Source organism: Chiloscyllium punctatum, chromosome 23, assembly GCF_047496795.1.
Source record: "Chiloscyllium punctatum isolate Juve2018m chromosome 23, sChiPun1.3, whole genome shotgun sequence".
In the NCBI taxonomy this organism is placed as follows: Eukaryota; Metazoa; Chordata; class Chondrichthyes; order Orectolobiformes; family Hemiscylliidae; genus Chiloscyllium; species Chiloscyllium punctatum.
Window position 1 is genome coordinate 93,221,043 of NC_092761.1, and position 288,358 is coordinate 93,509,400.

The window sequence follows — 288,358 nt, forward strand, 5'->3', positions numbered from 1 at the left end:
TGTAATAACAAGGCAACTACATTAGAGGATTTCAACTTACCAATATGATCCTAACTAATCATAGCGTAAAGGGTTTAGAGGGGACAGATTCTTGAAATGTAATCAGAAGAACGGTTTACAACAACATGTAGAAGGTCTAACAAGGGACATTGCAGTGGTCTTAATCTTGGTCACAAAGTTGGACAGACAGTTGAGGTGGCAGTGGGGTGAATTTTAGTGGTTGTGACCGTAACACACTCATGGAAAAGAGAAAAAAAGATGGTCTGCAAATCAAAAACAAAAAAAGTATTTTGGATTGAGGGAAGACAGAATTTTTTCTTAAAATAGGGGAAAATCTGAAAGTGTATTCAAAAAAGAAATGGGGAAAGCACAGGCACAACATGTTCCTTTTGGAATGAAATGTCGGAGCAACAAGCCCAGGAATATTTAGGGACTGGATAAGGAAGAAAAAAAAAGGCAGATGTAAAGGAAGCAAATCAACAGAATAAATGTGCATGGGAGAACTTAATTAGGAGAGCAAAGAAGGGGCTAAAAAAAAATTAAATTGGTGAGAATCAAAAAGTATTCTAGACATATTACAGAAAAAAAAAGTGTGTGTGTGTGTGTTCAGATATTGGTAGGATTTTAAATGAGTTCTTCATTTCTGTCTTCATTCGCAGGGAGAAGGATGTAGGCACAGAATTTGAAGAGATGGACTGTGAGGTTCATCAGCAGACAGAGGATGAGGAGGCACTGAAGGCTTTGGTAGGTGTAAAAGTGGACAAATCCCTACGTCTGGATTAGTTGAAGTCCAAGCTTCAGTGGGGGGCAAAGATCGACATTCAGGGGCACTGACCAAAATTTTATATTTCTCTCTGGGCATAGGGGAAGTGCTAGAGAACTGGATGGAAAACATGTGGTTTTGCTTTTCAACAAAGGAGACAGGGATAAACTAGGGAATTATAGATTTGAGAGTCTCACATTATTGGCAGGGAAACTATTAGAAGAAACCCTGAAGGAGACAGTTAGAAGTAACTCAGCAAGGTAATTCAAAATTGGTTTAGTGGTAGCAGACAGAGGGTGGTTGTAGAAGATTGTTTGCCTGACTGACTGGAGGTCAGTATCATACTACAGGGATCAGAGGTGGGCTTTTGTTGGGGGTGGAGGAAGTGGGGGTAATGTGTAGGTTTGCAGATGACTCGGTGAGTAGCCAAGATGTTGACAGTGAGGAAGGTGGTCTTCAATTTCAAGGAGATATAGATGGCTGTGGATGTAGATTTGCTCGCTGAGCTGGAAGGTTCATTTCCAGACGTTTCATCACCCTACTTGGTAACATCTTCAGTGGGCTTCCGGACAAAGCACTATTGATAATTCCTGTTTTCTATTTAAGTGTTTGGGTTCCTTTGGGTTGGTGACATCATTTCCTGTGGTGACGTCATTTCCCTTCTTTTTCTCAGGGGGTGGTAGATGGGGTCTAACTCAATGTGCTTGTTGATAGAGTTCCGGTTGGAATGCCACGCTTTTAGGAATTCTTGTGCGTGTCTCTGTTTGGCTTGTCCTAGGACGGAGGTGTAGTCCCAGTCGAAGTGGTGTCCTTCCTCAACTGTATGTAAGGATACTAATGACATCGGTCATGTTGTTTTGTGGCTAGTTGATATTCATGTATCCTGGAGTACTCAGACCCCTTGGCATCATGGTAGCCCACAAACCCATTAAAAACAGCAGCTAACAAACTTGAAAGACCCTATACAGACAACAAGCAAAACTAATGTTATTTACAAAATACCGTGCAAGGACTGTTACAAACACTACATTGGACAAACAGGCAGAAAACTAGCTATCAGGATACATGAACATCAACTAACCACAAAATGACATGACCCTCTCTCACTAGCATCCTTACGAACAGATGGGGGAAGGACACCACTTCAACTGGGACAACACATCCATCCTAGGTCAAGCTAAGCAGAGACACGTACGAGAATTCCTAGAAGCACGGCATTACAACCGGTACACTAATCAACAAACACATCAAGTTAGACCCCATCTACCACCTCCCGAGAAAAAGAACAGGAAATGACGTCACCAACCCAAAGAAATAGAAAGCAGGAATTATCAACAGTGCTTCACCTGGAGGCCCACTGAAGATGTTACCTTGTAGGGTGACAAAACATCTGGAAATGAAGCTTCCAGCTCAGCAAGTAAACCTACATCCAGAACCTCAACCTGAGCTACAAATCTTCTCAAAACTTGGTACAGATGGTTGGTCAGATCAGTGACAGATGGAATTTAACCCTGGTAAATGAGAAGTGATACACTTTGGAAGTAGTAACAAGACAAGTTAGTATTGAATGAATGACAGGATATTAGGACAGTCAGAGGACCAGAAGGATTATGGGGTGCTTGCCCACAGATCCCTGAAGACAGGGATTTTAGTAGGTTAAGATGGCATATGGGACACTTGCCATTATCAATTGTGGCATAGATTATAAGAGCAGGAGGTTGCACTGGAGTTGTACAAAAGTTTGGTTAGACTACACCTGTGCGCAGCTCTGGTTGCCATACCATAAGAAGGATGTGTCTGACTAGAGGGAGTGCAGGTAGATTCACTAGGATGTAACCTCAGCACGAATATTTTAGCTCAGAGAGGTTTGATCAGTTCAAGTTGTTTTCTTTAAAGCAGAGAAGGTTGGGGGGATGGGGACAGAGGGGCGGGGAGGCAGAAGTGGGTGTGGGAGGACCTTGATAAAGTTACACAGATGATGAGGGGCATGAACCGGAAGCAGCTGTTCCCCTTAGTTGAAGGGTCAATAACAAGACAACACAATTTTAAGGTGAAGGGCAGGATGTTTAGTAGGGATTTGAGGGAACTTGTTTCATCCAGAGGGTTGTGGGAATCTAGAATTCACTGCCTGGAAGGATTATATAGGCAGGAAACCTCAGCACCTTTAAAACGTACATGGATGTCATAACATTCAAGGCTGTGAGTGGAGTGCTGGAAAATGGGATTAATGGAGATAGATCAGCACAGATTTGTTGGGCTGAAGATCCTCCTTCGTACTGTATCACTCTATAAAGCCTCTCTGGCTCATTATCAGATGTAACCTCCCCCTCGCTCAATAAATATTCTCATGACTGATCAAAAGATTATGTTTACCTAGCAATGATGAGTTTGCGTCGTTCCTCCTCAGAATAACTCTGGAGCAAAGGAATTCCTAGAAGCCTCACTTCTTCCAATTTGGGGAATGCTTTGAGTTTATCAATGTCATCCCATGAGCTTAGTCCTAGTGGATAACAGTACTGAATTAGCATCTGCAGTTACCACCAAAGCAGAGTGCTTAATCAAGCTTTGGAACTCACTTCAAATTCATAGCACCTTTTATCAGCTCATGTGATATTATCGGAGAAAAGATTACTTAGATTTAACACAAGTCAGAAAAATGACATCACAAACTTAACCTGGGTAAATTGAAGCCTAGTGACTTCCAACCTAGAGTGCAAAGTCGTGAGGAAATCGCACGAGTTAATGCAATCAAAGCTTTAAATTTGAAAAGTGAGTCTTTGGCTAAGAATTATGCACAAGCTATTCCATTAAAAAAAAATGGGAAGGAAACATAACTGGCAACTACAGTTGGATTTGTCCTGCTTTGTGTACACAGGACATACCTGGACAATTTTTCACATGGTTGGGTATATGCCAGGGGTGTTGGCTAGGGGTACAGCAAGTTCCAGAGCAGAAGCCTTCAGTACTATTGCCAGAATATTGACAGGGACCACTCTCTTTGCAGTATGCAGTGCTTTCAACCATTTCTTGGTATCAGAATGGCTAAAGACTGGTACCTGTGACATTGTGGACCTCTGGAGAAAGTAGAAATGGATTAACCACTTGGCCCTTCAGGTTGAAGATTGTTGTGAATGCTTCAACGTTATCTTTTACACTGATGTGCTAGGTTCCCCCATCATTGAGGATGGGGAACATAAACACAGAACTGCGGATGCTGGAAATCAGAAACAAACAAAAAATTGCTGGAAAAAAACCTCAGGTTTGGCAGTATCTGTGCAGAGAAAGGACAGTTAATGTTTCAGGTCCAGTGACTGGGTTGGAGATATTTATAGAGTCTTGTCCTCCAGTGAGAGTTGTTTAATTGTCTATCACCATTCACAATTGGAGTTGTCAGGACTATAAAGCTTAGATCTCATTCACTGGTTGTGGGATTGCTTAGTTCTGTTTATCGCTTATGATACTTGGTACTCTAGTAATCCTATTTTGTGGATGTAACTTAAAAGGAATGAGAATGGTAATGGCAAAAATTTAAAGAGCATGAAGGAAATGCATAAATTGTTCATTGCTGTTTGGCATAAAAATAAAATAGGAAAGATGGCCAGACCACAGCTATCAAGGAACATTAGGGATTCTATTAGATCCAAGGAAAGGGCACACATAGGGCAAAAAAAAACCCCAAGGATTGGGAGCTGTTTAGATTTCAGCAAAACAGAATAAAGGATTAAGGGAAAAATAGAGTGTAGAAATAGCTTGTGGGAAGCACTCAAACCGAACATAAAAGCTTCTAAAAGACATGTGAAGAGAAAAGGTTAGTTAAGACAAACATAAGCCCCTTATTCAGCTTACGGAAAGGGAAAAAATGTTGCTGTGTCACTTAAGATTCTGGCTCATTATTAAAAGGAAATGTCACCATTTGCTTAGATGGACAAGTGAAAAAAAAAGTGGTGATCAATGTGTTTTGGAATAAAGGCACACGTGTGCATGGTCTACTTTTCATTTATATAAGTGGTTTGAACATAGCCACATGAAGAAGTGCACTAAAAAAAATTGGGGATGACAAAGTGAGGAAGAAAGCAGGAGTATGTAGGTCAACTTGAACTGGGTGATGGACTGGGCAGATATATATCCATCTGACACAGAACTGTGAATTAGCACATCCTGAGGAAAACAGCTTGCAGAAGAGGCATAAAGAGATTCAGAGGAGGAGCATAATGAGTAGTTGTGTAGGTATACAGACAATTAAAATGAAATGCAGATAGAAAAGGAAATACCATGTGGTCATCATTGAAGAATGAAGAGAATTAGAAGAATGTGTCCCTGTGGAGTGCAATTAGAAGATGTGAATGGCCCGAAGACAATGGTTACAAAATAAAGTGCAGCTTTTCCAGGATTTTGTTAGCTTCTGAATCAACAATATTCTCCCAAATGAAATATATAGAGTTCTCAGAGAATAACATGCCCATTCGAAATTTCTGGGATAAGAGATGCTTTGTCTGCGTTAAGATATTACTTCAAGTACACACAGAAATTAGCTTGAAATTAAATCTGGACTTCCTCTTATCAAGTAATGGAATCTCTGACTGAACAGGAAAGAATAAAGCTGTGATCAGTTCAGCAGGCATTCCGTCTAACCCAATAATCCAAAGAATGATTTCCAGTTTTGATGAACAGAAATTGGCCTAAAAAATAGCCCTGTTATTCTACAGGTGTGCCTGAACTAGAGTGTTTACAGTGAGTTCAGACTTTCAGTATTTGGAATATTTTGCTTTCATAACTCAAACTTAACACTAACATTATAGCACAGAGAAAGTAATTCTATAATATATGATGCACTTGCATAAATGCAATCAGCATTTGGAACTTAGCATATTTCAGTTTTATTTGTATTCCAAACAAATGTGAATTGATCTAATTACACGTTATACCTGAGTTATGAAGATTAATTGATCGTAGGTTTTGGAAAAGTCGTGCCAGAGTTCCCTGAGAATCTGTGATGCTGGTCAGGTTGTTGTTTGCCAGGATTAATGTGTCCAAGCCTGGGAACATTTGTCCAAGTTTGTGTACCTCTGCCCAGTCAGTGAGATTATTATCAGTGATATGTAGAAGTCGAAGTGACGGGTAGGAGCAGGACGACAGTGATACTGCCCTGTAGTTATTAAAGCACAGGAAGAGCTCCTCTAACCTGCAATGGAGAAGGCCAAAAGAGAAACAAGAGTGCAAGAGAGGTCAAGAAGGACAGAAGTTTAAAAAACGTACAGGGAGTGAATGGAAATGAGAAAGGAAATAGAGAAATGGAAATGGTTAGTTTCACAACATATACATCATACATTCTACCAATCTATTAATTTGCAGATTCAGAAATGAAAACCCTATGAAAGCCCCTGAACCAGTAAACTCCAAGATTATTCCACACCAAAACCACTGATTCACAAGTTTACTTTTTCATATGTGGGACTACAAACCAATAAATATTATCTGGAATTCCCTCCCCAAGGGCATTGTGGGTGAACCTACAGTATGTGGCATGGAGCGGTTCAATGCAGCAGCTCACTACCATCTTCTCAAGGTCAACCAGGGAGAGGCAATAAAACGTTGGCCATCCAGCAATGTCCACATCTGATGAGTGAACAAAGAATCAAGACCCAGATAACAGTTTACTTTTGGATAGAATCTTGAAGCAAACAGCTACAACAGCATAGTATAGGGATTTCAAACAGTGAACTGAAACTAAACATTGAAATAGAATGATGGAATGAAAGATCAGACTTTGGTTCAGAAACCACATTTGCCTTTTAGGAAATCCAGTTACATTGGAAACTTGTTTGCATTCTCTAGAATTCTCCTGTTGTGCTGAACTTTACACCACATTTTAGACAAAAAGGCTAAGGGCTACTGCAGGCAGCTAGGACAATGTATTCACCACAGAAGAAATAAATAAACTATAACAGATCAGGAACAGAGTATATGCTTACAATACCCTTCATTATTCTACACAAATGGGCGTTAAAAAATATTTGATTCAAACAATATCATGCAAGAGAGGGAAATTATGCCTGACATATGCACTAGAATTCTTTGAAGAGTCTTCAAGCAGAATAGATTAAGAGCAACCAGTGATGTAATATAATATATATATGGATTTCCAGAAGGCATTTGCTAAGGTACCAGACATTGGCAAGTAAGCAAGATAAGAGTGCATGGTATTAGGGTAGCATATTAACATGGATAGATGACTAGCTGATTAATAGAAGATAGAGTGCTGATGTTAAAGGGTCACTTTCAAGATGGCAATTTCTAATCCCCTTGTAGTCACAGGATTATATTTTAATGACTTGGATGACAGAAGTGACTAATATGTTTGCAGATGACAAAAATAGGTGGGATGGCAAGTGGCAAGATTCTACATGAGTCTGCACAGAAACATAGATAAGGATAAGCAAATGGGCAAAAACTTGGCTGATGTAATATAATCTTGGAAAATGTGAGGTTGTGAGAGTTCAGTATTATTTAAAAGGAGAATGACTGCAGACATTTGTATCACAAAGTCACTGTTAGTATCCACATTCAAAACCTTGGTTATCCTCCTTCACAGAGCTACAGAAATGATATCCTTTCCTTACTTAAAAGGGTAGAGACTACACCAAAATGGAGTATGACATAATACAAACATACTGCTTCACAAAATAGCTAAATTAAAAGTTGACTGTACATGCTGCTATTCTGTCCATCAGCATGCTCTCAAACACTGGCTGCTTGTTACAGGTGTCACTTGTACATATCCCTGCAACATCGCTGGAGAACTGGGACCTTATTCATCTTCAGGGCACTTTATGATTATTTGTATAATAATAATGTGTGAGGTTGTGATGAAACAAAAAGACAGCACGAGGCAATGACGCTAATTTAACAAGCCGGTGCAAACACGATGGGATGACACCTTCTGCACTGTCGCACTTCTATGATTCTTATTCAAGTTTGGTACACAGGAGGGAAAGACCAGGAAAAAACAAAAAGAAACAAAATTCCCTAGAATAAAAGATCAACCACCCAAAATTAATAATTGGGTGCAGTTTTAAACAGTTAAGTGCTTGATATTTTTTCAAAAACATCCAGCTAATATTAAACTTGATTCAATAACACTTGGAATTGAGAAAAACATTTCAGAGGATGATGATGATGACGACGACGACGACGACAACGACAACATTAGATAGACAATAGATGTTCACTGAACGAGGATACAACAATATTTTGCTGTTGGTAATAGTAGGAAGCGGCCAATGGGACACATGGGAATGCGCACTTGGTAGACCAGCTCCCTTCCCTATTTACTACTAGGGAAGATACCTTGCTCAAGCTAAAAAGCACGAATAGTCAAAGTTGAAGTAGGATGTTACCCACCTAAACAGTACAATTTATGCAATGGACAGCAAATTGTCATTAGCTGATGTAGCATTGGGATTTTTTGCTTTCAACAACCAGCACTTAAATATCTACACAGGCTCATTAGTGACATTCCAAGATCGGAAAAAGAAAAAAAGAAAGTAACAGGAAATTGGTGGTATCAAGGATACCTTATGCCACTGCTGATTAGTAAACAAGACCATCAGGGAGTGGCAACAAATGCTAGCGTTGATGGCGATGCCCATACTTTGTGACAAAAACATAGGAACATATATTGTACCCAACTTGTGGCGATTATTGGCCCAGTCAGAAACCTCTGGTTGGTTAGTTTAAGAAAAATGGAAAAAGTCAACAACTTCTAGCTTGCTCAAGTACCGAGGATTTATACTGCACAGTTGCATCCGAGATACATTTTTGTGTGGAGTTTATGAAACCATTACAAAAGCAGACTAGAGAAAAGAATGTGGAAAAAAGCATAAATCAAAGAAACCTCAGTGTTTTTGCCTGAGGCATACAAAACACAAAGGTACCAAACACCTCAAGATGATGGGTCTAGAAATTCTTCTTTCAACACTGACATCTAGTGGTAGACTTGCAATTAAAAGAGAAACAATGTGTAATAGACATATTGGAATACACGCAAATATTACCTATCAAGGCAAACTTCAAAAGTATCTTCATCTATAAAGACACAGAATGACATAGGAAAACAGAATAGGAAGAGAGACAGCAGACAGTGGGTGAGTGTGGAGAATTTAGCTCAGATGTAGACAGGGAAGAAAGAGCGTTATACTTTGTTTGAGGAGTGGTGGTTAGGTTAAGGGCAAGAGAATCCGAAGGTGGGTAGGGGAAATAGCTGGTTTGAGGGGAAGGTGTTAGGGGAAATAGAGTGGTGTATTCAGAACCCCCAGAAAGAGAAGTACAAAGTTGAGGAAAAGGATGTGGCTGAAAGTGAGTGGAAAACAGAATACTAGAGAGACAAAACTGTTCTTAGGATGGATGAATTAAAAGCAGTCATATTTCATTTGTAATTAATATTTGCAGTTTCAAAGTGAGAAAGTCTGTAAAAGGGAGAAGACACGGCAATAAACAGTAGAGAATAAAGAAATTCAGGGACAAACATGCATGAGTTACAAGTTCCTACCCTGATAATTCCTGCAACAAAACGTGAACGGTTTCCCATGAAACTTTGGTGTTGTTGAGGACGAGTCTCTGTATTCGAGAGAATGAGGCAGCGCAAGCTGAATCTAAACTGGCCTCAATCAGAGGATTTGAGGTGAGGTTCAGAAATGTGAGCTTGGCAAGATTTGATACAATTTTGCTGATCTGTAAAACATAAAAGGATAGAGTAGCATTAGAACACAAACTGACCTGTGAATAACTGATTACTGTCAAAGGACAATGCAGGTCTAACAAACTATCAACCTAACACTGATGTAATAAGACTCTGAGCACCGCTTCTTTGCCTTTGTCGTTTCTCTGGAGAGCCTACCTTCTTACAATGACCTACTGCTATAAGAAGGATGGGGTTAGGACACTTCAGAGGTTGGAAGTGCATTGTTGGTTGATATGTTTGGTGTCCCACAGTACAATGAGTTCATGACTGTATCCTGTATTTTTGGGTAGATGTAATTTAATCTACAATCTAAACTTTTCATACAGATTCAACCATAGATAAATGCCCCCAGTTAAAATGCAGCTTTGCAGATCAATAACTTATTCTGCTGTCCCACTTCACAAGCTTGATGCCATTACCTTCCTACTCTCCATTCTTCTGATGTCTTTTTTAAAAATCAAATCCTGATATCTTGTCACAATTCAGCTTCATATTAATCTCTCCCTATCACTCAATTCCCTTCATTTTGCTTTTAGCCCTGCTCTAATTACCAAGCCTAGCTTGGTTAAAGTCATAAGCAATATCCTTCTGATTTCCAGGCAGTAAATTGGGTTGGATTGAATGCATTAATCTAAAATGCTTTTTTTAAAATCCAAAAAGATATTGTACACTATTGGCTACACACCATTTTGTGTCTAATTTTCGAAGACAGATGAAATAATCACCTATGCGATCCCTGATTTACAGTCATGTCAAGTGTCTCAGATGAGCTTATATTTCTCAAAACTCCAGTGTTCAAGCACTGTAAAATTTAAAAAGGTCTATAATTTGATTATTAATTCCTCTCACTCACAGAATGGTTACAAAGTACACAAGGCTACTTGACTCGTTCTGTCCATTTGGCCTCTCCACAAGACCAACTTCGCCCTTTTCCTTAGACCTTTCTTTTATATTATGTACCTCTATGTATAAAGTCCAGGATTCTGTATGCCTTTGTTAATGCACTTTCACCGTATTCCCTCCCACCTTCAATAATTTCTGTGCATATACCATAGGTCCCTGTTTCTGCATTCCCTACATATTTCTACTGTTTGGTACATATCACTATGACTCAGTCTTCCTATATAAAAAAAAACATCATTTGTCACTTTTCTGCATTAAATTTTATTTATCACATTTGCCCTTTCTATCAATTGCTATATACACTCTCCACTATTTTGAAACTGAATGTTACATTTGCTGCTTTCCAGTCCTCAGATTTGAACCAAGGTCCATGAATTCTGAGAAGTACTCACAAAAGTACTTACATTCACAAGGAACCTTGAATTTCTTACCTTGAACTTTAACAAACGTCCAACTATGCCCCTTCATGATGCAAATCAATTCAGATTTACCTTTAAACTGGACCCATAATTCCCATATTCTTTTCAAAAACAAATAATACTTCAACAATTTCTCTTCTGGTACCATTTTTCAATTCTGTTTAATCGTCCAATCGATTTTTGACTTTAGGCTTCTGGCTCAGAAGATTCGTACTGTTGTATCAACAGTCTTAAAATGGATCAAAGTTTGGTAGAAGATTTGTAGCTCGGGTGCTCGTTGTTGTGGTTCTGTTCGCCGAGCTGTGGATCAGTGATATCCTTTTAGCTTTCATGATAATTTGGTTGCAACTCCTTTACAATGCCCAGCGAGAAGAGTTAAGTTCCTGGACAGGATTGCCTCATTCCTTTCAGCTTTCAATTCCTTTCTCGTTTATCAAAATTTATACAAACTAAAAATTGGACAATTATATACTTTCTTTGAAAAAGTGTAAAAAGTAAACAATTGTCACCTAAGTATTTTAGGCATCAGTACTCCCCAACTAGTAGCAGAGGTTGGCCTTTGCACATGTTGCCATAGGTACCAACTTACTTGCAGTGGCACTGGATTTAACCGGTGGAAACAACATTTGTATTGTTAGATGACTGAATAACTGAGACACCATCGAGCAAGAACAGGGAGGAAAGGCTGTTATGATAAATGTCAATGTAGCACCTCAACCTCTTGCCATTTGCACTTTGTCCATACCTGCTTCTATAACTAGTTGCATGACTGTTTTACAGCTTGCAACGGGGTTCTTTTGACCAGAGCATGGTCAACAACTAAGCCAAAAAACCTCAGCCTTTTGAACCTCATTCAGATTGATTTTGCCTCTTACTGCCTCAGACTTCACAAGTATCTGCATTGCACTTCTGATAACGAGTCAGCCAGTAGTGGTCAGTGCTAATAATCTACTAAATACAACGAATTGGAAGAAGTTTACATTTCTAAAACACAGGCACTAAGCAGGCTTCTAAATATAGAACAAACAACAGAACAGTACAGCACAGAACAGGCTCTTCAGCCCTCAATGTTATGCCAGCCTTTTATCCTACTCCAAGATTACACTAATCTACATACCCTTCATTGTACTAACTCCCATGTGCCTATCCAACAGACCCTTAAATGCCCCTAATGTATCTGACTCTCCTACCACTGCTGGCAGTACATTCTACACACTCATCACTGTGTAAAGAACCTAACTCTGACATCTCCGTTAAACCTTCCTCCAATCACCTTAAAATTATGAGCCCTCACGACAAACGCTTCCACCCTGGGAAAATGTCTCTGGCTCTCCACTCTATCTATGCCACTCAACATCTTGTACAGCTCTATCAAGTCACCTCTCTTCCTTCTTCTCTCCAATGAGAAAAGCCCTAGCTCCGTCAACCTTTCTTCATAAGACATGCCCTCCAGTCCAGGCAGCATCCTAGTAAATCTCCTCTGCACTCTCTCTTAAGCTTTATATCCTGCCTGCAATGAGGTGACCAGAACTGAACATAATATTCCAAGTGTGGTCTAACCAGAGCTTTATAGAGCTGCAGCTTAACCCACCAGCTCTTAAACTCAATCTCCTGGTTAACGAAAACCAACACCTTCAAAACAACCCTTTCAACTTGAGTGGCAACTTTGGAAGATCTATGGACATGGACCCCAAGATCCTTATGTTTCTCCACACGGTCAATAATCCTGCATTTAACCCTGTATCCTGCATTCAAATTCAACCTTCCAAAGTGAATCACTTCACACTTTTCCAGGTTGAACTCCATCTGCCACTTTTCTACCCAGTTCTGGAACCGGTCAATGTCCCATTGCAACCTATTACAGCCCTCCACACCATCCACAATGCCATCAACCTTTGAGTCATCAGCAAACTTACTAACCCACCCTTCCACTTCCTCATCTAAGTCCTTTATAAAAATTACCAAGAGCAGAGGTCACAGAACCAATCCCTGCAGTACACCACTGGTCACCGAGCTGCAGGCTGAATACTTTCCGTCTACTACCACCTTCTTGTCTTCTATGGGCCAGCCAATTTTGTATCCAGACAGACAGGTTCCCCTGTATGCTATGTCTCCTTACTTTCTGAATGAGCCTACCATTGAGGAACCTTATCAAACACCTTGCCAAAATCCATGTACACCACATCCTCTGTTCTACCCTCATCCTGTTTTGTCACATCCTCAAAGAATTCAATAAGGCTTGGGAAGCATGACCTGCACCTCACAAAGTCATGCAATTAAACTATGGTTTTCAATTAATTATAAATCCTGTCTCTCAGAATCCTCTTCAATATTTTACCCACCACTGATGTTAGACTGACTATGGTTTGTAATTCCTAGGATTATCCCTATTCCCATTCTTGGGCATGGGAATAACATTTGCCATCTTCTGGCACTACTCCAGTGGACAACGAGGACACAAAGATCATCACCAAAGGTGCAGCAATCTCTTCCCTTACTTCCTGTAGTAATCTAGGGTACATCCCATCTGGCCCAGGGGACTTATCCATCCTTATGATTAGATTACTTACGGTGTGGAAACAGGCCCTTCGGCCCAACAAGTCCACACCGACCAACCGAAGCGCAACCCACCCAGGCCCATTCCCCTACATTTATCCCTTCATCTAACACTACAGGCAATTTAGCGTGGCCAATTCACCTCACCTGCATATTTTTGGACTGTGGGAGGAAACCCACACAGACACGGGGAGAATGTGCAAACTCCACAGAGTCAGTCGCCCGAGGCGGGAACTGAACCTGGGTCTCTGGCGCTGTGAGGCAACAGTGCTAACCACTGTGCCACCCACCCTACTGCACCTGGTAACCCCAGGCGGTCTCCCATCCAAGTACTAACCAGGCCTGAGTCTGCTTAGCTTCCAAGATCAGATGAGATCAGGCGTTTTCAGACTAGTATGACCGTAGGCAAATGCTTTATAAAATTTTCAGTACATCCTCCTTCCTAACATCAACCTGTTCTAGCATATCAGCATTTCTGCTGTGCACAGAAATGTCAAGGTCCTTCTCAGTAGTGAATACTTTAGCAAGGTATTCATTAAGAACTTCCTCTACCACCTCCGACTCCAGGCACAAGTTCCCTCCACTATCCCTGATTGGCCTGGCCACCTTTCTTTAATCGTACCTGTCAAGGCTTTTCCAAGCCCTCTTCTAGCTCTCCTAAGTCCATTCCTCAGTTCCTTCCTGGCTGCCTTGTAACCCTCCAAAGTCTTGTCAGATCCTTGCCGCCGCAACCTTAAGTGAGCTTCCTTTTGCCTCTTGACCAGATTTTCCTCACCCAAGGTTCTTTCAAGGTTCTTTCTACCATTCCTTCCTTGCCTCAGTGGGACAAACTTGTCCAGCACAATCAGCAGGTTCTTCCTAAACAATTTCCACATTTCTGTTGTGCATTTCTTTGAAATGCATCTGTTCCCAATTTAGGATTCCTGATGAAGGGCTTTTGCCCGAAACATGGATTTTCCTGGTCCTTGGATGCTGCCTTACCTGCTGTGCTTTTTCAGCACCACACTTCTGACCCAAGTTAGGCACCTCACTTCCTGCCTAATAGCATTGTAATTCCCCCTCCCCAATTAAATACTTTCCCATACAGTCTGCTCCTATCCCTCTCCTTGAGTATAGTAAAGGTCATGGAGTTGTGATCACTATTATCACTGAAATACTCTCCCACCGAGAGATCATTGCCATGCACCAAATCCAATATGGCCTCCCCTCTCGTCAGTCTATCTACATATCGAGTCAGGAACCCTTTCCTGGACACACCCGACTAAAATCGCTCCATCCAAAATACTTGAGCTAAGTAGGTTCCAAATCAATGTTAGGGAAGTTAAAATCACTCACAATAGCCCTGTTACTACTGCATCTTTCCAAATTCTGCCTCCCAATCTGCTCCTCCGTGTCTCTGTTGCTATTTTTTGGGTGGGGGAGTCTGTAGAAAACTCCCAATAAAGTGACTGCTCCTTTCCTGTTTCTGAGTTCCACCCATACGGACTCTGTAGACAAACCACCCCCCCCCCCCCCCCATTGACAATTTCCCTTTCTGCAGCTGTGCTACTATCCCTCATTAACAATGCCACATGAGTTTAATATCAGTAGTAGGGAAACATTTGGAGAAAATACAGGAGATGGAAATGAATCTGTTTAGATAGACCAGGTTTAATCAGGGAGAGTCAACATGGGTCTGTCAGACGGAGGTCACTGTTAACAAATCTAGTGGAATTTTTCAAGGAGGTGACTGAGTATGAAAGAGGGTAGGGAAAATGCAGTTCATATGGATTTCGGCAAGGCCTCTGACAAGGTTTCACATGAGAAACTAATAACAAAAGGTAAAAGCTCATGCAGTTCAGGGCAACTTGACAAGTTGAACCCAAAATTGGCTTAATGGCAGAAGACAAAGGGTAGTTGAAAAGCTGTTTGGGAGACTGATTAGAGCCTGGTGGGCAGTGCTACATACATCCTTTAATGTTTGTGATATTCATAAAAGATGTAGATGGCAATTTTTGGCTGGGGAAATAGTTAAGTAAATTTGTGGATAACACAGATTGGCTGGGTGGCCTACAGTGAGGGGGAAGGTACTTGATCACAGGAGGATATCAATGGATTGGTCAGCTGGGCAGACCAGTGGCAGATATAAATTAATATTTATTCTATGCTTTAGAAGAAGGGAAAAGACAAGGAAGTACTCGCTGAATAGCGAGACATTAGAATAGCTCAGAGGATCAAAAGGATCTTTCCAACAGATCCCTGAAGGTGGCAGGATAGGATAATAAGGCCATTACATGGCAAACAGGACACTTGCAGTTATCAGTTGTGGCATCGATTATGAGAGCAGGGAGGTCATGTTGGAGCTTTACAGCACTTTGATTAGGCTGCAGAGAGAGCATGGAACGCAGCTTTAGTCACAATATTATAAGGAGGATGTGAATGGACTGGAGGAGGATGAAAAGCGAGTTCACTAGAATACTGCCTAGGATGGTGTATTTCAGCCAAGGACAGGAGCTTGATAAGCTCGCGTTTCTCTCTTTGTAGTAGAAAAGGGGAGAGGATCCGATGGAGTTGCACAAGATTAAGAGGGGCATGCAGCTGTTCCCTTTAGTCGAAGGGCCAATAACAAGGAGGAATAATTTTAAGGTGAAAGGCAGAACAAAAATATCTCAGCCAGAGGAGGTGGTCTGCACTGCCTGGGAGAGTAGTTGACATGAAATATCTCAAGTTTTTATAAAATACTTGGATGAGCACTTAACGTCATAACACTCAAGGCTATAAGTCTATGGCATGACAGTGGGACTCGTGTAGGCAGTACATTTTTGGCATGACAGACTCTACAGTCTGAAGGGCCTTTTCTGTACTGTATGATTCGGTGTATAAAGAAGAGTGAGAAGGTTGATGGTTTAGGGAGATTTCCAGAGGAGTAGGACAGCTATAAACTCTAATAAGAGAAAAAAAGGGAACAAGGTAAAGTTTAATAAAATGGAGAGAATTAGATACATTGATCCCAGAGACGGTAAAGACTTTAAGGCCATACACAAGATCCTTGATGTTTTAATCAGTTAACACAATGCAAATAGTTTAGTAAGAAAGACTAGCCAGATGCCTGGGTCAGTTTCTGGCCTTCACTGAGTTAACTGGTCTGAACGGAGGTACCTACAGAATTGGAAGAGCAAAATCAAAGTTTCTGTTTCTGATCACATCCAAATGATCACTGATGTAGGGTTTGTCTGAACATTAAGACACAGTTGAGCTTAGCTGTGACGCCATTGTGCAGTCAAATTCTGGGCAACACTCACATATATGATCTTTACTGGGACATGGCACCAGGGCCAGGTGTAAACAGTTCTGAAGAAGGTTCCACACTCAACAAGTTAGTTTGCTGATTTTCTCCACAAATGCTGACTGATCTGCTGTGTTCCCAACCTTTGCTGTTTTGTATGACAATTATTGCCTTGCAACCACAGGCCATCAAGGAGCTGGTCCCTGTAGGAAAGGAGGGAATCAAGGGGAAAAAAACAAAAGAAAAGAAAGAGCTACAGAGTAAAACAAAAACATGGGAAAGGAAAAAATGGTTAAATTGCAGAACTAAGAGTTTAAAGTGCGCTGTTACCTTTTTAGTGAAATAGCCTATGAATAATACAGCAACACTTGACAGTGTGTGGAACCTACCAGCTGTGCTCAGTAATTCTTGGTTCATAACCTATTTACCTCGTACCAGTCTTGTAGATTATTATCAGACAGGTCGAGTTCAGAGACATGCGAGCAGAAGGCAGCAATATCGCTTTCCTTTCCAGCAGTTGTAATTCCACAACCATCCAGCACGAGGATAGTTGGGAGATTCAGGCGTGCTAAAGGAAATGAAAAATTCAAAATCAGTTCTGAATGTAAGTGACCAATAGCAGATTATTAATAGCAGATAATGTACCTACCATTTGCTACCTGCTAGGAAGCAATGAATGGGAAAGTAAAGCAACTTGCAGTTTCACTTCTTTTCAAATATTACCATAAGTCGCCTGCAAGAGAATAATTTATTTCCAACAGCGGCAACCAAAAATACACAAGATGCAAAAGCAGCAAAGCATAGGTAGAAGCACGAGCAATTTTTTTTTAAAAACTGACATTTGCACCGAGGTACTTGCACCTAAGATGGCACCATTAAAGGCAGCCATTGTAAAAACCTTTCACAGTACATCTGCACTGGAGTACAAGTAACAGTAAAGGATATTCACACATGTATCTCAAACAAATACCAACCGTAATGTATGCATAGAAAAAAGAAAACTTTGGGATGGGTCAGAACAAAAGATAAATCTGATGGGATTCTTTCTAGGTGGTGTGTAATGACATCCACAGCTGTGGGCAACTATGCATATACACTTTCCAGAAAAGTGCATGTGCACAATTCCAGATACTGTGTCATGCAAAATGTACATGACCTCACGTGCAAGTACCACACTGCACATGGACATTGAAGCACACGCTTTTGAAAAGAATTGTCTGCTGACACCTACAACTGTGCATGCAGCCAATCCAGAAATGTACATACTCATGGTTTCAGACACATGCAGCATCACATAAAATTTAAGTATGACACTAGACAAAATGTTGCACTGAGCAGAGGCAGAGAAGTGTGTTTTTGAAATCAGGAGGGATAGGGGAGATCAGAAATTTCCTCGACTTCTCTCTCCCTCACGTTCTCTTCTCCACACCCTGTGTCTCACACCTGCCATCCTCAATCTGCCTTGTCCTCACTCCCTGACGTTGAATCTTGCGTCAAAACTGCATTTCCCTGTGCACTGCAGATTTTGTATATGAAGTCTATGTAAATTAGACGTCTGGAATCCTGCACATGCACATTTGGTGTTTAGGCACATGTGTAGTTGAGGGTGCAAGCAGATACTCCTTTCCTTAAACTGCCCTCATTCCTTAATTCTGGAGGGTCAGTAGTTGGTTACAGCCCACAAACAGGAACTGATGAGGTGGATGTGACAGCAAACAAACATGAAGTTTCACTTACCTTTCACAGGTGAGCCCTGTGGCCCTGCAGAGGTGTGGATGCCAATGCCCATTCCTCGTCGATATGGAAAATTTTCTGGGCTGTACTTTTCACAAATAACCTCGACAAAACTACGTCCACCAGTGTGACTCATTTTCCAAATGGAGATAGCGACCTGAAGATTATAGGGACACAAAACAGAGCTGCTAAAGAAATATCTGTCACATATTGATTAATGGAATAGAGGCACAGCTTTAAAAAGAGCCAGAATTACCAGTTTAATTTCTAAAACATCACATATTGCTTCAATATATGAGCAATCGGGTGTAATCACCCTGTGTTAAAATATTAAAAGCCATGCAATCTGGTTGATCTACAGCATAGAAAAAGTCAATCAACCTATTGCACTACCACCAAAAACACGTAACTATTCACATCCCATTTTGCAACACTTGCCACAGAAGCCTTTTATGCCGTGGCATCATAAGTGCACATCGAAGTACTTTACGTGATATCTGATGGGATAGTTTTGCTTGAATATGAAGTTCAATACATCTGCAAAAATATTCATATAACTGGATATCTTCTAATGTGCAAATTATTAAACTTCAGAAGTTGAGAGTTTCCATATTGAAAATAGATTCATTGCAATAAGATGAGAGGAACAGAAAACAGACCATGGCTTGGTGACACAAACAATCAGACACAAACAAAAGTAGATGCCCATGAACTTTGTTAAGGAAATCCTAAACAATAAAGATGCTGATAAACTAAGTCACCATACATTTAATTACCCTACTTCAATCAACTAGAAATCTTCAATCACAAAAGCTTATCTACACGTTGGGTCAATGTTAGAAATGACACTTAGAACTGCAAATGCTGAAAATCTAAACCAAAAATAAGCAAATTGCCAGAAAACAGTCACCATACGAAACATAATAGACACCTTTAAAAAATTAGTTTTGGATGAAAAGTTTTAAAAACACATTCGAAAATGTACAGATGTTACATGTCAGCAATGGTGAAGGATCAGAGGATAAAAGCAAATTACTGCGGATGCTGGAATCTGAAACCAAAAGAGAAAATGTTGGAAAATCTCAGCAGGTCTGGCAGCATCTGTGAGGAGAGAAAAAGAGCGGACGTTTTGAGTCTAACTGACATTTTGTCAAAGCTTTGACAAAGGGTCAGTTAGACTCTAAATGTCAGCTTTCTTCTCTTACAGATGCTGCCAGACCTGAGATTTTCCAGCATTTTCTCTTTTGGTGAAGGATCAGAGGACAGGCGAAACAAAGACACGCATGAGAATTCTTAGAGACATGGCATTCTAACCAAACTTCCATCAATAAACACATCAATTTAGATCCTATCTACCCTCCCTTGAGAAAAAGAACAGGAAATTACATCACCCACCTTAAGAAACCAAGACCAATAAGTAGAGATGCAGGACATACCACCAGCATTTCACCGGAGACTCACTGATGTTGCCTAGTATGGTGACGAAACATCTGAAAACACTTCCAAGCTCAGCGAGCTAACTTACAAACCTATCCACATATTGTTCAACTTTGTGGAGAAAGTATTTGCATTTGTTTATACCACACACTCCACAATTATGTAAAATCATAAACAGGGTCATATGACAATCATGCTCCATTTGAGCACCAATTTTATTTCCTTCAACCACTTCTTGTGGTAGGAGTTCTACATTCTCAATAAACTTTGGGTAAATCATTGTAAATTTCTGCACTCACTGTTTGATGCATTGATTTTTCACAAATGGATAATCAGTCTAAACTCATGGGGGATTTTACAAAGAACGCCCCTTTTCATGAAGAGACAAACCTACAGGTTGTATTCATTCTTTCTGAGTAGTCCTGGTATGCTTGCAGAACTTTTTGGAACTCTTCAGTTCTCAGGATATTTGAAACTGCTTCACAGCCACTTTAAATTTAGTGTCATTGTCAACACCTGTATATCAATAATGACATGACAGACGTGCAATTAAGTAGCTTCATGTTATGGACTTTTGATGACTGAACAGACCAACTTGAAAGAGGCAGATGCTGCAACAAGTACAACATTGAACAGGCATTACTACTTCTGACGTTGATGCCCACAAGTGAGAAACTCCTCTCCATCTAAACCTCTAACACTATAGCAGTCGCAGTCGATGTTTGGAAAGTTCAAATCCCCTATTATAACCACTCTATTATTCTTACAGATAGCTGAGATCTCCTTACAAGCTGGTTTCTCAATTTCCTTCTGACTATTGGGGGGTGGGTGGGGTGAGTCTACAATACAATCCCAATAAGGTGATCATCCCTTTCCTATTTCTCAGTTCCACCCAAATAACTTCCCTGGGTGTATTTCTGGGAATATCCTCCCTTAGCACAGCTGTAATGCTATCCCTGATCAAAACTGCCACTCTCCCTCCTCTCTTGCCTCCCTTTCTATCTTTCCTGTAGCATTTGTATCCTGGAACATTAAGCTGCCAGTCCTGCCCATCCCTGAGCCATGTTTCTGTAATTGCTATGATATCCCAGTCCCATGTTCCTAACCATGCGCTGAGTTCATCTGCCTTCCCTGTTAGGTTCCTTGCATTCCTACCTTGTCCCTGCCTGCCCTGACTGTTTGACTCACTTCTGTTCTCAGCTGTGCCCGTCTCAGATCGATCTCTTTCCCCACTATGTCCCTGGATCCCACTGCCCCCACCTTACTAGTTTAAATCCTCTCAAGCAGTTCGAGCAAATTTCCCTACCAGTATATTAGCCCCCTTCCAATTTAGGTGCAATCCGTCCTTCTTGTACAGGTCACTTCTACTCCAAAAGAGATTCCAATGATCCAAAAATGTGAATCCTTCTCCCATACACCAGCTCTACAGCCATGCATTCATCTGCTCTATCCTCCTATTCCTGCCCTCACTAGTTTGTAGCACTGGGAGTAATCCAGATATTACTACCCTTGAGGATCTCCTTCTTAAATTTCTACCTAACTCTCTGTATTCTCCCTTCACAGTCTCAACCTTTTCCCTACCAATGTCATTGGTTCCAATGTGGACAATGACCTCCTGCTGGCCCCTCTCCCCCGTGAGAACATTCTGCACCCTCTCTGAGACATCCTTGATCCTGGCACCAGGGAAACAACACACCATTCTGCTTTTTCTCTGCTGGCCACAGAAACGTCTGTCTGTACCTCTGACTACAGAATCCTCTAACACAATTGATCTCTTGGAAGCCGATGTACCCTCGTTGTATTAGAGCCAGTCTCAATACCAGAAACTTGGCTGTTTGTGCTACTTTTCCCTGAGAAACCATCACCCCCTACGTTTTCCAAAACAGCATACTTGAAATGGGTATATCTACAAAAGACTCCTGCTCTAGCTGCCTACCTCTTACCCTTCCTGGAGTTAACCCATCTATGTGACTGTATCTGAGACTTGCCCCCCTCTTCCTATAACTGCCATCCATCTCATACTGCTGCAAATTCCTCATCGCTTCTCTGTCTCTCCAACCGATCCACTCGATCTGATAAGATTCACATCCAACAGCATTTATGGCAGATATAATCCGCAGTAACCCTTAAACTCTCTTTAAACTCCCACATCTGACAAGTAGTACATATCACTGCAAAGGCCATTTTTGCTCCTTCACAATCTACAGACCCAGAAAATAACACTGTCTTACTCCTCTACAAACACTGCCCCAGGTTAAATTAATAGCTATGGCTTATATTTTAAGTTTAAATAAAGAGACTTATCTCCAAAAACATATAATCAAGAAAGAACCCACTATACTCACTACTGCAGCCTTTCTCTTGGACAGACTTAAAACATAGCTCCTTGAAAGTGGAGTCGCAGGTAGATAGGATAGTAAAGATGATGCTTGGTATACTTATTGGTCAGAGTATCGAGTACGGGAGTTGGGAGGTCATGTTGCGGCTGTACAGGACATTGGTTAGGCCACTGTTGGAATATTGCGTGCAATTCTGGTCTCCTTCCTATTGGAAAGATATTGTGAAACTTGAAAGGGTTCAGAAAAGATTTACAAGGATGTTGCCAGGGTTGGAGGATCTGAGCTACAGAGAGAGGCTGAACAGACGGGCTGTTTTCCCTGGAGCGGAGGCTGAGGGGATAGAGGTTTACAAAATTATGAGGGGCATGGATAGGATAAATAGGCAAAGTCTTTTCCCTGGGGTCAGGGAGTTCAGAACTAGAGGGCATAGGTTTAGGGTGAGAGGGGAAAGATATAAAAGAAACCCAAGGGGCAACTTTTTCACGCAGAGGGTGGTACATGTATGGAATGAGCTGCCAGAGGATGTGGTGGAGGCTGGTACAATGCAACATGCAAGAGACATTTGGATGCGTATATGAATAGGAAGGGTTTGGAGGGATATGGGCTGGGTGCTGGCAGGTGGGACTAGATGGGATTGGGATATCTGGTCGGCATAGACGGGTTGGACCAAAGAGTCTGTTTCCACGCTGTGCATCTCTATGACTCTAAGTGAGGTCATATTTTGACATTGTCTGGTATTGCCTAAATACAACAATCGATCTTTAGCACCTGCATAGCACAAGTGCAAGAACCACTGATGTGGAGCTTTAGCTATCTGAATTATCTTCTGGCTATGATTACATTGCTATATATGAAACCCTTGGGATACATTCATCTTGTGTCCTACAAATGTGTCTGACTGAGCAGCCACCTCTGCTTGATGAGTGCAACATATTTGGGAATATGTAGGTACATTTGGGAATATGTAGATACACAGAAAATAGGAATAGGCCAGTCTGCCCTTTAAGTCTGCTCTACCACCCAATATGATCAATGCTGGTCAGCCAATGTAGCACCCTATTCTTGCTTCAACCCACTCCCCAGCCACCCCATCCTTTGATCCCTTTAACTCTGAGAATTATACCCAATTCCTGTTGCAAATACTCAATGTTTTGGTTTCAACTGCTTTTCTGTTGCAGAGAATTCCACAGGCTTATCACTCACTGGGGGAAGGAATTTATCATTTGCCTTCAAGAGGACAATGACATTCATGTTTTTCAGCTTCTCTGATATTCTAAAATACACAGCAAACACTAAAAATTGCTCCCAAACACTGAGGATGTCACCTAGACAGGGGACGAAACATCTACAACACAAATTCCCAGCTCGGCGAACAGAACCACAACAACGAGCACCGGAGCTACAAACCTTTGCACAAACTTTGAACTAAAAATTAAAGTTGAGCTTCTCATAAATAGTCCATTTTTGACAGCCATACACAATACTAAGAACCAGCAAATAAAAATAGAAGAAAATGCTGGAAACACTGAGCAGGTACAGCAGCATCTGTGGGGAGAGGGAGACCTTTGTCAATTTGAAACATTGACTCTCTTCTCCTTTCAACAAATGCTGCTAGATCTAAAAAACAAGGGTTATTGCCTCATTTAGGAGACTATACAGAATTGAGAATAAATCTCTTCACAGTGTGTACTGAACCTGCGGAACTCTAACACAGAAAGCTGTGGAAGACAAGGCACTTTATAAATTTAAGAAAGAAACCGATTTCTAGACACAAGGCATCAAGCGCATAGGGAGTTAGCAATACAATACCATTCAGGTAGAGGATCAAGCATGACCATGTTGAATGGCAAGTAGACTCAGCTGGATGGCCTACTTTTGCTTCTAATTTCCATCTGTTGAGCATTTTCAGCATTTTGCCCAAGTCAGCCAAAGGTGATGGCTGCCTTAACATTTATACTGAGCTTTGTCTCTAGCATTGTTATTTAGAATGACCAGGGGTAGAGATAATGAGCTGATTTTCAATTCTTAGGTAATGGACAATAAATTACAAACAGAAACAGAGACACAGAAACAGAAGATGGATGGAGTAGGCCATTCAACCGCCGAGCCTGCTCTGTCATTCGATGTGATCAGAGTTGATCAAAGAGCTTAATCTTGCCTTCCTCCCATATCTGTAGATAAAGAAATTTCTTAACTCCGTCTAAAAAGCTTTACCTCTTATCATAAACCATAGTTTTGAACTCCTCTACAATCAGGCATATCATTCCTGCATCTAACCAGTCTAATCTTGCTTGAATTTTATAGATTTCTGTGAGACTTTCCCTTCATTCTTCTAAACTCCATTGAATACAATTCTAATCAATTAAATTTCTCATGCTAGTCTTAGAGACAGCGAGAACTGCAAATGCTGGACAGTCAGAGTGGATAGAGAGTTGTAAAAGCACAGCAAGTCAAGCAGCAGAGGAGGAAGGAGGAGGGAAGTTGATGTTTCAGGTCAGAACCTTTCATCAGTACTCTATTTTTTCCTGATGAAAGGTTTCTGAGTGGAAATGTCGACTCCCCTCCTCCTATGTTAGTCTTGCCACCCCAGGAATCAATGGTTTATCTTCACAGCACTCCTCCTATAGTAAGGATATGCTTTGTCAAATATGGAGACCAAAACTGCATACAATATTCTAGGTGTGATCTCATCATTACCCTGCACAATTACATTTCTGATGAAGTGCTTACACCCAAAACATCAATTCTACGCCTTGGATGCTGCCTGACTTGCTGTGCTTTTCCAGCACTAGGCAAAAGTGAGGACAGGAGATGCTGGAAACCAGAGTTTAGATCAGAATGGTGCTGGAAAAGCACAGGTCAGGCAGCATCCAAGGAGCAGGAAAATCGACATTTCGGGCAAAAGCCCTTCATCAGGAATAGAGGCAGGAAGCCTCCAGGGTGGAGAGATAAATTGGTGGGGTGGAGGGGCGGGGGCTGGGGAGAAACACTACACTCTCGACACTGTACGATTACAGCAAGATGTCACCTATCCCTGTTCTGGAATCCTCTCATTATGAAGGCCAGCATACAATTTGCCCTCTTTACTCCCTCTTTCACCAGTGGTCTTACTTTCAGTGACCAGTGCACAAGGACACAGATCTTGTTAATATTCTGCTCTCAATTTTCAGAAAAATAAGTTTGCCTCTCTCTCTTTGCTACCAAAAAGTGGATACTCTCATTTATTGACACTGGGCAGCATGGTGACACGGTGGTTAGCACTGCTGCCTCACAGCACCAGAGACCCAGGTTCAATTCCCACCTCAGGCAACAGTCTGTGTAGAGTTTGCACATTCTCCCAGTGTTTGCGTGGGTTTCCTCCAAGTGCTCTGGTTTCTTCCCACAGTCCAAACGTGCAGGTCAGGTGAATTGGCCATGCTAAAATTGCCTGTAGTGTTAGATGTAGGGGAATGGGTCTGGGTGGGTCGTTCTTTGGAGGGTCAGTGTGGACTTGTTGGGCTGAAGGGCCTGTTTCCACACTAAGTAATCTAATCTAATTATACTACATCTTTCATGCATTTGGCAATTAACTCAGCATGTCCAAACCCCATTCAAACATTCTACAATCTCCTCACAGCTCTCCCTTCCACCCAGCTTTGTGTAAACTGAGATATTACATTTAATTCCTTCGTCCATTTAACATATAAAATGAACAGCTGGGGTCCGAGTATCGATCCGCATAAGGAATTCCATAAATTAACAACCCTGTGCGTGAAGAAATTCCTTCTTAATTCATTTCTAAATCTGCTCCATTTTGAGACTATGCCCTCTTGTCCTAGTTTCATCTGCCAGTGGAAACATCATCTCTACATCTATCCCTTCATAATTTTATGTTTCTATAAGATCCTCTCATTCTTCTAAATTCCAATTAATATAATCCCAGTCTCTCCTCATAAGCCAACCTCCTCTGCACCCCCTCCAGTGCCAGTTCATCCTTTCTCAAGTGAGACCAAAACTGCACACAATACCCAAAGTGTGACCTCACCAGCATCCTATACAGCTGCAACATAACCTCCTTGTTCTTAAACTCAATCTCTTTAGCAATGAAGGATAAAATTCCATTTGCCTTCCTAAATTACTTGTTGCACCTGGAGACCAACCTTCTATGATTCATGCACAAGGACACCCAGGTCCCTCTGCATAGCAGCATGCTGCAACTTTTTAACCATTCAACTAAATTGTCCTTTTTAGTGATACTCCTACCAAAATGGATAACTTCACATTTACTAACATTGCATTCCATCTACCAGACCTTTGCCCAATACTGATCACTGAGGCACACCACTAGATACTGATTGCAAACTAGAATGACACTCATTTATCACTACTCTTTGCTTCCTGTTATTCAATCAATCCCCTATCCATGTTAATACTTTACCTGTACCGCCACGTATCTTTATCTTATGCAGCAGCCTCCTGTGAGGCACCTTGTCGAAGGCCTTCCGGAAAACTAGGTACACCAGATCTACTGGGTCCCTGTTGTCCACCTTGCTCAAAATGCCTTCACAGAATTCCAAAAGGTTAATTAAGCATGACCTGCTCTTCATGGACCAGTGCTGCGTCTACCCTACAGGACAATTTCTATCTAAATGCCTTGTTATTTCTTCCTTGATAATAGACTCAAGCATTTTCCCCACTACTAAAGTTAAGCTAACCAGTCTATAATTCCTCATCTTTCGTCTATCGCCCTTTTTAAACAGGGGCACCACATTTGCTGTTTTCCGATCTGCTGGAACTGCCCCAGAGACCAGCAAATTCCTACTTACTTTCTTAACTATTAAGAATTTTTTGAATCCATCTCAATACACTACCTCCAATTCCACGTCCTTTAATTTTACACATCACTTACATGGGACCTTGTTGAAAACTTTATGAAAGTCCAAATTAACGACACCCGCTGAATCCCCTTATTAATTCCATCAAATCCTCAAAGAATTCCAGTAAATTTGTCAAGGATGATTTCCCTTTTGTAAACCAATGCTGACTGTATCTACATCTACCTGTGGTTTGCTAAGCACTCTGGTGTAAAACTCTTGATGACGGACTCTAGCACCCTCCCCACTACCAATATTAGATTCACTGGTGGATAATTCCCAGGTTTCTCTCTTTCTATATTTTTAAAATAGTGTCTTCAGAGTCAAAAGAATCTTGGAAGGTGACCACCAACACATCCACTATATCTTGGGACACTTCATTAAGTACTCTGGGATGCTGACTGTCAAACCCTGGGGGTTTATCAGGCTTCAATTCCAATTTCCCCTCATTTCTCTACTAATACAGATTTGCTTCATTTCCTCCATCTCACTAAGCCGTGTGCTCCCCACCATTTATGATACATGGGAGGGAGATCGGAGAGTTTTGATCAAGGTATGCAGTATTTTTGTCTTTGCTTTCAATCTACACAGATTTTAGATCTTAATATCTGACATACTTTGCAGGTCTCCTGGATCTGTAGTGAAGGCAAAGATTGAGAGCATGGAAAGATAAGTTATCAAGAGAGTTGGGGCTGGAACACACCTCTATTTCACTATGCTTTTCACTCCAACCACAATGGAAAACTGTGCATCCAACAACAGAGTACATGCATGCTATCAGGAAGAAATGAATGAGACTGAACTTTAGTGGACAGAGTTTTCATCAAGATTTGGTGCAGTCCTGCTCTGTTGGTGTTTAACGTGGCAGAGAGACCTATGAAAGCAAAAGTAGAGGGATATATTTATCATCTGGCTCCTCGGTCTTCTGATGATGTTGATTTTGGCAAGGGGTCTCCAAAATGCCCACCTTCTTCCTCAGCTAAGCATTCCCCAGCACCATAGTTGACAGGGGTCTCAGCTGAGTCTGACCCATCTCCCGTACTTCAGCCCTCACCCTCTCTTCCCACTCAAACAACTAAAAAGGTCCCCCTTGTCCTCATCTACTATTCCACTAGTATCCACATACAGAGGATCATTAGCTGCCACTTCTGCCATCACCACATCCCCCTCCCGTCAGCCTTTAGCAAAGACCCTCTGGAACACACTGGTCCACTCTTCCTTCACTTCCAACATTCCTCCTCCTCCAACACCCCCCACCCATCCACACACACCACAAAAGGCGTAACATCCATTTCCCATTTACTCCTCCTGTCTTCAATGCTCAAAGTGCTTCACCTGCACTTCACTCAACCTAGTCTATTGTATTCGCTGCTCACAACTTGATCTCCTCTACAATGGGGAAACAAAGTGTAGACTGGGTCACTGGTGTGCAGAACACCTCCACTCTGTCCACAAAAAAGATGCTGAGTTTGCAGATATCTGCCAATTCAACACCACTTTGCTCCCTGGCCAATATTTGTCTCAGGCTGCCTGTAGTGCTCCAGTGAAACTCAGCGCAAGCTGAAACATCTAATTTTCCGCTTTGAAACACTACAGCCTTCTCGACTCTATATAGAGTTCAATAATTTGAGGGATTGAGGCACCTCCGCCATGTCCCTACAATCCCCACATACAGGCCTCATTATCACATGGTCTGCTAATACACACAATCCATTGTTAGACACTAAGAGTCCCCATCAGTAGTTATTCATTCTCCAGGTTAATCATTATCCATTCCTTTGTTTGTCCAACTATTCTATCCCCACCTCGAATTTACTCCTTGCCCCCTCCTCCTACCTTGTGCATAAAAATCAACTTTATCTTAGCTACCGTCAGTTCTGAGGTTACTGGATCCAAAACATTAACTCTGATTTCTCTCCATAGATGTGCCAGACTTTGAGCTTTCCCAGCAATTACTGTTCTTGTTTCTGACTTACAGCATCCACAGTTCTTCTGGTTTTCATTTACTGGGATATATCATTCCTTACACTTAATTTTCTCTTTCCCAGCTGCGGAACTGTAGATCTACCAGAATGGACTGCATTTCTGGATAGACTTGGTCTGCAAGTTCATGGCATCATTTGTAAACGATCTGAGCAAAGACATTCTCAGTGAAAGTGAAGAGCCAGATACCCCTCTAATAATTCCAATTATCTCTGGCATTTTTGTTTTGTACAATGACTTTTGCATCAGTGATGTCCTGTGGAATGATCTGTACCCTTCAAAACAGAAGATGGTCATCACAGAGTTATGGTGCAGAAGGAGGCCATTCAGCCAACCTATCTACACTGGCTCTCTGAAGGCATTAGGATTCTGTTGTTTTCTTTTCGTCCCCTATAACTATGTTGCATCACGACGTACAAGATAGGACTTGCCATGTTTCAGCAGTTTGGTTAAAATTCCATCCTTGCAAGGTGCCCTTCCAACTGGTAAGCAACTGATAACCTTTTAAAGTTAAATTGATGCTTACAGTTAAACAGGTCATCAGTTCCTGATGAAGGGCTTTTGCCTGAAACATCAATTTTCCTGCTCTTCAGATGTTGCCTGTCCTGCTGTGCTTTTCCAGCACCACACTTGACTTTAAACTGGTCTTTGTCTAGTTCAACCGTGCAGGGAACTGGAAATCAAATGGGAGTCATCCTCTTTTAGTAATACAGCTCAGAATACTGTTCTACTAGTAGAACATATGCTTTTTGTGTGGCATAACAATTTATCTACTGATTCCAACGGGACAGCTTTGGTGCTGGAAGAACTAGGTGCCCTTTGGATCTCATTATAAATGGGGCATAGATTTCCAGTGTCATAAGTAGTTAGAATTTCTTCAAAGAGATTGATCTGTGTTTTTGTGCTGTATCAGTTTTTTGCACGACTTTTTAAGCTAAAGTCATATGAAACTCTAAGTGCTGTGTTTGGCTTGCATATCAGGTAGGGATTTTTTTAAACTTCTGGACAGATATGACCTCTGCTGAAAAATGTGTTGCTGGAAAAGCGCAGCAGGTCAGGCAGCATCCAAGGAGCAGGAGAATTGACTTTTCGGGCATAGGCCCTTCTTCAGGAATGAGGAGGGTGTGCCAAGCAGGCTCACACTCCTTCCCCCACTCTGGGCTCACCTTGATATGACCTCTGTTCAGTAGGTTTCAATTCGTTGTGGGTTCTGCCTTTGACAAATGTTCCTGTGTCAAAAATTAATCAACTCAAAAATTCCATGTTTCAACAACATCAAATTTAACATTTTCTGGAAGTCTTTGGGGATTAGCAATCATTTGAGTGTCAATATCATATGTTGGTATTTAGCATAATTTACACTAGAAACATTGAGGATGATAGACATGTTTGGAAATATGAAACTTTCTGAACTGCACTTTCACTCTGTTGTTGACAAGTGCTCAGTGTTGCCATTTAAAACATTTTAATTCATTTATGGGACTTGGGTGTCGCTGGCTGGCCAGCATTAATAGCCCATCCCTACTTGCCCTTGAAGACGGTGGTGAGCTGCCTTCTTGAATCACTGCAGTCCACTTGCTGTGAGTTGACTCACAATGCCAATAGGGAGGGAATTCCAGGATTTTGACCCAATGACCATGAAGGAACAGCGGTATATTTCCCAAGTTAGGGTGGTAAGTAGCTTGGAGAGGAACTTGAAGGTGGTGTTCCCAAGTACCTGCTACCCTTGTCCTTCCAAATGGAAGTGGTCATGGGTTTGGAAGGTGCTGTCTAAGGATCTTTGGCGAATTTCTGCAGTGCATCCTGTAGACCGTACACACTGCTCTGCATGTAAGTTTGCTTACAGCTGGAAAGTTCGTTTTCAGAATTTCGTCACTATACTGGGTCACATCATCAGTGAGCCTCTGGATGAAGCACTGGTGGCATGGCCCGCTTTCTACTTATGTGTTTAGGTTTGCTTGAATTGACAATGTCATTTCCTGTGGTGATGCCATTTCCCGTTCTTTTTCTTGGGACAGGTAAATGAGATCCAAGTCAATGTGTTTGCTGGTACAGTTCTGGTTGGAATGCCATGCTTCTAGGAATTCTCATGCATGTCTCTGTTTGGCTTGTTCCAAGATGGATGTGTTGTCCCAGTCAAAGTGGTGTCCTTCCTCAGCTGTATGTAAGGATACTAGTAAGAGTGGGTCATGTCCTAATAGCAGCATATATCAGATAAATATATAGAGAGATGATGGCATGGTACAACTAGGCAGGTTGCATTTGAGCAGGACTGGAATTTACATCCAAGGTGCTAGCTGCAATTGAAGTCAGAGACAGTTTAAATTAAAGTGGCAGGGGGTGGGAATCTATGCAGGCAGATGGATGGCAGGGTAAAATCAATGACAAATAAGAAAAGTGATAGGCAGAGAATCCAAGGGCTAGAATCAAGCAGGGCCACAGTAAACAGACCATAAATGAGCTGAACATTTGCAATAAATAAATGAAATTAATCACACAAATAGATTTAGATGGTAGTAAGGGCTGCATATAGATCAAACTGTGGTAATATTTGTGGGCGGCACGGTGGCACAGTGGTTAGCACTGCTGCCTCACAGCGCCAGAGACCCGGGTTCAATTCCCGCCTCGGGCGACTGAATGTGTGGAGTTTGCACATTCTCCCAGTGTCTGCGTGGGTTTCCTCCGGGTGCTCCGGTTTCCTCCCACGGTCCAAAAATGTGCAGGTTAGGTGAATTGGCTATGCTAAATTGCCCATAGTGTTAGCTGCAGGGTAAATGTAGGGGAATGGGTGTGGGTGGGTGCGCTTCGGCGGGTCAGTGTGGACTTGTTGGGCCGAAGGGCCTGTTTCCACGCCGTAAGTAATCTAATCTAAAAAAAAAGGAAATTGGAAGATGCAAGAAATAAACATATGGTTGTAATTATGGGGGACTTCAAATTGCATTCAATTCGGCAAATCAAACAGGAGGAATTCTTCAAGAGTACATGAGATAGTCTTATGGATCAATACTTTGAGTGACCAACTACAGAAAAAGGCCTAGACTGGCTGTTATGTTGAGGAAGGAATGTTGATAATTAGTTCTATATGGGCCCTTAGGGAAGAGTCAAGAGTGTGGTGCTGGAAAAGCTCAGCAGGTCAGGCAGCATCCAAAGAGCAGGAGAATTGACGTTTGGGCATAAGCCCTTCAAAAGGAATTCATTAGGGCTTATGCCCGAAAGAGAGATGTTCCTGCTCCTCGGATACTGCCTGACCTGCTGAGCTTTTCCAGCACCACACTCTATTCTCATCTCTAATCTTCACTTTTTCCCTTATGGAAGGGTGACCACAATAGGACATTTTTTTCATTATGACGGAGAGTGGCACAGTTGTTTGAGATTAGGGTCTTGAACCTAAATAAAGAAATTGACGGGACGAAGCACAAACTAGCCATAATAAATTGAGCATCATTATTTGAACGGATGACAGTAGACAGTTATTTATTTTTATGCTGCTCTGAAATGAAGTAGAAGTGCTTAGACCATGACTAACAAGGGAACTTGGGGATAGAATTAAAATCCAAGGAAGACACATGGAAATTAGCCAGAAAAGCAACAGATGAGGACAGGAAACAAATTAGATTCCAGCAAAGGAAGACAATAGAGAATGAGTGTAAGCTTGCAGTGAACAAACCCCTATAGGTGTGTCAAGGAAAAAAAAAGATTGGTAGTCATGAGATGTACAGCACGGAAACAGACCCTTCAGTCCATCACGCCCATACCGACCAGATATCCCAACCCAATCTAGTCCCACCTGCCAGCACCTGGCCCATATATCTCCAAACCCTTCCAATTCATATACCCATCCAAATGTCTCTTAAATGTTGCAATTGTACTAGCCTCCACTACTTCCCCAGGCAGCTCATTCCATACTCGTACCAGACTCTGCGTGAAAAAGTTGCCCCTTAGGTCTCTTTTATATCTTTCCCCCTCACCCTAAACCTATGCCCTCTAGATCTGGACTCTCCCACCCCAGGGAAAAGACTTTGTCTATTTATCCTATCTATGCCCCTCAAGATGAATATACGTCTCCTCGTCAGAAACCGGGGTATCTATAAAGAAGAACAAACAAGCCAACTAAATACGTTAGTACACCTTCACAAAGGAAGGCACAAATAACATCCCCAAAGTAAAAAAAGGGGGAACCACAGGAGCTAATGGGAAGGAGGAACCAAAATAAATTAGTATTAAGAAAGTGGTATTGGGGAAACTAATGAGATTAAAGGCAGATAAATCCCCAGGGCCTGTTAGCCTTCATCCCAGGGTACTTAAGTGGCCATAGAAACAGCAGATATGTTAATGGTAATTTTCTAAAATTTTATAGACTCTGGAACAGTTCCTATGAATTGGAGGATAGCTAATGTAACCCCACTATTTAGGAGAGGCAGAGAGATAATAGTTAATTATAGACTGGATTACCTTGACACCAGTAGTGGGAAAGTGCTACAGTCCACTATAAAAGATGCAAAAGCAGAACATTTGAAGATAGTGACAAGATCAGCCAGAGTTGGCGTGAATTTACAGAGGAGAATTCATGCTCGACAAATGTGCTAGAAACTTTTGAGGATGTACCCGAGAGTAGATAAGTGGGATGCAGTGAACATGATTTACTTGGGCTTTCAGCAAGGCCCCATGTTAAGAGATTGTCATGCAAAATTGAAGTGCATGGGATTGGAGAGCATGTTCTAAAATAGATTGAGAACTGGTACCAGACAGGAAACAGTAAGATTAAAAGGATATTTTTCTGAGTGGTAGGCAACGATTTATGGAGTTCCACAGGGATCAGTGCTTGGACCCCAACAATTCACTATATATTAATTATTTAGATGAAGAAACTGTATAAATTCCCCAGATCTGCAGATGACACAAAGCTGAGTGGAAAGATATGCTGTAAGAATAGAGCAAAGCTTCAATGTAATTTGGTCAGTGGGCAAACGTGGCAAATGCAATATAATGTGGATAAAAGTGAGGGGAGGTTAGCCACTGTTAGCAAAAACAGGAAGACGGATTATTTTCTGAATCTGAATAGATTGGGACAAGTGAAGGTGCAGTGAGACTTAGGTGTCCTCCTGTATCACTCTTTGAAAGCAAACATGTAGGTACAGCAGGTGGTAAAGAAAACAAATGGTATGTTGGCCTTCATAGTGAGAGGATTAGAATACAGGAGCAGGAATGACTTGCTGAAAGTATGCAGGATCTTAGTGAGACCACACCTGGAACAGTGTGCACAGTTTGGATCTCTATCTGAGCCAAGATGTTCTGGCAATTAGGAAACCTTCTTTGCAGCTCCTCAGACTGTTTCCTGGGATGGTAGAACTGATGCACTGGAGAGACCAGATTGGTTAGGGCTACATTTACTGGAGTTTAAAATAAACAAGGGGGGAAATCTCAGAAACCCAGAAAATTCTTACAAGATTTGACAGAGGAGATGCAAGAATGATGACCTTAAATGACCAGGGAGTCCAGAAACCGGTTACAATCCTATATGGAAGCCTTTTAGGACAGAGACGAGAAGTTTCTTCATCCCAGAGAGCCTGTGAAATTCTCTGTCATAGAAAACTGTTGAGTACAGAACATTGAAGATTTTAAAAAAGCCACACATATAGTTCTTTGGACTAATGGGATCAAAAGATACAGGGAAAAAGCGAGAAGACTACGGAGTTTGGATGACCAATGATCATAATGAATGGTATAGCAGACTTGGAGGTCTGAATTACTGACACCTGCTCATGTGTTTCGGTAATAAATTAGAATAATTTTGTGCCAATGCTCATACCTTGTGGTGATGCTTGCCTCGGAAGTACTAAAATTATGGTCTTCATTCAAGCCAAAAAGAAAATCAAGCCGCCATTGTGCCTTAGCTTATCTGCCTCACAACGAGCAAGGCACACTGGCCACAAATCTCTGTTCATTACAACTTTTTTAAAAATTCACATGGGATATAGTTATATATTTCTAAGTCAGGCTGGTGAGTGGCTTCAGGTCACAGAGTCAGAGCTGGACAGCATAGAAACAGACCGTTTGGTCCAAACTGTCCATGCTGACCAAATAACCTAAATTAATTTAGTCTCATTTGCCAGCATTTGGCCCACATCCCTCTGAACCCTTCCTATTCATACACTAATCCAGATGTCTTTTAAATGTTGTAATTGTAACAGCCTCCACCACGTCCTCTGCAGCTCATTCCATGCATGCACCAACCTCTGCGGGAAACGCTGCTGCTTAGGTCCCATTTTAATCTTTACCCTCTCACTTTGAACCCATATCCTCAAGTTTTGAACTACCCTACCCTGGGTATTTACAGTCTCCATGCCACTCATGATTTTATAAACCTTTATAAAGTCATGCCTTAGCTGATGATGCTCCAGGGAAAATAGCCCCACCCTATCAGCCTTTGCCTGTCGCTCAAACCCTCCAACGCTGGCAACATCCTTGTAAATCTTTTCTGAACTTTCAAGTTTCACAACATGCTTCCTATAACAGGGAGACCAGAACTCCACACAATATTCCAAAAGTGGCCTCAGCAATGTCCTGTATAGCCAGATAATGACCTCCCAACTCTTATACGCAAAGCACTGACTAATAAAGTGTACCAACCATCTTCTTCACTATCCTCTCTACCTATGATTCCACTTTCAAGGAACTATAACCTGCACTCCAAGATGTCTACGTCCTGCCCTGATTTGCCTTTCCAAAATGCAGCACCTCACATTTCCCTAAATTAAAACTCCATCTGCCACTCCTCGACCCATTGGGCCATTTGATCAAGACCTATTGGTACTCTGAGATAACCACCTTCACTGTCCACTACACCTCCAATTTTGGTGCCATCTGCAAACTTCCTAACCATACATGGTGTCCCCCTGTTTCCCTTGTCCTTCTAGATGGAACTGGTCATGGGTTTAGAAGATGCTTAAATTTTGCAATGCACCTTATAGATAGTACACTGCTGCTGAGTGGCAGTAATGCAGTGAGTGGATGTTTGCCAACATAGTACCAGGCAAAAGGGGAATACACCAACAGTTCAGGCAGCATCCAACGAGCAGCGAAATCGACGTTTCGGGCAAAAGCCCTTCATCAGGAATAAAGGCAGTGAGCCTGAAGCGTGGAGAGATAAGCTAGAGGAGGGTGGGGGTGGGGAAGAGAGTAGCATAGAGTACAATGGGTGAGTGGGGGAGGAGAAGAAGGTGATAGGTCAAGGAGGAGAGGGTGGAGTGGATAGGTGGAAAAGAAGATAGGCAGGTCGGACAAGTCCGGACAAGTCAAGGAGACAGTTACTGAGCTAGAAGTTTGAAACTAGGATGAGGTGGGGGAAGGGGAAATGAGGAAGCTGAAGTCCACATTGATGCCCTGGGGTTTAAGTGTTCCGAGGCGGAAGATGAGGCGTTCTTCCTCCAGGCGTCTGGTGGTGAGAGAGCGACGGTGAAGGAGGCCCAGGACCTCCATGTCCTCGGCAGAGTGGGAGGGGGAGTTGAAATGTTGGGCCACGGGACGGTTTGGTTGATTGGTGCGGGTGTCTCGGAGATGTTCCCTAAAGCGCTCTGCTAGGAGGCGCCCAGTCTCCCCAATGTAGAGGAGACCACATCAGGAGCAACGGATACAATAAATGATATTGGTGGATGTGCAGGTGAAACTTTGATGGATGTGGAAGGCTCCTTTAGGGCCTTGGATAGAGGTGAGGGAGGAGGTGTGGGCACAGGTTTTACAGTTCCTGCGGTGGCAGGGGAAAGTGCCAGAATGGGAGGGTGGGTCGTAGGGGGGTGTGGACCTGACCAGGTAGTCACGGAGGGAATGGTCTTTGCGGAAGGCGGAAAGGGGTGGGGAGGGAAATATATCGCTGGTGGTGGGGTCTTTTTGGAGGTGGCGGAAATGTCGGTGGACGTAGTTACGCCGGAGAACAGAGGTAGCTGGGTAACAATTAGAGGTGGGAAGGGGAAGAAGCAGGCAGTGCAGGGTTCCCCTGTGGTCGTTCCCCTAAAAAATAAGTATACAGCTTTGGAAACTGTTGGGGGGGGACAGCCTTGCAGGTGTAAGCTGCAGTGAAGGGGTCTGTGGCTCTGAGACTCAGAAGGAAAAGGGGGAGAGGAGGAGAGCGCTAGTTATAGGGGACTCTCTAGTTAGAGGGACGGACAGGCGGTTCTGTGGACATGGGCGAGACTCTCGGATGGTTTGTTGCCTCCTGGGTGCTAGGGTCCGAGACGTCTCGGACTGTGTCTTCAGAATCCTTAAGGGGGAGGGTGTGCAGCCAGAAGTCGTGGTACATATTGGCACCAACGACATAGGTAGGAAGAGGGGTGGAGAGGTAATTCAAGAGCTCAAGGAGTTAGGCTGGAAGCTAAAAGCTAGGACAGACAGAGTCGTCATCTCTGGGTTGTTGCCGGTGCCACGTGACAGTGAGGCAAAGAATAGGGAGAGAGTGCAGTTGAACACGTGGCTGCAAGGATGGTGTAGGAGGGAGGGCTTCAGATATTTGGACAATTGGACTGCATTCTGGGGAAGGTGGGACCTGTATAAACAGGACGGGTTGCACCTGAACCAGAAGGGCACCAATATCCTGGGGGGTAGGTTTGCTAGCACTCTTCGGGGGGGTTTAAACTAATTTGGCAGGGGGATGGGATCCGGACTTGTAGTCCAGCAAGTAAGCTAGCTGTGTGTCAGGATGCCCAAGACTGTAGGGAGGCTGTGGAGAAGGTAGCACTGACAGGGACTACTTGCGGACACAGAGATGGGCTCAAGTGCGTATACTTCAACGCAAGGAGGATCAGAAATAAGGTGGGTGAACTTAAGGCGTGGATCGGTACCTGGGACTACGATGTTGTGGCCATCACGGAAACGTGGATAGATGAGGGACAGGAATGGTTGTTGGAGGTTCCTGGTTACAGATGTTTCAGTAAGATTAGGGAGGGTGGTAAAAAAGGAGGGGGGGTGGCATTGCTAATTAGAAATGGTATAACGGCTGCAGAAAGGAAGTTTGAGGGGGATCTGCCTCTGGAGGTAGTATGGGCTGAAGTCAGAAATAGGAAAGGTGCAGTCACCTTGTTGGGTGTTTATTATAGGCCCCCCAATAGCAGCAGAGATGTGGAGAAACAGATTGGGAAACAGATTTTGGAAAGGTGCAGAAGCCACAGGGTCGTAGTCATGGGCGACTTCAACTTCCCAAATATTGATTGGAAGCTCTTTAGATCAAGTAGATTGGATGGGGCGGTGTTTGTGCAGTGTGTCCAGGAAGCTTTTCTAACGCAGTATGTAGAGTGTCCAACCAGAGGGGAGGCCATATTGGTTTTGGTACTCGGTAATGAACCGGGACAAGTGGTGGGCTTGTTAGTGGGTGAACATTTTGGTGATGGTGACCACAATTCTGTGACTTTCACCTTGGTTATGGAGAGAGATAGATGCGCACAACAAGGAAGATTTTACAATTGGGGGAAGGGAAATTACGATGCTGTAAGACAGGATTTGAGGAGCATACATTGGGAGCATAGGCTGTCAGGGAAGGATGTGGTGGAAATGTGGAACTTTTTCAAGGAGCAGATACGACGTGTCCTTGATATGTATGTACCGATCAGGCAGGAAAGAAATGGTCGTGTGAGGGAGCCTTGGTTGACGAGGGAGGTTGAATGTCTAGTAAAGAGGAAAAAGGAGGCTTACATAAGGTTGAGGAAACAGGGTTCAGACAGAGCAGCGGAGGGATACAGGATAGCCAGAAGGGACCTGAAGAAAGGGATTAGGAGAGCTAAGAGAGGGCATGAAAAATCCTTGGCGGATAGGATCAAGGATAACCCCAAGGCATTTTATGGGTATGTGAGAAACCTGAGAATGACGAGAACGAGGGTAGGTCCGATCAAGGACAGTAGTGGGAGACTGTGTATTGAGTCGGAAGAGATAGGAGAGGTCTTGAACAAGTACTTCTCTTCAGTATTTACGAACGAGAGGGACCGTATTGTTGAAGAGGAGAGTGTGGAACGGACTGTTAAGCTAGAAGAGATACCTGTTAGGAAGGAAGATGTGTTGGACATTTTGAACAACTTGAGGATAGACAAGTCCCCCGGGCCTGACGGGATATATCCTAGGATTATGTGGGAAGCAAGAGAGGAAATTGCAGTACCGTTGGCATTGATCTTCTCGTCTTCACTGGCAACGGGGGTGGTACCAGGGGACTGGAGAGTAGCGAATGTTGTGCCCCTGTTCAAAAAAGGGAATAGGGATAACCCCGGGAATTACAGGCCAGTTAGTCTTACTTCTGTGGTAGGCAAAGTAATGGAAAGGGTACTGAGGGATAGGATTTACGAGTATCTGGAAAGACACTGCTTGATTAGGGACAGCCAGCACGGATTTGTGAAGGGTAGGTCTTGCCTTACAAGTCTTGCTGAATTCTTCGAGGAGGTGACCAAGCATGTGGATGAGGGTAGAGCAGTGGATGTAGTGTACATTGATTTTAGTAAGGCATTTGATAAGGTTCCCCATGGTAGGCTTATGCGGAAAGTCAGGAGGCATGGGATAGAGGGAAATTTGGCCAATTGGATAGAAAACTGGCTAACCGGTCGAAGGCAGAGAGTGGTGGTAGATGGTAAATATTCAGCCTGGAGCCCAGTTACAAGTGGAGTTCCGCAGGGTTCAGTTCTGGATCCTCTGCTGTTTGTAATTTTTATTAATGACTTAGATGAGGGAGTCGAAGGGTGGGTCAGTAAATTTGCAGATGATACAAAGATAGGTGGAGTTGTGGACAGTGAGGAGGGCTGTTGTCGGATGCAGAGGGACTTAGATATGATGCAGTGCTGGGCTGAGGAGTGGCAGATGGAGTTCAACCCTGCCAAGTGTGAGGTTGTCCATTTCGGAAGAACAAATAAGAATGCGGAATACAGGGTTAATGGTAGGCTTCTTAGTCAGGTGGAGGAACAGAGGGATCTTGGGGTCTATGTTCATATATCTTTGAAGGTTGCCACTCAGGTGGATAGAGTTTGTAAGAAGGCCTATGGAGTATTATCGTTCATTAGCAGAAGATTGAATTCAAGAGTCGTGAAGTGATGTTGCAGCTGTACAGGACTTTGGTTAGGCCACAGTTGGAGTACTGTGTGCAGTTCTGGTCACCTCACTTTAGGAAAGATGTGGAAGCTTTGGAGAGGGTGCAGAGAAGATTTACCAGGATGTTGCCTGGAATGGAGAGTAGGTCGTACGAGGATAGGTTGAGAGTTCTCGGCCTTTTCTCGTTGGAACGGCGAAGGATGAGGGGTGACTTGATAGAGGTTTATAAGATAATCAGGGGAATAGATAGAGTAGATAGTCAGAAACTTTTTCCCCGGGTACAACAGAGTGTTACAAGGGGACATAAATTTAAGGTGAAGGGTGGAAGGTATAGGGGAGATGTCAGGGGTGGGTTCTTTACCCAGAGAGTGGTGGGGGCATGGAATGCGCTGCCCGTGGGAGTGGTAGAGTCAGAATCATTGGCGACCTTTAAGAGGCATTTGGATAGGTACATGGATGGGTGCTTAATCTAGGTTAGAAGTTCGGCACAACATCGTGGGCCGAAGGGCCTGTTCTGTGCTGTATTGTTCTATGATTTGGTTGATGCGAAGGTTTGTAGGGTGGAAGGTGAGCACCAGGGGCGTTCTGTCCTTGTTACGGTTGGAGGGGTGGGGTCTGAGGGCGGAGGTGTGGGATGTGGACGAGATGCGTTGGAGGGCATCTTTAACCACGTGGGAAGGGAAATTGCGGTCTCTAAAGAAGGAGGCCATCTGGTGTGTCCTATGGTGGAACTGGTCCTCCTGGGAGCAGATACGGCGGAGGCGGAGAAATTGGGAATACGGGATGGCATTTTTGCAAGAGATAGGGTGGGAAGAGGTGTAATCCAGGTAGCTATGGGAGTCGGTGGGTTTGTAAAAAATGTCAGTGTCAAGTCGGTCGTCACGAATGGAGATGGAGAGGTCCAGGAAGGGGAGCGAGGTGTCATAGATAGTCCAGGTAAATTTAAGGTTTGGGTGGAATGTGTTGGTGAAGTTGATGAATTGCTCAACCTCCTCGCGGGAGCACAAGGTGGCGCCAATGCAGTCATCAATGTTGCGGAGGAAGAGGTGGGGAGTGGTGCCGGTGTAATTACGGAAGATCAACTGTTCTACATAGCCAACAAAGAGACAGGCATAGCTGGGGTCCATACGTGTGCCCATGGCTACCCCTTTGGTCTAGAGGAAGTGGGAGGATTCAAAGGAGAAATTGTTAAGGGTGAGGACCAGTTCGGCCAAACGAATGAGAGTGTCAGTGGAAGGGTACTGTTGGGGACGTCTGGAGAGGAAAAAAACGGAGGGCTTGGAGGCCCTGGTCATGGCGAATGGAGTCTGGCGCACTGACCTCTACACCGCTGAAGCCAAACGCCAACTCGAGAACACCTCTTCCGACTGCTCCCTAGACCATGACCCCACCCCCCCCATCACCAAACCATCATCTCCCAGACCATACAGAACCTCATCACGTCAGGAGATCTCCCACCCACAGCTTCCAACCTCATAGTCCGGGAACCCTGCACTGCCCGGTTCTACCTCCTTCCCAAGATTCACAAGCCTGACCACCCTGGCCGACCCATTGTCTCAGCATGCTCCTGCCCCACTGAACTCATCTCTACCTACCTTGATACTGTCCTATCCCCCCTAGTCCAGGAACTCCCCACATACGTTCGAGACACCACCTACGCCCTCCACCTCCTCCAAGACTTCCATTTCCCCGGCCCCCAAGGCCTTATCTTTACCATGGATATCCAATCCCTCTACACCTCCATTCGCCATGACCAGGGCCTCCAAGCCCTCCGTTTTTTCCTCTCCAGACGTCCCCAACAGTACCCTTCCACTGACACACTCATTCGTTTGGCCGAACTGGTCCTCACCCTTAACAATTTCTCCTTTGAATCCTCCCACTTCCTCCAGACCAAAGGGGTAGCCATGGGCACACGTATGGGCCCCAGCTATGCCTGTCTCTTTGTTGGCTATGTAGAACAGTTGATCTTCTGTAATTACACCGGCACTACTCCCCACCTCTTCCTCCGCTACACTGATGACTGCATTGGTGCCACATCGTGCTCCCGCGAGGAGGTTGAGCAATTCATCAACTTCACCAACACATTCCACCCTGACCTTAAATTTACCTGGACTATCTCTGACACCTCGCTCCCCTTCCTGGACCTCTCCATCTCCATTAGTGACGACCGACTTGACACTGACATTTTTTACAAACCCACCGACTCCCATAGCTACCTGGATTACACCTCTTCCCACCCTATCTCTTGCAAAAATGCCATCCCGTATTCCCAATTTCTCCGCCTCCACCGTATCTGCTCCCAGGAGGACCAGTTCCACCATAGGACACACCAGATGGCCTCCTTCTTTAGAGACCGCAATTTCCCTTCCCACGTGGTTAAAGATGCCATCCAACGCATCTCGTCCACATCCCGCAATTCCGCCCTCAGACCCCAGCCCTCCAACCGTAACAAGGACTGAACGCCGCTGGTGCTCACCTCCCACCCTACAAACCTTCGCATCAACCAAATCATCCACCGACATTTCCGCCACCTCCAAAAAGACCCCACCACCAGGGATATATTTCCCTCCCCACCCCTTTCCGCCTTCCGCAAAGACCGTTCCCTCCGTGACTATCTGGTCAGGTCCACACCCCCCTACGACCCACCCTCCCATTCTGGCACTTTCCCCTGCCACCGCAGGAACTGTAAAACCTGTGCCCACACCTCCTCCCTCACCTCTATCCAAGGCCCTAAAGGAGCCTTCCACATCCAAAGTTTCACCTGCACATCCACCAATATCATTTATTGTATCCGTTGCTCCTGATGTGGTCTCCTCTACATTGGGGAGACTGGGCGCCTCCTAGCAGAGCGCTTTAGGGAACATCTCCGAGACACCCGCACCAATCAACCAAACCGTCCCGTGGCCCAACATTTCAACTCCCCCTCCCACTCTGCCGAGGACATGGAGGTCCTGGGCCTCCTTCACCGCCGCTCTCTCACCACCAGACGCCTGGAGGAAGAACGCCTCATCTTCCGCCTCGGAACACTTAAACCCCAGGGCATCAATGTGGACTTCAGCTTCCTCATTTCCCCTTCCCCCACCTCATCCTAGTTTCAAACTTCCAGCTCAGTAACTGTCTCCTTGACTTGTCCGGACTTGTCCGACCTGCCTATCTTCTTTTCCACCTATCCACTCCACCCTCTCCTCCTCGACCTATCACCTTCATCTCCTCCCCCACTCACCCATTGTACTCTATGCTACTCTCTCCCCACCCCCACCCTCCTCTAGCGTATCTCTCCACGCTTCAGGCTCACTGCCTTTATTCCTGATGAAGGGCTTTTGCCCGAAACGTCGATTTCGCTGCTCATTGGATGCTGCCTGAACTGCTGTGCTCTTCCAGCACCACTAATCCAGTATTTGGTTTTCAGCATCTGCAGTCATTGTTTTTACCTTGTTGAATACACCAACACACTTCTGACGTATGCCTTGTAGATGGTGACTGGGCTTTGGAGAGTCAGAAAGTGCGTTACTCACTGTAGTATTCCAAGCCTCTGACCTGCTCTTGCTGCCACTGCATTTATGTAGAGTGTCCTGTTAAGTTACTGATCAATGGTAACCCCTAGGATTGTGACAGTGAGGGAATCAGTGAAGGAGTATCAGTGAATGACGAGGGTGATTGTTAGATTTTATCTTACTGGAAGTGGTCATTGCCTGGCATTTGTATGGCTAAAATATTTCTAGCCATGTATCAGCCCAAACCCAGATCTGAATATTGTCCAGATCTTGCTGCACTGAATGAACATCTTGCCTTTTGGAACATAATTCAAGAACACTGTAATAGGAACACAGAAATGGTTGATATGTATGGTTTCAGAAGGCATTGACTTGCCAGGCATGAGCCTTCTCAAGCTTGGAGACAAACATATAGAGGAAAGACCTGTATTCAAACACTTTATATAACTTGCCATTCCACCCCTTCCCTAATTCTCAGACTTTCTCACTCCAATACTTATTAGGCTATAAACCCTTAGGGCTCAACACTGAGTTCTCCAATTTCAAATACCCTCCTTTCCATTACCCAACTCCCTTCCCAGTACCTCCCCCCTCCCTTCCATTCCTCTCATGGACCTTTCTAGCCACCAACCAGATTCATTCCTCCCATTTACCAACCAGGTCATACCCTCTACCTGTGTTCACCTCTCCCTACCTCACCACCCTGCTCATCCCACTGCTCCGCCATTCCCTTTATCTGCAGCTCCTTCTTACACTCCCCCTCACCCGAAACATTGACTTCTCCAACTCTGATGCTGCCTGCCTTGCTGTGTTCTTCCAGCCTCCTGCTTGTCCACCTTGGATTCCAGCATCTGCAGTTTATTTTGGCTCTGCTAGAAACTAGGGCTGTCTCTCCCACCAAGCCCAATTTTCCAAACAGCACAGACAACCACTTCATGCTGGTTTCCCATTACAGAGATACCATGACTCACTCCTTACGGCCACAGTGGTCCCTGACCACACTCCAAATTCTCTAGTTCCACCATAATGGGCATTCAGGGAAATATAACTTATTGTGCTTCAATTGAACAAGGGCTGCCCTCTTAACAAGACATTCGATAGCTATCTTGATATCAAATACCAAGGTAAGTATGCTCAACACTAGGTCCACCATCCACCCCCATCCCCTCACACCAGGCTCACGCACTCTATCCAGGTTCATACCGAGTCCACTTCCACTCCACCCCTCAAACTGGCCCACATTCCCCCTCTCCCACACCCCAGATACCAGGTCTAGTCTGCCACTTCTCCAGATACCTGAAGAACAGATTCCACCCCACCACTGGCTCTACCCCCCACGGTTTTCCATCTCTCTGCAGTCACACTCAAACACCCCCTCCCAGACCCCAAACCAGTTCCACTATACCTTCGCCTCGCCTCACCTCCACTACCCCCGGGTTCAGACTGAGGTGTGCCCCTTCAAGACCCTGTTCTCACCGCCTTGTTTGTTTTACCCATAGGGAGTGGACAGTATCAGGCCCTGAATCAAGAGTCTGGTGCTGAATGAATTCCTGAGGAAGGGCTTATGCCTGAAACGTCGATTCTCCTGCTCCTGGGATGCTGCCTGACCTGCTGGGCTTTTCCATCACCACACGGTCCACTCTGATCCCCAGCATCTGCACTCCTCACTTCCTCCTAATGTCAGGCCCTGGACACCGCGGACTCTCCCGCCTCGGGCCCCGGACTCACCCGCTCTCTGTCCCGCCTCGGGCCCCGGACTCACCCGCCTCAGGCCCCGGACTCACCCGCTCTCTGTCCCGCCTCGGGCCCCGGACTCACCCGCTCTCTGTCCCGCCTCGGGCCCCGGACTCACCCGCTCTCTGTCCCGCCTCGGGCCCCGGACTCACCCGCTCTCTGTCCCGCCTCGGGCCCCGGACTCACCCGCTCTCTGTCCCGCCTCGGGCCCCGGACTCACCCGCTCTCTGTCCCGCCTCGGGCCCCGGACTCACCCGCTCTCTGTCCCGGACTCACCCGCTCTCTGTCCCGGACTCACCCGCTCTCTGTCCCGGACTCACCCGCTCTCTGTCCCGGACTCACCCGCTCTCTGTCCCGGACTCACCCGCTCTCTGTCCCGGACTCACCCGCTCTCTGTCCCGCCTCGGGCCCCGGACTCACCCGCTCTCTGTCCCGCCTCGGGCCCCGGACTCACCCGCTCTCTGTCCCGCCTCAGGCCCCGGTTGTTTTGCTGCGGGCGAGGGGAGAACACGCCGGAGTGGGATGACGTCACAACGTCTCTGGCCGACACGTACTTTGCATCAACGGCGACCTCACGTGACCGGCCCCACGTCACCATAGCAACCCAGGCCTGGGCATCCAGCTGCGCCCAGCCTCACCATTCAACCGGGTCGGAATTGGTAACTCGCCGCTGAGACCCTGCGCTCGCTCTGTGAGGGACCACAGTGTCCCCGTTGGCTGTGATCACAATAGGCCGCGTCTTCAAAGAGTTGGCCTTGTAATGAGTTCTTAAAAGCTGCACCCAACCACAACTGATTGCTGCCCAGTTATATTGGCCAGTGTTTGCCGACATCAGACCACCGAGACTCTGCCAGGTTCACGGATGCAGTACTGGAGACAGAAGGAAAAGAAATAGAAGGCATGTTGCCACAGGAAGAGGGCTGGACGCAGGAGACTTTAAAAATTAGTGACAACATATAATCGGGAATGATTGGAGATGCCGGTGTTGGACTGGGGTGTACAAAGTTAAAAATCACACAGCAGCAGGTTATAGAGATCTGCTAGGGCGCAGGTCGATTTTCAACGACTTAATACATGGCCAAGATCAGTGAATACGTTGGTGAGGCCTCTTATGATCGCCCTATTGTAGGAAGGAAATTATTAAACTGTAGAGAGTTCAGAAAAGATTAACCAGGATGTTGCTGGGAATAGAGGGTTTGAGTTATAAAAACAGGCTGGGTGAGCTGGGATGTTTTTCACTGGAGTTTAGGAGATTGAGGGGTGACCTTATAGAGGTTTACCACATCCTGAGGGTCATAGATAAGGTGAACAGCAAAGGACTTTCCCCTAAAGTGGGGGAGTCCAAAATTAGGGGGCATATTTTTAAGGCGAGAGGAGTAAGATTTATAAAGGACGTGATTGGTGATTTTTCTTTTACACAGAGAGTAGTTAGTATGTGGAATGAACTGCCAGATGAAGTGGTGGATACAGGTACAGTTACAATGTTTGAAAGATATTGGTGTTCAATGAAACATCAAACCCATTACTCACCTGGGTGAAATCGCTGGCTCTAGAGTTAATATACCAAAGTCAGAAGTAATACAACACCAGGTGATAGTCCAACAGATTTATTTGAAATCACCTCTTTGCCCACCCCAGTCCAACATTGCCACTTCCATATCATTGCTAATATAGCAGATTATTGATTCAGAACCACAGGCTAATGTTCTGGGACATAGGTTAAAATCATGGATCTTATTCTTATGTTTTCAAATATCCAAGATCCTGACCAACCACTGCATACATGGAGGGAAGAAATTAACCTCATAGCAGTGATGAGGAAACACCATCCTATTCATAGGCACCAGCTCAGATACTGGCATTGCTCTGTCTTAGACCTTGGAAAAGAGTTGATATCTGCACATAGTGAGTCACTGGCCACAAAGCCATCCCACCTTCCCAGAGTCCCCTTAAGAAGTAAGATTGTAAGATTTGGGAGCAGACGTAGGGCATTCAGCTCATTGAGTCTGCTCAATCATTCAATTAGATAATGGCTGATCTGATAATCCTGAACTCCACTTTCACTTTGTGATTTACTCACAAGGACTCCCACATACCTCTATGCTGTAGCTTTCTGCAATCTTGCTGAATTTAAATAATATTCAGCTCGTGCATTTTTGTGGCTAAAGCGCTTAGCCTCACATTTTCCCACAATAGATTCCAGTTGCCAAGTTTTTCCCCACTCACTTATCCTCTCTATATTCTTCTGCAGACTCTGTTATTTTCATTGTATGCCTGCTAACCTAGCTGTAGTACATTTATTTTTCCTATCCAACTCAATTATAAATATACTGTAATTAATTGTGGCCCCGGCATTGATCCCTATAGCACCCCACTTGTTACAATTTGCCATCCTGAAATTGGCTTGCTGTCGTTATTCTCTGTCAAATATTAGAAAGCCAATCCTCTATCCTTGCTAATATACTACCTCCAACATCATGGGCAGTTATTAAATGGCTACATTGTAGAACAGGACGTATATCAAGAAATAATTTGGCTAGCAAAAAAGCAACTGCCATAGTTGTAGGTGATTTGAATCTTAAGACCATAAGACATAGGAGTGGAAGCAAGGCCATTTGGCCCATTGAGTCCCTCTGCCATTTAATCATGGCTGATGGGTGTTTCAACTCCACTTATCCGCACTCTTCCCGTAGCCTTTAATTCCTTGCAAGATCAAGAATTTATCAATCTCTACCTTGAAGACACCCAACGTCCCGGCCTCCACTGCGCTCCATGGCAATGAATTCCACAGGCCCACCACTCTCTGGCTGAAGAAATGTCTCCTCATTTCCGTTCTAAATTGACCCTCTAATTTTAAGCCTATGCCCACAGGTCTTAGTCTCCTCGCCTGACGATAAACAACTTCCCAGTGTCCACCTTTCTAAGCCATGCTGATACTGATTAGGAATGATCAGCCATGATCATATTGAATGGTGGTGCAGGCTCGAAGGGCTGAATGGCCTACTCCTGCACCTATTGTCTATTATCTTGTAAGTTTCTATTAGATCTCTCCACAACCTTCTAAACTCTAATGAATACAATCCCAGGATCCTCAGCCAATCATTATATGTTAGGCATACCATTCCAGGGATCACCTGTGTGAATCTCCGTTGAACACGCTCCAGTGCCGGTATGTCCTTCCTGAGGTGTGGGGCCCAAAATTGGATACAGTATTCTAAATGGGGCCTAACTAGAGCTTTATAAAGTCTCAGAAGCACATTGCTGCTTTTGTATTCCAACCCTCTAGAGATAAATGACAGCATTACATTTGCTTTCTTAATCACGGACTCAACCTGCAAATCAACCTTTAGAGAATCCTGGACTAGCACTTTCAGATCCCTTTGTACTTTGGCTTTATGAATTTTCTCACCGTTTAAAAAATAGTCCATACCTGTATTCTTTTTTCCAAAATGCTCACGTCGAATTTCATCAGCCATTTCCCGGACCATTCTTCTAAAATGTCTAAATCTTTCTGCAGCCTCCCCATCTCCTCAGTACTACCTGCCTGTCTGCCTAACTTCGTATAATCAGCAAACTTCACCAGAGTGCCCCCTGTCCCTTCATCCAGATCATTAATATATAAAGTGAACTGCTGTGGCCCCCAATACTGAACTCTGCTGGACCCTACTTGTCACCATTGCCATTCCGAAAAAGAACCTTTTATCCCAACTCTCTACCTTCTGTCAGACAGCCAATCCCCAATCCATGCAAGTAGCTCACCTCGAACACCATGGGCCCTCACCTTACTCCCGTGAAGCACCTTATCAAAGATCTTTTGGAAGTCTAGATAGATGACATCCATGGGTTTCCCTGGTCTAACCTACTTGTTACCTCTTCAAAGAATTCTAATATTTGTCAGGCATGAACTCCCCTTACTAAATTCATGCTGACTTGTTCTAATCCGACCCTGCACTTCGAAGAATTTATAAATTTATCCTTAATGATGGATTCTAGAATTTTACCTACAACTGAGGTTAGGCTAATCGGCCTATAATTTTCCATCTTTTGTCTTGATTCTTTGTTGAACAAAGGGGTTACAACAATGATTTTCCAATCATCTGGGATTTTTCCTGACTCCAATCATTTTTTGAAAGATCACAGTCAGCGCCTCCGCTATTTCTTCAGCCACCTCTCTCAGAACTCTGGGGTGTAGCCCATCAGGTCCAGGAGATTTATCGAATTTTAGAACTTTTATCTTTTCTAGCACTTTCTCTTTTGTAGTGGCTACCATACTCAACTCTGCTCCCTGACTCTCCTTAATTGTTGGCATATTACTCATGTCTTCCACTGTGAAGACTGACACAAAGTACTTATTAAGTTTTTCAGCTATTTCCTTATCTCTCAGCGTTAGCCTTCCATCATCAGTTTGGAGTGGCCCAGTTTCTACTTTTGCCTCTCGTTTGTTTCTTACGTATTGAAATAAACTTTTACTATCATTTCATATAGATTGGACAAATTAATTCAGAACATTAGCTATGAGGATCAATGGATAGAGAGTATTCAGGCCAGTTCTTTAGAACAACATGTTGTGTAACTATCCAGGAAACATGGTAGAAACATGGATTATTTAATGGTCTCAAAGTAAAAGCTCATCGAGATAAGCATCATAAGATGAGAATTTTAGTTTCAGTTTAAGGGTGAGGAGCTTGAATCTGAAACAAGGATCTTAAAATGTTATGTTCACAGCTGATGGTAGTGCTAGTCAGATTCCAGAGAAACCTAATTTGATGTTTTTAGTTTTAGTTTTTCCAATTCGTGTCCTCTGTGGCCATTCACTTAACATAGTCAAGAAGTTGTCACTTCTACCAAAAGAACACGAAAAGAAAACAAAACACAAACTATTTTACGCAAAAAAGAACTAAGTGAAACAGTTTTATTATAAATTTCAGAAACAAAGATCTAATCCTCAACATAAAACTCACAATAATCAAACCTTAACGTAGGGTCACCCTGTTCCACTTTAGCATTCCTTGTTCACTGGGCATATCTGTACTTGTTTCTTTATGGCAAATCTCTATTCACTTGTTGCTACCTTTAGTTAATGTCTCTTCATGAGACCTTTCAACAAGCTGTTTCTTAAGCTCATGCATTCAATAGCCTTTGAGGATAGCATCCTTTCTGACAGCTTAATGCCTTCTGTTCTGGAGCTTTTCTGTTAGTAATCCCGACTTCATTTCAGTCTGAACTGCTTTGGAGACTGCTAAGTTAACAGCACCTATGTTGCCACAGACCTGTTCCCTCTGGAAAACCTGCACATCGGATGGTTTATAAAAACCTTATTTCTGTCTTTTTTTCCTGAGTCATAAGACACCTTCTTGCAAGAAAATAGCATTTTTTGTTCTCACTCTTCTACCTTTTGTTTTATAAAGCACTTGAACAATTCATTAGGAGAAAGTGAGGACCGCAGATTCTGGAGATCAGAGTCCAGAGTGTGTTGTTGGAAAAGCACAGCATGTCAGGCAGCATCCGAGGAGCAGGCAAATCGATGTTTCAGGCATAAGCCTTTCATCAGGAATGAGGCTTGTGGGTCAGGGGGCTGAGAGCTAAATGGGAAGGGGATTGTGGTTGAGGGGGAGGTAGCTGAGAATGTAATAGTTAGGTGAAGGTGGGGGAAAAAGGTGATAGGTTGAAGAGGAGGGTGGACCGGATAGATGGGAAAGTGATGGACAGGTCAGGAGGGCGGTGCTGAGTTGGAGGCTTGGGACTGGGATAATGTGGGGGGAGGGGAAATGAGGAAACTGGTGAAATCCACATTGATCCTGTGTGGTTGCAGGGCTCCAAGGCAAAATATGAGGTGTTCTTCCTCCAGGTGTCAGGTGATAAGGGTTTGGTGATGGAGGAAGCCCAGGACCTGCATGTCCTTGGTGAAGTGGGAGGTGGAGTTGAAGTGTTCAGCCATGGGGCAGTGGGGTTGGTTGGTGTGGGTGGCCCAGAGATGTCCCAGTGAACATCTCTGGGAGACCTGCACCAACCAACCCCACTGAACAAGTCATCTCAAGGGCTTTTTTACAAACCACATTTTCCAAACGTATGGAACCCCTTCTTAACAAATAATATAGAAATGCAAATCATCTTAAAGCTGAAACTTAGAACATAAGTTTCCAAATAATATAATAAATTATCAACTTCCATCACATCTCCCCACAGAAAAGGTAAAAGACATTTAATAGATATTTTTGTTTTCCTGTTATAGTTTCCCAATTACCTATCTATTGTATTTATACAAATTTCTCTTTGATAAATATTGGCAATCATTCGCTAATGAGCATGATCGTCCACCTAGAAAATTCTGTGTCACAGGATCTGTAGGTTCTTGTGTGGCTTATGAGCCCGATCCAAGAGCTGCATCTTGGATCATGTATTTAGCAGGTGCTTCTGGAAGGTGCAAATGGTTCTCGGCGTTGAGATCATTGGCATTCCTTTCTCCAGTTTCTTTGTCCATACTTCCTCTTGCTGACGGTGTCCTTAAAGAATTGTGTCTCTTCATACAGGAGTTTCCTCCAAGTCAGTTTCTTCTGAATGAGGGTTGCCATATGTTGACCTCTATGTTGCATTTCTGGAGGGAAGCCTTCAAGGAGGTTTTGAAATGCTTCCTTTGTCCTCCTCTCATTTGAATGCCTTCCTTGAGCTGGGCGAAGAAGGTTTGCTTTGGCAGTTGGAACTTGGGTATTGTAAGCTGGCCTTGTGGAGTTAGTTTTGGATGATTGTAGCCTCAATGCTGGTGCTTTTAGCTTCTTTAAAGACGCTGATGTTACTTTGCCTATACTCCCATTTGATGCAGAGAATCTTTGATTTGATTTGATTTATTGTAGTCACATGTACCCAAGTGCAGTGAAAAATTTAGTTTTGTGAGCAGTACAGGCTAATCATAGCAAAGAAGGACATGCAGATCTTAGGGTGCTTAGACAGAGAATGCATACAAGGTTATGGCTGGATAGGAGGCGCACAAAGCAAGATCAACATTTAGCAAGATCAACATTATTTGCAGTTAGAGAGGTCCATATAGCAGCCTAATAACAGCAGGGAAGAAACTGTTTTTGAACTTGTTGGTGTGTGTGTTCAAGCTTCTGTATCTTCTGCCTGATAGAAGAGGTTGGAAAATGCATTACCTGGATGGATAGGGTCTTTGATGATGTTGGCAGCCTTTGCGCAGCAAGTGGGAATGGAGTTTGTGGTTGGGAGGTTGGCTTCCATGATGGTCTGGATTGTGCACACAACTTTCTATAGTTTCTTAGGTCCTGGGCAAAGCAGTTGTCATACCCAGAAAACCTTCTGTGGTGCATCTGTAAAAGTTGTCTTAAAAGGTATTAATGGTACTCTCAAGGGCCTTGACGTGACATCTAAACGTAGTCCAAGTTTTGGGACCATATAGAGTAGTTGGAAAGATGACTGCCTTGTACAGAAGGATCTTGGTATCAGCATAGATGTTACAGTCATCAAAGACTCTAATCGTTAGGCGTCCATAGGTGGCACTCGCAGATTGGATACAATATTGAATCTCCACATCAATGTCAGCCATAGCTGAGAAGTAGCTTCTCAGGTAAGGGAAATGGGAGGATTTGTCTATTGATCTTAATGGAGGGATGGACTGGAACTTGACTTGGTATGGGTTGGTAAAAGACTTGAGCCTGCCTGAGGTTGAGACTGAATCCAATTGTTCAGTACGCTTCTATGAAGGCATTAAACAAAGCTTGAAGATTCTTTTCTGAGACAGCAAAGATGACATTGTCATCCACACATAGAAATTCCACAAGTGAGTTTGATGTTGTTTTCTTTTTTAATTTCAACTGATTGAAGGTGAAATATTTTCTGTCCATCTTGTAGACAATGTCCACACCACTGGGAAGCTTGTTCTTAACAAGATGAAGAATGGTGGTGATGAAGATGGAGAAAAGGGTGGGGGAGATGACACATCTCAGATTGATCCCTGCTTAGATCTCAGAGAATTCTGTCATGTTAGCATTGATGAGGACCATCGCCAATATCTTGTCATCAAGGAGATGGAGGATATTGATGAATTTCCCTGGACAGCCAGCCTTTGACAGGATCTTTTGTAGCACTACCTGTTTAACTGAGTCAAAAGCCTTGGTCACATTGAATTAAGGCCCTGCTCAGTGTTTAGTGTTGTTCCTGGCATTTCTCTTGAAGTTGCTGAGCAATGAAAATGCTGTCCATAGTTCCATGGTTTGGCCAGAACCCACAGTGGCTTTCAGAAAGGATTTCCTCAGAGACTGGAGAAGGTCGCTAGTAGGGATTTGGGTGATGATCTTCCTGACGATGAAGAGTAGGGAGATTCCTTAGTAATTCCCACAGTCCACTTTGTCTCCTTTCTTGAAAACAATGGTATTACATAGAACTTAGGACATTACAGCGCAGTACAGGCCCTTTGGCCCACAATGTTGCGCTGACCTGTGAAACCAATCTGAAGCCATCTAACCTACACTATTTCATTTTCATCCATATATCTAACCAATGACCATTTAAATGCCTTAAACTTCGCGAGTCTTCTACTGTTGCAGGCAGACTGTTTCACACCCCTACTACTCTCTGAGTGAAGAAACTACCTCTGACATCTGTCCTATATCTATTGCCCTTCAATTTAAAGCTATGCCCCCTCATGCTAGCCATCACCATCCGAGGAAAAAAGCTCTCACTGTCCACTCTATCTAACCCTCTGATTATCTTATATGTCTCACTAAAGTCACCTCTGAACCTTTTTCTCTCTAATGAAAACAGCCTCAAGAAATGAAAACAGCCTCAAGTCCCTCAGCCTTTCCTTGTAAAGAGACCTTGGAGTGCAGGTTCATAGCTCCTTTAAAGTGGAGTCACAGGAAAATAGGATAGTGAAGAAGGCATTTGGTATTATGCTTTCCTTTATTGGTCAGAGTATTGAGTACAGGAGTTGGGAGGTCATGTTGCGGCCACTGATTAGGCCACTGTTGGAATATTGTGTGCAATTCTGGTCTCCTTCTTATTGGAAAGATGTTGTGAAACTTGAAAGGGTTCAGAAAAGATTTACAAGGATGTTGCCAGAATTGGAGGATTTGAGCTTATAGGAAGAGATTGAATAGGCTAGGGCTGTTTTCCCTGGAGCGTCGGAGAGTGAGGGGTGACCTTACAGAGGTTTATAATATCACGAGGGGCGTGGATAGGACAAATAGACAAACTATTTTCCCTGGAGTGGGGGAGTCCAGAACTAGAGGGCATTTGTGAGAGGGGATAGAGACCTCAAGGGCAACTTTTTCACTTGTATGGAATGAGCTGCCAGAGGAAGTGGTGGAGGCTTGTACAATTGCAACATTTAAAAGGCATTTGGATGGCTATATGAATAGGAAGGGTTTGGAGGGATATGGGCCAGGTGCTGGCATGTGGGACTAGATGAGTTGGGATATCTGGTTGGCATGGACGGGTTGGACCGAAGGATCTGTTTCCATGCTGTACACCTCTATGACTCAATGACTCTAAACCTTCTCTCCATACCAGGCAACATCCGAGGAAACCTCCTCTGAACCCTTTCCAAACGTTCCACATCTTTCCTATAATGCAATGACCAGAACTGTACACAATACTCCAAGTGTGGCCGCACCAGAGTTTTGTACAGCTGCAGCATAACCTCATGGCTCCGAAACTCAATCCCTCTACTAATAAAACCTAACACAACATTTGTCTTCTTAACAACCCTATCAACCTAGGTGGCAACTTTCAGGGATCTAATTACATGGAAACCGAAATCTTTTTGTTCATCTCCACTACCAAGAATCTTACCATTAGCCCATTGCTCTTTATTCCTGTTGCTCCTTCGGAAGTGAATCACCTCACACTTTTCCACATTAAATGCCATTTGCCACCTCTCAGCCCAGCTCTGCAGCTTACCTATGTCCCTCTGTAACCTGCAACATTCTTCAGCACTGTCCACAATTCCACCGACCTTAGTGTCATCTGCAAATTTACTAACCCATCCTTTTATGCCCTCTTCCAGGTCATTTATAAAAATGACAAACAGCAGTGGACCCAAAACAGATCCTTGCGGTACACCACTAGTAACTCCAGGATGAACATTTCCCATCAACCATCATCGTCTGTCTTCTTTCAGCTAGCCAATTTCTGATCCAAACCACTAAATCATCTTCAATCCCATGCCTCTGTATTTTGTGTAATAGCCTAATGTGGGGAACCGTGGGCATTAGCAGTATTCCTGAGATTGGCAGATTTTTAGGATCAGTTGATAGAGATGTGCGGTAAGCTGTGCTTCTCCAAATTTGAAAATCTCTGCTGGAGATTTACTTTGTGACTTTCCATTCTTCATATGTTTAATGATGGCTTCAATTTCTGCCACATTAGGGAGGAGTCCAAGATCATCTTTGATGGAGAGTTGAGGATTTCCTCAAACGTCCTCGTTAACGATTATATCATAGTTTAGGAGTTCTTTGAAGTATTCTGTCCAGCAGAGGCTGATGTTTTCTCTGTTTCTGAAAAGGGTTCCTTCCTACTCTGTGCCCAGTTTCAGGCCAACGGTATTGTGCTATATATTGCTTAGTGACATTGGAGAAACCCTTAGTCTTGTGATTATTAGGAGTTGCAGCTCTTTAGCTTTCTTAGTCCAGCATTAGTTCTTTATTTCTTCTGTTCTTCTTTGGAACTTCACCTTTGCTGTTCAGTGAATTCTCCTGTTTGCCTTACTTGTGAAGTTATTTAGTCGCGCATGGAGAGCCTCTTTTTGTCACTGAGGTCTTGAATGATGTGGTCATTCTTGTCGAACCAAGCTTGATGTTTCCTGGTTTATCTTACCATCATGGTTTGCCCTGCCTGGAATTCAGAAGCTCTGACAACATCACTTTCAGGATCAATGAAGCACTCAAGCCTCTTCACTATAGCAAGGTGACAATCCACGGAAAGGGTCTTTGATAGTAACAACATATTCACTTTAAATGGATTCTTCACAGCATGAGATGATGGGTGTATTCAGCTCTGTGCAGGTATTCTCCATTCCATTAAAATGAATTCTTTGGAGATTTTAGTGACAACTTCGTTGGAAGTTCACCAGCATGCTTGGCTCTTGAAACCACTCAATGTTGAGCTTTTTTCTGACGTGTTTCTTTGTCTTCAGTTGCTTGTGGTGGCATTTAATGGATGGTCTGTGGTCTGTCCAGCAGTCATCTATATTGATCATCAGTTTGGTGATGAGGATATCCTTTTGGTCTAAGGATTGAATGATGATATAGTCAATTGTGTGTTGGTGCTTTCATTCCAAACAATCTTAAACTGGTCTTTTCGACCTGACGGTATGTAGGTGGTGTTCTGCACATTTGGTGAGCAGGAGAATCCTGTTGGATTTGCAATTCCCGACTCCTTCCTTTCCAATAGTTCCTTTCCAGGGTTGGGCATCCTTTCCAATCCTGATACTGTAGACCCCAAGGATGATAATTTTATTTTCCTCAAGGATGTTGATGAATATGGTGACCAGGTGGAATAGAAGCCTTCTTTGGACTTATCTATGGCATCAAGTGTTGGAGCATGGGCACTCATGATCGTTATGTACTGGTCTTGACAAGTTGGAGACAGAGAGTCATAAAGTAATCATTGAAGGCAACAGGGAGCTCTGAGAGTTAGTTCATGAGCTCATTCTTGATTCTGAATCCAATTCCATTCATCCTAAGCTGATCCTTGGGTTTTCTTCATCATAAGTGGAGTTGCAGGTCGGCAGGGCAGTGAAGAAGGCATTTGGTACACTTGCTGTTATTGGTAGTGCATTCTTTATAGGAGTTGGGAGGTCCTCATGTGACTGTACAGGACATTGATTAGGTCACTTCTGGAATACTGCAAGTAATTCTGGTCTCCCTGGTATAGGAAGGATGTTGTTAAACTTGAAAGGTTCAGAAAAGATTTACAAGGATGTTGCTGATTGGTGGGTTTGAGCTGTAGGGAGGGGTTGAATAAGCTGGGGTTATTTGGAGCATCAGAGGCTGAGGGGTGACCTTTATAGAGGTTTATAAAATATGAGAGACATGGATAGGGTGTATAGTCAAGGTCTTTTCCCCAGGGTAGGGAAGTCTAAAATTAAAAATATAGGTTTAAGGTGAGAGGGTAAAGATTTAAAAGGACTTAATGGACAACATTTTCATGCAGAGGGTGGAGCGTGTATGGAATGAATTGCCAGAAGAAGTGGTGAGGCTGGTGTAATTGCAACATTTAAACGACAACTGGTTGGGTATATGGATAGGAAGGGTTAGAGGGATGTGGGCCAAATGCTGGCTAATGGGACTAGATTAATTGAGGATATCTGGTTGATATGGACGAGTTGGACCAAAGAGTTTATTTCTATGCCATACATCTCCATGACTCTATAAATGCCCTTCGCCTGCTTTATGGATCTGCTGCAGAGCAGCAATATCAATCTTGAAGTGCCTGAGTTCATGATCAGTTCTTCCTTCTGGATGGTTGTTTTCCTCATTTTTACCTTAGGTTTGTACATTCCTGGTTCTGAGATTGAGCTTGACTTTGGTTTTCAGTCTGAGGTTGGATGGACCTGCTGGATATGGCTTTCCAGGCAGGTTAGTAACGTAACCAAATATTTTTAATGCACTCTTTTTAGACACTTCCCTATGCAGGGCGAGCAGAGTAGATCTTTAGACATGAAGAAAGCTGCCTGAATGTTCTCCTATTCTAAGAGTAAAACAGATGAGTCAAACACCATCACCTATGCTCCAGTCTTCACTAGGACCTTCCAGGTCTCACAATCTTGTCCTGGTCACCTCTTGCTGACCAAGAAAGGGCTTGTGTTGTATGTGTTGGGGGGTGGGTTTGCATTCCTCTAAGTAGACACCTTGTACAGGGCACCTGTTAATATGGGAATGCTGTTCCACATCAGCAGACACACAGTCCTTGACAAGAGATAGATCCAGTTTCAATCACAAGGAAACCTTGATGACTGTGGATCTCTCTACTGCTGTGGCATTCATTCACCATTGCAACTGTTGATATCACATGAATATATTCTGCCTGAATCACCATTGAGGACTTGCCTTGGATTGTGGTTTGTCTGGTTCCTCTCCTCAGACCTTACCATCATGGTTTGCCCTGCCCCGAGTTCAGAAGTTCTGACAACATCGCTTTCAGGATCAATGAAGCACCTCTTCACTGTAGCAAGGTGACAATTCACAGAAAGGGTCTTTGAAAGTAACAACATTTTCATTTTAAATAAATAAGAATTTTTCAAAGCAATGATTTACTACATAAATCAATTTTAATCATGGTATTACTTTTCTTGCATCTTAGTTCTTGATCAAACATTTGTTATATGAAAGTCTCTTCTTGATATGTGAAGGCTCTTTTTTAAGTTAAATGGTTTTAGTATTAATCTCCAATGATACAGTTTCTATTCCTGGTATGAAATCTTGATAAAAAAAGTCAAATGGCTACATTCTGTGGAAATAACAAGTTCCTGCAGAAGAGTTAAAAGATATGTGGATTTCAAAATGTTGTGGAATCCAAACTAAACTCAAACAGTAGAATTTCTCTAGCCCTTGAACAGCATGGTCAATGGTGAGAAATTTAGGAGAATATGGTGAAACTGAAAATAATCAGATTCTTGACATAGAGAGAAATAAACCCAATTTTCCCCTTCAGGTTCTTAACAGCTAGGTAGGAATCACTAATAAGTTGTGAACACCTTATTTTCACATTATTATTAGTTAACTCTGTCTTATTTATATGGTGTTTATGATTCGCCCAGACATAGTGGTCAGAGTAATTTCATTTTATTTTGTCTCCAGCAGGAGGGTGCACTTGCGAATGAACTGAGGCCCTTCAAGGGGCAATTTCATGAATGGACATCCGTAGATTTAATGATGATACACAACTCCCATAAAATTGCTCTTCACGTGCATCTTATGCATTGACAACAATGCATATTACAAATCCTAGCTACAGGTAGTCATAGTCATGCCAATGTAATCATACTAAGCTCTGTGAAGCAGAAAGTTAAGAATGTCTCTTGTGGCTGTCAATTCGCAAACTCATGCCAAGGGTTTAATAGCTGCATAATAGCTTGGAGATGCTGTCCTCTCACAGTAAATTGTAAAAAACATGAGAACATGGGCTCTCATTTGTAATGCTGCATTTGTTGGGTAATGGGGTATAGGGAGACAATATTTGTCAAGTCACAGAGTCATACAGCATGGAAACAGACACTTTGGTCCAAGCAGTCTATGCTGAACATAATCCCAGAGTAAACTAGACTCATCTGCCATACCCCTCCAAACATTTCCTTTTCATGTACTGATCTAAGTGTCTTTTAAATGTTGTAACTGTGCCTGCATCCACCACTACCTCAGGAACTTCATTCCACACACAAACCATCCTCTACGTAAAAAGACTTTGCCGCTCATGTCTTGTTTAAATCTCTCTCCTCTCACTTTAAAAATAAGTCCTTTTGTCTTGAAATCCCCCATCCTAGGGAAAAAAAAGAACATCTACCATTAACCCTATCTATATCCCTCAAGGTTTTATAAAATTCTATAAGGTTGCCTCTCAACCTCCAACACTCCAGTGAAAAATATCCCAGCATCTCCAGCCTTTCTTTATAACGCAAACCGTCCATACCCGGCAACATCCTAATAAATCTCTTCTGAATCCTCTCCAGCTCAATAACATCTTTCCTTTAACTGGACACAGTAATCCAGAAGTGGCCTCACCAATGTCCTTTAATACCTCAAAATGACTTCCTATCTCCTATACTCAAAGGACTGAGCAATGAAGGCAAGCGTACTAAACACCTTTTTAACCACCCTGTTCATATGTGACGCAAGCTTTAAGGGATCATGTCCGTGAACCTCTACATTCCTCTGTTCTGCAACACTACCTAAGGTCCTACCATTAATTGTCTAAGTCCTGCACCTTTGTTATACCAAAATGCAATACTTCGCATTTATCTAAATTGAATTCCATCTGCTATTTTTCAGCCCATTGAACCATTTGAATAAGATCTTTTTGTAATCTTAGAAAACCTTCTTCAATGTGTGCTATGCCACCAATTTTGGTGTCATCCACAAACTTACTGACCATGCCTTCTATATTCTCATCCAAACTTCTGTTCCAGTTTTAACACCCTAGTGTTGTTGCACAATTTGGCTTGTGCTGAATACATCAACAGAATGTATAATATGTCAGAGGTCCATTTCATGATACTGGGAGGCCTCCACTTATTATTATTATTAAATGAGAAAGCCTCATTTCTAATTGTATACTATTCAGGAATCATATTGCACAGAAGCTGCTCTGTTTTGATATTGCCTAAATAGATCAATGCACCCATTCAAAATGGATCCAGCAACATTACTGTCACCATCATGCAAAGATATTGCAAAGTATTTCAGAACAGGTAAAGGTGTCGGCAAGCCGAGAAAACTAGCAATGTCTAGTGGCTGCTGCACAGCCTCTAGAGGGAGAAGCCTTCCTGGGAAGTCCCTTCAGGATCCATGTTTCCTTTTATTTCAAGGCCTGTGCAGAGCATCAGCTTCCACATGTAGAGATCAATGCAGTGGCTTCCTGACTGGCACACACAGAACATTCCAGTAGTGGTTTAGCTTCAAGGGAATATTGTTCAGGTGGTGGAGGAGGTTGAAGTGAGCCAGAATTTACCATCGTCACAGTCATTTCCTCCAGATGAGCAAAGATCATATGGGCCAATGGGCTGAGGAGTGGCAGATGGAGATTAATTTAGATAAATGTGAGGTCCTGCATTTTGAAAAGGCAAATCAGGGCAGGACGTATACACTTAATGGTAAGGTCCTGGGGAGTGTTGCCAAACAAAGAGACCTTGGAGTGCAGGTTCATAGTTCCTTGAAAGTGGATTCACAGGTAGGCAGCTTAGTGAAGAAAGCATTTCTTATGCTTGCCTTTAATAGTGCATTGAGTACAGGAGTTGGCAGGTCATATTGCAGCTGTACAGGACATTTCTTAGGTCTTGGCAGGTCATATTGCAGCTGTACAGGACACTTTTGGAATACTGTGTGCTATTCTGGTCTCCTTGCTCTACAAATGATTTTGTGAAACTTGAAAGAGTTCAGAAAAGATTTATAAGGATATTGCCAGGGTTAGAGGGTTTGAGCTATGGGGAGATGCTGAATAGGCTGGGGTTATTTTCCTGAGAGCATTAGAGGCTGAGGGTGACCTTTATAGAGGTATATAAAATCATGAGGAGCTTGGATAAGATGAATAGACAGGTTCTTTTCCCCAGGGTGGGAAAGTCCAAAACTAGAGGGCATAGGTTTAAGGTGAGAGGAGAAAGATTTAAAAGGGATCTAAGGGGCAACCTTTTCACTCAGAGGGTGGTGCGTGTATGGAATAAACTGTTAGAGGTGGTGGTGGAAGCAGGTACAATTACAGCATTTAAAAGGCATCAGGACGGGTATGTGAAGAAGAAGGATTTTGAAGGATATGGGCCAGGTCCTGGCAAATGGGACCAGATTAATTTAGGATGCTGTGGTTGTGTGTATGTTCATCAAGCTGGGAAGTTGATTTGCAGATGTTTTGTCCCCTGTCTAGGTGACATCTTCGGTGCTTTGGAGTCTCCTGTGGAATTTATTTGGTTCCCTTTCTGTTCCTTCTGGTTGCCGGTTCCAGTTGTTCATTGTTGTGGCTGATATATTGGGTCTGCATCTATATGTTTGTTGATGGACAGACATCATAGGAGGCTCCAAAGCACTGAAGATGACATCTAGACAGGGGACGAAATGTTTGCAAATCAACTTCTCAGCTCGGTGAGCATGCCCACAACCACGGCAGCTGAGCTACAAATCTTTTCGCAAACCTTGAATTAATTTAGGATATCTGGTCAGTATGGACAAGTTGAACTAAAGGATCTGGCTCCTTGCTGTACAGCTCTATGACTCTATGACTCCATGCTAACCCAGGCTGAGGATGTCCCAGGACATTGGGACTCCCCCCTTATTCTTCTGAATTCCAGTGAATATAGGCCTAACCAATCCAGTCTGTCTTCATATGTCAGTACTGCCATCCTAGAAATCAGTCCAGTGAACCTTTGCTGTATTTCCTTCATAGCTAGAATATCCTTCCATATACACTACAACTTCAGTTATCTAAATATCAATTATCTGAATTTTGGATTATCTGAATAAGATCTCAAAGACCTAATGCTTGGGAGCATGTTATCTGAACATTTGATTATCCAAACAAAATACTCTCTGCCTGTGTCATTCAGATAATCGAAATTTCCCTGTATAAGGAGACCAAACAGTACTCCAGGTGTAGTCTGACCAAAGCCCTGTACAATTACAGCAAGATACCCCTGCTCTTGTACTCGAATCCTATCGCAATGAAAGCCAACATTGACTTTTTCACCATCTGCTGCACCTGTATGCTTACTTTCAAGGACACCCAGGTTTCCCCTTTCCCAATCTATTGTCATTCAGATAATAATCCTCCTTCCTCTTTTTGTTACCAAAGTGGATAACCTCACATTTATCCACATCATATTTAACATCATGCATTGTCTGTCCAAATCACACTAAAGCATCTCTGTGCCTTCTCACAGTTCACCCTTCCACATTTGTGTCATCTACAAATTAGAGATATTATGTTTAGCTCCTTCATCTAGATCATTTTTTAATGTGTATAGTGAACGACTGATCGCTATGATACCCCACCAGTGACTGCCTGCCACTTGGAAAAAGACTCGTTTATTCCTATTCTATGTCTCCTGTCTGCCAACCAGTTCTTTATCAATGTAAGTAAACCCTTACACTGTAATTTTACAGCTATTATTTTATTTGGGATGTCATTGATAGCCTTCTGAAAGTCCGAGTAAACGACATCCATCAGCTCCCCTTTACTTTCTCCTACTATTTATCTTAAATTTATGGCTCTGGTCATTGGTACTCCCACCAAAGGAAAAGTCTCTTCCTTTCTATACTGTCCATGTTCTTGATTATTTTATACCTGTCAATCATTTCCCCTCAGTCTTCTCTGCTTCAAGGAAAACAACTCAAGTCTATCCAATCTGCTTCATTCATCTTGAGGTCATTAATGCACATAACAAACAGCAAAGCAACCAGCACCAAACCCTGCGGTATGTCACTGAACACAAGCAACCAGTCACAAAAACATCCTTCTGCTTCCTGCTACAAATATTTTTGGATTTCCAAATGGCATTCGATAAGTTACAAGATTTAGACTACTTAATAAGATAAGAGCCTGTGAAGTTGGAGGTAGTATATTAGCATGGAGAGAGTATTACCTAACAAGATATAAAGATATCAAGGCACTTTTAGCATGGCAACCTGCCAACTGTTGGAGTACCATAGAGATTGCTGCTAGGGCTTTATTTATTTATAATATATGTTAATAACTTGAATGAGGAAAGTGAATGTAATAGAGCCAAGTTTGTGGATGAGACAGAATTAGGGAAGGTACTGAAGGAGACCATTTCCATCATGTTGAGGATTCTATATCCTTTATTTATTATTCTCTCCACCTGTCCTGCCATTTCAATGACCTGCACATATATATACACCCAGGTCGCTATGCTCCTGCAACCTACTTAGAATTGTATTCCCTATTTCACATTGTCTTTTAATTTTTTACCTACCAAAATAAGTCATTGCCCACTTTTCTACATTGAAACTCATTGGCCATCTATCTGCCTACTGCACAAAACTGTCTAAGTTCTTCTGGAGTCCTACATTGTTCTCTTCACAGTTTATAATTTTTCCAAGTGTCATAGAGTGATAGTCTTAGAGTCATACATCATGGAAACAGACCCTTCGGTCCAACCAGTCTATGCAAACATAATCCCAAACTAAATTAGTCCCACTTGCCTGCTCCTGGCCCATATCCTTTCAAACCTTTTCTATTCATTTACTTATCCAAATGTCTTTTAATTGTTGTAGTTGTGCCCACTTCTTCAGGACATTCAGTCCACATGTGAACCACCCTTGTGTAAACCTTTGCCCCTCATGTCTTTTTTAAAATCTCGCCTTAAAAATATGCTCCCTTGCCTTAAAATCCCCAACCCTGTGGAAAAGACACCTCCCATTAACTCTATCTATACTCCCCTTGATTTTGTAAACTTCTATAACAACACCTCTCAACCTTCTATGCTCCAGTGAACAAAGTCCTAGCCTATCCAACCTTTCTTTATGACTCAAACCTTCCATACTCAGCAACATCCTGGTAAATCTCTTCTGAACATTCTCCAGCTTAATAATTTCCTTCCCATATCTGGGTGACCCAAACTGGACACAGCACTCCAGAAGAGGCCTCACCAAAGTCCTTTACAACTTCAATGAAACTTCCCAACTCCTATACTCAAAAGAAATTATGAGGGGCATTAATAGAATAAAAAGACAAGGTCTTTTCCCTGGGGTGGGGCAGTCCAAAATTAGACGCCATATGTTTAAGATGAAAGGGGAACATTTTAAAAGAGCCCTAAGGGGCAAAGTTTTCATGCGGAGGGTAGTACGTGTATGGAATGAGTTGTCAGAAGAAATCGTGGAGGCTATTACAGTTACAACATTTAAAAAGGGTATATGAATAGGAAAGATTTAGAGGGATATGAGCCAAATGCTGGCAAATGGGACTAGGTTAATTTAGGATGTCTGGTCGACATGAACAAGTTGGACCAAAGGATTTTCTGTGCTGTATATCTCCATGACTCTATTAATGAGCAATGAAGGCAAGCGTGCCAGATGCCTTTTTACCACCCTGTCTATATGTGATGCAAACTTCAAAGAATTATGTACCTGAACCCCTAGGTCCCTCTTTTCTACAAGATCTAAATCATTAATGCATATTAGGAAAAGCAAGGGCTCCAATACCAACCTCTGGACAACTCCACTCCAAACCCTCCTCCAGCCCGAAAAACATGCATTGATCATTACTGTGTCCTATCACTCAGCCAATTTTGTATCTATTTTGCCTGTCCCTTTTATTCCATGACCTATAACTTACATGGCACAGTATTGATCACTGATACAAAAATAATTGGGAAGGCAAGTAGTGAGGATGACAGATGTCTACTAGGAGGATAGATACATTAGGTAAGTAGGGAAAAATCTGTCAGATGAAATATAATGTGAGGTTATGCACTTTGGCCGGAAAAACAAAGTACAGCAAAAAGCTGCAGAACAGAGGGATTTGGAGATCCTGGTGCATGAATCATGAAAAACTAACATCCAAGTTCAGAAGATCATGGGGAAGACAAATAGAACATTGGTCTTTATTTCAAAGGAAATTGAGAAGAGGGAGATGTTGGGAATAGGGAACTATAAAAAGCACACACTATAGATGGAATACTGTGAACAGTTCTAATCCAATATCTCAGGGAAGATATACTATCATTGGAGGCAGATCAGAAAAGATTCATAAAGTTTATCCTTTTGAGAGCGATTATATAGGTTGCGCTCATACTCATTGGAGTTTAGAAGAAAGACAGGTAACTTTATTGAAACCTTTTTGCAAAATTCTTCAGAGGCTTGACAGGGTAGATGTTGAGAGGTTGTTTCCCCTTGTGGGAGAGGACCAGAGGATATAACCTTAGAATAAGAGGTCATGGATTTAAGACAGAATTGATGAAAATTGTCTTTTAGAGGGTAGTAAATTGGCAGAATTCTTTACAATAGCAGCTGTTAAGGCTTGGTTATTAAGTATATATAAGGATGAGTTGTCAGATTTTTAATCAGTTAGGGAATCACGGTTATGGGGAAAAGACAAGAAGGTGGTCTTATTAATACATCTACTTCATTAACTATCTCTTTAAAACTCTACGATGAATTTCATTAGTACCCAAGCACACATCAGTCCACAGCTCCATCAATTTGCTGAGCATTGCTTCCATTGTAACTGTAACAACAAAATTTGTCTCTCCCTTCAAGCTCCCGATCTACTACGATTACTGGCATTTTCTTTAGATCCACTGTAGTGAAGACAGAAGCAAAATATTTGTTCATTTCACCTTCCACTTTGTTGCATATTATTTTTAGCTGCCCATTGTCATTGCCCAGAGGACCAACACTCATTTTGCTTATCCTATTCCTTACAGTCTGTTCTGCTGTAACACAGTAGTTCTGTTCTCGTGCAACCCCGTGTTATAAGAAAATAGTGTAGTAGCAGCACCATTAAAATTAATGGGGCCAAAATCGCATTACAACCAATACATGCTTTAAAATTTTGTGCTTTAGAAACAGTGTCCCCAATTTGTCAATCACAATAAAGCAAATTTGCATTAACAAAACACACCTTATAGCAGAGTGACCTATACTGTAAAAACTCTCGCTATCCTTTTTTATTTCTACCTAGCTTACTTTCATTATATATCTTGATCCACCTCTTTGTCACTGTCTGCCGTTCTTTATACTCTGACCAATCATCTGGTCCACATTTACCTTTGCAGTTATATGTTTTTCCCTCAGCTCTGATGGTTTCCTTCTTTGGTTAACCACAGATAGTGGGTCCTCCCCTTGGAATTCTTCTTCACAGTAAGAAAACATTTGTTATAAAATGCTTGAAATGCTTTCCTTTGGATGTATCTACACCAGCCTGACTGCAATAATCTCCAAAACAAGGGGAATTAGGTAATAGATAATAAATGCTGAAATGCAAACAGAAAATGTGGAGAAACTTGGCTGGTTTGGCAGCTTCTATAGAGAGAGAAGTAGTTAAAGTTTTGAGTTCGAGGAACCTTCTTCAGAACACAGTTCTTAGTTCTGACAAAGGATCCCTGGACTCAAAACGTTAGCTGCTTCTCTCTCTACAGATGCTGCTCTCTACAGATTTCTCCAGCACTTTCTGTTCGTGATTCAGATTTCAGCATCTGCAGTTTTGTTTTTATTTTATGATAATAAATGCTGGCCTTGCTGGTGATGCTTACACTATCAATAAAGATTATAAAAGGGACTTCTAACAAAATCATGCTTTTAATCTTTTCAAAGAAGTTATAAAAACTGAAATACGATATTTAAAAGTGGTTCTGCAAATAGCTTGAAATATTACTCTAATTACAAGTCAAAGATACAAAGCTTTGAAGTTCATAAATGATGATAAAGATCAGTCCATGAATCCTGTGTGTTGAACATGATTACCTATGGAATCAAATCTGTCTCAGTAAATGGTGACATTAACCTCAAGTTTTACTTTTATAACTGCAAAGGTTCGGCTGAGGGTTACTAATATAGTCTTTAGGTGCATATTTCACTGACTAAAATGTGAAAATACGTGACAGGTATTTTTTCAAAAGGCAAAGAAAGGAAATGCAGATCCTTAATTAAAATTTAATGTACACAACTTTATAACACACAAATTGCATAGTCATTCATAAATTTTCAATATAGGGTGTATTAGTCCATTTTCTACCATATAGGATGGTGTCACAGTGTGTCACCTCACTTATGCAATATTGATTCAGCTAATCACCCTGACTTTGTGGTAAAAGGGATATCACACAAAGGAAGTTGTATGCCACTGTAGAAATTTTTATTCATTGCTATGTTCAGTAACTCAATGGTTTGTTTTCAACATAGACCAATTCTATAGGCCCAAGGTAAAGGTAAAGTCACCATTGTCCCATTCTTTGATTAGAGAGAGATAACTGATGGTGGTTTAACCTAAGGGTAACCATGCCTCAGGCAAGGGGAGAGGTTGAAAAGGAAAATCCTTCACAGTAACATCAATTGGTGCAAAAATTGAACCCATGCTGGTGGCATCACTCTACATTGTGAACCAGCTGTCCAGGCAACTGAACTAACTTACCTCAGGTCCAAGGATAGGTTTGTCGAAATGCATAGTTTGTGGTTTGAGACCTTGCTACTCCAAGAATGGAAACAGACTTTGTTTTTATACCAGAAATTAGTGAAGGAATTCTGTCATTGCCTTGATTGGACAGAGAAGTTCCATTTACACGTCATTATTGTCTCTTCGTAAAAGAAAGTCATGATTACTTCAGAACCAGTTATCCAGGTTTTGTACTTCACTTTCCCCAAAGAAGAATATTACCCCTTCCTGCAAAGGACAAAGCTCACCACCATGAACAAATTGCCCTTTGAATCAATGCTCTTTGTTTAAAACTAATATTTTATTGCTCTGGGTCACTGCTGTTGTTTATCTCCCTTTCCCACTCTAGACATTCTTCACTTTGTATTGATGTCCCCATTGGCTGGGGTCTCAAACCCTGAAATCGGCGGCATTCTGGACAGACACGAATGTGGGTGCAACCTCTGACTGCTAAGGCAGCTTCATGTGCCAGTCTCTGAGAGATAGGTTCCGGTACTCTGCCACTACACAGTTTTCCATTGCTCAGGCTCATAGTATTCCCATCCCGTGGAATTTCACTGTGATTTGAATGGCTCCGTATCATATGGCGTTTCCGCCGAGATGGTAAACTTTCTTGGCAAGACACAATACTCCGTAACTCTTTCAGCATCTCCTGGCAAACAGAAATCTGAAAAAAAGCAGAAGGAGAAAAAGCCAAATAACCAGTTTATTAAAACATCCATGTTACATTCAGCATATGCTCTTTATGAGATGGCTGGTGTCCATCATGCTGGAAACAAATTAGTGCAGCACACAGTTTTGGAAGGCATCACCTTTCACAGTGCCTTCTCTAAATTTCACATTGGAGATTAAAGAAGGTAATTAGGAAGGTGGAAACTTGTACTATTAATAGCAGAAATCATTTTCAGAAGAGCATCACAAACCCTTGTGATCCTTTGCCTGTTGGTCAATTTGTCTTGACTTGGTACCTGAGAGGCCTACTTCAACCATCATTAAAACCATGGCGACTAGTTTTAGATCCCCAGACCAGTGGTATTAGTTCCTCTATCCAATATTAGTTATCTCTAATATCTCAAAATCTTCTATCAAGTTATCCTTTTAACCTAATTGAAGACCTGGTATAATTCTCGTAATCAATTTTCTGAAGATCAGAAAATTGGACTCGAACATTAACTCTATAGACGCTACCAGAACTGATTAGATTTTCCCATGCTTTGTTTTCATATTTTACTTCAGATCTCCAATATCCGCAGTACTTTGGATTTTCCACACTCCTTCTCCTCACAGACAAATGAGGTCATGGCATCATGGTATCCAAAGAACAACAGTACAGCACAGGAATAGGCCCTTCAGCCCACCAAGTCTGAGACAACACTTGATGCCTTTCTAAACTAAAACCTTTTGCCTCTATGTCATCCATATCTATCTATTCCCTGCTTTTTCATGTATCTTTAAGATGCCTCTTAAATGTTGCTATTGTTTTGCTTCCACCATCTCCTCTAGCATGCATTGCAGGCACTTGCTACCCTCACACATCTCCTTTAAACTTTCGCCCTTTTATCTTAAACCTATGTACCCTAGTAACTGACATTTCTACCTTGGGAAAAAGACTCTGACTATCCTTACCTCTCAATTTTGTTAACTTCTCTCATGTTATCCCTCAGCCTCTGACATTCAAGTGAGAACAAACCAAGCTTTTTTGTATTGACATGCCCTAGAATATCAATATACTCTCTCTAGACTCATCATCCACTATATCCTTATCTTTAGTGAATACCAAGAGCCTGACCCACTTCCCTCTGGCTCCATGCCTCAATTCTCTCCTTCATCCTTGAATGAATTCTTTCCCTATCTATCCTCTTACTTCTTGTACACATAGAACATGGATGTATAAAATGCCTTGGGATTTTCCATAATCCTGTTTCCCAAGGACATTGCATGGCCCCTTTTAACTTTCCTAACTCCTTGTTTAAATTACTTCCTATTTTCTTTATATTCTTCAAGGGCTCTGCCCATCTTCAGTTTCCTAAAACATATGTATGCCTCTTTTTTGCTTTTGACTAAACTCACAATTTCTCTTGTCATCCAAAGTTATTGAATCTTGCCATCCTTATCCTTCATTTTCACAGGAACATCCTGAACTCCAAAAGAACTGGCCTTTAAAAGGTTCCCACATGATGTGTCAATTTACCCTCAAACAGCTGGTCCCCCAATCTACATTCCCCAGTTCCTGACTAATGTCATAATTAGGTAAAAACAATGACTGCAGATGCTGGAAAGCAAATACTGGATTAGTGGTGCTGGAAGAGCACAGCAGTTCAGGCAGCATCCAACGAGCAGCAAAATCGACGTTTCGGGCAAAAGCCCTTCATCAGGAATAAAGGCAGAGAGCCTGAAGCATGGAGAGGTAAGCTAGAGGAGGGTGGGGGTGGGGAGAGAGTAGCATAGAGTACAATGGGTGAGTGGGGGAGGAGATGAAGGTGATAGGTCAAGGAGGAGAGGGTGGAGTGGATAGGTGGAAAAGGAGATAGGCAGGTTCGACAAGTCCGGACGAGTCAAGGAGAGTGTGCTGAGCTGAAAGTTTGAAACTAGGATGAGGTGGGGGAAAGCGAAATGAGGAAGCTGTTGAAGTCCACATTGATGCCCTGGGGTTGAAGTGTTCCAAGGCGTCAATGTGGACCCCAGGGCATCAATGTGGACTTCAACAGCTTCCTCATTTCCCCTTCCCCCACCTCATTCTAGTTTCAAACTTTCAGCTCAGCACACTCTCCTTGACTGGTCTGGACTTGTCCTACCTGCCTATCTTCTTTTCCACCTATCCACTCCACCCTCTCCTCCTTGACCTATCACCTTCATCTCCTCCCCCACTCACCCATTGTACTCTATGCTACTCTCTCCCCACCCCCACCCTCCTCTAGCTTATCTCTCCATGCTTCAGGCTCACTGCCTTTATTCCTGATGAAGGGCTTTTGCCCGAAACGTCGATTTTGCTGCTCATTGGATGCTGCCTGAACTGCTGTGCTCTTCCAGCACCACTAATCCAGTAATGTCATAATTAGTCTTCTCCCAATTTAGTACTTTCAACTGAGGACTACTCTTATCCGTATCCATAAGTAATTTAACATTTATGAAATTATGGTCACTTTCCAAAATGCTGCCCCGATAATTTGATCACTTGTAAGGGCTCATTCTCCAGTACAAGGTCTAGTATGGCCCTTTCCCTAGTTGAACTATTTACCCACTGGTTCAAGAAACCCTCCTTGATGGACAAAACAAAGTCTGTCTCATTCAAGCCACTGGCACTAGGGGAGTCCCAATCAATATAGAGAAAGTTAAAAATCACCTACCATAACAAATCTTGTTTTACATTTTCTAATAATGTGTTCACATATATTTGTATCTGTATTACCTGCTGGTTGTTCAGGAAGCCTGTACTGCAATCCTATCAATGTGATTGCACTTTCTTATTCCTGAGCTCTACCCACATGGCCTCACTGGATGAGCCCTCCTAGGTGTCCTCCCTCAGTACAACTATGAAATTCTCCCTAATGTTATGAAGGTGTAAGAGGTACTGTACCTTTAAGAGATTTGAAGGACTTAGAGAAGCACACAGAGTACTGGAGAATTTACAATATACCAACCTCCAATTTTGACAATATTAAAAACCAATGAAATGATCTGATGCTTTGGGGTATAAGACCAGGGAAAACTGAACAGTTGGAGAGGAAAACTGCCAAAAGACCAACAGATGTTGGTTGCTAGCAAGAACTCTCTGAGAGGTACCTGTCTGGAGAAGGAGTTTGCACAGGAAAAAGGATTGACACCGACCTGGAGAGCAAATCTACAGAGGAAGATACCAAGAGAAGATTCGGCAGCTGGCTCATTTTGAAATTTGAATTTTTTGGTAAATCTTAATTGTGGCTTTTATTGGACCAGCGTGATAGAAGGGAAAGTAAAAGATAGGTATTATAGAAGGAATTGCAAATAGTTGTTAGTTAATTCGCTGTTAGACTTTTAAAAATAATAAAGTTGTTAATTTTTACTTTAAATAATTCTTGGCCTCTCAAATTTTCACAGATTACTGCATGGGATAAAGCTTTGCTGGTTTAAATTCAACGCGGCGGTGGTGGTGGGGGGGTTACCCCTTATCATAACACAAATCATGAACACAGTTACCGCCAATTTCTTTTTTACATCCCTGTCTATCTTGCCTGAAACATCTAAACTCTGGAAATTTAAACCCTTGTCCCTTCCTCAATCAAGTCTCTGTAATAGCTGCAATCTCATAGTTATGTGTATTCATTCAAGCTGTAAATTTATCTGTCTTACTTGTCATACTTCTCATATTGAAACTAATGCACTTCAGATTGCCAGTCCCACTATGTTCAGTTACCTCCCCTGTCTATTCTTCCTGTTGGCTTTACTGGTCTTAGTATCCGATTCCTCTTCAGTCTTTTTACTTGCTGACCTACTGTTCTGATTTCCATCTTCTCTGCCACACTAGTTTGAATCCTCCTGAATGACACTAGCAAACCCCTTTGCCAGAATATTGGTGCTCCTCCTATTCAGAAAGAAGTCCATTGATCTAGTTGTTTCTTTCATTGTTGAATGGCTTGTTAAGATAATTTTAGTAGCATTGAGAACAAACCATCAATTACAGCAGAAGAAACAATTTTTGAAGGGCAAGCCAGTAATACACAACAAACCTTTGGCTACCAATTCTCTGCTTTGTGAGAACTATGGTTATTTGCTTGCAGAGTATGTGCTAATAATGTAACAGCAGTCCACTGGTTGCCATATGTTTCCTATATTTCTGTAAATATTAAAGATGCAGAACTTAACCCAGGTCTATCAGCACTCAAAGTTTTACTTTCCATGTTTGGGAACTAACTTTCTTATGGCATTATTTCTGAAGAACTTTTTTGAAGTATACAAGTGAATACCTTCAGCCTGCATTACCTCTGTTTCTGTGGAATGCCTCATTGTCCATGTAAATTCAATCACTGCCATGACAACAGCAACAATCAGGCCACAGATTAGAACCACAAAAATTCCACCAATGTTTTCCATTCCTAGACCTGAAATTATGAACAAAAAGAAAATTATGTTACAGTCAAATTCACAACAATGAATTGCTCCTTTGGGTCTAGCAGTATTTGAGTGGACTTCATAGAAAGTGGTTATGGCATCAGACTAGATTTTGCAGAACAGGCTAGTTCAGATCCCACAGAAATCTTGGGCTTCTTTTTCTTTTCTGATTGCGATAGACTCAAGACTATCCAACTCCTCACCGTCCTTCTGACCCTGACAGCAATTTCTTGTCACTTGAAATCCCATTCCTCGCTGCCATGCTTCTTATAATTGCTGTTAGATTCTGATTGGAAAATCAAAACTTAGGAGTTAAAATCACTTAGCACCTGCCTTCAGCCCTTCTCTGTTTGGTTCTCACTTGCAATTGGCCTATCTGCTCATCCACCTTGACAATTATCCATTCTGATTCCTTCCCATACACCAATCCCATTCACTGTGTGGATCAACAAGCTCAGAGGTTATGAGTAATTGGGATTTGGTGTGAGTATAGATACAAACACAGTTTTTAATAGGCTGAAAGTTACTTCTATTGAATGAAATATTCATATTCTCTGCTGTATAAAATAATTTTCAAGAGATAATGCACCTACTAAAGAAATGCGTTGACCTCACCTTTTGCCCTGTGTTCTCCTTCCTTTGGGCACTTTCCTCCCTCCCACCATTTACGTTTTAACATTTCCAGTTGATTATTTTCCTGAAGTTGGAGAATGGCCAAATCAAATTCATTGCGAAAACGTGAAGCTGTAGGAATGGTACAGAATGATTAGTGACAGAACTGAAACGAAAGATTGTTTGCTGCAATATAAGATACTGGACTAAATTACAAGGCCTTCAGTGGTTCATAGGAGATCAACACCCATGTTTCACCAGTTGATATGCAAACTCTAGATTAACAGTTTAACAGATCAACAAATTGACACACAAGGTTTCTGTAAATGGGAAACTAGACTTTAGTCTAAGGTAACATGCAAATAGATATATCTATAACTGTTTCAGATTAAGTTACCACTGGTAACTATTAATGGCATCTAGTCTTTGAAAAAAATCAAGAGACTTGTTAAGCAGTCTGAACAAATTTCTAGTGATACAGGTTGGGCTTGTGGCAAACCTCAATAGTTAGTGGACAAGAAATAAAAAAACTTTCAAGTATTCATTGCAAGTTCAAGTTTTCAAAGACATCTTACGTATATGTAGTACCAGCAAGTTTTGAGAAGATTTGTAGCTCAGGTTAAGGTTCTGGTTGTTGGTTTGCTCGCTGAGCTGGAAGGTTAGTTTTCAGATGTTTTATCACCATACCAGGTAACATCTTCAGTGAGCCTCTGAAAGAAGCACCGGTGATGTAGCCCACTTTCTATTTATATATTTGAGTTTCCTTTGGTTGGTGATGCCATTTCCTGTGGTGACATTTTCTATGGTGATGTCATTTCCTGTTCTTTTTCTCGGGGGTGGTAAATGGGATCCAAGTCAATGTGTTTGTTGATAGACTTCCGGTTGGAATGCCATGCTTCTAGGAATTCTCATGAATGTCTTTGTTTGGCTTGTCCTAGGATGGATATGTTGTCCCTGTCGAAGTGGTGTCCATCCTCATCCACATGTCAGGATACTAGTGAGAGTAGGTCATGTTGTTTTGTGGCTAATTGATGTTCATGTCTATTTTTCTGCCTGTTTGTCCAATGTAATATTTGTTACAGTTCTTGCAAGGTATTTTGTAAATGACATTAGTTTTGCTTGTTGTCTGTATAGGATCTTTCAAGTTCATTAGCTGCTATTTTAGTGTGTTTGTGGGCTACCGTGATGCCAAGGGGACTGAGTAGTTTGGCAGTCATTTCCGAGATGTCTTTGATGTAGGGGAGAGTGGCTAGGGTTTCTGGACGTATTTTGTCTGCTCATTTGGGTTTGTTGCTCAGAAGTCCGTGGACTGTGTTTATTGGGTACCTGTTCTTTTTGAATACACTGTATAGATGATTTTCCTCTGCTGTGCGTAGTTCCTCTATGCTGCAGTGTGTGGTGGCTCATTGAAATAATGTTTTAATGTAGCTTCGTTTATGGATGAGGAAGGATACCCCTGAAAAGCAGGATGTCTAGAGTGGTTATCTCCGGTTTGCTTCCAGTTCCTCGGGCTGGAGAGGTCAAGAACAGAGAGATAATGGACTTGAATGTGTGGCTGGGGAACTGGTGCAGGAAGCAAGGATTTAAATTCTTGGATCACTGGGGTATGTTTAGTGGTAAGCATAGATTATACAAAGAGACGGTTTGCACCTTAATAGGTTGGGGACCAGCATTCTGGCAGGCAGGTTTGCTACTGCAACACAGCTGCGTTAAAACTAAATAGCGGTGGGGAGGGGACAAACTGGAAGTTTAAGAAGGAAATTGAAGGGAAAGTTAGAACAAGGGAAGTCAAGAAAGACAGAGGTATCAATGAAGCAGAAAACTGAAAAAGGGATCATGCTGTAAGGTTGAGTGAAATAGAGGTTGATAGGGTGAGGGCGGTAACAAATTAAAAATACTATATATGAATGCACTAAGTATTAGAAATAAGATGGATGAGCTTGAGGCTCTTTTGGAAATTGGCAGCTACGATATTGTGGGGATAACTGAGACGTGGCTTGAAGTGGACAGGGCCTGGGAAATGAATATTCAAGGCTATATGTGCTATCGTAAGGACAGACTGACGGGCAGAGGGGATGGGGTGGCCCTGTTGGTAAAGGATGATATTCAGTCCCTTGCACGGGGGGACCTAGAATCAGGGGATGTAGAGTCAGTATGGATAGAGCTGAGAAATTCTAGAAAGACCCTCTTGGGAGTTATCTACAGGCCCCCAAACAGTAGTATGGATGTAGGGTGTAAGTTGAATAAGGAGCTAAAGTTGACCTGTCGCAAAGATATTACTACAATTGTTATGGGGGATTTCAACTGGGTAGACTGGGAGAATCAGGATGGTATTGGATCTCAAAAAAGAGACTTTGAGGAGTGCCTCCAGATGAATTCTTAGAACAGCTGGTGCTGGAGTCTACCAGGGAGAAGGCAATTCTGGATCTGGTATTGTGCAACGAACCAGAATTGATCAGGGACCTCGAAGTGAAGGAGCCATTAGGAGGTAGTGACCATAATACAATAAGCTTCAATCTGCAGTTTGAAAGGGAGAGGGTACAATCGGTAGTGACAATATTTCAGTTGAATAAAGGGAACTATGGAGCTATGAGGGAGGAACTGGCCAAAGTTCAATGGTGCAATACCTTAGCAGGGGTGACAGTGGAGGAACAATGGCAGATATTTCTGGGTATAATGCAGAAGATGCAGGATCAGTTCATTCCAAAAATGAAGAAAGATCCTATGAGGAAACAGGGGTGGCTGTGGCTGACGAGGGAAGTTAAGAAACATATAAAGTCAAAAGAGAAAAAGTATAACATTGCAAAGATGAGTGGGAAAATGGAGGACTGGGAAGCTTTTAAAGAACAACAGAGGATTACTAAGAAGGAAATACGGAGAGAAAAAATGAGGTACGAAGGTAAACTGGCCAATAATATAAAGGAGGATAGTAAAAGCTTTTTTAGGTATGTGAAAGGGAAAAAAATGGTTAAGACTAAAATTGAGCTCTTGAAGACAGAAACAGGGGAATATATTATGGGGAACAAAGAAATGGCAGAAGAGTTGAATTGGTACTTCAGATCTGTGTTCACTGGGGAAGACACAAGCAATCTCCCAGAGGTAACAGTGGCTGAAGGACCTGAACTGAAGGGAATTTATATTTGCCAGGATTTGGTGTTGGAGAGACTGTTAGGTCTGAAGGCTGATAAGTCCCCGGGGCCTGATGGTCTACATCCCAGGGTACTGAAGGAGGTGGCTCGGGAAATCGTGGATGCATTGGTGATTATTTTCCAGAGTTCGATAGATTCAAGATCAGTTCCTGCGGATTGGAGGGTGGCTAATGTTGTACCACTTTTTAAGAAAGGAGTGAGAGAGAAAGCACGTAATTATACATTAGTTAGTCTCACCTCAGTGGTGGGAAAGATGCTGGAGTCAATTATAAAGGATGAAATTACGACACATCTGGATAGCAGTAATAGGGTAGGTCAAAGTCAGCATGGATTAATGAAGGGGAAATCATGCTTGACTAATCTTCTGAAATGTTTTGAGGTTGTAACTCTGAAGATGGACAAGGGAGATCCAGTGGATGTAGTGTACCTGGACTTTCAGAAAGCCTTTGATAAAGTCCCGCATAGGAGGTTAGTGAGCAAAATTAGGGCGCATGGTATTGGGGGCAAAGTACTGACTTGGATTGAAAATTAGTTGGCTGACAGGAAACAAAGAGTAGTGATAAACGGCTCCCTTTCGGAATGGCAGGTGATGACCAGTGGGGTACCGCAGGGATCAGTGCTGGGACTGCAGCTTTTTACAATATATATTAATGATATAGAAGATGGTATTAATAGTATCATGAGCAAATTTGCTGATGATACTAAGCTGGGTAGCAGGGTGAAATGTGAGGAGGATGTTAGGAGATTACAGGGTGACCTGAACAAGTTAGGTGAGTAGACAGATGCATGGCAGATGCAGTTTAATGTGGATAAATGTGTGGTTGTCCACTTTGGTGGCAAGAACAGGAAGGCAGATTACTACCTAAATGGAATCAATTTCATTGGGGCAGTAAAGGGGCAGTACAAAGAGATCTAGGTGTTCTTGTACACCAGTCAATGAAAGCAAGCATGCAGGTACAGCAGGTAATGAAGAAGGTTAATAGCATGCTGGCCTTCATAACAAGAGGGATTGAGTATAGAAGCAAAGAGGTTCTTCTGCAGCTGTACAGGGCCCTGGTGAGACCGCACCAGGAATATTGTGTGCAGTTCTGGTCTCCAAATTTGAGGAAAGACATTCTGGCTATTGAGGGAGTGCAGCATAGGTTCACGAGGTCAATTCCTGGAATGGTGGGACTATCTTATGTTGAAAGGTTGGAGCGACTGGGCTTGTATACCCTTGAGTTTAGAAGACTGAGAGGGGATCTGATTGAGACGTATAAGATTGGACATCCAGGAGGCAGGAAACATGTTTCCACTGATGGGTGAGGGCCGAACCAGAGGACACAGCTTAAAAATAAGGGGTAGGCCATTTAGAACAGAGATGAGGAGAAACTTCTTCACCCAGAGAGTAGTGGGTGTGTGGAATGCTCTGCCCCAGAAGGCAGTGGAGGCCCAGTCTCTGGATTTGTTTAAGAAAGAGTTGGATAGAGCTCTCAAGGATAGTGGAATCAAGGGTTATGGAGATAAGGCAGGAACAGGATACTGATTGAGGATGATCAGCCATGATCATAATGAATGGTGGTGCAGGCTCGAAGGGAGAATGGCCTACTCCTGCACCTATTGTCTATTGTCTATTGATGGGGACAACACAGCCATCCTAGGACAAGTCAAACAGAGACATGCACGAGAATTCCTAGAAGCATGGTATTCCAATCTGAACTCTATCAACAAACACATTGACTTGGATCCCATTTACCACCCCCTGAGAAAAAAGAACAGGAAATGACATCACCATAGACATGATGTCACTGCAGGAAATGACATCACCAACACAAGGAAACTCAAACATATAAATAGAAAGCGGGCTACACCCACCGGTGCTTCATTTGGAGGCTCACTGAAGATGTTACCTAGTATGGTGATGAAACATCTGAAAATGAACCTTCCAGCTCAGTGAGCAAACCTACATCCATATGTAACACTATTTATCACACGGGGGTTTCAATAACAACTGTCCCTACACTTGAAGAAGAAATTATCATGTGAAGAGAAAAATCTTTAAAATGATTGCACTCTGTTATGTTGCCTAAACAGAAAGTCTATCCTGGATGATTGAATGAACATCAATAGGACTTGCACATGGAATCAGCAATGAACTTGCTGGTCACCGAGTCCTTCAATTGCCTGAATCTTTTTATTTAAATGCAAGTGTATAGGAGGTTTAGGCTTCTACATTGTTAGAGAATGAAGAATGGTAAGTTAGAGCTAAATTAATGTCATTAAAGGTATCAAAATTCATTCATATTTTTACTTTTTTTTCAAAATCTTGTGACTGAAATCTTCTTTCATCTCATCCTGTTTCCCATCAATCATCAAAAGTACAGCATATTCCCAAGGTACAGCAGCAGAACAACACTTATGAGGAAGTCTTTTACTAATTATCAGTTGACCAAGTCATCTGGCTCACTTGGTTCAAAATAACTTGGCTCAAATAACTTGGCTCACTTGGCTCAAAATAACTTGGTTATTTTGATGAAAGCAGCATCAAAGACTTGAATAAGTTGAGTGGGACTAATTGGAAAGCTCTGTCAAAGAGCTGGGAAGTGTAATGGGTCAAAGAGCCTCTTTCTATACACTTTAACTTTGAGACTTTTCCCCATAATTTGCTTTCAATGTAAAATTACTTTCAATGTATGGTTTTCAAATAAAGGGTAAGAGCAGTGATTATGCTTGATTCTGTATCCTTTTGTGAAAAGGCAGAGGTTTCAAATGTGAGCTTACGTGCAATAATCCCTGTTACCCCAACTGGTGTGTATTCCATGTCACCAAAAAGTTTTAACCAAAGCACTTGCAGATAATCTGTCAATTTTTTTTAAGATGACTGTTTATATTTCTATATTCAATACTATTGAAAATCCATGGATCATAATGTTTCTTTTTTCTTTACCCGTGCTAATTGATCTATAAAATATTTTCAACTTCTTTCAAAATATATTTCTCACATAACCTAAAGCTTGACGTATGCGTCTTTGATGCTTGAAAGCCACAGTCACTTTGTGTGTATGTAGGAATATCCAGTTTAAATCATGGGAACAATGGTATTGCTTCATCAAATTATGCATATATAATATGGGATTTTTGCCAACTAAATGTCACTGAATGCTAGTTTGACGCACCAAGTGGTAAACCTATACCATATCCTTTGGTATCCAGGAGACCACCGATCTGTGTAAGGTTGCAATTACGTTGTCTATGGTATTCATTCATGGTAGATTCTAATAAGAACGCGTAATTGGAGTTCAAAACTCGAGAAATTCCTTCTTCTGTGCTTTTCACAAAGACACTTGGCTGCTTAGAATGCATATAATTCCACATTCTCTGGTAGGTCTGGTATCGAGAGTTCTGGAAATCAAGCAAAATAAACATTTCTCAAAAATAAAAACAAATTAATAAGCAGAAAATTGTATCATTGCTGGTATTTTACCTGGAAGAAAGTCATGCTTGAACCTCTTTGAATTGTCCCATATTCAATGTTTGTCTGGTCAGCAAGGTCATCAACTGATTCTATGGGTACATCCATTCTCTGTACAGTGAGAAAGGCAGCCAGGTTGGCTGTGTAAGATGATATGATAATCAGTGTGAAAGCCCACCTGAACAGAAACATATAATCAAACCAACAGTGGAATGTAGACTTTGTAAAACTGATGCTGAAATTTAGATTGAAAAAAAATCAAAGATACAATTCCTGTCAATCACAAAAATTCTTTGATTATTTAGCAGATTCCATTAGTTATCACACAAACCATCATAATATCCTTACAGCCATTTATAACTCAAAGGCTAGTTCCAATAACAAACTTAAAGTGACCAGGTTCATCCACCAGATTTTTTCCTGTCCCCTGACAATTGCAGTTCAAAACAAATTTGTTATCTTTAGCTGCAAGTCAACAACAGGAATTTTCTGGATAACGTCCTGAATGCAAACGGAAGATGAGTTTACTTCTGAGATGGCTACAGAATCTGTTGTTACAACTCCTGTCAAGACCTTTTGAAAATAATTGATCATTTCCCAACAACTGATGGAAAGAATCAACAAATTTTCATGTTCTAAAACACTAAAATTAACATTGACTAAAATGACTTAATAGTTAATTAATACATTAAATTACATTACTTTCTCATTTACTAAACACAACTGAAAATATGTTATGAACAGTTTGTTAGCTATGCCATATTCTCAGCAAAGTCAGAAAGCACATGACGTAGGGTATAGTCCACCAGGCTTATTTGAAATCACAAGCTTTTGAAGCGCTGCTCCTTCATCAGGTTTCAAGTTAACCAGCTGGACTAAAACCAGGTGTCATGTGACTTCTGAATTTGTCCAACACCAGTACCTCCAGATCATATTCTCAACAGATTTGTAGCCTTGTGAATGAAGTTCCACACTCCTCTCTGCTTTTCAATGCATGACCATTCAGCCGATTGAGCATCCTCTGCCATTCAATATAATCATCGCTGATCTTGGGCCTCAACTCTATTTATTTTCCTGTTCTTCATAATCCTTTATTTCCAGAGATTCTCAAAATCTGTCTTTCCCAGATTTAAATATTATCAATGATTCAGCATGCACAACCCTCTGGATAGGGATTACCCCTTGAATAAAGAAATTTTCCCTTATCTCAATCCCAAATAATCAACCCCATATCTTGTTCCATTATTAAAAATCACACAACACCAGGTTATAGTCCAACAGGTTTAATTGGAAGCACACTAGCTTTCGGAGCGACGCTCCTTCATCAAGTGATTCTTCATCACCTGATGAAGGAGCGTCCCTCCGAAAGTTAGTGAGCTTCCAATTAACCTGTTGGACTATAACCTGGTGTTGTGTAATTTTTAACTTTGTACACCCCAGTCCAACACCTCCAAATCATTGTTCCATTATGTTTTAGATTGCCCGAGGAGCAGAAACATCCTTTCAATGTCTACCCTGCCAAGCCCCTTCAGAATCCTGAATGTTTCAATGAGACCCTTACAAGAAGGCACAGTTTATTCAGACTCTCAACAAAGGATAAGCCTCTCATCCCAGGGGAGCATTTGATGTACCATCTCCAGTGCATTTATATCTTTGCTTAAATGTGAAAACCAAATTACAGACAGTATTCTAGATGTGGTCTCACCAAAATGCTATGCAAGTTTAGAAAGACCTTTTTAATTCTGAACTCCAATCCACTTGCAAGAATGGTCAATATGCCATTTGCCTTCTGAATTGCTTGCTGTAGTTGCATGCTAAATTTGTGCTCCTTGCACAAGAACATTCAAATCTCTGAACAATAACATTTACAAATCTTGTGCACTTTAAAAAGTATTTTACTTGTCTACTTTTGTGAAAATGAATAAACTCCTGTTTCCCCACACTGTACTCCATTTGTCATCTTGTTTCCCATGCACTCAACATATTTCCTTCACTCAACAGTCTTCCAATGTCCTTTGAAAGTTCCTTAAGTAAATCTTCTGAGTATGCTCAATGGATTCCAGTGGCAAGGCTTACTCTGGAAATTCCTTGCTCCTTAACTCTCCTCAAACTCCATCCTCAACTGAAAAATAGTTCTCTTCAGCACCCTATTCAATAGCTAACACAGTCTTTTCCTCTAGTTAAGTTATGCCCAGTTTCTTACTCCAGGTTTATTCTGAATTCAAATTCATGTGCAGAATGAGCAGCTGCCTCACCTTTGTGTCAAGTTGTGAAAAGTAACACTTGAAATTTTGTGTTTCAGCCTGGGTGTCTTTCCCATGATGATGAAAACAAACTATCTTGTCTCTGGATAGAATTCAGTATCGTTTCACCATTCTCTATTCCAGAACATTGTGTATTACCTTTGAAACAAAAAGTGCTGCAAAAAACTCACCAGGTCTGGCAACATCTGTGGACTGAGAAACAGAATTAACATTTTGAATCCGTTGTAACACCAAGGGTTGGTGCATAAGGGAGGGTTTTAGATCCCTGGATCACTAGGACCATTCCTGGGGAAGATGGGACCTCCACAAGCAGGATGATCAGTACCTGAACCAGAATGCGATCAACATCCTTGTGGGTGGGTTTGCTAGTGATGTTGGGAAGAATACAAAATAGATCAGCAGTGGGTAGGCACACTGTTACTGCAATGGAGACCCGTATACTTTAGTACAGGAACCAAGACAGAAAAAGTTCAGCCATATTGAGTTCCAACTGAGTAAGGTGAAGCTGGATAGCTTTTAATACTAGGAGTATTACAGGTAAGACAGATGAATTAAGGATGTGGATTGACACATGGAATTGTGATATTGTTGACATCACAAAGACATAATTGAGTGAGAGGCAGGATTGGCAACTTAGCATTCTGCAGTATAGATGCTCCATGCAGGCAGGGGAAGGTGTAAATTGTGGTAGTTTAGCATTATGAAATAAGGAGTCAGTTACTGCAGGAAAGAGGGATGATATCTTGGATCTTCAAATGAGGTTTTTTGGGTAGAAAAAGCAAGCAAAATAAAAGGGACTGTCACACTGCTGGGAATGTATTATAGACCCCCAAACAATGTCAGGCAAAAGGGAGGACTGCAGATGCTGGAAATCAGAGTCTAGATTAGAGTGGTGCTGGAAAAGCACAACAGGTCAGGCAGCATCCGAGGAACAGGAAAATCAACGTTTTGGGTGCTTTAGGGAACATTTCCAGGACACCCGCACCAATCAACCCCATCACCCTGTGGCCCAACATTTCAACTCCTCCTCCTCCTCTGCCAAAGACATGCAGGTCCTGGGCCTCCTCCACCGCCGCTCCCTCACCACCCGATGCCTGGAGGAAGAACACCTCATCTTCCGCCTCGCAACACTTCAACCCCAGGGCATCAACGTGGACTTCACCAGTTTCCTCATTTCCCCTCACCCCCCACCTTACCTCAGTTCCAACCTTCCAGCTCAGCACCATCCTCATGATCTGTCCTACCTCCCTTCCCACCTATCCGCTCCACCCTACCCTCTGACCTATCACCTTCATCTGCACTTCCATCCATCTATCGTACTCTTGGCTACCTTCTCCCCAGCCCCACCCCTCATTTATCTTTCCACCCAGAGGCTCCCTGCCTTCATTCCTGATGAAGGGCTTTTGCCCGAAATATCGATTCTCCTGCTCCTTGGATGCTGCCTGACCTGCTGCACGTTTCCAGCATCACTCTAATCTAGACCCTAAATAGTGTCAGCAGGCAATAGAGGAGCGTATAAACAAGATGTGCAAATCAATAATAGGAGAACATTAAGACCATTTCAACTTCACAATATTAATTGGGGTCGTCATAGTGTAAAAGGTTGGAGGGGACAAGTTTCTTGAAACTGGACAGTTTTTTATGTTAACACACAGAAAGTCCAAACAGGGGACAGTACAATGCTGAACCCAATTCTAGGGAACAAAGTCAGTCACATAATTGAAATGGCATTGGGAAAGCATTTTAATAACATCAACTATAACATAATAACTTCTGTGTTTGGCCAAAATAATTTACCCAGATAAGGGCCAATGAACATGGACAGATATAGCCTGCCAGTCATTCTGGAATTATTTATTTTTAACTCATGAAATTTTGACTACCTTATGTCCATACTTTAAAATAGTTTACTGGAATATTTACCATTTGAAATTCTTCATCATGGAATCACAGACTGATACACATAAAAAGAGGCTATTTGATCCATCACATTCATATTGGTACTTTGGTAGAGTTATCCAATAACTTGCACTCCCATCCTTCGTCCCGACAGCCTTATAATTATACATTGCTTTCAAGCAACCATTATCCTATCATAGCCAGTATCATTTGGTCTCTCAGGTCTAGTAACTGGAGATTTCTTACCATACTCCACTAACACAGCGTGTGGAGAGTGCTCGAGGCATGATCTCTGATCCTTGCTGCATGAAGCCACCCACTGGGAACCACAGGCTGTTTCCTAGAGAGTACTGATTGACCAACACTTTACATTTTCCTCTAAAGCAAGGTTGCGGGTTATACCACTCATAAGGAGACAGTCTGTAAAAGAAATCATTACATCTAAAGTACAGAAACTGTTACCGTGCCCATTCAACACTGTTTCGTAAGCAACTGGTCAAAACATATCAACTGCATAAGAGAACATCGGCATCTTTCTGTATTGCCTAAACACTGCCTACATTATAAGCTAAAACAATCTACACAAATCATTAATAACTATTAATCTTCAGCTCGTTTCATTATGTGTTTTAGTCTAACCTCCTACTTGAGCCAATGTCGGGACTTTTAAAATAATAAATATCAAATACACAAAGATAATGATGTACTTATGGAGGGACTTAATAGAGCAAACAGTGGTTTCACAGGACACCCACATGACTATACCTGGCTACAAGGAAGAGAACACAACTGACTGCAAGATAGGCAAGCACCATGAAGAGCCAAACACCAGGAGAGAAAGGGTCCAGGAAGGAAAAATAACCAGGCTTCCTACCCTGAAATACAGTAAGGAAAGGACATAGTTGACATGGAATATCTGTTTAGCACAACAGGAATCACATTAAACAATAACATACACACACAAATGAATGAAAAGTGAATTTTCACAAGTTTACACTGGAACCTGAAATAAATGATGAGATTTCACTGATCTGGAGGATGGAGCAACCAATGAAATATGAGGGACTCATGTCCCAACACTGGTCAAGCACTGACCAGTTGCTGAACAGTGGGAAAGTTGGTGGGCAAGTCAACCATCTACTGAAGGCTTGCAACTAATTGAGGGTGATCCTTCTTAGCCTCTGGCATTCTATGGGAGGTTGCCAGTTGCATGGAACCAGCATCATCACCTTCGGGAATCAATTAGAACCAGAGGCTCCAAAGCTCGAGGAGCTTGCTGCTGGTAGCAATGATCTCTCTACGTCCTGATGAAATCACTGTAGAGATTTCTCCTCCAGACACCAGAATCCACCCATTGCCCCAGCAGAAAATTTAGATCTTTTCTTCTCCTAGAGGGTGCCTCAAGACAAAGTCATCATAGAATCCCTACAGTGCAGAAGCAGGCCATTCAGACCATCAAGACCACACTGACCCTCTGAAAAACATCCCACCTAGACCCGCCCTCTCCTGTATCCCTGCATTTCCCATGGCCCATCCACCTAACCTGCACATCTTTGGACTGTGTTAGAAATCTCACATGGACACATAGAAAATGTGCAAACTCCACACAGACAGTTGCCCAAGGCTGGAATCAAATTGAGAGGCAGCCATACTAACCACTGAGTCACTATGTTGCACCATCTTATTATCCCTGCTGTCATTAAGGCTAACTTTCTTTGTGGCTCTGCTGAGGCTTCTGATCTTCTGCTATTTGATTGGGCAGGGTGGATAAAGGGGAACTAGTAAATGTAGTGCATTTGGATTTTCAAATGACATTCAAAAGGGTGCCTCATTAAAGGTTACTGGACACAGTAAGAGCTCATGGCATTAAGACAATATATTAGTGTGAATAGAAGATTGGCTAACCCACAGGGAACAGAATTGAGATAAATGAATCATTTTCAGCTTGGCAAACTTTAAATGATCGAGGTTCTACGGGGATCAGTGCTGGGCCCTCAACTATTTCCAATCTATTTTCATGACTTACATGAAAGTCAGAATACTTGCTACAACTGTACAGAGCATTGATTTTGATCTCTTCAAGATTAATATACTTATGTAGGAAGTAGTTCAAAGATTCACTTTGGCTAATTCATGGGATGAAGGGGTTGTCACAGAGGAAAGGTTAAGCAAGTTAGTCGAAAACTGAATTGAGACTGGAAGAATGAGAAGTGATGTTTGGTCAGCATAGACCTGTTTGGGCTGAAGGGTCTGTCTTTGTGCTGTAGGACTCTATGTCTTTTATTATCAAAAAGTAAGATTAAGGACGTTTGACATGGTAGATGCTGACAGAATGTTTCCCCTTGTGGGGCATACAGAACAAGGGGGAAAATGTTTAAAATTAAGATGAGAAGAGAGATGTCTTCTCTGAGGATTGTCAATATTTGGGATTCTTCTCAGACAGCAGTGGACTCTGGACCATTGAATATACTCAAGGATTGGTTTAACAGTTTTTTTTTCTACAGAAGAATCAAGTTTTATTGAGATCATGCTAGAATGTTGAGGTGAAAATCAGATCAGCCATGATTTTGTTAAATGGTGGAGTAACTGCAATGGGCTGAATGGACAACTCCTCCTCCAAATTATTAAGATCTTATGATTTTATGTATCTAACATTGAACTTATTCCTGTCTGAAAAAAATCTGCCGTAATATTTAGGGTTCATCATGCCTCTGAGTAACAGGTTTACTTCAGGCTCACAACTTCAAATAAATTACAGGCCGTCTATTTTGTTCCTTTGATTTCCTTAAGCAACAAGCAGTGACGAGGCTTTACTGAGAAGTAAAGGGCCTTGATTATCTGAAATAAGCAGAGCAATGACTCTTTCAGTCTGACATGTCCTGATGTTTCTTTCTTGGTGCCAAGAGTATTGCAATGTTATGCAATATTTGTTGCCTATATCAGTACTGCATGGAAGCCATTCCTCATAAGCCCAGGTCTCACCAATCTTTGCTTTCCCTATGTGTTAAATACCACCTACAGTGCTCAACTTTATTCTGACATTTTTGTACATGGTTGTGTATTATTGACGTTTGGTAACAATTTGGAATTGGATGGATCCAGAGAAAATCTTCATTATACTGTAGCTTTCTCTGCAGCTCTGGAGACCTATCTCTGAAAGGGATCATTGTGCCATAAGCTGTAGAAATGTTTATTTTAAAGATGATTCATTAATAGCACTACACATCCTCAGCACGACCATTATGCTACCCAGTCATAACCACAACCCTTTGTGGTGATTCTCTGCTCACTGAGTATTCTCTGCTCACTGAATGTTAAATATCAAAATGAATTCAACAAAACCAAAGAACTGCAGATGCTGAAGATCTGAAACCAAAACAGAAATTACTGGAGAAACTCAGCAGCTCTGCAGCATCTGTGGGAAGAAATCAGAAGAGACATTATTTATGCTTGTTCTTTCTGTCTGCAAAGATCAGGCCACTGTCTATTGACATATGTAGTTTCAAGTGCACAGAAGTATGCCACACTGTGAGCCTATCTTGAATTGGTTGTTAGTGTAATTCTTAACACACAGAATTATATCCAATGTTCAACACTGTTTTGAGTCTTGCAAGCACAAGCTGGTTGAAAACAGTCCTGTAGACTTGTAGATCACATCAAACAACATGTCTCTTCAGCTGTCTGCAACTAGAGGGGTACTGGCTCTATCAAACCAAACCCTGCTTGCAAAACCCAAAACGTACTATCCAATATTATATTATATTCCACAATTAGAGAACATTTGCTAAATTATATTGTACTCTAAGAATTACACTGACAACGGTTTAAGATTTCAAATCAGGCATGCAATGTGGCAGACTGTGAATGCACATGTATATTAATGCACAGGTATGAAAAAGACAGAAAGAACATATATATAGACAGTCCTTCAACTCAACAAAACAGGTCACAGCCATTCTGATTAGTTTTTCTGGGCAATGCCTTGACCAACCAGAGTCAACCCACCTGGATTTAAATTTAAACAAATACATTAGCTTTTGTTTTTGTTACAGTCATCATCCCATCCTTCAAGTGCTGTACTATTTTTTGAAGGAAAGGATGCTAGGAATAGATCAGCGTAATTCCCTTGCAATTAAACTAACAGAAAAGGGAGTCAAAGTTAGTGAATTGTCTCCATTTCACAAGTCACCATGGCAATTTTAGTTGTATACCTGTTAATCAGTCACTAACAGTGGCAACAAGAGCAAATCAGAGGCTAGGTATACTGCAGCAGATAACTCATCTCCTGACTCCCGAAAGCTTGTCCACTATCTTTAAGGCACAATTCAGGAGTGTGATGGAATACTCCTCACTTGTCTGGATGAGTGCAGCTCCAACAACACTCGGGAAGCGTTACACCATCCAGGACAAAGTAGCCTACTTGACTGGCACTACATCCACTCCCTGCACCACCGATGCTCAGTAGCAGCATTGCACACCATCTACAAGATGCACCACAGAAATTCACCAAAACTCCTTAGACAACAGTTTCCAAACCCTCGACCACCTCCATCGAGAAAGACAAGGGCAGTAGATACATGGGAACACCACCACCTTCAAGTTCCCCCTCACTATCCTGACTTGGAAACATATAACCATTGCTTTACTGTCGCTGAGTCAAAATTTTGTAATTCTCTCCTGAAGGCCTTTGTGGGTCAACTTACAGCAGGTGGACTCCAAGCTGGCAGCTCACCACCACCTTCTCAAGGGCAACTAGGAATGGGCAATAAATATTGGCCCAGCCAGGAATGCCCACATTCCACAACTGAATAAACTGTGTCCCGAGTAGCTAGCTCTTCCAGCGGGTAAAGATTACTTCCTGCAGCAGCTGTCTGACTTGATCCTTAATACTGTCCTTTGGTCTCCTATTCCACTGCCATTGTGAGTACATTTCAATACAACTGAGTGACTGAGGGCAGTCCCCTAAAATGCAGCTGATGCAAGCGATGTGTTAAAGTGCAGAAAGTGATTTTAAATTTCTGCAAGGCAATCAATCGTGAAAATGAGGTGAAGAAAGATATTGATGAAAATGAAAAGAAACAAAAAAAAGATCAAATTTCTGTTATTCACTGTGATGACAAACAAACTTCAAACTCAATCATAATTCTTTGGACATCAAGTATGCCTCATCTTCCTATGTCCTGACCTCTTTCATTGATGGCATCACTTGGTTTCACTCTTCTGCATCACCTCAGTTGCTTTAATTCTGGTACTAAGGCACTATAAACACAAGTTGAAAGATTCAGTATGATGTGATGCAGGAGCCATTTTCCACAGAGAAATGTGTGATGATATGAAATGGTCCCTTGAAAAACTATCAATAGAAACGCAATCTTGAATTGTTAAGAACAATTAATTCCTTTAACATTTGATGAAAGAAGTTTAAAAATTTGAATAATTGCAAGTGAATATTTTTTGCAGAGCTTCAGTACAGATATGAAGACCTGAACAGTATCTGTTTCATGCTGGGTAATTCGGAGTCTTGCTTCCCAAAAAGTATTTCAAAGGCCTGAATTCCCACACCTCATTCTAGAATACAGAATAGGGACAATTTCCAGTTCCACAAACCCAACTTGGGGGAAGGTGTTCCAGATGGTCAGATTCCTGTTCGAGGAGTGAGGATGTTAACAAACATTGGGCTTGGAGACAACAACAGAGGGTGCTGAATACTGAGATGGGCTATGTGAAATGCTGGCCACTTTGCTCTGGGACTTGTAAGAAAAATAATATAATAATAAAAAGAAAAATCCCCTCTAGCCTGAGTGTTTTACACCCTGACACTCCCCTACACACTTCAACTCACCAATCCAAGCTGGCTCAGGCTCCCCACCCACCCCCATGGTCCCTCACACTCCATGCCAAATTTTGCATCTTAACACTCTCTTGATGTATTCATTAACTCTGATGGAAAACTCAGCCTATAAAAATATCAGACTGCTCAACATTAAAGACAGTTAGAACTGTCAATCAAACCATGAATTGGTAGGCTGAAGACAGGATATAGTGTGAGATCAGTGCTGCAATGTAAATCCTATAATGATATCTCCCATGCTAGTGCTAACAAACAGAATGAAACAGCAAGCATTACATTTTTTAAAAGTCTTCTTTATTTTGAAAGCCAGGAGATTTAAATGCCTTAACTGCTTGAAAGTTCTGTGGATTTAAATGCCTTCACAGTTTGACACTTATGTTGCATTCATGCAATTAATTACCTTCAAGTCTACTTTTAATATGAAAAGATGTTTAACCTTTGGTAAAGGTAACTTTATCTCTCCCAAAGGTGAACTTGGACCTTTGATTTCCATTTGTTTGTGGGAGACTGGTTGAACGAGTGTTTATTTTCCCTTTTGAGAAGTCCTGATGAGCAGGCCTCTTAAATTGCTGCAGTCCTTGGATTTCTAGTGCACTGGAAAATCAAGCCCTGCTATTCCAGTGTTATGAGAAAAGTTAAAGACTTTAAAAGTATGCAGAATTTCCCAATGTACCTGAATATTAGACTCAGATTAAAAGAAAGCATGGACCAGGTTTTTGGACTTTGTTGCAAATAAGTAGATTCTAGCTGATGACAAACAACTATTACTTAATATGTTACCTCTGCACACACATAAGACACATACAAAACATGGATTTGATGGACAGAGAGAGGTAGACTGACAGAAAGGCAGTGCAATGGTCTCTGTTTACAGGGTTTGCAGAAATGACCCTTTTAGTTTGTCTGGGTCTGCTGCTCCTTGACATTCTTTCCTCAAGTTACTTAACTTGTTTGCAGGGACACAGAGCAACTAGTTCATAACGTATAAAGTTTCTGACTTATTGGTTAAAATCTACAGCCTACAACAACTGATAGGGGGAATAAACTGACATTCTTCAGGATCGAGGTTACTGTGGGACATCTCTCCATTGGCTTCTGATTAAAACATTCACACCAACAAGCTGTTTGGCTACCTGGGAGCCAATCACATAGTTGGTGGCAAGCAGATTGTTTTGTCATCATTCCACAGACCAATCAGCTACTTGTTGCCAGATGCCATTACTTAACAAAGGTGGTAAGGAGAAGCCAGGGAAATTTAGACCAGTGAGCCTGACATCAGTTGTAGGCAAGTTGTTGGAGTAGATCCTGAGGGACAGGATATTCATGTATTTGGAAAGGCAAGGACCGATTAAGAATAGTCAACATGACTTTGTGCGTGGGAAATCGTGTCTCACTAACTTGATTGAGTTTTTTGAAGAAGTGACAAAGAGGAATAATGAAGGCAGAGTGCTGGATGTTGTCCAAATCGACTTCAGTAAGGTGTTCAACAAGGTTCCACACGGTAGATTGGTTAGCAAGGTTAGAACTCTTGGAATACAGGGAGAACTAGTCATTTGCATACAAAATTGACTTGAAGGTAGAAGACAGAAGTTGGTGGGTGGAGGATTGCTTTTTGGACTGGATGCCTGTGACCAGTGTTGCAGAGATTAGTCCTGGGTCCACTGCTTTTGTCATTTATATAAATGATTTGGATGTGAATGTAGGTGGTATGGTTAGTAAACCTGCAGATGACACCAAAATTAGTGATATCGTGGACACTGAAGGTGGTTACCTCAGGATACAAAGTGATCTTGATCAGATGAGCTGAGGAGTGGCAGTCAGAGTTTAATTTTGATAAATGTGAGGTGCTATATTTTGGTAGGGCAAATCAGGGCAGGACAAATATACTTAACAGTGAGGCCTTGGAGAGTGTTGCTGAACAAAGAAACCTTACAGTGCAGGTTCATACTTCCTTGAAAGTGGAGTCGCAGGTAAACAGTGTAGTAAAGGCGGCATTTGGTATGCTTGTCTTTATTGGTAGGTGCATTGAGTAATCAGGTTGGGAGGTCATGCGCAGCTGTCCAGGACATTGGTTAGGCCACTTTTGGAATACTGCAATCAATACTGGTCTTGCTTTAGGAAAGATGTAGTTAAACTTGAAAGAGTTCAGAATGTTTACAAGGATATTGCCAGGGTTGGAAGGTTTGAGCTACAGAAAGCTGAATAGGCCGGAGCGATTTTCCCTGGGGCATTGGAGACTGAGGGGGTGACCTTAGAGAAGTTTAGAAAATCATGAGGAGCTTGGATAGGGTGAATAGTCAAGGTCTTTTCCCCAGGATAAGGGAGTCAAAAACTAGAGGGCAAAGGTTTAAGATGAGGGGGGGAAAAGATTTAAAATGAACCCAAGGGGCAACTTTTTCATGCAGAGGGTGGTGCATGTATGGAATGAGCTGCCAGAAGAAGTGACAGAGACTGGTACAATTACAACATTTAAAAGTACTTAGTACTCAACATTAACAAATGCCAATCTCAAGCACCGTCCTACAACTCATCCACTTTATCCTCAACCACAATATTTTCACCTTTGACAACCAGTTCTTCATCCAGTCACACAGAACAGCCACGGGGACAAATTTGTACCCCAATATGCCAACATTTTCATGCACAGGTTTGAACAAGACTTCTTCTCTATGCAGGCCCTCCAACCAACACTATACGCCAGGTGCATTGACGACATTTTCTTCCACTAGACACATGGCAGGGAGTCACTGAAACAACTATACAGTAATATCAATGAGTTTCATCCCACCATCAAACTCATCATGGACTACGCTTTAGTATGTGTCTCATTCTTGGACAGATACACCTTCATCAAGGATGGGCACCTCATTACCTCATTCTACCACAAACCCACGAATAACCTCATGATGCTACACTTCACCAGCATCCATCCGAAACATATTAAAAACAGCCACCCACTATGGACAAGCCCTACGCATACACAGGATCTTTTAAAATGAGGAGAAACATGACAGGCACTTGGAAGTACTCAAGGATGCCCTCATAAGAATGGGGTATGATGCTCAACTCATCGACCGCCAGTTCTGACGTGACACAGTGAGAAATCGTAATGACTCCCTCAGGAGACAGACACTGGCTGCAACCGATATGGTACCCTTCATTGTCCAGTACTTCCCAGGGGCCAAAAGACTACACCATGTTCCGTGCAAGTGCAACATATTATCAATGAGGATGAGCACCTCACCAAGACTTTCTTGCGCTTCCACGTCTTGCCTTTAAACAACCACTAAATCTCAAACAGATCATTGTTCATAGCAAACTGCCCAGCTTTCAGGACAACACCATACAACCCTGTCATGGCAGATGCAGCAAGCCATGTTAGAGTGTTGACATGGATATCATTTCACGTGGGCACACCACTCACCATGTACATGGCAGGTACTCATGTGTTGTCTATCTCATATGCTGCAGGCAAGGATGCCCTGAGGCGAGGTACACTGGTAAGACTGAGCGGAAGCTATGACAATGGATGAATGGACACTGCGCAACAATCACCAGACAGGAGTGTTCCCATGCAGTCGTAGAACACTTCAGCAGTCCGGGACATTCGACCTCAAACCTTTGGGTGACCATCCTCCAAGGCGGACTTTGGGACAGGCAACAATGCAAAATGGCAGAGGCTGATAGCCAAGTTCAGTACACATGAGGATGGCCTCAATTGGGACCTTGGGTTCATGGGTAAAGATGACCTTGGGTACAGATGATCCCACTGCACTACACACTCTCTCTCACACTTACACACATGCTCCTACAGACACACACACTCACGCAGGCCCTCTCTCATACGCTCACACATACACACCCACACATGCACCTTCTCACAGACTTTACACACACACGTACACTCTCTCTCACAGACACATATACCCCCCTGCCCACACACATATACATATACATTTTTGGGGTGAATTTATACTTGCAGAATTACATTTTATTTTGCTCAAAACTGCATGAATCCTTGTAAGATTCTGTAAATCCCCTTTTTAGAAATAGAATCAGTCTGAACATTGGGGCACAGACAGCCTCACACAGGGCACCTCACATCTTCAGTGCATTACTTGGGCTGACATGGCACCTATAGTTAAAGTTCACTTGAGAATATAACTTTAAAAAAAATAGTTCTGGGATTTACATATGACAGAACTGAAACCAACATGGTCATTCTAAAAGATGAGAGATGTAACAAACAATCCAGATCTATCATTTCATTGCATCACACTTTAAACTTTTGCTGTAAATTCTGTGTCTTATGATCTTATACTCCACAACCATCTGATGAAGGAGCAGCGCTCCGAAAGCTAGTGCTTCCAAATAAACCTACTGGACTATATTCTGATGTTGTGGGAATTTTAACATTTAAAAGGCATGTGGATGGTTACATGAATCGGAAGGGTTCAGAGGGATACAGGCCAAATGCTGGCAAATGAAACTAGATTAATTGAGGATATCTAGTCAGCACAGATGAGTTGGACCGAAGGGTCTACAAGTAGCGCCTCGACTTACGAACTAAATGCATTCCGGGACCCGGTTCGCGAACCGAAAAGTTCGCGAACTGAATCAACTTTTCCCATTGCTCGGATAGCGTAAGAATGTTTGGACGGCTGTTCACAGCACACGCGCCAAAGACGAACTGAATGAGATCATGCGGGGTCCGAGAGCTTTTGCGTTCAACAAGCGCGTAGCAAAGCAGAACAATGAAACTACGTGGTCGCACACGGGCCTTTTGCGTTTGTACCTTGAATTTCGTACGTACGTTGAAGCAAAACTTTACGTACATTCCTGTTCGTAAAATGATTTGTTCGTGAATGGGGTCGTTCATATGTCGAGGCACTACTGTATTTCCATGCTGTATATCTCTATGACTCTATGAGTTCTTTTCACACCTTCTGGCTCCAAAGGTGAAGAGGGACTGGATGCAATCCTGTAATTATCTTATTGCTGACATGGTCAATGATTTAGTTGTGACTGTAATTGAGTAAATTGGTACCTCCAGAAATGTTGTGGAGAACAAGGAGCTGAAGCTGAGCAGTTGAAATTTTGGAAGTGCAGTTGTAAGTGAATTCTGGGATATTTTACCCTAGGGATAGAGATAAGGAGAGATGGGTCAGGAGTGAAAACAGGATTGGAGGGTGGGGAGGATGTGTGTGTTGTGTGATACAATGAAGTGAGCAGAGATTACCTTATCTGTGAGATCGACAAGATGGGGAGGTAAGGAGTTAGCTGTGAATATGGTTCAGTGAGTTTACATGGAGGAAGAGATTTAGGGAGGATAAAGTGGCAATAAATTCGGAGGACAGAAAATGTGGTAGGTTGAAATGGAGGTTAAAATCATGGGGGGGGGGGGAGACTTAGTTCCATAGAAATAGAAGCAGGAGGAGGCCATTTGTCATGTCGAGCCCGCTCCGCCATTCTTTAAGATCATGGCTGACCTATCCATCTTCTCAGCTCCTCCTCCTAACCCTTAATTCCCCTGCCATGCAAAAATCCATCCAGCTGGCTTGAATATATTTAATGAAACTGCCTCTACTGCTTCCTTGGACACAGAATTCCAGAGATTCACCATTCTCTGGGAAAAGCAATTTCTCTTCATCTCTAAATCTACTCCCCCTAATCCTGAGGCCATGTGCTCTAATCCTAGTCTCAGAGGAAACAACTTGCCTGCCTCTATCTTATCTATCCCTTTCATAATTTTATATCTTTCTATAAGACCCCCTCTCATTCTTTTAAATTCTAGTGAGTACAGATCCAGGTGGATCCACTTCTCCTCATAGGTAACCCTCTCATCTCTGGAAAGAATGCATTGATTGTCCTCTGCACCACCTCCAAAGCCAGTATATCCTTCCTCAACTAAATAGACCAGAACTGCATTCAAATACTCCAGATGTGGCCTCATTAATACCTTGTACAATTGTAGCAGAACCTCCCTGCTTTTCAATTCAATCCTTCTAGCAATGAAAGCCAATATTCCATTTGCCATCCTGATTACCTATTGCACCCGCATATCAACTGGTGCAGAGGTTCAAGAAGAAAAATAATCTCACAGTTTAAAAACTTCATTACTTGGAAAAATGATAATGAAATGGTGAGCCAGGTTTGGAGGTGTCATTAAGCTGGGGCAGTAATGTCCTCAATCCTCAGTTAGTTATCCATCATGATGCTAACATAAACACACTAATTCTTCAATAATGAGATGATTCTTCACAAATGAATAGACTTGCTGGAGAGAGATTTGTGAATTCTACAGGAAAGAAACATTTGAGATTAGACCCCAGCGGATACATTTGAGTGGGAGTGGGGCTGCTGCCCAGAATGATCCGGGCGAGTTCTGGAGGATGAGTGAGAGGAGTAGAGGGAAACTGTCGGCTTAATGAGAGACAGGGCAGCTGTCCAGGCTGTGGTGGTGGTAATACAGATGAGAAGCTCCAGGAGTTCAGAAAGCCTGGGGTTAGGAATGGAGAGGGTGGTCTGCTTAAAGGCAGAGAAATTAAAGGAAGCACAACTATAGAAGATAAAATCTAGATGAGTTAAAAAGGTAAGAAATAAAATGAAGGAAGAGTGATCACGGATACAGAGGGATGGGCTTGAGTCTGGAAATAGCAGACAAAATGCATACATAATGTACCACAGTAAAATGAAATTACGTAGGTATGATTACATCATAACCTGATGGCAAACAGGAACCAGAAATACACAGAAAATAATAGGAAGGTGGCATTCTCCTTGCTATGAGACCAAAAAGATGTTGACAACCACAGAGAATAACATAAAAGAGAGGTAAAGGCTTGTTGCTCAGTCACAGGTGATTATTTTGAACAGGTTGTAGGATTTATATAGAAACATGGAAAATTGGAAGAATAAGCCATTCGGTCCCTCAAGCCTGCTTTGCCATTCATATGATCACAGCTGATCATCCAACTTAACAGCTTGTTCCCACTTTTGATCCAAGTGCTACGTCCAACTTCTTCTTGGAATTATACAATATTTTGGCCTTGACATTTTCCATGACAGCAAATTCCACAGGATCACCACTCTGTGGGCGAAGGAATTTCTCCTCACCTCAATCATAAATGGTTTAGCTCTTATCCTTTGATTGTAATCCCTGGTGTGGACTTGCCTGCCATCAGCAACATCCTCCCTGTTTCTACTCTATTTAGTTCAGATCAAATGTATAGGTTTCTCTAAGAACCCCCTCCCAGTCTTCTGATCTTCAGCAAATATAATCCTAACTGATTCAACCTCTCTTCACACACCATACCCACCTCCTGGGATTTAGAACATAAAACAGTACAGCATAGTACAGGCCCTTCGGTCCTTGATGTTGTGCCGACTTTTTATCCTACTCTAAGATCAAACTAATATATACACTTTTCAATTTACTATCATCCACATGCCTATTCAAGAGGATCTTAAATGTCCCTAATGTCTCTGACGCTACCACCACTAGCAGTACATGCCATGCACCCACCACTCTGTGTAAAGAACCGACATCTGACATCTCCACCGAATCACCTTAAAATTATGCCCTCTCACATTAGCCATTTCTGTCCTGGAAAAATGTCTCTGGCTCTCCACTCTATCTATGCCTCTCAACATCCTGTACACCTCTATCAAGTCACTCTCATCCTCTTCACTCCAATGAGAAAAGCCCTAGCTCCCTCAACCTTTCTTCATAAGACATGCCCTCCAGTCCAGGAAGCATCCTGGTAAATCTCCTCTGCACTCTCTCTAAAGCTTCCACATCCTTCCTATAATGAGGTGACCAGAACCGAACACAATATTCCAAGTGTGGTCTAACCGGGGCTCCATAGAACTGCAGCATAACCTCGCAGCTGTTAAACTTAATTCTTCTGCTAATGAAAGGCAACACACTACACACCTTAACAACTCTATCAACTTGAGTGGCAACTTTGAAAGATCTATGGGCATGGACCCCAAGATCCCTCTGTTCCCCCACACTGCCAAGAATCCTGCCTTTAACCCTGTAATCTGCATTTAAATTCAACCTTCCAAAAAGTGAATTACTTCACACTTTTCCAGGTTGAACTCCATCTGTCACTTCTCAGCCCAGCTCTGTATTCTGTCAATGCCCCATTGCAACCTACAACGGCCCTCCACATTTGTGTCTTCAGCAAACTTACAAACCCACCCTTCCACGTCCTCATCCAAACCATTTATAAAAATCACAAAGAGCAGAGGTCCCAGAACTGATCCCCATAGCACACCACTGGTCACCAAGCTCCAGGCTGAATACTGTCCATGTACTACCATCCTGCCTTCTGTGGGCCAGCCAATTCTGTTTCCAGCCAGGTTTCCCTGTATCCCATGCAGCCTTATTTTCTGAATGAACCTACCATGGGGAACCTTATCAAACGCCTTTCTAAAATCCATGTACACTACATCCTACTGCTCTACTTCCAATGTGTCTTGTCACATCCTCAAATAATTTAATAAGGCTTGTGAGGCATGAGCTGCCCCTCACAAAACCATGCTATCAAATCAGTACTGGGTCCACTACGTTTCATCATTTATATAAATGATTTGAATGTGAGCATAAGAGGTATGGTTAGTAAGTTTGCAGATGATACCAAAATAAGAGATGTAGTGAACAGCGAAGAAGGTTACTTCAGATTACAACGGGATCTTGATCAGATGGGCCAATGGGCTGAGAAGTGGCAGATGGAGTTTAATTTAGATAAATGTGGGGTGCTGCATTTTGGGAAAGCAAATCTTAGCAGGATGTATACACTTAATGGTAAGATCCCGAGGGAGTATTGCTGAACAAAGAGACCTTGGAGTACAGGTTCATACCTCCTTGAAAGTGGAGTCACAGGTAGATAGGATAATGAAGAAGGTGTTTGGTATGCTTTCCTTTATTGGTCAAAGTATTGTGTACAGAAGTTGGGAGGTCATGTTGCGGCTGTACAGGACATTGGTGAGGCCACTGTTGGAATATTGCGCTCAATTCTGGTCTCCTTCCTATTAGAAGGATGTTGTGAAACTTGAAAGGGTTCAGAAAAGATTTATAAGGATGTTGCCAGGGTTGGAGGATTTGAGTTATGAGAGAGGCTGAATAGATGGGGCAGTTTTCCCTGGAGCGTCGGAGACTGAGGAATGACCTTATAGAGTTTATAAAATCATGAGGGGCATAGATAGGGTAAAGAGAAAAAGTATTTTCCCTGGGGTCGGGGAGTCCAGAACTAGAGGGCATAGGTTTAGAGTGAGAGGAGAAAGATATAAAAGAGACCAAAGGGGCAACGTTATCATGCAGAGGTTGGTACGTGTATGGAATGAGCTGCCGGAGGAAGTGGTGGAGGCTGGTACAATTGCAACATTTAAGAGGCATTTGGATGGGTATATGAATAGGAAGGGTTTGGAGGGATATGGGCCAGGTGTTGGCAGATGGGACTAGATTGGGTTGGGATATCTGGTTGGCATGACAGGTTGGACCGAAGGGTCTATTTCCATGCTGTACATTTCTATGACTCTATGACTCTAGATCTCCCCCTCATCCTTCTAAACTCCATTGAGTACAAACCCAGAGTTCTCAAACATTCCTCATATGTTAAGCTTCTCATTCCTGGGACCATTCTTGTGAATCTCCTCTGAACACGCTTCAGGGTCAACACATCCTTCCTGAAATATGGTGCCCTAAACTGTACTCAATACACCAAATGTGAACCTTATAGAATCTCAGAAGTACATCCCTGCTTTTACATTCAAGTACTTTCAAACTAAATGGCATCATTGCATTTGCCTTCCTAACTACTGACTCAACCTGCATGCTTACCTTGAGAGATTCCTGATTGAGAACTCCCAAGTCTCTTTGCATTTCAGACTTTTGAATTTTCTCCCTATTTAGAAAATAATCCATGCCTTTATTCTTTCTTTTAAAGCGCATGATCTCATATCTCATTGTACTCCATTTGCCACTTCTTTGTCCACTCTCCTAACCTGGCTAAATCCTTCTGCCGCCTCCCCACCTCCTCAATGCTGCCTGTCCCTCTATCTACCTTTGTGTCACCTGCAAACATAGCCAGAATGCCCTCAGTTCCCTCATCTAGATCGTTGATGTATAAAGTTAAAAGTTGTGGTCCCAACACTGAGCCTTGCAGAACACCACTGGTCACCAACTGCCATCCTAAGAAGGGCCCTTTTATCCCCACTCTCCGCCAGACAGCCAAGCTTCTATCCATGCGAGCACCTTACCTCTAACACCTTGGGCCCTTCTTACTCAATAGCCTCCTGTGCAGCACCTTGTCAAAGATTTTGGTTAAGTCCAGGTAGATAACATCCATTGGCTCTCCTCGGTCTAACCTGCTTGTTACCTCCTCAAAGGTTTCTAGCAGATTTGTCAGGCATGATATCCCCCTGATAAAACCATGCTGACTTTGCCCTATTTTACCATTCACTTCCAAGTATTCAGAAATCTCATCCTTTACAATAGATTACAAGATCTTATCTACAACCAAGGTTAGGCTTATCAGGCTGTAATTTTCCATTTTTTGCCTTACACCCTTTTTTTGTGGAGTGAATCAAATCGGCTGAAAACTGGTATCTGTAATACTGGGGATCACCAGATGAGGATGAGATGGATCATCCACTTAGCACTTCTGGCTGAAGATTGCTGTGAAAACTTCAGCCTGATCTTTTGCACTGATGTGTTGGACTCTTCCATATTTGAGGATGGGGATGTTTGTGGAGCCTCGTTAATCATTCGTTCACCGTCTTTCACAACTGGGTGTGGCAAGACTGCAGAACTTCGATCTCATCCATTGGTTATGATATTGTTTAGCTCTGTCTATCACTTGCTGCTTATGCTGTTTGGCATGAAAGTAACCGTATTTGATAGCTTCACCAGCTATGCCTGGCACTGCTCCTGGCATGCGATCCTGTACTCTTCATTGAACCAGGATTGATCCTTTGGCTTGATGGTAATGGTTGAGTGGGAAATATGACGGGCCATGAGGTTACAGATTCTGCTGAAGTATAATTCTGCTATTGATGGGCCACAGCAACTTGTGGGTGCCCAGTCTTGAGTTGCTAGATCTGTTCGAAATCTGCACCATTTTGCATGGTGATAGTGCCACACAACATGATGGAGGTGAGACTTCATCTCCCCAAGGACTGTGCAGTCCTCACTTTTGCTGATACTATCATGGATAGATGCATCTGCAGCTCACAGATTGGTGAGGACGAGGTCAATCAAGTTTTTTTTTCCATTTGTTGTTTCCCTCGCCACCTACTGCAGACACAGTCTAGCAGCTATATTCTTTAGGACCCGACTAGCTCAATTATTAGTGCTACTGCCAAGCCCCTCTTGGTGATGGACATTGAAATCTCCCACCCAGAGTACATTTTGTGCCCTTGTCATCCTCAGTGCTTCCTCAAAGTGTTGTTCAACATGGAGGGGTACTGATTCATCAGCTGAGGGGGAATGGTACATGGTAATCAACAGGAAGTTTCTTTGCCATGTTTAACTCTGAAGCCACAAGACTTCATAAAGTCCAGACTCAAATTAGAGGATTTCCCAGGGCAATGCCCTCCCAACTGTATCCTATTGTGCTGCCTCCTCTGCTGGGTCTGTCCTGCCAGTGGGACAGGACATATCCAGGGATGGTGATGGTGATGGTGATGGTGGTGTCTGGGACATTGTCTGTAAGGTATGAATATGATTATGTCAGGCTATTGCTTGGCTAGTCTGCGAGATTGCTCTCCCAATTTTGGAACTTTCAATAAAAGCAGCCGAGAGGGCTTTTCTTTATAACTTTTAGTGAAAGCTGCAGCCTGTTTTTAATCCAAGTTTTAAAAGTAAGGGGTTTAAAAACAAAACTTTAGTTCATAATCTGTATTATTTGCAATCTTTCTGTTCACCGTCACCATCCGGTAAGGAAGGAGGTGTGATAAATAACATCTGGATCCTCTACAATTCCCATCCTTATATTCCTCAGGAACCCATAACGAAATGGGTAACCTTCCTACTTTGACAGTTGCGAATCTTTTAAGTACCATCTCTTTCAAGCACTGCAATTTCTCCAGCATCTCGTCTTTTACTGTGACATGGAAATATTCCTTTTGAAAGGAACACAATTTGTGGAGCAGAAATGAGAAAGGAACTGAAAATAATAGAGAGTATAAGGGAATTGATTAGCAGGTTAGGGAACCCAAAGAACTCAACCATTAGCACATTAGAAGTTGAAGGAGATGATGCTTTAAATATCTCAGCCTCTCAGTCATATCCACTGCCTCCACAGAACAATACCATTTTTTAACTCAATTCATCCCCATTCTTGCTTTGCTTCTCTATTACTTCACATCAAAATTTATTTTGTATGAATCCAGGAATTCATCTCCCTCTATCTTCACACTGGTTACCACTGGAATTGTACTCTGAATAAGGAAGAGGAAGAATACTAGCACTCAGTTATTGTCCCTCTGAAGTAATTATGATGCTAGTCACTGTTATAATCTTTGAAAAGTGGCTACAGCATTTCCATACAGTAAGATTACACAACAGTAATGACATTAATAGCTAAATATTCTCTTTCAGAGCATTTATTTGAGGAAAGCATGTTGATCAGGCTCTCATTTAATAATGTTATAGAGTTTTCATCCACTTATTAAAACAGATAGGGCTCAGTTTCTGATTTTATTTGAAAGATGTTACTGACTAATGACAAAGTTCTTACAATGGAGCCAAGTCTTTCATAGCATGTGAAAGAGAAAAAAAAAGACAAAATCGGCACATTCAGATATGCTTTTTTCAGTTGCATACTGACTTGTAGAGAAACAGATCTCTTACCATCTGAACTCGGTACAAGATACTAATTCCTAAAGTCATAAATGGCTTGGAGAAATCGATGACCTTCTCACGTTCTGCTGTGATGGTTAAACCTGCTACAGCCAGGTCAGCTTTCTGTAAACACATGACAAGTATAACAAACAGAACAGGACAGTGATGACTGAACAACACACAAATACATGTCACCAACTGTACTTCAAGCATATTGGGCATTTGGTATTGGGTAAGCATAAGATCTAAGCATAAAATTAATATCAGAAAGAAAAAATAGTTTTGCCTAAACTTTCAAACCATGTTTATATGGAGAGCTTTCCTTGTATACATCAAAATCAATGTAACCAGTTATCAGCAATAATTAAACAGAAATCAGTGGATCCATCAGATTGGGGTATTTGACTACTGGGTTTGAAATCACAATGTGTACAGTGTATTTTTGTCTAAGCTACATTCGCCCACACTCAATTTTGTTCTTATATGGGGATGTGGGTGTCACTGGCTTGGCCAGCATTTTTTGCCCATCACTAGTTGCACAATGAACTTATGCTATTTCAGTAAGCAGTTAAGAATCACATTGCTGTGGGTCTGGAGTCACATGTGCACTCGACCAGGGAAGGGCAAATTTCATAGAACATAGAACATAGAACAATACAGCACAGAACAGGCCCTTCGGCCCACGATGTTGTGCCGAACTTCTATCCTAGATTAAGCACCCATCCATGTACCTATCCAAATGCCGCTTAAAGGTCGCCAATGAATCTGACTCTACCACTCCCTCGGGCAGCGCATTCCATGCCCCCACCACTCTCTGGGTAAAGAACCCACCCCTGACATCTCCCCTATACCTTCCACCCTTCACCTTAAATTTATGTCCCCTTGTAACACTCTGTTGTACCCGGGGAAAAAGTTTCTGACTGTCTACTCTATCTATTCCTCTGATCATCTTATAAACCTCGATCAAGTCACCCCTCATCCTTCGCCGTTCCAACGAGAAAAGGCCGAGAACTCTCAACCTATCCTCGTACGACCTACTCTCCATTCCAGGCAACATCCTGGTAAATCTTCTCTGCACCCTCTCCAAAGCTTCCACATCTTTCCTAAAGTGAGGCGACCAGAACTGCACACAGTACTCCAAATGTGGCCTAACCAAAGTCCTGTACAGCTGCAACATCACCTCACGACTCTTGAATTCAATCCCTCTGCTAATGAACGATAATACTCCATAGGCCTTCTTACAAACTCTATCCACCTGAGTGGCAACCTTCAAAGATCTATGTACATAGACCCCAAGATCCCTCTGTTCCTCCACCTGACCAAGAACCCTACCATTAACCCTGTATTCCGCATTCTTATTTGTTCTTCCAAAATGGACAACCTCACACTTGGCAGGGTTGAACTCCATCTGCCACTCCTCAGCCCAGCTCTGCATCCTATCTAAGTCCCTCTGCAGCCGACAACAGCCCTCCTCACTGTCCACAACTCCACCTATCTTTGTATCATCTGCAAATTTACTGACCCACCCTTCGACTCCCTCCTCTAAGTCATTAATAAAAATTACAAACAGCAGAGGACCCAGAACTGATCCCTGCGGAACTCCACTTGTAACTGGACTCCATGCTGAATATTTACCATCTACCACCACTCTCTGACTTCTACCGGTTAGCCAGTTTTCTATCCAATTGGCCAAATATCCCTCTATCCCATGCCTCCTGACTTTCCGCATAAGCCTACCATGGGGAACCTTATCAAATGCCTTACTAAAATCCATGTACACTACATCCACTGCTCTACCCTCATCCACATGCTTGGTCACCTCCTCGAAGAATTCAATAAGACTTGTAAGGCAAGACCTACCCTTCACAAATCCGTGCTGGCTGTCCCTAATCAAGCAGTGTCTTTCCAGATACTCGTAAATCCTATCCCTCAGTACCCTTTCCATTACTTTGCCTGCCACAGAAGTAAGACTAACTGGCCTGTAATTCCCGGGGTTATCCCTATTCCCTTTTTTGAACAGGGGCACAACATTCGCTACTCTCCAGTCCCCTGGTACCACCCCAGTTGCCAGTGAAGACGAGAAGATCATTGCCAACGGTACTGCAATTTCCTCTCTTGCTTCCCACATAATCCTAGGATATATCCCGTCAGGCCCGGGGGACTTGTCTATCCTCAAGTTGTTCAAAATGTCCAACACATCTTCCTTCCTAACAGGTATCTCTTCTAGCTTATCAGTCCGTTTCACACTCTCCTCTTCAACAATACGGTCCCTCTCGTTCGTAAATACTGAAGAGAAGTACTTGTTCAAGACCTCTCCTATCTCTTCCGACTCAATACACAGTCTCCCACCACTGTCCTTGATCGGACCTACCCTCGTTCTCGTCATTCTCAGGTTTCTCACATATGCATAGAATGCCTTGGGGTTATCCTTGATCCTATCCGCCAGGGATTTTTCATGCCCTCTCTTAGCTCTCCTAATCCCTTTCTTCAGGTCCCTTCTGGCTATCCTGTATCCCTCCACTGCTCTGTCTGAACCTTGTTTCCTCAACCTTATGTAAGCCTCCTTCTTCCTCTTTACTAGACATTCAACCTCCCTCGTCAACCAAGGCTCCCTCACACGACCATTTCTTCCCTGCCTGATCGGTACATACATATCAAGGACACGTTGTATCTGCTCCTTGAAAAAGTCCCACATTTCCACCACATCCTTCCCTAACAGCCTATGCTCCCAACGTATGCTCCTCAAATCCTGTCTTACAGCATCGTAATTTCCCTTCCCCCAATTGTAAAATCTACCTTGTTGTGCGCATCTATCTCTCTCCATAACCAAGGTGAAAGTCACAGAATTGTGGTCGCCATCACCAAAATGTTCACCCACCAACAAGCCCACCACTTGTCCCGGTTCGTTACCGAGTACCAAATCCAATATGGCCTCCCCTCTGGTTGGACAATCTACCAGATTTGAGAGGGGGTTTGAGAACCAGATTGGATTTTACAATAACCAGTAACGGTCTCCATAATGGGGACCATGAAACTGTATTTCATTGAATTTAAATTCCACCAGCTGTTGAAATATGATTTGAACCTGTGCCTCCACAGCATTAGCTTGAGTCCAGAATTACCATTCCAGTGACATTTGTGGGTTGGGAACTTGAGCTACAGATCAGATGATGGAGTAGGTAGTGAACAGCCAGATACAGCATCCAGGCAGTCTGTGAGGAGGGATAGGCACTTGAGAGGACAAAGGTGCAGTCAGTGTGATGGGTTGAAGTGTGTCTATTTTAACACAAGTAGTATCAATAATAAGGGTGATGAACTTAGAGCATGGATCAGTACTTGGAACTATGATGTTGTGACCATTATGGAAACCTGGGTTTCACAGGGGCAAGAATGGCTGTTGGATGTTCCAGGGTTTAGATGTTTCAAAAGGAATAAAGTGGGGTTGGGGGATGGGGGTGGGGTGGGAGGGAGTTAAAAGAGGCGAGGGAGTGGCATTGCTCATCAGGTACAGAAAAGGAGGTTGTCGAGAAGGGCTTATCTACAGAGTTAGTATGGGTGGAAGTCACAAACAGGAATGGAGCAGATCATCCAATAGTAACAGAGACAGAGGAGCAGATTTGTAACAGAGCTTTTGTCATGGGTGACTTTAACTTTCCGAACATTGATGGAACCTCCTTAGTTCAAATAGTTTGAATGCAGCAGTTTTTATCAAATGTGTCCAGGAAGGGTTTCAGACTCAATATGTGGATAGGTTGCCTAGAGGGGAGGCCATATTGGATTTGGTGCTTGGCAATAAACTATAACTTTCCAAACATAGATTGGGACTGCTATTGTGTTAAGGGTTTAGATGGAGAAGAAATTGTAAGTGTGTACAAGAAAAGTTTCTGATTCAGTATGTGGATGTACCTACTATAGAAGGTGCAAAACTTGACTTACCCTTGGGAAATAAGGTGGGGCAGGTGACTGAGGTGTCAGTGGGGGAGCACTTTGTGGCCAGTGACCATAATTCTATTAGGTTTAAAATAGTGATGGAAAAGGATAGACCAGATCTAAAAGTTGAAGTTCTATATTGAAGAAAGACCAATTTTGATGGTATTAGGCAAGAACTTTACAAAGCTAATTGGGGGCAATGCTTGCAGGTAAAGGTACAGTTGGAAAATGGGAAGCCTTCAGAAATGAGATAACAAGAATCCAGAGAAAGTATATTCCTGTCAGGGTGAAAGGAAAGGCTGGTAGGTATAGGGAATGTTGGATGACTAAAGAAATTGAGGGTTTGGTTAAGAAAAAGAAGGAAGCATATGTCAGGTATAGACAAGACAAATCAAATGAATCCTTAGAAGAGTATAAAGACATGCGTGTATACTTAAGAGGGAAATCAGGAGGGAAAAACGGGGACATGAGATAGCTTTGGCAAATAAGGTTAAAGAGAGTCCAAAGGGGTTTTTTTACAAATACATTAAGGACAAAAGGGTAACTAGGGAGAGAATAGGGCCCCTCAAAGATCAGTAAGGCAGCCTTTGTGTGGAACTGCAGGAGATGTGGAGATACTAAATGAATATTTTGCATCAGTATTTACTGTGGAAAAGGACATGGAAGGTATAGAATGTAGTGAAAATGATGGTGATATCTTGAAAAATGTTCATATTATAGAGGAGGAAGTGCTGGATGTCTTGAAATGCATAAACGTAGATAAATCCCCAACACCTGATCAGGTGTACCCGAGAACTCTGTGGGAAGCTAGAGAAGTGACTACTGGCCTCTTGCTGAGATATTTGTATCATTGATAGTCACAGGTGAGGTGTTGGAAGACTGGAGGTTGGCTAACGTGGTGCCACTGTTTAGGAAGGGTGGTAAAGACAAGCCAAGGAACTATAGACCAGTGAGCCTGACGTCAGTGGTGGGCAAGTTGTTGGAGGGAATCCTGAGGGACAGGATGTACATGTATTTGGAAAGACAAGGACTGATTAGGGATAGTCAACGTGGCTTTGTGCAAGGGAAATCAAATCTCTCAAACTTGATTGAGTTTTTGAAGTAACAAAGAGGATTGATGAGGATAGAGCGGTGGATGTGATCTATATGGATTTCTGAAAAGTGTTCGGCAAGGTTCCCCATGGGAGATTGGTTAGCAAGGTTAGATCTCATAGAATAGTGGGAGAACTAGCCAGTTGGATACAGAAGGCTCAGAGGGAGAAAACAGAGGTTGGTAATGGAGGGTTGTTTTTCAGACTGGAGGCCTGTGAGTGGAGTGCCACAAGGATCGGTGCTGGGGTCACTACTTTTCATCATTTATATAAATGATTTGGATGTGAGCATAAGAGGTATAATTAGTAAGTTTGCAGATGACACTAAAATTGGAGGATAGCAAAGATGGTTACCTCAGATTACAACAGGATCTTGATCAGATGGGCCAATGGGCTGAGAAGTGGCAGATGGAGTTTAATTTAGATAAATGTGAGGTGCTGCATTTTGGGAAAGCAATTCTTAGCAGGGCGTTTATACTTAACGGTAAGGTCCTGGGAAATGCTGCTGAACAAAGAGACCTTGGAGTGCAGGATCATAGCTCCTTGAAAGTGGAGTCGCAGTTGGTTGGACAGTGAAGAAGGCTTTCCTTTATTGGTCGGAGTATTGAGTACAGGGGTTGGGAGGTCATGTTGTGGCAGTAAAAGACATTGGTTAGGCCACTTTTGGAATATTGTGTGCAGTTCTGGTCTCCCTCCTATTGGAACGATGTTGTGAAACTTGAAAGGGTTCAGAAAAGATTTATAAGGATGTTGCCAGGGTTGGAGGGCTTGAGGTATAGGGAGAGGCTGAATAGGCTGGGGCTGTTTTCCCTGGAGCCTCGGAGGCTGAGGGGTGACCTTATAGAGGTTTATAAAATCATGAGGAACATGGATAGGATAAATAGACAAAGTGTCTTCCCTGGGGTGGGGGAGTTCAGAACTAGAGGGCATAGGTTTAGGGTGAGAGGGGAAAGATATAAAAACGACTTCAGGAGCAACTTTTTCATGCAGAGGGTGGTACATGTATGGAACGAGCTGCCAGAGGAAGAGGCTGGTACAATTGCAACATTTAAAAGGCATCTGGATGGGTATATGAATAAGAAGGGTTTGAAGGAAAATGGGCCAGGTGCTGGCAGGTGTGACTAGATTGGGTTTGGTATCTAGTCGGCATGGATGAGTTGGACCGAAGGGTCTGTTTCTGTGCTGCACATCTCTATGACTCTAAGACTCTATGTCAGGTGTCAGATCTCTCGGTGGGACAGCACTTTGATGATAGTGATCACAACTCCTTGTCTTTTACTATACACAAGGAGAGGGATAGGAGATGGTAGGGGAAAGTATTTAATTGGGGGAGGGGGAATTACAATGCTATTAGGCAGGAACTGGGATGCCTAAATTGGGAACAGATGTTCTCAGGAAATGCACAATAGAAATGTGGAGGCTGTTGAGGAAGCACTTGCTGACAGTACTGGATAGGTTTGTCCCACTGAGACAAGGAAGGGATGATTGGGTGAAGGAATCTTGAGTGACAAGGAATGTGGAACATCTAGTTAAGAGGAAGAAGGAAGCTTACTTAAGGTTGAAGAGGCAAGGATCAGACAGGGCTCTAGAGGGTTACAAAGTATCCAAGAAGGAACTGAAGAATGGACTTAGGAGAGCTAGAAGGGGACATAGAAAAGCTTTAGAGGATAGGACTAAGGAAAACCCCAAGGTGTTCTACACTTGTGTGAGAAACCAGAGGATGGCCAGAGTGAGGGTAGGGCTGATCAGGGATAGTGAAGGGAATTTACGCCTAGGAAATCCCCTGGGCCAGATGAGATATAGAGTTGAGAGTGTGGTATTGGAAAAGCACAGCAGGTCAGACAGCATCTGAGGAGCAGGAGAATCAATGTTTCGGGCATAAACCCTTCATCAGGAATCTGTGCTTTTCCAGGAACATACTCTCGACTCTGACCTCCAACATCAGCAATCCTCACTTTCTACCAGATGGGATATACCCTCTGTTACTACAGGAAGCGAGGGAAGAGACTGCTGTGTTTTTTGCAATGATCTTTGCCTCCTCACTGTTCACTGGAGTACTGCCAGATAATTGGAGGGTAGCAAATGTTATTCCCTTGTTCAAGAAAGGGAATAGGTACAATCCTCGGAACTATAGACCAGTCAGTCTTATGTCAGTGGTGGGCAAAGTATTGGAGAGGATTCTGACAGATAGGATTTATGACTACTTGGAAAACTATAGTTTGACTGGAGATAGTCACCATGGCTTTGTGAGGGGCAAGTCATGCCTCACAAACGTTACTGAATTCTTTGAGGATGTGACAAAACACATTGATGAAGGTAGAGCAGTAGATATGGTGTACATGGATTTTAGCAAGGCATTTCATAAGGTTCCTGTGGTAGGCTCATGCGGAAAGTAAGGAGGCATGGGATACAGTGAAATCTGTCTACCTGGACACAGAATTGGCTGGCCCATAGAAGACCAAGGATGGTGATCCACCCTCCTCTCCGACCTATCAATTTTACCCCTTCCTCCATCCACCTATTTCACTCCCAGCTATCTTCTCCCCAGCCCCACCCCCTCCCACTTATCTCTCCACCCCCGAGGCATCCAACCTCATTCCTGATGAAGGGCTCCTGCATGAAACGTCGATTTTCCTGCTCCTCAGATGCTGCCTGACCTGCTGTGCTTTGCCAGCACCGATCTAATCTTGACTCTGATCTCCAGCATCCGCAGTCCTCACTTTCACTGCGTAGATGGAAAGTATTCAGCCTGGAGCTACGTTCTATCACTAATTGTCCCTAACTAGTTACCTGACGAAGGAGCAGTACTAGATAGTGATAGAACGTAGAACAAAGAACAATACAGGCCTTTCAACTCTCAATATTGTGCCGGCCATTTATCTTACTCAAGATTGGACTAACCTACATACCCTTCATTGTTTTATCTTCCATGTGCCTATAGTTTCAAATAAACCTGTTGGACTATAACCTGGTGTTGCATGATTTTTAACTTTATCCTTGAATTAGTTTTGGTGAACATGGGTTGGAAGTTATCGGCTCCCATATCCCAACCTGAGCACAGTAGTTCCCTAGGGACCTGTGCCCCTGTTACTGCACCCACCCCCCTGGATCCTGGTGGTGAACTGCCTCCTCAAATCCCTACACTGCATGGACATATAGGCAAAGCCACAGGGCTTTTGGGCGGTAGGCCCTGTGTCTTAAAAGACTCCTAGGTGGAACTTCTACATTAACATTGCCCAAACGTTATCACATATGTTTTAACACATACTTGGTGATAACACAATTAGGAAAAAGAATTATGGGGTGAGAGGAGTAAAAGTCATATTAGTGTTGAACAGGACCACTTTCAGGACTAAAGTAAGAGGTGATCTACTTCTCTACATTTTACAATGATACAGCTCACCTGGTAATGTGTGATACTGACAGTGGGGATTTAAAACAGGTACACATTAGAGCTCCTGCAATTAAACTTTCATATTGACGACTATATTCACTGACGTAAAATAAACTAATAGTCTCAATCTACAAAGGAGTGAAATTTCCAAGTGAAGCCTTTCAATTGATTGCGGAATCTCCAGGATTTGCCCAAGCACTGAAGTGCATGACTGTCAGCATCAACATGATCCTCAGTTACTAAGAAAGATTACTTAACTTCAACTTATTTAAAGCTGGCCTTTAATTCATTTGTCATTGTGTTTATATTGTTCAGTACTTACCCTTGAAATAAGCTCACCAACCATCCCAGTCCATGTGCCATTGGACTCTGCAACACCATATACACCATCAGCTACTAGTTGGATTTTGTAATAAAATTTCAGGATATCTGACAGCTCCTTCAGCATATCCACACAGAACCCCTCATAGCGATCATTTCCTTCCAATTCCTGGTAGTTTGGTTTTAGCATCACATAAGGATTTTCCTAAAGAAAACACGACACTTTGTTCAAAGAGCCAAACAGAGTAGGCACATAAAGGCTGTTTCACACAACACTGCAGAAAAGGAAAATTACGTTTGCATTCAGCTATTGTACATATTCAGTAGGTCTATGTTCCACATAAAATTTACTACTGCTATTTTAATACGGAAATTAATCCATTAACCTGATAAAATAAAAACCTATGAATTTACAGATGAACATCATTCATAACAAGCTGACCATTCAGTTAATGCTGCAGTATTTGAAACTGATATCTGGAAATCTGACATTGTGACAGTGTCTTCATGATCCAAAGTCATAGAACTAAAATACAACATTTGTTATGAAGTCTCTTATAAAAAAGAAATATTGTTATCCTAAATCATCTTAGAAGTATAATTTCTAATATGTTTAGCTATGACCTTAAAGTACAGTAAAAGTTGCCTACAAACTGTCATAGGTCAATCAATAGGTGTCACCTACTATTTGAGGCATAGTCTTAGTGAAACTATAATGCAGATGTACGGAGTAGAGTATTAATTCTTCTAATCTTGAGGGAAGAACCAAGTCCCTCTCTGTTGACTACTTCCTCCCTTATATAAATGCGCTAAGGTTACCCTGTGTGAAAAGAGGTAATTTATTATAGATTGGGAATTTAACCTGCTCTCCCACTCTGTATGGCTCAGTTACTCACTAAATAAACTCACCACAACTACTGGGAAGGCCCCATCCTGCCACTTTATTGCTCAGTTCAAGGATAGCATTTGCAGAATAAGTTCACTGAGCAGAGAACTGTGTATATAATGAGGACACCTAAAAAGAAGAAAATAAAACACCATAAAATGGAATGGGAGCAAATAAATGAAACAAGAAAGGGAATAGGACCTGCTTGTTTGTCTCTATTTATATATGAAGACATAAGATTTAGAAGCAGGAGTAGGCCATTCAGCCCTTTGGGCTTGTTCTACCTTTTAATAAGATCATGGCTGATCAGCTCCAATTTTCAGTCCACCCTCCTTTAAGGAGATCAAAACCGTACACAGTACCCCATAAGTAATCTCACCATGCCCAATGTACAACTGCAGGAAAGCAGCTCCTCCTTTCATATACTATTCCCTTTGTAATTAGCATTCACATTCTATTTGTTTTCCTAATCACTTGTTATACCTGGAATGCCAGTCTTTTGTGATTCATATGCCAGTACACCTAGTCCCCCAAATGTTAGAGTTCTGCAATCATTCTCCATTTAAATAACAAACTGCTTTTCTATTCTTCCTGCCAAAGTGGGAGACAAATTCACATTTTCTTGCATCATAAACCATCTACCAAACTTTTGCTAACTCAATTAACTTACCTCTATCCTTTTGCTTACTTACTAGGTCCTGACAACTTACCCTCCCATCTCGTTTGGTGGAATTGACATTTATCTTAATGTAAAACGCATATACTTTTAGTGTTACTGCATTGCCATTAATGGGCTCTGCACATAAATTGAATAATTAAAACACATGGTGGTAGTTAAAATTGCCACAGGTGTATTGGTAGTGGAAGACGCGATGTTGGTTGCATGTGATAGCACTATAGGATAGAAAAAAAGGTGATGGGGTGGGGCCCTCTTTTGATGCAGTGGTAGTGTCCCTACCTCTGGACCAAGAGGTACAAGGTTAAGTCCCATCTGCTTCAGAGGTGCGTGATGATATCTCTGAACAGATCGATTCAAAAAATAGGTTTAAGAAAGTAGTAGTGATGGTGCCGTGCCTGTTTGTGGAACAATGTTTCATGTTCCTACCCCTGGACAACAAGGTCTGGGTTTAAGTCCCACTTGCTCCAGACATGTGTGTAATTACATTACTGTACAGCTTGATTCATTTAAAAATTTGATATGTTTTGGGGCTAGATGTTTTGAAGTTGACATGTGTGAGATCATACAAACAGGGAAATATTCAGTGAATGGCAGGACACAAAGTAGCTCAAAGGAACAGCAGGATCTTGAGGGTGGAGTTGTTTGTCCACAGATGCCTGGAGGTAGCAGGACAGGAGATTAAGTTGGTTAAACTGGCATATGTGATACTTGCCCTTTAACATAGTATAGATTATAAAACCAGGGAGATTATGTTGGAACTGTAGAAAACTTAGGTTAGGGCACAGCTAGAGTGCTGTGTACACTTGTCCCCACACTATAGGAGGATTGCACTGGAGCAGCTGCAGAGGAGATTCACTAGGATGTTGCCTGGGATGGAGCTGTTTAGCCATGAAGAGAGGCTGGATAAGTTTGAATTGTTTTCTTTCGAGCAAAGAAGGCTGAGAGAGGATCTGATTGGGTATATAAGATTGAGGGGCTGAAACAGGAAGCAGCTATCCCCTTATTTGAAGATCCAATAACAAGGTGGTATAATTTTTTGACAGGAAGTTTAAAGGGGAATTGAGGAATATTTTATCACCCAGAGGGTGGTGAGAGTCTGGAATGCAGTACCTAGGGGTGGGAAACCTCACAACATTTAAAAAGTATTTGGATTAGTACTTTAAATGTCATAACATTTAAGGCTATGGGTCAAGAGCTGGAAAATGGGACTGGTGTATATAAGTCAGGACAACTCAATGCACCAAGGTGTCGCTTCTGTATTGTATGGCAGTTTGATAATACTGATAATTTTTTAGGGTATCACATTGATTGGAAGTAACATTTTATGACTTTGCTTTTGTTATCTTTTAAAACATTTCCATTTAAATCTCTGTAATTTTACAGCAAGCAGTGGGAAGACAAACAATACATCAACCTTTATTGCAAAAGGGTTTGAGTACAGGAACAAGGAAACCTTACTGCAGTTGTTTAGGGCCTTGGTCAGACCACATTTGAAATACTGTGTGCACTTTGGTCTCCTCACATAAGAAAAAATATGCTTACCAGAAAAGGGAAATTTCACCAGAGTGATACCTGACAGGACAAGTTTGTTGTATGAGGTGGACTGAGCCTGTACTCACTGAACTTGACAAAAATGAGATGATTTCATTGAATATAAGTTTATAATAGAGCTGGATAGACTGAATGCAGGATGATGTTTCCCTTGGTCATGGGGATCCAGAACAAAGGGCCACAGCCTCAACTATTTAAGACTGAGATAAGAGAACATTTCTTCACTGAGGGTAATGAAATTTTAGAATTCCCTGCCACTGAAAGTTGTAGAGGCTGAGTCACTGAATATGTTTGAGAAAGAAATAAATTTCTAAAGGCTAAAGGTGTCAAAGGTATGAGAAGGGAATGAAAGTATGGTTTTGAGGTAGATGACCTGGAGTACTTGTGAGCAATTTTGGCCCCCTTATTTAAGGAAAGATATTATTTCACTGGAGACAGTTCAGTGAAGGTTCATGCCAATAATCCCTACTGTGGAGAAATGGTTAAACAGGTTGGGACTCTATTCACTGGAATTTAGTAGAATGAGTGGTGATCTCATTGAAACATATACAATACTTCAGGGGCTTGACAGGGTAAAAACTAAAAAGATATTTCCCCTCAGTGGAGGGTGTAGGACCAGAGGGAATAGTTTCACAATAAAAGGACACCATTATGAGATTGATTTGAGGAGGAATTTTTTCTGTGAGGGTTGAGTTTCTTTGGAACTCCTTGCCAAGGGAGCTATGGGGACAGAGTCTTTGTGTATATTTAAGGCTGAGCTATCTAGATTCTTGGACAGTAAGGAGATCAGGATCATAGGGGAAACACAGGAAAGTGGCAATGAGAAATGTCAGATCAGCTCTGATCCCACTGAATGGCAGAGCAGCCTCGAGAGACCAAATGACCTGCTTCTGTTCAATATTTCTTATGGTCTTATCAGCCCAAGCAGGCTTGATGGGCTGAATAGCCTATTCTTGCTTCTATTTTCTGTGCTTCTCATGGGACAATTGAAAGTTAAGGCAGATGTTTGCAAGACCCAAAGGTGCCAAAAGGTTCTGGATTAAGCAATTGTGCCCACTTTAGTTCACTTTAGGTACAATTTAAAGTTTATTTGTCAGCTCTAAATAAGTAAAAAGGTTGAAATTAGCAGCTTAAATTGATATAGTTAAACAAATCACACATTTTGAAAAAGCTTTACTTCATTAACTTAGTCAATCAACTAAAACTGTAGAATAAAATAGCTTTATCTGTTCAAGGACATCATGATCTGTTTGTTAATTGCTACGTATTCCTGGAAATGTTTGGTAAATGGTTTTACAATGATTGGCATTATTGATAAGAATATGCAACATTGCTTGTACAACTCCTGATGTAAAAGGTTGTGTCATTTCTTCACACAATGAAATGTTATTCTCTAGGCTAAAGGAACTTAGAGATTAATATTTGTTTAGCTACCAGGACTCTAGTTATAGAAGTGAAGTAACAAGTGAAGTCTCTCATCTTAAGCCAATGGAAAGACTATAGGATACAGGAGCAGAATTAGACCATTCAGCCCATCAGGCATTGAGTATAGGAGTTGGGACATTATGTTAGAGTTGTATAAATCACTGGTGAGGCTGCAATTGTAGCATTGTGTACAGTTGTGGTCACCCTGTTATAGGAAAGGCATTGCTAAACTGGAACGAGTGCAAAGAAGATTTACGATAATGTTGCCAGGATTAATAACCTGAGTTATAGGGAGAGGTTGGCTAGGACAGGACTTTATTCCTTGGAACGTAGGAGAATGAGGGGTATAATTTGGGGTATCATTGTGGCTCAGTGGTTAGCACTACTGCCTCACAGCACCAGGGACCCTGGTTTGATTCCAGCCTTGGGGAGCATGTCTGTGTGGGTTTCCTCCGGGTGCTCTGGTTTCCTCTCACAGTCCAAAGATGTGCAGGTCAGGTGAATTGGCCATGCTAAATTGCCCCATTGTGTTAGATGCATTAGTCAGAGGTAAATGTGTCTGGGTGGGTTACTCTTTGGAGGGTCAGTGTGGACTTGTTGGGTTGAAGGCTGTTTCCACATTGTAGGGTATCTAATCTAAAATCATGAGGGGTATAGATAGGATGCATGCATATAGTCTTTTTCCCCAGGGACGGGGAATTGAAAATGAGAGGGCATAGGTTTAAGGTTAAAAGAGAAAGATTAAGGAAAGATCTGAGGGTAACTTTTCACACTGAGCGTGATGCTTATATGGAATGGACTGCCAGAGAAAGTGGTTGAGGCAGGTACAATAGCAACATTTAAAAAACATTTGGATAGGCACATGGATGGGAAGGGTTTAGAGGGACATGGGCCAAATGAGGGCAATTGGAACAAGCTGAGTGGGCATTGTGGTCAGCATGGACCAGTTTGGGCCAAAGGGCTTCTTTCTATGCTGTATTCCTCCATGACTCTGACTATGTTACTACTCCACACTACTACAGCACATGGTTGCTATGTTTCTTAACTCCATTCTTCTGCCTTTTCCCTGCAACCCTTGAACCCCTTTCTATAAGTTAATGGAAACCATTTCCTAACAAGAAATGGACAGCTCTTGGAATTAGGAATAAGAGTTGGAAACTCAGGTTTTTTTGCTGCATAGTTTTACTTGCTACTGTGGCACAATTCTTCTTAGTGTTTAACTTCAGATCACTTCAAGAACAGAAAAAAGGCATTGCCCATAAATGGCAATATTCAAGGAATCTTGGGCCTTGAGGGATCAAAATGCCCATTGTTTGCTACACTTCTTGTTTATTAAGTATTTATAATATCCTGCTTAATAAATTCTACTTGACTCATGAATATTGCTTATTCATACTTTGTTAGGTTAAGCAAACTGAGGATCTCATTGTCCTAAATGAAGAATTAAGAATTTTTAAATAGTAGTGTTATACCTCAAAACCTCGCTCGACTTGCAGCTGGTAGGCAAAGGGGATACTTTTGCAATGAGAACTGTGAGCACAAAAATTGCTAATTGTCTGGGAACTGTGTAATTAGCATAATATGGGCAGTGTCATGAACATGGGTAAGCTGTGGGCATAAGTCTGGCAATGCCAGGAGGCAAAAAGTAATAATGTTGCAAGTCACAGTTGTCTTCAGAAAGGTCAAAGGGATCAGTCAACATTCTCTGGTCAAACATAAATAAACATGGTTAGAACAGGGAACTGTGTAGGTCTGCAGGACAATTGGAGGCTATTGATCCACCATGCTTGTAGGTGATCTTTACTATAAACTCATTCTACTATCTGTGAACAGTCCTGTAGTTTACCCTGCTTCAAATATTTATACTCTTTTTCTCTTACAAGATACTGCAATTGAGGTAAGGTATTGCCTCCACCCAATAAATCTACATAAAGAATTTTGACATCTCTCTCCATTCTTACTGATAATTTAATTTGATACAATCTCATCACTGAATCTCAATCAATCTTCACTCAATCAAACTCCTTCCTAATTTCCAAAGTTTTTATTAAATCCCTGAGCTTTTTAAACATCAATGAGAATAATCAAGTATCTCAATCTCAACTTACATTTAAACTGCTGCTGGAGAGGAAAGCTTTATGTTCAGGTTGACTACAGTTTGAATATCATATCAAACTTGACTAGTCCGAGCAGAAACTGTCCTAAACTACATCAACATCTTAATGAACGTGCACAGAGCAGATGTCAGCTATGCCATTGAGTCTGTACCACCATTCAATGTGATAATGGATGTTGCATATCTCAATTCAATTTACTCATCTTGATACTCTTACAAAATTAACTTCATTTAGATATATTAATATTTTGGATAGATATTTCCAATGGTCAACCAATGTCCAATGCAAACTTGCATGCCTCCGAAAAAATAAGGAGATATCAAGCAGAACTAATCTAAAACCAATTTTTGCATCCAAATTTTCTTTCTATGGCTGTTTTTATGACATTACAATGACAACATTTAAATTTATCCTGTTGAAATACAGAACTTTTCAATGTATTCATTTGAGTACTTGTAACAATAAAACTATTCAAGTATTATATGGGATTGTCACTATAATTAGGTGAATATACCTCAGATACCTTATATCTTATCACCTTTGTAGCCTTGACTTGAATAATGCTATTTAGAGTCATAGAGTAATAGATATACAGAGTATGGAAACAGACTCTTCAGTTCAACTCGTCCATGCTGACCAGATATCCTAAATTAAATTAGTCCCATTTGCCAGCACTTGGCCCATTTCCCTCTAAACCCTCTCTATTTATAGGATGCCTTATAAATGTTATAATTTGTACTTGCCTCCACCACCTCCTCTGGCAGCTCATTCCATACACGTACCACCCTTTGCGTGAAGAGTTGCCCCTTAGGTCCCTTTTAAATCTTTCCCCTCTCACCCTAAACCTATGCCGTCTAGTTCTGGACTCCCCCAACCCAGGGAAAAGAGCTTGTTGATTTACCCTAACCATACCCGTCATGATTTTATAAACCTCTAAAAGGTCACCCCTCAGCCTCCAATGCTCCAAGGAAAACAGCCCCAGTCTGTTCAGCCTTTCCTTATAGCTCAAACACTCCTAACCTGGTAACATCCTTGTAAATCTTTTCTGAACCCTTTCAAATTTCCCAGCATCCTTCCTATAAGAGGGACACCAGAAGTGATTCATGATTAACTCATACCATGAAACTGTGATAGTTCAACGAATGAGTATTTTTGCACATTGAAAGTGTGTATCAGGTTAACTTTTCCATTGCACTCTCCAACTGTGCTACACAGATTATGTACACAATAAACGTACAGTTTATGGCTACTGCTTACCAAGATTGTTGTCACTATTAAAGTCTTATTGAACAAACTCTCTGAAGCATTTAAAAAGTATTTTTTTTTGTCCATCACTAGCCCATTCTCTGAGTGCCAGATCCCAACCTGTGGAAGGAAACAAAATTTTATACCTGTTGATGTATAAGGGAAAGGAGCTAAAACCATAAAATATTTGTTATTCTTAATTTTCACTTGTTCTTAAAGCGGCTTCAATTTCATTACCATGATGTCAATTTTCTGAGGACAACTTTCTGAAAAGCATCTGCAAAAAGCAATGCTTCACAATATTTCAATTTACTAATCTTAAACCTAAACAAAAACTTCCAATTTCTTTTACTTTTCAAATGTCATTGACATAAGACTTTACATCATGAAATAAGTTAAAAAATCACACAACACCAGATTATAGTCCAACTGGTTTATTTGGAAGCACTAGCTTTTGGAGTGCTGCTCCTTCATCAGGTGGCTGTGGAGAATAAGGCACTAAGACACAGAATTTATAGCAAAGATCAGTGTCATGCAACTAGAATGATATATTGAACAGACCTGGATTGCTGTTAAGTCTTTCATCTTTTAGAATGCGTTACAACTTTTGGTTCATTAACATGTAAATCCCAGAACATTGTTTCAGTCGCCTTCTCAAGATAACTTAAGATTTTATAACAAAAGGTGACATCTCAGCTCAGACAATACATTAAAGGTGTGATGTATCCCAATCTTGAGTCAGACTGATTCTATTTCCAAAGGGAAATTTACAAAATATTACATGTATTGACTGCTTGCAGAATGTGCATTTTTTGAGCAAAATAGAATTCTGAAAAAAAAATTCACCTCATAGACTTATGTGTGAGTGCGCATGCATGAGAAAGAGAGAGAGAGAGAGAGAGTGTGCATGTGGGTGTGAGTGCACGTATGTTTGCATGTGTGAAAGCTTCGTTACATGTGTGTGTAGGTGTGATGGAGAATAAGCTTGTGAGAGAGGGTTTGCGTGAGTTTGTGAGTATGTAAGAGTGTGTGTATATGTGTGCGCGTGTGTGTGTGTGCATGATCATGTATGAGAGTGTGTAGTGTAATGAGGTCACCTGTTATGTAACATGAACCCAAGGTCCCGGTTGAGGCCAACCCCATGGCTACTGAAACTGGCTATCAGCCTCTGCTTGGCACTTTGAGTTGTTGTCTGCCCTAAAGTACACCTTGGAGATGGTCACCCGAAGATCCGTGATGAACGCCCTTGACTGCTGAAGTGTTCGCTGACTAGGAGGGAACATCTCTGTCAGGTGATTGTTGTGCGGTGCCCATTCATCCATTGTCATACCTTATGCTTGGACTTGCCAATGTTCCATGCCTCACAGCATCCTTGCCTGCAGTGTATGAGATAGACAACATTGGCTGAATCACATGAGTTCCTACTGCATACATGGTGGGTGGTGTCCCCACAGGTAATGGTGGTAACCTTGTCGACACTTTAACATGTCTTGCAGTGGTTGACATTACAGAGTAGTACAATGTTGTGTTCATGATTGTCCTGAAGGCTGGGCAGTTTGCTGCAAACAATCGTCTGTTTAAGGTTTGGTGGTTATTTAAAGGCAAGAAGTGAAGGCGTTTGGGAGGACTTGGCGAGGTGCCCATCCTCATTGACAAAAACATCGCATAGATTTTCAGCTCCCAGGAAGTATCGGACAATGAAGGGTACCCTATCAGTTGCAACTCGTGTCTGTACAACAACGCAAAGTGCCAAGCAGAGGCTGATAGCCAGGTTCGGGACCCATGAGCATGGCCTCAGCTGGAACCTTGGGTTCATGTAACATTACAGGTGACCCCACTACACTGTACACTCTCACACACACAAGCACATAGTCTTACATACTCATACACTCACAGACCCTCTCTCCTACTCACGCTCTCTCTCATACATACACACACACCCTCTCACAGGCTTACACTCCATCACACCTACACACACATTTTACAAAGCTTTCACACTCACAAACACACACTCCCTCATGTGCACTCACAGTCATATGCACCCACTCTCTCTCCCCCTTATACACACGTACTCACATATAAGTCTATGAGGTGAATTTGTATTTGCAGAAATATATTTGCAGATACTTACTATTTTGCTCAAAAAATGCACATTCTGCAAGCAGTCAATATATGTAACATTTTAAAAGTTTATCTTTGGAAGTAGAACCAGTCTGACTCAAGATTGGGATACAGACAGGCTAACCTCACACCTTTAATGCATTGTCTGAGCTGAGATGTCACCGTTTGGCTATTAGTAATGCCAGTACCTGGGAATTTGTCCTGGCAAATCTGAAAGAGACCCTATGTTCCAGCAACGGAAATTGTTGAAGTCAGGCTTTGGGAAGAGATGATCAGCCTATCATCGGAACCAGAATTGAATTTTTTTCACCTGTTTTTTGCAGAGATGAGTTTGGCTGCTGACAACATAGCATAACGATTTCTCAAAATTGTTTACCAAATCCCAAAGAAGCTACACAAAAACTTTAGGAGAAGCAAAACTTCTCCCGTTACCTGATTCAGTGCATCTCTACTGCGTCGCATAATCTTCAGAATGTAATTAGTTCTTTGACCTTTGCTGTTGAATTCAATATGACCAGTTAGACCTTCTAATTCCACCTGGATTTGGGCACATGAAAAATTGGTCATTGACACAGTTTCATTTCAAATACGTTCACTGACAAAAACTTAAGAACATAAAGCTCAATTCCAGAGTCAGTTTGACTGCAATACTTACAATCCATTTTATTTACATACATTTTATTTCTACACTTCTCTACCGTGATGCAGATTTCATACTTCTAGACAAAATTATTTAAGTCTTGCTCATATTCTCCTTACCCTTCATCTGAGATAAATCTCAGCTTTACACTTAATCCCAATAATACTCTTTCCATTTGTTTGGGTAGTTCATCGGTACCACATTAATAAATTTGAGCTGTTATATGGGCTACCTTTACACTGGAATGACAATAGAAAAAAAGCTTTAAATCTGTGTTTGACAACTTTACTTAAAACAGAAGCATTCAGGGATATGAGTAAAGATGGGATGTGGAATTATGTGACAGATCAGTCATCACTTTGAATGGCAGAGCAGGCTCTCCTTGATTCTGTTACGGACCAGTCTAGACCCCGCCTCAAAACATTTTAAGAAGGAAGCCCAGACCCTAACATTTCTAGTTGTTTTAGACAGATGTAAGGTGGATACACCTGGAGTGATGCAGCTGGTCAAACCACTCAATTTTAAAAAAACAGAATTTATTTGCACTCTACTGAATGAAACATGAAGAAAGGAGACAAGAAAATAGAATAACAACCTACCTGAAAACCCGGTGGACACAATATCTCCCACAACTTAACAAAGAGATGTTCCGATTTCCTGAAACACCCCAAAAACACACCCCTTGGCAAGAAGAGTAAAATCAAACACAGGTTCTTACAGGAGAGATGTCAGTGAGAGAATCAGCCAGAAAACCTCTGTTGAATCTGGGAACCTTTCTCTTCAGCAGTTTTCTTTGACCAGCAACTTCAAACTAAAAATCAAACTAGAAAAAAAAATCTAAGCTGGGAGATCTGGCCACTCCCCTTTCATTGTACAAGTGTTTTAAAAAAAAACCCAAAGGCCTCTTCTGATTGTTGACTTAGTAGTATCTGTTAGCCACTTTTAAAATTGCCAGTTCAGACATATCGGTACATCTGCCTTTACGACCTTGTTAAATGGGCAGCATCATCATGTTCTAAGAGGACTGGATGCAGAACTGAGCGGGGACCACCAATTAGGATAACCTATCAGGATAAGCAGGCTGTGGTTCTTTTCTCTGGAGAAGTCAGTCAGATGAAGTTAGAGGTTCTTAAAATTCTGGAACAGTTTTGATAAATTAGATTTTGAGAAGTGTTTCTACTTGAGTGAAAGACTTGAATTAAAGAACATAAATACAAGACATAATTTAAAAAAAAAGCATAACAAGTGCAAAATGAATAAGTCATACAACTTTAAAAGTAGGCTCAGAAAGAGAGAAACCAGGTGGATTACATACATGAGCCCTTTGAAAGTGTTGGGGAAGAAGAGAAATGAGGTCACCATTCTTTGAGACAGTGAATTATTACGATGTAGAGTTTACTACCACCTTCTTACAATTAAAAAGAACAAAGAAAATTACAGCACAGGAACAGGCCCTTTGGCCCTCCAAGCCTGTGCTGATCCAGATCCTCTATCTAAACCTGTTACCTATTTTCTAACGATCTGTATTCCTCTGATCCTTGCCCATTCATGTACCTGTCCAGATACATCTGAAATGATGCTATCGCATCCCTCTCCACCACCTCCACTGGCAATGTGTTATAAGCACCCATCATCCTCTGTGTAAAGAACCTTGCACGCCTATACCCCTTAAACTTTTCCCCTCTCACCTTGAACTCATGACGCCTAGTAATTGAGTTCCCCACTCTGGGAAAAAGCTTCTTGCTATCCACCCTGTCTATACCTCTCATTATTTTGTGGACCTCAATGAGATCCCACCTCAACCTCTGCCCTTCTAATGAAAATAATCTTAATCTACTCACCCTCTCTTCAGAGCCAGCATTCTCCATACCAGGCAACATCCTGATGAACCTCCTCTGTACCCTCTCCAAAGCATCCACATCCTTTTGCTGTACCTAGAACTGTATGCAGTATTCGAAATGTGGCCGAACCAAAGTCCTATTCAACTGTAACGTGATCTGCCAACTTTTGTACTCAGTAGGAAGGAAAGCATGCCATATGCCTTCTTGATCACACTATTGACCTGCGTCGCCACCTTCAGAGTACAGATCCGAACACCAGATCTCTCCATGCATCAATTTTCTCTAGGGGTTTTTCCATTTATCATATAATTCTTGAATTAGATCTTCCAAAATGTATCTGCCATTTCTCTGCCCAACTCTCCAATCTATCTATATTCTGCTGCATTCTCTGACAGTCCCCTTCACTATCTGCTACTCCACCAATCTTAGTATCATCTGCAAACTTGCTATACTTATCTCCAGATCATTTATGTATATCACAAACAACAGTGGTCCTAGCACAGATCCTTGGGGACCACCACTGGTCACAGTTCTCCATTTTGAGAAACTCCCTTCCACTACTACTCTCTTCCTCCTGTAGCCCAGACAGTTCTCTATCCATCAAGTCACTACATCTTGGACCCCATGTGACTTCACTTTCTCCATCAGCCTACCATGGGGAACCTTATCAAAAGCCTTAATGAAGTCCATGTATATGACATCTATAGCTCTTCCCTCATCAATCAACTTTACATATGACATTTTGCAACTTTTGTGTGAGTGAATATAGGAGTAGGAGGTTAGTCCAGTTGAATGAATGGCTGGAGGGATGGTGCCAGAAGGAGGGCTTTAGATTTCTGGGGCATTGGGACCATCTTTTGGGGAAGTGGCACCTGTACAAGGTGGATAGTTACAATCAGAATAGGACCAGCCTCCTTGTGGGGAGGTTTACTAGTGCTGTTGGGGACACTTTAAACTAACTTGGCAAGGTGGAGATAGAGGGGGAATGAATGAGCAAATTTAGAAGAGAAAGTAAGAGAGTCAGGAAGGCATAAAGATTTGTAGACCAGCTAAGGCACAAGGGAATTTGGCAAATTTGGATGGTGTTTATTTTAATTTGAGCAGTCTGATGATAAAGACAGATAAGTTGAGAGCACAAATTAAAACAGGGGATATGATATCTTTGGTGTCATTGAGACATTGTTGAGATAGGGTCAGGACAGGCAGCTCAATATTCAAGGATATGGGGTCTTCAGACAATACAAGAAATGAGGTAAAGAGGAAGGGGTGTTGTAAATTTTGATCAGAGATTGAATTACAATTGGAAGGAGGAGTGATATCCCAGAAGGCTCCTCAAATTAAGCCATATGGGTTGAATGTCAAAAAACCAAAAAGGAGCAATTATAATGTACTATAGCCCCTTAACAGACTAGAGAAATAGAAAAACAGATATGTAGGGAAATATCAGGGACATATAAAAGTAATACTTTACAGTTAATAGGGGATTTCAACTTCCCCAACATTACTGGGGTTGTCACAGCATGAACAGTTTAGAGAGAGCAGAATTCTTTAAATGCATCCAAGAAATCTTTTTACAATATGGAGGCGGTACTTTGATAATTTTTGTCAAAATCCGTACTGCTCCAGAAAACTGTACAATTTAAGTTGCATATGCAATGGACCCCAAATATCTTTGTGGATTGACTTCAATACAGTGAAATAGTTTTAGTGTTTTTGTGCCTTTTGATGTAAGTGGTTATTAGACAGGCCTGGGGCTCTTGCACAGCCACTGAATTCAGTGTACCACCAATGATCCATATTGATATGTTGAGGACAGTGCCTAGGCTGGTGTGGCTGCTCCCTGCTTACACAAGAAGAGGGCACAAGAACAAGGGTGACAGTATGAAGACAGTGTGCACTGGAGTCCCAGCTGGAACAAGTTGTTTCTGGATGATGCGTACTCTGGTCTTTTATGTTAATCTTTCAAATGGCCTGTCAGTAAGTACAAGACACTTGTCAGAACTCAGCTGGAGAATTGTGCAGTTCTGGGTGTCACATTAAAGGAAACATGTGAACACATTGGAGATAGAATGCAGTACAGGGTAACAGCATCGTTCCTGGAATAAGAAACTTCAGCAATGAAGATCGGTCTAAGACGTTGGGAATGTTCTCCTTGGAGAGAAGGCAGAGAGGAGACCTATTAGAAATTTGAAAAATTCTCATCGGGGTTAGAAAGACTAGATAGGAGAAAGTATTCCTGTTTGTAGATGGATCAAGAACGAGAAAGCACAGATTGAAAATAATTTGTAAGAGAGGCAAATGTGGCACAACAGAAACCTTTTTCACACAACAGAGGTTACCATGAAGGACTCTCCTCAACCTCTCCCCTAATCCAAAGTGTGGTGACCTTCTGGTTAAACCAGCACCAGCTATCTCTCTCTCTCTCTCTTTAATGAGAGAGTAATGCTATAGTCTGGTAAGACTAAGGCAACGTTACCTTTTAGTTCGTGTTGAGAATGTGTTGCTTGGAAATGAGATGGCGTCAGGTTCAATTGAGGCATTCAAGAGGGGCATAGTTTCTATTTAAATAACCATTCAATGTGCAAGGGGGAAAGGCAGGAAGATAGCACTAAGTTGTCATATTCATTTTGAGAGGTGGTGCAGACACAGTGGGCTGAATGGCCTCCTTCTCAGTGACTCTATGATGTCAGACTACAATTTGCTGTTAGCCACATGGTGGAAGGACATGATCATGATTTTAGTGGGTTTACTTTGAGATGCCAAGAGTTGAAATACTGCTCCATCTACTTTCTTTACCCTTTCAGATATTTAAATCACCATATACATTTTATCCCACTTTCAGATATTTATCTAATTCCCTTGTGAAAGGTGCACTGCATCAATGGGTGATGGAAACATCTTCAGTATTCAATGAGAATTGGACAAATATTTGCAAGGGAAACAAAAATTGCATTGTTATGGGGAAGAAGTTGGGGAATAGGACTAATTGGTTACTTTTTCATAGTGCCAGCTCAGGTATGATGGGCCACATGCCCCTTTTCTGCTTTAACTCAATAACCCAGGTGCATTTAAGGGGAAGCTAGATTAAAAAATGAGGGGCGAAACAAATAGAGGAAATGTTGATATGAGAAGATGAAGAGAAGTGAGGGCTTTGTCTCCATTGATACTGATTATTTGGGCTGAGTGGCCAGTTTCTACACATGGGACACAATGCAACTTAATGTTACTATGTTAACAGTTGGCTCAAGCTGCACCGAATGTCAAAAAGAAACCATCAACTAAGAGATAGAAAAAACAATCATTGCTAAGGTGCTTATTGATGTCAGATAAACTAGGTTTCCACTCTTATACAAGTAGTACAGATTTCTCACTCGTATATAGGTGGTATACATAGTTCAGTGGTGAACATATTTCCTCATCTTCACCGAGAGAAAGACTTGTATTTCTATATTGTATTGAATTGAATTTATTGTCACAGTGGGGCAGCATGGTGGCTAAGTGGTTAGCACTGCTGCCTCATAGTACTAGGGACCCAGGTTCAATTCCTGCCTCGGGCAACTGTCTGTGTGGAGATTGCACGTTGTCCTGTGTCTGTGTGGGTTTCCTCCCACAATCTAAAAGATGTGCAGGCCAGGTGAATTGGCCGTGCTAAATTGCCCATAGTGTTAGGTGCATTAGTAAATGTAGGGGAATGGGTCTGGGTGAGTTACTCTTTAGAAGATTGGTGTGGAATTGTTGGGCCTTCCACACTGTAGGTAATCTAATCATGTATTGAGGTACAGTGAAAAGCTTTGTCTAATGAGCAATACAGGCAGATCACAGAGTTAAGTAGTATAGATAAGTAAATAATAGGTAATCAGCAGCAAAAACAAAAACACAGTTACAGGCAAGTTGTCAGAGTTTGTGAGTCCATTCAGTATTCTAATAACAATAGGGTATAAACTGTTTAGAAACCGGCTGGTACGTGTGTTCAGGCTTCTGCCCAATGGTACAGGTTGTTGAAAAAGATTGCCAGAGTGGAATGGATCTATGAGAATGCTGGCTCCCTTTCCTTGACAGCGGGCCTGGTAGATGGATTCCATAGATGGGAGGTTGGCCTTTATGATGTCCAGGCCGAGTTCACCACTCTCTGTAACTGTCTCCGATCTTGAATGTACAGTTGCCATACCAGGTAGTGATACACCCAGACAGAATGCTCTCAATGGCACACCTATAAAAGTTGGCAAGGGTATTCACTGTCATGCTAAATTTTCTTAGCAGCCTGAGGAAGAAATGACGTTGTTGGGCCTTTGTAACCAGTGCGTTCACATGAAGAGTCCAAGAAAGCTTGTTGTTGATAACCATTCCCAGGAGTTTGACACTCTCCACTTGTTCTACCTCTGTGCTATTAACGTGTATTAATGAGTAACATCCCGCCGAAAATCAATAATGAGTTCCTTGGTTTTGCCGGCTTTGAGAGCTAGGTTGTTCTCAATGCACCTATCACAACCTCAGAAAGTTCTAAACTGCTTTATACTTTTGGAGGCGCATTTACTGTCTTAAAGCATAAAATGTGACAACTGTTTGTGCGCAGCAAAATCTCATAACTGGTAATGTGATAATGGATAGAAAATGTGTTCTAATGATACAAAGTACATAGAGTCCAGCTCACTAGGAGAACTCTCCTGGTCTGCTTCCAGTAGCACCACGAGAATTTTCACATCCACCTGAAAGGGCAGATGGGCTTTAACGTCTTATCAGGAAAATATAATTTCTGACAGTGCAGCTGTGCCTCAGCACTGACCCTCTGACAGTGCAACACTCCCTCAGTACTGACCCTCCCACAGTGCGGTGCTCCCTCAAAACTGACCCTCTGACAGTGTGGCACTCCCTCAAAAATGACTGTCTGACAATGTAGCACTCCTTCAGCACTGACCCTCCGAAAGTGCAGTGTTCCCTCAGCACTGACCTTCTGACAGTGCGGCAGTCCCTCAGCACTGACCTTCCGACAGTGCTGCACTCCCTCAGCACTGACCTTCCGACAGTGCTGCACTCCCTCAATGCTGATCCTCAAACACTGCAGCAGTCCCTCATTCCTGACCCTACAATAGTGCAGCCTCCAGCAGTGCAGCACTCTCTCATTCTTGACCCTCCAACAGCGCAGCACTCCCTCAGCACTGACCCTCAGTACTGACCTCAGACAGTGTGGTACTCCCTCAGCACTGACCCTCCAATGGTGCAGCACTCCCTCAGCACTGACCCTCCGACAGTGCAACACTCCCTCAGCACTGACTCTCCGACGGTGCGGCACTACCTCAGCATTGACCCTCCAATTGTGCGGTACTCCCTCAGCACTGACCTTCCAACAGTGTGTAACGCCCTCAGGACAGACCCTCTTACTCTCTGACAGTGCGGCACTCCCTCAGCACTGACTCTGTGATAGTGCAGCATGCTCTCAGGACTGACCCTCTTACTCTCTAACACTGTGGCACTCCCTCAAGACTGGACTTGAGTATTAGTCTAGACTTTTTGTTCAAGTCTTGGGAATTGAACAATAAGTTTCTGGCTCAGATACGAGAAAGACCCTCAACTAGTCAATTGGCTCACTCTTCCACAGAGATGTACATGTTTATCAACAAAAAAATGCTTGCCATAAATAATAGGAAATGTCATGTAAAAGTAGCAGAAGACAATGTAGATTCTATCGAGTCCCTATCCAACTGTACTATGCACACCAAATGGGGCAGACCAAGTTAGTTTAGTATAGATCAGAGACAGTAATCCTATAAAAGTTCCATCCAGAACAATGATGCTTCATAGAATATATGCAGAATCCTAAATGGTTTGATTTCTAAATGTGATTACTCACCATTCTCAGATAGTTCATCAGGCTGGTTCCATGTTGCCAAATCTGTGCTGAGCCACAGGACAAGGATTTAACAGCAATTTCCTGACTCCGGTTAAGTTCGTGGACAGCAGTGACAATGACGTAGACAGCATCAAACAAGAGGGCAGAAGAAAGCTGGTGCAAGAGACAGAAGATTATCTCTGGTGAGAGTTTCAAAGATTATTCAAAGTTCAGAAGTACTATTTGTATTCAGAAACACTAATTGTAAAATAATTGCTTCTATTTTAATGGTTTAGTTGTAATTGGAAAAAAATGGAAGCAGTTATCAATCTTAAATAAGACTGGAAATCTCTGCAGTGGTCATTTCTTATTATGCAGCTGGATAATTTCTGCAAACTACAGAAACGGCAGCACTCTCAACAATTATCAACAATTGCTAAATAAGAACAAAAGTATTTAAAAATTATTTTCCAAACAAAGGAAAAATTCTCCGTTATATACTATGAAGTTTTGACTTACCATTCAAAGAGTGAGAGAGATGCCTTCACTCTTAATATCAGCCAAAGGACATTGAATCCTTACAGTGTGGAAGGAGGCGATTTGGCCCATTGGTCCTCCAAAGAACATCCCACCCAAACCCACCCTATCTCTGTAACCCTGTATTTCCCATGGCCAATTCATCTAACTACACATCTTTGGACTATGGAAGGAAACCAAAACACCCAGACATAGGCAAAATGTGCAAACTCCACACAGACAGTTGCCCAAGGGTGAATTTGAACCTGGTTCCCTAACAGTGTGAGGCAGCAGTGCTACCACTGAGCCACTGTCAGTTATGAGTCATCCAGATGTCCAAGCTAATGCTCTGGGGCTACAGGTTTGAATCCCACTATGGCAGCTGAATTTAATTAATAAATGTTGTCTTTCCTCGGAGTCAGCAAACACTGTTAGAGGGGCTCTTTTGGTGCAGTGGTAGAGACCCTACCTGTGAACTAAGAGGCCTAAGTTCAAGTCCCACCAGTTCCATAAAAACATCTTTGATCAGATTGAGTAGAACACAAGCTGGAGTGCTTTGGTGAATAGTTCTCCCACCTCTGAGTTTGACAGGCCCTGGTTTAAGTACCCCTTCAAGATGAGACCAGAACTCACAGAATAAGGGTACAAGGTAGAACCTCTAGGACTGAGATGAGGAGAATTTTTTTCATACAGGGAGTGGTAAGCCTGTGGAATTCTCTGCAATAGAAAGTGGTGAAGGCCTAAGCATTGAATGTTTTCAAGGAATTAGATGTAGTTCTTAGCACTAAAGGGAATGTGGCAAAAGCAGGAACAGGGTATTGAGTTGGATGATCAGCCATGATTATAATAAATGATGGAGCAGGCTTCAAAAGGATTATAATAAATGGTGGAGCAGGCTTCACTGCCACTCCTAGTTTCTATACAAGACTTGTTAGTTATGAAAGATCAACAGTTTTTGTGGCATAGTGGCATTGTCCCTACCTTTGAGGCAACAGGCCCAGGTTCAAGTCCCACTTACTCCAGAAGAGTGTCATAATACACCTGTACAGGTTGGTGTGAAAATTTCTATGATTCTTGTCTTGGGTTATCCGTATATGCATTTGTGGGCACTCTCAAGCTTAAATCCTGCATGATCCCTTGTGCGTTGTCACTGGATGATTAGATAGTGGTGAATAACAGCTTCCTTCCAAGCAGTTAACTGGGAATTGTTTTCCAACCATCACAATTCATTAATTTCTCATATCTTGAAAGAATCTGATGTATTGAGGTGAAGTTTTATGCTTTGGTAGCCTCAGTTGGTGGAGTATGAGGGAAATAATCTGAGGATCATAGGTTCAAAACCCAATTCAGGTACTGACAAACTTGATTGAGTGTTTTGAGGAAATAACAAAGAGGATTGATGAGGGTAGAGCGGTAGATGTTATTTATATGGACTTTAGTAAGGTGTTCGACAAGGTTCCCCATGAGAGACTGATTAGCAAGGTTAGATCTCATGGAATACAGGGAGAACTAGCCATTTGGATACAGAACTGGCTCAAAGGTAGAAGACAGAGGGTGGTGGTGGAGGGTTGTTTTTCAGACTGGAGACTGTGACCAATGGAGTGCCACAAGGATCGGTGCTGGGCCCTCTACTTTTTGTCATTTACATAAATGATTTAGATGCGAGCATAAGAGATACAGTTATTAAGTTTGCAGATGACACCAAAATTGGAGGTGTAGTGGACAGCGAGGAGAGTTACCTCAGATTACAACAGGATCTTGACCAGATGGGCCAATGGGCTGAGAAGTGGCAGATGGAATTTAATTCAGATAAATGAGCGGTGCTGCATTTTGGGAAACAAATCTTAGCAGGACTTATACAGTTAATGGCAAGGTCCTAGGGAGTGTTGCTGAACAAAGAGACCTTGGAGTGCAGGTTCATAGCTCCTTGAAAGTGGAGTCATAGGTGCTTAGGATAGTGAAGAAGGCAATTGGTATGCTTTCCTTTATTAGTCAGAGTATTGCGTACAGGAGTTGGGAGGTCATGTTGCGGCTGTCCAGGACATTGGTTAGGCCACTGTTGGAATACTGCACTCAATTCTGGTCTCCTTCCTATCGGAAAGATGTTGTGAAACTTGAAAGGGTCCAGAAAAGATTTACAAGGATGATGTTGCCAGGGTTGGAGGATTTGAGCTATAGGGAGATGCTGAACAGATTGGGGTTGTTTTCCCTGGAGCATTGGAGGCTGAGGGGTGACTTTATAGAAGTTTACAAAATTATGAGGGGCATGGATAGGATAAATAGGCAAGGTCTTTTTCCTGGGGTTAGGGAGTCCAGAACTAGAGGGCTTGGGTTCAGGATGAAAGGGGAAAGATATAAAAGAGACCTAAGGGGCAACATTTTCACACAGAGGGTGGTACGTGTATGGAATGAGCTGCCAAAGGAAGTGGTGGAGGCTGGTACAATTGCAACATTTAAGAGGCACTTGAATGGGTATATGAATAGGAAGGGTTTAGAGGGATATGGGCCGGGTGCTGGTAGGTGGGACGAGATTGGGTTGGGATATCTGGTCGGCATGGACGGGTTGGACCGAAGGGTCTGTTTCCGTGCTGTACATCTCTATGACTCTATGACCCTGTGACCTGGGGAGATATTTGGCCAAAAGAAGAAAGAGACCAGAGACAACAGCTGCTGTATGGTTTTGAAATTAAGTTGATGTAAATTTAGTAAGTTTTTTTTATTGGAATGGTATACTGTTATAGAGTTGGAGGCAGATAATAAGCAGTTAAGAGAAAGGGGGGCTTAGAGTTTTCAATAGTTGTTGTTTCATGTTCACGTCTAGAGTTAAGGAATAAATTGATATTATTTCTTTAAATAGTGGAATTTGGGAGTTCTCTGTCATTCATATTTTAACAGATTATGAGGCGAGGTGAGGTGAGCTTTTCTGGGTGTTTGTTTCAATCAACAGAGGGGTTCACCCCATATTGTAACAAATGGTACAAGTGCTAGTGAGACTAGGAATAGAGAGCGAGAGCAGATGAACATGTGGCTGCAGGGCTGGTGTAGGAGGGAGGGCTTCAGATACGTGGATCATTGGGATACCTTTTGGGGAAGGTGGGATCTGTACAAGAAGGATGGGTTGCACCTGCACCAATATCCTGGGCGGGATATTTGCTAGACTCCTAGGGAGGGCTTAAACTAGATTGGCAGGGGTTGGGAACCTGACCTATGGATCAGATGATGAAGGTTGTGAGCAGCCAGATACAGCATGCAGAGAGTCTGTGGGAGGGATAGGCACTGGAAAGGGCAAACATGCAGCCAGTGTGATGGGTTGAAGTGTTTATTTTAATGCAAGAAGTATCAGGAATAAGGGTGACAAACTCAGAGCATGGATCAGTACTGGAATATGATGTTGTGGTCATTACAGAGACTTGGGTTCACAGGGTCAGGAATGGATGTTGGATGTTCCAGGGTGTAGATGTTTCAAATTGAGTGGGAGGGGGAGGAAAAAGAGGTGGAGGCGTGCCATTGCTAATCAGGGATAGTATCACAGTTGCAGAAAGGGAAATTGTCAAGGAGCGTTCAACTAAAGAGTCATTATGGGTGGAAGTCAGAAACAGAAAAGGAGCAATCACTTTGTTGGGAGTTTCTACAGGGCCCCTAATAGCAACAGAGACTCAGAGGAGCAGATTTGGAGGCAGTTTTTGGAAAGGTGTAGAAGTAACAGGGTTGCTGTGATAGGTGACTAACTCCCTAATATTGATTGGAACCTCCTTAATTCAGAGAGTTTGGCTGGAGCAGTTCCTGCCAGGTGTGTCCAGGATGAGTTTCTGACACAATAAGTAGGTAGGCCGAATGGAGGGGAGGCCATATTGGATTTGGTTGTCAGCAATGAACTAGGTCACTAATCAGATCTCTCGATGGGACAACATTTCAGTGATAGTAATCACAACTCCATGACCTTTACCATACTCACGAAGAAGGACAGGAGCAGACTGTATGGTAAAGTATTTAATTGGGGGAGGGGGAACTACAATGCTATTGGGCAGGTACTGGGGCATCTAAATTGGGAACAGATGTTCTCAGGGAAATGCAGAACAGAAATGTGGAGGTTGTCTAGGGAGCACTTGCTGATAGTGTTGGACAGGCTTGTCCCACTGAGGCAAGGAAAGCATGGTGACAAGGGATGTGGAACATCTAGTCAGGATGAAGGAAGCTTAAGATTGAGGAAGCACGTAGCAGACAGGCTTTACAGGGTTAGAAGGTAACCAGGAAGGAACTGAAGAATGGACTTAGGAGAGCTAGAAGGGGGCATGAAAAGCTTTTGCGGGTAGGTTTAAGGAAAACCCCAAGCCATTCCACACTTATGTGAGGAACAAGACGATGGCCAGAGTGAGTGTAGGGCCAATCAGGGATAGTGGAGAGATGTTGCACTTGGAGTCAGAGGAGGTAGGGAAGGTCCTCAATGAATACTTTGCTTCAGTTTTCACGACCGAGAGAGACCCTGTTGTTTCTGAGGATAGTGTGAAACAGGCTGATGTGCTAGAACAGGTTGCTGTTAAGAAGGAGAATGTGCTGAAAGTTTTGACGTTCATGAGGACAGATAAATCTCCTGGGCAAGATGAGATGTACACTCGGTTACTACAGGAAGTGAGGGAAGAGATTGTTGTGCCTTTGGTGATGATCTTTGCATTCTCACTGTCCACTGGAGTAGTGCCAGATGATTGGAGTTTGGCAAATGTTATTCCCTTGTTCAAGAAAATAGGGATAACCCTGTGAATTACATACCAGCTAGTCTCACATCTGTGGTGGGCAAAGTATTGAAGAGGATTCTGATAGACAGGATTTTTGATTATTTGGGAAACCATAGTTTGATTAGCAATAGTCAGCGTAGCTTTGTGAGGGGTAGGTCATGCCTCACAAGCCATATTGAATTCTTTGAGGATGTAACAAAACACATTGATGAAGGTAGAGCAGTAGATATGGTTTATATGGATTTTAGCAAGGTGTTTAATAAGGTTCCCCATGCTAGGCTCATTCAGAAAGTAAGGAGGCATGGGATATAGGGAAACCTGTCTGTCTGGATACAGAATTGTTTGGCCCATAGAAGACAGACGGTGGTGGTAGATGGAAAGTATTCAGCCTGGATCTTGGTGACCAGTGGTGTTCTGCAGGAATTGGTTCTAGGACCTCTGCTCTTTGTGATTTTCATAAAGGACTTGGATGAGGAAGTGGAAGGATGGGTTAGTAAGTTTGCTGATGACACAAAGGTTGGTGGAGTTGCGGATAGTGTGGAAGGCAATGGGACATTGTTGTAATGGGACATTGACAGGATGCAGAACTGGGCTGAGAAGTGGCAGATGGAGTTCAACCTGGAAAAGTGTGAAGTGATTCACTTTCGAAAGTTGAATTTGAATGTAGAACACAGGGTTAAAGGCAGGATTCTTGACCGTGTGGAGGAACAGAGAGATTTTGGGGTCCATGTCCATAGGTTTCTCAAAGTTGCCACCCAAGTTGATAGGGTTATTAAGAAGGCATATGGTGTGTTGGCTTTCATTAGCAGGAGGATTGAGTTTTAGAGCCATAAGGTTATGCTGCAGCTTGTTAAGAAGACGTGGCTGTACTTTAAGGAAGTTAAAAGCAGCAGAACTACCAGAAACAGCACCAAGGCAACAATGTAACACTTGCTCGAGAAACTTGATTAGCTTGTTGCCTTGAGACAAAAACAAATTCAAATTCAGCCATTAACCAAACCTCAAAAAATATCAAATTCCAGTCCAGTTTGAATTTAGTATATTGACAATCTTAAAAGCCAACGACACAATCCAATGCTTTGGGGGTGGGGGGTGGGGGTGGTGGTATAAGACTGGGGAAAATTGAACAGTTGAGAGGAGAACTGCCAAGCCTAGCATGTAAACAGACTGCCAGAAAATAGCTCTCCCAAAAATACCTTTTTGATCAGTAACCTGTGATGCAGAAATTTCTAAGAAAAAGAAAAGAAAACACAGGAAGATCCGAATAGAAGAATGAAAGCTGCCTGGCTTTGAGATTAGAAGTATGGTTTTGTAAATCTTAATTGGGAGTTTTATCAGACTAGTATTATAGAAGGGAAGGTAAAAGATAGGTCAGAGGAAGAAATTGTAAATAGTGGTTAGTTAATTATTCTCTTTTATACTTTAAGAAATATAAGTTGTTAATTTTTACTTTAAATAGTTCTTGGCCATTTGTATTTTTACTGATTACTGCACGGGGTAAATCTTTTCTGTGTTGTTGGTTTTAAATTTAGCAGGGGGGTTTACCCCTTGTTGTAACAAGCTCTTTAGAGCCATGGTTAGGCCACACTTGGAATAGTGCGTTCAGTTATGGTCGCCTTGTGGAAGGATGTGGAAGCTTTAGAGAGGGTGCAGAGGAGATTTACCAGGATACTGTATGGACTGGAGGGCATGTCTTATGAAGAAAGGTTGAGGGAGCGAGGGCTTTTCTCATTGGAGCAAAGAAGGATGACAGGTGACTTGATCGAGGTGTACAAGATGATGAGAGGCGTAGACAGAGTCGATGGCCAGATACTTTTTCCCAGGGTGGAAATGGCAATCACAAGGTGTCATAATTTTAAGGAAGGTTTAAGGAAGATGTCAGAGGTTGGTGGTGCATGGAATGCACTGCCAGCAGTGGTAGTATAGTCAGATACATTAGGGATATTTAAGCGACTCTTGAAAGGCACATGGAAGAAAGGTTAGTTTGATCTGAGAGTCGGATAAAAGGTCGGCACAACATTGAGAGCTGAAGGGCCTGTATGTCCTGTACTGTTCTATGTTCGAAGTATGTTCCTACCTATCAGGCAGGAAAGAAATGGTCGTGTGAGGGAGCCTTGGTTGACGAGGGAGGTTGAATGTCTAGTAAAGAGGAAGAAGGAGGCTTACATAAGGTTGAGGAAACAGGGTTCAGACAGAGCAGTGGAGGGATACAGGATAGCCAGAAGGGACCTGAAGAAAGGGATTAGGAGAGCTAAGAGAGGGCATGAAAAATCCTTGACGGATAGGATCAAGGATAACCCCAAGGCATTTTATGCGTATGTGAGAAACCTGAGAATGACGAGAACGAGGGTAGGTCCGATCAAGGACAGTAGTGGGAGACTGTGTATTGAGTCAGAAGAGATAGGAGAAGTCTTGAACAAGTACTTCTCTTCAGTATTTATGAACGAGAGGGACTGTATTGTTGAAGAGGAGAGTGTGAAACGGACTGTTAAGCTAGAAGAGATACCTGTTAGGAAGGAAGATGTGTTGGACATTTTCAACAACTTGAGGATAGACAAGTCCCCCGGGCCTGACGGGATATATCCTAGGATTATGTGGGAAGCAAGAGAGGAAATTGCAGTACCGTTGGCAATGATCTTCTCGTCTTCACTGGCAACGGGGGTGGTACCAGGGGACTGGAGAGTAGCGAATGTTGTGCCCCTGTTCAAAAAGGGAATAGGGATAACCCCGGGAATTACAGGCCAGTTAGTCTTACTTCTGTGGTAGGCAAAGTAATGGAAAGGGTACTGAGGGATAGGATTTATGAGTATCTGGAAAGACACTGCTTGATTAGGGACAGCCAGCACGGATTTGTGAAGGGTAGGTCTTGCCTTACAAGTCTTATTGAATTCTTCGAGGAGGTGACCAAGCATGTGGATGAGGGTAGAGCAGTGGATGTAGTGTACATTGATTTTAGTAAGGCATTTGATAAGGTTCCCCATGGTAGGCTTATGTGGAAAGTCAGGAGGCATGGGATAGAGGGAAATTTGGCCAATTGGATAGAAAACTGGCTAACTGGTCGAAGGCAGAGAGTGGTGGTAGATGGTAAATATTCAGCCTGGAGCCCAGTTACAAGTGGAGTTCCGCAGGGATCAGTTCTGGGTCCTCTGCTGTTTGTAATTTTTATTAATGACTTAGATGAGGGAGTCGAAGGGTGGGTCAGTAAATTTGCAGATGATACAAAGATAGGTGGAGTTGTGGACAGTGAGGAGGGCATTTGTCGTTTGCAAAGGGACTTAGATATGATGCAGAGCTGGGCTGAGGAGTGGCAGATGGAGTTCAACCCTGTCAAGTGTGAGGTTGTCCATTTTGGAAGAACAAATAAGAATGCGGAATACAGGGTTAATGGTAGGCTTCTTAGTCAGGTGGAGGAACAGAGGGATCTTGGGGTCTATGTACATAGATCTTTGAAGGTTGCCACTCAGGTGGGTAGAGTTTGTAAGAAGGCCTATGGAGTATTATCGTTCATTAGCAGAGGGATTGAATTCAAGAGTCGTGAAGTGATGTTGCAGCTGTACAGGACTTTGGTTAGGCCACAGTTGGAGTACTGTGTGCAGTTCTGGTCGCCTCACTTTAGGAAAGATGTGGAAGCTTTGGAGAGGGTGCAGAGAAGATTTACCAGGATGTTGCCTGGAATGGAGAGTAGGTCGTACGAGGATAGGTTGAGAGTTCTCGGCCTTTTCTCGTTGGAACGGCGAAGGATGAGAGGTGACTTGATAGAGGTTTATAAGATGATCAGAGGAATAGATAGAGTAGACAGTCAGAAACTTTTTCCCCGGGTACAACAGAGTGTTACAAGGGGACATAAATTTAAGGTGAAGGGTGGAAGGTATAGGGGAGATGTCAGGGGTGGGTTCTTTACCCAGAGAGTGGTGGGGGCATGGAATGCGCTGCTCGTGGGAATGGTAGAGTCAGAATCATTGGCGACCTTTAAGCGGCATTTGGATAGGTACATGGATGGGTGCTTAATCTAGGTTAGAAGTTCGGCACAACATCGTGGGCCGAAGGGCCTGTTCTGTGCTGTATTGTTCTATGTTCTATGTTCTATGTTCTAAAAAAGATCATGAGTGGCATGGGCAGTATGAATGTACTCAGTCTTTTTCCCAGGGTTGGGGAATTGAGGACTAGAGGGCATCAATTTAAGGTAAGAGGGAAAAGAATAAATGGGAACCTGAGGGGCAACTTCCTTTTTTTACACAGAGGGTGGTATGCATATGGAATGAGTTGTCCGCCGAAGTGGTTAAGGTGGGTGCATTAATAGTATTCAAAAGGCATCTGGACAAATATATGGATAGAAAAGGTTTAGAAGGATATGGGCCAAGTGCAGGGAAAACAAGGTTCGTGTGGATGGACATTTTGGTCGGCATGGACCATTTTTGGTTGAAGGGCTTGTCTGCATGCTGTAGGACTTTCTATAACTCTATGGCCACCATGTTCAATTTTAAAATATATCATTTATATACATTATGATCAATAAGAGTTCAAGCACTGATCCCTGTGGTACACTACTGGACTTCAATCACACAGCCTTCTACCACCACCCTCTGTTTCCTACACTTAGCCAATTTGGAATCCAACTTGTCAAATTACCCTGGATTCCATGTGCTTTTACCATTTTTTTATCAGTCTTCCTTGTCGGGCCTTATCAAAGGCTTTGCTGAAATCTATATAAACTCAAAGTTTGGGAGAGGATTTGTAGCTCGGGTGCTCGTTGTTGTGGTTCTGTTCGCCGAGCTGGGAATTTGTCTTGCAAACATTTCGTCCCCTGTCTAGGTGACATCCTCAGTGCTTGGGAGCCTCCTGTGAAGCGCTTCTGTGCTGTTTCCTCCGGCATTTATAGTGGCCTGTCTCTGCCACTTCCGGTTGTCAGTTCGAGCTGTCCACTGTAGTGGCCGGTATATTGGGTCCAGGTCGATGTGTTTGTTGATAGAGTCTGTGGATGAGTGCCATGCCTCTAGGAATTCCCTGGCTGTTCTCTGTTTGGCTTGCCCTATAATGGTAGTGTTGTCCCAGTTGAATTCATGTTGCTTGTCGTCTGTGTGTGTGGCTACTAAGGATAGCTGGTCGTGTCGTTTCGTGGCTAGTTGGTGTTCGTGTATACGGATCGTTAGCTGTCTTCCTGTTTGTCCGATGTAGTGTTTTGTGCAGTCCTTGCATGGGATTTTGTACACTACATTGGTTTTGCTCATCCGACTCTGGCAACATCCTTACAAATCTTTTCTGAACCATTTCAAGTTTCACAACATTTTTCCTCATAGGAAGGAGACCAAAATTGCACACAATATTCCAAAAGTGGCCTAACCAATATCCTGTATAGTCACAACATGACCTCCCAACCCCTGTACTCAATGCACTTACCAATAAAGGAAAGCATACCAAACACTTTCTTCACTATCCTATCTACCTGAGACTTCACTTCCAAGGAATTATGAATCTGCACTCCAAGGTCTCTTTTTTTCAGCAACTCTCCCCAGTGCCTTACCATTAAGTGTATTAGTCCTGCTCTGATTTGCCTTTCCAAAATGCAGCACGTCATACTTATCTAAATTAAACTCCATCTGCCACTTCTCAGCCCATTGGCCCATCTGATCAAGATCCCATTATACTCTGAGATAACCTTCTTCCCTGTCCGCTACACCTCCAATTTTGTTGACATCTGCAAACTTACTAACTATACCTCCTTTGCTCACATCTAAATTATTTATACAAATGAGAACCACAACCCTCTGTCTTCTACCTTTGAGCCAGTTCTGTAACCAAAAGGCTAGTTCTCCCTGTATTTCACGAGATCTAACCTTGCTAACCAGTTTACCATTAGGAATCTTGTCGAACACCTTACTGAAGTCCATATAGATCACAGTCATTGCTCATTACTTCTTCAAAAAAACTCAGTCAACTTAGTGAGACATGCTTTCCCACACACAAAGCCATGTTGACTATCCCTAATCAGTCCTTGCCTTTCCAAATACACATAAATCCTGTCCCTCACTAACTTGCCCACCACCGATATCAGGCTCACCAGTCTATAGTTCCCTGGCTTTTCCTTACCACCTTTCTTAAATAGTGGCACCACATTAGCACCTCATCTGTGACTAATGATGATACAAATATCTCAGCAAGAGGCCCAGCAATCACTTCCCTTGCTTCCCACAGAGTTCAAGGGTATACCTGATCAGGTCCTGGGGATTTATCCACCTTCATGCGTTTTAAGACATCTAGCCCCGTCTCTGTAATATAGACATTTTTCAAGATGTCACCATCTATTTTCCCACAGTCTATGTCTTCCACGTCCATCTCCACAGTAAACACTGACGCAAAATACTCATTTAATATCACCCCCATCACCTGCGGTTCCACCATAGGCTGCCTTCACTCCACCCTCTCCTCCTTGACCTATCACCTTCATCTCCTCCCCCACTCACCCATTGTACTCTATGCTACTCTCTCCCCACCCCCACCCTCCTCTAGCTTATCTCTCCATGCTTCAGGCTCACTGCCTTTATTCCTGATGAAGGGCTTTTGTCTTTCATGTATTTATAAAATCCCTTCAGATTCTCCTTAACTCTATTTGCCAAAGCTATCTCATGCCTCCTTTTTGCCCTCCTAATTTCCCTCTTAAGTATTCTCTTATTGTCTTTATATTGTAAGAATTCACTTGATCTCTGCTGTTTATACCTGACATATGTTTTCTACATTTTCGTAACCAAACTTCACATTTTTGAGTCATGCAGCATTCCTGACCCCTACCAGCCTTGCCTTTCATCGTAACAGGAAAATACTGTCTCTGGACTCTCGTTATTTCATTTTTGAAGGCTTCCCATTTTCTAACCATTTGCCCCCCAATCAACTTTTGAAACTTCTTGCCTAATATTGTTAAAATTGACCTTCCTCCAATTTGGAACTCAATTCCTGGAATCATAGGGCTATCCTATGAGAAGAAATTGTGTTTACCGTCTGTATATTCACTGGAGTTAGACTGAGAGGGGATCTCATTCAAATATATAAAATACATCGGTCAGACTTGATGTAGGGATGATGATTCCCTTGACTCGCATGTCCAGAAGAAGGGTCTTGCTCTAGGAAATAGATAGGCCATTTAAAACAGAGATTAGGAGAAATTTCTTCACTAAAGGAGGTAGTGAACCCTTGGAATTCTCTAATGTAGAAAGTAGTAAAAATCAAATCACTGAATTTGTTTGAGAGAGAAATGGATTTCTAGAGGCTAAATGTGTCAAGGGGAAATGGACAGAGAGTGGGAGTATGGCATTGAGATAGAGAATCAGCCATGTTGAGTGGTGGAACAGGCTCAAGGGGCCAAATGGACCACTCCTGTTCCTAGTTTGTGTGCACTCACCTACAGTTAAATACTTACCTTTAAACTGACCAGACTTTATTGAGTGGTAGAAGTTGGTAGGTGAGAGTAGCAACCCAAGTCCCAACACTAGTTGCATTTGCAACAATCCTCAATCAGAAATGCTGAGTGCATGATCCATCTGGGCCTCCTCTTGAAGTCTCCAGCCTTAGAGCTGACAGTCTTCAACAAATTCAAATCATTGCACATCATATCAAGAAATGTCTGAAAACACTGGATTCTGCAAGGCCATGAGTTCTGACAATATGCCAGCAAAAGTACTGAAAACTTGTGCTCCAGAACTAGTCATACCCCTGGTGACACTCTTCCAGTATAGTTACAACAATACTAAAACTTTGAAAAAGTAGTAGAAAAAGCAAGACAAATCTAACCCAGCTAAGTATTGCTTTATCAGTCTACTCTCAATTTTCCTCAAAGTAATGCAAGGTCTTACTGACAGTGTTATTAAACAGCACACGCAAAGAAATAACATGCTCACTGACACTGAATTTGGGTTCCACTAAGGTCACTCACCTCCTGACCTCATTGGAGCTTTGGTTTCAACATGGACAAAGAGCTGAATTCCAGAGGTGAAGTGACAGAGACAGCATTTGACATCAAGGCGCATTTGACTGAGTGTGGCATCAAGGAGCCAGAGCAAAACTGGAATCAATGGGAAATGGGGGAAAGCTGTCAGCTTGTTGGAGTCATACGTGGCACATAGGAAGATGGTTGTGGTTGTTGGAGGCACATAAGACCATAAGACGCAATCGTAGACGTAGGCTATTTGGCCCATTGAGACTAACCTGCCATTCAATAAGATCATGGTTGATCTGATAATCCTCACCTACACTTTCCTGCTTTTACTATATAAGCCTCTATTCCCTTACTGATGAAAAATCTTTCTGTCTTTGCCTTGAATATATTTAACAACTCAATCTCTACAATAACAAATTCCACAGATTTACAATCCTCAGAGAAGAAATTCCTCCCTATCGCAGTCTTGAATGGAAAATCTCTTACTCTGAGGTTCTGCCCTCTGGTCCAAGACACACACTCTGCATCCACCCTAACACGCCCCCTAAGGATCTTGTTTATATCAATAAAGTCATCTCTCATTCCTCTAAATTCCAATGTCAATGAAGTTGATTTACTCTTGGGGAATGATTTGGCAGGAGTGAAAGTTATATTTTTGCCTATAATCCCACAAGTCTGTATGAGTTTAAAGAAACGGGATTGTTTTAGGAACAGGTTCTGGGTATTTTTTCCATTCTATGTAGAGACCAGAGCAATGGCTAAACAAAAACCATCACCAGAGGTCAAAGAAATACTTTGAGTAGGTGTTACAGCAGCTGAAATTCTATTTAAGAATCAGTGTAATTCAAGAGAAGTGTTTGGTTTGTCTTGGTTAATCAAGGTCCAGTGAGCAGATCTAAGGTTAAATAAGTGAGGACAGACAGCTCAAACTGAAGTTGAGGCTGAAGGAGCTCTGGAATGCTATTATAACAAAATTGATGAGGAAGTGAAGATACCCTCACTGGCCTGAAGATGAAAAATAGAGTTGTCCATCAAAGAGCACTTCCACTGCATTTTGACAAAGAGAGTTCCAAAGACTCTTCTGTGGAATAAAAAAATCACCTCATTTCTGTTTTAAATAGGCAGCTGCTTATATATTTTTTTTTCTTTTCTTTAACCCACACTACCGCCTAAGTGCGGTAGTGCTTATTTTTTTCCCCAGCACCCATGGTGTGTGTGGGCAGCTGCTTATATTAAATCAGAGACCCTTAGTTGATAATTGGCTTTTGAAAGGAAACATACTCTCCACATCGAAGCTACTCAGACCCCTCAGTATCCTGCACATTTCAATCAAATCACCTCTTACCAATCTAAATTCTGCTATTGCCTTAGTTTCCATGATTAATTCTCCAGTGCCCCCTTCTAACAGACCAACACACATTTTCTTAATTAATTCATTAAATATTGATTAAAAACTCTTACCATCTGTTTGCATATTTTTAGTTAGCTTTTTCTCTTTTCCAATTTCCCCTACTCATTAATAATGAAAGTCTCTAAGGCTCCTTAGTCAACAAACCCATGACTACTTCCATCTAGAAGAACAAGGGCAACAGATAGATGGGAACACCCCAACCTGCAAGGCCTCCCCCAAGTCACTCACTCACCTAATTTGGAAATATACTGTCATTTCTTCAGTGGTTGCTGGATCAAAGTTCTGGAACTCTCTAATGGTATTGTGGTCAGCCTATAACATGTGGACTGCAAATAGTTCACGATGACAGCTCACCGCCACTTTCTCAAGGGCGACTAGGGACAGGCATTAAATGTCGGTCCAGCCAATGATGCCCACACCCCATGATTGAATTAAAGAAAAAGCCTATATTAGGGAGCAACAGGGGCTCAAGATCAAGAATACCATCAAATCCAATTAATGAGCATACCTGCAGGATATGTTGGTCTGGAATGTCTTACACTACAGTCATCAGCTGTCTTACTGGGAAGTGAAATATATATTTAACAAAACGCTGTGTATAAATCAATCTGACCAGGATAACTGTTAATCCCACTCATTTGGAGGATATTTTTAGGAGTGGTCCAGATTTGCATTGATTCTATCAGTAGCACCAAGGAAAAGTCTTCTTTAGAAAATCAGGCAAGAAATAAACATTTTTGGGAACATGAAATGAAAACAAGGAAGTCATGCATATATTTTAATTAACTGATTTCAATCTAAGTGTTATTTATGCATTAAACTTTAACCCAGTTCAATTTGCATTAAGTGAGATACTTACTGCTGCTCCAGGATAAGTTACATGTGCACAGTTTTCTTGCCAGGATTTGTTCAGACTGTGGACAAAGTCATTATACTGTGGATGATCTGGGTTGGTGATGGAAAATCCCAATATATTCACGTAATCTTCTTCTAATCTGTCAAAATGAAGAAGGGGAAACTCCTAGGGCCAAGAGAGAACCAAACAAAAACTTAGACTTCTAGTGCTTATTTTTTCTGTCAATCTTCTTCCCTTCTCAAGAGGCACAGGTCACCCTCTAACATCTAACCCAACTACTATATTTATCCTCAACATGCGGATTATCATAGTACAAGCTGGCAAGCCATTTGCCTGTGGAACCCCAAGCTGCATTCTCCAAATGAGAACATATTTGCATTTCCTGCAGGGGACTATAAACAGTGATCAGGAGTAGGAATCCTTTTAGTTGTTTTTAACACACTGGGGACAGCATTAAAATCGCTTGGATCATGTTACATATCAACTCAATACAAATTGGCAATTAAGTCGTTGATCTTCTCTGTCCAGCTTTCCACTGTGGAAACCAGCTATTGCACTGCATACAGAAACATTAATTTAAATATTGAAAAATAAGAACTATGGACGCTGATAATCAGGAGGAAAATTGTTGCAAAAACTCAGCAGGTCTAACAGTATCTGTGGAGAGAAAGCAGAATTCATGTTTTGGGTCCACTAACTCTGCTTCAGATGTTTCTTAAAAATGTCAGAGACATTAATCAGTCAGGACCAGGACAATTGATGGGCCATTCCTCAGGAGGTATTTTACAGGATTGGTCCAGGCAGATTTCTCTGGAAAATTTCTCCTCTATCTGTATGGTGACCCATTCTGACATCACTTTACACTGTAGCACTACATTTCAATTAAAGAAAAGAAACAGAAAATGCTGGAAAAACTCAGCAGGTCAGGGAGCATCTGTAGAGACAGAAACAGAGTTAACATTTTGAGTCCAATACGACACTTCTTTGGCGCTCAGAATGGACTTGAAAAATTAATTCTCTTCCTCTTTATACAGATGCTGCCAGATCTGCGTTTCTCCAATGCTCTCTGCTTTTACTTTAGATTTCTACCATCTGCAGTATTTTATTTTTATTTGGTCATAAGGCCATAAGACATAGGAGTGGAAGCAAGGCCATTCAGCCCATTGAGTCCACTCCGCCATTTAATCATGGCTGATGGGTGTTTCAATTCCACTTACCCGCACTCTTTCTGTAGCCTTAAATTCCTTGCAAGATCAAGAATTTATCAATCTCTGCCTTGAAGACACCCAACGTCCTGGCCTCCACTGCGCTCCGTGGCAATGAATTCCACAGGCCCACCACTCTCTGGCTGAAGAAAGGTCTCCTCATTTCTGTTCTAAACTGACCCTCTAATTTTAAGGCTATGCCCACGGGTCCTAGTCTTCTCGCCTAACAGAAACAACTTCCCAGTGTCCACCCTTTCTAAGCCATGCATTATCTTGTAAGTTTCTATTAGATCTTCCCACAACATTCTAAAGTCTAATGAATACAATCCCAGGATCGTCAGCTGATCATCATATGTTAGGCCTACCATTGCAGGGATCATCCGTGTGAATCTCCGCTGGACACGCTCCAGTGCCAGTATGTCCTTCCTGAGGTGTGGGGCCCAAAACTGGATACAGTATTCTAAATGGTGCCTAACTAGAACTTTATAAAGCCCCAGAAGCACATCATTGCTTCTATATTCCAACCCTCTTGAGATAAACAACAACATTACATTTGCTTTCTTAATCATGGACTCAACCTGCAAATCATCCTTTAGAGAATCCTGGATTAGCACTTTCAGATCCCTTTGTACTTTGGCTTTACGAATTTTCTCACCGTTTAAAAAATAGTCCATGCCTGTGTTCTTTTTTCAAAAGTGCAAGACCTCACACTTGCTCACGTCGAATTTCATCAGCCATTTCCAAGATCACTCTCCTCAACTGTCTAAATCTTTCTGCAGCCTCCCCACCTCCTCAGTACTATCTGCCTGTCTGCCTAACTTTGTGTCATCTGCAAACTTCGCCAGAATGACCCCATCCTTTCATCCAATTATCAACTAATCAATTAATCAATACTGATTTCTCAATGTACATTATTCCCCTTCCAAAATGGCATGTACTATTTCTGGATATAGATTACATATACTTTAGAAGAAGTTTTCTGCCAATGTCCAATCTACATATGATTCTACCATATGTAGTCTCTTGAAGGGAGACTATTTAACTGAGGTACAGAACACACGGCAGGGAATTTACGCTGAGGCTCTATAATATACGAGCTCGACCATGACTTGAGAACTGTGTGTGTCTCTGCTCACTTCATTTTAGAAAGGATGTAGCACAAGGAAAAGGAAAGCACCATAGGGGTTACAAAGGAGATTCACAAGTATGTTAACAGAACTAGAAAAATGCAGGTATGAGGAAAGATTGGGTGGGCTGGGATTGTTTTCAATTGGAACTGAGGAGGCTGACAGGAAACCTGTTTGAGATGTACAAGGTTGTGAGGAGCTTGAACTACATGGATGGAAAGAGTTCATGTCTTTTAGTGGAGAGATCAGAGAACAAGAGGCTTCAATTCAAAATTGATGTTCGAAGGGTGAGAAAGAAGATGAGGAAACCATTTTTCAGCCAGAGGTGAGGATTTTGGATTCACAGCCTGAAAGGGACTAGAGGCAGAAACTTTTGACTTACTTAAAAGGGGTCTTGATATGCAACTCAATGCTGTAACCTGCAGGGCTATGGACCAAATGATGGAAATGGAGTAGATTGGGCTCATTTTTAAAACATACAGCCAGGATGGACTATGTGGTCCCTTTCTATGTTGTCAACTTTCTCTGATTTCATTCAGGAGGAAACTGAAAATTTGCAGTTTTCTAATATCTGTACAATTACTTTGTGATCAGGGAAAGGACACAAAAGCATGTAAACATTACTTTATCAGGAATGCTATAATCTTCATTCTTGTTGTAGTCTTGAGTCTTAAACAGAACTAACACATTTATCCTTCTTTATTAAAGGTGAGTATAACATTCATGACGTTACCTATTTGCCGAAGATTGTTTGTGTTTAAGAAAACTCGATTGGACCTACTCTTGGATTTTTAAAAAAAGACATACCATAGATCTGAACTTCATCCATCTTTCCATCATTTACAATAATTGCTTCTAAATTAAGCGAGGCAGCAACAGGACAGGTGGATAAAATGTTGAACGCATATGGGATAACTGTCTTTATCAGTCAAGGCACTGAATACAATAGCAAGGAGCTTATGATAGAGTGAATATAACGTTGGTTAGGCTACAGCTGGAGTACTGTGTGTCGTTTTGATCACCACACACTAGAGAGGGTGCAGAGGCGATTCACCAGGACGTTGAATGGGTTGCAGCGATTCGCCTATGAAGGGAAAGTAGATTGACTGGGATTATTTTCCTGAGAGAACAGAAGGCTAAGGGGGATCTGATTGAGGTGTAAAATACTTTCAGGAGCATAGAGGGGGCAGATAGGGAGAAATCATTTTACTTAGTGGGCAGAAGGTTTAGAAGGGCTTTGAGAAAAATGTTTTTCACCCAGAGGGTTATAGGTATCTGAAAATCATGGCATAAACACCTGAGGTCAGAATCCTTAAAACATTCAAGAATTAGTTATTGAAAATGAAATGCCATAGTGTACAAGGCTTTGGGCCAAGTGATAGACAATGGGATTAGAATAGATGGCATTGACAAAACTGGCTGAAGGGGCTTTTTCTGTACTGTAAGAACTCAATGAGTCTAACCGGCTATTATTGGGAATTGGTAGCATAGCGTTAATATCACAGGATGAGAAATCTAGAAGCTCAAACAAATGAGTTCAAATCCCACTGTGGCACTGGAATATAAAGCTGAACTTTGTAATGGTATCATAAAACTAACAATGAATTGTCATAAATCCCCATGATATTCAGTAATCTCCTTCAGGGAAGGAAATCTGCAGTCCCTACCTAGTCTGGCTTGAGTACCTTCAGATTGACAGCAATGGAGCTGACTGTTAACTGCCCTCTGAAATGACTGAGCAAGTGTAATTAGGAATGAGCAATAAATTTCACCATAATTGGCGATGATGGCATTGTCTTCATACTTAGAGTCATAGTGTCATCCAGCACGGCAACAGACCACAAGACAGAGGAGCAAAAATTAGCCCGGTTAGCTCATTGAGTCTGTTCCACCATTCAATTATGGCTGGTAAATTTCTCAACCCCATTCTCCCACTTTCTTCCCATAACCTTGATCCCCTTTACAATCAAGAAACTATCTATCTCAGTCTGAAATATATTCTATGACCTGGCCTCCATAGTCTTCTGTGGCAGTGAATTTCATAGATTCACCTCACCCTCTGGCTGAAGAAGTTTCTCCTTATCTCTGTTCTTAAAGGTCTTCCCTTTACTCTAAGGCTGTGCCCTCAGGTTCTAGTCTCTCCTACCAATGGAAACATCTTCCCAACATCCACTCTGTCCAAGCTATTCAGTATTTTATAAGTTTCAAGTAGATCTCACCTCATCATTCTAAACTCCATCGAGTATAGACCCAGAGTCCTCAAACATTCCTCATATGTTACGCTGTTCATTCTTGGGACCATTCTTGTGACTCTCCTCTGAACATGCTTCAGGGCCACTACATCCTTCCTGAGATATGAGCCTAAAACTGCCCACAATATTCCAAATGTAGTCTTATAGAGCCTCAGAAGTACATCCCTGCTTTTATATTCAAGTCCTCACAAAATAAATGCCATCATTGCATTTACTTTCCTAATTACTAACTCAACTAGCAAGTTTACCTTGAGATAATCCTAGCTTAGAATTCCCAAATCTCTTTGCACTTCAGATTTCTGAGTTTTCTCCCCATTTTTGAAAATAGTCCATGTTTCTATTCTTCTGACCAAGGTGCATGACCTCACACTTGCCCACACTGTATTCCATCTGTGACTTTTTTGCCATCTCCCCTAACCTGCCTAAATCCTTCTGCAGCCTCCCGCCTCCTCAGTGCTACCTGTCCCTCAGTTCCTTCATCTAGATGCTAATATATAAAGTGAAAAGTTATGGTCCCAATGTTGAGCCTTGCAGAATACCACTTGTCACCGACTGCCATCCTGAGAACCCTTTTATCCCCACTCTCTGCTTTCTGCCAGACAGCCAGGCTTCTATCCATGCTAGCACCTTGTCTCTGACACCATGGACCCTTATCCTACTCAGTAGCCTCCTGTGTGGCACCTTGTCAAAGGCCTTCTTAAAGTCCTATTCTGACCTGCTTGTTACTTTCTCAAAGAATTCTAGCAGATTTATCAGGCATGACCTCCTCTTGATGAAACCATGCTGACTCTGTTCTGTTTTACCATACATTTCTAAGTATTCAGAAATCTCATCCTTTACAATGGATTCCAGGATCTTACCCACTCTACTGGGGTTAGGCTAATTGGTCTATAATTTTCTGTCTTCTGCCTTACTCCCTTTTTAAGTGGGTGTTACATTAGTGATTTTCCAGTCCTCTGGCACCATCCCAGATTCTAGTGATTCCTGAAAGATCACCACTAATGCCTCAATTACCCCTTCAGCTATCTCTCTCAGAGCTCTGGGGTGTAGTCCACTGGTTCAGTAAATTTATCCACCTTCAGGCCATTCAGTTTTTCTAGCACCTTCTCCTTGGTGATGACCACCATACTCAGCTCTGCTCCCTCACTCTCTTGAATGTTTGGGATGTTACTTGTGTCTTCCACCGTGAAGACCGATGTGAACTAATTATTCAGTTCCTAGCCATTTCTTTGCTCCCCACTACTATCTAGGTAAAAACAATAACTGCAGATGCTGGAAACCAGATTCTGGATTAGTGGTGCTGGAAGAGCACAGCAGTTCAGGCAGCATCCAAGTAGCTTCGAAATCTTATTCCTGATGAAGGACTTTTGCCCGAAACGTCGATGTCGAAGCTACTTGGATGCTGCCTGAACTGCTGTGCTCTTCCAGCACCACTAATCCAGAATCCCCACTACTATCTCTCCAGTGTCATTTTCCAATGGCCCAATGTCTACTTTTGCCTCACATTTGCCCTTTACATATCTAAAAAACTCTTTTGGTCTCCCTTTATATTATTGGCAAGCTTACTCTCATATTTAATCTTTTCCCTCTTTTTTTGTTACCCTCTGTTGGTCTTTGTAAGCTTCCTCATCCTCTGGTTTCCCACTGTTCTTTGCTACTTTATATACTTTCTCTTTTGCTTTTATGCTATCCCTGACTTCTCTAGTCAGCCATGGCTGCCTCATCCTCCCTGTACCATGCCTCTTTTTCCTTGGGAAAAATCTCTGCTGTGTCTCCTGAATTACTCCCAGAAACTCCTGCCATTGCTGTTCCACTGTCTTTCTTGCTCAGCTCCTCTCCCAGTAAATTCTACCCAGCTCCTCTCTCATGCCTTTGTAATTGCCTTAATTCAGTTGAATTACCATTACCTCTAATTCTATCTTCTCTCTCTCAAATTACAGAGTGAGTTTGATCATATTATGATCACTGTTTCCTCAGGGTTCCTTCACCCTAAGCTCCCTCATCAGGTTAGCCTCATTGCACAACAGTAAATCCAGTATTGCCCGGTCCCTAGTGGGCTCCACCACAAGCTGCTCCAAAAAGCCATCTCATAGACATTCCACAAATTCCTTTTCTTGCGAACCACTACCAATCTGATTTTCCCAGTCCATCTGCACATTGAAATCCCCCATGATCACTGTAACTTTGCCTTTTCTACACACCTTTTCTATCTCCTGGTGTATCTTGTACCCCAGCTCCTGACTACTGTTTGGGGACCTGTATATAACTCTAACTATGGTTTTCTTACCTTTACAATTCCTCAATTCTACCCACACAGATTCTATACCATCTTACCCATTAAAACGTGTGGTGCTGGGAAAGCATAGCAGTCAGGCAGCATCTGAGGAGCAGGACAGTTGACGTTCTGAGCATAAGCTCTTCATCTGACCCTACTTTGTTTCTTACTATTGATTTAATTTCATTTCTTACTAATAAGGCAATCCCATCCCCTCTGCCTACCTGCCTATCATTTTGAATATTCAGCTCCCAATCCTGATCCCCTTGCAGCCACCCTTCCGTGATGCCCACCATGTTATATCTGACAATTTTGATCTGTGCCACAAGCTCATTTATCTTATTCCTTATACTGCGCGCATTCAGATATAACACCTTCAGTCCTGTATTAACCGTTCCTCTTCTCATTGTCATTCGTTTATCCAGTGTAGTTGAAGTTTGATTGCTAACCCTTTCCAGATACTCTGTCCTATTTCTGTCTGTGCTGGAGATTTTAACAACCTCTCCTGAGCTCTGCACTCTTACCTCCTATTAATTCTGGTTTTCTAATTTTCCCTATAACTGAACCCTCTCCAAAGTTTTGTCTATAGCCCTAGTTTTGTGATTCTCTCGGACTCTGGTCCCTGCACAGTTCAGATGTAGACCATCCCACTGGAACAGCTCCCTTCTTTCCCAGTACTGGTCCAATGTCCCATGAATTCGAACCCATTTCTCCCACACCAATCTTTGAGCTACACATTTACCTGATTAATCTTATTGACAATGTGCCTTGTGGTTTAGGTACTAATCCAGAGATTATTACCTTTTGGGTTCTGCTTTCTAATTTAGCTCCTAGCTGTTCATACTCCCTTAGCAGAACCTCTGCTCTAGCTTTGTTGATCTTGTTGGTACCTACATGCATCACAACCACTAGATCTTTAGCCTCCCAATCCAAGTTCCTGTGCAGTCCAGATGAGATACACCAAACTCGAGCACCATGTAGGCAATGCAACCTTTGGGACTCTCGATCCTGGTCACAGAGAACAGTACCTATGCCTTTAACTACACTATCCCCAATTACAACCACATTTCTCTTCTCTCCCCCCAATTGAATGGCTCTCTGCACCATGGCGCTGCAGTCAGTTGGCTCATTCTCCCTGCAGTCCCCATTCCCACTCACACAAGGAGCAATACTCTTGAACCTGTTAGAAAAGGACAAGGGCTGAGGCTCTTGCAACTTTACCTCATAGATCTCTCTACCTGTCTTACTCACTGCCACACCCTCCTGTTCCTGACCATTGGCTGAATTAGTGTTAGTTGGTCTAATGGGTGTGACTGTCTCCTGAAATACAGCAGCCAGGAAAACGCCAGCCCTCAACCTCCTACATTCCCCTCCCTGAAGTGTCACAACGTTTGAAGCTCAGACTCCAGTTCATCAACTGTGAGCTGGAGTCCTTCCAGCAACCAACATTTACTGTAGACATGGTCACTGGGAACCACAATGGGGTCCACTAGCTCACACGTGACACAGAAACAACACATTGCCTGACCCTCCAGCCTTATTTTATTTAATTATTTTTTAAATTTTTAACTTTGTGTATCTCTGCTTATGCAAGTTGCAACCAATAAATAACAAGATTTAATTCGGCACAAATTCAAATTTAGGAGACCCTTTATTAGCCAATCAAATCACAGCCCTCTTGTGACATCACCTTTCAGTTTCCCACTCTGATTCAGAAACAGAATCACCCACCTTCCCAGAATGCTCTCCACTCGGTTGCTCTCCTGAAGTGAAGGCCCCAAGTCCACATGGTAAGTTTTTATGCTACTTACCTTCTCAAGTTCCTTTCCGCTCGACTCCGCTCCCAGACCCTTTGATCCAACTGTCCATGCCAACCAAGTTTCCATAACTAAACTAATCCCACTTGTTTGTTTTGGTCCATATCTCTCTAAATCTTTTCTATAGATGTACCTGTCCAAATGTATTTTAAATGTTGAAACTGTACCTGCATCGACCACTTCCTCTGGTAGTTCATTCCACACACAAACCATCCTGTGTGAAAGAAGTTCCCCTCAGGTCCCTTTCAAATCCTCTCACCTTAAAAATATGCCCCCCAAGTTTTGAGCTCCTCCAACCTAGGGAAAAGACCTTTGCTATTCACTTTATCTATTCCCCCTCACGATTTTATAAGCCTCGAAAAGGCCAGCCCTCAACCTTCTACGTTCCAAAGAAAAACATCCTAGCCGATCTAGCCTCTCCTTATAACTCAAATTCCCCATCTGGGCAGTATCCTGGTAAATCTTTTCTGATCACTCTCCAATTTAATAATATCCATCTTATAGCAAGGTGACCAGAACTGTACACAATATGCCCAAAACTGGCTTCACCAATGTTCAATGCAATCTCAACATAACATCCCAGCTCCTGTACTTAATGGTCTGAGCAATGAAGGCATGTGTGCAATATGCCTTCTTAACCACGTATTAAAAAACTTTAAAAAAACTATGTACTTGAACCCCTAGGTCTCTCTGTTTGACAATACAACATAGGGCCCTACCATTTAATTATATAAGTCCTGACCTAGCATGGAAGCTAACATGGAGAAAGCGAGGACTGCAGATGCTGGAGATCAGAGTCAATAAGTGTGGTGCTGGAAAAGCACAGCTGGTCAGGCAACGTCCGAGGAGCAGGACAGTCAATGTTTCGAGCATAGGCCCTTCATTAGGAATGAGGCTTGTAGGCCAAGAGGGCTGAGAGATAAATGGGGGGTGGGGGGTGAGGCTGTGGGGAAGGTAGCTGGGAATGTGATAGGTAGATGCAGATGGGAGGGAAGGTGACAGGTCAGAGAGGAGGATGGAGTGGATAGATGGGAAGGAAGATGGGCAGGTCACCAGGACGATGTCGAGCTGGAGGGTTGGATCTGGGATAAAGTGGGGGGAGGGAAAATGAGGAAACTAGTGAAATCCATTGATCCTATGTGGTTGGAGGGTCCCAAGGTAGAAAATGAAGCGCTGTTCCTCCAAGCGTCGGGTGGTTAGGGTTTGGTGGTGAAGGAGGCCCAGGACGTGTATGTTCTTGGCGGAGTGGGAATGGGAGGGAGAGTTAAAGTGTTCGACCATGGGGCGATGGTGTTGTTTAGTGCATGTGTCTCAGAGATATTCTCTGAAACGTTCCACAAGTTGGCGTCCTGTCTCACCAATGTAGAGGGGACCACATCGGGAGCAACGGACACAGTAGATGACTGTGTGGAAGTGCAGATAAATCTATGTCAGATGCAGAAGGATCCTTTGGGGTCTTGGACGGATGCATCGCATCATCCTCTGCCATTTCTGTCACCTACAGTCAGACCCCATCACCAGGGATAAATTTCTCTCCCCACCCCATCTGCGTTCTGGAGAGACCAATCCCTCCGCCGCTCCCTTGTGAGGTTCCCACCTACCCTCCTCCCCCCCCCACCCTCGACCACCAACCCACCCTCCACTTCTTGCGCCTTCTCCTGTCACTGCAAGAAGTGCAAAACCTGCACTCACACCTACCCCCTTACCTCCATCCAAAGCCCCAAAGGATCCTTCCACATCTGACAGAGATGCACTTGCACTTCCACACGCGTCATCTTCTGTGTCCATTGCTCCCATTGTGGTCTCCTTTACACTGGAGAGACAGGATCCCAACTTGTGGGATGTTTCAGAGAACATCTCTGAGACACACACACTAAACAACCCCACTGCCCTGTGACTGAACACTTTAACTCTCCCTCCCACTCCACCAAGGACATGCAGGTTCTGGGCCTCCTCCATCGCCAAACCCTAACTACCTGACCCCTGGAGGAAGAACGCTTCATCTTTCGTTTTGGGACCCTCCAACCAGTTTCTTCATTTCCCATCCCCCCCGCCTTATCCCAGATCCAACCTTCCACTGCCCTCTTGAACTGTCCTACCTGTCCATCTTCCTTCCCACCTATGCCTCCACCCTCCTCTCCGACCAATCACCTACCACTTTCATCTACCTGTCACATTCCCAGCTATTTTCCCCCACAGCCCTACCACCCTCACATTTACCTCTCAGCCCACTTGGGTCTTCCCCACATTTCTGATGAAGGGCTTAAGCTTGAAATGTTGATTCTCCTGCTCCTTGGTTGCTGCCTGGTCGGCTGTACTTTTCCAGCTCCACACTTTTTGACTCTGGAAGCTAACATGTCTGCTTTCTCCATCATGGACTTCTCCTGCTCCCATCTTCCCTGCCTCCATCCTTAAAGCCTTACTTCCTTTCCTTCCTTCACTCCTACCCACTATCCCTTTACCAGATAAATAACATTTATATTGAGTGATCATACTTTACCAGAGATGTAAAGATGTAATGATAGTGGGCAGATGTCATTCCTAACTCCATTGCCTGGAAAACAAGATATTATGAATACACATTTTACAACTCTCATTTAATCTAATTTAAAATCATGCCAGAGATGCACCCACTGCACAAAGGAGAACATTCAACCACATCGAGACCATAATGGCTCCCGGGGGAGAAGTGCGGTACCCCTCCTTCCCCCTGCTGCTCAATCCCCTTGGCTCAGAAAGGTTATATGGTTCAAGGAAGTGTTCATCTAATTGTCTCCATTTCCATTATCCTCATGGGTATTACGTTCAAGCTCATTACCACGTGCTGTGTAAAAGAAATTCTTTCTCACATTCCCCGCAACTCCTGCCCAAATCTTAAATCTTGTCCGGAAGAGAAAATGCTGGAAAATCTCAGCCAGTCTGGCAGCATCTGTAAGGAGAGAAAAGAGCTGACGTTTCGAGTCTAACTGAAACGTCAGCTCTTTTCTCTCCTCACAGGTGCTGCCAGACCTGCAGAGATTTTCCAGCATTTTCTCTTTTGGTTTCAGATTCCAGCATCTGCAGTAATTTGCATTTATCTATTAATCTTGTCTCTCCATCTTTCTACCATTAGCAAGCATAAGGCCGGAATCTGTATGTGGAGAGTTACCAGACATAAGTGGGCTGCAGTTAGGACTAAGGGCAAGCATAGCTGTGTGCCATCTCCCCCAGAGGGTTAAGTGATCAACGAGTTTGATATCTCAGGGTTCAAGTAAGTGCTGTGATGTGAGCTTACCGGAAAATGCTGATGACATATACATTGAGATAGGTCTACACTGCAGAGATGGAAAAGGAGGAATCTAGCTCCAATACAACACAGTATTGTAGAGCTTGAGCCCATTCTCTCCACCATTGAGGTGGTGATCAGCACTGCCAGCAGGACCAGCTGCAAAAGCCATCCAATGCTTCAGTGGTCCAGTGAAAACTCATGCAAGTGTAAAGTGATTCATGCTTGCTCCCATGAAAGCTCAGACTATGTGGGCACTGAGATTCACAGCCATGCTTAAAGTGCTTTGCTTGCCCTTACTGAAGTAACTACCTGTACTACAACAGATGGTTAGGGCTGCCCCAGGATTTAGTTTGCTCTATGAAATATGAACTTGCTGTTCTCTAAGTATAATAGCATTCAAGCTCCCGCCATTGCTACATCACCAAAGCCTGTTTAGACAGCTGATAGTTCAAGCTGTGGGAAGAGAAAATGCAGATGAATGGCAGCCATTGTGTGTATAAATGGAGATTTAGCCAGCAATGAGTAGATGACAGGGAATAACTGTGACCTGGTTCTGAGGAAGCTGTACAGCTTGGGATATGTAAAAACTAGGAAGAAGTCTCAGAACTCCATCAGCTCAGGAGCAATCTCTCTGTTCTCTAATTTAAAAAAACAATTTAAGCCTAAAGAAAACCAGTTTACCTTTTCTTTAGCAGTTGCTATAAGGTATGACTTTCAATTAATAAGTCAGAGACCTTTTATAAGTCACTCTAATTCTCCTGCAAACAAGTGGAAGCATCCAGAAAACCGGTAATAAATTTAAACAAAACAGAATTCACGAAGGTAGAGATGACATTCTGGGGACATAACATTGGGCATGGAAGGTTGACCCCAAGGAAGACAAGGATCTTCAATGGTGGAGAGAATGGGCTCAAGCTCTACAATACTGTGTTGTATTGGAGCTGGATTCCTCCTTTTCCATCTCTGCAGTGTAGACCTATCTCAATGTATATGTCATCAGCATTTTCCGGTAAGCTCACATCACAGCACTTACTTGAACCCTGATATATCAAACTCATTGATCACTTAACCCTCTGGGGGAGATGGCACACAACTTGCCCTTAGAGGAATTTCCATGACAAACCTCAAAGAAAGAGGTGCTTCGATTTTTGGGACTAAGCGGATTCCACCAGAAGTTTGTTCCAAACTTCAAAGTGTAGTGCTGAAAATGTGTTGCTGGAAAAGCGCTTCTTCAGCAAATGCCCGAAACATCGATTCTCCCGTTCCTTGGAATCTGCCTGACCTGCTGCACTTTTCCAGCAACACATTTTCAGCTCTGATCTCCAGCATCTGCAGTTCTCACTTTCTCTTCAAAGTATAGTGGCACTGTACAAGATTTGCTGAAGAGGAACACGAAATTTCAGTGGACGTAACAATGCCAGAAGACATTTGAGAATTTAAAAGCAGTATTAACCACCGCACCAGTTGTAGCTACACCAAACTTCTTGAAACCCTTCAAAGTTGTAATCAATGCTAGCGATATAGGGGTTGGAGCTGTACTGCTACATGAAGATGATGATGGAATTGAACTGCCAGTTGATTACTTTTCAAAGAAACTCAACATCCACCTGAGAAAATACTCTACAATCGAAAAGGAATTATTGATTTTGATACTGGCCTTACAACATTTTGTGTTTAAGTGATGAACAATGTGCCTGAGATGGTTATGTACATGGATCACAATCCTCTTACATTCTTGGAACGATTTAAAGACAAGAATATGAGACTATTTCACTGGAGTCTTATGTTACAGATTTACAAATTGTACATGTTACGGATCGTAAAAATGTGATAGTAGATGCGCTATCGCGGATTTATTGGATAAAGAAAGGCAAGATTGAACAAATGTAATATGTGTGTGTGTGTGTGTAGAAGTTAAAATGAACTTAGATTAATGTCCTATGTATTTCATGGTAATGGGGTTAAGAATTAAAAGAAAGCCATCTCTTCATTATGATGGTTCATTTTTTTCTTAAGGGGGCAAGTGTTATGAACTTGAAGGTGTGTACTGTACCTTTAAGAGAGAGTTGAAAGCTGACAAGCAGCTAGCAGGCACAAAGTGTCCTGGACAATTGAAAGATATAACATTTTGGCTGTAACCTAGATACTTTGCTGTTTTCACGGCAGTTCAAATTTAACCAATCAGTTTAAACTTTGCCCCAATCTACTAAATCCAATCGAATTTGAACTTACTGTTTTGACAACATTAAACCAATGAGACAATCCGACTTTTTGGGGTATAAAAAGCAGGCAGTTTGGACAGTTAGCCAGAGAAACAGCACTACTTGCCATTGTCAGACAGAATGCTCAAAAACCATCTCTCTAAAAGGTACCGTTTTCATATGAAAAATCTGTACAGCAGAAGACTGAAGACGAGCCAGGGAGATCTACAAACAGGAGGACGACAGCTGCTTTCTGGTTTTGAAAATTGATTTGCTGTAAATTTAATAGGTGCTTTATCGGATCAGTATATTGTTATAGAATGGGAGGTAGCTAACAAATCTTGAAGACAAAGAAGGCTTAGAGTTGTAAATCGTTGTTGCTTAATGTTGACTTTTTGAGTTAAAGAATGAAATTGTCATTTTTCTCTTTAAATACAGGAATTTAGGAGTTCCCTGTAACTCATACTTTAACAGATTGAGACGAGGTGAGCTTTTCTGTGTGTTTGGTTAAATTAGCAGAAGGGTTGGCCTGGCCAGAGATGCCCTCATCCCATGAATGAATTTTTTAAAAAAAGGAGATTCATTTGAACCCAGTTGTCTATATCTAATGTATGATTCTTTTTTATTCTAGCTCAAATCTCAATATGCTTACTTATCGATTGTTCTCTAATCCTACCAGCTTTACTTTTCACTCTAACAGGGACACAATGACTTGGAACTCGTTACCACACTTTTGAAAGCTTCCCACTAATCAGACGTCCCTTTATCTACAAATAGCCTACTCCAATCAATTTTTGAAAGTTCTTGTCTCATGCCATTAAAATTTGCCTTACTTTAATTTTTATGGAAGGCTTAACCTTTTCTATAACTATTTTAAACAAATCAAATTTTTCAGAATTATCTTCCCTAGTTACAGCAGTAATATTTTCTTTAATCATAGATGCCACTCCCCCTCCTGTTTTGCCTCCTTTTTTATCCTTTCTATAGCATCTCAGACCCAGAACATTGAGTTGAAGTTCCATCTATCCCTTAGCCAAGTTTCTGTAATGGCTATGACATCCCAATCCCATATTTCCAAAGCAATCAATAACCAGGGCAATTTTAATGATCAACAGCATTAAAGGGGATTTGAGGACTTCTGTTTTCACTCGGAGAGTTGGAAAATTCGCAGCCTGAAAGGCTTTTAGAGGCAGGAATCCTCAAGAATTTAAGAACTATTTAGCTGAGGGCTTGAATCACCAGGGTACAGGCCAAATATAAGTAGGTGAACAGAAAAAGATTAGTAAAAATGAATATAGATTTTCTACAGTTAGAAGCAGGGAAATTTATAATGGGAAACAAAGGCGGCAGTGCAATTAAATACTTTAGTACGTCTTCATAAAGGAAGACACAAATAGCATCCCAAAAATATGGTGGAGCACAGTGTCTAAATGGAAGCAAGAACTGAAAGAAAAATCATATTAATATCAAAATGGTATTGGGGAAACTCAAGAAAGTGAAAGCTGGTAAATACCCACAGCATGATAACCTTCATCCCAGAGTAATTAAGGAAATGATCCTAGAAATAGACAATACGCTGGTGGTCATCTTCCAAAATTCTACAAAATTAAAACAGTTCCTGTGGATTGGCAGGTAGCTAATGTTACCCCACTATTTAAAAAGGGTAGCAACGAGAAAACAGAATTATAGTCCGGTTAGCCTGACGTCATTAATGGGGGAAAAAAAAGTCCATTATAAAAGACGTAATAGCAGAGCACTTGGAAGATATGAATAGGATCAGACAGAGTCAGGATGGATTTAAGGAAGGGAAGCCATGCTTGACAAATCTGCTGAAACCTCTTAAGGATCTAATTAGTGGAGTGGGTAAGGGGGAGGCAGTAGATGTGATTTACTTGAATTTTCAGAAGGGCTTTTGATAAATTTCAATATAAGAGACTAGCATGTAAACCTAAAGTGCATGGAACTGGAAGTCTTGCACTGAAATGGATAGAGAACTAGCTTGCAGCCATGAAACAAACAGCAGGATTAAAAGGGTCATTTTCCAAGAGCCAAGCTATGACTTTTAGGGTTCCGCAAGGATTAGTGCTTGGATTCCACCTATTTACAATATGCATTAATGATTTGGATGAGGAAATTACCTATCATTTTGCAAGTGACTCAAAGCTGGATGAAAGGGTATGCTGTGGGGAGGAATGCAGATGAGCTTCGTTGTGATTTGGACAAGTTAAGTAAGTGGGCAAATACATGTCATGCAGTATAATATGAATAAAAGTGAGGTTATTCACTTTGGTAGCAAAAATAGACAGCAGATTGTATGTTGGCCTTCATGGTGAGAAGCCAGGAGCAGGGACATTTTGCTGCAATTGTACTCTGTATTTGTGAGGCCCCGCCTAGAGTATAGTGTGTAGTTTTGTTCTCCCTTTCTGAGACAGGATATTTTTGACGATGGAAAGAGTGCAATGAAGATTTACCAAACTGATTCCTGGGATGGTATGTCTGAAGTATGAAGAGAGACTGGATTGATTAGGACTATATTCACTGGAGTTTGAAACTTTTTCCCCGGGTACAACAGAGTGTTACAAGGGGACATAAATTTAAGGTGAAGGGTGGAAGGTATAGGGGAGATGTCAGGGGTGGGTTCTTTACCCAGAGAGTGGTGGGGGCATGGAATGCGCTGCCCGAGGGAGTGGTAGAGTCAGATTCATTGGCGACCTTTAAGCGGCATTTGGATAGGTACATGGATGGGTGCTTAATCTAGGATAGAAGTTCGGCACAACATCGTGGGCCGAAGGGCCTGTTCTGTGCTGTATTGTTCTATGTTCTATGTTCTATGTTCTAATGAGGGTGGATTTCAAATAAACCTTTTAAATTCTATTAGGGCTAGATAGTGTATATACACAAGAAAGATGTTCCTGTGGTGGGGGAGTCCAGGTACAGGAGTCTCAGTCCAAGGATAATGGGTCTACTATTTAGATCAAAGCTGAGAAATTTCTTCATGCAGAAAGTGGCAAACATGTTGGAATTTTCCGCCATAGGGAACTGTTGAGTCCAAATATTGAAGACTTTCAAGTTCTGAGGAAGATTTGCTCAACCCAAAACATTAACTCTGCTTTCTCTCCACAGATGCTACCAGACTTGCTGAGCTTTTCCAGCAATTTTGTTTTTTTTTACTTTCAAAAAAGATGCAGATATAGTTCTTAGGACTAAAGTTACAAAGTGGGAAAAGGGTACTGATTGGATGGTCAGTCATGATCATACTGAATGGAGGACCAGGCTTGAAAGGCCAAGTGACTTACTCCTGTTCCTCTACCGTATGTTTCTATTTTTCTAAAGGCTGGAAAATGGGATTTGAATAGATGGATGTTTGATGACCGACACAGATATATTGGGCTGAAGGGCCTCTTTGCCTGCTGCAAAAACTCTACGACTATGTCATTCTCTTAAAAACCGGATACCCCAGCTTGCTGGATGGTCAGGTTTGTTGAAAGGATTACTTTGAGGTATGTGGATTTGAGGGACGGGGGCAATAGGGAATCTGATTCTGAAAAGTTATGGGATTTAATTTTGTTACTGCCTTTAGCGTCAACTTGTTCATACATTGAATGGTATGAAATAGCAATATTCCGCAGTCTTATAATAGAAATGAGTGAATAATCAATCTAAACAACTCAATTGCAGCAATTAGGCTATTTATCTGGGCCATTCATTAATTATTAAAACTCTTGGTGATCAGAGTCTAGTAACTTTAACGCTGAACATACCTTGCGAAGGATGGATTGTGACACTGAAGTACTGGCATCAATAATTATTGTTGCAATTTTATCATCTCGAATTTCCTTCAACACAGGTGTTGAATCCTGACTTTGGTCCAGCATTCGGACTGACAAAGTGTCCTTGGAAATAAGAAACTGGCGTAACAGCTTCTCCAAATTCAAGAGGCCTGTACCAAAATCAGAGAGCAAGAGATTTTTTTCAGAATAAATCCATATGTACAGCTAAACCCACATTAAATTGAAATGTTATTTCTTTCTCTTCAGAGGGAATTTTATCTGCAAAAGTATGAATACCCAATAGATATGCTGAAACTATATATAGATCTGGTCAGACCACAACTTGATTGTTGCATCCAATTCTTTTTACCAATCTAAGGAAAGAGATGAGGGTCCTAGAAAAAGGCAGAGGAAATGTACTACAAGTGTTCCAGGGATACGGAACTTTAGCTACAAAGGTTAACTGGATAAACTGGTTTTCTTCTCCTTGGAGCAAAGGAAATTAAGGGCTGATTTGATCACAATGTACATGATTCTGACAGTTTTAGATATGTTGCTCCATTGGCTGATAGTACTAGAACAAGTTGACACAGATTTAAGGTTTTAAGCATGGGACTGGAGGGGATTGAACGTAACAGTACAGCACAAGAATGGGATCTTCAGCAAGATTAAACTAATCTCTTCTGCTTGCCCTTGGTCCATATCCCTCTATTCCTTACATAGTCAGGTGCTTATCTTAAAGTTTCTGAAATGCCCCGATTGTATCTGCTCCCACCGTTCCCCCTGGCAATGTATACAAGATACAAGGCTTTGGAAAAAACATAGAACACAGAACATTTACAGCGCAGTACAGGCCCTTCGGTCGTCGATGTTGCACCGGCCTGCGGAACCAACCTGAAGGCCATCTATCCTACACTATTCCATTTTCATCCATATGTTTATCCAATGATCATTTATATGCCCTTAAAGTTGGCGAGTCTACCACTGTTGTAGGCTGGGCATTCCATGCCCCTACTACTTTCTGAGTAAAGAAACTACCTCTGACATCTGTCCTATATCTATTACCCCTTAATTTAAAGCTATATCCCCTTGTGCTAGCCATCATCATCTAATCTGTCTCAATTAAATCACGTCTCAAACTTATTCTCATGAATGAAAATAGCCTCAAGTCCCTCAGCCTTTCCTCATAAGACCTTCCCTCCATGCCAGGCAACATCCTAGTAAATTGTTTCTGAACCCTTTCCAAAGCTTCCACATCCTTCCTATAATGGGGTTACGTGAACTGTACACAATACTCTAAGTGCAGCCACAGCAGAGTTTTGTACAACTGCAACATGATCTCGTGGTTCCGAAACTCAATCCCTCTACCAATAAAAGCTAACACACCGTATGCCTTCTTAACAACTCTATTAACCTGCGTGGCAATTTTCAGGGGTCTAAGTACATGGACACCAAGATCTCTCTGCTCATCTACATTGCCAAGAATCTTACCATTAGCCCAGTAGTATTTATTCCTGTTGCTCCTTCCAAAGTGAATCATCTCACATTTTTCTGCATTAAACTCTATTTGCTACCCCTCAGTCCAGCTCTGCAGCTTATCTGTGTCCCTCTGTAACCTGCAACATCCTTTAGCGCCGTTCATAATTCCACTGACCTTAGTATCATCCGCAAATGTTCTAACCCATCCTTCTAAGCCCTCATCCAGGTCATTTATAAAAATTACAAACAGCAGTGGACCCAAAACAGATCCTTGCAGTACACCATTGGTAACTAAACTCCAGGATGAACATTTCCCATCAACCACCACCCTGTCTTCTTTCAGCTAGCCAATTTCTGATCCAGAAATCACCCATAATACCCCTCACCTCTATATTTTGTGCAATAGCCTACCGTGGGAACCTCATCAAAATTGTTCCTCTCAACTCTTTTGAACTTTACCCCTCTCATCTTAAATGTATGCCCTCTAGTTTTAGACATTTCAACTCTGGGGAAAAGATTCTGATTGTCAACCCTGTCTATGCATCTAATCATTTTATAAAGTTCTATCAAATTTCCCCTAAGCCTCTACCACTCCATAGAAAACAATCTGAGTTTTTTCTAGCCTCTCCTTTTGGCTCATACCCTCTAATCCTGGCAGCATCCTGGTAAACTTCTTCAGCACCCTCTCCAAAGCTTCCACATCCTTCCTGTAATGTGGTGACCAGAATTGAATGCAATACTCTTACGTGTGGCCTAACCAAAGACTTATAAACCTGCAACATGACGTTCTGACTTTGTACTCAATTCCCTGACCAATAAAGGCAAGCTTGCCATATGCATTCTTTACCACCCTATCTAGTTGCATGGTCACTTTCAGGGAGCTATGGATTCGAACCTCAACATCCCTCAGTACATGAGTGTTATTCAGGGTCCTGCCATTAACTGTATACCTTTCCTTAACATTTGATTCCCAAAGTGTAGCACCTCACGTTTACCTGGATTAAACTCCATCTGCCATTTCTCCACCCTTATCTGCAACTGATCTATATCCCGCTATATCTTTTGACAACCTTCTACACTATCCACAACTCCACCAGTCTTTTTGTTTGTTGAAAACTTACTAATCCGTCTAATTTTTCATCCAAATCATTTATATCACAAACAGGAGAGGTCCTAGTGCAGATCCCTCTGGAACACCACTAGTCATACCTCCAGCCTGAAAAACACCCTCCACCACTACCCTCTGCCTTTTATGGACAAGTCAATTCTGAACCTGTCTCTTTGTTGGCTATGTGGAACAGTCCATCTTCCACATTTACACTGGCACCATTCCCCACCTTTTCCTCACTACGTTGATAATTGCACCGTTGCCATCTTGTGCTCCCATGAGGAGGCTGAACAGTTCAGCAACCTCACCAATATATTCTACCCTGACCTGAAATTCACTTGAACCATCTCAGGCACCTCCCTCCCCTTCCTGGACCTCTCCATCTCCATCAATAGTGACGACTAAACACTGACATCTCTTACAAACCCACTGACTCCCACAGCTACCTGGACTACACATCCTCCCACCCTGCCTCCTGTATAAAATGCTATCTCTTATTCCAAATTGATGATGCCCTCTAGCGCATCTCATCCACTTCCCGCACCTCTGCCCTCAAACACCACCCCTCCAACTACAACAAGACAGAATCCTCCCCTAGTCCTCACCTTCCACCCCATCAACCTCCGTATACATCGCATCATCCTCTGCAATTTCTGCCACCTACAAATGGACCCCACCACCAGGGAGATATTTCCCTCCCCACCCTGATCTGCCTTTTGTAAAGACTGTTCCCTCCACGACTCCCTCGGCAGGTCGAAGCCCCGCACCAACCCACTGTCTCCTCCCGGCACCTTCTCCTGCCACTGCAGGAATTGCAAACTCTGTGCCCACACCTCCCCCCTCACCTCTGTCCAAGGCCCCAAAGGAACCTTCCACATCCATCAAAGTTTCACCTGCACTTCCACACATCATTTACTGTATCTGTTGCTTCCGATGTAGTCTCGTCTACATTGGGAAGACCAGACGCCGTCTCGCAGAGCACTTCAGAGAACATCTCTGGGACACCCACACCAACTAATCCCACCACCCTGTGGTGGAACACTTCAATTCCCTTCCCCACTCCCTCACGAACTTACAGGTCCAGGGCCTCCTCCATCACCACCTGATGCCTGGAGGAAGAACATCATCTTCCGCCTCAGGACCCTCCAACCCTATGGCATCAATGTGGATTTCACCAGTTTCCTCATTTCCCCTCTCCCCACCAGTTCCAACCTTCTAACTCAGCACCGCCCTCATGACCTGTCCTACCTGTTCATCTTCTTTCCCACCTATCCGCTCCACCCTCTCCTCTGACCTATCACTATTACCCCCCCCCACCAATCGCACTCCCAGCTACCTACCCTCCAGCCCTATCCCCCTCCCATTTATCTCTCCAGTCCCTTCGCCCACAGCCTCATTCCTGATGAAGGGCTTTTGCCAGAAACATCAACTCGTCTGCTCCTCGGATGCTGCCTGACCTGCTATGCTTTTCGAGCACCACATCTCCACTCTGATCTCCAACATCTGCAGCCCTCACTTTCGCCAAGTCAATTCTGAATCCATGCAGTCAATTCACCATGGATCCCATGCATCTTAATCTTCTGGATGAGCCTACCATGAGGAACCTTGTTGAATGCCTTACTAAAATCCATGTAAACATCATCCACTGCTCTACCCTCGTCAATCACCTCTGTCACTTCCTCAAAATATTCAATCAAGTAAGTAAGACATGACCTGCCCTGTACAAAGCCAAGCTGACTGTCCCTAATTAGGCCAATCTTTTCCAAACGTGTGTAAATCCTATCCCTAAGAAGCCTCTTCAACAGGCTGAGGAAGAACTTTTTAACAGTGATTGGTAATGACACAAAACATGCTGCCTATAACTGGGATAAAAGGAGAGACAATGGATGATTTCAAAAGGAAATTAGATGTGTATTTGAGTGAAATAAACTTAAACATAAACGGGACAGAGTGGAACTGAAAGATCAATACAGAACAAACAGGGCCTGGAGAGGTCAGATCCCCAGTGTCAACACACGAAGGGTTTGCCATTGATCAGAAACTGAACTGGATTAACTGTATAAATACTGTGGCTAAAGAGCAGATCAGAAGCTATGAATCCTGTAGTGAGTAGCTCACCTCAATCTCTCCAATGTCTGTCCACCATCAACAAGGCAAAAGACAGGAGTGTGATAGAATCCTGTCTACTTACTTGGATGAGTGCAGCTCCAACAATACTCATGAAACTTGACACCACCTAGGATAAAGCAGTCCACTTGATCATCACCTCATCCATCACCTTCAGTATTCACTCTTTTCACCACTGATGCTCAGTAACAGCAGTGTGCACCATTTACATGATGCATTGCTGTAACTCACTAAGTCTCCTCCAACAGCTCTTTCCAAAACCATGACTGCTACCACCTTGGAGGACAAAGGCAGTAGATACAAGGAAACACCACCACCTGCAGGTTCACCTCCAAGACACCATCCTGACTTGGAAATAAATCACCTCTCCTTTGCTGTTGCTGGTTCAAAATCTTGAAACTCCTTTCTTAACCGCATTGCAGGTATGCCTTCTCCTCAAGGACTATAGCAGTTCAAGAAGGCAGCTCACCACTACCTTCTCTATCGTCCAGTTGTGTTTGTCCTCACTTTCCACCCCATCAGTCTACACATCCAACGTATCATTCTCAAACACCGCTGCCAACTCCAACTAAACCTCATCTCACCAAGAACATCTTCCCTTCCCCACCACTCTCTGCCTTCCACAAGGACTATTCCCTTGGTTTGTTTCATCACACCTACTAACCACCCGAACCCTCTGGCAAGTTCCACTGCAACTGTAAAAGATGAAAAACATGCTGGCACACCACTTCCCTCACCTCCATCCAAGGCCCCAAACAGTCCTTCCAAGTGAGACAGAAGTTCACCTGCCTCTCCTCCAACCTAGTTTATTGTACTCTGTGCTCCCAAAATGGTGAGACCAAATGTAAACTAAGGGCATGTTTCACTGAGCATCTCAGCTGGGCCTGTAAAGGCAAGCCTGACCTCCCAGTCCCATCTCATTTTAATTCCCCTTCTCACTCCCTCTCTGACATGTCCATCCTTGGGACAGTAAATTGCCACAGTAAGTCAGACTGCAAATTGAAGGAACAACACCTCAGCTTCTGCATGGTCACCTTCATTCTGCAGGACTCAACATTTTCAAATAACATTCCCACCCATTCCCCAACTTCCTTTCCAGTCCTGCTTCCTCCCTGCCATCCCTCCAATTGACCCACCCCCCTTCCAGCTACCAACTGGATTCATTCCTCCTATTGACCTACCAGGTCGTACCTACCACCCGTATTCACCTAGCACCACCTCACTACTCCGCCTCCTCTCCACCCACAACCCTCCCCTGCCTTTATCCCTCTATCCCCACCCCTATTCTAAAGATGAATTGCACCCAAAATGTTGGACTTCTCCACCTCCTGATGCTGCCTGGCTTGCTGTGCTCTTCCAGCCCCTGCTTGTCTACTTTGGATTCCAGTATCTGCAGTTTTTTGTCTCTCTCTCGTTCAGTAGTGTTTGGCAGAGATGCCTGAGAACACATGGAACTAGGGATGATTAGAGGTTAATTAAGAGATAATAGCAAATAAATAAGTTGCAGTGTTTCTATGTGTCAGTTGAAACAAAACTCTGACCAGAAGTGTTTTTGCCTGTTTTAACCGATTTTATAATCTCTTGTGTTTAATAATCTGAAAGGCAATTATGGATAGGCAAGAAATGCTGGCCTGGCCAATGACATCTATACCCCATGAACAAATGTAAAACAGCCTCAAGAACATCACTGCAAGAATTTCTCAGGGTCGTCTCCGAGACACAACCATTTTCAGCTGCTTCACGAATTGCAATGACCTTCTTTACAACAGAAGGTCAAAAGAGGGGATGTTCATTTATAATCACACAATATTAGGTACCATTTGAAACTCCTCAGAAACTGAAGTAGTTCTTGTCAATATGCAACAAGATATGGACAATATCCAGACTTGTGCTGATGAGTGACAAGTAATAATTGTCTCACAAAAGTGGGGCCCTGAGTAGTGTTGTTGGACAGACATCTGGAAGTTCAGGTACATAGTTCTTTGAAATTTGCATCACAGGTAGATGCTTGCCTTCATTGCTCACATCTCTGAGTGTAGGAATTGGTGCGTCGTTCTGAGGTTATGTAGAATGTTGGCGTGGCCACTTTTGGCATGTAGGATATTATTAACAGGAGGGGGTTCAGAAAAGATTTACCAAGAATGGAGGGTCTTAGTTGTAAAAATATACTTGAAAAGCTGAAACTTCTTTCACTGTAGCACAGGAGGTTGAGGGGTGATCTTGAGGATGCTGGGCAGCATGGTGGTTAGCACTGCAGCCTTGCAGTGTCAGGGACCTGGGTTCAATTCCAGCCTTGGGCGACTGTCTGTGTGGGGTTTGTACATTCTCCCTGTGTCTGCATGGGTTTCCTCCAGTTTCCTTTCACAGTCCAAAGATGTGTAGGTCAGGTGATTTGGTCGTGCTAAATTCCCCATAGTATTAGGTGCATTAATCAGAGGGAAATGCGTCTGGGTGGGTTACTCTTCAGAGAGTTGGTGTGGACTGGTTGGGCTAAAGAGCCTGTTTCCGCACTGTAGGGAATCTATAATCTTACTGAAATTTATAAAATCATGTGGGATATAGATAAAGTAAATAACAAGGGTTTTATTTCCCCTAGGGTGAGGGAGTTCAAAACTAGCAGGGCATATTTTTAAGGTGACAGGAGAAAGATTTAAAAAGGACATGAGGGGAAACTTTTTCACAGAGAGGGTGATTCATGTGTAGGATGAATTGCCAGAAGTAGTAGTAGATGCAGGTACAGTTTCAACATTTAAAAGACATTTGCTTAGGTATATGAATAAGAAACTTTGGAGTGACATGGATCAAACACAGACAGGTGAATCTTAATAGTTTGGGAACATGGTTGGTGTGACTAGTTGGACTCAATGGACCGAATGACCTGCTTCTCGTCCTACATCCTATGATCTTATGAAATAAGTCAAAATTCAGGGTGGCTCTGATTATGCACAAGGGGTAGTGACTAGTAAAGGTTCATAAGGTTAATTCTTAGTGGTTCGTTGCGCAGGAAGGATGTTGGCGTAAGGTAGAGGGTGAGCCCAACAAATGCAGAGAACCCTGGATGTCAAGGGAAGTACAGGATTGGTTACGAATACAAAAGAAAGCTTATGGTAGATACAAAAGCTGAAAACAGTGGATTGCCAATAGTATAGAAATTGCAGGGTATTGCTTAAAAAAGAAATTAAGCAAGTCAGAAGGACCAGGAATAAAAGTAACATGAATGAAAATTCAAAGGTGTTTTGTAAGCATATTAGAGGCAACAGAATAAGTATGGAAGGAAGAGAGCCTTCCAAAGTTGCAATCTATGTGTGTGTGGAGCTGAAAGACATAGATATAGCCCAGGCTGCTGTGGAAGGCAAGAGAGGAGACTACAAAGGATCTGACTTTAATTTTCAAATCCTCTCTTGCTACAGGAGAGATATCACAGGACTGGAAGACAGCTAATATTGTACCATTATTCAAGAAGGTTAATGAGGATAAATAAGGCAACTATGGGCCACTGAATCTAACATCTGTGGTAGCCAAACCATTGGAAAAAATTCTGAGTTCAGAACGAGTCTCCACTTGTGAGGCAAGAATTAACCAAGGGTCATCAGAACAGCTTTGACAGGGGAGATTATATGAAATGAACTTGATTGAATATTCTTGAGGAGGTCACTAGATGTGAAGTACAGAAGAGTGCAATTGATGTTGAAATATTGAATCGTAGAAGATAGGAGCATAAGTAAGCCATGTGACCTCTCAAGCCTGCTCTGCCATTCAATATGATCATGGCTGATCATCAAGCTCAATACCCTGATTGTGCCCTCCCACCATATCTCTTGATCTTTTTATCCACAAGAGCCATATCTGCCTCCTTTTTGAAAACCTAATGCTCTGGCCTTAACCACTTTCTGTGGTAGTAAATTCCATGAGCTCTGGGCAAACAAATTTCTAATTTCAGAGCTGAATGGTTTGCCTTTTATCCTTAAATGATGACCCCAGGTTTTGGACTCACTCACCTCTGCGTACATCCTTCCTACATCTAAGCAGTCTACTCTTACTAGAATTTTATAGATTTCTTGAGATTTCCCCACATTCATCTAAATTCCAGTGAATACAATCCTAACCAACTCAATCTCTCTCACACGTCGGTCTTACCATCTGAAGAATCAATTTGGTTTATCTTCACTACATTCCCTTCATATTGCAAGAACATTCTTTTTCAGAAAAAGAGACCAAAACTGCATACAATATTCCAGGTGTGGCCTCATCAATGCCCTGTATAATTGCAGCAAGACATTCCTGCTCCTGTACTTAAATTCTCTCAGTGTGAAGGCCACCCTACAGTTTGCATTCTTTACTGCCTTCTGTATCTGTATGCTTACTTTAGTAATTGGTGCACGAGACACCTAGGTCTCTTTGAACATTCCCATCTCTCAATTTACAACTATTCAAATAATAATCTGCTTTCCTATTTTTGCTACTAAAGTAGATAAACTCACATTTATCCACATTATACTGCACCTTCATGCATTTACCCACTCACTTATCTTGTCCAAATCACATTGAAACATCTCTACATCTCTCTCACAGATCACCCTTCCACCCAGCTAGTTTTGAAATATTACATTTAGTTCCCTCATCTAGATCATTACATTATGAAAAGTCTTAATACCAATCCCTGTGATACCCCACTAACCAATGTCTGTTATTTGGAAAAAGATCCATTTATTCCCACTGTTTGCTTCCTGTCTGCTAACTAATTTTCTATCCATCTCAATGCACTATCCCAATCTCATGCACTTTAGTTTTGCACATTAATCTCTTATGTGGGACTTTGTTCTGACAGTCCAAATAAACCACATCCACTCGTTCCCCTAATCAACTCCACTAGTTACATCCTCAAAGTATTCCAGTAAATTTGCCAACCATGATTTTCCTTTTGTAAATCCATGCTGGCTATGTTTGCTTCTACCACTGTTTTCTAAGTGTTCTGCTATAAAATCCTTGTTAATGGACCTTGGCATCTTCCCATTCCCAATGTCAGACTCAATGGTCTATAATTCCTTGTTTTCACACTCACTTCTTTTTAAATAGTGAGGTTACATTAACCACCCCCTAATCTGTAGGAACAGCTCCAGAGTCAAAAGAATCTTGGAAGATGGACACCGATTTATAAACTATTTTTCAGGCTATTTCCTTAATATGGGATATAAGATTATCAGACCGTGGAGATTTATCAGCCTTCAATCCATCAAATTCTCTCACATTATTTCTCTAGTAATACAGATTTGCTTCAGTTTCTCCCTGTCACTAAACCTTCTGTTTCCCAGCATGTCTGGTACGTTATTTGTCCCCTTTTTTGTGTGATTAAGAAGTGAAGAATGAATTTAGTTTGCTAGCCATTTCTTTGTTCTCCATTATAAATTCACCTATTTCTGACTAGAAGGGACCTACATTAGTTTTCACCAATTTTCTTTCTCTTTATAGACCTATAACAACTTTTACAATCAGTTCTTACTTTCCCCATGTAGTCTACATGCACATCAGGAAATGTTCACCTTGTGGAAATGAAATCTGGTAGCAGTGTCTATCATATAGAGTTTACACTGCACCAACTGGCAGAGGCTGTTTCTAAAATATCTCCCAAGCCCATCATTTGGCTAAAATCCTGGAACTCCTTCCTTAACAACACTGTTATTCCCTGCACCACATCGATAACAGTAGTTCATGGAGATGACTTAAAACACTAACTTCTCAAGAGCAATTAATGCTGGCTTTGCCATTGATAGCCACATTCCAAGAATAAATAAAAACTATGATGCCCACTTCTATCTGGAACACATGCATGAATGTTCATTAATTATACGCTAATTAAAAATAACTTTTTTTGAGACGAATGCAGTCAATCAATCATGAGGGCAGAAGTGTATCTGGATGTCACTATTTTTCCTAATATCACAGACGAGGATAGGTTTGGAATAAAATGTAGTGTAAGATGGCTCATTTATTTATTCACTGACTTGTCAGGGAAATATGATTAGCTACTGAGGTTACAATGAAGTATAATGCATTGAAAGAATTAAAAGTTCATTCCTATGCAGCCAGATAACGCTCAAACCTCAGTAACAAGCCCCTTGCACGTTTCACTTCAAAGCCAATTCTCAGGGGACTAACTTCACTCCCAGGTGTGATGGTATTGCACTTGTCATTTATCTCAAGGGGGTTGGAATATAAAAGCACAGTTGTGCTACTGAGACTTTATAAAGCTCTGGTTAGGCCCCATTTGGAGTACTGTGTCCAGTTTTGGTCCCCACACCTCAGGAAGGACATACTGGCACTGGAGCGTGTCCAGCGGAGATTCACACGGATGATCCCTGGAATGGTAGGCCTAACATATGAGGAACGGCTGAGGATCCTGGGATTGTATTCATTGGAGTTTAGAAGATTAAGGGGAGATCTAATAGAAACTTACAAGATAATACATGGCTTGGAAAGGGTGGACGCTAGGAAATTGTTTCCATTAGGTGAGGAGAATAGGACCCGTGGACACAGCCTTAGAATTAGAGGGGATAAATTCAGAACAGAAATGCGGAGACATTTCTTCAGCCAGAGAGTGGTTGGCCTCTGGAATTCATTGCCGCAGAGTGAAGTGGAGGCCGGGACGCTAAATATCTTCAAGGCAGAGATTGATAAATTCTTGATGTCAGAAGGAATTAAGGGCTACGGGGAGAATGCGGGTAAGTGGAGTTGAAATGCCCATCAGCCATGATTGAATGGCGGAGTGGACTCGATGGGCCGAATGGCCTTACTTCCACTCCTATGTCTTATGGTCTTATGGTCTTATATTTATGAGGTGTCCATACACAAGACACCAAAGATGTTCCTGAACTATCTACTTTTAAACAGTTTCAATGACTGTTTCATTCAGATGTATTTCAGACAATGAAGATTGCTTTCTTTTTCCACAAGCAGTGTTTGCCTTTGCTATTCTTACATTCAGCTTTGGCACAGATCAGACATGCCATTGTTCTGTTGAAGAAGTTCAAGATGCTAGCAATAGCCAAGCTGATGTCCATGTTACTTGGGTGCAGATTTAATGCAGTGAATCTCAAATACTGCAATTTAGGAATTTCTTCAGCAGCTACTTTCACGTGAGGAATCTGCATTGATAAAAATAGAAACACATTACAGTAATACGCAGTAATAAGGAGTTGTTACTTAATATTTAATTGATCAGCTGTGCCCTGTTCAGATTTTCCTGATATGTGTGGGCACACGCATTCAGGTGGCAGAACTTCCTGACCCTAATCAATATGCATTAAAGACAATTGATTAAGAGCTAATGTTGTTTTGACCTACAAAAATTCTCATTAGATTTTTATAGAAAATTATAGATTTTAGTTAAAATTAAGCACACACATTTGATGGGTTTTTAAATAAAGGAGCAATAAAGCAGATGGTTTTGATCCTGTTTGAGTAGATGCCTATTCTTTGCTGGTCATAGAAAGTGAGTTTAAGCAGGAGGTATGCAGCAAGGAAACTTGATCAGCTTTTAAGATGCATTGTTTCCCAACTATTCTTCATAACTACAGGACAATTTTAACTAAATCTGTGGTTAAACACCCTAGCTTAACAATGTTTATTAAGTGATAGCATAAAACTAAAAGGAAAAGCTATTATGAAGGCAAAGTATCATGGAGACTCAGCAGATTGGGAGAAATATGAGATACAGCCAAGGGATATAAAGAAAGCAGTTGTAGCTGCAAGAGGAATGAAGAAGAAAAGGCTCGCAAGTGATACCAGGGAAAGCGGCAGACAGAAAGCATGTTGCTAAGGATAATGTGGATCTGTGTTGGCAATAACATGATTAAAATTTTACAAATATCCATACATCCAAAATATTAAAGAAGGAACCTGCAATCATGATAAACGATCCTTATCATTCTTTCAATCTGTCTGCAGCCTTGGACATATTTGAGGTCATGATCCTCTTCCAACATTGCTCCTCCATTGTTCAGCTGGATCTAACTCTGTTACCAGTTTACAGTCTGATTTAATTTACTAATAGCTGGAGTATTCCTGCAGTACCCTTCCTTCCTGCTTCTTCACTGTGTTTCCCAAGTGGTTAATTTTTGCCTCTTTTGTCTCATCTACTCAGTAACATCATCTGAAACACATCAGGTTCCACTGGGTATGTTTGCAATATCAAGTTCTACTTTACTGACTGTCTCAGTCCCTGTACTATCACTGATATTTCATGCTGCTTGCCTAATATCTTGGATTGGATTAGCAGAAACTTTCTCCAAATAAATATTGGGAAGACTGACAGCTTTGTCTTTGGTCCCCAATAAAAACTGTTGCCTCCTCACAGTTTCTAACCCTCACACATTACTATTGTCTGAGGCTGCACCACTCCATTTACAACCTTGTTGTCCTATTTAACCCCAAAGTGGGTTTTTGAACTTATATCTTCTCCATCATTTGACTGCCTACTTCCACGTCCCACCAAGTCTGGTTATACCACCAAAATCTTTGACCATGTTTTTGTTACCTCCAGACTTGTCTACTCCAATATTGTCCTGATACTCTCCTCTTCATAAACTTCAGCTCCTTGGATCTTGTTAATTATAATTTTACTCTCAGTAAGTTTCATTCAGCCATCACACCCCCTTGTTTGATGATCTGTATTGGCTCCTAGTCTATATAGTAAATGTCTGATTTTAAAGTTCTCTTCCTTGTCTTCAAATTACAGCAAATGCCTACCTTCTTTCAATCTCTATCATCTCCTCCTGCCCAAAGCTACTCAAGATCTCTGAGCTCTTCTAATTCTGGCCCTTTGAACATTTTCAATTTTCATTGTCAAACCATTTTTTAAAACCTACTGATTTGACCAAACTGTAGATTGTCTGCGCTAATATCTTCTTCTGTGCCTCTGACAATGTTTTGCTTCAGATATTCTTTGGAGACATGTTGGGATATTTTTGTGGTGTTGAAGTTGCTATTTGAATGTAAGCTGTGGTTGCTGAAATAGTTGCTTCTATAAGGTTAGTGAGGGATCAAAATCAGGAAAATGGAATTCATCTACAGATCAGCTGTAATCTAATTGGATTAAAAACTAAACAGTCCCTTGCAGTTAATTTTTTTTGTGAACAATGGTTATTACAAATACCAATGTTACCTCTTTCTCTCCGCAAATATGGCTGATAATAGAGGCAGATGCTGGGCTTGAAGAAGGGCCCAAGATGGCTACAACCCCCTTTGGCAGAATCTGACAAGCTACAATAGAAAGAATTTCAATTAAAAGTCAGTCATCTTGATAGCACAGTCACTAACTGACTGATTTTACATTTCCAGGATTACCATCAGCTAAACACTGCAGAATTCTGCACTTCCATCCTTTCAAGGCAATTTTAAAATATAATTCAATAAATGAACAATGTAATATCCCGCTTTAAACACGAGATATAATACATTAACTTTTATTTCAATCTTTAAATTAATTTAAAACAATTCTTAAACCTCTACAAACATTTTTCTTCCACATTGTGATTTTCTTTTCAAAATCACATCAGAACTTCTTCCAGGAGGAAAGATGAAAGTAGAATTAATGGAGTGTGGGTTCATAACATTGAATCAGTGTATCAAACATCCTGAGCAAAACTGGTTCATAGCACAAGCTGGTGTGAAAAAGGAAAATGGATGAAGTTGCCTTCTACTGGATCTCTCCTACACCAGGTGGTCAGAAATAGGGCTGTTTAATGATGATTCCATATGTTTAACTCCAACAAAGATTAATTCATACCATTTACAACAGGACTGGAGAGCAGTCAGATGGGAGGTGACAGCTGTGGCAATGTTTTATTTCTGACTTTTGAAAAAATCTTCAAAGGGTGCTTCTGTCTTGAGGAATCATCTTGTTCCACTACCTACTTGCTTCCATCTCCACTGGTGGGGATGCCAATCGTATTGTGGTGATGAGCCTCCTTTTTATTGACCTACTCCTTCAATATTGCCATCTGGGGCCCAATGTTGCATTTGTAGTTTGTCACATGCATTTCCTCCTGATAATAGGATCAAGACCTAACACTGAAAATTCAGCGTCATGAGTAAACGTAATTCAAATTACCCAGTCTGTGTTGTTGGATTAATCAATAAATCCATTTGTCCAGCTTAATGATGAGGCAAGACATGATTTATCCAAATCATGGTCACTAATGACATCAGTAACCTTATATTGTTAGAACACGGGGTAAACCCTCCTGCTTAATTTAAACCAGCAACACCAGAAAAGATGTACCCCGTGCAGTAATCTGTGAAAGTTCGAGAGGCAAGAACTATTTAAAGTAAAAATTAACAACTTTATTGCTTAAAGTATAACAGAGAATAATTAACTAACAACTATTTACAACTCCTTTCTCCAACCTTCCCCTTCTACAATAGTAGTCCGATAAAACCCCTGATTAGGATTTACCAAAATATTTAAATTTCAAAACTAGGCAGCTGTCAAACTTTCTCTTGGTATCTTCCTTGTTTTTCCACTTCTTAGGGATTTCTGTTTCACAGGTCACTGATTGATAAAAGTACCTTTTCGAGAGCTATTTTTCAGGCAGTCTGTACATGCTGGTGGCTTAGCATTTCTCCCTCAACTGTTCACGTTTTCCCAGTCTTATTACTCCAAAGCTTCGGATTGTGTTATTGGTTTTTAATATCATCAATATACTAAATTCAAACTTGATTGGAGTTTGGCATTTTTTGGGGGTATAATTTAAACTGATTGACCTAATTCAAATTTATTTTTGAATCCAGGCAACTGGTTACATGAGCTGCTAGACCAAAAGGTTATATTGTATCTTGTTCAGAACACTTGGTGCTGTAAGGTAGTTCTGCTAGCTTTTAACTTCCTTAAAGGTGCAGTACTTCATAACAATATGTTAGGTTGTTGATGACATCAACATTAGATTCATTCTTGAGTTCTGTGCTTTTTGAAGTGAATCAAGTTAGTTTTCAGGAATACAACATTATGGGTGGAGTTGAGGAACCACAAAGGCAAAAAAACTAATGGGAGTTATGTACAGTCCTCCCAGCAGTGGTCAGAACCAGGGGTGCAAGATGTACCAGGAAATAGATAGGGCATGTCAGAAAGGCAAGGTCACAGTGATCATGGGGGACTTCAATATGCAAATGGAGTGGATGAATAATGTTGTCGGTGGAATCAAAGAGAGGGAATTCATGGAATGCTTACAGGATGGCTTTTTGGAACAGCTTGTGATGGAGCCCGCAAGGGAGCAGGCTATTCTGGACCTAGTGCTATGTAATGAGCCAGACTTTATAAAAGATCTTAAAGTAAGGGAATACTTCGGAGGCAGTGATCATAATATGGTAGAGTTCAGTCTGCAGTTTGAAAGAGAGAAGGCAAAATCAGATGTAATGGTGTTACAGTTAAATAAAGGTAATTACAGGTGCATGAGAGAGGATCTGATGAAAATCGGCTGAAGGTAGAGCCTAATGGGGAAGACAGTACAGCAACAATGGCAGGAGTTTCTGGGTGTAATTGAGGACACAATAGAGAGGTTCATTCCAAAGTATAGAAAGATTATCCAGTGGGGAACATGAGACAGCCATAGCTGACAAAGGAAGTTAGGAAATGTATCAAAGAAAAACAGAGAGCCTATAAAGTGGTCAAGAGCACTGGGAAATCAGAAGATTGGGAAGACTACAAAATTAAACAGAGGATAACAAAAAGAGAAATAAAGAAGGACAGGATCAAATATGAAGGTAAACTAACCAGTAATATTATAAATGATAGTAAAATTTTATTTTAATACATAAGAAACAAATAAGAGGCAAAAATAGAAATTGGGCCACTCCAAACTCATGCAGGAAGGCTAGTGATGGAAGATAAGGAAATAGATGAAGAACTTAATAAGTACTTTGTGTCAGTCTTCACAGTGGAAGACATGAGTAATAGTCGAACAATTAAGGACAGTCAGGGGGTAGAGTTGAGTCTGGTAGCCATTACAAAAGAGAAAGTGCTAGAAAAGCTAAAAGGTCTAAAAAAATAATAAATCTCCTGGCCCCGGTGGGCTACATCCTAGAGTTCTCAGGGAGGTGGCTGAGAAAATAGTGGAGGCATTGGTTGTGATCTTTCAAAAATCACTGTAGTCAGGGAAAATCCTGGATGATTGGAAGATCACTGTTGTAACCCCCTTGTTCAAGAAAGGATCAAGACAAAAGATGGAAAATTATAGGCTGATTAGCCTAACCTTGGTTGTAAGAAAAATTCTAGAATCCATCATTAAGGATGAGATTTCTAAATTCTTGGAAGTGCTGAGTCAGATTAGAACAAGTCAAAATGGATTTAGTAAGGGGAGGTTGTGCCTGATAAACCTGTTAGAAATCTTTGAAGAGATAACAAGTAAGTTAGATCAGGGAAACCCAGTGGATGTAATCTATCTAGACTTCCAAAAGGCCTTTGATAAGTGCCTCATGGGAGGCTGCTGAGTAAGGTGAGGGCCCATGGTGTTCGAGGTGAGCTACTGGCATGGATTGAGGATTAGCTGTCCGACAGAAAGCAGAGAGTTGGAATAAAAGATTCTTTATTGGAATGGCAACTAGTGACAAGTGGTGTCAAGCAGGGTTTAGTGTTGGGCCGCAATTGTTCACTTTATATATTAATGATCTGGATGAAGGGACTGGGGGCATTCTGGCAAAGTACAGCGATGATACAACATTAGGTGGACAGGCAGGATGGGGAGGCTGCAGAAAGATTTAGACAGTTTAGGAGAGTGGTCCAGGAAATGGTTGATGAAATTCAACTTGAGCAAATGTGAGGTCTTGCACTTTGGAAAAACGAATACAGGCATGGACTGTTTTTTAAATGGTGAGAGAATTCATAAAGCCAAAGTACAAAGGAATCTGGGAGTGCTAGTCCAGGATTCTTTAAAGGTTGACTTGCAGGTTGAGTCCGTGGCTAAGAAAACAAATGTTATGTTGTCATTTATTTCAAGGGGGTTGGAATTTAAAAGCAGCAATGTGCTTCTGAGACTTTATAAAGCTCTGGTTTGGCCCCATTTAGAACACTGTGTCTAGTTTTGAGCCCCACACCTCAGGAAGGACATACTGGCACTGGAGCATGTCTAGCGGAGATTCACACAATGATCCCAGGAATGGTAGGCTAACATACGATGAACGGTTGAGGATCTTGGGATTGCATTCATTAGAGTTTAGAAGGTTGAGGGGAGATCTCATAGAAACTTACAAGATAATGCATGGCTTAGAAAGGACGGATGCTGGGAATTTGTTTCTGTTAGGCGGGGAGACTAAGACTCGTGGGCACAGCCTTAGAATTAGAGGGGGTCAATTTAGAATGGAAATGAGGAGACATTTCTTCAGCCAGAAAGTGGTGGGCCTATGGAATTCATTGCCACGGAGTGCAATGGAGGCCGAGATGTTAAATGTCTTTAAGGCAGAGATTGATAAATTCTTAATCTTGCAAGGAATTAAGGGATATGTGGAAAGTGCAGGTAAGTGGAGTTGAAATGCCCATCAGCCATGATTGAATGGGCCAAATGGCCTTACTTCCACTCTTGTGGTCTTAGGTCTTAACATTCTTCTACTTTATCTCACCAATTATCAGCATTAATAGAACATCTGTCTACAGCAAAAGTAAAAGTCAGAGAGTAAGAGGAGATTAAAATTAAGATAGAATGGAATGTCTTTAAGATTAACTAATTTGAAAAGGAGTCATCTGGAGTCCCACGCACAAACTGTTTTTCCATTTTGAAAGCTAATGAGTATGCCAGTTTCCCAAAGGAGTACAGTCAGAACCAAGCTTTTGGCAGCACAAGTGGCCTGAATGTACAGGAGGCAAGAAACAAGAAAGCAGTAGTGACAATGTTTGGGGATTCATTACTGAGAGGACCACGCACTTATTTGGCTGCAGATGTGACTTGAGGAATATGCAAAAATTGGCTGGTGTCAGAGTCAGGGATGTCATTGATTGGCTACAGGGCATCCTGAATGGGGCAAATGATAAGACAGAGATCATGGTACATGTTGGTACCAATGATAATAGGTAGAATGAGGGATGATCCTTGCTAAATTTCAAAGGTGAGGTGACAGTGGCAGACTTTGACATCAAGGTTGCATTCAACTCAATGCGGTATTGAGGAGCCTTAGCAAAACTGGAGTCAATAGGAATTTGGGGGAAAACTCTCCGCTAATTGAAGTCATACCTGGCATGAAAGAAGATGGTTGTGGTTACTGAAGGTCAGTCATCTCAGCTCCAGGACATCTCTGCAGGACTACTATCTTCAGCTGCTTCATTAATGACATTCACTCCATCATAAGGTTAGAAGTGGGAATGTTTGCTGATGATTGCACAATGTTCAGTACCATTCACTATTCCTCAGATACTGAAACAGTTCATGTTCAAATGCAGACTATATTCAGGCTTGGGCTGAAACATGGCACACAAGTGCCAGACAATGATCATCTCTAAAAAGGTGAAATCTAATCATTCCTTCTTGACATTCAATGGCATCCCCCTTCACTGAACACCCTACTATCAACATCTTGTAGATTACCATTCATCAGAAACTGAACTGGAGTAGCCATATAAATTCAATGGGTATAAGAGCTGGTCAGAGGCTCAGAATCTCTGACTCCCCAAAACCCGTCCACTACCTGCAAGGCACAAATCAGAAGTATGATACAGTATTCTCCACTTCCCTGCGTAAGTGCAGCTCCAACAACACTCAAGAAGTTCATTCAGTATTAAAAAGCCTGCTTAATTGACATCTATAAATATTCACTACCTCCACCACAAAAGGTCATTAGCAGCAATGTGTACCATTTAAAAATTCAATGTAGAAATTCACCATAGATCTTTAGATAGTATCTTCCAAACCCAAGACTGCTGCATTCTAGGACAAGGGCAGCATATATTTGGAAACACTCTGACCTGCCCATCCAAGCCACTCACAATCCTGACCAGGATATAAATTGATGTTACTTCAATGTCATTGGTCAAAGTTTGTGAGAAGATTTGTAGCTCGGGTGCTCGTTGTTGTGGTTCTGTTTGCCGAGCTGGGAATTTGTGTTGCAGATGTTTCGTCCCTGTCTAGGTGACATCCTTAGTGCTTGGGAGCCTCCTGTGATGCGCTTCTGTGATATTTCCTCCGGCATTTATAGTGGCCTGTCTCTGCCGCTTCCGGTTGTCAGTTCCAGCTGTGCGCTGTAGTGGCCGGTATATTGGGTCCAGTTCGATGTGCTTATTGATTGAATCTGTGGATGAATGCTATGCCTCTAGGAATTCCCTGGCTGTTCTCTGTTTGGCTTATCCTATAATAGTAGTGTTGTCCCAGTCGAACTCATGTTGCTTGCCATCTGCATGTGTGGCTACTAAGGATAGCTGGTCATGTCGTTTCGTGGCAAGTTGGTGTTCATGGATGTCGGTCATTAGTTGTCTTCCTGTTTGTCTTATGTAGTATTTTGTGCAGTCCTTGCATGGGATTTTGTACACGACATTGGTTTTGCTCATGCTGGGTGTCGGGTCCTTCGTCCTGGTGAGTTGTTGTCTGAGAGTGGCTGTTGGTTTGTGTGCTGTTATGAGTCCTAGAGGTTGCAGTAGTCTGGCTGTCAGTTCAGAAATGCTCTTGATGTATGGTAGTGTGGCTAGTCCTTTGGATTGCGGCATGTCCTCGTTCCGTTGTCTTTCCCTTAGGTTTCTGTTGATGAAATTACGCGGGTATCCGTTTTTGGCGTATACATTGTATAGGTGTTCCTCTTCCTCTTTTTTCAGTTCTGGTGTACTGCAGTGTGTTGTGGCCCTTTTCCAGTAAACAGGAAAGCCACACACACACAGACCAAGCCCTGAACTACGAAAGCAACCACCCCAACACACACAAACGAAGTTGCATCAAGACACTATTCAAAAGGGCTACTGCGACCACTAGGACTCATAACAGCACACAAACCAACAGTCACTCTCAGACAACAACTCACCAGGACGAAGGACCTGATACCCAGCATGAGCAAAACCAATGTAGTGTACAAAATCCCATGCAAGGACTGCACAAAACACTACATCGGACAAACAGGAAGACAGCTAACGATCCACATCCATGAACATCAACTAGCCACAAAACGACACGACCAGCTATCCTTAGTAGCCACACACTCAGATGACAAGCAACATGAGTTCGACTGGGACAACACTACTATTATAGGACAAGCCAAACAGAGAACAGCCAAGGAATTCCTAGAGGCATGGCATTCATCCATAGATTCAATCAATAAGCACATCGACCTGGACCCAATATACCAGCCACTGCAGCGGACAGCTGGAACTGACAACCGGAAGGGGCAGATACAAATCATTATAAATGCCGGAGGAAACATCACAGAAGCGCTTCACAGGAGGCCCCCAAGCACTGAGAATGTCACCTAGACAGGGGACGAAACGTCTGCAACACAAATTCCCAGCTCGGCAAACAGAATCACATCAACGTCATTATGTCAAAGTCGAGAGTGCAGTGCTGGAAAAGCACAAGATGTCAGGCAGCATCCAAGGAGCAGGAAAATGGATGTTTCAGGCATAACCCCTTCATCAGGAAGGGCTTATGCCCAAAACATTGATTCTCCATCTCCTCGGATGCTGCCTGACCTGCTGTGCTTTTCCAGCACTACACTCTCGACTCTGATCTCCAGCATCTGCAGTCCTCACTTTTTCCCTGTCATTGGGTCAAAATCCTGGAACTCCCTCCCCACTGGTGTTGTGGGTTTGCCGACAGGAAATGGACTGCAGCAGTTCAAGATGGCAGCTCATCAAGGGCAATTAGAGGTGGACACCCACATCCCACAAATGAAAACAAATGATCAAAGCTCATTGGCTGAGCAGATTGTCAACTGACATAGTCAGCATCAAATGTAGCCAATCTTGCATGTGGACAATCCTAATTGATAGGTTTACCTTACAAAAATAGCTGTAGTTCTGAACAACAGTAATTATTGGCTGAGTAGGATGCACCACATCTCTCAGTCCCTCTCAACTTGTTAACTAATGTAGTGACTCTAAAATTGTTCTATTGGACTTGGCTCAAGTGCATGGTGAGGTAAACTAAAGCGGCTACTAGTGTCTCACCTTTACCATAGAGGACCCTTCCCAAACACCTCCCTGGATGGTATATGTAGCCCTGCCCTGGGCTGCTCTGTGCCAAGGCTCATGACTCCTTCCCTTACAAACTTCTAAATCAACTCTTACAGCTTGAAGGCTTCAGAAACTGAAACTGTTCTGCTCTGTTCTGAGGTGAAACCTGATTCTGAACTGTACTTAAACCACTAGTGTTCCATGGTCTGTTTTTGCCCTCTGACTTGAAAATTGAATTTTAGCATTTGTTATGAAGTTGAAGGTGTGTCCTGTACCTTTAAGAGAGAGTCAATGCTGTTTTGCACTGAGAGCTTACAAGCATCTGTCATATGACTAGCTAGCAGTCTCAGAGTGTACAGGAAAATTTAAAATACGTAATATTTGGCTGTGAAATAGATACCTGAGTTGGTTGCTATTTTGACAACAATTCGAATTTCGCCAATCAATTTAAATTATGCCCCAGGATACTAAAACCAATCAATACTGAATTTATTGTTTTGCCAACATTGAACCAATGAGACAGTCCGATGTTAGGGGGATAACAAAGGCAGGTAATTTGAAAGTCAGACAGAGCAACTGCCGTCGAGCGAGTAACTGCCATCAGGAAAGACTGCCATTCAAAAACACTCCCTATCAAAGGTACTTTTTCAAATGAAGCATCTTCACAGTAAAAGAAAGAAAATGACCCAGGGCGATCTTCAGACAGAAGAAGACAAACACTGCAGACAACAGCCACTGTATGGTTTTGAAATTAAGTGAATGTAATTTTAATAAGTGTGTTTATTGGAACAGTGTATTGTTATAGAGTTGGAGGCAGTTAAAGCAGTTAAGAGAAAGAGGGGCTTACAGTTGTGAATAGTTGTTGTTTAATGTTCATTTTTAGAGTTAAGAAATAAATTGATATTATTTTCTTTAAATAGTGGAATTTGGGAATTCTCTGTCACTCATATTTTAACAGATCATGAGGCAAAGTGAGCTTTTTTGGGTGTTTGGTTTAATTAGCAGAAGAGATCACCGTTGTGCCATAACACATTTCATCAATTATCAGCACATGTGCAATGTAAGTCAAATGCTTTCTTCAAAATTATGTCTTTGGGTCACAGTTCAAAATTACTTCCTGATCTCTTCAAAAACATTTACTTTCATAGAACTGAAACCACACATCAATTTTCCATTGATTTCAAAATCCAAATTTCTAATATAATATAAATGTTAATTGCACTACAATTGGCTGAGAAATGCTCAATCTTTCACCGTGGACTGCCGCTATCTTCTTTCTCATGGGCTGTGGGTTGAAAGTGGGCTAGTGGCATTTAAATGAGAGCTGGGACATAAAATGCCAAAGCATTAAAACTTATATCAGTCAGTGCATTTCAAACTTAGTCCACATGAAATTGTTAACACCATGTTTTCTACTGAAGTGAGACAAGGGACAGACTTGTTTGGGTACCTACTAGTTTCTGCTGTTTCATATTCACTGTCTCGCAGTAGCTCAAACAGGTCAACATCTAGCCTTGCCTTTTCAGATTGTTCCACCATGCGGTTGATATGGTTTTTCGCAAGAGTAATGGCAAGTCTTTCACCTCTACTGCACTCCATTGGATCATCTAGAATTGCAGCTGGAAAACACAAATTCAACAACTGAACTTAATGACTATTTTGTTCCTCTGAACATTGGAGAGCAGCTAAATTTTATTTGCTAATTATTCTTTTAGATTAGGTAGTTTGAAAGGCCCATCCTTTCTCAGTTCAGTTTCTTCTTGCATTGATTTAATTGCTGTCTGACCTAAATATTTAAGGCAGGAGAATAATGAGGTGGTTCAAGAAGGGGAAGGTAGGGGCAATCCCACTGAAGCAGACCAGAAACAAAAAAAAAACTCATAGGCTGTAATTCTCCAATTTCAGGGCCTCTTAGCTCTCCCCCAGTCAATACTGCATGTTATTATTCCCTTATTCATGATTTACTAATTAATTCACCAAAGCAATCACAGAGATTCTAGTGAAGTGATAATGCCCATTGATGGCACTAGTTACAAATGTCATCCAATATAGATGCAGCATGGCCCATTAATACACAGCACAGCAACAACAGAGCTCAGAATGTATAATTAGTTAACATGCATCCTATAGGTGATTGCATTATGACTACTATATTAAACAAACTGGAAAGTACACATTTTACTTTAACAGAATAGTGCAATATTGTTAATCTGTTAGAAAAATATACCATTAGTTACTTAAAAAACTTTGCAAATGATAACACAGATCTTGGTGAGTGCCTCAATAACATGTTCTGCAAATTTTACCACATATACATTGAAATAACTCTATAGAGATAAGTACCCCATCACCAAGTGACCCTTTGTTTACATGTTGAAGGAGCTTGACACTGATCCAGCTCCCTCAGAGCCAGCTGTCAGAGTGCAAAGATGCCTGACATTCCTTTTTTTTTATCTGTCAGTCGAGGCTCTTTGATTGGAACAGATTAACAGCCCCAATCAGGGGAATCATATTCTATGAGGTCCACCTGGCTCACCTTGTTATAATCATTACATTCACAGTGATTGCAAAATCATACCTGGGGAACAGTTCAGTATTGTCCAATATTGCAATCCAGGTTGCAAGAAAAGCTTTCAGGTTTTTATTTCATATATGTCAACTACCTGTTTTGTGTAAAAAGACCGATCACTTCTCTGATAATGTCCACATTATTTCATTATCATTCATTATCTCAAGGATTAGTGCAGGAGATTGGATGGGCTAAATGATTTACTTCTGCTCCTAAGGTCTATTAGTGGTTTATTTGAAATCAGAAGCTTTTGAAGCATAGTTCCTTTGTCAGGTGAAGTGAGACAGAAGAGCACACAGACACAATTTATAAACAGAGATATCAAGGACGGAGAGAGCAAAAGATCATACAACTTGTGTGAGTGGAGTGTTGAATAATAAGTCTCTGCAGCTTACCAAGAGTGTTAGATGGTGTGAGTAAAGTGTGAGTAAAGTGACAACAGCTGAATAACAGAGAAGGGATGACCTATAATCTGATTAAATGAGGCAGAGAAATAATAACAAAACGTTACAAGAAGATAGGAGGATGAATGGTCTTGACCAGTGAGGTGTTCCCTGACTGGGAGGAACATTCCTGTCACCCTCCGATCTTCGGGTAAATGTCCACCAAAGTGGACTTTGAGATACACAACACGCAGAATTGCCATCAGAAACTGATAGCTAAGTTCCCTGCCCATGAAATTGGCCTCCACTGTGATCTTGGTTTTATGTTGTGCTATATGTGACCCCACCACACTGTTCTGTATCTGTAAAATATTCCTACTGTCCTGATTCAACACCATCATCTTGATAAATTGTTATGATCTCTCTATCTTAATTAGTTTGCATGGTTTTGGATTACTTAAGACCTTGGTTACACCCTTAGCACGTGACTCTTAAACCTATCATGTTATTCCAGTCATTTAGTTTGTCTCCAGCACCACCTTATTTTTAACATTTTTGTAATTATCTTTCTATCGCATTTAATCAGATTAGAGGTCATCCCTTTGCTTGTTATTCAGCTATTAACACTTTACTCACACCTTCTGACACATTTGATCATCTACAGAGACTTATTATTCAAAGCTCCACTCACACCAGTTGTATAATCTTTTGCTCTCTCTGTCCTTGAAGGGGCTGTGCTCCGAAAGCTTGTGATTTTAAATGAATGTGTTGGACTATAACCTGGTGTCATGTGACTTCTGACTTTAATTCTCGTCAAGAGCAACTCTGCTCGAAATCTTCAGACAGTTTTCACTTTCTGGGTTTTTTTTTGGAAAGCTTACCAGAAAACCATGAAGCTGTCCAAAGATCTTTCCTAGTGTCAACTAGGGTTGGGTTTTTCTTTTAGCTGCATGGGAAATGTGTACAATACATTATATTGTAGAATATGAATTTCAAAATATAAATAGGTGGATGGGGTCAGTTCTGTGAAGATTTTTAAAGTTCAAATCTGAAACCAGAGTTCAGTTCCAAAGATAGAACAGTTTGTTTGAGCAGGAGAATGAAGTCAGTTCAGTTTATACAGTTCTAGGGGACTCAAGTGTAAGGGCAATAGACAGTATCTAATCCAAGGCAAAAACATACTGCTTCACCAAGAAAATAAGAGGTCTGAGAATTGGGAGCAGTTTAGAATTTAGCAAAGAAGGACAAAGGGATTGATTAAGAAGGGGAAAATACAGTACAAAAGTAAGCTTACAGGGAACATAAAGACTGATACTAACAGTTTCTATATGTATGTGGAGAGAAAGAGATTGGTGAACATAAATGTAGCTCCATTACAGACAAAAATGGGGGAATGTATAATCGGGGACAAAGAAATGGCTGAGCAACTAAATACATCCTTTGGTTCTGTCTTCACAGAATAGGATACAAATCAGATACCAGAAATGTTGGAGAATGCAAGACTTAATGAGAGGGGAAAACTGAGGGAGATCAATAGTGGTAGAGAAATGGTGCTGGGAAAATTGATGGTATTGAAGGTGGATAAATCTCAAGGGCTTGATAATCTACATTCCAGAGTACTTAAGGAAGTGGCTCTAGAAATAGTGGATGCATTGTTGGTCATCTTCCAGGACTCTTTAGACTCTGGACCAGTCCTTGCAGATCGAAGGGTCACTCCAATATTCAAGAAGAGAGGTAGAGAGAAAACAGTGAATATAGACCAGTAAGCTTAACATCGATAATGGTGAACATTTTCATATCCATTATCAAGGATCTTGTAGTGGAGCATTTTGAAAGCAGTGGCAGAATCATACAGAGTCAGCATGGATTTATGAAGGGGAAGTCATGCTTGACAAATCTGTTGGAATTCTAAGATATAATGAGTAGAGTTGACAAGGGGAATCCAGTCAATTTTTTATATTTGGATTTTCAGAAAGCATTTGACAAAGTCCCACATAAAAGATTATTATGCAAGATTAAAGCACATGGGATTGGGGAAAGTATATTGAAATGAATAAAAAAGTGGTTGGCAGACATGAAATAAAGAACAGGAATTAATGGATCCTTTTCAAATCAGCAGACAGTAACTAGTGGGGTGCCACAGGGATTTATGCTAGGACTCCAGCTATTCACAATATATATAAATTATTTGGATGAGGGAACAAAATGTAACATCTGAAAGTTTGCAGATGATACCAGATTGGATGGGAGGGTAAACTGTGATGATGATGCAGAGATCCTTCAGCATGATCTGGACAGGTTGGGTGAGTGGACACATCAATGGCAGATGCAGTGTAATTTGGATAAATGTGAGGTTATTCACTTTGGAAGCAAAAACAAGAAGGTAGATTACTACCTGAACAGTTGTAAATTGGGAGAGGGGAGTGTACAGCAGGACCTGGGTGTCCTTGTGCATCACTTGTTGAAGGTAGGCATGCAGGTGCAGCAGAGAGTAAAGAAGGAAAATGGTACGTTGGCCTTCATTGTGAGAGATCTTGAATACAGGAGCAGAGATGTGTGTTGTTGCAGTTATACAGGGCCTTGGTAAGGCCATACCTAGCATATTGTGTACAGCTTTGGTCTCCTTTTCTGAGGAAGGCTGCTCGTGCTTTTAAAGGAGTGCAGTGAAGGTTTACCAGGCTGATTCTGGGCAGGACATAGGTACCAGGAGAAATTGACTCGGTGAAGATTGTTTTTGGTGGAGCTCAGACGAATGAGGTCGGGGTGGGGGGGGGGGGGGGGTGGGGGGGGGCGGGGTCTCATAGAGACTTATAAAATTCTAAAAGGACTAGGAAGGATAGATGCTGGGAGGATGTTCCTGATGGTGGATGTGTCCAGAACCAGGGGTCAAAGTCTGAAGATTTGGGGTAGACCATTTAGGATGGAGATGAGGAGACATTTCTTTATCCAAGGAGTGGTGAGCCTGTGGAATTCGTTACCACAGGAAGTATTCAAGAGGTAGCCAGATAAAGCACTTAGGACAAATGGGATCAAAGGTTATGGGGGGAAAGCAGGATTAGGCTACTGAGTTGGATTATCAGCCATGATCATGATGAATGGCGGAGCAGGCTTGAAGGGCCAAATGGCCTCTTCCTGCTCCTATCTTCTACGCTTCAGAGGAACAAGAATCTCTGCAGAAATTGTTTCTATTCAGTGGAGCTTCCATATCAAAGAGTCTGGACATATTAATACAAAGGTAGTCTATTCCAAGTTTACAGATTCTTGACTAACATGGGGATCATCAGGATATAGGCAGGAATGTGGAGCTGAGGGAACAGTCTGATCAGCCATAGTCATATTGAATGGCAAAGTAGGCATGAGGGGCTGAATGGAGTAACTGCAGTTTCTATTTCTCTGGTTCATTTGTATGTTCAGAAAGCTAGTTGCAAATAATAGAAACGTTGCCAATCTTTACACACTTTGACATGTTCCAAATATTCATCATTTAAACCAAATACAGTTTTAGTCTCAGTTTATTTATGGAATATTTAAATAAATTTCAGTTAATGTTCACCACTTGAACAGAATTAAACACAACTAATAAGGAGTTAACATGTTAATTCTCCCCCATAATAGGTTGTAGTTTCAGGGGGTCAATGTGAATTTCCAATAAAGAGATTGAAGGATTTTCATCCAGAAATGGTGCCAAGGTCTTGGAGTTAAGCTGAGTAAATAAAATTCAGGTATGGATATGGGATGGTCTGAATGAAGAGTGGTTTAAGTGACTGATTGGTCTCATAGAAACAAAGATAGGAGCAGGAGTTAGCCATTTGGCCATTTGAACCTATTCTGTATTTATTATGATCATGGCTGATCATCCAACTCAGAGGCCTGCACCTGCTTTCCCCCATATCTTTTGATCCCTTTAGTCCAAGTGTTATATCCAACTTCTTCTTGAAGTCATATAATGCTTCGGCTTCAACTGGTTTCTGTGGCAACGAATTCCTTAAGGTCACCACTCTCTGGGTGAAGAAATTTCTCCTCATCTCAGTCATAAATGGTTTACCTCATATCCTCAGGACTGTGATCCCTGACTCTGGATCATCTGCCATCGGGCACATCTTTCCTGCATCTACTCTGTCTAGTCCTACTCGAGTTTTCTAGATTTATAATGAGATTCCCACTCATGCTTCTGAAGTGCAACACATATAATCCTAACCAATTGAACTGGTCCACACACATGAATCCTGCCATTACAGAAATCAGTCTGGTAAACCATTGCTGTACTTCCTCTAGAGCAGGAACATCCTTCTCAGATAAGGAGGCTAAAACTGCACACCATACACCAGATGAGCTCTCACCGAGGCCTTGTATAATTGCAGATAAGGAGGCTAAAACTGCACACCATACACCAGATGAGCTCTCACCGAGGCCTTGTATAATTGCAACAGGATATTCCACCCCTGTACTCAAATAATCTCAATATGAAGATGATACCAACATACCATCAGCCTTCTTGATCCTAGTACACTGCATGATCACTCAGCCAACTTGTCCAAATCACACAGATGCATGTCTGCATCCTCTTTACAGCTCACCCTTCCACCTAAATTTGCATCATCTGCAAATTTAGAAATTTGAATTTAATCCCCTCAGCTAAATTATAAGTAATATTGAGAATAGCTGGTGTCTAAGCACCATCCCCACAGTATCCCACCAGTCAATGCCTGCCATTCAAAAAAGAGAATTCTCCAGTTCCCACCTGCTTCAAATGTCAACACAATATTGAGCAGATTAGATTCCAATTCTAGTCACCAAATCTTTGGGTTTTTTTTTCATATCTGCAGAGCTCTCTGGATTAGAGGAGCTTGCATTCCTTTCTCCCATTCCAAGGTGCAGTCTTAAGTCAACAAACTTCATATTTACCAAGCACCGTGTTTTACACAAACATTAATATTTCACATCATCATAATCATATTAGCTTCCAGTCCACATCTCAGTAAAGCCTTTGGTCATGAAAATGGATCCAGAAGGCTGCACATCAAAACACTGACTGACTTCATTCAAGTTACTTTCATTTGGATGAAGGGTCACTGGACTCAAAACGTGAACTCTGCTTTCTCTGCATAGATGCCGCCACATCAGCTGCGTTTTTCCAGCAATTTCTGTTTTTGTTTCAGGTCTCCAGCATCCAGCATCTTATTTTATTATTAGATTCCCTACAGTGCAGAAACAGGCCCTTCGGCCCAACAAGTCCACACCAACCCTCCAAAGAGTAACCCACCCAGACCCATTCACCTACTCCCTACTAATGCACCTATCAATATGGGCAATTTAGCACGGCCAATTCACCTGACCCACATATCTTTGGACTGTGGGAGGAAACCAGAGCACCCAGAGGAAACCCACACAGACACAGGGAGAATGTGCAAACTCTACGCAGCCGTCCAAGGCTGAAATCGGACCCAGGTCCCTGGCACTGCGAAGCAGTAGTGCTAACCACTGAGCCACTGTGCCATTTTATTTTAAGTTACTTTCATTGCCAGCTCAGGAGACTCAATGTCAGAGGACTGAGGATAACAACTTTTCCTTCCTCTCTGATGCTTCAGAAAAAGTTCAGGGATGGGAAAGAAGGGTCAAACTAGATGGTGAGAAAAGCTGGGTGAGCAGAACAAAAAGGCAAGTTATAAAACTGAGGTAACAGGAGAAAGAAGAAGAGTGAGCATAACTGGGTAAGGGAAAAAGGGGTTGAGTATTAAAGAGAAAACAAAAGGAGGACTAGCGGGGTGTTCCTCTAAAACTAGTGGAGAGAGCTTAATCTTTGCCTTCCCAAAGCATCATGGCCTGAGTGCCAAACTGACGGCTTACAATATGCAAGCAGAATTACACTATTCTGTAGGAGAGATGCACTTGGCCCAACCACCTCGATTTAAGCAAAACAGAATTTATTTACAAGATTACCGAATGAAACACAAACAAACGAGAAAAGAATACAGAATAACTTAACCAATTCGACAGATTATCCCAGCTTAATGATACTGTTCCAAATACTTGCAACAATCCCTCTAAACACCCCTTAGCATAAAAAAGTAAAATCAAACACAGGGTCCTGCAGAAGAGAGAGAGATGGCAGCATGGAACATCTCTTCCATGTAGCTGTTTCTTGCTCCAGCAGCCTCAAAACTGCCTGCCTGCTTTCAGTTAAAGGGCGGCACGGTGGCACAGTGGTTAGCACTGCTGCCTCACAGTGCCAGAGACCCGGGTTCAATTCCCGCCTCAGACGACTGACTGTGTGGAGTTTGCATGTTCTCCCCGTGTCTGCATGGGTTTCCTCCGGGTGCTCCGGTTTCCTCCCACAGTCCAAAGATGTGCAGGTCAGGTGAATTGGCCATGTTAAATTGCCCGTAGTGTTAGGTAAGGGGTAAATTTAGGGGTATGGGTGGGTTACGCTTCGGCGGGGAAGTATGGACTTGTTGGGCCGAAGGGCCTGTTTCCACACTAAGTAATCTAATCGAATAGCCAGGCTGCCAAAACCAAACCAGACAAGAGATAAGCTGAGCCGGGAGAACTGGCCACTCTCCTATCATTGTACAATTTTTAAAAAACTTCAAAACCTTTTGCCTGAGGCAGTATCTGTAAGCTATAATCAAATTGGCCCTAAATCCCATCGAAAGCCAGACATTTTGGATTCGCTGCTTTTATGATGTCTCTGGAAAAAAAGGCCAAGGACCTTTTTGAGTGGGAGCAGCGGCCGAGGAAAAGCGAACCCGGGAGACTACAGCTAAGGTAAGACAGTTTGTTTCAAAATTACTTACCTGTAGCGGGCAGCGGAAGTGAGGTAGGAGCGCATAGCTGGGCGGGAAGGTAAGTGATTAGTATTTGAGTGGGTGTGTTCTAGACCCCAGGTCCTACTTTCGTAGGGCCTCCTCTAACCTAACTTTAAAGTCCACAGGTAAGTGACTCAGTGTTATTGACTCAGTGTTCTTGTTTTTGGAGACAAAGTGTACAGTCATGGCAGCGCAGGCGGTGGAATGTTCCTCCTGCAGGATGTTTGAGGTAGGGGTGACCACCGATACTCCTGCCGACTTCGTCTGCAGGAAATGCAGTCAGATCCTGATCCTCACCGAACGAGTTAGGGAACTGGAACTGGAGCTGGATGAACTGAGGATTATTCGAGAGGCTGAGAGGGTGATCGATAGAAGCTACAGGGACGTAGTTACGCCGGAGAACAGAGGTAGCTGGGTAACAGTTAGAGGTGGGAAGGGGAAGAAGCAGGCAGTGCAGGGTTCCCCTGTGGTCGTTCCCCTAAAAAATAAGTATACAGCTTTGGAAACTGTTGGGGGGGACAGCCTTGCAGGTGTAAGCTGCAGTGAAGGGGTCTGTGGCTCTGAGATTCAGAAGGGAAAGGGGGAGAGGAGGAGAGCGCTAGTTATAGGGGACTCTCTAGTTAGAGGGACGGACAGGTGGTTCTGTGGACATGGGCGAGACTCTCGGATGGTTTGTTGCCTCCCGGGTGCTAGGGTCCGAGATGTCTCAGACCGTGTCTTCAGAATCCTTAAGGGGGAGGGTGTGCAGCCAGAAGTCGTGGTACACATTGGCACCAACGACATAGGTAGGAAGAGGGGTGGGGAGGTCATTCAAGAGCTCAAGGAGTTAGGCTGGAAGCTAAAAGCTAGGACAGACAGAGTCGTCATCTCTGGGTTGTTGCCGGTGCCACGTGACAGTGAGGCAAAGAATAGGGAGAGAGTGCAGTTGAACACGTGGCTGCAAGGATGGTGTAGGAGGGAGGGCTTCAGATATTTGGACAATTGGACTGCATTCTGGGGAAGGTGGGACCTGTATAAACAGGACGGGTTGCACCTGAACCAGAAGGGCACCAATATCCTGGGGGGTAGGTTTGCTAGCACTCTTCGGGGGGGTTTAAACTAATTTGGCAGGGGGATGGGATCCGGACTTGTAGTCCAGCAAGTAAGCTAGCTGTGTGTCAGGATGCCCAAGACTGTCGGGAGGCTGTGGAGAAGGTAGCACTGACAGGGACTACTTGCGGACACAGAGATGGGCTCAAGTGCGTATACTTCAACGCAAGGAGTATCAGAAATAAGGTGGGTGAACTTAAGGCGTGGATCGGTACCTGGGACTACGATGTTGTGGCCATCACGGAAACATGGATAGATGAGGGACAGGAATGGCTGTTGGAGGTTCCTGGTTACAGATGTTTCAGTAAGATTAGGGAGGGTGGTAAAAAAGGAGGGGGGGTGGCATTGCTAATTAGAAATGGTATAACGGCTGCAGAAAGGAAGTTTGAGGGGGATCTGCCTCTGGAGGTAGTATGGGCTGAAGTCAGAAATAGGAAAGGTGCAGTCACCTTGTTGGGTGTTTATTATAGGCCCCCCAATAGCAGCAGAGATGTGGAGAAACAGATTGGGAAACAGATTTTGGAAATGTGCAGAAGCTACAGGGTCGTAGTCATGGGCGACTTCAACTTCCCAAATATTGATTGGAAGCTCTTTAGATCAAGTAGATTGGATGGGGCGGTGTTTGTGCAGTGTGTTCAGGAAGCTTTTCTAATGCAGTATGTAGAGTGTCCAACCAGAGGGGAGGCCATATTGGATTTGGTACTCGGTAATGAACCAGGACAAGTGGTGGGCTTGTTAGTGGGTGAACATTTTGGTGATGGTGACCACAATTCTGTGACTTTCACCTTGGTTATGGAGAAAGATAGGTGCGCACAAAAAGGTAGATTTTACAATTGGGGGAAGGGAAATTACGATGCTGTAAGACAGGATTTGAGGAGTATACGTTGCGAGCATAGGCTGTCAGGGAAGGATGTGGTGGAAATGTGGAACTTTTTCAAGGAGCAGATACGACGTGTCCTTGATATGTATGTACCTATCAGGCAGGAAAGAAATGGTCGTGTGAGGGAGCCTTGGTTGACGAGGGAGGTTGAATGTCTAGTAAAGACGAAGAAGGAGGCTTTCATAAGGTTGAGGAAACAGGGTTCAGACAGAGCAGTGGAGGGATACAGGATAGCCAGAAGGGACCTGAAGAAAGGGATTAGGAGAGCTAAGAGAGGGCATGAAAAATCCTTGGCGGATAGGATCAAGGATAACCCCAAGGCATTTTATGCGTATGTGAGAAACCTGAGAATGACGAGAACGAGGGTAGGTCCGATCAAGGACAGTAGTGGGAGACTGTGTATTGAGTCGGAAGAGATAGGAGAGGTCTTGAACAAGTACTTCTCTTCAGTATTTACGAACGAGAGGGACCGTATTGTTGAAGAGGAGAGTGTGAAACGGACTGTTAAGCTAGAAGAGATACCTGTTAGGAAGGAAGATGTGTTGGACATTTTCAACAACTTGAGGATAGACAAGTCCCCCGGGCCTGACGGGATATATCCTAGGATTATGTGGGAAGCAAGAGAGGAAATTGCAGTACCGTTGGCAATGATCTTCTCGTCTTCACTGGCAACAGGGGTGGTACCAGGGGACTGGAGAGTAGCGAATGTTGTGCCCCTGTTCAAAAAAGGGAATAGGGATAACCCCGGGAATTACAGGCCAGTTAGTCTTACTTCTGTGGCAGGCAAAGTAATGGAAAGGGTACTGAGGGATAGGATTTACGAGTATCTGGAAAGACACTGCTTGATTAGGGACAGCCAGCACGGATTTGTGAAGGGTAGGTCTTGCCTTACAAGTCTTATTGAATTCTTTGAGGAGGTGACCAAGCATGTGGATGAGGGTAGAGCAGTGGATGTAGTGTACATGGATTTTAGTAAGGCATTTGATAAGGTTCCCCATGGTAGGCTTATGCGGAAAGTCAGGAGGCATGGGATAGAGGGAAATTTGGCAAATTGGATAGAAAACTGGCTAACCGGTCGAAGGCAGAGAGTGGTGGTAGATGGTAAATATTCAGCCTGGAGCCCAGTTACAAGTGGAGTTCCGCAGGGTTCAGTTCTGGGTCCTCTGCTGTTTGTAATTTTTATTAATGACTTAGATGAGGGAGTCGAAGGGTGGGTCAGTAAATTTGCAGATGATACGAAGATAGGTGGAGTTGTGGACAGTGAGGAGGGCTGTTGTCGGCTGCAGAGGGACTTAGATATGATGCAGAGCTGGGCTGAGGAGTGGCAGATGGAGTTCAACCCTGCCAAGTGTGAGGTTGTCCATTTTGGAAGAACAAATAAGAATGCGGAATACAGGGTTAATGGTAGGCTTCTTAGTCAGGTGGAGGAACAGAGGGATCTTGGGGTCTATGTACATAGATCTTTGAAGGTTGCCACTCAGGTGGGTAGAGTTTGTAAGAAGGCCTATGGAGTATTATCGTTCATTAGCAGAGGGATTGAATTCAAGAGTCGTGAAGTGATGTTGCAGCTGTACAGGACTTTGGTTAGGCCACAGTTGGAGTACTGTGTGCAGTTCTGGTCGTCTCACTTTAGGAAAGATGTGGAAGCTTTGGAGAGGGTGCAGAGAAGATTTACCAGGATGTTGCCTGGAATGGAGAGTAGGTCGTACGAGGATAGGTTGAGAGTTCTTGGCCTTTTCTCGTTGGAACGGCGAAGGATGAGGGGTGACTTGATAGAGGTTTATAAGATGATCAGAGGAATAGATAGAGTAGACAGTCAGAAACTTTTTCCCCGGGTACAACAGAGTGTTACAAGGGGACATAAATTTAAGGTGAAGGGTGGAAGGTATAGGGGAGATGTCAGGGGTGGGTTCTTTACCCAGAGAGTAGTGGGGGCATGGAATGCGCTGCCCGTGGGAGTGGTAGAGTCAGAATCACTGGCGACCTTTAAGCGGCATTTGGATAGGTACATGGATGGGTGCTTAATCTAGGTTAGAAGTTCGGCACAACATCGTGGGCCGAAGGGCCTGTTCTGTGCTGTATTGTTCTATGTTCTATGTTCTATGACAGCATAATCTTGTTAAAGGAGCAGTATCGTCACATCCTCCCCCCTTAAAAAATAGAGCCATCAATATCCAAAGATGACTTCATTTTAAAACCCCTTAATCTTGAACTGTTAGTACTATATAACACAAATATACATTATACTGACAGTAATCATGCAAACGTGCTACTGCATTCTGTTTTACTCCTGCCATGGAACGTCTCAGTTTCTCATTCAAGTCTTGACAATGCGTCGGCAATCACACTTTCTTGTCCTGCCACATGCACACTTTTCAAATTGAAATTCTGTAAGCATAAGCTCCATCTAAACAGTCTGGCATTTTTGTCCTTAAATTTCTCTACAAACTTCAGGAGGTTCTAATCAGTGTATACGATTGTCTCAGATACATTACTGGTAACATAAACATTGAAATGTTGTAACCCCAACCCAAGCTCAAAGTCTCCTTCTCAACTGTCGAATATTTCTGTGGATGAATGTTCAATTTCCTGGAGAAATACCCAATAGGTCTTTCTATCTTCACATTGTCTTCTCGTAAGAGCACAGCAGCAACACCCACATCACTTCCATTGATAGCCATCTTGACTGGCTTTGTATATTTAGGTGTAGCTAACACTGGGGCAGTGGTTAACACAGCTTTCAGGCTGTCAAGTGTCTTCTGACTGAAACTTCTGGCCTTTCTTTAGCAATTCAGTGTGTGGAGCAGCCACACTGCTAAAATTTGGTACGAATTTTCAATAAAATCCACTTGATCCCAGGAACCCTAGTACTGCTCTTTTTGTCAATGGTATGGGTAACTCCCAATTACCTTTGTTTTTGCATCCCATGGGGCCATTTGTCCATGTTCAGTAACATGGTCCAAGAAGATCACTTGGGCTTTGGCAAATGCATTTTTGATTAGATTCCCTACAGTATGGAAACAGGCCCTTCGGCCCAACAAGTCCACACCAACTCTCTGAAGAGTAGCCCACTCAGACCCATTCCCCTACTTTATATTTACCCCTGACTAACGCACCTAACACTATGGGCAATTTAGCAAGGCCAATTCACCTGAACTACACATCTTTAGATTGTGGGAGGAAAGCATTTTATTCTTATATAAGAAGCAAGTTGGTAACTAGAGAAAGGATTGGTCCACTAAAGGATAATGAAGGAAGGCTGTGTGTTGAACCTGAGCGAATGGGTGAGATTCTGAATGATTACTTTGCATTAGTGTTCACTGAGGAGAGGAACATGAATCTTGAGATTAGAGATAGAAGTTTTATTAGTCTGGATCACATTGGCATAAGTAGGGAAGATGTGTTGGGTAGGCTAGGAGTTATTAAGGTGGACAAATCCCGAGGACCGAATGGGATGTATCCCAGGTTGCTGAGGGAGGCAAGAGAGGAAATAGCTGGGGCCCTGACAGATATGTTTGTGGCATCCTTAAATACAGGTGAGGTGCCGGAGGACTGGAAGTTGTCCCCCTGTATAAGAAGGGTAGTAGGGATATTCCGGGTAACGACAGACCAGTGACTCTGATGTTGGTGGTGGGAAAGTTGCTGGAGAGGGTACTGAGGGATAGGATCTATTTATATTTAGACAAGAATGGGCTTATCAGTGATAGTTCTTTGAGGAAGTGACCAAGTTGATAGATGAAGGAAGGGCTCTTGATGTTGTACACATGGACTTTAGTAAGGCGTTCGATAAGGTTCCCCATGGTAGACTAATGGAGAAAGTGAAGTCACATGGTGTGCAGGGTGATCTAGCTAGGTGGATAAAGAACTGGTTGATCAACAGGAGACAGAGAGTAGTAGTTGAAGGGAGTTTCTCAAAATGGAGAAAGGTGACCAGTGGTGTTCCGCAGGGGTCAGTGTTGGGGCCACTGTTGTTTGTAATATACATAAGTGATCTGGAAGAGGGCACTGTTGGTATGATCAGCAAGTTTGCCAATGACACGAAGATTGGTGGAGTAGCAGAAAGCATAAGGGACTGTCAAAGAATACAGAAGGATATAGATAGACTGGAGAGTTGGGCGGAAAAGTGGCAGATGGATTTCAATCCAGACAAATGTGGGGTGATGCATTTAGGCAAGACTAATTCTAGAGTGAATTATACAATGAACGGAAGAGCTTTGGGAAAAGTTGACGGGCAGAGAGATCTGGGACTGCAGGTCCATTGTATCCTGAAGGTTGTTGCACGGGTGGATAGAGTGGTCAAGAAGGCATATAGTGTGCTTGCCTTCATTGGATGGGGTGTTGAGTATAAGAACTGGCAAGTCATGTTAAAATTATACAGGACGTTGGTTTGGCCGTATTTAGAATACTGAACATAGAACATTACAGCGCCGACTTGTCATACCAATCTGAAGCCCATCTAACCTACACTATTCCATGTACGTCCATATGCTTGTCCAATGATGACTTAAATGTACTTAAAGTTGGCGAATCTACTACCGTTGCAGGCAAAGCATTCCACACCCTTACTACTCTCTGAGTAAAGAAACTACCTCTGACATCTGTCTTATACCTATCACCCCTCAATTTAAAGCTATGCCCCCTCGCGCTCGCTGTCACCATACTTGGAAAAAGGCTCTCCCTGTCTACCCTATCTAACCCTTTGATTATCTTATATGTCTCTATTAAGTCACCTCTCAACCTTCTTCTCTCTAATGAAAACAGCCTTACGTCCCTCAGCCTTTCCTCGTAAGAGTTTCCCTCCATACCAGGCAACATCCTAGTAAATCTCCTCTGCACCCTTTCCAAAGCTTCCACATCCTTCTTATAATGCGGTGACCAGAACTGTACACAATACTCCAAGTGTGGCTGTACCAAGCTTTGTACAACTGCAGCATAACCTCATGGTTCTGGAACTCGATCCCTCTATTAATAAAAGCTAGAACACTGTATGCCTTCTTAACAACCCTGTCAATCTGGGTGGCAACTTTCAGGGATCTGTGTACGTGGACACCGAGATCTCTCTGCTCAGCTACACTACCAAGAATCTTGCCACTAGCCCAGTACTTTGCATTCCGGTTACTCTGACCAAAGTGAATCACCTCACACTTGTCCGCATTGAACTCCATTTGCCACCTCTCAGCCCAGCTTATCTATGTCTCTCTGTAACCTACAACATCCTTTGTCACTATCCACAACTCCACCGACCTTAGTGTCGTCTGCAAGTTTACTAACCCACCCTTCTACGCCCTCATCCAGGTCATTTATAAAAATGACGAACAGCAGTGGACCCAACACCGACCCTTGCGGTACACCACTGGTAACTGGACTCCAGGATGAACATTTCCCATCAACCACCACCCTCTGTCTTCTTTCAGCAAGCCAATTACTGATCCAAACTACGATATCTCCCACAATCCCATTCCTCCACATTTTGTACAATAGCCTACTGTGGGGAACCTTATAGAATGCGTTGCTGAAATCCATATACACCACATCAACCGGTTTACTCTCATCTACCTGTTTGGCCACCTTCTCAAAGAACTCAGTAAGGTTTGTGAGGCACAAGCTACCCTTCACAAAACCGTGCTGACTATCCCTAATCAAATTATTCTTTTCTAGATGATTATAAATCCTACCTCTTATAATCTTTTCCAACACTTTACCAGCAACTGAAGTAAGGCTCACTGGTCTATAATTACCAGGATTGTCTCTACTCCCCTTCTTGAACAGGGGAACCACATTTGCTATCCTCTCGTCTTCTGCCACTATTCCTGTAGACAATGACGGTTTAAAGATCAATGCCAAAGGCTCAGCAATCTCCTCCCTGGCTTCCCAGAGGATTCTAGGATAAATCCCATCTGGCCCAGAGGACTTATCTATTTTCACACTCTGCAGGATTTCTAATACCTCCTCCTTGTGAATCTCAATCCCACCTAGTCTAGTAGCCTGTATCTCAGTATTCTCCTTGACAACGTTGTCGCTTTCTAGAGTGAATACTTTTGAAAAATATTCATTTAGTGCTTCCCCTATCTCTTCTGACTCCACACACAACTTCACACTACAATCCTTGATTGGCCCTCATCTTACTCTTGTCATTCTTTTATTCCTTAAATACCTTAGGGTTTACCCTGATCCTATCCGCCAAAAACTTCTCATGTCTCCTCCTGGCTGTTCTGAGCTCTCTCTTTAGGTCTTTCCTGGCTACCTTGCAACCCTCAAGTGCCCTAACTGAGCCTTCACATCTCATCCTAACATAAGCCTTCTTTTTCCTCTTGACCAGAGATTCCACTTCCTTCGTAAACCACAGCTCCCGCACTCTACAGCTTCCTCCCTGCCTGACAGGTACATACTTATCTAGGACACCCAGTAGCTTTTCCTTGAATAACTCCATATTTCTAATGTGTCTATCCCCTGCAGTTACGTTCTCCATCCTATGCTTCCCAAATCTTGCCAAATTGCATTGTAATTGCCTTTCACCCAGCTGTAACTCTTGCCTAGTAGTATACACCTATGTCGGGTGTGTACAGTTCTGGTCGCCACATTACCAAAAGGATGTGGATACGTTGGACAGGGTGCAGAGAAGGTTTACAAGGATGTTGCCTGGTATGGAAGGTGCTAGCTATGAAGAGAGGTTGAGTAGATTAGGTTTATTTCCATTAGAAAAAAGGAGGTTGAGGGGGAACCTGATTGAGGTTTATAAAATCATCAGGGGTAGAGACAGGGTGGATAGAGACAAGGTTTTTCCCAGGGTGAAGGATTCAATAACGAGAGATCATGGTTTTAAGGTGAGAGGTGGAAAGTTTAAGGGGGATACACGCAGCAAGTACTTCACACAGAGGGTGGTGGGTGTCTGAAACGCGTTTCCAGCAGAGGTGGTAGAGGCAGACATGGTAGATTCATTTAAGGTGCATCTGGACAGGTGCATGAGTAGGTGGGGAGTAGAGGGATACAGATGCTTAGGAATTGACCGACAGGTTTATAGAACATAGAACATAGAAGAATACAGCGCAGTACAGGCCCTTCAGCCCTCGATGTTGCGCCGATCAAAGCCCACCTAACCTACACTAACCCACTATCCTCCATATACCTATCCAATGCCCGCTTAAATACCCATAAAGAGGGAGAGTCCACTACTGCTACTGGCAGGGCATTCCATGAACTTACGACTCGCTGAGTGAAGAACCTACCCCTAACATCAGTCCTATATCTACCCCCCCTTAATTTAAAGCTATGCCCCCTTGTAATAGCTGACTCCATACGTGGAAAAAGGTTCTCACTGTCAACCCTATCTAACCCCCTAATCATCTTGTACACCTCTATCAAGTCACCCCTAAACCTTCTTTTCTCCAATGAAAACAACCCCAAGTGCCTCAGCCTTTCCTCATAGGATCTTCCTACCATACCAGGCAACATCCTGGTAAACTTCCTCTGCACCCGTTCCAGTTAGACAGTACATTTGGATCAGCTCAGGCTTGGAGGGCTGAAGGACCTGTTCCTAGGCTGTAAATTTTCTTTGTTCTTTGAAACCAGAGCACCAGGAGGAAACCCACGCAAACACAGGGAGAATGTATAAACTCCACACAGACAGTCACCTGAGGTGGAAATCAAACCCCGGGTCCCTAGCGCTGTGAGACAGCAGTGCTAACCACTGAGCCACCGTGCTGCCCTATCAGCTTTATCACCAAGCCTGCCTTCCAAAGTTGATCGAACAAGTCTGATAAATGTTGCAAATGTTCCTTCCATATGTGACTAAAAATCACCAGGTCATTTATATATACTACATAATTGGGTAATCCGGCAATGTCTTAATTGGTTAGTCTCTGAAATGTGGCTGGCGCATGTTTCATACCAAATAGCATGATTTTAAACTAATACAGTCCATTCAGCGCTATGATACCCAAAATTATCTTCGCTCTTTCAGACAAAGGTACCTACCAATATCTTCTGAGCAAGTCCATCTAAGAAATATAAGTTAGATTAGAGTGGTGCTTTTATCTGAAACATCGATTTTCCAGCTCCTCGGATGCTGCCTGACCTGCTGTGCTTTTCCCAGCACCACTCTAATCTAGACTCTGATTTCCAGCATCTGCAGTACCCACTTCTGCCTAAAAAAATATAGATTTTTTTTTGTCCCTTTTCAACAGAGCCTTCCAAATGTGGAATTGGATATGCATCAGTCTTTCTAACTGCATTGATTGTGCGATAGTCCACACATAACCATTGGGTACCACCTGGTTTTGGCACCACTATTTTGGATAAGCTCCAGTCACTGTAACTCACTTTGATTATGCCATCTTGGAGCGTGCACTCTATCTCCTTTTGAACCTGTGCCAACTTTAGAGGGTTATGCCTATAAAGATGTTTCTTAATCGGAACAGCATCTTCTATATCAACATCATGCATAATTAGGTTAGCTCTTCCCAGCTTATTTCTGCATACCTCCCCATGTGATAGTAATAACTCCTTCAGGTCATTTTGATTTTCCTCTGAAAGGTAACTCAATAATTTATCCCAATTTTTGACAACTTCCTCATTGTCCAATTTAATTTGAGGAATGTCCAATTCAAAATCCTCTGAATTTGGTTTTTCCCTGTGTTGTGACTAATAATACAGTCTACTTCGGCTTTCATTCCATCAAAGTACCTTTTGAGCATATTCACATGACACACTCTGTGAGATTTCTTTCTGTCTGGAGACCTAATCAAGTAGTTCATCTCACTCAATTTCCTTTTGACTTGATAAGGTCCACTAAACCTTGCTTGTAAAGATTCACCTATCACTGGAAATAACACTAACATCTTATCCCCGAGAGCAAAGTTGTGAGTTCTTGATTTCTTGTCTGCTTCCTGTTTCATTGTATGCTGTGATGCTTTTAAATGCTGTCCAGGCAACTCCACTCTATTTAATTGTTCCCTATAATTTGTCACACAGTCCAAAAATATAGTCTCTGAATTCTGACTCACCAATTTCTCCTTAATCAATTTTAGCAGTTCTCTCACTTCATGCCCAAAAATTCGAATGGACTGAATTTGGTCAATTCATTTGGTGCATCTCTGATCGCAAAAAGCACATATGGAATTCTCTTATCCCAATCATCTGGATAGTCTTGAATATAAGCCCTCAACATGGTTTTTAATGTCAGATGCCACCTTTCTAGCGCTCTCTGTGATTCTGGATGGTAGGCAGTTGATTCAAATTGTTTTATTCCTAAGCTGTCCATAACTTGCTTGAATAATTTTGATGTAAAATTTGACCCTTGATATGATTGTATCTCTGTGGCCAGTCCATATCTCATGAAAAAAAATGAGTAATTCCTTTGCAATCCTTTTAGCTGTAATATTGCATAATGGAACAGCCTCTGGAATCTATTGGGCACATTCATTATTGTGAACAAATTCTGATCCCTACTTGTTGATTTAGGTAGGCTCCAACGCAATAAATTAAGACTCTTGTAAAAGGTTCCTCAAATGCAGGAATAGGTATTAAAAGGTGCGGGTTTTATTACTGCCTCGGGTTTTCCAATTACCTGACATGTCTGACAAAGTTAAAAATATCACAATACCAGGTTATAGTCCAACAGGTTTATTTGGAAGCACTAGCTTTCGGAGCACTTCTCCTTCATCAGGTAGCATGAAGGAGCAGCACTCCGAAAGCTAGTGCTTCCAAATTAACCAGTTGGACTATAACCTGGTGTTGTGTGATTTTTAACTTTGTCCAACATCAGTTCCTCCACATCGTGTCTGACAAAATTCAAATATAGTCAAAAAATGTGGCGCTGGAAAAGCACAGCAGTTCAGGCAATATCTAAGGAGCAAGAGAGTTGACATTTCAGGCATAAGGCCTTCATCAGGAATATGAGGTGTGGGGGAGAGGAAGGGTGAGGGGAAGGTAGCCGAGTTGGAGGGTTGTATCTGGGATGAGGTGGGGGAAGGGGAGATATGGAAACTGGTAAGTCCAGGCCAGTAAAAATATTTTGTATTTTAGCTTGGAGTTTTTCTCACTCTTAAGTGACCCCCTACTGGTAGCTGCTGTGCCATTTACAATACCTCCTTTCTATAACCCACTGGCAATACGACATGATGAACTTCTGCCTATTTCTCATCTATCTGAATATGTGATGGTCTCCATTTCCTCATTAAGATATCATTTTTAAGATAATAACATTCAGGGATACATTCAGATTATTTTTCTGTGTATGCCTTTTGTTACAATTGCTTTAAATGTTCATATTTCTGCTGTAACTCAGTTAATTTATCTGGGCTAATGATGTCTGTTGTGTCATCTATCTACTTGTGGTTTGTGTCAACCATCTCATCAAACAGGGTCTCTACTAATTCCACTTCATCTTCCTTATCTGTACTCTTTGATCTCTACTGTGGGGAGTGGTCAGAAGGTGGAGCAGCAGCAGCACGGAGTGAGTATAAAATTGACTGAGCTCGGGGAGTGTGGCCTGGTCTGTGGGGAGCAGTCGGAGGGAGGAGCAGGAGCACGGAGTGAGTATAAGACTCAGTGAGCTTGGGCAGTGAGGATAAAACTCACTGTCACTGCAAAAAATATTGCGGCATGTCCGGGAGGGGAGAGTTACCTGGACATTTTGTTTCAGGAGGCAGTCACATCTAGTACATTAAGTAATTCAAATAGAGTTAGTGATCAGGGACAACAAGTTGTGATTGCAAGTGAGGTAGGTCGGGGGATTCTGAGTTCAGGAATGGAGGACCCTCAGCTTTTGACCTTATCCAACAGAAATGAAATGCTTACTCTCTGTGTGAATGAGGAAAAAGGCTGTGGACAGGATGAGCCAGCTGACCACAGCATCATGGTGCAGAAGGCCATTCAAGACAGGGAGCAAAAAAAACAAGTAGTTGATATAGAGGATTCTATCATTCGGGGAACAGATAGTATCATTTGCAAGCCGGATCAGGAGGCCCACTTGGTGTGTAGCCTGCCTGGTGCCAGGGTGCAGGACATCTCTGACCAGTCTGAAAGGGTATTGGAGCAGGAGGGAGAAGATCCAGTTGTTGTGATCCGCGTTGGGCCTAACAACTTGGGTAAGACCATGGTGGAGGACCTGTTTGGGGATTATTGAGCACAAGCAATGAAATTAAGGAACAGGTCCTTGAGGGTCATAATCTCTGGATTACTGCCCGAGCCACCTGCAAATTGTCTTAGGGATAAGAAAATTAGGGAAGTAAACACGTGACTAAGTCACTGTTGTGGAAAAGAGGGGTTCTATTTCATGGAACATTGGCATCAATTTTGGAACAGGAAGGATCTGTACCAATGGGACGGTCTCCACCGAACTGATCTGGAACCACTGTTCTAGCAAATAGGATAAACAGGCTGGTCACTGGGAGTTTAAACTAGTGAGTCGGGGGAAGGGAAGGGGAAAACGACAGTATGTAATGGTAAATAGAAAGGTAAGCAGCAGGTTAGCATGTGTACAGGAAGGTTTAACTACTAGGCAGACTATGAAAGAAGTAAAAAGGAAGGGTAACTCAGGAGATGTTATTAGAGATGTTGGAAATCATCAGGGTATGAAAACTAATATAAGGGAACAAGGTTGATAACTTAACAGCACAAATCATTGTGAATGAACATGATTTAGTAGCCATTACAGAGACACAGTTAGAGGATGGTCACAACTGGGAGTTAAATATCCAGGGGTATCAGATTATTCAGAAGAACAGACAGGAAGGTAAGGGAGGTGGTGTAGCTCTGATATTCAAGGACAACATCAGGGCTGAGAGATGATGTAGGTTCTATGGAGAAGAAGGATGAATCTTTGGGTGGAAATTAGAAATTCTAAGAAGAAAAAAATCACTGATAGACATAGTCTATAGGCCACCAAATAATAACATCACACTGGGACGGGCAATGCGGAGGAGGTTGTGGTAACATGTTTAGTGAGTTGGTCACACCGCAGATTAGGATTGTTGAGGGAGAAAGGTGACCAAAAAGCAGAAAAACAGCAGGAAGGCAGTGCATGTGTCCCCTGTGGTCATCTCCCTCCAAAATAGGTATGCCATTTTGGATACTGTTGGGGGAGATGGCTCAGCAGGAGAAGGCAGCAATAGCCAGGTTCATGGCATCGTGTCTGGCTCTGCTGTACAGATGGGTGGGAAAAAGTGTGGAAGGGCTATAGTCATAGGGAATTCAATTGTAAGGGGAGTAGATAGGCGGTTCTGTGGTCGAAAATGCGGCTCCCAAATGGTAAGTTGCCTCCCAGGTGCACAGGTCAGGAAGGGCCTGTTCTGTGCTGTATTGTTCTATGTTCTATGTTCTATGTCTCAGATCGGCTGCAGGACATTCTGAAGGGGGACGGTGAACAGCCAGTTGTCACCATTGATAAAAATTTTAAAATGGGATGAGGTGCTACCAGCAGAATTTTGTGAGTTAGCAGCCAAGTTAAAAAGTAGGACTTCAGTAAGCTGAGCATTGCTACCAGTGCCAAGTGCTAGCAGAATAAAACTGAAAGAATAGACAGGATGAATGCGTGGCTCGAGAGATGGTGCAAGAGGGAGGGGTTCCAATTTTTGGGACATTGGGACCGGGTCTGAGGGAGGTGGGACTATTACAAATTGGACGGTCTACACCTGGGCCGGACTGGAACCAATGTCGTTGGAGGTGCTTTTGCTAATGTTGCTGGGGAGGGTTTAAACTAATATGGCAGGGTGATGGGAACCAAATGAGGAGGTTAGTGGACAGTAAGGAGGTAGTAACACAAGCCTGTAAGGAACGAGATAATGAAGTCAGCGTGACTAAGGGGAAGAGTAGGCAGGGAGCAGCTGATGAATACAAAGGAACTGGTGGTCTGAGGTTCATTTGTTTTAATGCGAGAAGTGTAGTATGTAAGGCAGATGAACTTAGGGCTTGGATTAGTACCTGAGAGTATGATGTTATTGCTATTACTGAGACTTGGTTGAGGGAAGGGCAAGATTGGTAACTAAATATCCCAGGATATAGATGCTTCAGGCAGGATAGAGAGGGAGGTAAAAGGGGTGGAGGAGTTGCATTTATGGTCAGAGAGTATGTCACAGCTGTGCTGAAGGTGGGCACTGTGGAGGACTTGAGCAGTGAGGGCAATATGGGCAGAGCTCAGAAATAGGAAGGGTGTGGTAACAATGTTGGGATTGTACTACAGGCCTTCCAACAGCAAGCGTGAGATAGAGATACAAATATGTAAACAGATTGGGAAAAGATGTAGGAGCAACAGGATGGCAGTGATAGGAGATTCTAATTTTCCCAACATTGACTGGGATTCATTTAGTGTTAGAGGTTTAGATGGAGCAAAATTTGTATGGAGCATCCAGGAGGGTTTTCTGGAGCAGTATGAGAATAGTCCAACTCGGGAAGGGACCATACTGGAGCTGGTGTGAATAAGCCCAACCAGGTAGTTAAAGTTTCAGTCAGAGATTACTTTGGGAATAGTGATCACAATTCCATAAGTTTTAGAATACTCATGAACAAAGACGAGAGAGGTCCTAAAGGAAGAGTGTTAAATTGGGGGAAGGCCAATGATAGCAAAATTCAACAGAAGCTGGGGAATGTGGATTGGGAGCAGCTGTTTGAAGGTAAATCCACATTGGATATGTGGGAGGCTTTTAAAGAGAGGTTGATTAGCGGGCAGGAGAGACATGTTCCTGTGAAAATAAGGGATAGAAATGGCAAGATTAGGGAACCAATGGATGACAGGTGAAATTGAGAGACTAGTTAAAAGGAAAAAGGAAGCATACATCAGGTCTAGGTGACTGAAGACAGGTGAAGCTTTGGAAGAACATCGAGAAAATAGGACCAATCTGAAATGAGGAATTAAGAGACAGAAAAGGGTATCTTTAGCAAACAGGGTTAAAGAAAATCCCAATGCATTTTATTCATATATAAGAAGCAAGAGGGTAACTAGAGAAAGGTAACAAGGACAAAGGAGGAAAGTTATGTGTGGAGTCAGAGAAAACGGGTGAGATTCTTACTGAGTACTTTGTATCAGTATTCATCGAGGAGAGAGGCATGATGGATGCTGAGGTTTGAGATAGAACTTTGATTCTCTAGATTAAGTTGGCATAAAGAGGGAGGAAGTGCTGGGTATTCTAAAAGGCAATAAGGTGAACAAGTCTCCAGATCCAGATGGGATCTATCACAGGTTACTGAGGGAAGCGAGAGAGGAAGTAACTGGGGCCTTAACAGATACTTTTGCAGCATCCTTGAACATGGGTGAGGTCCCAGAGGAATGGAGAACTCCTAATGTTGTCTCCTTGTTTAAGAAGGACAGCAGGGATAATCCAGGTAATTATAAACCAGTGAGCCTGATGTCAATGGTAGGGAAGCTACTGGAGAAGATACTGAGGGATAGGATCTATTCCCATTTGGAAGAAAATAGGCTTATCAGTGATAGGCAACATGGTTTTGTGCAGGGAAGGTCTTACCTTACCAACCTAATAGAATTATTTGAGGAAACGACAAAGTTGATTGATGAAAGAAGGGCTGTAGATGTCCTTTACATGGACTTCAGTAAAGTGTTTGATAAGATTCCCCATGGTAGGCTGATGGAGAAAGTGAAGTCGCACGGGGTCCAGGGTGTACTTACTAAATGGATAAAAAACTGGCTGGGCAACTGGAGACACAGAGTAGTGGTGGAAGGGAGTTTCTCAAAATAGAGAACTGTGACCAGGGATCTGTGCTGGGACCACTGTTGTTTGTGATATATGTAAATGATCTGGAGGAAGGTATAGCAAGTTTGCAGATAACACTAAGATTGGTGGAGTGGCAGATAGTGAAGGGGATGGTCTGAGAATACAGCAGAATATAGACGGACTGGAGGGCTTCACAGAATCCCTGCAATATGGAAACAGGCCCTATAGCCCAACAAATTTACACTGACTCTCCGAACAGTAACCCACCCAGACCCATTCCCATACCCTGTTATCCTGTATTTACCCCTGACTGATACCCCGAACCTTCACAACCATGAAAACTATGGGCAATTTAGCATGGCCAATTCACCTAACCTGCACATCCCTGGATTGTGGGAGGAAACTGGAGCACCGGGATGAAACCCATGCAGACATGGGGAGGAAGTGTGCAAACTCCACGCAGTCGCCTGAGGCTGGAATTGGACTTGGGTCCCTGGCACTGCGAGGCAAGAGAGCAAACCACTGAGCCACTGTGCTGTGGAGAAATGGCAGATGGAGTTCGATCTGGGCAAATGCGAGGTGATAAATCTTGGAAGATCCAATTCAAGAGTGAACTGTGCAGTAAATGGAAAAAGCCCGTGGGGAAAATGAATGCACAGAGAGATCTAGGTATTCAGGTTTACTGTACCCTGAAGGTGGCAACACAGGAGAATTGGCTGGGCAACAGCAGACAGAAAATAGTAGTGGAAGTGAGTTTCCCAAAATGGAGCACTGTGACTAGTGGTGTTCCACAAGGATCAGTGCTGGTACCACCATTGTTTGTGATATACATAAATGATCTGGACGAAGATATAGTGGTCTGATTAGCAAGTTTGCAGATTAAGCTAAGATTGGTGGAGTAGCAGATAGTGAAGGTGACTCTCAGAGAATGCAGCAGAATGTAGATAGATTGGAGAGTAGGGTGGGGAAATGGCAGATGGAGTTCAATCCAGGGAAATGTGAGGTGATGCATTTTGGAAGATCCAATTCTAGAGCAAACTGTACAGTAAATGGAAATGGCCTGGGGAAAATTGATGTACAGAAAACTCTGGGTGTTCAGGTCCATTCTACCCTGAAGTTGGCAACACAGATAGAGTGGCCAAGAAGGCATACGGCATACTTTCCATCATCAGACGGGATATTGAGTACAAGAGTTGGCAGGTCACGTTACAGTTGTATAAGACTTTGGTTAAGCCACATTTGGAATACTGCATACAGTTCTGGTCACCACATTACCAAAAGGATGTGGATGCTTACGAGAGGGTACAGAGGAGGTTCACCAGGATGTTGCCTGGTATGGAGGGCACTAGCTATGAAGAAAGGTCGAGTAGATTAGATTAGATTACTTACAGTGTGGAAAAAGGCCCTTCAGCCCAACAAGTCCACACTGACCTGCTGAAGCGCAACCCACCCAGACCCATTCCCCTACATTTACCCCTTCACCTAACACGATGGGCAATTTAGCATGGCCAATTCATCTAACCTGCATATTTTTGGACTGTGGGAGGAAATCGGAGCACCCGGAGGAAACCCACGCAGACACAGGGAGAACGTGCAAACTCCACACAGACAGTTGCCTGAGGCAGGAATTGAACCCAGGTCTCTGGCACTGTGAGGCAGCAGTGCTAACCACTGTGCCACCGTGACACCCACTGTGCCACCGTGCCACCCAGTAGATTAGGATTATTTTCATTAGAAAGATGGAAGTTAAGGGGGACCTGATTGAGGTCTACAAAATCATGAGATGTATAGGCAGGATGGATAGCAAGAAGCTTTTTCCCAGAGTGGGGTCTCAATTACTAGAGGTCACGTGTTCAAAGTGACAGGAGAAAGGTTTAAGGGAGATACGCATAGAAAGTTCTTTACACAGAGGGTGGTAGTTGCCTAGAACGCATTGCCAACGGAGGTGGTAGGGTAGGTATTGAAGATGGTATTGAATGGTATTGAAGATGTATCTAAGACAGATACATGAATGGGCAGGGAGCAAAGGGATACAGATCATTAGAAAATAGATGACAGGTTTAGACAGAGGATCTGGATTGACGCAGTCTTTGAGGGCCGAAGGGACTGTTCCTGTGCTGTAATTTACTTTGTTCTGTAAAACAAAGAAATAATTAATGCCTGTAAAAATGGTATGGCAATTATCACGTGGGATTTTAATCTACATGTTGATTGGTCGAATCAGGTCAGTCAGGATAGCCTTGAGGAGCAGTTCGTTGAGTGTATCCATGATAGTTTTCTTGAACAGTATGTAATGGAACCAACAAGGGAGCAAGCTTGTCCTAGATCTGGTCCTGTGTAATGAGACAGGCATATTTAATGATCTCATAGTTGGGGATCAACTTGGAAGGAGCGATCACAATATGGTTGAATTTAGGATATAGTTGCAGAGTGTGAAGACAAAATTCAATTCCAGGGTTCTGTGCCTAAACAAGGGAGATGACAATAGGATGAGGGAGGACTTGGCTAAAGTAGACTGGAAAGAAAAGATTTTATACTGGGATAGTTAATGAACAATGGAGGACTTTCAAAGCAATTTTTCAAAGTGCTCAGTAAAAGTATGTTCCTGTGAAAAGGAAGGACTGTTAGAAAAGGGGTAATCTGCCCGAGGTGTGCCCTGTCTCTGCCGCTTCCGGTTGTCAGTTCGAGCTGTCCACTGTAGTGGCCGGTATATTGGGTCCAGGTTATATTGTTGTCCAGGGCTGGTATATTGAGGTCCACTACCATTATAGGGCAAGCCAAACAGAGAACAGCCAGGGAATTCCTAGAGGCATGGCACTCATCCACAGACTCTATCAACAAACACATCGACCTGGACCCAATATACCGACCACTACAGCGGACAGCTGGAACTGACAACCGGAAGCGGCAGAGACAGGCCTCTATAAATGCCGGAGGAAACAGCACAGAAGCGCTTCACAGGAGGCTCCTAAGCACTGAGGATGTCACCTAGACAGGGGACGAAACGTCTGCAACACAAATTCCCAGCTCGGCGAACAGAACCACAACAACGAGCACCCGAGCTACAAATCATCTCCCAAACTTTGAGGATACTGTATCTCTTAATATTGTAACCTCTTTGCCTGCTGCTCCTGACCTATGTGAATAAACTTTACCTCTGCAGGTATATGATTTGAGAAGATCTGGCACTTCCTCCCTTACTAACCTCCGGCAGCTTGTACATTCTGGTGCAGATTTCTAGCCTCCACTCTGCTTTCCATTACCACTCCAACAAAATTCACTGGCTTATCTTATTTTCCTACATCTGGCTTCCCAGTGCTTTTCCTAACCCACCAACACTGTGATTTCATGTGGCCGACTTTATTGCAGTGAAAACATCAGGGGTTTTCTACTTCTCTCACCCCTTCAAGGGTTTCCTTTTCACCCTGTGGTAAGTTATTATTATGATCTTCACCAAGACCTACCTTTCCTTTTCCATGCGAGGATTTCTCTTTTCCACAGTCCCTCACGGATTGAAATTGATTTTAAAAGCCAAACTTTGATTTATGGACCAACTCATAATCATCAGCTGCTAACCTTGCTGTTTTAACTCTCTGCTCTTCCACATGAGTTTTCACTACCTCAGGAAGTCAATTTTTGAACTCCTCTAAAATAATTGTCTCTCTAAGAGTGTTGTAGGTTTGCCCTATTTTTAATGCCACTATCTATTTATCAAAATTACTTTATTTGATCCTTTCGAACTCAATGTAGATATGACCAGGATCCCTTCTTAGATTCCTGAAACATTGTCTATAGGCTTCTGGTACAAGCTCATATGCACTTTCAATGGCTTTCTTCACCTCCTCGTATGCCCCATATACCTGCTCTGATAGGGATGCGAATACCTCACTAGCTCGACCTACAAGTTTTGTTTGGATCAACAAACCCACATGGTCACTGGCCACTGCATTTGTTTAGCCACCTTTTCAAATGAGATGAAAAAGGCTTCCACATCTTTCTCATCAAACTTCGACAATGCTTGAAGCTATTTAAACAGTTTCTCACTTCAGCCATGGCGACCTTCAGCTACCATGGGTTTGCTCATCCTCACTCTCTTCTTCACTAAACTTACTTTCAGTCTTCACCTCCATCCTTTCCTGTCCAAGTGTCAATTTTTGAAGTTCAAACTCCTTCTCTTTCTTCCTTTCCTCCCTCTCTCTCTCTCTCTCCCTCTCTTGCTTTTTGTTCTCCAAGAGTGAATTTTTCCTTTGCTCGTTTCTCTGTTTTTAATCGTAATTCAAACTGTTTCATTTCTGTTGGCCTTTCTTTGTCTATTGCCTCTAACTCAAGCTGCTTCATTTTCAATTGAATTTTAGCCATCTATAAAGATTCTGATGGCATTTTTGCAAGGTTTGTAGCTCAGGTTGAGGTTTAGGGTATAGGTTTGCTCGCTGAGCTGTAGGTTTGATATCCAGACGTTTCATTACCTGGCTAGGTAACATCATCAGTGGCAACCTCCAAGTGAAGCAAAGCTGTTGTCTCCTGCTTTCTATTTATATGTTTGTCCTGGATGGGGTTCCTGGGGTTTGTAGTGATGTCATTTCCTGTTCATTTTCTGAGGGGTTGATAGATGGTATCTAGATCTACGTGTTTGTTTATGGTGTTGTGGTTGGAGTGCCAGGCCTCTAGGAATTCTCTGGCATGTCTTTGCTTAGCCTGTCCCAGGATAGATATGTTGTCCCAGTCGAAATGGCACACCCACGGGATCTCTGCTATCAGGATTCATAGCCGAAGCAGTAATGCAAAGACTAGAACAAACAGCCCTACCAACCATCAAACCAAAGATCTGGTCCACTACGTAGATGATACCTTTGTCATCACAAAACAAAACAAGATAGAAGAGACATTTAACATCATCAACAACATCCTCACAGGCATAAAGTTCACCAAGGAGGAAGAAACCGATGACAAACTCGCATTCCTGGATGACACAGTCGAAAGAACGAACAAGGGAGAACTACAAACCTGTGTATACAGAAAACCAACAAACACTGATCAATTACTTAACTACACCAGCAACCATCCCAACACACACAAACGAAGCTGTATTAGAACACTATTCCAACGAGCCACCTCACACTGCAGCACAGACGAACATTGGAAAACAGAGGAGAACCACCTATACAACGTATTCAAGAAGAACGGATACTCAAAAAATACAGTGCGCAGATTCCTCAAGAACAAACCACGACAAGCAGACCAGACACAGCCAGAAACCCTAACTACCTTACCATACATCAAAGAAGTTTCAGAAATGACAGCTAGACTACTAAGACCCCTCGGACTTCTAGTAGCACACAAACCCACCAACACTCTCAAACAAAAACTAACAAACTTAAAAGACCCAGTACATCCCATAGACAAAACCAATGTTGTCTACAAAATTCCATGCAAAGACTGCCACAAACACTACGTAGGACAAACAGGAAGAAAGTTAGCCACCATGATACACGAACACCAGTTAGCCACAAAGACACGACCCTCTCTCCCTCATAGCCCTACACACAGAGGAAAAACACCACTATTTTGACTGGGACAACACATCTATCCTGGGACAGACTAAGCAAAGACATGCCAGAGAATGCCTAGAGGCCTGGCACTCCAACCACAACGCCATAAACAAACACATAGATCTAGATACCATCTATCAACCCCTCAGAAAATGAACAGGAAATGACATCACCACAAACCCCAGGAACCCCATCCAGGATAAACATAAATGGAAAGCAGGAGACAACAGCTTCGCTTCACTTGGAGGTCGCCACTGATGATGTTACCTAGCCAGGTAATGAAACATCTGGATATCAAACCTACAGCTCAGTAAGCAAACCTAATTCTGATGGCATTTCCAGCAAATTTAAATGCTGAGCGATTGCTGTAATTATCTCTCCTCTCACGAAATGAGGGAGCTCAAACCCCAGCTTGTCTGCTAATTCCAGCAACTTGGCCTTAATCACCTTTTGCAAAACCCTCAAGGTCACATCTTCCACCCCCAGAAAAGTTTTGGTGAGTGAAAGAGCCATTGCTATCCCAAGCACTATTTAACAGGTCAGGCAGCATCCGAGGAGCAGGAGAATTGACATTTCGGGCATAAGCCCTTCATCAGGAATGAGGCTTATGGGCTGGGAGCTCAGAGATAAATGGGAGGGGGCGGGGCTGGGGCAAGGTAGCTGAGAGTGCGAAAGGGAGATGAAAGTGAGTGGAAATGTGATAGGTTAGAGAAGAGGGTGGAATGGATCGGTGGGAAGGAAGATGGACAGGAAGAGCACAGCAGTTCAGGCAGCATCCAAGGAGCAGCGAAATCGACGTTTCAGGCAAAAGCCGTTCCCTCCGTGACTACCTGGTCAGGTCCACGGCCCCCTACAACCCACCCTCCCATCCTGGCACCTTCCCCTGCCAACGCAGGAACTGTAAAACCTGCGCCCACACCTCCTCCCTCACCTCTATCCAAGGCCCTAAAGGAGCCTTCCACATCCATCAACGTTTTACCTGCACATCCACTAATATCATTTATTGTATCCATTGCTCCCGATGTGGTTTCTTCTACATTGGGGAGACTGGACACCTCCTAGCAGAGCGCTTTAGGGAACATCTCCAGGACACCTGCACCAATCAACCACACCGCCCCGTGGCCCAACATTTCAATTCCCCCTCCCACTCTACCAACGACATGGAGGTCCTGGGCCTCCTTCACCGCTGCTCCCTCAGCACCAGACGCTTGGAGGAAGAACGCCTCATCTTCCGCCTCGGAACACTTCAACCCCAGGGCATCAATGTGGACTTCAACAGTTTCTTCATTTCCCCTTCCCCCACCCCACCCTAGTTCCAAACTTCCAGCTTAGCACTGTCCCCATGACTTGTCCGGACTTGTCCTACCTGCCTATCTCCTTTTCCACCTATCCACTCCACCCTCTCCTCCCTGACCTATCACCTTCATCCCCTCCCCCACTCACCCATTGTACTCTATGCTACTCTCTCCCCACCCCCACCCTCCTCTAGCGTATCTCTCCACGCTTCAGGCTCACTGCCTTTATTCCTGATGAAGGGCTTTTGCCCGAAATGTCGATTTCGCTGCTCGTTGGATGCTGCCTGAACTGCTGTGCTCTTCCAGCACCACTAATCCAGAATCTGGTTTCCAGCATCTGCAGTCATTGTTTTTACCAGGAAGATGGACAGGTCAAGAGTGCAGTGCCGAGTTGGAGGCTTGGGATTGGGATAAGGTGGGGGAAGGGAAATGAGGAAACTGGTGAAATTCACATTGATCCCATGTGGTTGCAGGGCCCCAAGGTGGAAGATAAGGTATTTTTCCTTCAGGAGTCGGGTGGTTAGGGTTTGGCTATGGAGAAAGCTCAGGACCTGCATGTCCTTACTGAAGTGGGAGAGGGAGTTAAAGTGTACAGCCATGGGGCGGTGGGGTTGGTTGGTGCGGCTGTCCCAGAGATGGTCTCTGAAATGATCTGCAAGTTGGCATCCTGTCTCTCTGATGTAGAGGAGGCCACAATGGGTGCAACAGATACAGTTGATGATGTGTGTGGAAGTACGAGTAAATTTATGTCGGATGAGGAAGGATTCTTTGGAGCCTTGGGCAAAGGTTAGGGGGAGACGTGGGCGTAGGTTTTGAACTTCTTGCAGTGGCAGGGAAAAGTGCCAGGAGTGGGGTGTGGGCTGGTGGGGAACCTGGAACTGATAAGGAAGTTGCAGAGGGAATGGTCTCTCTGAAACATACAGAGGTGGGGAGGGATATATATTACGAGTGGTGCTGTCTGTCTGTTTGAAGGTGGTGGAGGATGATGTGGTGTATCCAGACGTTGCTGGGGTGCATGGTGAGGACTGGAGGTTTCTGTCCTTGTTGCATTGGGAGGGGTGGGGTTCAAGGGCGGAGGTGCAGGAAGTGGAGGAGATGCACTGGAGGCCATCATTGACCAGGTTGGAAATGAAATTATGGTCTTTGAAGGAGGTCACCTGGGATGTTCTATGATGGAATTGGTCCTCCTGGGAGCAGATACGGCAGAGATGGAGGAATTGGGAATAAAAGATGGTGTTTTTACAGGAGGTAGGGTGGGAGGAGGTCTAGTCCAGGTAGCTGTGGGAGTCGGCAGGTTTGTAGTAGATGTCTGTGGTTAGTCAGTTGCCGGAGATGGAGATGGAGAGGTCCAGGAAGGGGAGGGAGGTGTCGGAGATGGTTCAGGTGAACTTGAGGTTGAGGTGAAATGTGTTGATGAATTTGATGAACTGTTCAATTTCCTCGTGGGAGCACAAGTTAGCCCCGATACACTCATCAGTGTAGCAGAGGAGATGGTGAGGAATGGTGCTGGTGTAGCTGCAGGAGATGGACTGTTTCACATACCCGACGAAGAAGCAGGCAAAGCTGGGACCCATGCTGGGCCCATCTCCTCCACTTCTCGCACCTCTTCCCTTGAAGTCCACTCCTCCAATCACAACAAGGACAAAATCCCCCCCAGGTCATCACCTTCCACTCCACCTACCAGCTCACACGCCACTCCTGGCATCTTCTCCTGCCAATGCAAGAAGTGCAAAACCTGCACCCACACCTCCCCCCTCACCTCCATCCAAGGCCCTGAAGGATCCTTGCACACCTAACAGAAATTTACCTTTACTTCCACATGCATCATCTACTGTATTTGCTCCACCTGATGTGGTCTCCCCTACATTGGAGATAGAGGACATCAATGTGCGGATCATTTCAGAGAACATCTCTGGGATACACGCACCAACCAACCCTATGCCCCGTGGCTGAACGCTTTAACTCCCCCTCCCTCTCCACCAAGGACATGCAGGTCCTGGGCCTCTTCCATTTCCAAATCCTAACCACCTGATGCCTGGAAGAACGTCTCATCTTCTACCTTGGGACCCTCCAACCACATGGAATCAATGTGTATTTCACCAGTTCCTCTCCCCCCCAACACACACTTGTCCCAGTCCTAAGTCTCCAACTCAGCACTGCACTCTTGACCTGTCCATCTTCCTTCCCACCTATCTGCTCCACTCTCCTTTCCAACCTTTTACCTCTCCCAACCCCCCCCCCCCCCAATCTTCACCTACCTATCACATTCTCAGCTACTTTACCCAACAGCCCACCCCCTCCCATTACTCTCTCACACCCCTGACCCACAAGCCTCATTCTTGATGACGGGCTTATGCCCAAAATATCGATTCTCCTGCTCCTCGGATGCTGCCTGACCTGCTGTGCTTTTCCAGCACCACACTCTTGACTCTGATCTCCAGCATCTGCAGTCCTCACTTTCTCCAAGCACTGTTTAAACCAACTGAAATCAGCATCCAGAACAAAAGACACTAACAACGACCACTTGCTGCTTCGAGTCCAGCAATCCTAATCCCAAATCAGAACTATAGAACAAATCCCTCAAAGAGCCCCCAATCTGTTATGGAAACGGCCAGACCTCCCCTCAGAACATTTCAAGAAAGTAACCCAGACCCTAACTTTGCTAATTTTTTTGAGCAGGTGTGACACAGATTTTCCAGGAGAGATGCACCTGGCCCAACCACTTACAAGATTACCGAATGAAACAAATGAGAACAGAATACAGAAAAGCTTAACCAATCTGAAAGCCCAACTGATTATCCCAGCTTAATGATGCTGTTCCAAATACTTGCAACAATCCCTCTAAACACCCCTTAGCATAAAAACGTAAAATCAAACACAGGGTCTTACAGGAGAGAGAGAAATGGCAGCATGGAACATCTCTTCCATGTAGCTGTTTCTTGGACTAGCAGCCTTAAAACTGCTCACCTGCTTTCAGTGAATAGCCAGGCTGCCAAAACCATACCAAACCAGAGAAAAGCTGAGCTGGGAGAACTGGCCACTCCCTTTTCATTGTACAAGTGTTTTTTTTTAATTTAAAAGCCTTTTGTCTGAGGCAGTATCTGTAAGCTACAATCAAATTGACCCTAAAACCCATTAAAGCCCGATTTTTAGGAACCGTTTCTTTTACGACCTCTCTGGGTAAAAAAAAAAGCCAAGGATAGCATAACCTTGTTAAAGGAGCAGCATCATCACAGGCCCAGAAATGAAAGCATCCCTGGTATCATCTCTGGAGCAACTGATGAATTTCCATAATTCCTCCTAGTTCTCACATCCATTCTTTCCAGAGTGAGGACTGGGGTTCTGGTTCCTGAATAGCTTTTAGCAGCTATTAAATGCATCAACAATTACATAACACGAGTAAATTATGGAAAATTGAATTATCTTCCATTAAACACAATTCTAAAAATATGGGCCAATTCATATTTTCTGTTCATAAACCTCCAAATCAAATCCTACTCTTAGGGACATTGAATATACCTACCCATCCGAAGTGAATGCGGGAATTCAGAACTTTTCCTTAAAGACAATAACACCAGCAATACCAAGAAAAGCAGCATTTTCCGTATTTCTTCATGGAGATTTTTACTTGTTCTGCCGACTCCAGCCACCTAGTACAGGAGAAGAAATTAAGCTTAAAAAAAATTTCCAATTTCCTCCTTTATCACCTTCTCTGGAAGATGAAGATTTGTACTGGGATAAAAACAGAAAATGCTGTAGAAACTCAGCAGGTCTAAGAGTATCTGTGGAGAGAGAAACAGTTAATATTTTGAATGCAGTCTGACTGTTCTTCAGAACTGAAGGCTAGAAAATGTTGGGTTTTATAAAGTAGAGAATGGTTGGAATAGATGAAAAGGGTGCTCCCAAACAAAAGGCAATGGGGACTGGCACATGGCTTCAGGAGAATTAGCTGCTACTAGGTTATCACAAGGTAAATGGCAATTTATCCATTTGACTTGCTAGGCATTGCAACCATAAACAATTTATTTATTAATCTCAACAGACTGAGCAATAAACCAAAAACTCACCAGCAAATGTGAGCATTCTTTTACTAAGCCAAAAGGAAGTTTTATAAAGTCACATTCATTGACTTCTCTCTATCTTTGTCCCACTGTGATGTAAAGTGTGTGATTTATATAGATTTATCATTTATTTTAGAGTTTGGATCTCAAACCAGTTGTATGAAATTTTTGGTCTCTGTGCATGAGAAGGTTTAATGATTAACTTGTCAGCATTTCTAGATCTTTTTTTTAAAACAGATATGAAAAATCATTTCTGGGGTGCTAAAGGAATTTTTTTTTGCATGGGAAATGTTTCCAAGCAGTCATTGGTAAACAGTGAGGAGCATTAGCTAGCTTTCAGTTAGATCGATCAAGATTTTTGTTTTAATTTACAGGAAATGCTCATAGCTTACAAACCTTTTCTTTTCAGCTCAAAGATATCCTGGTTGAAGTTGGACAAGACAGATTCTTCTAGAGAAAGGAGTTAGTTCAAAACTGTTAAGAAACAGGATACCTCAGTTTAAGGGTTTTAGTTTGAAAGTTTCAGAACAAAAGTGTTTGATTAGAACCCTGAAGGGATTACTCAAAGCTGAGAAAGTTTAAGTTCATTGTGTGAATACACAAAAGACTATCAAATTCTCAACTGAAAACAAGACGTCAAACCAATAGATGCGATGGAGAAGGGAATTCTGTCTGGTATTTATGTATGGTAATATTATGAAGTTGCAGTGTGTACTGTACCTTTAAGAGAGAGTGAAAGCTGGCACGGACTTAATGAGCACAGTGTGCTGAACAATTTAAGAATGTAACATTTGGCTGGAGCTGAGTCGCTATGTTACACAACAAATTCGAATTTGGCCAATCAATTTAAATTATGTCCCAAAATACCAAAATCCAATCGAATTTGAATGTTACTGTTTTGTCAACAACAAACCAATGAGATGATCTGATGTTTTGGGGTATAAAAATTGGGCATTTTGAACAGTTAGCCAAGTTGGCAAAGATCACCATACGTCTGCAGACCCTCTCTCTGAAAGTTAAATTGCCAGCAGAGACGCTCTCTGAAAGGTACCTCTTCATATGGAATCTGTGAAGCAGAAAACTGAAGAAAAGAAGACAGGAAGAAACCAAGAGAAAAGCGACAGCTGACTAATTTTGAGATTTGGTTTTTCTGTAAAACTTAATCAGGGGTTTTATTGGATCAGTATATTGTTGTAGAGTGGGAGGGAGATAAATCATTAAGACAATGGAGATTTAAAGTGCAGATAGTTGTTGTTTAATGTTTTTTTCTTGGAGTTAAAGAATAAATTGCTAATTTTTTCTTTAAATAGTGGAATTTGGTCATTCTTTCTCACTCATACGTTAACAGAATATGAGGCGAGGTGAACTTTTCTGTGTGCCTGTTTTAAATTAGCAGAAGGATTTACCCTGTGTTGTAACAAATGTGTGTTGTTGGGATAGATGAAATATTGTGTTTTAATTGTGGGTTTTATATCCAAATAGTTTTAATTATTCTATTTTATCTTTTCTTTTGTGTATTAAACTTGTGTTTTATGTAAAGACCAGATATTTAGCATCATGCACTTATACTTCAGTGAAAGCACACCTTGTTAGATTTAAAAACCTATCTGTCAAGCTAGAGTTCAGCCTGGGATCTGACTCGTCCAGTAATGACATTAGCTGGATAGAAACTTATTATGGCAATTGATAATACAACATTGTTCTGGCTACAATGAACTTTGGTTTCCCCTATTAATACCAATTGTTTCAATTTGAAAAGGATGGAGCGTTCTGTGTCCAAAGTCTGATATTGTTAGTTGTAACTGGTAGCGTTTCCAGAAAATTCAATGTCATGACCGACTCTTCCATGGGGTACCATGGGTAGTATATCTCCTAATGGAAGGCAGCTCATTGCGTCTGCAGTTTCTAGTCAGCCTCCCAGACAGTGCTCTAGCTGATAATTATAAGCACTTAATATTAGAGCCCACTGCTGAATGCATCCCAAAACTGTGGGTGATACTGACTTGTCCTCTTTAAGCAGACCAAGTAGGGGTTTGTGGTCTGTGATTATCACAAATCTTTGACCATAAAGATATTGGTGGAACTTTCTGGCTCCAAATATTTCTACCTTTCTGTAATTAAGTGTATTTATACTCTTCATAGCCAAAGTCCTGACACTTAAGCAATTGTGTGTTCCTTTCCAGTAGGCCACCCCTGAGCTAATGCCATCCTGATGTCATGCAGGGAGGTATTGCGTGTTAATACCAGATCTCACTTGGGATCACAATATACTAACACATGAGAGGATGTCAGTAATTTCTTTACTTCATTGAAAGCTAGGGCCTGTCGATGAGACCATTTCCAAGGCTGCCCCTTTTTTTAGCAGTTGATGCAATGGTGCCAGGATGGATGTCAGACTGTATGTGAACTTTCCATAAGAATTTACCAGACACAGAAATTATCTAAGCTCCTGTGACGGACATGGGAGTTGGGACACCATTGATTGCCCTTACTTTATCTTCCAATGGGTGTAATCTATCTTGCTGACACTGTGGTCCAAGTGGGTCACTTCTTAGATATAAGCCTACCTTGGAAAAACACCTTGAGAATATAATCCAAATTATGTAAGTCTTTTTAATTAGTTTTCACTGTATTAGGATGTCATTGGTGTTGTGTGATTTTTAAATATGCTGAATGGCAGTCTTATATATTTGTACAGGCCCTTATGAGTATTAATTGTGGCATACTTGAGAATCCTGATGTAAACACAATTGCAAGGAAGCATGGCTCCTGCTAGCTTTGTGGACAAATCCTCTGGGAAAGGGATTATACAGTTATAAAAAGTGGCTTACTGTTTGTTTAAAATCTGCACGAAGGTGAATGGACTCATTGGGCTTCAAAGTTGATATGATAGGTGTTGTTCATTCTGTGAATTGGACTGGCTTGATGATTCCTTCGCTTTCTAGCTTTCTGAATCCTGCTTTCACTTTTGTCTGTAAGGCAGATGACACTGGATGAGCTTGCAGAATTGTGGAATTGCTTCTTGGTCAACATGCATCAACAGTAAGAGGGGGAAGTTCAAAGGAGATGTGAGGGGCAGAGAGTGATAGGTGCCTGGAACTCTAAGTAGTGGAGGCAGAAACAATAAGGGCATTTAAGGGGCTTTTAGAAAAGTACATGAATAAGCAAGGAATTGAGGGATACAGACCATGGGGCAACTAGGAGGGATTTAATTTAGGATAAAAGCAAATTACTGTGGATGCTGGAATCTGAAACCAAAAGAGAAAATGCTGGAAAATCTCAGCAGGTCTGGCAGCATCTGTAAGGAGAGAAAAGAGCTAACGTTTTGAGTCTAACTGATCTGCTTCGAAACGTCAGCTCTTTTCTCTCCTTACAGATGCTGCCAGATCTGCTGAGATTTTCCAGCATTTTCTCTTTTGATTTAATTTAGTATCATGTTTGGCAAAGCATCTTGGGCTAAAGGGCCTGTCCCTGTGCTGTACTGTTCTGTGTTCTATGCAAAGTTGCTTTGGCTCTTTTCATAGTCCCTAGACCATCATGGAAAATTTCCAGGTATTTAATTAGGACTTCAGTCAGGCTGCTGCTTTCTAATTCAAAAATGTTGACCCAATCTAGGTGAATCTCTCACAATCAATGTTGCCCCATTAAAGTTAGGCCTGAATCTTCTACTACAATAACTGATAACCAAACCAACATTCTTTCATAAAAGACCAGATCAGAGGTTGTACCTTTGATTTGCAAAGATTCCACAGTATAGATTCTCAGTCTAGCTAAAGTATTGTGCAAATCTAAGTGCTGGAATCCAGAGCAAATTTTACTGGTTCTGCAATTGCTGATACATTTGCACTGGTTTTACCTCCATTTGAACTGGATGACCCATTTAACATTCCCCCATTTAACCAGATGTTTATCTTGATTGGTTCTGATTTAGATGTTGTATAGAAATTTGACTGTTTCAAATCAGATGCAGTTGCAGTTTCCAGGATATGAACTCTCCTGGATACTAACCTCTGTGTTAACTTACTCCATTTAGGCTAGGAGGTCGTCCCAAATCCACACATCGACAACAGACACAATGTCTTACTGGTCAGGATCTACATATCAATAACAGTTATACAATGTCTTACTGAGCACGATACTAAAGAAAATCATAACTGTTTGAACACAGAACATTACATCACACTACAGACTCTTTGTCCCTCGATGTTGCGGCAACCAATGAAACCAACCTGAAGCCCATCTAATCTACACTATTCCATTTTCGTCCATATGTCTATCCAATGACTACTTAAATGCCCTTAGAGTTGGCGAGTCTACTACTGTTGCAGTTAGTGTGTTCCACACCTCTACTACTCTCTGAGTAAAGAAACTAACTCTGCCTCTGTCCTACATCTATCACCTCTTAATTTAAAGTTATGTCCCCTCATGCTAGCCATCATCATCTGAGGAAAAGGCTCTCACTGTGCACTCTATCTAACCCTCTGGTTATCTTATATGTCTCTATTAAGTCACCTCTCAACCTTCTTCTCTCTAGCAAAAGCAGCCTCAAGTCCCTCAGCCTTTCCTCATAAGACTTTCCCTCCAGACCAGGCAATATCCTAGTAAAACTCCTCTGAACCCTTTCCAAAGTTTTCACATCCTTCCTGTAATGAGGTAACCAGAACTGTGCAATACCCCAAGTGTGGCCGCACCAGAGTTTTGTATAGTTGCAGCATGGTTTCATGGTTCCGAAACTCAATCCTTCTACTAATAAAAGCTGAGACACTGTATGCCTTCTAAACAACTCTACCAACTCTACCAACTCTAACTTTCAGGGATCTGTGTACAAAATTTATGTTTGGTTATGACTTGGCTTTATTTTGGGCATTTGTTGTGGGCTGACCTAAAGTTACTCTTATCAGGATATTTCCTGAGTGAGGCAATGGAGTTGCCAAATTACATCGGAATACCTTATAACTCACATGCTCCACTTGCTGTATTTTCTAATGATTAAGCCAATTGCAGCGCTTGTTTGAAGTCCAGTTGAGCTTCAGCTAGTCGATGTTTTTGCATAGTCACATCACTATCCCACATACCAAACTGTCTCTAAGCATCTCATTTAGGGTTAAACCAAAGGCACAGGCTTCTGCCAGTCATCTTAACTCCATCAAAAATCCTGATATGGATGGGGAGATTTGTGGAGCCTCCTCCTCCAGCAAGTTGATTAATTATCCACCTCCATTCAAGACTGGACGACAGAACAGCAGAATTTAAATCTAATTGTTGGTTGTGGGATTGCTTAACTCCATTGCTCGCTGCTTATGCTGTTCAACATGCAAGTAGTCCTGTTTGGTAGCTTCACCAGGTTGACAGCTCATTTTTATGTATGTTTGGTGCTGTTCTTAGCATGCCCTTCTGCACCCTGGTTTGGTGGTAGTAGCTGTGTTGGGAATATGCCAGGCCATGAGGATGCAGATTCTGCTGCTGCTGAAGGCCCACAGCGCCTTGTCAATGCCTAGTCTTGAGTTACTAGATCTGTTTGAAATCTATACCATTTAACACTGTGATAGTGCCACACAGCATGATGGAGGGTATTCTCAATGTGAAGGTGTAACTGCATCTCCACTACCTTACTGAAACTGTCATGGAGAAAGTGAGGACTGCAGATGCTGGAGATCAGAGCTGAAAATGTGTTGCTGGAAAAGCGCAGCAGGTCAGGCAGCATCCAAGGAGCAGGAGAATCGATGTTTCGGGCATGAGCCCTTCTTCAGGAATGAGGAAAGTGTGCCAAGCAGGCTAAGATAAAAGGTAGGGAGGAGGGACTTGGGGGAGGGCGTTGGAAATGCGATAGGTGGAAGGAGGTTAAGGTGAGGGTGATAGGCCAGTGGGGGTGGGGGCAGAGAGGTCAGGAAGAAGATTGCAAGTTAGGAAGGTGGTGCTGAGTTCGAGGGGTGGGACTGAGACAAGGTGGGGGGAGGGGAAATGAGGAAACTGGAGAAATCTGAGTTCATCCCTTGTGGTTGGAGGGTTCCTAGGCGGAAGATGAGGTGCTCTTCCTCCAGCTGTCGTGTTGCTATGGTCTGGCGATGGAGGAATCCAAGGACCTGCATGTCCTTGGTGGAGTGGGAGGGGGAGTTGAAGTGTTGAGCCACGGGGTGGTTTGGTTGGTTGGTCTGGGTGTCCCAGAGGTGTTCTCTGAAACGTTCTGCAAGTAGGCGGCCTGTCTCCCCAATAGAGGCCACATCGGGTGCAGCGGATGCAGTAAATGATGTGTGTGGAGGTGCAGGTGAATTCAGGCTGCACCCGATGTGGGAAGGGAGGGAAGAAATTGCTGCACCTTTGGTGATGATCTTGCATCTTCACTGTCGATTGGTATAGTACCAATTGATTGGAGGGTTGCAAATGTTATTGCCTTGTTCAAAAAAAGGGAATAGGGATAACCTTGGGAATTACAGACCAGTTAGTCCTACATCGGTGGTGGGCAAAATATTGGAGAGGATTCTAACAGACAGAATTTATGATTATTTGGAAAAGCATAGTTTGAATAGAATAGTCAGCATGGTTTTGTGAGGGTCAAGTCATGCCTCACAAGCTTTACTGAATTCTTTGAGGATGTGACAAAACACATTGAGGAAGATAGAACAGTAGATATGGTGTAAAGGATTTTATCAAGGTGTTTGATAAAGTTCCCCATGGTAGGCTCATACAGAACATAAGGAGGCATGGGATACAGGGAAATCTGGCTGCCTGGATACTGAATTGGCTGGCCCATAGAAGACAGCGGGTGGTGGTAGATGGAAAGTATTCAGCCTGGAGCTTGGTGACCAGTGGTGTTCCACAGGGATCTGTTCTGGTACCTCTGCTCTTTGTGATTTTTATAAATGACTTGGTTGAGGAAGTGTAAAGGTGGGTTAGTAAGTTTGCCAATGACACAAAGGTTGTTGGACTTGTGGATAGTGTGGAGGCCTAGTGTCGGTTGCAATGGGACATTGACAGGATGCAGAGCTGGGCTGAGAAGTGGCAGATGGTGTTCAACCTAGAAAAGTGTGAAGTGATTCATTTTGGAAGGTTGAATTTGGATGCAGATTGCAAGGTTAAAGGCAGATTCTTGGCAGTGTAGAGGAACAGAGGGATCTTGGGGTTCACATCCATAGAACCCTCAAAGTTGATAGGGTTGATAAGAAGGCGTATGGTGTCGGCTTTCATTAGCAGGAGAATTGAGTTTAAGAGCTGCGAAGTTATGCTGCAGCTCTATAGAGGCCTGGTTAGACCACACTTGGAATATTGTGTTCAGTTCTGGCAGCGTCATTATCGGAAGGATGTGGAAGATTTGGAAAGGGTGCAGAGGATGCTGCCTGGACTGGAGGGCATGTCTAATGAAGAAAGGTTGAGGGAGCTAGGAATTTTCTCATTGGAGTGAAGAAGGATGAGAGGTGACTCGATTGAGATGTTCAAGATATTGAGAGGTATAGATAGTGTGGATAGTCAGAGACTTTTTTTCCAGGGTGGAAATGGCTATCATGAGAGAGCATAAGTTTAAAGTGATTGGGGGAAGGTTTAGGGGAGAGTTAGGTTTTTTACACAGAGAGTGGTGGGTGTGTGGAATGCACTGCCAGTGGTGGTAGGAGAGCCAGATACATTCGGAACATTTATGTGATTCTTGGATAGTCACATGGATGATAGTACAATGAAGAGTACATAAGTTAGTTTGATCTTAGAGTAGGATAAAATGCCGGCACAACATAGAGGGCCAAAGGGCCTGTACTGTGCTGTACTGTTCTATGTTCAATGTTCTAAAATAGTGGATGATGTTGCAATATTGATCAAGATGTTGATCACTACAGTAAGAAAGGATAATATCTTCGAAGGCCATACGGTTAGAAGCTAAAAACACAAAGGGAACAATTACTTTGCTAGAGGTGTAGAATGAACCCCCAGTCAGGGAGAGATAGAAGGACAGAAATATAGGCAAATCTCAGTGAAGTGTAACAAGATTTGAGTAGTAATAGGAGGGCACTTGATGTTGCGCCAACCTGTGAAACCAATGTGAAGCCCACCTATTCCATTCTCATCCATATGCCTATCTAATGACCATTTAAATGCCCTTAAAGTTGTCAAGTCTACTACTGTTGCAGGCAGTGTGTTCCACGCCCCTACTCCTCTCTGCGTAAGAAACCACCTCTGGAATCGGTCCTATATCTATCACCCCTCAATTTAAAACTATGTCTCCTTGTGCTAGCCATTGCCCATCCAAGGAAAAAGGCTCTCAATGGCCAACCTATCTAACCCTCTGATTATCTTATATGTCTCAATTAAGTCACCTGTCAACCTTCTTCTCTAATAAAAACAGCCTCAAGTTCCTCAGCCTTTCCTCATAAGACCGTCCCTCCATACCTTCCAACATCTGAGCCCTTTCCAAAGCTTCCACATCCTTCCTATAATGAGGCAACCAGAACTGTACGCAATACTTCAAATGCAGCTGCACTAGAGTTTTGTACAGCTGCAGCATAACCTCATGGTTCCAAAACTCAATCCCTCTACTAACAAAAGCTAACACACCATATGCCTTTTTAAAAACCCTATCAACAAGGGGCCTAACAGGGAAGGCGGATGAACTCAGGGCATGGAAAGGAACATGGGACTGGGATATCATAGCAATTACAGAAACATGGATCAGGAATGGGCAGGACTGGCAGCTTAATGTTCCAGGAGACAAATGTTACAGGAAGGATAGAAAGGGAGGCAAGAGAGGAGGGGGAGTGGTGTTTTTGATAAGGGATAGCATTACAGCTGTGCTGAGGGAGGATATTCCCGGAAATACATCCAGGGAAGTTATTTAGGTGGAACTGAGAAATAAGAAAGGGATGATCACCTTACTGGGATTATAGACCTTCTAATAGTCAGAGGGAAATTGAGAAACAAACTTGTAAGGAGATCTCAGCTATCTGGAAGAATAATAGGGTGGTTATGGTAGGGGATTTTAACTTTCCAAACATAGACTGGGACTGCCATAGTGTTAAGGGTTTAGATAGAAAGGCATTTGATAAGTGTGTACAAGAAAAGTTTCTGATTCAGTATGTGGATGTACCTACTTGAGAAGGTGCAAAACTTGACCTACTCTTGGGAAATAATGCAGGTGACTGAGGTGTCAGTGGGAGAGCACTTCGGGGCCAGCGACCATAATTCTATTAGATTTAAAATAGTGATGGAAAAGGATAGACCAGATCTAAAAGTTAAAGATCTAAATTGGAGCAAGCCAATTTTGATGGTATTAGGCAAGAACTTTCGAAAGCTGATTGGGGGCAGATGTTCACAAGTAAAGGGACGGCTGGAAAATGGGAAGCCTTCAGAAATGAGATAACAAGAATCCAGAGAAAGTATATCCCTGTCAGGGTGAAAGGGAAGGCTGGTAGGTATAGGGAATGCTAGATGACTAAAGAAATTGAGGGTTTGGTTAAGAAAAAGAAGGAAGCATATGTCAGGTACAGACAGGATAGATCGAGTGAATCCATAGAAGAGTATAAAGGCAGTCGGAGTATACTTAAGAGGGAAATCAGGAGGGAAAACTGAAATGAGATAGCTTTGCCAAATATAATTAAGGAGAATCCAAAGGGATTTTACAAATACATTAAGGACAAAAGGATAACTAGGGAGAGAATAGGGTCCCTCAAAGATCAGCAAAGCGGCCATTGTGTGGAACTGCAGAAAATGGGGGAGATACTAAACGAGTATTTTGCATCAGTATTTACTGTGGAAAAGGATATGGAAGATATAGACTGTACGGAAATAGATGGTGCCACCTTGCAAAATGTCCATATTACAGAGGAGGAAGTGGTGGATGTCTTGAAACGCATGAAGGTGGATAAATCCCCAGGATCTGATCAGGATTACCCTAGAACTCTGTGGGAAGCTAGAAAAGTGATTGCTGGACCTCTTGCTGCGATATTTGTATCATCGATAGTCACAGGTGAGGTGCCGGAAGACTGGAGGTTGGCTAACGTAGTGCCACTGTTTAAGAAGGGTTGTAAGGACAAGCCAGGGAACGATAGAACAGTGAGCCTGACGTCAGTGGTGGGCAAGTTGTTGGAGGGAATCCTGAGGGACAGGATGTACATGTATTGGGAAAGACAAGGACTGATTAGGGAGAGTCAACATGGCTTTGTGCGTGGGAAATCATGTCTCACAAACTTGATTGAGTTTTTTGAAGAAGTAACAAAGAGGATTGATGAGGGCAGAATGGTAGATGTGATCTATATGGACTTCAGTAAGGCGTTCGGCAAGGTTCCCCATGGGAGACTGATTAGCAAGGTTAGATCTCATGGAATAGTGGGAGAACTAGCCATTTGGATACAGAACTGGCTTAAAGGTAGAAGACAGAAGGTGGTGGTAGAGGGTTGTTTTTCAGACTGGAGGCCTGTGACCAATGGAGTGCCACAAGGATCGGTGCTGGGCCCTCTACGTTTTGTCATTTACATAAATGATTTGGATGCAAGCATAAGAGGTACAGTTAGTAAGTTTGCAGATGACACCAAAATGGAAGGCGTAGTGGACAGCGAAGAGGGTTACCTCAGATTACGACAGATTCTGGCCCAGATGGGCCAATGGGCTGAGAAGTGGCAGGTGGAGTTTAATTCAGATATATGCGAGGTGCTGCATTTTGGGAAAGCAAATCTTAGCAGGACTTATACACTTAATGGTAAGGTCCTAGGGAGTGTTGCTGAACAAAGAGGCCTTGGAGTGCAGGTTCATAGCTCCTTGAAAGTGGAGTCACAGGTAGATAGGATAGTGAAGGCGGCATTTGGTATGCTTTCCTTTATTGGTCAGAGTATTGAGTACACAAGTTGGGAGGTCATGTTGCGGCTGTACAGGACATTGGTTAGGCCACTGTTGGAATATTGCATGCAATTCTGGTCTCCTTCCTATCGGAAAGATGTTGTGAAACTTGAAAGGGTTCAGAAAAGATTTACAAGGATGTTGCCAGGGTTGGAGGATTTGAACTATAAAGAGAGGCTAAACAGGCTGGGACTGGTTTCCCCGGAACGTCGGAGGCTGAGAGGTGACCTTATAGAGATTTACAAAATTATGAGGGGCATGGATATGGTAAATAGACAAAGTCTTTTCCCTGGGGTCGGGGAGTCTAGAACTAGAGGGCATAGGTTTAGGGTGCGAGGGGAAAGATATAAAAGAGACCTAAGGGGCAACTTTTGTACATAGAGTGGGGTACATGTATGGAATGAGCTGCCAGAGAAAGTGGTGGAGGCTGGTACAAATGCAACATTTAAGAGGCATTTGGATGGGTATATGAATAGGAAGGGTTTGGAGGGATATGGGCCAGGTGCTGGCAGGTAGGACTAGATTGGGTTGGGATATCTGGTCGGCATGGACGGGTTGGACCGAAGGGTCTGTTTCCGTGCTGTACATCTCTATGACTCTGTAAACCTGGGTGGCAACTTTTAGGGATCTATGTACATGGACACCGTATGCCTTCTTAACACCCCTATTAGCTGTGATAGACAAAGTGCGAATGTGTTAGAGGGAGTGGAATTCTTAACATGTGTCCAGGATAGATTTTTAAGCCAGTACAAAGCAAGTCCTACAATAGGGGGACGGTGCTGGACATAATTTTAGGGGGTTCAGTTGGAGAGGTGGCAGATGTGGCTGTGAGGAGCAGTTTGATGATAGTGCCCATAATTCAATCAGATTTAAGAAAATTATAGGTAAGGTCAAAGCTGGACCAGAAATAAAGGTTAGTAACTGAGCGAAGACTAATTTTAAGATGACAAGAATGGATCTGGCCAAAGTGGACTGGTATCAGCTCCTTGTAACAGTACACTAGGAGACATTCAAAAATCTAATAGTGAGAGTGCAGGTCCAACATGTTCCCTTAATGGTGGAGGGAGATACCTTATTAAATGAGGAAAAGAAAGAAGCTAATTGTACATACCAAGATCGCAAAACAGTGGATGCTCCAGAGGAGTATCGCAGGTGCAAGGGGTTGCTTAAAAAATAGTTTGGAAGGGCAAAGAAGCATCCTGTAAAAACACTGCTGGGTACCACTAAGGAAATCCAAAAGTATTTTACAACAATACTAGTGCCAAGAAAATATCCAGGGAAGGTGTAGGGGCCCATTAGGGACCAAGGCGGCAATGTGTGTGAGTTGTGTAAGATGACATAGCTGAGAGCTTAAATGAGTATTTTGCATCCGCATTCATTGAAGAGAAGGATTATGTAGGTATAGAAATCAGGGAGGGGAACTGTGATAAACTTAAACAAAGTAGCATTGAGAGGGAGAAGGAACTAACAGTTTTAGCAGGCTTGAGAGTGGATAAAGCCCCAAGCCGAAGAGATGTATCCAGGCTGCAATGGGGGAAAAGGAAGGGAGATTGTGGGGGCCCTGACATTAATTTTCAAATTCTCTCTGGCCACAGGAGAGATTCCATAGAACTGGAGGTCATCTAATGTAGTGCCATCATTCAAGAGGCTAGTAGGGATAAATCAGGAAAATATAGGTAGTGAATCTACAATATATGGTAGGGGAACAACTGGAGAAAGTCTGATGAACAAAATTAATCTCCACTTGGAGAGGCAAGGATTAGTCAAGACTAGTCAGCATGACTGTCAGGGGGTGATTATGTCTCATAAATTTGATTGAATTTTTCTGGGTGAGGATGGTGCAGTTAATATCATTAACATTAACTTTAGTAAAGCTTTTGCTAAGGTGTCACATGGCAGACTGGTTAAGAAGCTAAGAGCCCATGAGATCCAGGACAATTTGGCATGTTGGATCCAAAATTGCCTTAGTAACAGGATGTGAAGGTTGATGATAGTTGGGTGTTTTGGTAAGTGTAAATCTGTATCTAGTGGTATACCACAGCTTGTGATGCTGGAAACCTGATGTTTTGGTGTACATTAATAATCTCGATAATTAGATAGATAAAGTGGTTAAAAATGCCTTTATTAGACCAGTGTATGGATATGAGATCAAGTAGGATACAGTGCAACTGTATATAACATTAGTGAGGCCACAGATGTAGTACTGTATGCAGTTCTGTTTGCAACACTTTTGGAAGAATGCGATTGCATTAAAGAATGTGCAGAAGAGATTCACCAGGACTTTAGGCTGGGGTTTTCCTTAGAGCAGAAAAGGCTGATGGTGGGCGGGGTGTAGTGATTGATGTGTACAATGTTCTGAGAGGCATAGACTGTGTAGATAGGGAGAAATGTTTCCTCTTGGTGGAAGGTCAATACCAGTTTTAAGATAAGGAGGAGGATCTTTAGAGGGAATTTTAGGATTTTTTTCTCCCTAGAGTAAGGTGGGAAGCTGGAATACACTGCCTGAAAGTGTAGTAGAAGCAGGGACCATCAAGCCATTTGAGAACTATTGAGATGAGCACTTGAAATACCATAATATACAAGGCTATGGGCCAAGTGCTGGAAAACAGGATTACAGTAGATGGATGTTAGATGATTGGCATGGACACAATGGGATGAAGGGCCTCTTTCCATGCTGTCTTTAATCAATTCAGCCATGATATTATTGAATGACAGAGTAGGACTTTGGGACCAAATGGCTTACACTTAATTCATATGTTTGTGTGTACAGCAATCAAGAATGAACATAGCCTATCAACATTCAAATAACTTTTATGCAATATTTATTGAGATGAGATTCATTCCAGTCCCTTAACCTACTGGAGATAAATACAAATTAAGCTTTTTTGGAAAAAATATACTTCAGACTAGAGGTTTTTTGAACTGAGGAGTTGTCTAATGTAGATTTTACAATTACTGATGATAGTTTTAGTTACTATTATTGATGTTAGCCATCCATTCCAGATTTTAAAATATTATTGGAACTTAAATTGCACTAGCCACTGTGCTGGGATTTGAACTACTCTGCCCAGAGCATAATTATGGGGGAAGTGTAGTGGTATTGTCACTGGATTAGTAATCCAGAATCCCAGGCTAAAGTTCTGAGGACATGGGTTTGAATCTCACCAAAGCAGAAACACTTGAATTTGATTATAATCTGATCAATCATCTGTACAACAACATCTCTCAACAGGCTGATTAGAAAATTAGATGTAAAAACCCTGGGTTGGGGGAGTGCGGAACTAGAGGCATAGGTTGAGAGGGGAAATATTTAAAAGGGACCTAAGTGGCAACATTTTCACACAGAGGGTGATATGTGTATAGAATGAGCTGCCAGAGGAAGTGATGGAGGTTAGTACAATTACAACATTTATAAAGGCATCTGGATGGGTATATGAATAGGAAGGATTTAGAGGGACGTGGGGCAAGTGCTGGCAAATTTAGGATATCTGGTTGGCATGGATGAGTTGCACGAAAGGGTCTGTTTCTGTGCTTTACATCTCTATGACTTTAAATAACAACTAAATAAACGTTGTTGTTTGTCATACAAACATGGTTCAATGCTGTATTTTAGGAAAGGAAATTTGCTATCTTTACCTGTCTGGCCAACATGTGACTCCAAACCCACAGTAATGTGACTGATTCTTAATTAGGGATGAGCCACAAATGCTGATCTAGCCCAGGCAACTACATCCTATGAATAATAAAACAAAATTCACCTAGTCCTCTATACCATCATGTGATCCTAATCCCTTGAAGAAATGGTGAGAAAAAATCTTATAGACTCTGGAACAGTTCCTATGGATTGGGGGATAGCTAATATATCCACACTGTTTAAAAAGAGGAAGTGAAGAGAAAACAGGGATTTTTTTAGACTCATTAGCCAGACACTAATTGTAGAGAAACTCCTAGAATCCATAATAAAAGATTTAATAGTAGAGCACTTGGTAAACATAAAAACTAGGAGCAGCCATAGGCAATACAGTCCATTGAGCTTGCTCCACTATTTAATAAAATCAAGCTTGATCTCATCTTGTCTTCAACTCCACTTTACTGCCCACTGTTCATAGCCTCTCTTTAACCCACTAAGAATTTTTAAAATCTGTCCACGTCCTTAACTTTACTCATTACCCAGTATCCACCACACTCTGGGGTAGTGAACGTTGCAGATTCACAACACTGAGAGAAATAATTTCTCTTCATCTTTATTTGAAATCTGCCACCTTTTAGTCTAAACTAGGGCCTCTTGTTTTAGATTGTCGCACAAGGGGGAACCTCTGCTCCACATCTACTTTTGTCAATCCCATTTTAGTATGTTATAACGATTAGATCTGCCATCATTCTTCTAAACTATTGTGATTATAGGCCTAATCTGCTCATCCTCTCCTCACAAAACACACCATTCAACTTAGAAAGTAATTTATTGAACCTTCTATGAACTATCTTCAATGCAAATACATCTTTCCTCAAGTAAGGGGCTCAAATCAGCATATAGTACTCCAGAAAAGGTCTCACCAATGCCTTATATAATTGCAATATTTCCCTACATTTGTACTCTATTCTTTCAGCAAAAAATATCAAAATTCAATTTGCCTTCTATATTACCTTATGTACTTGCATACTAACTTTCTGTGATTCATTCAAACGGACACCAAGATCCATCTGCACCAAAGCACTTTCAAATTTCGGTCCATTCAGATAATAAGTTGCCTGTTTACTCTTTCAACCAAAATGGATAACTTCACACTTATTAATGTTAAACTCTGTTTGCCAAATTTTAACCGATTTACCTGACTTATCCATATCCATTTATAAAATTCTTATCTTTTATTGCAACTTATTTTTCCACTTACTTTAGTGTCATCTGCAGTGGGAAAGTATCAAGCATCCAAGTCATTGATGTCACTTGTAAATTGTTGGGGCCCAAGGACTGAACCCTATGGCACCCCTCTAGATACAGCTTGCTGACAAGGAAAAAACCTATTTATATCAATTCTCTGCTTTCTGATGGCTTGACAATTGTTAATCTTGTTAATATATTACTTCTATCTCCATATGATCTTACCAACCTTGTGTATTAACCTTTTATGTAGAACCTCATCGATGCCTTCCAGAAGTTCAAATATACAAATCAAACTCAGACAACTCAATGGACCCCCATTCTCCACTTCATTTGTTTTATGCTCAAAGAATTCTAGTGAATTAATCAAACATGATTTCCTTTCTTAAAAACATGCTGATTCTGATGGATTGTGTTTTGAATTTCCAAATGTACTATTACTACTTCCTTAATAATGGATTCCAACAATTTCTCAATGTCAGATGTTGACCAAACTGACCTGTAGAGTCTGAGTTCTGAAGAAGGGTCACAGTACCTGAATGTTAACTCTGCTTTCTCTCCACGGAAGCTGAATTTTCCCAGAAATTGCTAATTTTCATCTATAGTTTCCTACATGCTGCCTCCCTCCCTTTTTGAATAAGGGTGTTACAATAGCAGTTTTCCAATCTATTGGAATCTTTCCAGAATCCAGAGAATTTTGGACCATTATAATCAATGCATCCACTATCTCTGCTCCTACTTTCTTTAAGGCCCAAGGATGTCGGCCATCAGGCCCTGGGGACGTGCCTGCCTTTAATCCCAATAGTTTGCTCAGTACCTTGCCCCAGTGATGGCAATTGTTTTAAATTCCTGCTTTGCTTTAATTTCTATTTTACATGATCTTACTGTGATGGTTTCAGTATCCCCACCATAAAACCAAAGACAGCACCGTGGTTCAGTGGTTAGCACTGCTGCCTCACAGCACCAGGGACCCAGGTTCAATTCCTGCCTTGGGCAATTGTCTGTGTAGAGTTTGCACATTCTCCCAGTGTCTATTTGGGTTTCCTCCCACAGTCACAAATGTGTGCAGGTTAGGTGAATTGGCTATACTAAATTGCCTGTAGTGTTAGGGGCAAAATGTAGGGGAATTGGTCTGGGTGGGTTGCTCTTCGGAGGGTTGGTGTGGACTTGTTGGGCCAAAGGGCCTGTTTCCACACTGTAGGGAATCTAATCTAAACTATTGATTTACTGCCTCTGCCATTTCTTTGTTCCCCACTATCAACTCCTGGTCTCATCCTCTAAGGGACCAGTATTCACCTTTTTGACCACTTTTAGCCATTCTGTTCCTTTTCAGATATTCACTTGCGTGATTATTTACAGCTGTTTTTATTCCTTTTTTAGCATTATGTGAACCAAACAAATAGTTCCACAACAAAGGAAGAACCCAAATTCGAACCTGTTGGATCAAACATTTTGACTTTGGACAGTCCAAATATAAACAAGGCGATGGAGGAGAAGTGTCAAGTCCACCAGGATTTTCAGTGAGATCACCGGGTGAAACAAGGAGGTCTTTCTTATCGCCATCCCACACTATTCATTCGGAGCTTAAAGCTCATTCTTTTCTTAAACAATGTCTATATTAGCGCTTTAATGTTATCGCTTTATATTTTAAAATTTTGTTCTTTTGTATATTTTGTAATTTATTGACAAATAGATTTTTTGGAAAATGTAGCAGCGATGCCAATGATCACACATTTGAGAATAATAATAAAATATCAGCGGTTACAGGCCCTTTGCAGCTAAATGTCACCGATTTGAACATGACGGCGAAATGTGTCGCTCTGATTTATTCAGCTGCTATGGGTTTGCGATTCTCATTTCATTCGGTGACGCGAGGAATTGCTCATTTCATCCGAATGAAATCAGGCGAAGAAAAATCGACATGAAAGGGTCATATCCTCGGACTGCCTGACTCTATTTCCCATCGAAACCGGGCAGAATGCGTGTACAGATTTAAATCCAGCCCCTGCAAAAAAGGGGTTATTTTGAACACTTGAAGACTATCTGTAAGAAAACTATTTATTTGCCGATGTTATGGCAATTAGTTTCGATTGAAAATACAAAGTCGGGGCCTAGAAAGTACATTTCTTATAATTAACACAAAACACAACAGAATTAGACACATCCAGATAAATGTAAAAAGAATTTGGAGGCGCCAATCCGCAATTACATAAATTCACTCACCCTTCGTCTGTTAGTAGAATATGAATCCCCTCCGTGAACTTGTATCCAATGGTTAATCAAGGTAATAATTAATCATAATTCAAGGATTTGCTTCCGCTCTTGCGCCTGTAAACCAATCAAAGGAAAACAATGCAACACAACAAATGTTCACAAATAAAACGGCGCAGCAATTTATATAAAATATTCGATCCACGAATCCGAAACAGCAGGGCAGAACGAAAACAGCGCACGAAACAATTCCGAGAGATTTCCACAAAAGGTTCTCGCTCCTTGAACAGGCTGCAGCACACTGCCGCCTACCGCCAGCCCCAGGAAGGACACCGAGAGACAGGCGTTGCTCATCCTCCCAAACCGCCGCACGTACACTCATCGCGGCAACAAAGCAACCGGGATCCCGGGAGCGAGCACAGCACAACAGCAAGGAAATGGAGCAGAATGCAGACCAAGGGGGCGGTTATGGGGAGAGAACGGTGTATGAACATCTACGATGCGAAAAGGTTTAAGATCTGTGGGCTCAATGCAGTAGTGTGCAGAATCAAAGAAACATTCATGATGGCGAAGAGATTGTAAATGATTGTTGAGGGCGGGCGAAGTAAACTGGACAAAAGAAAGCTTTAGAGGTGTACTTGGCCTCTGTAGGTTATTCTCCTCAATCACCTGATGAAGGAGCAGCGCTCTGAGACCTACTGCTTCCAATTGAACCTGTTGAACTATAACCTGGTGTTGTGTGATTTTTAACTTTGTCCACCCCAGTCCAACATCTGACATATGTGCGTTACGCAAAAATACATTTTCGCTCTGAAAATATCAGGATGTTCAGAAGCGCATTTGCAGCAGCATTACAAGTGTGGATGGATAACAGCCAAGTTTTTTTTACAGCGTTCACCAAACATCCATTTATTTTAATCCCCTTTCCCAGCACCTGGCCTGTACGCTGTGATATTTCAAGTGCTCATGTAAAAAAGTATTTAAATATCTTGATGGTTCACTGCATCACTACCCTTTCAGGCAAATATTTCCAGATACCCACAATCTTTGGATGAAAAAAATCTTTCCTCAAATCCCCTCTAAACCTCTGTTCCTTGCTTTAAACTGTGCCACCTGACCTCGCCCCAAGACAAAATGTTTCTCCTTATCTATTCTGTCAATGCTTCTCATACCTTTGGACACCTCAATCAGTTCACCCCTTCAACCACTTTTGCTATAAGGAAAACAACCCCAGTCTAATTTGAGGAAGGGTCACTGGACGGAAACATTGAACTCTGATTTCTCTTCACAGATGCTACTGAGTTTTTCCAGCAATTTCTCTTTTTGTTTTTGATTTACAGCATTCACAGTTCTTTCTGTTTTTTCCAGCTCCTCATCATAGCTGAATCACTCCAGCCAAGGCAATGTCCTTGTGAGCCTCCTCCACACCTTCTCTAGTGCAATCACACCTTTCCTATTCTGTGCTGAAAATGTGTTGCTGGAAAAGCACAGCAGGTCAGGCAGCATCCAAGGAGCAGGAGAATCGATGTTTCGGGCATCAGCCCTGCTGTGCTTTTCCAGCAACACATGTTCAGCTCTGATCTCCAGCATCTGCAGTCCTCACTTTCTCCTCCTTTCCTATTCTGTGGTGACCAGAACTACATACATGTGTCCTCAGGAACATTTATGTTCAGCTCCAATACAGCCTCCCTGCTCTTGTACTCAATACAAAAGATGTTAAGAAGTAGGAGCAGAAGAAGACCATTCAGCCCACCATGCCTGCTCCACCATTCAATGAGTTCATGGCTAATCTAATAATCACCGATTCCACTTTTCTGCCTTTCCCCCATAACCCTGATTCCCTTACAGATTAAACATTTGTCTGTCTTAGCCTTCAATATACTTAATGACCCAGCCTTAACAGCTCACTATAGTAAAGAATTCCACAGATTTACTATTCACAGAGACAAGAGATTCCTCCTCAGCTCGATCTCAAATGTGCCATCCCTTATCCTGAGATTATGCTCTCTGGTCCAAGACTCTTCCACAAGGAAATCTACTTTACCTTGTCTACTCTATCAATCCCCCAAAATCTTAATATTTCAGTAAGGTTGCCAATTATTCTTCTTAACCCCAGTGAATACAGGCTCAACTTACTGAACCTCTCCTCAAGTTAATTCCCCCATAACTGTTATCAACACAGTAAACTTGCTTTAGACTGCCTCCAAGTTATGGACAGTGCCGAAAGATGTTGTAGGTTACAGAGGGACATAGATAAGCTGCAGAGTTGGGTGAGAGATGGCAAATGGAGTTTAATGTGAAAACGTGTGAGGTGATTCACTTTAGAAGGAGTAACAAGAATGCAGAATACTGGGCTAATGATAAGATTCTTGGTAGTGTAGATGAGCAGAGAGATCTCAGGGTCCATGTACACAGATCCCTGAAAGTTGCCACCCAGGTTGATTAGATTGTTAATAAGGCATACGGTGTGTTAGCTTTTGTTGGAAGAGGGATTGAGGTTTGGAACCATGAGGTCATGCTGCAGCTGTACAAAACTCTGGTGCGGCCGCACTTGTGTACAATTCTGATCCCCGTATTATAGGAAGGATGTGGAAGCTTTGGAAAGGGTTCAGAGGAGATTTACTAGGAGGTTGCCTGGTATGGAGGGAATGTCTTACGAGGAAAGACTGATGGACTTGAGGCTGGTTTTGTTAGTGAGAAGAAGGTTGAGAGGTGACTTAATTGAGACATAAGATAATCAGAGGGTTAGATAGGGTGGACAGTGAGAGCCATTTCCCTTGGATGGTGATGGCTAGCACAAGGGGACATAGCTTTAAATTGAGAGGTGATAGATATAGGACAGATGTCAGAGGTAGTTTATTTACTCATAGAGTAGTAGGGGCGTGGAACGCACTGCCTGCATAGTAGTAGACTCACCAACTTTAAGGGCATTTAAATGGTCATTTGATAGACATATGGACGAAAATGGAATAGTGTAGGATAGATGGGTTTTGGATTGGTTTCACTGGTTGGCACAACATTGAAGGCTGAAGGGCCTGCTGTAATGTTCTATGTTCTATGTCAGAATTCCTTTCCTTAAATAAGGAGCCTAAAACTGTACATAATATTCCAGCCATGGTCTGACTAATATCTTGTATAGTGTTATGGCCAAGGATAGTAAGCCAAGCCAAATCAGCCTTACTATCACCTGGTACACAACAAAGTGAAATTAAATATTGAATGACTCTCAGAATTTTCCCAATAGTTTCTAACCAGAATTTACAAATAGCAGATCTTTGAAACTAAGTTTATAACTTAAGCAAAACTTATCTACCTATCTTGCTGCTTTTCATGATCTATAGAAATTCACACCAAGGTCCGTGTGATCCTCTGTGTGTCCAAGGTCTGTCTGATCCTCTGTGTGTCCAAGGTCCTACTTATATACTCCCTTATCTTGTTAATTCTCCCAAATGCATTATATCACTCTTTTCATGATCAATTTCCATTTGCTGCTGTTCAGTTCATCTGGCCAGGCCACCCACATCAGCCTATAGTCTCAGGCTTTCCTCTTTGCTATTTACCACATCAAAAATGTTCATGTCATCTGCAAACCTACTGATTATATCACCTAAACTGTTCCATCCAAGGCAACATCATGACAAATTTCTCTGCACCTCCTCTAGTGCAATTACATCTTTCTTATCATATGGAGACCAGAGCTGCATGCCTCACAAAAGTCCTGTACAAATTCAAAAAATCCTCCCTGCTCTTACAATTTGTGCTTTGACTGATAGAGTCAAGTGTCCCAGATACCTTGTTAGCTACTCTACTAAACCTGCCTTGCACCATAGGAACCAATGTTAAATCTAACATCAAGTTCCATGGAGCCTTCCTTAGTATAAAAGAATTAAAATCTTTTATCTGCACTTTGTAAGTTGAAATACAGTATTTCAAAGGCCAAATTCCTACACTGGTGAATGAAGCAACTGTTAAAATCAAATAAATTTATAAACAAGGAAAATGCAATATTCTACTTCAGTACCTTGTAGTGGATCCTCCAGAGTGGTGCGTGAGTCTGTAGGTGGGGGAAATCCACTTGAACTCACCCTTACTGATGTACCTGTCCTACCTGCAGATACTCTTGCCTATAACAGTAATGAGAGCATTAGATTAGATTCCCTACAGTATGGAAACAGGCCATTTGGCCCAACAAGTCCACACTGACCCTCCAAAGAGTAACCCACCCAGACCCATTTCACTCTGACTAATGCACCTAACAATATGGGCAATTTAGCCTGGCCAATTCACCTGACCCGCACATCTTTGGATTGTGGGAAGAAACCCATGCAGACACAAGGAGCCACAAACTCCACATAGACTGTCACCCGAGGCTGGAATCAAACCCAAGGACCTGGTGTTGTGAGGCAACAGTGCTAACCACTGTGCCAGCACACCATCCCAAAAAGTGGTTACCACACTCTATATATAGACAAAGTCCTGTTTTCACACTGAGGATTCCATCCAAGTAGGATAGATTCAGAACAAATCAACACTTCAAAAAAGCAGCCATGATTTTCTTGGGGCAACAATAAAATTATATTCAACTACAACCTTAAAACTTGTGACCGGCCACAAGTGGTAGAGCAATTCAATGGCTTCCATCTGTTCCTAATTTATATATTTGTACATTTCCCCTCAATACCTTTGTTATGAAGATGTGGGCGTACCTTTAAGAGAATGAAGGACTTGGCAAGTACTCCGAGTGCTGGACAATTTACAAAAGTAACATGTGATTCAGAAGAAGCATCACTCGCTGAGTTGCTATGAGACAAAAACACAAATTCAAATCAGGAAATCAGATTAAATTATACCCCGAAAAATATCAAATTCCAATCCAATTTGAGTTAACAATCTTAAACGCCAGTGACACAATCCAATTCTTTGGGAGTATAAGACCAAGGAACAGTTGAGAGGAGAATTGCCAAGCCCAGCATGTGAACAGACTGCTTGAAAAACTTAAAAGTACCTTTTTGATCAGTAACCTATGACGCAGAAATTCCTAAGATAAAGAAAAGAAGACACAGGACGATCTGAATAGAAGAACAAAAGCTGCCTGGTTTTGAGATTAGAAGTGTGGTTTTGTAAATCTTAATTGGAAGTTTTACCGGACTAGTATTATAGAAGGGAAGGTAAAAGATAGGTCAGAGGAAGAAATTGTAAATAATTGTTAGTTAATTATTCTGTTATATTTTAAGCAATGAAGTTGTAAGTTTTAATTTTAAATAGTTCTTGGCCACTCAAATTTTTACAGATTCCTACACAGGATAAATCTTTTCTGGATTGCTGGTTTTAAATTAAGCAGGAGGGTTTGCCCCTTATCATTATGGTTTGGGGGCTCGGGTAGTGATTTGAACTGGTTCAGACAAATTTGAATAGATTTGTGGTTACAAAAAATCCCAGCAGATTTAAACATTTGTAGGTTAATGTCTTAGATCTGTTTGTCCTGCAGTCTGTCCAGCATTCTGTTTTTCCGGCACTCTGTTTCTCTGGAACTCTGTTCTCCTGGCACTCTGTTTTCCTGGCACTGTTTCTCCGGCACTCTGTTTCAGACGCACTCTGTGTTTTTGGCACTCTTTTTATGGCACTTTGCTTCTCTGGCACTTTGTTACTCTGGCACATTGTTTCACCTGCACTCTGTTTCTCTGGCTCTCTGTTTGTCTGTCACTCTTTTCTCCGATAATCTCTTTCTCCAGCGCTGTTTCCATGGCTTTGTGTCTCCCCGACTTTGTGTCTCCCCAGCATTGTGTTTCAGCAGCACTCTGTTTTCCCGGCCCTCTGTTTCTCCATCACTTTGTTTCTCTGGCACTCTGTCTCTCTGGTCTCTATGTCTATTTCACTCTGTTTCTTATTCACTCTGTTTCTCTTTCTCTCTGTTTCTCATTCCATCTGTTTCTTTTTCACTCTCTTTCTGTTTCACTCTGATTCTCTGGTAAACTGTTTCTGTAACACTCTGTTTCTCTTTCACTCTGTCTCCCTCTCACTCTGTTTCCCTTTCACCGTCTTTCCCTTTCACTGTCTTTCCCTTTCACGCTATTCCCCTTTCACTCTAATCCCATTTCACTCCCTTTGTCAGACACTGCTTTTCGGGCTCACTGTTTCTCAGGCACTCTGTTTCTCTGGCACTCTGGTTCACTGCCACCCTGTTTCAATTTCACACTGTACATTTTTCACTTTGCACCTCTTTCACTCTGTTCCGATTTCAACCTGTTTCTCCAGCATTCTGTTTCTCTGGCATTGAGTTTCTCCAGTGCACTATTTCCCCTGCACTCTGTTTTTTCCGGCACTCTGTTTCTCCAGCACTCTGTTTCTCGGACACTCTGTTTCATCGGCACACTGTTTCTCCGGCACTCTGTTACTCCAGCACTCTGTTTCTACGGCACTCTGTTTCTCAGGCACTCTGTTTCTCCAGCATTCTGTTACTCCGACACTCTGTTTCTCCGGCCCGCTGTTTCTTGAGCACTCTGTTTCTCCAGCCCGCTGTTTCTCCGGCACTCTATTTCTCTTGTGCACTGTTTGTCGGGCACTCTGTTTCTTGGGCACTCTGTTTCTCCGGCGCACTGTTTCTCCAGTGCACTTTTACTTTGGCACTCTGTTTCTCTGGTGCTCAGTTTCTCCGGCTCTCTGTTTCTCCAGCGCTCAGTTTCTCTAGCACTTTGTTTCTCGGTCACTCTGTTTCTCCATCACTCTATTTCTCTTGTGCACTGTTTCTCTGGTACTCTGTTCCTCGGGCACTATGTTTCTCCGGCGCTCTGTTTCTCTTGGGCACTGTTTCTCCGGCACTCTGTTTCTCCGGCACTCTGTTTCTCAGGCACTCTGTTTCTCCGGTACGCTGTTTCTTGGGCAATCTGTTACTCCAGTACACTCTTTCTCCAGTGCACATTTTCTTCAGCATTCTGTTTCTCAGGCACTCTGTTTCTCGGCACTCTGTTACTCCGGCGCTCTGTTTCTACAGCATGCTGTTTCTCCAGCTCTACGTTTCACCCCACTCTGTTTCTTTGGCACTCTGTGTCCCTGGCGCTCTGTTTCTCCGGCGCTCTGTTTCTCCTGCTCTCTGTTTCTCCAGCGCTCTGTTCCTCTGGCGTTCAGTTACCCCTGCGCTCTGTTTTTCTGGCACTCTGATTCTCCAGCACTCCGATTCTCCTGTGCATTGTTTCTCCGGTGCACTGTTTCTCCAGCACTCTGTTTCTTCGGCACTCTGTTTCTTCGGCACTCTGTTTCTCTGGTGCTCTATTTCTCGGGCACTGTATATGTCCGGCTCTCTGTTTCTCCGGCGCAGTGTTTCTCCAGCTCACTGTTTCTCCGGCACTCTGTTTCTTGGGCACTCTGATTCTCGGGCACTCTGTTTCTCCGGTACTCTGTTTCTCCGGCACACTGTGACTCCAGCACACTGTTTCTCTGGTGCACTTTTTCTTCAGCATTCTGTTTCTCCGGCGCTCTGTTTCTCCGGCTCTCTGTTTCTCCGATGCACTTTTTCTCAAGCATTCTGATTCTCTGGCACTCTGTTACTCCGGCAGTCTGTTTCTCGGCGCTCTGTTTCTCTGCTGTTCAGTTACCCCTGCGCTCTGTTTCTCAACACTCTGTTTCTCTGGCACTCTGTTTCTTGGGCACTCTGATGCTAGGGCACTCTGTTTCTCCGGTACTCTGTTTCTCAGGCACTCTGTTTCTTGGGCAATCTGTTTCTCCAGAACTCTGTTTCTTGGGTACTCTTACTCCGGCACTCTGTTTCTCGGGCACTCTGCTTCTCTAGCACTCTGTTTGTTGGCACTCTGTTTCTCATGCACTTTATTTCTCCAGTACTCTGTTTCTCGGTCACTCTGTTTCTCCGGTACGCTGTTTCTCCGGCACTTTATTTCTCCTGTGCACTGTTTCTCAGGCACTCTGTTTCTCCAGCACTCTGTTTCTCCGGTACGCTGTTTCTTGGGCAATCTGTTACTCCGGTACACTGTTTCTCCAGTGCACATTTTCTTCAGCATTCTGTTTCTCCGGTGCTCAGTTTCTCCAGCTGTCTGTTTCTCCTGCGCTCCATTTCTCCGACACTCTGTTTCTCCGGTGCACTGTTTCTCTGGCACTCTGTTTCTCAGGCACTCTGTTACTCCAGCACTCTGTTTCTCCGGCACTCTGTTTCTTCGGCATTCTGAGTCCCCTGCACTCTGTGTCCCTGGCACTCTGTTTCTCGGCGCTCTGTTTCTCCAGCACTCTGTTTCTCGGGCACTCTGTTACTCCGGCACTCTGTTTCTCCGACACTCTGTTCCTCTGGCGTTCAGTTACCCCTGCGCTCTGTTTTTCTGGCACTCTGATTCTCCTGTGCATTGTTTCTTCGGTGCACTGTTTCTCCGGCACTCTGTTTCTTCGGCACTCTGTTTCTCCGGTGCTCTGTTTCTCCGGTGCACTGTTTCTTCGGCACTCTGTTTCTCTGGTGCTCTATTTCTCAGGCACTCTATATGTCCGGCACTCTGTTTCTCCGGCACAGTGTTTCTCCAGCTCACTGTTTCTCTGGCACTCTATTTCTCCAGCCCTCTGTTTCTCGGTCACTTTGTTTCTCTGGCACTCTGTTTCTCCGGTACGCTGTTTCTTGGGCAATCTGTTACTCCGGTACACTGTTTCTCCAGTGCACTCTTTCTCCGGCACTCTGTTACTCCAGCACTCTGTTTCTCCAGCGTGCTGTTTCTCCAGCTCTACATTTCACCCCACTCTGTTTCTCCGGCACTCTGTTTCTCGGGCACTCTGTTTCTTCGGCACTCTGTTTCTCCAGCTCACTGTTTCTCCAGCCCTCTGTTTCTGGAGCACTGTTTCTCTGGAACTCTGTTTCTTGGGTACTCTTTTACTCCGGCACTCTGTTTCTCTGGCACTCTGTTTCTCTGGCACACTGTTTCTCTGGCACACTGTTTCTCGGGCACACTGTTTCTCGGGCACTTTGTTTCTCAGGCACTCTGTCTCTCCCACTCTCTGTTTCTCGGGCATTCTGTTTCTGCCAACTCTGTTTCACCCCACTCTGTCTCTCCGGTTCTCTGTTTCTCCGGCACTCTGTCTCTCTGGTTCTCCTGCTCTCTGATTCTCGGGCACTCTGTTTCTCCGGCGCTCTGTTTCTCCGGTTTTCTGTTTCTCCGGCACTCTGTCTCACCGGTCCTCTGTTTCTCCTGCGCTCCATTTCTCCGACACTCTGTTTCTCCGGTGCACTGTTTCTCTGGCACTCTGTTTCTCAGGCACTCTGTTACTCCAGCACTCTGTTTCTCCGGCACTCTGTTTCTTCGGCATTCTGAGTCCCCTGCACTCTGTGTCCCTGGCACTCTGTTTCTCGGCGCTCTGTTTCTCCGGCACTCTGATTCTCGGGCACTCTGTTTCTCCGGTGCTCTACTTCTCGGGCACTCTATATGTCCGGCACTCTGTTTCTCCGGCGCAGTGTTTCTCCAGCTCACTGTTTCACTGGCAACCTGTTTCTCCAGCACTCTGTTTCTCCGGCACTCTGTTTCTCTGGCACTCTGTTTCTCCGGCACTCTGTTTCTCCATCACTCTATTTCTCTTGTGCACTGTTTCTCCGGCACTCTGTTTCTCGGGCACTCTGTTTCTCCGGCACTCTGTTTCTCAGTCACCCTGTTTCTCCATCACTCTATTTCTCTTGTGCACTGTTTCTCCGGCACTCTGTTTCTTAGGCACTCTGTTTCTTCGGCACTCTGTTTCTCTGGTGCTCTACTTCTCAGGCACTCTATATGTCCGGCACTCTGTTTCTCCAGCTCACTGTTTCTCAGTCACCCTGTTTCTCCGGCACTCTGTTTCTCGGCACTCTGTTACTCCGGCACTCTGCTTCTCCAGCGTGCTGTTTCTCGAGCTCTACATTTCACCCCACTCTGTTTCTTGGGTACTCTGTTTCTTCGGCATTCTGTGTCCCCGGCACTCTGTGTCCCTGGCACTCTGTTTCTCGGGCACTCTGCTTCTCTAGCACTCTGTTTGTTGGCACTCTGTTTCTCATGCACTTTATTTCTCCAGTACTCTGTTTCTCGGTCACTCTGTTTCTCCGGTACGCTGTTTCTCCGGCACTTTATTTCTCCTGTGCACTGTTTCTCAGGCACTCTGTTTCTCCAGCACTCTGTTTCTCCGGTACGCTGTTTCTTGGGCAATCTGTTACTCCGGTACACTGTTTCTCCAGTGCACATTTTCTTCAGCATTCTGTTTCTCCGGTGCTCAGTTTCTCCAGCTGTCTGTTTCTCCTGCGCTCCATTTCTCCGACACTCTGTTTCTCCGGTGCACTGTTTCTCTGGCACTCTGTTTCTCAGGCACTCTGTTACTCCAGCACTCTGTTTCTCCGGCACTCTGTTTCTTCGGCATTCTGAGTCCCCTGCACTCTGTGTCCCTGGCACTCTGTTTCTCGGCGCTCTGTTTCTCCAGCACTCTGTTTCTCGGGCACTCTGTTACTCCGGCACTCTGTTTCTCCGACACTCTGTTCCTCTGGCGTTCAGTTACCCCTGCGCTCTGTTTTTCTGGCACTCTGATTCTCCTGTGCATTGTTTCTTCGGTGCACTGTTTCTCCGGCACTCTGTTTCTTCGGCACTCTGTTTCTCCGGTGCTCTGTTTCTCCGGTGCACTGTTTCTTCGGCACTCTGTTTCTCTGGTGCTCTATTTCTCAGGCACTCTATATGTCCGGCACTCTGTTTCTCCGGCACAGTGTTTCTCCAGCTCACTGTTTCTCTGGCACTCTATTTCTCCAGCCCTCTGTTTCTCGGTCACTTTGTTTCTCTGGCACTCTGTTTCTCCGGTACGCTGTTTCTTGGGCAATCTGTTACTCCGGTACACTGTTTCTCCAGTGCACTCTTTCTCCGGCACTCTGTTACTCCAGCACTCTGTTTCTCCAGCGTGCTGTTTCTCCAGCTCTACATTTCACCCCACTCTGTTTCTCCGGCACTCTGTTTCTCGGGCACTCTGTTTCTTCGGCACTCTGTTTCTCCAGCTCACTGTTTCTCCAGCCCTCTGTTTCTGGAGCACTGTTTCTCTGGAACTCTGTTTCTTGGGTACTCTTTTACTCCGGCACTCTGTTTCTCTGGCACTCTGTTTCTCTGGCACACTGTTTCTCTGGCACACTGTTTCTCGGGCACACTGTTTCTCGGGCACTTTGTTTCTCAGGCACTCTGTCTCTCCCACTCTCTGTTTCTCGGGCATTCTGTTTCTGCCAACTCTGTTTCACCCCACTCTGTCTCTCCGGTTCTCTGTTTCTCCGGCACTCTGTCTCTCTGGTTCTCCTGCTCTCTGATTCTCGGGCACTCTGTTTCTCCGGCGCTCTGTTTCTCCGGTTTTCTGTTTCTCCGGCACTCTGTCTCACCGGTCCTCTGTTTCTCCTGCGCTCCATTTCTCCGACACTCTGTTTCTCCGGTGCACTGTTTCTCTGGCACTCTGTTTCTCAGGCACTCTGTTACTCCAGCACTCTGTTTCTCCGGCACTCTGTTTCTTCGGCATTCTGAGTCCCCTGCACTCTGTGTCCCTGGCACTCTGTTTCTCGGCGCTCTGTTTCTCCGGCACTCTGATTCTCGGGCACTCTGTTTCTCCGGTGCTCTACTTCTCGGGCACTCTATATGTCCGGCACTCTGTTTCTCCGGCGCAGTGTTTCTCCAGCTCACTGTTTCACTGGCAACCTGTTTCTCCAGCACTCTGTTTCTCCGGCACTCTGTTTCTCTGGCACTCTGTTTCTCCGGCACTCTGTTTCTCCATCACTCTATTTCTCTTGTGCACTGTTTCTCCGGCACTCTGTTTCTCGGGCACTCTGTTTCTCCGGCACTCTGTTTCTCAGTCACCCTGTTTCTCCATCACTCTATTTCTCTTGTGCACTGTTTCTCCGGCACTCTGTTTCTTAGGCACTCTGTTTCTTCGGCACTCTGTTTCTCTGGTGCTCTACTTCTCAGGCACTCTATATGTCCGGCACTCTGTTTCTCCAGCTCACTGTTTCTCAGTCACCCTGTTTCTCCGGCACTCTGTTTCTCGGCACTCTGTTACTCCGGCACTCTGCTTCTCCAGCGTGCTGTTTCTCGAGCTCTACATTTCACCCCACTCTGTTTCTTGGGTACTCTGTTTCTTCGGCATTCTGTGTCCCCGGCACTCTGTGTCCCTGGCACTCTGTTTCTCGGTGCTCTGTTTCTCGGTGCACTGTTTCTTCTGCACTCTGTTTCTCCAGCGCTCTGTTACTCCGGCACTCTGTTTCTTGGGCACTCTGTTTCTTGGGCACTCTGTTTCTTCGGCATTCTGTGTCTCCGGCACTCTGTGTCCCTGGCACTCTGTTTCTCTGGCGTTCTGTTACCCCTGCGCTCTGTTTCTCCAGCACTCTGTTTCTCTGGCACTCTGTTTCTCCGGCGCTCTGTTTCTCTGGCGTTCAGTTACCCCTGCGCTCTGTTTCTCCGGCACTCTGTTTCTCTGGCACTCTGTTTCTCCAGAACTCTGTTTCTCAGGTACTCTTTTACTCCGGCACTCTGTTTCTCGTGCACTCTGCTTCTCTGGCATTCTGTTTCTTGGCACTCTGTTTCTCGTGCACTTTATTTCTCCAGCACTCTGTTTCTCGGTCACTCTGTTTCTCTGGAACGCTGTTTCTCTGGCACTTTATTTCTCCTGTGCACTGTTTCTCAGGCGCTCTGTTTCTCCAGCACTCTGTTTCTCCGGTACGCTGTTTCTTGGGCAATCTGTTACTCCGGTACACTCTTTCTCCAGTGCACATTTTCTTCAGCACACTGTTTCTCCGGTGCTCAGTTTCTCCAGCTGTCTGTTTCTCCGGCGCTCCGTTTCTCTGGCTCTCTGTTTCTCCGGTGCACTGTTTGTCCGGCACTGTGTTTCTCAGGCACTCTGTTTTTCGGCACTCTGTTTCTCCAGCGCACTGTTACTCCAGCTCTACGTTTCACCCCACTCTGTTCCTCCGGCACTGTTTCTCGGGCACTCTGTTTCTTCGGCATTCTGTGTCCCCGGTACTCTGTCTCCCTGGCACTCTGTTTCTCGGTGCTCTGTTTCTCCTGCTCTCTGTTTCTCGGCGCTCTGTTTCTCCAGCGCTCTGTTTCTCCGGCACTCTGTTTCTCGGGCACTCTTTTTCTTCGGCATTCTGTGTCCCCGGCACTCTGTGTCCCTGGCACTCTGTTTCTCGGCGCTCTGTTTCTCCTGCTCTCTGTTTCTCCGGCGCTCTGTTTCTCCAGTGCACTGTTTCTCCAGTGCTCTGTTCCTCTGGCGTTCAGTCACCCCTGCGCTCTGTTTTTCTGGCACTCTGATTTTCCAGCACTCTGATTCTCCTGTGCATTGCTTCTCCGGTGCACTGTTTCTCCGGCACTCTGTTTCTTCGGCACTCTGTTTCTTCGGCACTCTGTTTCTCTGGTGCTCTATTTCTCAGGCACTCTATATGTCCGGCTCTCTGTTTCTCCGGCACAGTGTTTCTCCAGCACTCTGTTTCTCTGGCACACTGTTTCTCTGGCACACTGTTTCTCCGGCACTCTGTTTCTTCGGCACTCTGTTTCTTCGGCACTCTGTTTCTCTGGTGCTCTATTTCTCAGGCACTCTATATGTCCGGCTCTCTGTTTCTCCGGCACAGTGTTTCTCCAGCTCACTGTTTCTCTGGCACACTGTTTCTCGGGCACTCTGTTTCTCTGGCACTCTGTCACTCCGGAACGCTGTTTCTCCGGAACTCTATTTCTCCTGTGCACTGTTTCTTGGGCACTCTGATTCTCGTGCACTCTGATTCTCGGGCATTCTGATTCACGGGCACTCTGTTACTCCAGCACACTGTTTCTCTGGTGCACTTTTTCTTCAGCATTCTGTTTCTGTGGTGCACTGTTTCTCCGGCACTCTGTTTCTCAGGCACTCTGTTTCTCGGCACTCTGTTACTCCAGCACTCTGTTTCTCCAGCTTGTGTTTCTCCAGTTCTACGTTTCACCCCACTCTGTTTCTCCGGCACTCTGTTTCTCGGGCACACTGTTTCTTCGGCATTCTGTGTCCCCGGCACTCTGTGTCCCTGGCACTCTGTTTCTCGGCGCTCTGTTTCTCCAGCGCTCTGTTTCTCGGTACACTGTTTCTTCTGCACTCTGTTACTCCAGCACACTTTTTCTCTGGTGCATTATTTCTTCAGCATTCTGTTTCTCTGGCGCTCTGATTCTCCGGTCTCTGTTTCTCGGGCACTCTACTTCTCCGGCACTCTATTTCTCTTGTGCACTGTTTCTCGGGCAATCTGTTTCTCCGGCACTCTCTTTCTCCGGCGCTCTGATTCTCGGGCACTCTGTTTCTCCGGCGCTCTGTTTCTCCGGTTTTCTGTTTCTCCGGCACTCTGTCTCACCGGTGCACTGTTTCTCTGGCACTCTGTTTCTCAGGCACTCTGTTACTCCAGCACTCTGTTTCTCCGGCACTCTGTTTCTTCGGCATTCTGAGTCCCCTGCACTCTGTGTCCCTGGCACTCTGTTTCTCGGCGCTCTGTTTCTCCGGCACTCTGATTCTCGGGCACTCTGTTTCTCCGGTGCTCTACTTCTCGGGCACTCTATATGTCCGGCACTCTGTTTCTCCGGCGCAGTGTTTCTCCAGCTCACTGTTTCTCTGGCAACCTGTTTCTCCAGCACTCTGTTTCTCCGGCACTCTGTTTCTCTGGCACTCTGTTTCTCCGGCACTCTGTTTCTCCATCACTCTATTTCTCTTGTGCACTGTTTCTCCGGCACTCTGTTTCTCGGGCACTCTGTTTCTCCGGCACTCTGTTTCTCAGTCACCCTGTTTCTCCATCACTCTATTTCTCTTGTGCACTGTTTCTCCGGCACTCTGTTTCTTAGGCACTCTGTTTCTTCGGCACTCTGTTTCTCTGGTGCTCTACTTCTCAGGCACTCTATATGTCCGACACTCTGTTTCTCCAGCTCACTGTTTCTCAGTCACCCTGTTTCTCCGGCACTCTGTTTCTCGGCACTCTGTTACTCCGGCACTCTGCTTCTCCAGCGTGCTGTTTCTCGAGCTCTACATTTCACCCCACTCTGTTTCTTGGGTACTCTGTTTCTTCGGCATTCTGTGTCCCCGGCACTCTGTGTCCCTGGCACTCTGTTTCTCGGTGCTCTGTTTCTCGGTGCACTGTTTCTTCTGCACTCTGTTTCTCCAGCGCTCTGTTACTCCGGCACTCTGTTTCTTGGGCACTCTGTTTCTTGGGCACTCTGTTTCTTCGGCATTCTGTGTCTCCGGCACTCTGTGTCCCTGGCACTCTGTTTCTCTGGCGTTCTGTTACCCCTGCGCTCTGTTTCTCCAGCACTCTGTTTCTCTGGCACTCTGTTTCTCCGGCGCTCTGTTCCTCTGGCGTTCAGTTACCCCTGCGCTCTGTTTCTCCAGCACTCTGTTTCTCTGGCACTCTGTTTCTCCGGCACTCTGTTTCTCTGGCGTTCAGTTACCCCTGCGCTCTGTTTCTCCGGCACTCTGTTTCTCTGGCACTCTGTTTCTCCAGAACTCTGTTTCTCAGGTACTCTTTTACTCCGGCACTCTGTTTCTCGTGCACTCTGCTTCTCTGGCATTCTGTTTCTTGGCACTCTGTTTCTCGTGCACTTTATTTCTCCAGCACTCTGTTTCTCGGTCACTCTGTTTCTCTGGAACGCTGTTTCTCTGGCACTTTATTTCTCCTGTGCACTGTTTCTCAGGCGCTCTGTTTCTCCAGCACTCTGTTTCTCCGGTACGCTGTTTCTTGGGCAATCTGTTACTCCGGTACACTCTTTCTCCAGTGCACATTTTCTTCAGCACACTGTTTCTCCGGTGCTCAGTTTCTCCAGCTGTCTGTTTCTCCGGCGCTCCGTTTCTCTGGCTCTCTGTTTCTCCGGTGCACTGTTTGTCCGGCACTGTGTTTCTCAGGCACTCTGTTTTTCGGCACTCTGTTTCTCCAGCGCACTGTTACTCCAGCTCTACGTTTCACCCCACTCTGTTCCTCCGGCACTGTTTCTCAGGCACTCTGTTTCTTCGGCATTCTGTGTCCCCGGTACTCTGTGTCCCTGGCACTCTGTTTCTCGGTGCTCTGTTTCTCCTGCTCTCTGTTTCTCGGCGCTCTGTTTCTCCAGCGCTCTGTTTCTCCGGCACTCTGTTTCTCGGGCACTCTTTTTCTTCGGCATTCTGTGTCCCCGGCACTCTGTGTCCCTGGCACTCTGTTTCTCGGCGCTCTGTTTCTCCTGCTCTCTGTTTCTCCGGCGCTCTGTTTCTCCAGTGCACTGTTTCTCCAGCACTCTGTTCCTCTGGCGTTCAGTCACCCCTGCGCTCTGTTTTTCTGGCACTCTGATTTTCCAGCACTCTGATTCTCCTGTGCATTGCTTCTCCGGTGCACTGTTTCTCCGGCACTCTGTTTCTTCGGCACTCTGTTTCTTCGGCACTCTGTTTCTCTGGTGCTCTATTTCTCAGGCACTCTATATGTCCGGCTCTCTGTTTCTCCGGCACAGTGTTTCTCCAGCTCACTGTTTCTCTGGCACACTGTTTCTCTGGCACACTGTTTCTCCGGCACTCTGTTTCTTCGGCACTCTGTTTCTTCGGCACTCTGTTTCTCTGGTGCTCTATTTCTCAGGCACTCTATATGTCCGGCTCTCTGTTTCTCCGGCACAGTGTTTCTCCAGCTCACTGTTTCTCTGGCACACTGTTTCTCTGGCACACTGTTTCTCCGGCACTCTGTTTCTTCGGCACTCTGTTTCTTCGGCACTCTGTTTCTCTGGTGCTCTATTTCTCAGGCACTCTATATGTCCGGCTCTCTGTTTCTCCGGCACAGTGTTTCTCCAGCTCACTGTTTCTCTGGCACACTGTTTCTCGGGCACTCTGTTACTCCAGCACTCTGTTTCTCCAGCTTGTGTTTCTCCAGTTCTACGTTTCACCCCACTCTGTTTCTCCGGCACTCTGTTTCTCGGGCACACTGTTTCTTCGGCATTCTGTGTCCCCGGCACTCTGTGTCCCTGGCACTCTGTTTCTCGGCGCTCTGTTTCTCCAGCGCTCTGTTTCTCGGTACACTGTTTCTTCTGCACTCTGTTACTCCAGCACACTTTTTCTCTGGTGCATTATTTCTTCAGCATTCTGTTTCTCTGGCGCTCTGATTCTCCGGTCTCTGTTTCTCGGGCACTCTACTTCTCCGGCACTCTATTTCTCTTGTGCACTGTTTCTCGGGCAATCTGTTTCTCCGGCACTCTGTTTCTCCGGCGCTCTGATTCTCGGGCACTCTGTTTCTCTGGTACTCTGTTCCTCGGGCACGATGTTACTCCAGCACACTGTTTCTCTGGCGCACTTTTTCTTTAGCATTCTGTTTCTCCAGTGCTCTGTTTCTCCAGCGCAGTGTTTCTCCGGCACTCTGTTTCTCCGACACTCTGTTTCTCCGGCCCGCTGTTTCTTGAGCACTCTGTTTCTCAGGCACTCTGTTTCTCGGTCACTCTGTTACTCCCGTGCGTTGTTTCTCCAGCTCTCTGTTTCACCCCACACTGTTTCTCCGGTACTCTGTGTCTCTGGCACTCTGTTTCTCCTCCTCTCTGTTTCTGCGGTGCACCTTTTCTGCGCCATTCTGTTTCTTGGGCACACTGTCTCTCTGGCACCCTGTTTCTCCGGTGCTCAGTTTCTCCGGTTCTCTGTTTCTCCGATGCACTTTTTCTCCAGCATTCTGATTCTCAGGCACTCTGTTACTCCGGCAGTCTGTTTCTTGGCGCTCTGTTTCTCCGGCGCTCTGTTCCTCTGGCGTTCAGTTACCTCTGCGCTCTGTTTTTCTGGCACTCTCATTCTCCTGTGCATTGTTTCTCCGGTGCACTGTTCCTTTGGCACTCTGTTTCTCTGGCGTTCAGTTACCCCTGCGCTCTGTTTCTCCGGCTCTCTGTTTCTCCGGTCTCTGTTTCTCGGGCACTCTACTTCTCCGGCACTCTATTTCTCTTGTGCACTGTTTCTCGGGCAATCTGTTTCTCCGGCACTCTGTTTCTCCGGCACTCTGATTCTCGGGTATTCTGCCTCTCCGGCACTCTGTTTTTCGGGCACTCTGCTTCTCTAGCACTCTGTTTCTTGGCACTCTGTTTCTCGTGCACTTTATTTCTCCAGCACTATGTTTCGCGGACACTCTGTTTCTCTGGTACGCTGTTTCTCCGGCACTTTATTTCTCCTGTGCACTGTTTCTCGGGCACTCTGTTTCTCCAGCACTCTGTTTCTCCGGTACTCTGTTTCTTGGGCAATCTGTTACTCCGGTACACTGTTTCTCCAGTGCACATTTTCTTCAGCAATCTGTTACTCCGATGCTCAGTTTCTCCGGCTGTCTGTTTCTCTGGCTCTTTGTTTCTCCGGTGCACTGTTTGTCCGGCACTCTGTTTCTCAGGCACTCTGTTTCTCGGCACTCTGTTACTCCGGCACTCTGTTTCTCCAGCGCACTGTTACTCCAGCTCTACGTTTTACCCCACTCTGTTTCTCCGCACTCTGTTTCTCTGGCTCTCTGTTTCTCGGCACTCTGTTTCTCCAGCTCTACGTTTCACCCCACTCTGTTACTCCGCACTCTGTTTCTGCAGCGTGCTGTTTCTCCAGCTCTACGTTTCACCCCAGTCTGTTTCTCCGGCACTCTGTTTCTCGGGCACTCTATTTCTCCTGTGCACTGTTTCTCCAGCCCTCTGTTTCTGGCACACTGTTTCTCTGGAACTCTGTTTCTTGGGTACTCTTTTACTCCGGCACTCTGTTTCTCTGGCACACTGTTTCTCTGGCACACTGTTTCTCGGGCACTCTGTTTCTTCGGTTCTCTGATTCCCGGGCACTCTGTTTCTTCGGTACTCTGTTTCTCCGGCACTCTGTTTCTCGGACACTCTGTTTTTCCGGCACTCTGTTTCTCTGGCACTCTGTTTCTCAGGCGCACTGTTTCTCCGGCGCTCTGTTTCTCAGGCACTCTGTTTCTCAGGCACACAGTTTCTCCGGCACTCTGTTTCTCCAACACTATGTTTCTCTGGCACTCTGTTTCTCCGGCGCTCTGTTTCTCAGGCACACAGTTTCTCTGGCACTCTGTTTCTCCAGCACTCTGTTTCTCTGGCACACAGTTTCTCCGGCGCTCTGTTTCTCAGGCACACAGTTTCTCTGGCACTCTGTTTCTCCAGCACTCTGTTTCTCTGGCACTCTGTTTCTCAGGCACTGTGTTTCTCCGACACTCTGTTTCTCCGGCGCTCTGTTCCTCTGGCGTTCAGTTACCTCTGCGCTCTGTTTTTCTGGCACTCTCATTCTCCTGTGCATTGTTTCTCCGGTGCACTGTTCCTTTGGCATTCTGTTTCTCTGGCGCTCTGATTCTCCGGTCTCTGTTTCTCGGGCACTCTAATTCTCCGGCACTCTATTTCTCTTGTGCACTGTTTCTCGGATATTCTGCCTCTCCGGCACTCTGTTTCTCGGGCACTCTGCTTCTCTAGCACTCTGTTTCTTGACACTCTGTTTCTCGTGCACTTTATTTCTCCAGCACTATGTTTCGCGGTCACTCTGTTTCTCTGGTACGCTGTTTCTCCGGCACTTTATTTCTCCTGTGCACTGTTTCTCGGGCACTCTGTTTCTCCAGCACTCTGTTTCTCCGGTACTCTGTTTCTTGGGCAATCTGTTACTCCGGTACACTGTTTCTCCAGTGCACATTTTCTTCAGCAATCTGTTTCTCCGGCACTCCGTTTCTCTGGCTCTCTGTTTCTCCGGTGCACTGTTTCTCCGGCACTCTGTTTCTCAGCCACTCTGTTTCTCCGCACTCTGTTTCTCTGTTTCTTCGGCATTCTGTGTCCCCGGCACTCTGTGTCCCTGGCACTCTGTTTCTCTGGTGCTCTATTTCTCGGGCACTGTACATGTCCGGCTCTCTGTTTCTCCGGTGCACTGTTTCTCCGGCACTCTATTTCTCTTGTGCACTGTTTCTCGGGCACTCTGATTCTCGGGCACTCTGTTTCTTGGGCATTCTGTTACTTTGGTACTCTGTTTCTTGGGCATTCTGTTACTCCGGTACACTGTTTCTCCAGTGCACTTTTTCTTCGGCACTCTGTTTCTCCGGCGCTCCGTTTCTCTGGCTCTCTGTTTCTCCGGTGCACTGTTTCTCGGCACTCTGTTTCTCTGACTCTCTGTTTCTCGGCACTCTGTTTCTCCAGCTCTACGTTTCACCCCACTCTGTTACTCGGGCACTTGTTTCTCCAGCTCTACATTTCACCCCACTCTGTTTCTCCGGCACTCTGTTTCTCGGGCACTCTGTTTCTTCGGCATTCTGTGTCCCCGGCACTCTGTGTCCCTAGCACTCTGTTTCTCGGTGCTCTGTTTCTCCAGCACTCTGTTTCTCCTCCTCTCTGTTTCTCCGGCGCTCTGTTTCTCGGTGCACTGTTTCTCCAGCGCTCTGTTTCTCCAGCGCTCTGTTTCTCCTCCTCTCTGTTTCTCCGACACTCTGTTTCTCCGACACTCTGTTTCTCCGGCCCGCTGTTTCTTGAGCACTCTGTTTCTCCCGTGCGTTGTTTCTCCAACTCTCTGTTTCACCCCACACTGTTTCTCCGGTACTCTGTGTCTCTGTTTCTCCGGAACTCTGTTTCTTGGGTAATCTTTTACTCTGTTCCTCTGGCGTTCAGTTACCTCTGCGCTCTGTTTTTCTGGCACTCTCATTCTCCTGTGCATTGTTTCTCCGGTGCACTGTTCCTTTGGCACTCTGTTTCTCTGGCGTTCAGTTACCCCTGCGCTCTGTTTCTCCGGCTCTCTGTTTCTCCGGTCTCTGTTTCTCGGGCACTCTACTTCTCCGGCACTCTATTTCTCTTGTGCACTGTTTCTCGGGCAATCTGTTTCTCCTGCACTCTGTTTCTCCGGCACTCTGATTCTCGGGTATTCTGCCTCTCCGGCACTCTGTTTTTCGGGCACTCTGCTTCTCTAGCACTCTGTTTCTTGGCACTCAGTTTCTCGTGCACTTTATTTCTCCAGCACTATGTTTCGCAGACACTCTGTTTCTCTGGTACGCTGTTTCTCCGGCACTTTATTTCTCCTGTGCACTGTTTCTCGGGCACTCTGTTTCTCCAGCACTCTGTTTCTCCGGTACTCTGTTTCTTGGGCAATCTGTTACTCCGGTACACTGTTTCTCCAGTGCACATTTTCTTCAGCAATCTGTTACTTCGGTGCTCAGTTTCTCCGGCTGTCTGTTTCTCCGGCGCTCCGTTTCTCTGGCTCTTTGTTTCTCCGGTGCACTGTTTGTCCGGCACTCTGTTTCTCAGGCACTCTGTTTCTCGGCACTCTGTTACTCCGGCACTCTGTTTCTCCAGCGCACTGTTACTCCAGCTCTACGTTTTACCCGACTCTGTTTCTCCGGCACTCTGATTCTCGGGCACTCTGTTTATCCGGCACTCTGTTTCTTCGGCACTCTGTTTCTCGTGCACTTTATTTCTCCAGCACTCTGATTCTCGGTCACTCTGTTTCTCCGGCACTCTGTTTCTTCGGCACTCTGTTTCTGGCACACTGTTTCTCTGGAACTCTGTTTCTTGGGTACTCTTTTACTCCGGCACTCTGTTTCTCTGGCACACTGTTTCTCTGGCACACTGTTTCTCGGGCACTCTGTTTCTTCGGTTCTCTGATTCTCGGGCACTCTGTTTCTTCGGTACTCTGTTTCTCCGGCACTCTGTTTCTCGGACACTCTGTTTTTCCGGCACTGTTTCTCTGGCACTCTGTTTCTCAGGCGCACTGTTTCTCCGGCGCTCTGTTTGTCAGGCACTCTGTTTCTCCGGCACTCTGTTTCTCAGGCACACAGTTTCTCCGGCAATCTGTTTCTCCGGCACTCTGTTTCTCCGACACTCTGTTTCTCAGGCACACAGTTTCTCCGGCACTCTGATTCTCCGGCTCTCTGTTTCTCTGGCACTCTGTTTCTCTGGCGCTCTGTTTCTCCAGCGCACTGTTTCTCCGGCGCTCTGTTTCTCAGGCGCACAGTTTCTCCGGCACTCTGTTTCTCCAACACTATGTTTCTCTGGCACTCTGTTTCTCCGGCACTCTGTTTCTCAGGTGCACAGTTTCTCCGGCCCTCTGTTTCTCAGGCGCACAGTTTCTCTGGCACTGTGTTTCTCCAGCACTCTGTTTATCTGGCACTCTGTTTCTCAGGCGCACTGTTTCTCCGGCACTCTGTTTCTCCAGCACTCTGTTTCTCTGGCACTCTGTTTCTCTGGCGCTCTGTTTCTCAGGCGCTCTGGTTCTCTGGCACTCTGTTTCTCCAGCACTCTGTTTCTCTGGCACTCTGTTTCTCAGGTGCACAGTTTCTCCGGCGCTCTGATTCTCCGGCACTCTGTTTCTCTGGCACTCTGTTTCTCTGGCGCTCTGTTTCTCCAGCGCACTGTTTCTCCGGCGCTCTGTTTCTCAGGCGCACAGTTTCTCCGGCACTCTGTTTCTCCAACACTATGTTTCTCTGGCACTCTGTTTCTCCGGCACTCTGTTTCTCAGGTGCACAGTTTCTCCGGCCCTCTGTTTCTCAGGCGCACAGTTTCTCTGGCACTGTGTTTCTCCAGCACTCTGTTTATCTGGCACTCTGTTTCTCAGGCGCACTGTTTCTCCGGCACTCTGTTTCTCCAGCACTCTGTTTCTCTGGCACTCTGTTTCTCAGGTGCACAGTTTCTCCGGCGCTCTGTTTCTCTGGCACTCTGTTTCTCTGGCGCTCTGTTTCTCAGGCGCTCTGTTTCTCTGGCACTCTGTTTCTCCAGCACTCTGTTTCTCTGGCACTCTGTTTCTCACGTGCACAGTTTCTCCGGCGCTCTGTTTCTCAGGCGCACTGTTTCTCTGGCACTCTGTTTCTCCGGCACTGTGTTTCTCAGGCACTCTGTTTCTCCGGCGCTCTGTTCCTCTGGCGTTCAGTTACCTCTGCGCTCTGTTTTTCTGGCACTCTCATTCTCCTGTGCATTGTTTCTCCGGTGCACTGTTCCTTTGGCATTCTGTTTCTCTGGCGCTCTGATTCTCGGGTACTCTGTTTCTCTGGTACTCTGTTCCTCGGGCACTATGTTCCTCCAGCACACTGTTTCTCTGGTGCACTTTTTCTTTAGCATTCTGTTTCTCCGGCGCTCTGTTTCTCAGTGCACTGTTTCTCCAGCGCTCTGTTTCTCCGACACTCTGTTTCTCCGGCCCGCTGTTTCTTGAGCACTCTGTTTCTCCCGTGCGTTGTTTCTCCAACTCTCTGTTTCACCCCACACTGTTTCTCCGGTACTCTGTGTCTCCGGCACTGTGTTTCTCCTCCTCTCTGTTTCTCCAGCGCTCTGTTTCTCGGTGCACTGTTTCTCCAGCGCTCTGTTTCTCAGGCGCACTGTTTCTCTGGCACTCTGTTTCTCCGGCACTGTGTTTCTCAGGCACTCTGTTTCTCCGGCGCTCTGTTCCTCTGGCGTTCAGTTACCTCTGCGCTCTGTTTTTCTGGCACTCTCATTCTCCTGTGCATTGTTTCTCCGGTGCACTGTTCCTTTGGCATTCTGTTTCTCTGGCGCTCTGATTCTCGGGTACTCTGTTTCTCTGGTACTCTGTTCCTCGGGCACTATGTTACTCCAGCACACTGTTTCTCTGGTGCACTTTTTCTTTAGCATTCTGTTTCTCCGGCGCTCTGTTTCTCGGTGCACTGTTTCTCCAGCGCTCTGTTTCTCCGACACTCTGTTTCTCCGGCCCGCTGTTTCTTGAGCACTCTGTTTCTCCCGTGCGTTGTTTCTCCAACTCTCTGTTTCACCCCACACTGTTTCTCCGGTACTCTGTGTCTCCGGCACTGTGTTTCTCCTCCTCTCTGTTTCTCCAGCGCTCTGTTTCTCGGTGCACTGTTTCTCCAGCGCTCTGTTTCTCCGGCGCTCTGTTTCTCCGACACTCTGTTTCTTGGGCATTCCGTTACTCCGGTACACTGTTTCTCCAGCGCACTTTTTCTTCGGCACTCTGTTTCTCCGGCTGTCTGTTTCTCCGTCGCTCCGTTTCTCTGGCTCTCTGTTTCTTGGCACTCTGTTTCTCCAGCTCTACGTTTCACCCCACTCTGTTTCTCCGGCACTCTGTTTCTCGGGCACACTGTTTCTTCGGCATTCTGTGTCCCCGGCACTCTGTGTCCCTGGCACTCTGTTTCTCGGCGCTCTGTTTCTCCAGCGCTCTGTTTCTCGGTACACTGTTTCTTCTGCACTCTGTTACTCCAGCACACGGTTTCTCTGGTGCATTATTTCTTCAGCATTCTGTTTCTCCGGCGCTCTGATTCTCGGGCACTCTGTTTCTCTGGTACTCTGTTCCTCGGGCACTATGTTACTCCAGCACACTGTTTCTCTGGTGCACTTTTTCTTTAGCATTCTGTTTCTCGGCGCTCTGTTTCTCAAGCACTCTGTTTCTCCTCCTCTCTGTTTCTCCAGCACTCTGTTTCTCCTCCTCTCTGTTTCTCCAGCGCTCTGTTTCTCCGGCGCTCTGTTTCTCCGAAACTCTGTTTCTCCGGCCCGCTGTTTCTTGAGCACTCTGTTTCTCCCGTGCGTTGTTTCTCCAACTCTCTGTTTCACCCTACACTGTTTCTCCGGTACTCTGTGTCTCCGGCACTCTGTTTCTCCGACTCTCTGTTTCTCCGATGCACTTTTTCTCAAGCATTCTGATTCTCAGGCTCTCTGTTACTCCGGCAGTCTGTTTCTCGGCGCTCTGTTCCTCTGGCATTCAGTTACCCCAGCATTCTGTTTCTCGGGCACTCTGTTTCTCCGGCGCTCTGTTCCTCTGGCGTTCAGTTATCCCTGCGCTCTGTTTCTCGGGCGCTCTGCTTCTCCGGCACTCTGTTTCTTGGGCACTCTGTTTCTCGGGAACTCTGCTTTTCCGGTACTCTGTTCTCGAGCAAACTGTTTCTGCGGCACTCTGTTTCTTGGGCACTCTGTTTCTTGGGCACTCTGTTTCTCCAGAACTCTGTTTCTTGGGTACTCTTTTAGTCCGGCACTCTGTTTCTCGGGTATTCTGCCTCTCCGGCACTCTGTTTCTCGGGCACTCTGTTTCTCGGGAACTCTGCTTTTCCGGTACTCTGTTCTCGAGCAAACTGTTTCTGCGGCACTCTGTTTCTTGGGCACTCTGTTTCTCCAGAACTCTGTTTCTTGGGTACTCTTTTAGTCCGGCACTCTGTTTCTCGGGTATTCTGCCTCTCCGGCACTCTGTTTCTTGGCACTCTGTTTCTCGTGCACTTTATTTGTCCAGTACTCTGTTTCTCGGTCACTCTGTTTCTCCGGTACGCTGTTTCTCGGGCACTCTATTTCTCCTGTGCACTGTTTCTCGGGCACTCTGTTTCTCGGTCACTCTGTTTCTCGTGCACTTTATTTCTCCAGCACTCTGTTTCTCGGTCACTCTGTTTCTCCGTCACACTGTTTCTTCGGCACTCTTTTTCACCAGTTCACTGTTTCTCCAGCCCTCTGTTTCTGGCGCACTGTTTCTCTGGAACTCTGTTTCTTGGGTACTCTTTTACTCCGGCACTCTGTTTCTCTGGCACACTGTTTCTCTGGCACACTGTTTCTCGGGCACTCTGTTTCTTCGGTACTCTGATTCTTGGGCACTCTGTTTCTTCGGTACTCTGTTTCTCCGGCGCTCTGTTTCTCAGGCGCACAGTTTCTCCGGCACTCTGTTTCTCCAGCCCTCTGTTTCTGGCGCACTGTTTCTCGTGCACTTTATTTCTCCAGCTCACTGTTTCTTGATCACTCTGTTTCTCCGGCACTCTGTTTCTTCGGCACTCTGTTTCTCCAGCTCACTGTTTCTCCAGCCCTCTGTTTCTGGCGCACTGTTTCTCTGGAACTCTGTTTCTTCGGTACTCTGTTTCTCCGACACTCTGTTTTTGCGGCACTCTGTTTCTCTGGCACTCTGTTTCTCTGGCGCTCTGTTTCTCCAGCGCACTATTTCTCCGGCGCTCTGTTTCTCAGGCGCACAGTTTCTCCGGCACTCTGTTTCTCCGGCACTCTGTTTCTCTGGCACTCTGTTTCTCTGGCGCACTGTTTCTCCGGCGCTCTGTTTCTCAGGCGCACAGTTTCTCTGGCACTCTGTTTCTCCGGCACTCTGTTTTTCTGGCACTCTGTTTCTCAGGCACTCTGTTTCTTGGGCATTCTGTTACTCCGGTACACTGTTTCTCCAGCGCACTTTTTCTTCGGCACTCTATTTCTCCGGCTGTCTGTTTCTCCGGCGCTCCGTTTCTCTGGCTCTCTGTTTCTCGGCACTCTGTTACTCCAGCTCTACGTTTCACCCCACTCTGTTACTCCGGCACTCTGTTTCTCCAGCTCTACGTTTCACCCCACTCTGTTACTCCGGCACTCTGTTTCTCCAGCGTGCTTTTTCTCCAGCTCTACGTTTCACCCCACTCTGTTTCTCGGGCACTCTATTTCTTCGGCATTCTGTGTCCCCGGCACTCTGTGTCCCTGGCACTCTGTTTCTCGGCGCTCTGTTTCTCCAGCACTCTGTTTCTCCTCCTCTATGTTTCTCCAGCGCTCTGTTTCTCCGGCGCTCTGTTTCTCCAGTGCACTGTTTCTCCAGTGCTCTGTTCCTCTGGCATTCAGTTACCCCTGCGCTCTGTTTTTCTGGCACTCTGATTCTCCAGCACTCTGATTCTCCTGTGCATTGTTTCTCCGGTGCACTGTTTCTCCGGCACTCTGTTTCTTCGGCACTCTGTTTCTTCGGCACTCTGTTTCTCTGGTGCTCTATTTCTCAGGCACTCTATATGTCCGGCTGTCTGTTTCTCCGGTGCAGTGTTTCTCCAGCTCACTGTTTTTCTGGCACTCTATTTCTCCGGCCCTCTGTTTCTCGGTCACACTGTTTCTCGGTCACTTTGTTTCTCTGGCACTCTGTCTCTCTGGTACGCTGTTTCTCCGACACTCTATTTCTCTTGTGCACTATTTCTCGGGCACTCTGATTCTCGGGCACTCTGATTCTCGGGTACTCTGTTTCTCCGGTACTCTGTTTCTCGGGCACTGTGTTACTCCAGCACACTGTTTGTCTAGTGCATCTTTTCTTCAGCATTCTGTTTTTCCGGCTCTCTGTTTCTCAGGCGCACTGTTTCTCCAGCGCACTGTTTCTCCGGCACTCTGTTTCTCCGACACTCTGTTTCTCCGGCCCGCTGTTTCTTGAGCACTCTGTTTCTCCCGTGCATTGTTTCTCCAACTCTCTGTTTCACCCCACACTGTTTCTCCGGTACTCTGTGTCTCCGGCACTCTGTTTCTCCGACTCTCTGTTTCTGCGGTGCACCTTTTCTCCGCCATTCTGTTTCTCGGGCACTCCGATTCTTGGGCACTCTGTTTCTTCGGTACTTTGTTTCTCCGGCACTCTGTTTCTCCGACACTCTATTTTTCTGGCACTCTGTTTCTCTGGCACTCTGTTTCTCCGGCACTCTGTTTCTCCGACACTCTGTTTCTCCGGCACTCTGTTTCTCAGGCGCACTGTTTCTCCGGCACTCTGTTTCTCCGGCACTCTGTTTCTCCGGCTCTCTGTTTCTCCGGCACAGTGTTTCTCCGGCACTCTGTTTCTCCGGCACTCTGTTTCTCCGGCACTCTGTTTCTCCAGCACTCTGTTTCTTCGGCACTCTGTTTCTCCAGCACTCTGTTTCTCTGGCACTCTATTTCTCCTGTGAACTGTTTCTCGGGCACTCTGTTTCTCCGGCACACTGTGTTACTCTAGCACACTGTGTCTCCGGCGCTCTGTTTCTCAGGCGCACAGTTTCTCCGGCACTCTGTTTCTCCAACACTCTGTTTCTTGGCACTCTGTTTCTCGTGCACTTTATTTCTCCAGCACTCTGTTTCTCGGTCACTCTGTTTCTCCGACACTCTGTTTCTTCGGCACTCTTTTTCTCCAGCTCACTGTTTCTCCAGCCCTCTGTTTCTGGCGCACTGTTTTTCTGGAACTCTGTTTCTTGGGTACTCTTTTACTCCGGCACTCTGTTTCTCCGGCACACTGTTTCTCTGGCACACTGTTTCTCGGGCACTCTGTTTCTTCGGTACTCTGTTTCTCCGGCACTCTGTTTCTCGGACACTCTGTTTCTCTGGCGCACTGTTTCTCCGGCACTCTGTTTCTCTGACACTCTGTTTCTTGGGCATTCTGTTACTCCGGTACACTGTTTCTCCAGCGCACTTTCTCTTCGGCACTCTGTTTCTCCGGCTGTCTGTTTCTCCGGCGCTCCGTTTCTCTGGCTCGCTGTTTCTCGGCACTCTGTTTCTCTGGCTCTCTGTTTCTCCGGCTCTTTGTTTCTCGGCACTCTGTTTCTCCAGCTCTACATTTCACCCCACTCTGTTACTCCGGCACTCTGTATCTCCAGCGTGCTTTTTCTCCAGCTCTACGTTTCACCCCACTCTGTTTCTCGGGCACTCTATTTCTTCGGCATTCTGTGTCCCCGGCACTCTGTGTCCCTGGCACTCTGTTTCTCGGCGCTCTGTTTCTCCAGCACTCTGTTTCTCCTCCTCTCTGTTTCTCCAGCGCTCTGTTTCTCGGTGCACTGTTTCTCCTGCTCTCTGTTTCTCCAGCGCTCTGTTTCTTGGCACTCTGTTTCTCGTGCACTTTATTTCTCCAGCACTCTGTTTCTCGGTGCACTTTTCTCCAGCGCTCTGTTTCTCCGGCGCTCTGTTTCTCCAGTGCACTGTTTCTTTGGCACTCTGTTTCTTCGGCACTCTGTTTCTCTGGTGCTCTATTTCTCAGGCACTCTATATGTCCGGCTCTCTGTTTCTCCGGCGCAGTGTTTCTCCGGTACTCTGTGTCTCTGGCACTCTGTTTCTCGGGCGCTCTGTTTCTCCGGCACTCTGATTCTCGGGCACTCTGTTTCTCCAGAACTCTGTTTCTTGAGTACTCTTTTACTCCGGCACCCTGTTTCCCGGGCACTCTGCTTCTCTAGCACTCTGTTTGTTGGCACTCTGTTTCTTGAGCACTCTGTTTCTCCCGTGCATTGTTTCTCCAACTCTCTGTTTCACCCCACACTGTTTCTCCGGTACTCTGTGTCTCCGGCACTCTGTTTCTCCGACTCTCTGTTTCTGCGGTGCACCTTTTCTCCGCCATTCTGTTTCTCGGGCACTCCGATTCTTGGGCACTCTGTTTCTTCGGTACTTTGTTTCTCCGGCACTCTGTTTCTCCGACACTCTATTTTTCTGGCACTCTGTTTCTCTGGCACTCTGTTTCTCCGGCACTCTGTTTCTCCGACACTCTGTTTCTCCGGCACTCTGTTTCTCAGGCGCACTGTTTCTCCGGCACTCTGTTTCTCCGGCACTCTGTTTCTCCGGCTCTCTGTTTCTCCGGCACAGTGTTTCTCCGGCACTCTGTTTCTCCGGCACTCTGTTTCTCCGGCACTCTGTTTCTCCAGCACTCTGTTTCTTCGGCACTCTGTTTCTCCAGCACTCTGTTTCTCTGGCACTCTATTTCTCCTGTGAACTGTTTCTCCGACACTCTGTTTCTCCGGCCCGCTGTTTCTTGAGCACTCTGTTTCTCCCGTGCATTGTTTCTCCAACTCTCTGTTTCACCCCACACTGTTTCTCCGGTACTCTGTGTCTCCGGCACTCTGTTTCTCCGACTCTCTGTTTCTGCGGTGCACCTTTTCTCCGCCATTCTGTTTCTCGGGCACTCCGATTCTTGGGCACTCTGTTTCTTCGGTACTTTGTTTCTCCGGCACTCTGTTTCTCCGACACTCTATTTTTCTGGCACTCTGTTTCTCTGGCACTCTGTTTCTCCGGCACTCTGTTTCTCCGACACTCTGTTTCTCCGGCACTCTGTTTCTCAGGCGCACTGTTTCTCCGGCACTCTGTTTCTCCGGCACTCTGTTTCTCCGGCTCTCTGTTTCTCCGGCACAGTGTTTCTCCAGCACTCTGTTTCTCCGGCACTCTGTTTCTCCGGCACTCTGTTTCTCCAGCACTCTGTTTCTTCGGCACTCTGTTTCTCCAGCACTCTGTTTCTCTGGCACTCTATTTCTCCTGTGAACTGTTTCTCGGGCACTCTGTTTCTCCGGCACACTGTGTTACTCTAGCACACTGTGTCTCCGGCGCTCTGTTTCTCAGGCGCACAGTTTCTCCGGCACTCTGTTTCTCCAACACTCTGTTTCTTGGCACTCTGTTTCTCGTGCACTTTATTTCTCCAGCACTCTGTTTCTCGGTCACTCTGTTTCTCCGACACTCTGTTTCTTCGGCACTCTTTTTCTCCAGCTCACTGTTTCTCCAGCCCTCTGTTTCTGGCGCACTGTTTTTCTGGAACTCTGTTTCTTGGGTACTCTTTTACTCCGGCACTCTGTTTCTCCGGCACACTGTTTCTCTGGCACACTGTTTCTCGGGCACTCTGTTTCTTCGGTACTCTGTTTCTCCGGCACTCTGTTTCTCGGACACTCTGTTTCTCTGGCGCACTGTTTCTCCGGCACTCTGTTTCTCTGACACTCTGTTTCTTGGGCATTCTGTTACTCCGGTACACTGTTTCTCCAGCGCACTTTCTCTTCGGCACTCTGTTTCTCCGGCTGTCTGTTTCTCCGGCGCTCCGTTTCTCTGGCTCGCTGTTTCTCGGCACTCTGTTTCTCTGGCTCTCTGTTTCTCCGGCTCTTTGTTTCTCGGCACTCTGTTTCTCCAGCTCTACATTTCACCCCACTCTGTTACTCCGGCACTCTGTATCTCCAGCGTGCTTTTTCTCCAGCTCTACGTTTCACCCCACTCTGTTTCTCGGGCACTCTATTTCTTCGGCATTCTGTGTCCCCGGCACTCTGTGTCCCTGGCACTCTGTTTCTCGGCGCTCTGTTTCTCCAGCACTCTGTTTCTCCTCCTCTCTGTTTCTCCAGCGCTCTGTTTCTCGGTGCACTGTTTCTCCTGCTCTCTGTTTCTCCAGCGCTCTGTTTCTTGGCACTCTGTTTCTCGTGCACTTTATTTCTCCAGCACTCTGTTTCTCGGTGCACTTTTCTCCAGCGCTCTGTTTCTCCGGCGCTCTGTTTCTCCAGTGCACTGTTTCTTTGGCACTCTGTTTCTTCGGCACTCTGTTTCTCTGGTGCTCTATTTCTCAGGCAATCTATATGTCCGGCTCTCTGTTTCTCCGGCGCAGTGTTTCTCCGGTACTCTGTGTCTCTGGCACTCTGTTTCTCGGGCGCTCTGTTTCTCCGGCACTCTGATTCTCGGGCACTCTGTTTCTCCAGAACTCTGTTTCTTGAGTACTCTTTTACTCCGGCACCCTGTTTCCCGGGCACTCTGCTTCTCTAGCACTCTGTTTGTTGGCACTCTGTTTCTCATGCACTTTATTTCTCGAGCACTCTGTTTCTCGGTCACACTGTTTCTCCGGTACGCTGTTTCTCCGGCACTTTATTTCTCCTGTGCATTGTTTCTCGGGCACTCTATTTCTTCGGCATTCTGTGTCCCCGGCACTCTGTGTCCCTGGCACTCTGTTTCTCGGGCACTCTGTTTCTCCGGTACTCTGTTTCTCGGGCACTGTGTTACTCCAGCACACTGTTTGTCTAGTGCATCTTTTCTTCAGCATTCTGTTTTTCCGGCTCTCTGTTTCTCAGGCGCACTGTTTCTCCAGCGCACTGTTTCTCCGGCACTCTGTTTCTCCGACACTCTGTTTCTCCGGCCCGCTGTTTCTTGAGCACTCTGTTTCTCCCGTGCATTGTTTCTCCAACTCTCTGTTTCACCCCACACTGTTTCTCCGGTACTCTGTGTCTCCGGCACTCTGTTTCTCCGACTCTCTGTTTCTGCGGTGCACCTTTTCTCCGCCATTCTGTTTCTCGGGCACTCCGATTCTTGGGCACTCTGTTTCTTCGGTACTTTGTTTCTCCGGCACTCTGTTTCTCCGACACTCTATTTTTCTGGCACTCTGTTTCTCTGGCACTCTGTTTCTCCGGCACTCTGTTTCTCCGACACTCTGTTTCTCCGGCACTCTGTTTCTCAGGCGCACTGTTTCTCCGGCACTCTGTTTCTCCGGCACTCTGTTTCTCCGGCTCTCTGTTTCTCCGGCACAGTGTTTCTCCGGCACTCTGTTTCTCCGGCACTCTGTTTCTCCGGCACTCTGTTTCTCCAGCACTCTGTTTCTTCGGCACTCTGTTTCTCCAGCACTCTGTTTCTCTGGCACTCTATTTCTCCTGTGAACTGTTTCTCGGGCACTCTGTTTCTCCGGCACACTGTGTTACTCTAGCACACTGTGTCTCCGGCGCTCTGTTTCTCAGGCGCACAGTTTCTCCGGCACTCTGTTTCTCCAACACTCTGTTTCTTGGCACTCTGTTTCTCGTGCACTTTATTTCTCCAGCACTCTGTTTCTCGGTCACTCTGTTTCTCCGACACTCTGTTTCTTCGGCACTCTTTTTCTCCAGCTCACTGTTTCTCCAGCCCTCTGTTTCTGGCGCACTGTTTTTCTGGAACTCTGTTTCTTGGGTACTCTTTTACTCCGGCACTCTGTTTCTCCGGCACACTGTTTCTCTGGCACACTGTTTCTCGGGCACTCTGTTTCTTCGGTACTCTGTTTCTCCGGCACTCTGTTTCTCGGACACTCTGTTTCTCTGGCGCACTGTTTCTCCGGCACTCTGTTTCTCTGACACTCTGTTTCTTGGGCATTCTGTTACTCCGGTACACTGTTTCTCCAGCGCACTTTCTCTTCGGCACTCTGTTTCTCTGGCTCTCTGTTTCTCCGGCTCTTTGTTTCTCGGCACTCTGTTTCTCCAGCTCTACATTTCACCCCACTCTGTTACTCCGGCACTCTGTATCTCCAGCGTGCTTTTTCTCCAGCTCTACGTTTCACCCCACTCTGTTTCTCGGGCACTCTATTTCTTCGGCATTCTGTGTCCCCGGCACTCTGTGTCCCTGGCACTCTGTTTCTCGGCGCTCTGTTTCTCCAGCACTCTGTTTCTCCTCCTCTCTGTTTCTCCAGCGCTCTGTTTCTCGGTGCACTGTTTCTCCTGCTCTCTGTTTCTCCAGCGCTCTGTTTCTTGGCACTCTGTTTCTCGTGCACTTTATTTCTCCAGCACTCTGTTTCTCGGTGCACTTTTCTCCAGCGCTCTGTTTCTCCGGCGCTCTGTTTCTCCAGTGCACTGTTTCTTTGGCACTCTGTTTCTTCGGCACTCTGTTTCTCTGGTGCTCTATTTCTCAGGCACTCTATATGTCCGGCTCTCTGTTTCTCCGGCGCAGTGTTTCTCCGGTACTCTGTGTCTCTGGCACTCTGTTTCTCGGGCGCTCTGTTTCTCCGGCACTCTGATTCTCGGGCACTCTGTTTCTCCAGAACTCTGTTTCTTGAGTACTCTTTTACTCCGGCACCCTGTTTCCCGGGCACTCTGCTTCTCTAGCACTCTGTTTGTTGGCACTCTGTTTCTCATGCACTTTATTTCTCGAGCACTCTGTTTCTCGGTCACACTGTTTCTCCGGTACGCTGTTTCTCCGGCACTTTATTTCTCCTGTGCATTGTTTCTCGGGCACTCTATTTCTTCGGCATTCTGTGTCCCCGGCACTCTGTGTCCCTGGCACTCTGTTTCTCGGGCACTCTGTTTCTCCGGTACTCTGTTTCTCGGGCACTGTGTTACTCCAGCACACTGTTTGTCTAGTGCATCTTTTCTTCAGCATTCTGTTTTTCCGGCTCTCTGTTTCTCAGGCGCACTGTTTCTCCAGCGCACTGTTTCTCCGGCACTCTGTTTCTCCGACACTCTGTTTCTCCGGCCCGCTGTTTCTTGAGCACTCTGTTTCTCCCGTGCATTGTTTCTCCAACTCTCTGTTTCACCCCACACTGTTTCTCCGGTACTCTGTGTCTCCGGCACTCTGTTTCTCCGACTCTCTGTTTCTGCGGTGCACCTTTTCTCCGCCATTCTGTTTCTCGGGCACTCCGATTCTTGGGCACTCTGTTTCTTCGGTACTTTGTTTCTCCGGCACTCTGTTTCTCCGACACTCTATTTTTCTGGCACTCTGTTTCTCTGGCACTCTGTTTCTCCGGCACTCTGTTTCTCCGACACTCTGTTTCTCCGGCACTCTGTTTCTCAGGCGCACTGTTTCTCCGGCACTCTGTTTCTCCGGCACTCTGTTTCTCCGGCTCTCTGTTTCTCCGGCACAGTGTTTCTCCGGCACTCTGTTTCTCCGGCACTCTGTTTCTCCGGCACTCTGTTTCTCCAGCACTCTGTTTCTTCGGCACTCTGTTTCTCCAGCACTCTGTTTCTCTGGCACTCTATTTCTCCTGTGAACTGTTTCTCGGGCACTCTGTTTCTCCGGCACACTGTGTTACTCTAGCACACTGTGTCTCCGGCGCTCTGTTTCTCAGGCGCACAGTTTCTCCGGCACTCTGTTTCTCCAACACTCTGTTTCTTGGCACTCTGTTTCTCGTGCACTTTATTTCTCCAGCACTCTGTTTCTCGGTCACTCTGTTTCTCCGACACTCTGTTTCTTCGGCACTCTTTTTCTCCAGCTCACTGTTTCTCCAGCCCTCTGTTTCTGGCGCACTGTTTTTCTGGAACTCTGTTTCTTGGGTACTCTTTTACTCCGGCACTCTGTTTCTCCGGCACACTGTTTCTCTGGCACACTGTTTCTCGGGCACTCTGTTTCTTCGGTACTCTGTTTCTCCGGCACTCTGTTTCTCGGACACTCTGTTTCTCTGGCGCACTGTTTCTCCGGCACTCTGTTTCTCTGACACTCTGTTTCTTGGGCATTCTGTTACTCCGGTACACTGTTTCTCCAGCGCACTTTCTCTTCGGCACTCTGTTTCTCCGGCTGTCTGTTTCTCCGGCGCTCCGTTTCTCTGGCTCGCTGTTTCTCGGCACTCTGTTTCTCTGGCTCTCTGTTTCTCCGGCTCTTTGTTTCTCGGCACTCTGTTTCTCCAGCTCTACATTTCACCCCACTCTGTTACTCCGGCACTCTGTATCTCCAGCGTGCTTTTTCTCCAGCTCTACGTTTCACCCCACTCTGTTTCTCGGGCACTCTATTTCTTCGGCATTCTGTGTCCCCGGCACTCTGTGTCCCTGGCACTCTGTTTCTCGGCGCTCTGTTTCTCCAGCACTCTGTTTCTCCTCCTCTCTGTTTCTCCAGCGCTCTGTTTCTCGGTGCACTGTTTCTCCTGCTCTCTGTTTCTCCAGCGCTCTGTTTCTTGGCACTCTGTTTCTCGTGCACTTTATTTCTCCAGCACTCTGTTTCTCGGTGCACTTTTCTCCAGCGCTCTGTTTCTCCGGCGCTCTGTTTCTCCAGTGCACTGTTTCTTTGGCACTCTGTTTCTTCGGCACTCTGTTTCTCTGGTGCTCTATTTCTCAGGCACTCTATATGTCCGGCTCTCTGTTTCTCCGGCGCAGTGTTTCTCCGGTACTCTGTGTCTCTGGCACTCTGTTTCTCGGGCGCTCTGTTTCTCCGGCACTCTGATTCTCGGGCACTCTGTTTCTCCAGAACTCTGTTTCTTGAGTACTCTTTTACTCCGGCACCCTGTTTCCCGGGCACTCTGCTTCTCTAGCACTCTGTTTGTTGGCACTCTGTTTCTTGAGCACTCTGTTTCTCCCGTGCATTGTTTCTCCAACTCTCTGTTTCACCCCACACTGTTTCTCCGGTACTCTGTGTCTCCGGCACTCTGTTTCTCCGACTCTCTGTTTCTGCGGTGCACCTTTTCTCCGCCATTCTGTTTCTCGGGCACTCCGATTCTTGGGCACTCTGTTTCTTCGGTACTTTGTTTCTCCGGCACTCTGTTTCTCCGACACTCTATTTTTCTGGCACTCTGTTTCTCTGGCACTCTGTTTCTCCGGCACTCTGTTTCTCCGACACTCTGTTTCTCCGGCACTCTGTTTCTCAGGCGCACTGTTTCTCCGGCACTCTGTTTCTCCGGCACTCTGTTTCTCCGGCTCTCTGTTTCTCCGGCACAGTGTTTCTCCGGCACTCTGTTTCTCCGGCACTCTGTTTCTCCGGCACTCTGTTTCTCCAGCACTCTGTTTCTTCGGCACTCTGTTTCTCCAGCACTCTGTTTCTCCGACACTCTGTTTCTCCGGCCCGCTGTTTCTTGAGCACTCTGTTTCTCCCGTGCATTGTTTCTCCAACTCTCTGTTTCACCCCACACTGTTTCTCCGGTACTCTGTGTCTCCGGCACTCTGTTTCTCCGACTCTCTGTTTCTGCGGTGCACCTTTTCTCCGCCATTCTGTTTCTCGGGCACTCCGATTCTTGGGCACTCTGTTTCTTCGGTACTTTGTTTCTCCGGCACTCTGTTTCTCCGACACTCTATTTTTCTGGCACTCTGTTTCTCTGGCACTCTGTTTCTCCGGCACTCTGTTTCTCCGACACTCTGTTTCTCCGGCACTCTGTTTCTCAGGCGCACTGTTTCTCCGGCACTCTGTTTCTCCGGCACTCTGTTTCTCCGGCTCTCTGTTTCTCCGGCACAGTGTTTCTCCGGCACTCTGTTTCTCCGGCACTCTGTTTCTCCGGCACTCTGTTTCTCCAGCACTCTGTTTCTTCGGCACTCTGTTTCTCCAGCACTCTGTTTCTCTGGCACTCTATTTCTCCTGTGAACTGTTTCTCGGGCACTCTGTTTCTCCGGCACACTGTGTTACTCTAGCACACTGTGTCTCCGGCGCTCTGTTTCTCAGGCGCACAGTTTCTCCGGCACTCTGTTTCTCCAACACTCTGTTTCTTGGCACTCTGTTTCTCGTGCACTTTATTTCTCCAGCACTCTGTTTCTCGGTCACTCTGTTTCTCCGACACTCTGTTTCTTCGGCACTCTTTTTCTCCAGCTCACTGTTTCTCCAGCCCTCTGTTTCTGGCGCACTGTTTTTCTGGAACTCTGTTTCTTGGGTACTCTTTTACTCCGGCACTCTGTTTCTCCGGCACACTGTTTCTCTGGCACACTGTTTCTCGGGCACTCTGTTTCTTCGGTACTCTGTTTCTCCGGCACTCTGTTTCTCGGACACTCTGTTTCTCTGGCGCACTGTTTCTCCGGCACTCTGTTTCTCTGACACTCTGTTTCTTGGGCATTCTGTTACTCCGGTACACTGTTTCTCCAGCGCACTTTCTCTTCGGCACTCTGTTTCTCCGGCTGTCTGTTTCTCCGGCGCTCCGTTTCTCTGGCTCGCTGTTTCTCGGCACTCTGTTTCTCTGGCTCTCTGTTTCTCCGGCTCTTTGTTTCTCGGCACTCTGTTTCTCCAGCTCTACATTTCACCCCACTCTGTTACTCCGGCACTCTGTATCTCCAGCGTGCTTTTTCTCCAGCTCTACGTTTCACCCCACTCTGTTTCTCGGGCACTCTATTTCTTCGGCATTCTGTGTCCCCGGCACTCTGTGTCCCTGGCACTCTGTTTCTCGGCGCTCTGTTTCTCCAGCACTCTGTTTCTCCTCCTCTCTGTTTCTCCAGCGCTCTGTTTCTCGGTGCACTGTTTCTCCTGCTCTCTGTTTCTCCAGCGCTCTGTTTCTTGGCACTCTGTTTCTCGTGCACTTTATTTCTCCAGCACTCTGTTTCTCGGTGCACTTTTCTCCAGCGCTCTGTTTCTCCGGCGCTCTGTTTCTCCAGTGCACTGTTTCTTTGGCACTCTGTTTCTTCGGCACTCTGTTTCTCTGGTGCTCTATTTCTCAGGCACTCTATATGTCCGGCTCTCTGTTTCTCCGGCGCAGTGTTTCTCCGGTACTCTGTGTCTCTGGCACTCTGTTTCTCGGGCGCTCTGTTTCTCCGGCACTCTGATTCTCGGGCACTCTGTTTCTCCAGAACTCTGTTTCTTGAGTACTCTTTTACTCCGGCACCCTGTTTCCCGGGCACTCTGCTTCTCTAGCACTCTGTTTGTTGGCACTCTGTTTCTCATGCACTTTATTTCTCGAGCACTCTGTTTCTCGGTCACACTGTTTCTCCGGTACGCTGTTTCTCCGGCACTTTATTTCTCCTGTGCATTGTTTCTCGGGCACTCTATTTCTTCGGCATTCTGTGTCCCCGGCACTCTGTTTCTTCGGCATTCTGTGTCCCCGGCACTCTGTGTCCCTGGCACTCTGTTTCTCGGCGCTCTGTTTCTCCTGCTCTCTGTTTCTCCGGCACTCTGTTTCTCCAGTGCACTGTTTCTCCAGCACTCTGTTCCTCTGGCATTCAATTACCCCTGCGCTCTGTTTTTCTGGCACTCTGATTCTCCAGCACTCTGATTCTCCTGTGCATTGTTTCTCCGGTGCACTGTTTCTCCGGCACTCTGTTTCTCGGGCACTCTGTTACTCCGGCATTCTGTTTCTCCGACACTCTGTTCCTCTGGCGTTCAGTTACCCCTGCGCTCTGTTTTTCTGGCACACTGATTCTCCAGCACTCTGATTCTCCTGTGCATTGTTTCTCCGGTGCACTGTTTCTCCGGCACTCTGTTTCTTCGGCACTCTGTTTCTTCGGCACTCTGTTTCTCTGGTGCTCTATTTCTCAGGCACTCTATATGTCCGGCTCTCTGTTTCTCCGGCGCAGTGTTTCTCCAGCTCACTGTTTTTCTGGCACTCTATTTCTCCGGCCCTCTGTTTCTCGGTCACACTGTTTCTCGGTCACTTTGTTTCTCTGGCACTCTGTCTCTCTGGTACGCTGTTTCTCCGACACTCTATTTCTCTTGTGCACTATTTCTCCAGCATTCTGATTCTCGGGCACTCTGATTCTCGGGCACTCTGTTTCTCCGGTACTCTGTTTCTCGGGCACTGTGTTACTCCAGCACACTGTTTCTCTAGTGCACTTTTTCTTCAGCATTCTGTTTTTCCGGCTCTCTGTTTCTCAGGCGCACTGTTTCTCCAGCGCACTGTTTCTCCGGCACTCTGTTTCTCTGACACTCTGTTTCTCCGGCCCGCTGTTTCTTGAGCACTCTGTTTCTCCCGTGCATTGTTTCTCCAACTCTCTGTTTCACCCCACACTGTTTCTCCGGTACTCTGTGTCTCCGACACTCTGTTTCTCCGACTCTCTGTTTCTGCGGTGCACCTTTTCTCCACCATTCTGTTTCTCGGGCACTCTGATTCTTGGGCACTCTGTTTCTTCGGTACTTTGTTTCTCCGGCACTCTGTTTCTCCGACACTCTATTTTTCTGGCACTCTGTTTCTCTGGCACTCTGTTTCTCCGGCACTCTGTTTCTCCGACACTCTGTTTCTCAGGCGCACTGTTTCTACGACGCTCTGTTTCTCAGGCGCACAGTTTCTCTGGCACTCTGTTTCTCCGGCACTCTGTTTCTCTGGCACTCTGTTTCTCGGTCACTCTATTTCTCCAGCGCTCTGTTTCTCCAGCTCTCTGTTTCTTGAGCACTCTGTTACTCCCGTGCGTTGTTTCTCCAGCTCTCTGTTTCACCCCACTCTGTTACTCCGGCACTCTGTATCTCCTGCGTGCTTTTTCTCCAGCTCTACGTTTCACCCCACTCTGTTTATCGGGCACTCTATTTCTTCGGCATTCTGTGTCCCCGGCACTCTGTGTCCCTGGCACTCTGTTTCTCGGCGCTCTGTTTCTCCAGCACTCTGTTTCTCCTCCTCTCTGTTTCTCCAGCGCTCTGTTTCTCGGTGCACTGTTTCTCCTGCTCTCTGTTTCTCCAGCGCTCTGTTTCTTGGCACTCTGTTTCTCGTGCACTTTATTTCTCCAGCACTCTGTTTCTCGGTGCACTTTTCTCCAGCGCTCTGTTTCTCCGGCGCTCTGTTTCTCCAGTGCACTGTTTCTCCAGTGCTCTGTTCCTCTGGCATTCAGTTACCCCTGCGCTCTGTTTTTCTGGCACTCTGATTCTCCAGCACTCTGATTCTCCTGTACATTGTTTCTCCGGTGCACTGTTTCTCCGGCACTCTGTTTCTTCGGCACTCTGTTTCTTCGGCACTCTGTTTCTCTGGTGCTCTATTTCTCAGGCACTCTATATGTCCGGCTCTCTGTTTCTCCGGCGCTCTGTTTCTCCGGCACTCTGATTCTCGGGCACTCTGTTTCTCCAGAACTCTGTTTCTTGAGTACTCTTTTACTCCGGCACCCTGTTTCCCGGGCACTCTGCTTCTCTAGCACTCTGTTTGTTGGCACTCTGTTTCTCGTGCACTTTATTTCTCGAGCACTCTGTTTCTCGGTCACACTGTTTCTCCGGTACGCTGTTTCTCCGGCACTTTATTTCTCCTGTGCATTGTTTCTCGGGCACTCTGTTTCTCCGGCACTCTGTTTCTCAGGCACTCTGTTTCTTCGGCATTCTGTGTCCCCGGCACTCTGTGTCCCTGGCACTCTGTTTCTCGGCGCTCTGTTTCTCCTGCTCTCTGTTTCTCCGGCACTCTGTTTCTCCAGTGCACTGTTTCTCCAGCACTCTGTTCCTCTGGCATTCAATTACCCCTGCGCTCTGTTTTTCTGGCACTCTGATTCTCCAGCACTCTGATTCTCTTGTGCATTGTTTCTCCGGTGCACTGTTTCTCCGGCACTCTGTTTCTCGGGCACTCTGTTACTCCGGCACTCTGTTTCTCCGACACTCTGTTCCTCTGGCGTTCAGTTACCCCTGCGCTCTGTTTTTCTGGCACTCTGATTCTCCAGCACTCTGATTCTCCGACACTCTGTTTCTCAGGCGCACTGTTTCTACGACGCTCTGTTTCTCAGGCACTCTGTTTCTCTGGCACTCTGTTTCTCCGGCACTCTGTTTCTCCGACACTCTGTTTCTCAGGCGCACTGTTTCTACGACGCTCTGTTTCTCAGGCGCACAGTTTCTCTGGCACTCTGTTTCTCCGGCACTCTGTTTCTCTGGCACTCTGTTTCTCGGTCACTCTATTTCTCCAGCGCTCTGTTTCTCCAGCTCTCTGTTTCTTGAGCACTCTGTTACTCCCGTGCGTTGTTTCTCCAGCTCTCTGTTTCACCCCACACTGTTTCTCCGGCACTCTGATTCTCGGGCACTCTGTTTCTCCAGAACTCTGTTTCTTGGGTACTCTTTTACTCCGGCACCCTGTTTCCCGGGCACTCTGCTTCTCTAGCACTCTGTTTGTTGGCACTCTGTTTCTCGTGCACTTTATTTCTCGAGCACTCTGTTTCTCGGTCACACTGTTTCTCCGGTACGCTGTTTCTCCGGCACTTTATTTCTCCTGTGCATTGTTTCTCGGGCACTCTGTTTCTCCGGCACTCTGTTTCTCAGGCACTCTGTTTCTTCGGCATTCTGTGTCCCCGGCACTCTGTGTCCCTGGCACTCTGTTTCTCGGCGCTCTGTTTCTCCTGCTCTCTGTTTCTCCGGCACTCTGTTTCTCCAGTGCACTGTTTCTCCAGCACTCTGTTCCTCTGGCATTCAATTACCCCTGCGCTCTGTTTTTCTGGCACTCTGATTCTCCAGCACTCTGATTCTCCTGTGCATTGTTTCTCCGGTGCACTGTTTCTCCGGCACTCTGTTTCTCGGGCACTCTGTTACTCCGGCACTCTGTTTCTCCGACACTCTGTTCCTCTGGCGTTCAGTTACCCCTGCGCTCTGTTTTTCTGGCACTCTGATTCTCCAGCACTCTGATTCTCCTGTGCATTGTTTCTCCGGTGCACTGTTTCTTCGGCACTCTGTTTCTTCGGCACTCTGTTTCTCCGGTGCACTGTTTCTTCGGCACTCTGTTTCTCCGGTGCACTGTTTCTCCGGCACTCTGTTTCTCGGCGCTCTGTTTCTCTGGTGCTCTATTTCTCAGGCACTCTATATGTCCGGCTCTCTGTTTCTCCGGCACAGTGTTTCTCCAGCTCACTGTTTCTCTGGAACTCTATTTCTCCTGTGAACTATTTCTCCGGTACTCTGTTTCTCGGGCACTGTGCTACTCCAGCACACTCTTTCTCTGGTGCACTTTTTCTTCAGCACTCTGTTTTTCCGGCGCTCTGTTTCTCAGGCGCACTGTTTCTCCAGCGCACTGTTTCTCCGGCACTCTGTTTCTCGAACACTCTGTTTCTCCGGCCCGCTGTTTCTTGAGCACTCTGTTTCTCCCGTGCGTTGTTTCTCCAGCTCTACGTTTCACCCCACACTGTTTCTCCAGCACTCTGTTTCTCCAGCACTCTGTTTCTTCGGCACTCTGTTTCTTCGGCACTCTGTTTCTCCAGCACTCTGTTTCTCTGGCACTCTGTTTCTCCGGCACTCTGTTTCTTCGGCACTCTGTTTCTTCGGCACTCTGTTACTCCGGCACTCTGTTTCTTCGGCACTCTGTTTCTCTGGTGCTCTATTTCTCAGGCACTCTGTTTCTCCAGCACTCTGTTACTCCGGCACTCTGTTACTCCGGCACTCTGTTTCTTCGGCACTCTGTTTCTCCCGTGCGTTGTTTCTCCAGCTCTACGTTTCACCCCACACTGTTTCTCCAGCACTCTGTTTCTCCAGCACTCTGTTACTCCGGCACTCTGTTTCTTCGGCACTCTGTTTCTCCGGTGCACTGTTTCTTCGGCACTCTGTTTCTCTGGTGCTCTATTTCTCAGGCACTCTATATGTCCGGCTCTCTGTTTCTCCGGCACAGTGTTTCTCCAGCTCACTGTTTCTCTGGCACTCTATTTCTCCGGTTCGCTGTTTCTTCGACCCTCTGTTTCTCTTGTGCACTGTTTCTCGGGCACTCTGATTCTCGGGTACTCTGTTTCTCTGGTACTCTGTTTCTCGGGCACTGTGTTACTCCAGCACACTGTTTCTCTAGTGCACTTTTTCTTCAGCATTCTGTTTTTCCGGCGCTCTGTTTCTCAGGCGCACTGTTTCTCCAGCGCACTGTTTCTCCGGCACTCTGTTTCTCCGACACTCTGTTTCTCCGGCCCGCTGTTTCTTGAGCACTCTGTTTCTCCCGTGCGTTGTTTCTCCAACTCTCTGTTTCACCCCACACTGTTTCTCCGGTACTCTGTGTCTCCGGCACTCTGTTTCTCCGACTCTCTGTTTCTGCGGTGCACCTTTTCTCCGCCATTCTGTTTCTCGGGCACTCTGTTTCTTCGGTACTCTGATTCTCGGGCACTCTGTTTCATCGGTACTCTGTTTCTCCGACACTCTGTTTCTCAGTCACACAGTTTCTCTGGCACTCTGTTTCTCCGGTACTCTGTTTCTTGGGCATTCTGTTTCTCCGGTACACTGTTTCTCCAGCGCACTTTTTCTTCGGCACTCTGTCTCTCCGGCTGTCTGTTTCTCCGGCGCTCCGTTTCTCTGGCTCTCTGTTTCTCGGGCACTCTGTTTCTCAGGCACTCTGTTTCTCCGGTACTTCGTTTCTCCGGCACTCTGTTTCTCCGACACTCTATTTTTCTGGCACTCTGTTTCTCTGGCACTCTGTTTCTCCGACACTCTGTTTCTCAGGCGCACTGTTTCTACGACGCTCTGTTTCTCAGGCGCACAGTTTCTCTGGCACTCTGTTTCTCCGGCACTCTGTTTCTCTGGCACTCTGTTTCTCGGTCACTCTATTTCTCCAGCGCTCTGTTTCTCCAGCTCTCTGTTTCTTGAGCACTCTGTTACTCCCGTGCGTTGTTTCTCCAGCTCTCTGTTTCACCCCACACTGTTTCTCCGGTACTCTGTGTCTCTGGCACTCTGTTTCTCGGGCGCTCTGTTTCTCCGGCACTCTGATTCTCGGGCACTCTGTTTCTCCAGAACTCTGTTTCTTGAGTACTCTTTTACTCCGGCACCCTTTTTCCCGGGCACTCTGCTTCTCTAGCACTCTGTTTGTTGGCACTCTGTTTCTCGTGCACTTTATTTCTCTAGCACTCTGTTTCTCGGTCACACTGTTTCTCCGGTACGCTGTTTCTCCGGCACTTTATTTCTCCTGTGCATTGTTTCTCGGGCACTCTGTTTCTCCGGCACTCTGTTTCTCAGGCACTCTGTTTCTTCGGCATTCTGTGTCCCCGGCACTCTGTGTCCCTGGCACTCTGTTTCTCGGCGCTCTGTTTCTCCTGCTCTCTGTTTCTCCGGCACTCTGTTTCTCCAGTGCACTGTTTCTCCAGCACTCTGTTCCTCTGGCATTCAATTACCCCTGCGCTCTGTTTTTCTGGCACTCTGATTCTCCAGCACTCTGATTCTCCTGTGCATTGTTTCTCCGGTGCACTGTTTCTTTGGCACTCTGTTTCTCCGGTGCACTGTTTCTTCGGCACTCTGTTTCTCGGCGCTCTGTTTCTCTGGTGCTCTATTTCTCAGGCACTCTATATGTCCGGCTCTCTGTTTCTCCGGCACAGTGTTTCTCCAGCTCACTGTTTCTCTGGAACTCTATTTCTCCTGTGAACTGTTTCTCCGGTACTCTGTTTCTCGGGCACTGTGTTACTCCAGCACACTGTTTCTCTGGTGCACTTTTTCTTCAGCACTCTGTTTTTCCGGCGCTCTGTTTCTCGAACAGTCTGTTTCTCCGGCCCGCTGTTTCTTGAGCACTCTGTTTCTCCCGTGCGTTGTTTCTCCAGCTCTACGTTTCACCCCACACTGTTTCTCCAGCACTCTGTTTCTCCAGCACTCTGTTTCTTCGGCACTCTGTTTCTCCAGCACTCTGTTTCTCCGGCACTCTGTTTCTCCCGCACTCTGTTACTCCGGCACTCTGTTTCTTCGGCACTCTGTTTCTCTGGTGCTCTATTTCTCAGGCACTCTGTTTCTCCAGCACTCTGTTACTCCGGCACTCTGTTTCTTCGGCACTCTGTTTCTTCGGCACTCTGTTTCTCCGGCACTCTGTTTCTTCGGCACTCTGTTTCTCTGGTGCTCTATTTCTCAGGCACTCTGTTTCTCCAGCACTCTGTTACTCCGGCACTCTGTTTCTTCGGCACTCTGTTTCTTCGGCACTCTGTTTCTCCGGTGCACTGTTTCTTCGGCACTCTGTTTCTCTGGTGCTCTATTTCTCAGGCACTCTGTTTCTCCAGCACTCTGTTACTCCGGCACTCTGTTTCTTCGGCACTCTGTTTCTTCGGCACTCTGTTTCTCCGGTGCACTGTTTCTTCGGCACTCTGTTTCTCTGGTGCTCTATTTCTCAGGCACTCTATATGTCCGGCTCTCTGTTTCTCCGGCACAGTGTTTCTCCAGCTCACTGTTTCTCTGGCACTCTATTTCTCCGGTTCGCTGTTTCTTCGACCCTCTGTTTCTCTTGTGCACTGTTTCTCGGGCACTCTGATTCTCGGGCACTCTGATTCTCGGGTACTCTGTTTCTCCGGTGCACTGTTTCTTTGGCACTCTGTTTCTCCGGTGCACTGTTTCTTCGGCACTCTGTTTCTCGGCGCTCTGTTTCTCTGGTGCTCTATTTCTCAGGCACTCTATATGTCCGGCTCTCTGTTTCTCCGGCACAGTGTTTCTCCAGCTCACTGTTTCTCTGGAACTCTATTTCTCCTGTGAACTGTTTCTCCGGTACTCTGTTTCTCGGGCACTGTGTTACTCCAGCACACTGTTTCTCTGGTGCACTTTTTCTTCAGCACTCTGTTTTTCCGGCGCTCTGTTTCTCGAACAGTCTGTTTCTCCGGCCCGCTGTTTCTTGAGCACTCTGTTTCTCCCGTGCGTTGTTTCTCCAGCTCTACGTTTCACCCCACACTGTTTCTCCAGCACTCTGTTTCTCCAGCACTCTGTTTCTTCGGCACTCTGTTTCTCCAGCACTCTGTTTCTCCGGCACTCTGTTTCTCCCGCACTCTGTTACTCCGGCACTCTGTTTCTTCGGCACTCTGTTTCTCTGGTGCTCTATTTCTCAGGCACTCTGTTTCTCCAGCACTCTGTTACTCCGGCACTCTGTTTCTTCGGCACTCTGTTTCTTCGGCACTCTGTTTCTCCGGCACTCTGTTTCTTCGGCACTCTGTTTCTCTGGTGCTCTATTTCTCAGGCACTCTGTTTCTCCAGCACTCTGTTACTCCGGCACTCTGTTTCTTCGGCACTCTGTTTCTTCGGCACTCTGTTTCTCCGGTGCACTGTTTCTTCGGCACTCTGTTTCTCTGGTGCTCTATTTCTCAGGCACTCTGTTTCTCCAGCACTCTGTTACTCCGGCACTCTGTTTCTTCGGCACTCTGTTTCTTCGGCACTCTGTTTCTCCGGTGCACTGTTTCTTCGGCACTCTGTTTCTCTGGTGCTCTATTTCTCAGGCACTCTATATGTCCGGCTCTCTGTTTCTCCGGCACAGTGTTTCTCCAGCTCACTGTTTCTCTGGCACTCTATTTCTCCGGTTCGCTGTTTCTTCGACCCTCTGTTTCTCTTGTGCACTGTTTCTCGGGCACTCTGATTCTCGGGCACTCTGATTCTCGGGTACTCTGTTTCTCTGGTACTCTGTTTCTCGGGCACTGTGTTACTCCAGCACACTGTTTCTCTAGTGCACTTTTTCTTCAGCATTCTGTTTTTCTCGAACACTCTGTTTCTCAGGCGCACTGTTTCTTGAGCACTCTGTTTCTCCCGTGCGTTGTTTCTCCAACTCTCTGTTTCACCCCACACTGTTTCTCCGGTACTCTGTGTCTCCGGCACTCTGTTTCTCCGACTCTCTGTTTCTGCGGTGCACCTTTTCTCCGCCATTCTGTTTCTCGGGCACTCTGTTTCTTCGGTACTCTGATTCTCCGACACTCTGTTTCTCCGACACTCTGTTTCTCAGTCACACAGTTTCTCTGGCACTCTGTTTCTCCGGTACTCTGTTTCTTGGGCATTCTGTTTCTCCGGTACTCTGTTTCTTGGGCATTCTGTTACTCCGGTACACTGTTTCTCAAGCGCACTTTTTCTTCGGCACTCTGTCTCTCCGGCTGTCTGTTTCTCCGGCGCTCCGTTTCTCTGGCTCTCTGTTTCTCCAGCTCTACGTTTCACCCCACTCTGTTTCTCCGGCACTCTGTTTCGCGGGCACTCTGTTTCTTTGGCATTCTGTGTCCCCGGCACTCTGTGTCCCTGGCACTCTGTTTCTCGGCGCTCTGTTTCTCCAGCACTCTGTTTCTCCTCCTCTCTGTTTCTCCAGCGCTCTGTTTCTCGGTGCACTGTTTCTCCAGTGCTCTGTTCCTCTGGCATTCAGTTACCCCTGCGCTCTGTTTTTCTGGCACTCTGATTCTCCAGCACTCTGATTCTCCTGTGCATTGTTTCTCCGGTGCACTGTTTCTCCGGCACTCTGTTTCTTCAGCACTCTGTTTCTCTGGTGCACTGTTTCTTCGGCACTCTGTTTCTCTGGTGCTCTATTTCTCAGGCACTCTATATGTCCGGCTCTCTGTTTCTCCGGCGCAGTGTTTCTCCAGCTCACTGCTTCTCCGGCACTCTATTTCTCCGGCCCTCTGTTTCCCTGGCGCTCTGTTTCTCCAGCACTCTGTTTCTCCTCCTCTCTGTTTCTCTGGCTCTCTGTTTCTCGGCACTCTGTTTCTCCAGCTCTACATTTCACCCCACTCTGTTTCTCCGGCCCTCTGTTTCTCTGGCACACTGTTTCTCGGTCACTTTGTTTCTCTGGCACTCTGTCTCTGTGGTACGCTGTTTCTCCGGCACTTTATTTCTCCTGTGCACTGTTTCTCGGGCGCTCTGTTTCTCGGGCACTCTGTTTCTCCGGTACACTGTTTTTTGGGCAATCTGTTACTCCGGTACACTGTTTCTCCAGTGCACATTTTCTTCGGCACTCTGTTTCTCCGGTGCTCAGTTTCTCTGGCTGTCTGTTTCTCTGGCGCTCCGTTTCTCTGGCTCTTTGTTTCTCCGGTGCACTGTTTCTCCAGAACTCTGTTTCTTCGGCACTCTGTTACTCCAGCACTCTGTTTCTCCAGCGGCTGTTTCTCCAGCTCTATGCTTCACCCCACTCTGTTTCTTCGGCACCCTGTTTCTCCAGCTCACAGTTTCTCTGGCCCTTTGTTTCTGGAGCACTGTTTCTCTGGAACTCTGTTTCTTGGGTAATCTGTTTCTCTGGCATACTGTTTCACCCCACACTGTTTCTCCGACACTCTGATTCTCCAACACTCTGATTCTCCGGTGCACTGTTTCTCCGGCACTCTGTTTCTCCGGCACTCT

General features: G+C 43.7%; 2 protein-coding genes and 1 pseudogene across 12 annotated transcripts in view; all 3 read right to left on the reverse strand.

The window, feature by feature from the left end:
• The window catches only part of LOC140494275 (tubulin-specific chaperone cofactor E-like protein), a 208,227-nt gene extending 162,094 nt beyond the window's left edge, over positions 1–46,133 (reverse strand). The window contains exons 1-6 of one of the 8 annotated variants that reach the window (XM_072593555.1): positions 45,730–46,133; positions 18,384–18,537; positions 17,075–17,214; positions 9,312–9,493; positions 5,689–5,945; positions 3,137–3,263 (exon numbers count right to left, since the gene is read on the reverse strand). In XM_072593555.1, the coding sequence (XP_072449656.1) occupies positions 3,137–3,263; positions 5,689–5,945; positions 9,312–9,493; positions 17,075–17,214; positions 18,384–18,537; positions 45,730–45,873 (1,004 nt within the window). In that variant the 5' untranslated portion in view covers positions 45,874–46,133. The other 7 variants (XM_072593548.1, XM_072593550.1, XM_072593553.1 and 4 more) reach the window with 7 other exon arrangements.
• On the reverse strand, positions 13,670–13,788 carry LOC140494277 (5S ribosomal RNA; annotated as a pseudogene).
• A 21,370-nt stretch (positions 46,134–67,503) lies between the features above and the next one.
• Positions 67,504–241,006, reverse strand: grik4 (glutamate receptor, ionotropic, kainate 4). 4 transcript variants are annotated; one of them, XM_072593557.1, is made up of 21 exons: positions 240,747–241,006; positions 225,664–225,804; positions 222,295–222,421; positions 186,989–187,153; positions 177,564–177,661; positions 175,380–175,545; positions 163,681–163,859; positions 156,951–157,004; positions 145,778–145,939; positions 130,353–130,505; positions 122,456–122,560; positions 119,915–120,022; positions 112,001–112,204; positions 103,273–103,386; positions 85,328–85,437; positions 84,809–84,982; positions 80,412–80,577; positions 80,104–80,329; positions 73,803–73,931; positions 73,059–73,177; positions 67,504–68,766 (listed from the first exon to the last, which is right to left on the reverse strand). In XM_072593557.1, the coding sequence occupies exons 3-21, from the start codon at positions 222,368–222,370 to the stop codon at positions 68,401–68,403; spliced, it is 2,874 nt and encodes a 957-aa protein (XP_072449658.1). In that variant the 5' UTR covers positions 222,371–222,421; positions 225,664–225,804; positions 240,747–241,006; the 3' UTR covers positions 67,504–68,400. The 4 variants fall into 4 exon arrangements, with proteins under 4 accessions (XP_072449658.1, XP_072449657.1, XP_072449660.1 ...); XM_072593556.1 differs by lacking the exon at positions 225,664–225,804; XM_072593559.1 differs by lacking the exon at positions 225,664–225,804 and having other exon boundaries at positions 186,985–187,153.
• Between the last annotated feature and the right edge of the window lie 47,352 nt (positions 241,007–288,358).

Excerpts from the sequence above, each read along its gene's own strand:
- grik4 (XM_072593556.1), bottom strand. The coding sequence starts at position 222,370 with ATGCTGCTTTTCTTGGTATTGCTGGTGTTATTGTCTTTAAGGAAAAGT. Across the intron at positions 163,860-175,379 it reads GATCTGTGCCAAAGCTGAAT|GCCTCTTGAATTTGGAGAAG; the intron begins GTAAGAATAGCA and ends ATTTTGGTACAG. Across the intron at positions 84,983-85,327 it reads GTTCTCTTCCTTGTAGCCAG|ACTGTCTCCTTATGAGTGGT; the intron begins GTATAGTCATGT and ends TTTCTTTTACAG.